Here is a 262,616-nt window from a genome sequence, read left to right as displayed (position 1 = left end):
TAGAGTTGATGAAAAGACAGAGGGGCGATTTTACCAAAAAAATTCTAAGTCCAGAACAAGCATGAAAACGGGAGAATTTCTGATCCGTTTTTTCGGCAAGGCCACCAGTTGAATCTTATGGCGCTCTGTGCAATCAAAAAACCCGATCTGCTTTCCTCCAGTAGGGGGAGTGGGCAGGGCCTAAATCATCCGAAAGCAAGCTGCGAGCAGCGGAGGGTGCCATTGCACGTGTTTCTGCGCTGTGAGAGCGCAGAGACCTATCAGTGCCTCTGCTGCCTTAGCCCGGCATCCCCGCCCCAGTACCGTGGGGCCCCACAACTGATCATGAGCACCCCCCCCCCAACTCAGAACAATCATGAACCACCCCCCACCTGGACCGATTGTGATCAAAACCACCCCCGCGCCAAGCAGCACCAAGCGGGTGGAGCCTGAGGGGACAGGGCCTAATGAGGGGGGGCAGACTTGGGGCACGCCATTCAGTGGCAGGGGGAGCCGCTGCCACGCTGCGTAGATTGTAAATTGCGTAGTAGAATTATTCTTGCAGTTTACCAAGTTATTCTTTGTCTACAGGACACTGCTAATATCTGGAAAATCCCCAGACTCTTCCACTTTTGTAACATACTGCGAAGACCTCTTCCCCCACACTGATTCCATTATCTCCACAGAGCCCCAGTTGATAACCCCAAACCTGGCAATGATGGAAAGGGAGCGTAAATTTAAAAGAATGCATTTTAAAAGCCAGCTTGATAGGTAGGGATGTTATCAAAACGTTACATGATCTATGTTGGCCAATTTGTGTCAACGCATTCACTGGGATATCATGGGGGTTTTCCGGATATTAGCAGTGTCCTGTACACAAAGAGTAACTTGGCAAACTCCAAGAATAATTCTACTACGCAATTTACAATCTACGCAGCGTGGCAGCGGCTCCCCCTGCCACTGAATGGCGTGCCCCAAGTCTGCCTCCCCTCATTAGGCCCCGTCCCCTCAGGCTCCACCCGCTTGGTGCTGCCTGGTGCCCAGTGGGCACTGCCAGGGTGTTGAAGTGGAAATTTTCCTGCTTCTTGACTGTGATAGAAAAACCCAACAAAGTTCGTTCAGACAAAATAATTAGCCTTTATTTACGAAAGACTGCATGCAGTATCGGCTGACAACTTGAGTTCAGAGAGCAGTTGGTACAACTTGCTAGTTCCTCCTCAAGTCCGCACTTACAGAAAGAAGAAGCTCAGTATTTATACATAATCATTATCAGTTAGCGTGACCAGAGAGCTTATTCAGGAATTCGATCAGTAATAGAATTATAAGCAATACCATTAATCATGTCATAACCTGCTGACCTCCTAGAACTTTTTGTCTCATCATTCATACCCTTATCTTGCCCTTTGATGTAACAGAAGAAGGTCGGTGACTCCCGTCATCCCTGACCTTATCTTGTTTTATTTACTCATACAGCCCTAGGTTATGAGGAATCAATCTTATCGGGCTTTATCGAGGTCAGGCAATTGGAATAGCTTGACCTTCTCTGATCTCATTCACGTCATAAGTTATGCGGAGTCAGCTTTATCAGGTTATACAAAGGTCAGGCATGTCTTAAAGTTATGCGGAGTCGGCCTTGCTTATATTGTACCAAATAGCTGACCAATTTTCCCATCATGCTATTCCTTAGTTCATACAACTTCACAAGGGTGCCAGGCTGTCAGTGCCAGTGTGCCTGGTGGACAGTGCCAGGGTGCCAGGCTGGCAATGCCAAGCTGGCACTGCCCAAGAGGCACCACCCTTTGCCCCAGACCTCCCGGGGAGGCCTCAGTGGCCTTTAGTTCTACTGGCGAGGTCATCATGTCCGGTCACTGTTGATTGGGGACCATTCGTGATCCTCGCCGGACAGAACCTTCCCCGGCGAGGCCACAGAGGCAACTGAGCCCAGACGATAGATTCGCGGTCTCACTAATTCTATTTAAATTGTCTTTTACGTATATTTAAATTTTATATTCAGAATCGCTCACCGATCACGCTGGATATTCGGTGCGCACTTGATTTCTCGGCTCTCTCGTGATCTTACCAGCTCACCCCACCCATCGGCTGGCATCTTATATTTGTGGGCGGCATGGTGGCACAGTGGTTAGCACTGCTGCCGCACAGCGCCAGGGACCCAGGTTCAATTCCCGGTTTGGATCACTGTCTGCTCATAGGCTGCACATTCTCCCCATGTCTGCATGGGTTTCCTCCGGGTGCTCCGGTTTCCTGCTACAGTCCAAAGATGTGTGGGTTAGGTTGATTGGCCATGCTAAATTGCCCCTTTGTGTCAGGGGGACAAGCTAGGGTAAATGTATGGGGTTATGGGGGTAGGGCCTGGGTGGGATTGTTGTCGGTGCAGACTCGATGGGCCGAATGGCCTCTTTCTGCACTGTAGGATTCTATGATGCAATGGTAAAATCGCCTTCAGAGGGTGGAATAATACAAGGGTGTGGGGGGAGGGAGAGGGGGGCATTGGGGGCAGACGGCACTGAGGGAGAACTTAGCGCGGCCAATGCACCCAACCAGCACATCTTTCAGACTATGGGAGGAGACCGGAGCACCTGGAGGGAAACCCATGCAGACATGGGGAGAACGTGCAGACTCCACACAGACAGTGACCCAAGCCGGAATCGAACCTGGGTCCTTGGCGCTGTGAGGCAGCAGTGCCAACCACTGTGCCACTGTGTCATCATATGCCTCCTTTACCACCCTATCTACTTGTGTGGCCACTTTCAGGGAGCTATGGACTTGGATGCAAAGATCCTTCTGTATACCAGTACCATTCAGGGTCCTGATAGAAGTCTATAAAATTATGAGAGGCAGAGGTAGAGTTGACAGAATCTTTTTCCCAGAGTTGAAATGTCTCATACTAGGGGGCACGCACTTAAGGTGAGAGAGGGAAATTTCAGAGGAGATGTGAGGGGCAAGGTTTTTACACAGAGAGTGGTAGGTGTCAGGAATGTGTTGCCAGGGCTGGTGGTGGAGGCAGATACGATAGGGGTGTTTAAGGGGCTTTTAGATAAGCACATGGATATGCAAAGAATAGAGGGATATGGACCATGGGCAGGCAGGAGGGATCAGTTTAATTTGACATCATGTTCAGCACAACATCATGGGCCAAAGGGCCTGTTCCTGTGCTGTACTGTTCTGTGTTCTTGAGGTCCTGCTGCCTCTTGCTGCTTAGACATTGTTCCTCATGGCCCTGTGTCTAGCTGTGATGGGCCTTGTCCTCCTCACTTGGATGAGAGCCAGTAGAAAGCCTGCACCATCCAGGCTCAGTGCATCTGTGACTGAATTCAAGCAATAAATGGAATGAACATATTCTTTACAGGTTTGCCTCAATTGGATAGCCACTAAGCCAGTGCAGAGTCCTGTGTCTGGCTTCTGATATGGAATGGAGAGTGTGACCCACCCTTAACCCTCCCCCATTACCCTGGACCCTATGCTCCCCCCACCCCCCGTTCCCCTTCCCCCCATCACCAAGCCAACATCTGCTACCCTCCCCATGCCCACCCTGAGCCAGGCCCTCTTGTTATCTGAGCCACCCGTGCAGTCTATTTCCATCACACCCCCGATGAAACCTTCACCTACCCAACTATCACTGTGGATCCACCACCCTGCTGCATCCCACTCCCTCCCACCCTCACTGACCCTCACCTCTGTCAGCCACAACACCCAATTCAACACACTGGACCCTCTTGCCGAGACCATCGGCCCCGCCCTCTCAGGCCATCTCTCTCTCCCACCATCCCTGCCCAGAAACCCCCTCCCCAACCAGCCAAAGTACTTCCATACCCAACATGAGAATGCCTTCCCTCCACTGCACGCTCGCATTGCCTTGCTGCCTCTCCAGCGCTCTCTTCCTTCCCGGGACACTCCCACCCGCTTCCACCCTTCACTTGCCTCCCGTGTCCAGCACAGTTTGTCCTTATGGCACACGATGTGAAGTAAGCCATGAGTGGCCCCCAGCAAGGTCAAAGTCATGGGAGAAGTGAACCTCATTGGGTGCTGGCCATTTATACACAGTTGTAAAAGTGAACCTTCTAATTTCTCCTCAGTGGGGAGCTTAATTTGAAGGGGGAAACGAAGGTTGGGATTCTCCGACTGTTCAAGCCGGCGGGATTCTCTTGTCCTGCCGGCTGCACAGCACACGCCGTGAGCTTCCTGGCAACGTGGGATAGCTTCAATGCGAATTTCCATCGACGGCGGCAGGACCAGAAGATCCCCACCCGTGAACGGCACACTGTCTCCCACCGCTGAGAAAACCGTTGAGTAGAGGCTAGAGGATCTCACCCTTAATTCCAGCGAGAATGGGAATGCATGAGATGCTAATGTATGATGTGGAGATGCCGGCGTTGGACTGGGATGGGCACAGTAAGAAGTCTCACAACACCAGGTTAAAGTCCAACAGGTTTATTTGGAATCACGAGCTTTCGGAGTGCTGCTCCTTCATCAGGTGAGTGGAGAGTTGGGTTCACAAACACAGCATATATAGACAGAGATACAATTGCAAGATAATGGTTGGAATGCAAGTCTTAACAGGTAATCAAGTCTTTACAGGTACAGACAGTCCATGAAAACGAACATCTCGCCAAGGCCATCCCCACACCCCCACTACTTGCATTCAAACAACCGCACAACCTCAAACAGACCATTGTCCGCAGCAAACTACCCAGCCTTCAGGAGAACAGTGACCACGACACCACACAACCCTGCCACAGCAACCTCTGCAAGACGTGCCGGATCATCGACACGGATGCCATCATCTCACGTGAGAACACCATCTCCCAGGTACACGGTACCTACTCTTGCAACTCGGCCAACATTGTCTACCTGATACGTTGCAGGAAAGGATGTCCCGAGGCATGGTACATTGGGGAGACCATGCAGACGCTATGACAACAGATGAATGGACACCGCTCGACAATCGCTAGGCAGGAGTGTTCCCTTCCTGTCGGGGAACACTTCAGCAGTCACGGGCATTCAGCCTCCGATCTTTGGGTAAGTGATCTCCAAGACGGCCTTCAAGAATCGCCGAGCAGAAACTGATAGCCAAGTTCCACACGCATGAGGATGGCCTCAACCGGGATCTTGGGTTCATGTCACACTACCTGTAACCCCCACCATTTGGCCTGGGCTTGCAAAATCTCACTAACTATCCTGGCTTGAGACAATTCACACCTCTTTAACCTGTGATTATCCCTCTCTCCACTCACATTGTCTGTACCTGTAAAGACTTGATTACCTGTAAAGACTCGCATTCCAACCATTATCTTGCAATTGAGTCTGTGTCTATATATGTCCTGTTTGTGAAACCCAACTCTCCACTCACCTGATGAAGGAGCAGTGCTCCGAAAGCTAGTGCTACCAAATAAACCTGTTGGACTTTAACCCGATGTTGTGAGACTTCTTACTGTGCTAACGTACGCAAAAGAACTTCCCAATTTGTTCACCAAGAAACTGAACTCACCTTTCACCCACCTTTAAAGTCCTGAGACCAGAATTCCGACTGTTCATCCCACAGCCAGGAAAATGATCCACCAAATCAAGTTGCCCTGCTCGTCCGCACGTGGACAATTCCGCCCAATATCTCCTCCTGTGACTCGGTATCGTACTTTGTTTTATAATGCTCCTGTGAAATCACCTTAGGATATTCCATAAGGAATATAAGAATCTGGGAACTAGGAGCAGGAGTGGGCCATTCAGCCCCTCAGGCCTGGTCCCCCATTCAATACGATCATGGCTGATCACATCGCAGCCTCAAGTCCACTTTCCTGCCTGTTCTCCATAAGTCTTCAACCCATTATTAATTAAAAATCTGTCCATCTCCTCCTTAAATTTACTCAATGTTGCACCTTCCACCGTACTCTGGGGTAGTGAATTCCACAGATTCACCACCCTTTGAGAGAAGTAAAAGGTGCTATATAAATGTAAGTCGTTGTCGCCTGCACTATTACATGCACTATGATATTCATTGGAGTTTCACAACACCAGGTTTAAAGTCCAACAGGTTTATTTGGAATCACGAGATTTTGGATCGCTGCTCCTTCCTCAGGTAATGAAGGAGCAGTGCTCCGAAAGCTCGTGATTCCAAATAAACCTGTTGGACTTTAACCTGGTGTTGTGAGACTTCTTACTGTGCCCACCCCAGTCCAACACTGGCATCTCCACATCATAGAAACATAGAAACACTACAGCACAAACAGGCCCTTCGGCCCACAAGTTGTGCCGAACACATCCCTACCTTCTAGACCTATCTATAACCCTCCATCCTATTAAGCTCCATGTACTCATCCAGGAGTCTCTTAAAAGACCCTATTGAGTTCGCCTCCACCACCCCTGACGGCAGCCGATTCCACTCGCCCACCAGCCTCTGTGTGAAAAACTTACCCTAACATCTGGAATCGGCTGACGTCGGTGGTGGTGGAGGCAAACTCGTTGGGGTCTTTTAAGAGACTTCTGGATGAGTACATGGGATTTAATGGGATTGAGGGCTATAGATAGGCCTAGAGGTGGGGATGTGATCGGCGCAACTTGTGGGCCGAAGGGCCTGTTTGTGCTGTGGCTTTCTATGTTCTATGTTCTATGTTCTATCTCCCCTGTACCTACCCCCCAGCACCCTAAACCTGTGTCCTCTCGTAGCAGACATTTCCACCCTGGCAAAAAGCCTCTGAGAGTCCACCCGATCTATGTCTCTCAACATCTTATACACCTCTATTAGGTCTCCTCTCATCCTTCGTCTCTCCAAGGAGAAAAGACCGAGCTCCCTCAGCCTATCCTCATAAGGCATGCCACTCAATCCAGGCAACATCCTTGTAAATTTCCTCTGCACCCTTTCAATCTTTTCCACATCCTGCCTATAGTGAGGCGACCAGAACTGAGCACCAGTACTCCAAGTGGGGTCTGACGAGGGTCTGATATAGCTGCATCATTATCCCCGGACTCCCAAACTCAATCCCACGATTGATAAAGGCCAGCACACCATACGCCGCCTTAACCACCTCCTCCACCTGGACCCGGACTCCAAAGTCCTTCTGATCCTCTACCGTACTGAGAGTCTTTCCCTGTATATTGTACTCCTTCATCCCATTTGACCTACCAAAATGGACCACGACGCATTTATCTGGGTTGAAGTCCATCTGCCACTTCTCCGCCCAGTCTTGCATCCTATCTATGTCCCTCTGTAACTTCTGACATCCCTCCAGACTATCCACAACCCCACCAACCTTCGTGTCGTCGGCAAACTTACCAACCCATCCCTCCGCTTCCTCATCCAGGTCATTTATGAAAATGACAAACAGCAAGGGTCCCAGAACAGATCCTTGGAGCATACCACTGGTGACCGACCTCCATTTAGAAAAAGACGCATCTATACCCACTCTCTGCCTCCTTTGGGCAAGCCAGTTCTGGATCCACCGGGCAGCAGCCCCTTGGATCCCATGCCCTCTCACTTTTTCTAGAAGCCTTGCATGGGGGACCTTATCGAACGCATTGCTAAAATCCATATAAACCACACCTACCGCTTTCCCTTCGTCAATGTGTTTAGTCACAACTAGGACTCATATTTGAGGATAAGGGGTAAACCTTTTAGAACTGAGGCGAGGAGAAATGTCTTCACCCAGAGGTTGGCGAATGTGTGGAATTCACCCCCACAGAAAGTAGTTGAGGTCAAAACATTGTGTGATTTCAAGAAGGAATTAGATATCGCTCTTGGGGCTAAAGAAATATGTGGCAGGGGGGGATCAGGATATTGAATATGATCAAAATGAATGGCGGAGCAGGCTGGAAGGGCTGAATGGCCTCCTCCTGCTCTAATTTCCATGTTTCTATATTTTCCTGTATGTGCAGTTTCTAATCATTCTCTGAAGCCTGACAAAGATTAACTGCAATAAACCCATGATAAATAGCAGTGAGATTTGATAAAAGATTTCAGATTAAAGTTCATATTTATTTATTGTGCAAATTGTTCTCTTGAAATGCAAACAAAATAGATCATAAAAAACAGATACTTCCAAAATTCTCTTTGGAAATGTTTTAGACAAGGTAACAATCGATGGATGTACAGGAAGTTGTCGTGTAGGCTTTGAGCTCTGTGTACAGTTCTAGCTTCACAGTGCAAAACATAATATTCAAACATTCGAGAGAATCAGAGGAAAACCACAAGATAATCCCCAGTATCAAAGTGCAAAGTCAAGGGGAAAGTTTCATGGGATTTTCGCTTGCAATTTCCTCAGAGCTGCTCCAGCCTTGCCAAGATAACTTTAATATTCTCAGATGTGTAGTGGAAATCCTGGTTATGGGTTTAACTGGAGTTTTCACTGCGTTCCCTGCTGCACCAAGAGAGGAGAATGAGAGTGAGGGGGGAAATGGGGAAGGAGTGAAGGAAAAAGAAAGAGAGAGAGAAAGCAAAAGGGAGGGATAGAGAGCAGGAAAGAGTGATAGAGGAAGAAAGGAAGAGAAAAAGAGAAAGAAAGAAATGAGAAGGGGGGGGGGGGGGAAGAAAGAAAGATAGAGAGAGGGAAAGAGAGAAAGGAAAAGAGAGAGAGAGGGAAAGTGTGAAAGAGACGGAGGGAGAAAGGGGGGGAAGAGAAAGGACAAGAAATAAAGAAAGAGAAAGAGAGGGAAAGTGTGAAAGAGACAGATGGAGAAAGAGAGAGAGAGAACGATACGATGTTTCCTCTTGTGGAGGAGAATGGAACTAAGGGAAACAGTTTAAACAGTGATGGATATCTCACTTTTACGATTTTTTTTCCTCATTAGCCTGTGGAATTCTCCTTCACAGAAAGCCGTGAAGGATGGGTCGTTGAATTTATTCAAGGCTGAGTGAACCAGGTTTTTGATTGACAAGAGAATCAAAGGTTATGGGGATTTGAGATTACAACCAGATCAGCCATGGTCTAATTGAATGATAGAGATGGTGCGAATGACTGCATGGCGTGCTCTTGTTCCAATGTTCCTATGACAGAGGTATTTAGAGAGTTATAGCAAGGGAAAAGGTTTGATTGGTCGATTCTGCTGTGTATGCATAATTCAGGAGCAAAGATGATTATTGGTTATGAGCACAGGTCAAAGGGCCAATTGGATGTCACCAGATGTAAAGACTGTGTCGGGACAGATAAGAGGATAACACATGTAAAGAATGTTCTGGGAGGTGTAGGGCAGGATTTTCCAGAGCTCCATGGCGTGTTTTCCAGCGGTGGAGGCAGAATCTTCCAGTCCCATTGATGTCTACAGCATTTTGTGTGGCTTCCCCGCCCTGCTGCTGGGTAACCCGCCTCAGGGGGTCACCTTTGGCAGGACTGGAAGATCCCACTATTGGGAAGAGCTGAAAAATCCTGCCAGTAGTGTATAACAGAACAGTTAACAGATCAGAAAGAAACAAAGAAGGGACAGAGAGTTGCCAAGTGTATTGAATTACAATGGTGTAGCAGTAATGCCATTGTACTCGTAATTCCCCAGCCCAGGTTAACGGTCCTGGGATATGTGTTCAAACCCACCATGGCAAATGGTGCAATTTAAATTTAATGAATAAATTTGAACCTATCTGGTTCAATCATGCCCCTTTAGGGAAGGAAATCTGCTATCCTTACCCAGTCTGGCCTACATGTGACTCCAGACCCACAGCAATGTGGTTGACTCTAAACTACCCTCCTGAAATGGCGGAGTGAGACACTCAGTTCAGGGGCAATTAGAGATGGGCAACCAATGCCCAGCCAGTGATGCCCACATGCCATGAATGAATTTAAAAAGTCTCATCATGCTTTGATTACTAACAGGGAAGTGAAGATTTACAATTGAATATACAACTAAAATTCATAAAAATAGATGCTTCAATAGATTTGTTGTATGGAGTTTGTGGAGAAATTATTGCTTTGGGATTGACAACTTCCCTCACAAGCTGAAAGAAACATTGGGTGGGATTTCCCCCCCCCCCCCCCCCCCCATTTCCCACCCCCTCCCCCCCACCTGTTTTCTAGCATGGGAGGCGGTTCGCCATTGGCCGTCGGTGAGATCTTCCAGTCCCGCCGATGTGTACGGTGTTTTACGTGGTTGAAAGGTCCCACTGGTGGGAAGGGCCAGGAGATTTCGCCCACTGTTCCAAACAACAATCCAAAGCAGTTTTAATCAGGGTTTTGGATGAGATGCCATGGTTGCAAATTGACTTTGAAAGTAAAAGGCTGATGTGAAAAGCACGATTTCACTTCTTTCTGAAGCACCTGATTGGCTGCTGGAAATGTTTATTAAAATGGGATCTGAGCACAATCCTGAAACGAGTTCAAAATCGTGTCTTGCAACATCAGTTCTTCATCTTGACTGAAATCCTGAAATGAAGAGAGAGAAGAACCATTTTTTAAGGTTAAGAGTTACCCATTTCTCCACTATTCTGATCTTTTGGCGCCAATTGCTGCTGAACGATGCAAAGGTTAGTTGGGAAGGCGATGGCTGAGTGGAATTATCGCTAGATCCAGAAACTTGGCGAATGATCTGGGGACCCGGGTTCGAATCCCGTCACGGCAGATGGTGGAATTTGAATTCAATAAAAAATCTGGAATTAAGGATCCACTGATGACCCACTGTCGATTGTCAGAAAAACTCATGTAGTTCACTAAAGTCCTTCAGGGAAGGAAATCTGGCGTCCTTACCTGGTCTGGCCTACATGTGATTCCAGAGGCACAGCAATGTGGTTGACTCTCAACTGCCCTCGGGCAACTAGGGATGGGCAATAAATGCTGGCCAGCCAGCGACGCCCATGTCCCACGAATGAATTTTTAAAAAGTCAAGGCTGGCGGGAGGCTACTTTCCATTGTCTTGCTAATTCTGGTGCTAACCCCAGCTCCCATTCACAAACAGAAGCATTACCCATTGATGACTGCAACACCAGTACATGCAAGACTCACGCATCAAGGACTATGGCAGAGGATTGCAACATGTTAAAAGCACACTGTGGGCTGGATGAAACTGTTCCACGGGGAAGATATTTGACGCAGGTGGGTTAGATTATTCAGAGCTACCACATCAAGCCAGAGCACGTCAAGACTCCCCAAAACGCCTCCGACAGTATCTCGAAATCTGTGACCTCTAGCGCCTAGAAGGACAAGGGCAGCAGGTACATGAGAACACTACCACCTGCAAGTTCCCCTCCAAGCCACTCACTTTCCTGACTTGGAAATATATCGGCCGTTCCTTCACTGTCGCTGAGACAAAATCCTGGCGTTCCCTCCCTGACAGCACTGTGAATGTACCTACACCTCAAGGAATGTAGCGGTTCAAGAAGGCAACCTTCAACCTTCTCAAGGGACAATCAGGGATGGGCAATGAAAGTTGGCAGCAATGCCACATGCCAAAACTGAATAAGTAATAACAAAACATTTTAGTGAATCCTACAGCTTACGACTCTCACCAACTTTTACAGATGCACCATAGAAAGCATTCTTTCTGGTTGTATCACAGCTTGGTATGGGCTCCGGCTCTCCCAAGACCGCAAGAAACTACAATGGGTTGTGAATGAAGCCCAATCCATCACGCAAACCAGCCTCCCATCCATTGACACTGTCTACACTTCCCGCTGCCTTGGCAAAGCAGCCAGCATAATTAAGGACCTCACGCACCCCGGACATTCTCTCTTCCACCTTCTTCTGTCAGGAAAAAAGTCTGAAGTCATGTACCAACCAACTCAAGAACAGCTTCTTCCCTGCTGCTGTCAGGCTTTTGAATGGACATACCTCGCATTAAGTTGATCTTTCTCTACACCCTGCCTATGACTGTGACACTACATTCTGCTCTCTCTCGTTTCCTTCTCTATGAACGGCATGCTTTGTATGTATAGCGCGTAAGAAACAATACTTTTCACTGTATACCAATACATGTGACAATAATAAATCAAATCAAACAGGGTATAAAATGACACTCACCACAAAGTGTTCATAATCGAATTGGTGTCGCAGGCGAAGGTGTGTCAGGAAGTTTCTGCTGTAATAATTGGGATCTCCCCATGGCATCAACGCACAGATGGGACAGACCTACAGGACAAGAATCCAAAGTTTTAGGTTGGAAATATTAAAAGAGACATTGATATTACTTTCATCTTCGAGTCAGAACAAGGCGGCTTTGACTCCCATTCCACGCCTTGAGCTCAAAAATCAAGGCTGACGCTCCAGTGCAGAACGGAGGGAGTGCTGCAGTGTCAGAGCGGCTGTCGTTTGGAGCTGATGTTAAACTATGGCCTCCTCCGGATTCTCAGGTGACATAATAAAATCCCATGGTATTCGTTTAAAGGAGAATGGGGGAGCTATCCCTGGTTAATATTCATCTGCCAATCAACATAGACACATAGACGAGGGAAGAGCAGTAGATGTAGTTTATATGGATTTCAGCAAGGCGTTTGATAAGGTGCCCCATGCAAGGCTTATTGAGAAAGTGAAGGGGCATGGGATACAAGGGGACATTGCCTTGTGGATTCAGAACTGGTTTGCCCACAGAAGGCAAAGAGTGGTTGTAGATGGGTCTTTTTCAGCATGGAGGTCGGTCACCAGTGGAGTGCCCCAGGGATCTGTTCTGGGACCCTTGCTCTTTGTGATTTTTATAAATGACCTAGATGAGGAAGTGGAAGGATGGGTTGGCAAGTTTGCTGATGACACAAAGGTTGGTGGTGTTGTGGATAGTGTAGAGGGATGTCAGCAGTTGCAACGAGACATAGATAAGATGCAAGACTGGGCGGAGAAGTGGCAGATGGACTTCAACCCAGATAAGTGTGTGGTGGTTCATTTTGGCAGGTCGAATAGGATGAAAGAATATAATATTAAGAGTAAGACGCTTGGCAGTGTGGAAGATCAGAAGGATCTTGGAGTCCGTGTTCATAGGATGCTCAAAGTGGCGTCGCAGGTAGAGGCTGTGGTTAAGAAGGCGTATGGAATGCTGGTCTTCATCAGTAGAGGAATTGAGTTTAGAAATCGGGAGATAATGCTGCAGCTGTATAGGACCCTGGTCAGACCCCACCTGGAGTACTGTGCCCAGTTCTGGTCACCTCATTACAGAAAGGATGTGGAAGCCATAGAAAGGGTGCAGAGGAGATTTACAAGGATGTTGCCTGGATTAGGTTGCATGCCTTAAGAGGATAGGTTGAGAGAGCTAGGTCTTTTCTCCTTGGAGAGGCGAAGGATGAGAGGTGACCTGATAGAGGTGTATAAGATGTTGCGAGGTATTGATAGAGTGGATTCTCAGAGGCTTTTACCCAGGGCTGAAATGGTTGCCACAAGAGGTCACAGGTTTAGGGTGCTGGGGAGTAGGTACAGAGGAGATGTTAGGGGTAAGTTTTTCACTCAGAGGGTGGTGGGTGTGTGGAATCGGCTGCCGGTAGTGGTAGTGGAGGCCGATTCGATAGGGTCTTTTAAGAGACTTTTGGATAAGTTCATGGAAGTGAGTAAGATAGAGGGTTATAGGTAAGCCTAGTAGGTAGGGACATGTTTGGCGCAACTTGTGGGCCGAAGGGCCTGTTTGTGCTGCAGCTTTTCTATGTTCTATGTTCTAACACTGAAAAAACAGATTCAGAAAATGCTGGAAAATCTCAGCAGGTCTGACAGCATCTGGAGAAAGAGAATAGAGCCAATATTTTGAGTCTGGACAATGCTTCAGTCAGAGCTCTGGTTGGAACTCATTGGTTGTATAGAGCATTTGCATGTGCTGAGATCATAAAAGGTGCTATACAAATTCTTATGTTTATTGTTACACGGGATAAGGACGTCACTGGCTGGGCCACAGCATGCATTGCCCAGCCATAATTGCCCATAAACTGAGTGACTTGCCAGAGGGCATTTCAGAGTAGAATCCCTACAGTGCAGAAGGAGGCTATTCGGCCTATCGAGTCTGCACCGACCACAATCCCACCCAGGCCCTATTCCCATAACCCCACATATTTCATAGAAATCATAGAAACCCTACAGTGCAGAAGGAGGCCATTCGGCCCATCGAGTCTGCACCGACCACAATCCCACCCAGGCCCTACCCCATATCCCTACATATTTACCCTAATCTCTCTAACCTACGCATTTCAGGACTCTAAGGGGCAATTTTTAGCATGGCCAATCAACCTAACCTGCACATCTTTGGACAATCTCTTAATCCCCTGACACTAGGGTCAATTTAGCATGGCCAATCAACCTAACCTGCACACCTTTGGACTGTGGGAGGAACTCCCGGAGGAAACCCGCGCAGACACGGGGAGAATGTGCAAACACCACACAGACAGTGACTCGAGGCTGGAATTGAACCTGTGTCCCTGGCGCTGTGAGGCAGCAGTGCTAACCACTGCGCCACCATGTCACGCGAGTTAACCACACATTGCTGTGGGTCTGGAGTCACATGTAGGCCTGACAGGGTAAGGACAGCAGATTTCCTTCCCTAAGGACATAAGTGAATCTGATGCATTTTTACAACAATCCAGGTCAATTCCAGGTTTCCTTTGGATTCAAATTTCACCATTTGCGGAGGTGGGATTCAAGCCCGGGTCCCCCAGGCCATTACCTCTCTGGATTACTATCCCAGTGACAATGCCATTATGCCACCACCTCCCCTTAATGCAAAGTTTTTGTCTCAGGGCGTCTCTCTTTTCCCAACCCAGAGGGATTGAGACCAATTGTCACCCTTGCTGACATGGACTGACACAGCAAAGGGTCGAGGGATCTCCAGGTTTGAATGTCAGGTAAACGCATGGAGCCATCAGAGAGCATCTACCGATTTTCAATATGGCACTCACACACTACAAATGTTATCATTGCGCAAACATTATAAAGATTAAGAAGAAGCAATATTAAAGCACCTACCACTCGCCGATAGTCATGAGAGTGATGTGTACAGCAGTGTGTTACCAAGTCTTCCACATCATAGTTCGCCTCTTGGCAGTATGGGCAGGTAAATGTCCATCCAATTGTTTCGATGGTGCTTATAAAATAGAAAGCATTGCTAGGTTATATTGTTTTTGAATGATAAAAGAACAGCAATAAACATGTCCTCAACTTTCAAATAGGGAGCAAAGAGAGAAACAGAACCATTGAAACATCACTACATTAACTGTACGACCCTCACCAACCTTTAAAGATGCACCATAGAAAGCATTCTTTCTGGTTGTATCACAGCTTGGTATGGCTCCTAGAAATCATAGAAACCCGACAGTGCAGAAGGAGGCCATTCAGCCCATCGAGTCTGCACTGACCACAATCCCACCCAGGCCCTACCCCCATATCCCTACATATTTACCCGCTAATCCCTCTAACCTACACATCTCAGGACACTAAGGGGCAATTTTAGCATAGCCAATCAACCTAACCCGCACATCTTTGCACATCCTGCTCTGTCCAAGACCGCAAAATACTACCAAGGGTCGTGAATGCAGCCCAATCCATCACGCAAACCAGCCTCCCATCCATTGACTCTGTCTACACTTCCCACTGCCTCGGAAAAGCAGCCAGCATAATCAAGGACCCCACGCACCCCGGTCATTCTCTCTTCCACCTTCTTCCATCACGAAAAAGATACAAAAGTCTGAGGTCACATACCAACCGACTCAAGAACAGCTTCTTCCCTGCTGCTGTCAGACTTTTGAATGGACTTACCTTGCATTAAGTTAACCTTTCTCTACACCCTAGCTATGACTGTAACACTACATTCTGCACTCTCTCGTTTCCTTCTCTATGAACGGTATGCTTTGGCTGTACAGCGAGCAAGAAACAATACTTTTCACTGTATACTAATACATGTGACAATAATAAATCAAATCAAATCAAATGTATCAGAGATTTGTAATCAACCATGTATATAATCCAATGAACCACTTTAAAACAGTGACACATTACATGAAGGCTATTTTCTCCAGTGACTGAATACCTAATGAAGTGTTGCAAAACTAAGACGCTCTGTTTACAGGCACTAAATTAGCTTCACAGACGCATGGGATTTCATTTGCATGAATGGGGAGGCGATGACCTAGTGGTATTATCGCTGGACTATTAATCCAGAAACTCAGCTAATGTTAGATCATAGAATCCTGACAGTGCAGAAGGAGGCCATTCAGCCCATCGAGTCTGCACCAATCACAATACCACCCAGGCCTTATTCCCATAACTCCTCATATTTACCCTGCTAATCCCCCCGACACGATTGTCAATTTTAGCATGGCCAATCAACCTAACCCGCACATCTTTGGACTGTGGGAGGAAACCAGAGCACCCGGAGAAAACCCACACAGACACGGGGAGAACGTGCAAAATCTACACAGACAGTGACCCGAGGCCGGAATTGAACCCGGATCCCTGGCGCTGTGAGGCAGCTTCTTGTCCTGCCAAAGGCAATGCCCCTCTCCCACCCACCCCCGTGGCAGTACCCCAGCTGCACGGTGAACGAGCAATTCAAATGGCCATTGACTTCGGTGAGACTGGAAGATTCCATCGGCAGCCATCTGTCACCAGAAAACCCGCTTGGGGGGGTGGCGGGGGTGGTTGGGTTGGGGGGGGGGGGGGGGGGCGGGGGGCGGTGGGTGGTGGTGGTGCGGGGGGAGGACGAGTGGAAGATCCTGGCCAAGGAGTTGGGACGACATGCAAAAGCGGCTCCTGGTTTACCACTGTACCCATCCATCCATCCATTCAGGATTCTCTGGGGATGTACCACACTGAACCATCAGAGTGTCTGGGCCAACATATCAGATAGTGTCGTACCTATGGAATTATAAATATTGCTGAAAAGAGAGACAGGCTGCTGAAGCTTTTGGTCTTGCACTCATCAGGACAAATGCAAGAATGCCAAATTTCAAAGGATAGCAGCAAATTATATTATAGGAGAAAAGGCTGCTGATTGGTCAGCAAGCCAACTCTGAGTGGCTGAGGTGTTGCCATAGAGAAAGCAATGGGGAATTATAGGTTTCCAAAGCTTGAAAAGACAAAAAACTTGAACATATCCCTTTTGTTTGCATAATATTTTTCTCTGTATTCTGATACATGTGACAATAATAAATCAATTCAATTCAATTCAATTCAATTTAAGTCAATGACTGTGTGTCGCTTCTAGTAAGGTGTTTATTAGCCACATTAAGAGCACGATTGATGCTCTCAAAGTGGTTGTTAGTGTGGCTATTAGCACACTCAGCATTGTTCAGCAAGTGCTGCCCAATCGTGGAATCACATCTAACAGCAGACCTTTCTATTTGGAATTGTCTTTGTTCTCCTGGCAGGTTAGAAGCTTACCTGTACGAGGCAGGTGTTGGTTGAGGTGGTGTATAGGCATCTAAGGCTGGACCATACTCCTCCAGGTACTTTGAGCAGGTTTGTGTGTGCGCCCTCATGTCCATTAAGCATACCTGAATAAGACCCGAAACCTCTGTTATACACAGGAACAGGAGGAGACCTTTACCCCCTCAAGTCTCTTCCGCCATTCAATGACTTCATGGCTGATCTGAGACCTCACATCAAACAGCTGTCTTTGCTCACAGCCCTCAATATAACAAAAATCTATCAGTCAAAGTAAATGCACAATAAATGGGATTATACTGAGATGGGTAGATGAAGTGAGAGACCTTGCTGTGCAGTACACAGGTCCCTAAAGGCAGCAGTCCTGGTAGATAAGGTTGTAAAGAAGGCATATGGAATGTTCTCCTTCATTAGCAGAGATATAGAATACAAAAGTAAGGATTTAATGATGAAACTGTGTGAAACACTGATGTGGCCGCAACTGGAGTATTGTGTGCAGTTCTGGTCGCCACATTACAGGAAGGATGTAATTGCTCTGGAGAGGGTGCAGAGGAGGTTTACCAGGATGTTGTCAGGGCTGGAGAATTGTAGCTACGTGGAGAGATTGGAGAGGTTGGAGTTGCTTTCCTTGAAATAATAGCCTTGTGGCTATTAGCACACTCAGCACTGTTCAGCAAGTGCTGCCCATTTGTGGAATCACATCTAACAGCAGACCTTTCTATTTGGAATTGTCTTTGTTCTGCTGGCAGGTTAGAAGCTTACCTGTACGAGGCTGTGTTGGTTGAGGTGGTGTGTTGGCATCGAAGGCCCCCTGGGAGGGGAGGAGGGGGGTGACATGATTGAGATATACAATATTGTGAGGGGTAGGGAGAGAGTCAACAGAAGGAGCCTGTTTCCCTTGGCAGAGAGTTCAAAAACCAGGGTCATAGATTCAAGCTCAGTGGCAGAAAGATGAGAGGGGACAAAAGGACAAACGGTTGTACACAGAGGGTGGTGGCTGTCTGGAATTCGCTGCCCAAGTTGGTGGTGGAGGCAGAGACCCTAAACTCTTCTAAAAAGGTACCTGGATCTGCAACTTAAGTGCTGCAAACTACAGGGCAATGGGTTGGGAGCAGGAAGGTGGGATTGGAAAGGGCACCTGGCTGTCTTTGGGTCAGCGTGGACAAGATGGGCTGAATGGCCCCCTTCTGTGCTGTATCATTTCTGGGGTACTATGGTTCTAATTTCAAATCTAAAATTAACATGAATAGCATGCATTGCCATTTGCAAAAGAGGGCTCCAAACTTCTACCACCCTTTTTGTGTCCAAATGTTTCCTAAATTTTCTCTGAAAGATCTGCTCTAATCTTTAGATCTTTTATCCCTACACCTAGACTGCCCAATCAGCAGAAAATGTTTCTCTCTATCTACTCCGTCTGCTCCCCTTAATATCCTAAAATATTAACATTGCGATTTCCCAAAGCATTACCTGAAAGCATGTGTCTTTCAGAAGAAGTTTCATGGCCAATCCATCTAATCTACACATCTTTGGACACTAAGGAGAAATTTAGCATGGCCAATCCACCTAACCTGCATATCTTTGGACTGTAAGTGAAAACTGGAGCACCCGGAGGAAACCCATGCAAACACAGGGAGAATATGCAAACTCCACACCGACAGTCACCCAAGCCCTGAAAGGTCCCTGGCGCTGTGAGGCAGCAGTGCTAACCACCGTGCCACCCTTGTCCTTGTGTCTCTTTCAGCTTCTCAGACTGAGGCCTAAATTTTCCTGTCCCGTCCGCTGCGGGATCAACAATTCGATGGACTAACAAAAGGTTCGTTGACCTCGGGCAGGAATTTACGGCCTAGGACGAGAGGGGGGTGATTGGAAATCCCACCTCAAGCGTGAGAAATCACTTCAACTTTAGTTCAAATTACAAATGTCGAGATGCGATGAGCCTCTACAACTGAACCCAACAAAAGTGGTCAAAACGCCAAGCGGCTGCCCTGCATTGACTAACCTGAGTGTCACAACCTCTGCAATTTGCCTTCTTGGTCATCATCTGCTCCTCAATGTCCATTGCACGTTGCTCAGTGAAAGACGTGTCTTTCCGACATATCGGACATTTTCCATCACTTGCGTGGAAGTTTCTCGAGTGGCATTCTTGGCAGAAGCTGAAAGGGAAAAGTTACACAGACACAATGAAGCCAGGGCTCCTTTCTGATTGGAAGGAAAGGCTGGGCAGGGAGGGGGGGGCGGGTGGAGTGGCAGCGGAGGAGGGAGGGAGTGCGGTGACCCGGGTGAGATCTTCACAATGATGAAGGTTTTTGATCGAGTGCACATAGAACCATAGAATCCTACAGAGCAGAAGGAGGCCATTCGGCCCATCGAGCCTGCACTGACCACAATCCCACCCAGGCCCACACACCCTCACCCCGTCCAATCCCCATAACCCTCATCCATCTAACCTACAGGATTGGGACACTAAGGGTCAATTTAGCATGGCCAATGCACCTAACCTGCACATCTTTGGACTGTGAGAGGAAACCGGAGCATGCGGAGGAAACCCACACAGACACGGGTAGAATGCGCAAGCTTCAAATTTTCAGATCATAATTCAATTCCCTCTTGAATGCCTGGATGGAACCTGCCTTTTTTCCATGGGATGTGGGTGTCACACTAACCCACAACCAATTGCCCTTGAACTGCGTGTCTCGCTCGGCTGTTTCAGAGGGCATTCAAGAGCCAACCACATTGCTGTAGGTCTGGAGTCACATATCGGGCAGAACGGGTAAGGATGGCAGATTTCTCTGAGTCTCTGGATTTCTAGTCCACTGACAATACCACCAGCCTCGCCTCAAGAAGGTGGCGGTGAACCATTTTCTTGAACTGCTGCAGTCCGTCAGGTGTGGGTACACCCACAGTGCTGTTAGGGTAGGAATTCCAACATTTTAATGGAAGGTATTTTCCAAATATATTTTAATAAAAGAGAATAAAGAAGTCCCGATTACTCGTCCAGTGGCAATAATACTATGCCATTGTCGCTATCACATCCTCAGGCAGCACATTCCAGATCCGACCCACTTGCTGTGCGAAAAGATTTTTTTGCTCCTGTCAACGCTGCAGATTTTGCCACTTTGGATAACTCCGTCATATGATTCAGTGCGAAAAGTATCCACTTGAATGGTTCGGTTGGGGCTGTTTCCCTCACAGCTGAGAAGGCTGAGTGGGGGATCTGATTGAGGTTTACAATATTATGGTAGACATAGATAGGTGTTACGGTTCAGGTCAGAAACTTCAAAGTGTTTTATGGAGCCCATCTGAATCATATGTTTTGCATCCTGAATTTGGCTAGGATAAGCATGAGATCTTTCACTTCAGGTGTGATTCAAATGACCCACTGGGGAGCTTTTGTCAAACAAATTTAATTTAAGAATATAGTTAACATGCATAATAAGAAAATGAGCAAGAACTTTTATCAATTACAAACAAGAAACAAAAAACCGCGATAATGTATAACCTTTAACAAATATATAGAAGCTGTCCCAACCTCCATAACCAACCCTTTCAACAGGTTCAATGCAGCAAAGTCTACTGCTCACGTGATAATGGGATTGAGGCCATTAGTTGAATTCTGCAGTCAAACGCTCTTGAGACTCAAAACAGTTTGAAGACAAGACAGCTTCCCAAAACACCAGAGACTCTGGTCTAGCCCCCCAGCAACAGCAGATTTTTACCCTTCAGGAAAACAAGAGAATTTCCACAAAAGAAAAACAGGGAGAGAGGGAAAACACTTCTTTTTAGCTTGCTGCCCCTTCTAAAACTAAAACTCAAACCTGCAGCTCCAAACTGGAAATGAAAAAAATACCTGTCCAAAAACACATGACTGTCCTCCTAACAACGCAGGTTCGTAAAACTAATCCCAGAGTAAACATTAACAACCCCATTTAAACCACTTAGGTAGCAATAAAAGGACTCATCATAATCTGCCTGGCAACAATAATGACATCACTGAAGTTGTGAGCTGCAGAAATCATATTTTTAAAAAACTTTCTTAAAGGTACACTGACGTCACATAGGGTAGATTGGAAGAAACTCTTCCCCTTAGTTGAGTGGTCAATAACCAGGGCAGGCATAGATTTAAGGTAAGGGACAAGAGATTTAAGAAAAAACCTTTCCACCCAGAGGGTGGTAGGAATCTGGAACTCTTTGCCTGAAAAGGTGGTAGAGGCTGGAAGCCTCACAACATTTAAGAAGTATTTAGGTGGGCATTTGAAACACCCAAGCATACCGACCCAGTGCTGGAAAATTGGATTAGGATAGGTGCTTGATGGCCAGCACAGACATGATGGGCTGAAGGGCCCCTTTCTGTGCTGTAAAGCTCTATGATCAAGGAAGAGTTGGGTCAGCACTAAGTGTCTGTATTCACAAGAGCATTATCAGAAGGGCAGTACTGCCCCTAACTCAGCAGGTTTTTAAAACAAATTCTTTCATGTGATGTCAGCATTCTTGGCAAGGACACCATTTATCGCCCTTGAACTGAGTGGGGTGTTCGGCCATTTCAGAGCGGTGATGAGTCAAACAGATTGTGGATCTGAAGTCCCATGCAGGCCAGATCAGGTAGGGATGGCAGATTTCCTTGCTGAGTCAGATCCATGGTAGCTGCGTGGTCACCAATACTAAAACCAGCTTTTCAATTTCTCGACTCAAATTCAAATTCTACCAGCCACCACTGTGGGATTTGAACCCGGATCCATCTCTGGATTACTAGTCCAGTCAGATTATCATTTATGCCACCATCTCCCCCGGGCCAGCCACTGTTAAATTATATTCTTTATTCCTGTCTTACAACTGAACAAACAGGCGCTCACATTAGAATTCTGACTCCACTGTTCAATTTCAAATAAGCACCAATTCTAAAAAACAAAACACAGTCTGAAAAATATAAATATTGTGATGTTCTATCAATTAAAATATACTCCATCCTTGTCTTTTCAGCTAAGATCAAGGCCAGATTTTACCGCCCTGTCCGCCACAGGAATCTGAGTGGGCAAGGGGCAGACAATGGGAAGGTCCGTTGGCCTTGGGTGGGATTTACGGTTTTGGGACGAGAGAGGCCATAAAATTCCGCCCAAGGCATCAGATCAAGCCCAGGGTGGCACATTGCTGCCTCACAGCGCCAGGGACCCAGGTTCAATTCCTGGCTTGGGTCGCTGTCTGTGCGGAGTTTGCACATTCTCCCCGTGTCTGTGTGGGTTTCCTCCGGGTGCTCCAGTTCCTCCCACACTCCAAAGATGTGCGAGTTAGGTTGATTGGCCATGGCAAATTGCCCCTTAGTGTCAGGGGAATTAGCAGGGTAAATACATCGGGTTACGGGGATAGGACCTGGGTGGGATTGTGGTTGGCGCAGACCCGATGGGCTGAATGGCCTCCTGCTGCACTGTAGATTCTATGATTCTATAAGATGGGGGATGCAATGCCTTATCTTGTCAGCTTGGATCTTGTTTGTCTCTCTAGTGGGGACCAGGAATTGGATGCAATTTGAAATTGGATTTTGGAGCAAGCAAGGTAATGGATTCAGGTCTGCCCAGTCCACTCTGCACATTGAGTTCATAGAATCCTAGAATCCTACAGTGCAGAAGGAGGCCATTCGACCCATTGAATCTGAATTGACCACAATCCCACTCAGGCCCTATCCCCATAACCCCATGCAATTAACCTAGCTCGGCCCCCTGACACTAAGGGACAATTTAGCATGGCCAATTCACCTAACCCGCACATCCTTGGACTGCAGGAGGAAACCGGAGCACCCAGAGGAAACCCACACAGACACCGGGAGAACGTGCAAACTCCACACAAACAGTGACCCAAAACCGGGAATCGAACCTAGGTCCCTGGCGCTGTGAGGCAGCAGTGCTAACCACCCTGTCACCATGCTGCCCTTACATTGGCTTTGTCACTTAAAAGTTTAAAGTTTATTTATTAGTCACAAGTAAGGCTTACATTAACATTGCAATGAAGTTACTGTGAAAGTCCCCTTGAAGAAAAAGTTTTTAAACTTGAAGGAATAACAAATTTTAAAAATCTATCCATGAGGATGTAAAAACACTGACTTTATTTGCGTGTAGACAGAACTGGGTTCTATTCTCTCTCCACAGATGCTGTCAGACCTGCTGAGTTTCCCCAGCATTTCCTGTTTTTGTTTCAGTTTCCAGCATCCACAGTATTTTGCCTTTATTCTCCCCATCTCTCCTGTCCATACGCCTCCCCCCCCCCTCCCTCCCCTGAGGATTTCGAAGACTTCCTCTATCAAATCTCCATGCAGACCATCTCTCTTCCCCAATCCCCCCAAGAACTGGGAGCCCATAGAAACTTTCAACCCCCTCCCCCTCCCTTAGTTAAATTCCGCTGCTTACTTACACATGCCCACATTGGGTTTTGACCGGTCTCTCTAGCGACTGGAAACAGATGGGACACTCAAAATCCACCGCCTCCTCGGAGTTAATGTGCTCCATCTGCAGAATGGGTTCATTCCGGAGGCTGCCCTGAGCTGTGCCCATCCCGAGTAAAACCCCAGCAGCAACCCAAGGAGGAGGTGGGTGAAGCCAGGAGCAAAGGTTGAGTGAGCCAGGCAAAGTGAAACCGAAATGCAATTCTCTTTCTCCCGTGGCTCCTATTTCACTTGTTGAATTGGGAATTCCCTAGGATGTTTTTTATTAGTCTCTCTCTAAATTCCACCCCCCCCCCCCCTTTTTTTCAAAAGGTCTTTCCGGAAAATCAGGAAGGAATACATTTTCCTTTCATATTCTCTATTCACTGCGGGGTGAAACTGACTAGCTGAATCCATGCGGGGAATTTCACAGATCAACACAAGTTCAGCTATTCTGATTGCCAGGACCACTCCTGGCTCCAAACTGCCCCCAAAGTCTCATAGGGACTCATTTCATTGTGAAAAGCCTGAAAGCCCGAATCAAGAAAATAAAATAACCCCCAGAGCAAAATTGCAGGCCAGCTCAGAGAGGGTGATGAGAAAGATTGAAAACATAAAGTACTTGTTTTTTAAAATTCTGACAATTAGAAGTCAAAAGAATGGGGCTCCCAAATAGTTTGGTTTCAGTGTGAGAGAGAGTCCGAAAGATAGTCATAGAGTCATAGACATTTACAGCATGGAAACAGGCCCTTCGGCCCAACTTGTCCATGCCGCCCTTTTTTTTAAACCCCTAAGCTAGTCCCAATTGCCCACATTTCGCCCATATCCCTCGATACCCATCTTACCCATGTAATTATCTAAATGCTTTTTAAAAGACAAAATTGTACCCGCCTCTACTACTACCTCTGGCAGCTTGTTCCAGACACTCACCACCCTCTGTGTGAAACAATTGCCCCTCTGGACACTTTTGTATCTCTCCCCTCTCACCTTAAACCTATGCCCTCTAGTTTTAGATTCCCCTACCTTTGGGAAAAGATATTGACTATCTAGCTGATCTGTGCCCCTCATTATTTTATAGACCTCTATACAATCACCCCTCAGCCTTCTACGCTCCAGAGAAAAAAGTCCCAGTCTATCCAGCCTCTCCTTATAACTCAATCCATCAAGTCCCGGTAGCATCCTAGTAAATCTCTTCTGCACTCTTTCTAGTTTGATAATATCCTTTCTATAATGGGGTGACCAGAACTGTACACAGATATCCTGGTTAGGGTGCATTGGCTGTGCTAAATTCTCCCTCAGTGTACCCGAACAGGCGCCGGAGGTTTTCCGAGGGTCGAAGGGTCAATTACTTGGGGGCAGAGGTTGAGAGTGGAGAGGGGGAAAGTTTAAAAGAGATGTAAGGGGCAAGTTTTTCACACAGAGGATGGTGAATGCCTGGAACATGCTGCTGGAGGAGGTGGTGGAAGCAGATTCTATAACAACGTTCAAGGGGCATCTGGATAGATACATGAAAACTTTTTTTAAAGTTTATTTATTATTGTCACAAGTAGACTTGCATTAACACTGCAGTGAAGTTACTGTGAAAATCCCCTGTCACCACACTCCGACGCCTGTTCAGGTCAATGCGCCAAACCAGTACGTCTTTGGGACTGTGGGAGGAAACCGGAGCACCCGGACAAAACCCATGCAGACACGGGGAGAACGTGCAGACTCCACACAGGCAGGGACCCAAGCTGGGAATCGAACCCCAGTCCCTGGTGCTGTGAGGCAGCAGTGCTCACCAATGTGCCACTGTGCTGTCCCTAGGTCAACGAGCAGTAATCTCACATAATAAAAGCAAAATACTGCAGATGCCAGAAATCTGAGCTAAAAAACAGAAAATGCTGGAAAAATTCAGCAGGTCTGGTAGCCCCTGTGGAGAGAACAAAGAACAGTACAGCACAGGAACAGGCCCTTCGGCCCACCAAGTCTGTGCCCACACAGATGCCTCTCTAATCTAATATTTTTTTGTCTCTATGTGGTCCATATCCCTCTATTCCCTGCCTATTCATGTATCTATCCAGCTGCCTCTTGAACATTGATATAGAATCTGCTTCCACCACCTCCTCCGGCAGCGCGTTCCAGGTATTCACCACCCTCTGTGTGAAAAACCTGCCCCTTTACATCTCTTTTAAACTTACCCCTCTCACTCTCAACCTCTGCCCCCGAGTAATTGACCCTTTGACCCTGGGAGAAAGACTCTGACTATCCACTCTATCCAAGCTTGTCATAATCTTGTGAACCTCTATCAGGTCCCCCCCCCTCATCCTCCGACACTCCAATGAAAACAGTCCAAGTTTGTTTAACCTTCCTTCACAGTCCATACCCTCCAAACCAGACAATATCTTGGTAAATCTCTTCTGCACCTTTTCCAATGCATCAACATCCTTCCGGTAGTGTGGTGACCAGAATTGTACACAATACTCCAAATGTGGCCTAACCAATGTCTTATGCGGCTGCAACATGGTTTTCCAATTTCTATCCTCAACGCCCTGAACGATGAAGGCTGGCATACCATATGCCGCCTTGTCCACCTGAGTTGCCACCTTCAGGGAGCTATGGACCTGCATGCCTAGAACCCTCTGTATGCTAATATTTCTAAGAGCTCTACCATTTACTGTATACTTTCCTTCTGCAGTAGACCTTCCAAATTGCATCACCTTATATTTGTCCAGGTTAAATTCCATCTGCCATCTTTCGGCCCCGGTCTCCAGCTGATTTATATCCTGCTGTATCCTCTGACAATCCTCCACACTATCCGCCGCTACCCCAATTTTTGTATCATCTGTAAATTTACTAATCAGACTACCTATTTATATATATTTATATCATTTATATATCATATGGGATTGTCATTTATATTTATGACTATCATTCATATATTTTACAAACTACAGAGGCCCCAGCACTGTTCCTTGTGGAACACCACTTGTCACAGACCTCCAGTTAGAAAAGTACCCTTCCACTGCTACTCTCTGCTTTCTATGCCCATTAAGAAGTCTCACAACACCAGGTTAGAGTCCAACAGAATTATTTGGCAGCACTAGCTTTCGGAGCGCTGCTCCTTCATCAGGTAAGTGGGAGTTCTGTTCACAAACAGGGCATATAAAGACACAAACTCAATTTACTAGATAATGGTTGGAATGCGAGTCTTTACAGTTAATCAAGTCTTAAAGGTACAAACAATGTGAGTGGAGAGAGGGTTAAGCACAGGTTAAAGAGATGTGTATTGTCACCAGCCAGGACAGTTAGTGAGATTTTGCAAGCCCAGGCAAGTCGTGGGGGTTACAGATAGTGTGACATGAACCCAAGATCCCGGTTGAGGCCATCCGGCCTCAACCGGGATCTTGGGTTCATGTCACACCATCTGTAACCCCCACGGCTTGCCTGGGCTTGCAAAATCTCACTAACTGTCCTGGCTGGAGACAATACACACCTCTTTAACCTGTGCTTGGCCCTCTCTCCACTCACATTGTCTGTACCTTTAAGACTTGATTACCTGTAAAGACTCGCATTTCAACCATGATCTTGTAGATCGAGTTTGTGTCTATATATGCCCTGTTTGTGAACACAAGTTCTCACTCACCTGATGAAGGAGCAGCGCTCCGAAAGCTTGTGCTGCCAAATAAACCTGTTGGACTTTAACCTGGTGTTGTGAGCCTTCTTACTGTGCCCACCCCAGTCCAACGCCGGCATCTCCACACCTTCTATACCCAAGCCAGTTTTGTATCCATCTTACCAGCTCACTTCGGATCCCATGTGACTTCACCTTCTGTATCAGCCTGCCATGAGGAACCTTATCGAAGGCTTTACATGTATACAACATCCACTGCCCTGCCCTGGTCAATTTTTCTCATCGCTTCCTCAAAGAACTCAATCAAGTTTGTGAGACATGATCTCCTCTTCAAAAAACCATGCTGCCTATCGCTAATAAACTTATTCTCCTCAAGATGTGAGTACATCCTGTCCCTAAGAACCTTCTCCAATAATTTCCCCACCACTGATGGAAGGCTCACAGGCCTGTAATTTCCTGGATTGTCTCTTCTGTCCTTCTTAAGCAGAGGAACAATGTTAGCCACTCTCCAATTCTCTGGTACCTCACCCGTGACTAAAGACGATACAAAGATTTTGGCCAAGTTCTCAGCAATTTCTTCCCTTGCCTCTCTCAGTATTCTGGGATAGACCCAATCTGACCCTGAAGATTTGTCCACCTTAATATTCTTCAAAACCTCCTCCCTTTTTACCTCAACATGTCAACATCCTCCTTTCTACACTCATCATCGACCACATCCTTCTCCTCTGTGAATACTGATGCAGAGTATTCGTTAAGAACCTCACCCACCTCATCTGGCTCCACACACACATTCCCTCCACTATCCTTGAGTGGACCCATCCTTTCCTTAGCGACCTCTTCCTCCTTATAAATGCTTAAAAAGTCTTGGGATTCTCCTTAATCCTGCCTGCCAAGGACATTTCATGACCCCTTTTGCCCCCCAAGTCCCTGTTTAAGCTCTTTCCTGCTATCTTTGTATTCCTCGAGAGCCTTATCTGTTTTCAATTTCCTGAAATTTATGTACACCTCCTTCTTCCTTTTCATGAAGCTCACAATCTCTCTTGTCATCCAGGGTTCCTGAATCTTGCCATCTTTATCCTTCATTTTTACAGGGACCTACTTGTCCTGAATTGTTAACAACTGACTTTTAAAAGACTCCCATGGAGTCTCCCAGAGAGAAACAGAGTTAATGCTTTGAGGCCAACGTGACGGCACGGTGGCACAGTGCTTAGCACTGCTGCCTCACAGCGCCAGGGACCCAGGTTCGATTCTGGCCTCGGGTCACTGTCTGTGCGGAGTCTGCACGTTTTCCCTGTGTCTGCGTGGGTTTCCTCCGGGTGCTCCGGTTTCCTCCCATAGTCCAAAAATGTGTAGGTTAGATGGATTGGCCATGAGAAATGTGTGGGATAACGGGGATAGGGCGGGGGAGAGGGGCTAGGAAGATACTCAGTTGGTGCAGACTCAATGGGCCAAATGGCCTCTCTGCACTGTAGGGATTCTATGACTCACCTTTGGAAGGGGACACAGTAATTTCATGTTGTCACAAGATTACAATAGACGCTATGGTGCTTTGGTTTTCGAAGAGGAGAGTCCACTGGATTCAAAATCACAAGAAATTTAAAACGTTAACTCTGTTTCTCTCTTCACAGATGCTGCCTGACCTGGGGCACAGGGGTTAGCACTGCTGCCTCACAGCGCCAGGGACCCGGGTTCAATTCCGGCCTCGGGTCACTGTCTGTGTGGAATTTGCACGTTCTCCCCGTGTCTGCGTGGGTTTCCTCCGGGTGCTCCGGTTTCCTCTCACACTCCAAAGATGTGCGGGTTAGGTTGACTGGCCATGCTAAATTGCCCCTTAGTGTCAGGGGGATTAGCAGGGTAAATGTTTGGCGTTACGGGGATAGGGCCTGGGTGGGATTGTGGTCGGTGCAGACACGATGGGCCGAATGGCCTCCTTCTGCTCTGTAGGGATTCTATGACCTGCTGAGTTTTTCTGTACTTTCTGTTCTTATTTTTGATGTTAAAGCACCTGATCTTGACAAAGGTGTGTTTTGCAGATGTTTCTGGAAGGGAGTTTTACTCTGGAAAATTCAGGAGTTTGCCTATATATGCTGGGGATTTTTATTTTCTCCATAAGGTGGAACTTTATTTGTTGAACCACAGCTTCTTTGGCCAGAAGCCAGATTAGCTCACTGATAGGTAGGGAGAACTCCACATGAGGAACAAGCCAGGAGTTGGGGAGGAGGGAGCCTGCTTTTGGGGCCGTGGGAGCATTCCGGGGAGGAGGAGGGGGTGGTATGGGAAACATTGGTTCTAGATCTTGGGGGTGGACAGGTACTAGGATAAGTTATGGGCGGCACGATGGCACAGTGGTCAGCACTGCTGCCTCACAGAGCCAGGGACCCGGGTTCCATTCCAGCCTCAGGTCACTGTCTGTGCAGAGTCTGCGCATTCTGGATTTCCTCCGGGTGCTCTGGTTTCCTCCCACAGTCCAATGATGTGCGGGTCAGGTTGATTGGCCTTGCTAAATTGCCCCTTAGAGTCAGGGGGATTAGCAGGGTAAATATGTGGGGTTACGGGGCTGGGAGGGATTGTGGTTGGTGCAGGTTCGATGGGCTGAATGGCCTCCTTCTGCACTGCAGGATTCTATGATTCTATGAGATTGAAACATTCAGATTTCTGTATTTGCTCATGCATCATCAGTCCCTGGCCTGAGATTGTTGTTTGAGGGATGAATATTGACAGGACACGAGGCGATCTCTGCTGCTCTTCAAATCGCATCCATTTGATTTTTACATCCAACCGTGAATCCAGATGGGTTTCACTTTAATCTTTCTCCTCGGTGCCTTGGCCAATATTTAATCCCTCAACCAACCTGAGTAAAACAGATTATCTGGTCATCACCTCATTCCTGCCTCTGTGAGCATGCTGGGTGAAAATTGGCTCTCAATTTTTGGATAACACAAGCTCCCACCAACAGCGGTATGGTGATGACAAGATGATCCATTTTTAGTGACATTGGTGAGGAATATTGGCCAGGACCACTGAGGGCGGCACGGTGGCACGGTGGTTAGCACTGCTGCCTCACAGCACCAGGGACCCGGGTTCGATACTCGGCTTTGCAGAGTCTGCACATTCTCCCCGTGTCTGCGTGGGTTTCCTCCGGGTGCTCCAGTTTCCCCCCAAAGTCTGAAAGACCCGCTGGTTCGGGTGCATTGGCCACGCTAAACTTTCCCTCGGTGTACCTGAACAGATGCCGGAGTGTGGCGACTGGGGGATTTTCACAGTAACTTCACAGAGGTGGAGAAGTGTAAGGAAGGGATTGGAAAGCATTCGGGCCCAGGCACAGCCACCAGTAGCGAAGTGATTGAAATCACGAATGCTCGAGAGGAAAGGAATGTGTCTGGCCCTGTGATCGCCATGGAAACATAGCCCAACCTGTCAACATTGAAAGGCGACATTTGTAGATTAGAATCCAAAAGCTGTAGAGTTTGAGAATTCCCCAACCACTGGATTGCACCAAGGTTCTTGGCATCAATGCCCTCAGAGGAATGCATGGGTGTATTTGGCTGTTATCAGTTCTTCCAGCGATGTCGCTTCATTTCACGTGAATCAGGCTGCTGAGATTAGGGACTTTTGATGCTGACTCACACAGCTCATTGGTCACACAAACAATGGCATGCATTTTATCACATGGTGTTTTTATTCGTCCATGGGATGTAGGCGTTGCCAACTGGATCAGCATTTGTTGCCCATTCCTAATCGCCCTTGAACTGGATTGAGTGGTTTGCTAGGCCGCTTCGGAGGTCAGTTATGAGTCAACCACATTGCTGTGGATTTGGAGTCAAATGTCGGCCAGACCAGGTACGAACGGCAGATTTCCTTCCCGAAAGGACATTTACGTTCAACCAAATGTTTTTTTTTACGACAATCGGCAATGGTTTCATGGTCATTATTAGTCTTTTAATTTCACATTTTTTATTGAATTCAAATTTCACCATCTGCCGTGGTGGGATTCGAACCCAGGTCCCAGAGCATTACCCTGGGTCTCTGGATTACTCATCCAGTGACAATACCACTATGCCACCGCAACTGCCGCCCTAGCACTACCCGCTGCCTCAGCAAAGCAGCCAGCACAATCAAGCACCCAACGCACCTTGCACATTCTCTCTTCCATCTTCTTCCGTCCGGAAAAAGATAAAAAAGGTCTGAAGTCACGTGCCAACCGACTCAAAAACAGCTTCTTCCCTGCTGCCATCAGACTTTTGAATGGACTTACCTTATATTAAGCTGATCTTTCTCTGCAACCTAGCTATGACTGTAACACTACACTCTGCACCCTGTCCTTTCCTTCTCCCCTGTGTACTCTATGAACAGTATGCTTTGTCTGTATAGCACAAGAAACAATACTTTTCACTGCATCCCAATACATGTGGCAATAATAAATCGAATCAAGATCAAAGCAAACCCCCCGACTCCCTCCACCCATCAATTTGGCCAATATATCAAGTGTAAATGTTGTTAAATTTACCAAGTAGGAAATTTCAAATGAATCTGCTCACTGTTCATAATAAGTGCAAATTTACACATAAATTTGATGCACCATAAAAAGCATTCTTTCTGTTGTATCACAGCTTGGTATGGCTCCTGCTCTGCCCAAGACCAAGCATGGCCAATCAGCCTAACGCCCACATCCTTGGACTGTGGGAGGAAACCAGAGCACCCGGAGGAAACCCACGCAGACACAGGGAGAATGTGCAAACTCCACACAGATGGTGACCCAAGTCAGGATTTGAACCCGGATCCCTGGCACTGCGAAGCAGCAGTGCGAACCACTGTGCCACCCCCTGGGCCCTATCCTTCTATTCCCATGTATTTACCCTGCTAATCCCCCTAACCTGCACATCTTTGGAGTGTGGGAGGAAACCAGAGCACTCGGAGGAAATCCACGCAGACACGGGGAGTACGTGCAGACTCCGCACAGACAGTCACCCGAGGCTGGAATTGAACCCGGGTCCTTGGCATTGTGAGGTAGCAGTGCTAACCACTGTGCCACCGTGCCGCCTGCAATCTGATCAGCCACTATTTTACTTACTGAATTGCAGAGTAGGCTCAAAGGGCAGAGCAGCCTACACCCCCACCTCATTGGTATGTATGTATGTCCAACTGCACCGGATAACATACATCATTTATTTAATAGTGTCAGAGACTTGGGGGGAGAAAGGATTCAGAGATTCCCCCCTTTCAAGGAGTCCAAAAATGTGTAGATTAGGTGGATTGGCCATGGTAAATGTGCAGGGTTATGGGGGTAGTGTGGAGGGGAGGTCTGGGTAAGTCGAGTTGGCGCAGACTCAATGGGCTGAATGGCCTCTTTCTGCACAGTAGGGATTCTATGATTCTATTCCATGGTTAATGTTAGATATGCAATGATATACCCTCTACCATCAGTGACGTAAGTTGAGAGACGGTTCTATGTGGCGCCTCATCCTCAGCTTTGCACTGCACATTGGAGAATGTTCAATGGAAGGCAAAGTTTCCCAACAGCCTCACCCTCCAGCAGTACCTGTCAGTCAACAATTTCATCAAAGACCCACAACGATGCTGACAGACCCACTGGCCTTGAAGCTGGTTTTGGTGGTCGCACTGGCCCTTGCCGTCCCCCTCCCCCTCAGTGGCTGTGATCTGCTTCCGATGATCTACTTCTTGCCTTTGCTCGAGTTCCCCCACTTTCATAAACTTCCTCCCTGCTATTGCCGCAAAAATAACAACTCACATTCCCACTTCCTTAAAACTTGCCGCAGTGCCTGATTCCTTATGCCAAGCGGTCGCTGGCATCGACCTTTCGCCCACCATCTGCAGAGAAGACTGACCTGCAAAATGATGCAAAAAACCAGATGGGAGTTATGAAGCAATCTGTTATAATCAGGGAGATGCTGCCTGAAAGGGCAGTGGAACAGATTCAGTCGCTACATTCTAAAGAGAATTGGGCAAGCACTTGTAAAGAAAAGAAGAAGAATGCTTATGAGGAAAGAAGAGAGGAGTGGGACAAATTGGAAAGCTAAGGGCTAGCACAGGCACAAATGGGCCAAATGGCCTCCTGCTGGAAGGCTGAAGATCAGTGAGGCCATCATTGGGATTAGAATAGAATCATAGAATCCGTACAGTGCAGAAGGAGGCCATTTGGCCCATTGAGTCTGTACCGACCACAATCCCACCCAGGCCCTATCCCCATAACCTCATGCACTTACCCTGGCTAGTCTACCTGCCACTAAGGGGCAATTTAGCATGGCCAATACACCTAACCCGCAGATAGGTGTTTGATGGCCGGCGCAGATATGATGTGCTGGAAAACTCTTTGGCGGGATTTTCCTCGCGACTTGCCATGTATTTTGTGGCAGTGGGGTGGGCCACCATTGGCCGTTGGTGGGATCATCTGGTCCCACTGTTGTCAATGCCGGCATGAACTGCCAGAAAATTCCGGCCTATTACTCTATCATTTTTAAAATACTTATACGCGGGACATGGGCCTTGCTGGCTGGCCACTTATTCCCCATCCTTGTTGCCCTTGAGAAGGTGGTGGTGAGCCGCCTTCTTGCAACTGAATGTCTCACTCGGTCATTTCAGAGGGCAGTTGAGAGTCAACTGCATTGTTATGGCTCTGGACTCACATGTAGGCCAGACCAGGTAAGGACGGCAGATTTCCTTCCCTAAAGGACATTAGTGAACCAGATGGGTTTTTCCGACAATCGGCAATGGTTTCATGGTCATCAGTAGATTCTTAATTCCAGATTTTTTAAATTGAATTCGAATTCCACCATCTGCCATGGTGGGATTCGAACCCGGGTCCCCAGAACAGTAGCTGAGTTTCTGGATTAATCGCCTAGCAATGATACCACTAGGCCATTGCTCCTCAGAACAGAGGGTAGGTCCAATCGCACTCCAGTGGGGGTGGGTCAACCCGGTCATTGGGGAAGGAAAAAGAAGCAGCGTCACATATAGGGTGTAGGGGTAACCCCTCCCCCCTCACGGTGGCCCACCAACTGAGCCAGAAAAAGAGACCTGTCTGCCATAAGGCTGAAAACTCCCGCCCAAAGCCTGCGGACCTTTTCCAGACTGTCAAACGATCTGTGCCACCTGCTACAAACCTCACCATGGGTGCGACTGTAAAATCTTGGCTTTAGTCCAACAGAATGGGATGGAGGGCTCTCTTCTGCCACACCTTACGATGTGCTGCATTTTATCTGCCCGAAGGAAGGATGTCCTTGCTATAGAGGGAGTGCGGTGAAAGCTTACCAGGTGATTCCTGGGACGGCAGGTCTGCCATATGATGAGAGACTAAATCGGTTAGGATTATATTCACTTGAGTTTAGAAGAGTGAGAGAGGATCTCATAGAAACTTTTCAAATTCTAACAGGGTTAGACAGGGGAGATTCAGAAAGAATGTTCCAAATGGTGGGGGAGTCCAGAACTAGGGGTCATAGTTTGAAGAAACGGGTAAAACCATTAGGACTCAGGTGAGGAGTCTTGGTCCCCCCACGCTGATGCTGTAGTTAAGAAAGCCCACCAACGCCTCTACTTTCCCAGAAGGCTAAGGAAATTCGGCATGTCACCAAGTTTTACAGATGCTCCATAGAAATAATTCTTTCTGGTTGTATCTGGTTGGTATGGCTCCTGCTCTGCCCAAGACCGCAAGAAATTACAAAGGGTCATGAACGAAGCCCAGTCCATCACTCGAACCAGCCTCCCATCCATTGACTCTGTCTACACTTCCCGCTGCCTCAGAAAATCAGCCAGCATAATTAAGTACCCCACACACCCCGGACATTCTCTCTTCCACCTTCTTCCATCGGGAAAAAGATACAAAAGTCTGAGATCAAGTACCAATTGACTCAAGAACAGCTTCTTCCCTGCTGCTGTCAGACTTTTGAATGGACTTACCTTATATTAAGTTGATCTTTCTCTACACCCTAGCTGTGACTGTAACACTACATTCTGCACTCTCTCCTTTCTTTCTCTATGAACGGTATGCTTGGTCTGTATAGCGCGCAAGAAACAATACTTTTCACTGTATGCTAATACATGTGACAATAATCAAATCAAATCAAAAAATCAAAAGAAATGAAAAAGGAGAAATTTCTTCACCCAGAGGGTGGTGAAAGTGTGGAATTCACTACCACAGAAAGTAGCTGAGGCCAAAATGTCTGATTTCAAGAAGAAATTAGATATAGCTCTAGGGGCTAAAGGGATCAAGGGATATGGGAGGAAGGGAGGATCAGGGTATTGAATTTGATGATCAGCTGTGATCAAAATGAATGGTGGAGCAGGCTGGAAGGGCCGAATGGCCTCCTCCTGCTTCTAGTCTCTATGTTTTTATGTTTTTATGACGGGTTTATACCTTGGTAAGAAATTTAAACTTTGCACCGTAGTTGGTGTGTTGACTCTGCAGCTGTGATCCAAGAAATAAGTTGATAAGATATAGGAGCAGAATTAGGCCATTCCGCCCATCGAGTCTGCTCCAAAATTCGATCATCCTCATTTTCCTGCCATCTCCCCACAACCCTTCAACCCATTACCAATTAAAAATCTGTCTAACTCCTACTTAAACTTACTCACTGTCCCAGCATCCACCGCACTTTGGGGAGCAAATTCCACAGATTCACAACCCTTTGGGAGAAGTAGTTTCTCCTCAACTCTGTTTTAAATTTGCTACCCCTTATCCTAAGACTCTGACCTCTCGTCCTAGAATGCCCCACAAGAGGAAGCATCCGCTCCACGTCGACAGAGCAAATAACTCAGCTTGGAAACTCCCTGACACTCAGCATTACCGCAGCACAGATCAACAGCAATTACTCAGCAACAACTTTGTCTCCTCCAAGCGGTAAACTTGGCAGTCCTAAAGTGGGGAAATAAAGTTATTATAAAGTTATTATTCATAAAAAGTTGTTACTGTGGAGGTCATTTGCACGGTTCAGATAATTGCTGTCTTTCGCCTGCTCAGCGCAAGCTCAGCAGATGTTTATCAAGTCTTGCGTTGATACAAGTGGTAAGTTACTACACTTGCAGAATGCACCTCAGAATCTGTTATTGTAGCGTGACCAGGGAATAGCCTTTAGAGGAATTCCCTACATGAAAATGTGTCTGTCACTTCCAAAACAAATAGCTTTTTCCCAGCTGTAACAAAGGTAGCCAAAAATGTTGCTGCCAGCGATCCTGCAGACCTCCGAGGGAGTTAACCGTGATCGCTTCAGGATTAGCACACACAAGTAAAGAATCGTTATAAATCGAAGCAAAGTGCTGGAGATCTGAAACAGAAAGAGAAAGCGCTGGAAATAAACTCAGCAGGTCTGGCAGCGTCTGTGACAAGTGAATAAAACAAAAGGGAGAGAAGGCAAAGACTAATTTACGTGGTTGGTATGAAAAGTAATTTGTACTTTGAGGTGGAAGTTTGTGCAAAGTTGCTTTTAAAGTAGGCAAAATTGTCCCAGGACAATCCTGGGTGGTGGTCGGGGGGGGGGGGGGGGGGGGGGTGGGCGGGGTGGGGGGAGGTCGGGGGGTCGATTCTCCCATCGCGACCCGCAAATTTTCTGGCGGGTTAGGTCGGGAGATGCGCGTGCCGGCCATTTCACGCAATTCCGCATGCGTTCCCGACGCATGCACATCTCCCAGAGCCAGGGAACAGGCGCAGTCGGGACTGCGCTGGAAACCGGCGGGAAGGGAGGTAAGTGATTTAAATCTTTTTTTAAGATTTGACACTCACCTGATGAAGGTGTAGTGCTCCAAAAGCTCGTGCTACCAAATAAACCTGTTGGACTTTAACCTGGTGTTGTGAGATTACTTATTGTGCCCACCCCAGTCCAACGCCGGCATCTCCACATTTTTAAAATGTATTTCAAATCTATTTTACATGTGATTATTGGGCCCGGCATGGAACTTGCCGGGCCCATAGCATCTCCCAACACGCCAGGAGTACTTCATCCCAGCGGGGTTTACACTAGCTCCCCACGTTCGGGGAACTAGCGGGAGACCCTGCCGGAATGAAGGGGGGACAATTGGGGTCCCCCAGGGGGTCAGGTGGCGGGAGGTGCCCCCTAGGCATGGGCACCCTGGCAGTGCCAGCCTGTGCCCCCTGGCACTGCCCAAGGGGCAAAGTGCCCATGCCCAGGGGACACCTTGACGCTGCCCATTGGGGTCATGGGGCAGTGCCAAACGTGTAGGGCTATTGTTGGTCAGGGTCTGGGGACGGTCGGTAGGGGTGGAGGGACCTGCTGTCATTTTGCATGGGGATTGGTCTGGGCTGGAGGGAGGCCAGTGATCGGGGCGGGCTGGGGGTGGGTGGTCTGCCGGGGGGTGGGGGGGGGGCTGCTTCCCGTCAAGGGGGGCCTGCCTCCTGGGGGGGGGTCATTGCGGGAGGTGCCCCCTCGGCATGGGCACCCTGGCAGTGCCAGCCTGTGCCCCCTGGCACTGCCCAAGGGGCAAAGTGCCCATGCCCAGGGGACACCTGCAGTGCCCATGCCCAGGGGACACCTTGGCGCTGCCCATTGGGGTCATGGGGCAGTGCCAAAGCTGTAGGGCAAACAGAGAAGAGTTATAGGCAGTGCAAGAGGGCGGATGGACAGAGAATAGAGAAGGGGAGAGCTCAGAGCAAAGGATTGAGATGTGTTTACTTTAATGCCAGGAGTATAGTGAATAAAGGGGATGAGCTCAGAGCATGGATCGATGCCTGGAAGTGTGATGTGGTGGCCATTATGGAGATTGGATGTCTCAGGGACAGGACTGGATACTCCAGGTGCCGGGATTCAGATGTTTCAGGAAGGGAGGCAAGAGAGGGGGTGGAGTGGGACTGCTGATCAGGGATAGTGTCACAGCTGTAGAGAAGGTGTATGCTGTGGAGGGATTGTCCACCGAGTCTCTGTGGGTGGAAGTTCAGAGTGGGAAGGGGCCGGTCACTTTGCTGGGAGTTTTCTATAGGCCGCCCAATAGTAACAGGGAGGTAGAGGAGCAGATAGCGAAACAGATCCTGGAGAGATGCAGTGATAGCAGAGTTGTTGTGATGGGAGACTTTAATTTCCCAAACATAGATTGGAATATCCCTAGGGTAAGGGGATTGGATGGGGAAGAGTTCGTTAGGTGTGTTTAGGAGGGTTTCCTGACACAGCATGTGGACAAGCCTACAAGAGGAGAGGCTGTACTTGATCTGATACTGACCAATGAACCTGGACAGGTGTCAGATCTCTCAGTGGGAGAGCATCTTGGGGATAGCGATCATAACTCTATCTCCTTTAGGCTTGCATTGGAAAAAGAGAGGATCAGGCAAGCTAGGAAAGTGTTTATATGGAGTAAGGGGAAATATGAAGACATTAGACAGCAAATTAGAGGAGTAGATTGGAAGGAGGTAATCTCAGGGAAATGTACTGAAGAGAGGTGGCAGTTTTTCAAGGAATGTCTGTCTAGAGTTCTACAGGACAACATTCCGAGCAGACAGGGAGGTGTTGGTCGGTTAAAGGAACCGTGGTGCACGAAAGCTGTGCGGGACCTAGTCGAGAAGAAAAGGAAAGCGTACAAAAGGCTCAGAGAGCTTGGCGAAGATAGGGATTTAGAAGAGTATACGGCTTGTAGGAAGGGACTAAAGAAGGAAATTAGGAGAGCCAGAAGGGGTCACGAGAAGGCCCTGGCAGGTAGGATTAAGGAGAACCCTCAGGCGTTCTATAAATATGTGAAAAGTAAAAGGATGAGACGTGACGGAATAGGGCCTATAAAAGGTGAAGGCGGGATAGTCTGTACGGAACCAGTAGAAATGGCAAAGGTGCTCAATGAGTATTTTGCCCCGGTTTTCACAGAGGAGAAGGACCTGGGTGGATGTACTGCGGGCTTGCGGTGGACTGAAAAGATTGAGTATGTGGACTTTAAGAAAGAGGTTGTGCTGGAATCTTTGAATGGCATCAAGATAGATAAGTCGCCGGGACCGGATGGGATGTACCTCAGGTTACTGTGGGAGGCGAGGGAAGAGATTGCAGAGCCTCTGGCGATGATCTTTGCGTCGTCGATGGAGACGGGAGAGGTGCCGGAGGATTGGAGGATTGCGGATGTGGTTCCTATTTTCAAGAAGGGGAATAGGGATAGCCCAGGTAATTACCGACCGGTGAGTCTAACCTCAGTGGTTGGTAAACTGATGGAGAAGATCCTGAGGGACAGGATATATGAGCATTTAGAGAGGTTTAGTATGCTCAGGAATACTCAGCATGGCTTTGTCAAGGGCAGATCGTGCCTTATGAGCCTGGTGGAGTTCTTAGAAAACGTGACTAAACACATTGACGAAGGAAAAGCGGCTGATGTGGTTTATATGGATTTAGGCAAGGCGTTCGATAAGGTCCCCCATGCAAGGCTTCTAGAAAAAGTGAGAGGGCATGGGATCCAAGGGGCTGCTGCCCGGTGGATCCAGAACTGGCTTGCCGAAAGGAGGCAGAGAGTGGGTATAGATGGGTCTTTTTCTAAATGGAGGTCGGTCACCAGTGGTGTGCCCCAGGGATCTGTTCTGGGACCCTTGCTGTTTGTCATTTTCATAAATGACCTGGATGAAGAAGCGGAGGGATGGGTTGGTAAGTTTGCCGACGACACGAAGGTTGGTGGGGTTGTGGATAGTCTGGAGGGATGTCAGAAGTTACAGAGGGACATAGATAGGATGCAAGACTGGGCGGACAAGTGGCAGATGGACTTCAACCCAGATAAATGCGTCGTGGTCCATTTTGGTAGGTCAAATGGGATGAAGGAGTACAATATAAAGGGAAAGACTCTTAGTACTGTAGAGGATCAGAAGGACCTTGGGGTCCGGGTCCATAGGACTCTGAAATCGGCCCCGCAGGTGGAGGAGGTGGTTAAGAAGGCGTATGGTGTGCTGCCCTTTATCAATTGAGGGATTGAGTTCAGGAGTCCGGGAATAATGATGTAGCTATATAAGACCCTCGTCAGACCCCACTTGGAGTACTGTGCTCAGTTCTGGTCGCCTCACTATAGGAAGGATGTGGAAAGGATTGAAAGGGTGCAGAGGAGATTTACAAGGATGTTGCCTGGATTGAGTGGCATGCCTTATGAGGATAGGCTGAGGGAGCTCGGTCTTTTCTCCTTGGAGAGACGAAGGATGAGAGGAGACCTAATAGAGGTGTATAAGATGTTGAGAGGCATAGATCGGGTGGACTCTCAGTGGCTTTTTCCCAGGGTGGAAATGTCTGCTACGAGAGGACACAGGTTTAGGGTGCTGGGGGGTAGGTACAGGGGAGATGTTAGGGGTAGGTTTTTCACACAGAGGGTGGTGGGCATGTGGAATCGGCTGCCATCAGTGGTGGTGGAGGCGAACTCAATAGGGTCTTTTAAGAGACTCCTGGATGAGTACATGGAGCTTAATAGGATGGAGGGTTATAGGTAGGTCTAGAAGGTAGGGATGTGTTCGGCACAACTTGTGGGCCGAAGGGCCTGTTTGTGCTGTAGTTTTTCTATGTTTCTAACTCTCTGAGGTATCCACGCTCCTCAAATCCTGGCCACTTTCACAACCCCGATCTTCTTCGCTTCCATTGCTGGCTGTGGCTCCGGCTGCCTGGGCCCTGAACTCTGGAATTCCTTCCCAAAACCACTCCAATTCCCCACCTCTCTCTTCTTCTTTAACACCTGATGTGGAGATGCCGGCAGTAAGAAGTCTCCCAACACTAAGTTAAAGTCCGACAGGTTTATTTGGAATCACGAGCTTTCGGAGCGCTGCTCCTTCATCAGGTAATGGACCTATCTCTTTTATCAAACCTTTGCTCACTCATCCTAATATCGTAATGCCTTTTTTCTTCCCAAGGTGGCGCCGGAATGAGGCAACTTCTTGCAAGCTGTGCCCAGCATACCTTCTAATTCTTTCTTTTACACTTCTTAAACTTCATTCTAACTCTTTTCATTAAGTTGATCTTTCTCTACACCCTTGCTATGACTGTCGCACTATATTCTGCACCCTCTCGTTTCCTTCTCCATGAACGGTATGCTTTGCCTGTATAGCGCGCAAGAAACAATACTTTTCACTGTACACTGATAAATGTGACAATAACAAATCAAATCCAATCAAGTCAAAGTATGCCAAATTCCTGCCTTGGCTCCAGTGAAGTTACAATGCTGAAGAAGAGCATCAGCGGAGGTGAAGGCCTAGTGGTATTATCGCTAGACTATTAATCCAGAAACTCAGCTAATGTTTCTGGGGACCCGGGTTCGAATCCCCCATGGCAGATGGTGGAATTTGATTCAATAAAAAATATCTGGAATTAAAAATCTACTGATGACCATGAAACCATTGTCGGAAAAACCCACCTGGTTCACTAATGTCCTTTAGGGAAGGAAATCTGCCGTCCTCACCTGGTCTGGCCTACATGTGACTCCAGAGCCGCAGCAATGTGGTTGACTCTCAACTGCCCTCCAAGGGCAACTAGGGATGGGCAATAAATGCTGGCCAGCCAGCGACGCCCATGTCCCACAAATGAAAACCTGAGGAAATCCATGGGTTTAGTCACTCAGTTAATGATGTTTAAATATCAGTTAGTGTTTAACTGTTGTTCAATTTGATCATACATTGAAAAGAAAGAAATATGACCTGACTTCTATGCTGATTGTGCAAGAGGGGATTTCCATCATTCTGAATGGGGTGTTACTGGTGTAACATTAATTCAAAATCAATTGACTTAAGCCACATTTGAAACATGAAGTACTTCCCTTAGATTGGAGCACTGATTATTTAAACATGATCCTTTGTTTTGGAACTTGTCCAATTCTTTTGGATGAATGTATGTGTTTACATGGTTGCTATTGCATTCACGCACACACGATCCATATTGGATCGGAGTTTCCCCGTCAGTTGATCAAAGCAATTAAAAGGTTTGCCGGGAAGTTGCAGACATATCACACAAAGTCAAGGTGAATTATAAATCTCCTTAACATTTTAAACAAAGACAAAGGCGGGAGGCATGGTGGCGCAGTGGTTAGCACTGCTGCCTCACAGTGCCGTGGACCCGGGTTCGATTCCCAGCTTGGGTCACTGTCAGTGTAGAGTTTGCACGCTCTCCCCGTGTCTGCGTGGGTTTCCTCCGGGTGCTCTGGTTTTCTCCCACGCGCCAAAGATGTGTGGGTTAGGTTAATTGGCCATGATAAATTGCCCCCTAGTGTCAGGGGGATTAGGAGGGTAAATGTTTGGGGTTATGGGGATAGGTGGGATGTGGTCAGTACAGACTCGATGGGCCGAATGGCCTCCTTCTGTACTGTAGGGATTCTATTCTATTCTATGACTATGGAAAAGAATTCCATTCTTATACTGCCATCATTTTATACAAAAAAATCCTGACTTTTCTCCACATTCCCCTGTGAAACAACAGAATTGAATCATTTCATATTCATACACAGCTTAAAGAACTAAAATCTCATCCAATTCTTGGCATATATTTCACCCAAGACTTTCATAGGTGTCATAAGTGGCAAGTAACTAATCACGCCTCACAATTTCATTTTTATTTGTGGGATGCGGGCATCACTGGCTGGGCCAGCATTTATTGCCCTTCCCTAACTGTCCTCCATTTCAAAGGGCATTTGAGAGGCTAACACATTGCTGTGGCTCTGGAGCCACATGTAGGCCACACCAGGTAAGGATGGCAGATTTCCTTCCCTAAAGGACATTAGTGTTTTTACCACAATCGACAATGGTTTCATGGTCATCATCAGACTCTTAATTCCAGATTTATATTGCTGCAGTTGGATTTGAACCCAGGTAACCAGATCTTGCCCCGGGTCTCTGGATTACTCTTCCAGTGACAATACCACAGGCATCCCCCTAAATGACAGTCAATAATCTGTCTTTAATCTATGACCATCTATCCTTAAACACGAGGTCATCCAAACCTCTGCTGCCCACACCTTTACATCTTCACTTGTGCTCGCTGACCTCCTGATTAAGGTGCCCTGATTCTAAAGTTTTCCAACTTGGCCATGGTCTGGCCCCACCCTCTCTCTATAATCTCCTCCAACCACTACACCCTCCAGGATCCCAGTGCTGGCCTGATTCTGAGCATCCCCGATCCTACTCGCTCCACCATTGGCGTCTGTGCCTTCAGCTGCCAGGATCCTAAACTCTGGAATTCTCCCCCAAAACAACTCAACCTCTTATTCCTCATTTTAGAAACTCCTTAAAAAACTACCCTATTGACATTCTGCCCTAAACGGTATCAAGATTTGCTTTGTGGACCTTTTATTACAGTAAAGAGTGGCTGTTCACCTCATCAGCTGCCCCCTAGTGCCAATAATATTTACTGCATTGATGGAAAACTCTTTAACCTCAGTCGCCTTTGTGCCAAAACCAAACAAACCACCAGAGACGAATGAGCATGATCGACAGTTTGCAATAACGGAAAGGTCATTGCTCACTCTGCACCAGAGTTTCAAGCCAGTATCAATCTCTTCATTCTGCAATTGAGGAATCTGGTCTGAACGTCAATATTAACAAAGGAACTCCCCCACCGCCCCCTCCCCCCCCCGCCCCCCGTCCCCCACCCCCCCCCCCCCCCCCCCCAGCCCCCCCGCCTCCCAACACCCCCACACTCCCCATGTATCAACCTAGACCTGGTCAATCAAATACTCCACCTCCCATTTCTGTTGAAGGCGAGACTCTGGAATAGGTTGAACGCTGCCTTGGCAGCCTCCTCTTTCAAGACTCCACCATTGACGAGGGGATCCCACACTGGGTCAACTGTGCTAATCGAGCCTTCCACAATCTACGGCAGTGAGTGTTTTGACCTCCAAGAGTCAACAAAACTCCTAGTGTGTGGAGCCATTATCACCACATTCCTGAACTGCCGTGAGATCTGGATTGTGAATCAGCGACATAAAAGAGCATTAAAAAAATATCATTAGCAATGCCTCTGCCCCAGCCTCTGGGTTCAGTGGGAGCATTGTTGAACAAAGCCAGTGTCCTTCTTGCCAGGTCTACCAGCATTCAGGAATAACTCCTACACAATCAACAAGGAGGACATGCCCCTGTCTACATCAATGGGGACGAAGTAGAAATGGTCGAGAGCTTCACATTTTTACATGTCCAGATCACCAACAACCTGTCCTGGTCCCCCCATGCTGACACTATAGTTAAGAAAGCCCACCAACACCTCTACTTTCTCAGAAGACTAAGGAATATATATATAAATGAATTGGAGGAAAATGCAACTGGATTAATTAGTAAGTTTGCAGTTGACACAAAGGTTGGTGGATTTGCAGATAGCGATGAGGACCATCAGAGGATACAGCAGGATATAGATCAGTTGGAGACTTGTGTGGAGAGGTGGCAGATGGAATTTAATCCGGACAAATATGAGGTAATGTATTTTGGAAGGTCTAATACAGAGAGGAAATATACAGTAAATGGCAGAACCCTTAAGAGTATTGATAGGCAAAGGGACCTGGGGGTACAGGTACACAGGTCACTGAAAGTGGCGATACAGTTGGAGAAGGCAGTCAAGCAGGCATACGGCATGCTTGCCTTCATCTGCCAGGGCATTGAGTTTAAAAATTGGCAAGTCATGTTGCAGCTTTATCGAACCTTTGTTAGGCCGCATTTGGAATATCGTGTTCAATTCTGATCGCCACACTACCAGAAAGATGTGGAGGCTTTGGAGAGGTTACAGAAAAGATTTACCAGGATGTTGCCTGGTATGGAGGGCATTAGCTATGAGGGGAGGTTGGAGAAACTTGGTTTGTTCTCACTGGAGCGACGGAGGTTGAGGGGTGACCTGACAGAAGATTATGAGAGGCATAGACAGAGTGGATAGTCAGAAGCTTTTTCCCAGGGTGGAAGAGTCAATTACTAAGAGGCACAGGTTTAAGGTGCGAGGGGCAAGGTTTAAAGGCAATGTACGAGGCAGATTTTTTACACAGAGGGTGGTGGGTGCCTGGAACTCTCTGCCGGGGAGGTAGTGGAAGCGGATACGATAGTGACTTTTAAGGGGTGTCTTGACAAATACATGAATGAGATGGGAATAGAGGGATATGGTCCCCGGAAGGGTAGGGGGTTTTAGTTAAGTCGGGCAGCATGGTCGGTGCAGGCTTGGAGGGCCGAAGGGCCTGTTCCTGTGCTGTAATTTTCTTTGTTCTCTTTTGTTGAAATTTGGCATGTCAGCTACAACTCTCACCAACTTTTACAGATGCACCATAGAAAGCATTCCTTCTGGTTGTATCACAGCTTGGTACGGCTCCTGCTCTGACCAAGAGACTACAAAAGATTGTGAACGAAGTCCAGTCCATCACGTAAACCATCCTCCCATCCATTGACACTGGAAACGCTTCCTGCTGCCTCAGAAAAGCAGCCAGTAGAATTAAGGACTCCAGGCACCCTGGACGTTTTCTCTTCCACCTTCTTCTGTCGGGAAAAAGATACAAATGTCTGAGGTCACGTACCAACCGACTCAAGAACAGCTTCTTCCCTGCTGCTGTCAGACTTTTGAATGGACCTACCTTGCATTAAGTTGATCTTTCTCAACACCCTAGCTATGACTGTAACACTACATTCTGCACTCTCTCCTTTCCTTCTCTATGAACGGTATGTTTTGTCTGTATTGCGCGCAAGAAACAATACTTTTCACTGTGTGTTCATACATGTGACAATAATACTGATGCACTATCAATTACGACGCGAAGACTTCTGAGAGTGAGGGAAACTAATAGGCTTTTATTCACAGAGAACAGGAGCACACCCTTGTAGCTGACCTGGTCTAGACTGAGGCAAGGAGGAGGGACCATCACCTTTATACCCCACTCTGGAAAGGGAGGGGTCTCAGGTGGAAAGGGAGGAGTCTCGGGCCAGGTGCAGCATGGGTGTGTCCAGGCACATACATGTAGTAACAGTGGTTCACCACATTCACCCCTCCTTTAAAAAAGAGTCCGGCGGGGTGGGTGGAACCATATGTACAGGGGTATATATACATAGAAAAGTCACAAGCTGAGGTAAGGCATCGTCCCTTCACAGGTTCAGCCTGTCGGGCGGCTTGACCAGTCGTTGTGACCGCCACAGTACCGGTTGGGGGGTTGCTGCCGGTGGCAGGGTGGAGCCCCTCGAATCCGCCGTCGTCCCTTCTGGTCGGGTCCTGCGTGGTGACTCCGGGGGCTCAGGCGAGCTGCGTACAATAGGCAAAGATGTAAGCGGACCTGGTGCTACCGGAACAGAGGGGTTTAGGGGTGTGGGGTGGGGGGTCATAGTGGGCTCCGGGGCACCCGGAGGTGCCAGGTCCCGGATAGAGACCGTGTCCTCCCGCCCATCGTGGTATGCCACATAGGCATATTGGGGGTCGGCATGGAGGAGCTGGACTATTTCAACCAGGGGGTCCGACTTATGCGGTCGTACATGCCTCCGGAGCAGAACGGGGCTTGGGTACGCCAGCCACGATGGTCGTGCGATTCCCAAGGAGGACTTCCTCGGGAAAGCAAACATCCGCTTGTGGGGGGTGGCGTTGGTGGCCGTACACAGGAGGGACCGGATTGAATGTAGTGCATCGGGGAGGACCTCTTACCAGCGGGAGACTGGGAGGCCTTTAGACCGTAGCGCTCGTACAATGGCCTTCCAGACTGTCGCGTTCTCTCTTTCTACCTGTCCGTTACCCCTGGGGTTGTAGCTGGTAGTCCTACTCGCGGCTATGCCCTTGGAGAGCAGGTACTGACGCAGCTCATCGCTCATGAATGAGGATTCCCGGTCGCTGTGGATGTAGTTAGGGTAACCGGACAGGGTGAAGAGGCCGTGCAGGGCCTTGACGACCGTGGTTGAGGTCATGTCCGAGCAGGGAATGGCAAAGGGGAATCGGGAGTACTCATCTATAACGTTGAGGAAATAGATGTTGCGGTCAGAAGAAGGAAGGGGCCCTTTGAAATCGACGCTGAGGCGTTCAAAGGGGCGGGTGGCTTTTATGAGGTGTGCCCGGTCCGGCCGATAGAAGTGCAGCTTACACTCTGCGCAGACCGGGCAGTGTCTGGTTATAGACCGGACGTCCTCAACAGAATAGGGCAGATTACAGGCCTTAATAAAATGGTAGAGCCTGGTGACCCCCGGGTGACAGAGGTCATTGTGGAGAGTCTGTAGTTGGTTCACCTGCGCGCTGGCACATGTTCCGCGAGACAGAGCGTCCGGAGGCTCATTGAGCTTCCCGGGCCGGTATAAGATATCGTCATTGTAGGTGGAGAGCTCAATCCTCCACCTCAGTATCTTATCGTTCTTAATCTTGCCCCTCTGTGCGTTGTTGAACATGAAAGCCACCGAACGTTAGTCCGTGAGCAAGGTGAACCGTCGGCCAGCTAGGTAGTGGCGCCAGTGTCGCACTGCTTCGACGATGGCCTGAGCCTCCTTCTCGACTGAGGAGTGTTGGATTTCCGAGCCCTGAAGGGTTCGTGAGAAGAAGGCTCCGGGTCTGCCCGCCTGGTTGAGGGTGGCGGCCAGGACGAAGTCAGACGCATCACTCTCCACCTGAAAGGGGATTGACTCGTCCACAGCGTGCATCGTGGCCTTCGCGATGTCCGCTTTGATGTGGTTGAAAGCCGAGCGGGCCTCTCCCGACAGGGGAAAAAGGGTGGATTTGATAAGCGGACGGGCCTTATCCGCATAATTAGGGACCTACTGGGCGTAGTATGAGAAGAAGCCCAGGCATCTCCTCAGTGCTTTAAGCGTGGTCGGGAGGGGAAGTTCCATAAGGGGGCGCATGCGGTTGGGATCGGGGCCGATGACCCCGTTTTCCACCACATATCCCAGGATGGCGAGGCGGTGAGTGAGGAAGACACACTTCTCCTTATTATAGGTCAGATTCAGGAGAGCGGCCGTACGGAGGAATTTATTGAGGTTGGCATCGTGGTCCTGCTGATCATGGCTGCAGATGGTGACGTTATCCAGGTACGGAAAGGTAGCCCGCAGCCCGTTCTGGTCCACCATTCGGTCCATTTCGCGCTGGAAGACCGAGACCCCATTGGTGACTCCGAAGGGAACCCTAAGAAAATGGTAGAGGCGGCCATCCGCCTCGAAAGCCATATATTTGCGGTCCTCCGGGCGGATGGGGTGCTGGTGGTAGGCCGATTTGAGGTCGATCGTGGAGAACACCCGGTATTGCGCAATCCGATTGACCATGTCGGATATGCGCGGAAGGGGATACGCATCCAGCTGCGTGTACCGGTTGATGGTCTGACTGTAATCGATGACCATCCGGTGTTTCTCCCCAGTTTTGACCACTACCACCTGCGCTCTCCAGGGGCTGGTGCTCGCCTCAATGATCCCTTCCTTCAGGAGCCGCTGGACCTCGGACCTAATGAAGGTCCTGTCCCCTGCACTGTACCGTCTGCTCTTAGTGGCAATGGGCTTACACTCGGGGGTGAGGTGTTCGAATAGTGGTGGAGGGGTGACTTGGAGGGTCGAAAGGCCACAGGTGGTGCACGGTGGGTAGTCCAGGAACTGTGAGTTGCAGACAGAGATCGGGGAAACGGGCCCGTTGTACTGTAGCGTGACACTCTTAAGATGTGTCATGAAATCGAGGCCTAAGAGTACGGGAGCGCAGAGGTGTGGGAGCACCAGGAGCTTAAAATTTGCGTAATCGGTCCCCCGAACCGTAAGAGTCACCACACAGTACCCGATGACATCCACAGAGCGGGACTTTGAGGCCAAGGAAATGGTTTGTTTGACTGGCCGTACCGAAAGGGCATAGCGACGCACAGTATCGGGGTGGATAAAGCTCTTCGTACTCCCGCTGTCAAACAAACAATTTCCCGCACGGCCGTTTACCTGTATGTCCATCATAGACCTGGCAAGGTGATGTGGACGAGACTGGTCCAGCTGGATCGCTGCCACCGTAGATCCCGAAGAGTCATCAGCCTTTGTCCAAGATGGCGGCCCCCTTGATTCCCACGCGGCCGATGGCGTCCAAACTGGCGGCTCCCCGGGCTCACACATGGTCGCTGGTGTCCAAGATGGCGGCTCCCTTGACTCCCACGCGGCTGATGGCAATCGAGTTTTCTGTTCCCTTGGGTCGCATGCTGCACTACTCAGTTTCGACTTTGCCTTGCAGACTTTTGCGTAGTGGCCTTTCTATCCACACACTGAGCAGAACACCTCCCTTGCTGGGCAGTGTTGTCGGGGGTGTTTCGCTAGGCCGCAAAAGTAACACTTCGGGGCTGCCGCAGCCGCGGCCGTTGAGTCACTGGTGGGGCGCTGTGTGGCATAAGTCAGAGGCCCCCCTAGGTACTGGGATGATATTGGCCGTGAGGCCCACGATGTCGCGTGATCGGGCCTGTACGCCTCGAGATTATGTGATGCTACTTCGAGGGATTCAGCGAGCGCTACAGTTTTTGGAAGATCGAGCCCACCTTGTTCTAGCAGGCGCTGTCGAATGTAGTTGGATGCGATGCCCGTAACGTAGGCATCGCGGATCAAGTCCTCCGTATACTGCGCAGCGGATACGGCCTTGCAGTTACAGGCCCTGCCGAGCGCACGTAGTTCGCGGAGGAACTGTGCGCTTGATTCCCCCGGCCGCTGTTTACGGGTAGCTAGCAGATGCCTGGCGTAGACTTCGTTCGTCTGTTGGCTGTATTGGCTCTTTAAGAGCGCTGGTGCATCAGCGTATGTTTCTGCGTCACAGATGGTGGCGAAAACTGCGTCGCTTACCTGGGCGTTGAGCACGTGCAGCTTGTCTGCATCGGACCAGGCGGCCGTGGAGGCTCCGAGGAAGGCTTCGAAGCACTTCAGCCAGTGATTAAAGCTGTTGGCGGCCTTCGGCGCTTGCGGATCCAAGTTTAGAGTGTCAGGCTTTAAAAGCAGCTCCATTCCGTTTTTTTTTCTCTGTGAATAAAATTGATGCACTATCAATCACGACGCAAAGACTTCTGAGAGTGAGGGAAACTAATAGGCTTTTATTCACAGAGAACAGGAGCACACCCTTGTAGCTGACCTGGTCTAGACTGAGGCAAGGAGGAGGGACCATCACCTTTATATCCCACTCTGGATGGAAAGGGAGGGGTCTCAGGTAGGAAGGGAGGAGTCTCGGGCCAGGTGCAGCATGGGTGTGTCCAGGCACATACATGTAGTAACAGTGGTTCACCACAAATACATCAAACAAAATCAAGTCAATGGACCGGACACTTGTGTGTGGATGTCCGGACAGGGTCCCACCCGCCAGGTCCTGTTTTCTCAGCTCTCAGAAAGGCGACATTCCAGGCGAGCACAAAGAAAATGCTTCAAAGACGCACTGAAGCTCTCCATTAACGACTGGGGAGGAACTTCTTTTAATTTATTCATGGGACATGGGCATCGCTGGTTGGCCAGCATTTATTGTCCATCTCCAGTTGCCCTTCGAGGCAAGTTGAGAGTCAACCACATTGCTGTGGCTCTGGAGTCACATGTAGGCCAGACTGGGTATGGATGGCAGATTTCCTTCCCTAAAGGACATTAGTGAACCAGATGGTTTTTTCTGACAATCGGCAATGGTTTCATGGTCATCAGTAGATTCGAAATTCCAGATATTTTTTATTGAATTAAATTCCATCATCTGCCGTGGTGGGATTCGAGCCCATTTCTCCAGAACATTAGCTGAGTTTCTGGATTAAAGTCCTAGCGATAATACCACTAGGCCAACTTGCGACCAATCATTTGAAATGGCGATAAGTTGTTCATCGAGCTGCAGTACGCTTTGAGTCACAACGTCATCATGGTGAGGCCTCCAGGCTGAAGCTGTGGTGTAGTCCAAACAATGACTCACATTGTCAAGGGAAGCTCACTGACAAAACCAGAAGGAGGACTTAAAGGACTCCATCTCGTCACTGACAAGGCTATTGCTAGGCTCTGTAATGACACACATGCTAAATAAATCAAGACACAGCAGAGCGGCGGCACAGAAGGGAAGAAAAGGAAGAGAATTCTGTATCTCAGAATCTCACTACCTCATGGGATGTCCTACCCCATCTGCCCAAAGATCTGCTGCTTTAGAATCAGCGAGTTCAGTCACAGAGAGATCCGTGGCAGCAACTCACAACCCTGAGCAATCATAATCCTCGAATCAAGGGACAACTGCCGACAATAAGAGAACACCAAACCAATTCCTCCCGATATTCAGTGGCATCTCCATCACTGACTCCTTCAGCATCAATATTCTTTGATTTGATTTATTTATTGTCACACGTATTAACATACAGTGAAAAGTATTGTTTCTTGCGAGCTACACAGACAAAGCATACCGTTCATAGAGAAGGAAATGAGAGAGTGCAGAATGTAGTGTTACAGTCATAGGGTCATTCTAAGGGTCACCATTAACTAGAAACTTAAACCAACCATCCAGATAAATGCTATGGCTATTAGAGCATTTCGGAGATTGGATAAACTGCACTCACCACCTCACTGCCTTTCCACACTGAGATCAACATGGCAGGGTGTGATGGAATATTTTCCACTTGTATAATAGTATGACCCAGTTATATATTTAAATGATTGCTTTAAGAGTTGATCACATGATTTGATGGTGATATCATGAGGGTGTTGCCACAAATTGCTGTTTTACTTTCAGCTTGTTCTCTCTCCTGGCAAGACCTCCTAGAATAAATCTGCTGCTAGTTTTAACCTAAGTGTGCAAACCACGTCTTTTCTTCTTGTTTAAAACCCACAACCCCTAACATAGGACATTACAGAGCCCAGACAAGACTGCCAGGATTTTGCTCTGAGCAATAACAGTTTGATTAAAGTGGATAACGTTTGAGATTCTAAACACTTGCTTATAGAATAAAGCTACAAGATTCCATTGAGATTTGAACAAACAAATTTAATCTTTACTCTACAAGTTCAGAAAGATAAAACAATTTACAATATCTATCTTATACTCCAGCATTCAGAATTAACACGAGGTATATGTGAATTAACAGACAAACTATGGTTGGACACACCGCACTGCATAATAAATGGTAGATGCAACCAAGACAAAGTCCACAGATTTCTTAACAACACACTCAGCAACACCATGGGTCAATGAATCTTGCTGAAACTCTGTCTCCCTCACAAGGGATTCCTGTCTTCATTTTCATCACGGTGGCACAGTGGTTAGCACTGCTGCCTCACAGCACCGGAGACCTGGCCTCGATTCCCCACTTGGGTCACTGTTTGTGACAGAGTCTGCATGTTCTCCCCATGTCTGCGTGGGTTTCCTCACAGGTGCTTCCACGCTTGAAAGATGTGCAGGTTAGGTGGATTGGCCATGCTAAATTGTCCCTTAATATCCCAAGATGCAGAGGTTAGGGGGATTAGCAGGGTAAATACATGGGGATACGAGGATCGGGTGTGGGTAAAATACTCGTGGAGAGTTGGTGCAGACTTGATGGGCTGAATAGCCTGTAGGGATTCTATTCTTGGATCTTCAGGCCTCCTGTTGAGCTCTGTTCACTTAAAGTCTGCTAACAACAGTCCTTTTCCTGTTTGCAGCCTCTTTCTCCGTCCCTCTCTTTTATTCTGAACTGGGACCTTTTCCTGTTCCTGTCCCCAGCCTGCAACTCTTTGTTTGCCCCCCTCTCTCTCTTTGGGACCTCTCCCTGTCCACTCACTCTTTGGGATCTCTCTCTGTCTCCTCTCTCTTTGGGATCTCTCTCTGTCTCCTCTCTCGTTGGGACCCCCGCCTGTCTCCTTCCCCCTGTCCCCTGCCTGTGACACTTCTTTCCAATGGTGGACAGGCGACCTGAGTTTTTGTGCCTTTCCTCTTCATGTCCAGGTGCCGCAGCGCCAGTCCTTTGCCCACAGAGCTTAAAAGAGCTGAGTTGCACGTGTGCAGCGCACTCCTGGTCCGCGCAGGTCAGGGAAATCCGAGGTTGGCTGGGACCTGGCCTTCCAACCCCCGCTGTCAGCTTTAAGATAAGTCTGGTATTCGCAGCAATTCTCAAACAGAGAATGAATGGCGCACAGGGTGAAGGGGAGCTTCCTTGCTGTTCAGTCGCTGAATCAAATTACATCCTGCAAGGCTACAAATCGAGTTTGTCATATTTCCTGGAGGAAGAAGATTTATGGGTTGAAATCAATCTGCACTTTATTAATAATAAATATTTCAAACTGGAACAGCTCGCAGTTATATAGCGTATTCAATCGGGAGAATTATCAAACCAAGTATGTCACTGAGCCACTGAGGGGATATTAACTCAGATGGAAAACTTCATCAAAGAGGCAGGTTCAATAGAGGAGAAAGAGGGAGAGAGGCGGAGAGATGGAGGGAGGGAATTTCAGCGCCAATAGGCTGTGTTTAGGTATTTACCTTTAGGTTGGCAGTTCGTTAACCTCTAGGGGCAGCACAGTGGTTGTAATTACTGTAATCAGGCAATTGAGGTGGGCTTGTTAGAATAGGAACTCCCTGATTGAGGGCCAAATTGATGGGCCAATCAGGGAGCCTCTTGCTTTGTACTTACCCAGGCATGTCAGTTCCTCTGGGACTCCGAGTGTCGGCTGCTGACTGAAAGCACTCTGCATGGTGCTGTCAGGCTTGTAAATAAAGGGATTTTGGTGAAGGGACTTCTGCCTCCAAGGACTTATTACAGTGACACAGTGCCGCCCCTGAAGGTATACGGTTTCTCATCTTCCCACACTCGATACACTTAAACTCATCCAAAACTCTGTTGCCTCATGCCCTAACTTGCACCAAGTGCCATTTACCCATCAGCACTGCTGCCTCACAGCGTCAGGGACCTGTGTCCAATTCCAGCCTAGGGTGACTGTGTGGAGTTCGCACACTCTCCCGTGTCTTTTTTTAAATTCATTCGTGGGTCATGGACGTCACTGGCTGGGTCAGCATTTATTGCCCATCCCTCGCTGCCCTTGAACTGAGCCTCTTGCTCGGCCATTTCAGAGGGCAGTTAAGAATCAACCACATTGCTGTGGCTCTGGAGTCACATGTAGGCCAGACCGGGTAAGGACGGCAGATTTCCTTCCCTAAAGCACATTAGTGAACCAGATGGGTTTTTCCAACAATGGTCATCAGTAGATTCTTAATTCCAGATTTTTAAAATTAAATTCAAATTCCACCATCTGCCGTGGCAGGATTCGAACCTGGGTCCCCGGGTCTGCGTGTGTTTCCTCCGGGTGCTCCGGTTTCCTCCACAGTTCAAAGATGTGTGGGCCAGGTGGGTTGGCCATGCTAAATGCGCAGAGTTACAGGGATAGGGCGGGAGGGTGGATAAGATACTCTTTTGGAAATTCGGTGCAGGCTCGATGGGCTGGATGATCTCTTCCTGCACTGTAGGGATTCTGTTCTATGGAAACTGGCTCACGTTATCAACAGTATCGAAGTGAAAGCGACACTCTTCAATGCAATCTCAATCCAACCGTTCCATGATCACCACAAACTGCCTGTTGGCCACAGGCCACCAGAGGGCGATAACATCTCATGACTCAGGCAGTTAAAAACATGGCTGTCGATGGTAGAACAATTCAAATTAAGAATGCTTAAAGAACCCCGGATTGGGGGAGCACAGGATCTCAGTGAGTTGTGGGCCTGGAGGTGAGAACAGAGATAGAAAGGGTGAGGCGATGAAGGGATCGGGAATTAAAGGATGAGAATTTTAAATTGAGGTGTTGCTGAACTGGAAACTAATGTAGACCCAGGGCCAGGGGGATGATGGGTAAATGGCACTTGGTGCAACTTAGGGCATTGGCCAATGGAGTTTAAGTGTATTGAGTGTGGGAAGAAGAGAAGCCACATAGGAGCTTGGAATAGTCAAGTTTAGAGATAATGTCAAGAATAAGGATTCCAACCCTGTCCTAGTGATTCTGAATTAGACGGTGGGTCCACATGCACCAATATTATTTTATCCATTTGTGGAACTTGCGTGTTGTTGGCTAGGCCAGCATTTATTGCCCATCCCTAGTTGCCCCTTGAGAAGGTGGTGGTGAGCTGCCTTCTTGAATCGCTGCAGTCCATGTGCTGTGGGTTGACCCACAATGCCGTTAGGGGGGAAATTCCAAGATTTTGACTCAGCGACTGCAAAGGAACGGCGATATATTTCCAAGTCAGGATGGTGAGTGACTTGGAGGGGAACTTGCAGGTGGTGGTGCAAAGAGACATAGATAGGATGCAAAGCTGGGCTGATAAATGGCAAATGGAGTTTAACCCTGATAAATGTGAGGTGATTCATTTTGGTAGGACTAATTTAAATATGGATTACAGGGTCAAAGGTAGGGTTCTGAAGACTGTGGAGGAACAGAGAGATCTTGGGGTTCATATCCACAGATCTCTAAAGGTTGCCACTCAAGTGGATAGAGCTGTGAAGAAGGCCTATAGTGTGTTAGCTTTTATCAACAGGGGGTTGGAGTTTAAGAGCCGTGGGGTTATGCTGCAACTGTACAGGACCTTGGTGAGACCACATTTGGAATATTGTGTGCAGTTCTGGTCACCTCAATATAAGAAGGATGTGGAAGCGCTGGAAAGAGTGCAGAGGAGATTTACCAGGATGCTGCCTGGTTTGGAGGGTAGGTCTTATGAGGAAAGGTTGAGGGAGCTAGGGCTGTTCTCTCTGGAGCGGAGGAGGCTGAGGGGAGACTTAATAGAGGTTTATAAAATGATGAAGGGGATAGATAGAGTGAACGTTCAAAGACTATTTCTTCGGGTGGATGGAGCTATTACAAGGGGGCATAACTATAGGGTTCGTGGTGGGAGATATAGGAAGGATATCAGAGGTAGGTTCTTTACGCAGAGAGTGGTTGGGGTGTGGAATGGACTGCCTGCAGTGATAGTGGAGTCATCACTTTAGGAACATTTAAGCGGTTATTGGATAGGCACATGGAGCACACCAGGATGATAGGGAGTGGGATAGCTTGATCTTGGTTTCAGATAAAGCTTGGCACATCATGGGCCGAAGGGCTTGTTCTGTGCTGTACTGTTCTATGTTCTATGGTGGTGTTCCCATGTATCTGCTGCCCTTGTCCTTCTAGGTGGAAGTGGTCGTGGGTTTGGAAGGTGCTGTCTAAGGATCTTTGGTGAGTTGCTGCATCTTGTAGATAGTACACACTGCTGCTACTGAGCATCGATGGTGGAGAGAGTGGATGTTCTGCCACTGAAGGGAGCTGCTTTGTCTTGGATGGTGTCAAGCTTCTTGAGTGTTGTTGGAAGGTCAACTGCAGTAAAATGGCCACGCTGGTCTCCATGGTGACAAGTGCGGGCTTGGGATCTGCTGATTGGCTTGATTTTGACATCCTGAAATCCGTGTTAAATTACTGACGACAAGTTCTGGATTTTCACCCTCTTAAGAAATGTGAATTCACCTTGACAAGGGGACAGAGATAGAGCCCAGAGGGGGCACCGAGGGAGAAGCCAGAGAGAGAGAGAGAAAGACAAGGACCATCACGGAAGGAACCACTGAGGAGAGGAACCAGTGGGAGGCTGAAGGAGGGGCTTTGGAAAGCAAAAGTGCTGCGGTTGGTGGGTTCCAGTAGTTAGGGCTCAGGGGAAGTCCTGTTGTGCTGGAAAGACAGGGTGACTGTGTGCTTGCAGGCAATGGTAACCCTCTGGAGCATAGAATCATAGAATTATAGAATACCTACAGTGCAGAAGGAGGCCATTCAGCCCATCGAGTCTGCACTGACCACAATCCCACCCAGGCCCTATTCCCCCTAACCCCGTGTATTTACCCTGCTAATCCCCCTGACACTAAGGGGCAATTTAGCATGGCCAATCAACCTAACCCGCACATCTTTGGACTGTGGGAGGAAACCGGAGCACCCGGAGGAAACCCACGCAGACACAGGGAGAACGTGCAGACTCCACACAGACAGTCACCTGAGGCCGGAATCGAACCCGTGTCCCTGGCGCTGTGAGTCAGCAGTGCTGACCACTGTGCCACCGTGCCGCCCATTGGCGTTCCGCTTGGCACTTTGAAGAACATGAGTTGTGTCTTTGAGTCGATGGGCTGGTGTGCAGGCTTGGGAAGCCAGTGGAACACAGTCTCAGGAGAAGAGATTAAACTCTCCAGAGGTCATTGAAGCACTCGGGCCAGAGTGACCTTTGTAGGAAATTCAGAGACTAGTGCATTCCTGAGACTAAGTACAGCGCCTGGCAGGAAGGTTGGTGTGAATCCCGCTGTACAGCAGGGCATGCACCCACCCCAGATCACCCGCTTTGCAGCTCATTCTTCATGCATCAGTAAGGAGCTCATCAGATCACAGGGCAGGGTGGGCAGGGATTAATCTGCCATGCTGTTATACCATGAGGTCAAGCGTCCTGGCACCAAATTTGAACAGCACCCACACAGGCATTTACTCTCCGCAGGGCAGGTGTGTTAGGAACATATTGGGAATGGCAGCCAGAAGATTCCAGAGGAAATAATCTGCCTCAGAGTTCAGCAAAACCTCTCTGGAGATACTCACCCAGGCAGCCCAAGAATGGTGAGAGGTCCTCTTTCCGAGCAATGGGAGCCAGAGGTCCACTAACTTGACCACACTTGACCACACTGGCCTGGGAGGGGTCAGGATCTGTACACCATATAAACGGAATGCCCCGCTCCGCCAGGGTAAGTCAACCTTCAACACACTCCAAACTCACACTCTCATCAGGGCATCAGGCATTCTAAGGGATGTAATTCCTTAGTTCCAGTTACTTCTTTTCTCCATTTCAGCCATCAGCAAGAAATGCCAAAGGGAGAGCGCCAGGGAAAGCCTCAACCCCAGCCCCCAGGGCAATTGGGAAGAGGAGGTTGAGGGGGACATCTGAAGAACAGCCATCACTGTGTTCCCTTGCACCCTTCACCAACACACGGACAAACACCTCTCAGTGCCAGATCAGATTGGGATCACTATCTGGTGATCACAGCGCCGAGACAGGTCCACAGCAGGCGGAGGCAGTGACAGCCGAGATCTCTGACACTCAGAGGACCGCTGGAGACCAGGGCGGGAATTTTACCGGCACGTCTGCTCGCAGAACGGAATTTTCCATTGGTTTCAGGTGGGATTTTACGAGCCTCGCCCGAGCGAGGTCATAAAATCCCTGGGTGGGATCATACGAACCTCGGGCGGAGGTGCCAGTAAAATTCCGCCCACAGAGACAGACGGAGACATTCTTGCTTGCTGTCAGAGGTCGGAGGTCATCTCCAGATCAGAACCAAGGATGGAGGAGGCCGTCCACATTCTGTCCAATGTTTTGGCTCCATTATGTAGGCACATCCATTACTGGAAGGGTGGTGTTTGTCTGGGAGAACCCAGGTCCAGCAGAATGCACAGTTCCTGCCAGATCTTCCCACCACCACTCTGGCCATGAGTCCATTCCAGCAGTGAGTCGGCAAGAGGGGGACAGAGCATCTCCAGGTGCCCCTTGTCCGCAATGAGTCAGGGAGATGCCCTTAGTTACCCAGGGAAGGAGCAATGTCAGCCAGAGTCTCCAGTATCATCCGCACAGGAGTCTTCAAGGGTTTACAGCCACTCCAAACACCCCCTCTTTCTATCACGCCATCCAGCAGGTCACATTCTAGAGATGTGGCCATCGCTGGCTAGATCCAGCATTTATTGCCTATCCCCTAACTGCCCCTGAGAAGGTGGTGGTGAGCTGCCATCTTGAACCGCTGCAGTCCCTGAGGTGTAGGTACACCCACCGTGCTGTTAGGGAGGGAGTTCCCGAATTTTGACCCAGTGACAGTGAAGGAACGCCCAATATATTTCAAGTCAGAATGGTGAGCGACTTGGAGGAGAACTTTCTGGTTGTGGTGTTTCCGTGTCTGCTGCCCTTATCCTTCTAGGTAGCTCACAGTCTGCTTAATTAAGTAACAAGTCTCACAACACCTGGTTAAAGTCCACCAGGTTTATTTGGAATCATGAGCTTTCGGAGCACGGCTCCTTCATCAGACACTCATCTGATGAAGGAGCAGCGCTCTGAAAGCTCGTGATTCCAAATAAACCTATCGGACTTTAACCTGGTGTTGTGAGACTTCTTACTGTGCCCACCCCAGTCCAACACCGGCATCTCCACATCATGCTCAATTAAGGACCATGTTACAAAATGTGACACATTGTACCACTCCTCAGATCCACTCTGCGGCTGCCAAACAGGTGTCATTAGCCACATGTTTTGCTGGTCGCCTTTATCATTGATTTGATTTGATTTATTATTGTCATATGTATTAACATACAGTAAAAAATATTGTTTCTTGTGCATTATCCAGATAAAGCATACCGTACATAGAGAAGGAAAGGAGAGAGTGCAGAATGTAGTGTTACAGTCATAGCTGGGGTGTAGAGAAAGATCAACTTAATGCGAGGTAGGTCCATTCAAAAGTCTGGTGGCAGCAGGGAAGAAGCTGTTCATGAGTTGGTTGGTACGTGACCTCAGACTTTTGTATCTTTTTCCTGACAGAAGAAGGTGGAAGAGAGAATGTCCGGGGTGCATGAGATCCTTAATTATGCTGGCTGCTTTTCCGAGGCAGTGGGAAATGTAGACAGAGTCAATGGATGGGAGGCTGGTTTGAATGACAGACTGGGCTACATTCATGACCCTTTGTAGTTTCTTGCAGTCTTGTGCAGAGCAGGAGCCATACCAAGCTGTGATACAACCAGAAGGAATGCTTTCCAAGGTGCACCTGTAAAAGTTGGAGAGAGTCGTAGCGGACATGCCAAATTTCCTTAGCCTCCTGAGAAAGTAGAGGCGATGGTGGGGTTTCTTAACTATAGCGTCAGCATGGGGGGGACCAGGACAGACTGTTGGTGATCTGGACACCTAAAAACCTGAAGCTCTCGACCCTTTTTACTTTGTCCTCCTTGATGTGGACAGATGAGCCAACCCTGGATGGACTAAGATTCCTCAATGATCTGTGGCACCTGTGAGTAACTCAAGGTATAAAGTCGTGTTGGTCCCTTGCATATCTTGCACAAACATGCTTAATCTGCTTTCAGTGATCACAGATCAGAGAATGGACTCCTTTCCTCTTGATAAATCTGCTACCAGGGAGCTCTTAAGGCCACATTTGTACAGTCGATGGTGCCCTGTACTTTGGAGAAGCAGGAGAATCCCACCGCTCTGGCAGCCTGGCTGGCTGCATCCAAGGAGAGATGGGCATAGTTGTGTGACTTACTAAGAAGGGCATTGGTGGCCTCCTTTCTGCGTTTATAAGTGGATGATTGTGATATTTTGCAGAGGTTTCCTATTGGAGTTCTGGAATGATCCGCCTGCAAAAACGTTGAGATTGGTAACTATCGTCAGTGCAGCCAGCACTGGGGGGCCTTCAGGACCACACCTGGAGTACGGTGTACAGTTTTGGTCTCCTTACTTGAGAAAGGATTTACTGGCACTAGCGGGGAGGGGGAGGGGGGGGAGGGGAGGCGGTGGGGAAGGAGGAGGAGGTTGATTCTGGAGTTGAGAGGGTTGGCTTATGAGGACAGACTGAGTAGACTGGGACTATACTCATTGGAATTCAGAAGAATGTGGGGGGATCTTATATAAACATATAAAATTATGAAGGGAATAATTAACGGCACGATGGCACAGTGGTTAGCACTGCGGCCTCGCACCACCAGTGACCTGAGTTCGATTCCCAGCTTGGGTCACTGTTTGTGCGGAGTCTGCACATTCTCCCCGTGTCTGTGTGGGTTTCCTCCGGGTGCTCCGGTTTCCTCCCACAATCCGAAAGGTGTGCTGATTAGGTGCATTGGCCATGTTAAATTCTCCCTCAGTGTTACCTGAACAGGCACCGGAGTGTGGTGACTAGGGGATTTTCATTGCAGTGTTAATGTAAGCCTATTTGTGACTAATAAATAAACTTTAACTTTAACTTTTAACTTTAGATAAGGTAGAAGCAGGGAGGTTGTTTCCACTGGCGGGTGAAACCAGAACTAGGGGGCATGGCCTCAAAATAAGGGGAAGCAGATTCAGGACTGAGTTGAGGAGGAACTTCTTCACACAAAGGGTTGTGAATCTGTGGAATTCCCTATCCAGTGAAGCAGTTGAGGCTACCTCATTGAATGTTTTTAAGGCAAGGATAGATAGATTTTTGAACAGTAAATGAATTAAGGGTTATGGTGAGCGGGCGGGTAAGTGGAGCTGAGTCCACAAAAAGATCAGCCATGTTCTTATTGAATGGCGGAGCAGGCTCGAGGGGCCAGATGGCCTACTCCTGCTCCTAGTTCTTATGTTCTTATGTTCACTAGGCCCTATGTATCGAGTACTTCAAATGAACTTTCTAACCTCCTTGTGGTTGAGGACACTGGGTCTGTACTCGTTGGAGTTTAGAAGGATGAGGGGGGATCTTATTGAAACTTACAGGATACTGCGAGGCCTGGATAGAGTGGATGTGGAGAGGATGTTTCCACTAGTAGGAAAAACTAGAACCAGAGGGCACAACCTCAGGCTAAAGGGACGAACCTTTAAAATAGAGATGAAAAGGAATTTCTTTGGCCATTGAGTGGTGAATCTGTGGAACTCTTTGCCGCAGAAGGCTGTGGAGGCCGGGTCATTGAGTATCTTTAAGACAGAGATAGATAGGTTCTTGATTAATAAGGGGATTGGGGTTATGGAGAAAAGGCAGAAGAATGGGGATGAGAAAAATATCAGCCATGATTGAATGGCAGAACAGACTCGATGGGCTGAGTGGCCTAGTTCTGCTCCTATGTCTTATGCATTTGACAGCAACTTCACTGCAGTGTTAATGTAAGCCTCACTTGTGGCTAATAAATAAACTTTAAAACTTTACTTTAAAATTTGTTGTTTCTGATGTTACAACATGACCTGCACTTCAAAAATACTTCACTGGCTATAAAGTGCTTTGGAACATCTTGAGAAAGGTGCTATGTAAATGCAAGTTCTTTCTGTAAAGTGGTAAGATGTGTGTGAGTGTTATTTGATTGTGGTATTTTTACTTCCTTGGTTACTGAGTGCTAGGCTGAGTAAACACAGACAGGAAATATATTCAGATCAGTCATGTTCTACCCAGACGAACGTAAGCAGCTAAAATACTGTCGCCATGGCAATGCATGCGGCCAGTCAGGAATTTTTAATCAGGCGAGGCTGATTTAGGAAGAGTTCTGGAGTCAGGGTGAAAGTGGTTGAGTGCTGCCCCGTCGAAAAGTACAGCAAATGGAACAGGAACCGAGTTTGAGAGGCAACTGACACAGATCTGGCTGAGAATGCAGAGGCAAAGTGAGCTGAGGCTGCGGAGAGGTTCGGAGACGGAAAGATCAGGGTTTTGCGGTGTGGGGATTCTTCAGAACTTGGTGAAGGCAGGGGGAGTGGGAGATAAAGTTTATTTATTTACCACAAGTAAGGCTTACATTAACACTGCAATGAAGTTACTTTGAAATTCCCCTAGTCGCCACAGTCCAGCGCCTGTTCAAGTCAGTGCACCCTAACCAGTACGTCTTTCAGAATGTGGGAGGAAACCGGAGCACCCGGAGGAAACCCACGCAGACACGGGGAGAACTTGCAAACTCCACACAGACAGTGACCCAAGCTGGGAATCGAACCCAGGTCCCTGGCGCTGTGAGGAAGCAGCGCTAACCACTGTGCCACCGCGCCGCCCCAGATAACTGAGGCTGGTGGAGTTTTGGGTTAGTTTGAATTGAAGTATAGTTTGGTTTGCATGGTTAGTCGGGAAGGGTTGAAGTGTTGACGGCTGTGACCACACTGGGGGTGACATGAAGGAGGAGACAGGATGGAATTACCGAGCCTGGGTGTTGAGGATGGAGGGGTGAGTGGGGGGGTGGGGGGGTGGGGAGGGGGGGGGTGGGGAGAGGTAGTTTAAGGGGGAGATCAGCAATGGCTCAGTTGGCAGCACTTCCACCTTCGCATATCAGGGTGGGATTTTCCGGCCCAACACTCAGGACTGGATTTTCCAGCACTTCCCGCCGGCGGGAATCATAGAATCCCTCCAGTGCAAAAGGAGGCCACTCAGCCCATCGAGGCTGCACTGACCACAATCCCACCCAGGCCCTATCCCTATAATCCCATGCATTTACCTTAGCCAGCCCCACTGACACTAAGGGCAATTTCAGCATGGTCAAACCCACTACCCCACACATTTTTGGACTGTGGGAGGAAACCGGAACACCCGGAGGAAACCCACGCAGACACGGGGAAAATGTGCAGACTCCACACAGACAGTGACCCAAGTCGCGAATTGAACCCAGGTCCCTGGCGCTGTGAGGCAGCAGTGCTAACCACCGTGCCACTGGGATCCTCCGGTAACACCAAAGGTGACCTTCAGTCCCCCTGTGGTGGGTTCCCTGGCAGCGGGATGGCGAGCAACTCAAAATGCCATAGACCTCAGCGGGACCATAAGATCCCACCAGCAACCAATGGCGAGCTACCTCCGCTGGAGTAAAACACATCGCGGTGGTGCGGGGCGAGGAGGGGTGGAGTTCCCACCCTCGGGGTTCGGGCCGGAAAATCCCAGCCATGAGGCTTGAGTTTTAGATTTGATTGAACAGAATCTGAGAGGAGATTTGATGGAGTTATTGAAATTCATAAAAGAGGAGACGATGGCCTAGTGGTATTATCCCTGGACTATTAATCCAGAAACTCACCTAATGTTCTGGGGACCTGGGTTCGAATCCCACCACAGCAAATGGTGGAATTTAATTCAATAAAAAATATCTGGAATTAAGAATCTACTAATGACCATGCAATCATTGTCGAATATCCGAAAAACCCATCTGGTTCACTGATGTCCTTTAGGGAAGGAAATCTGCTGTCCTTACCCGGTCTGACCTACATGTGATTCCAGAGCCACAGCAATGTGGTTGACTCTCAACTGTCCTCGGGCAACTAGGGATGGGCAATAAATGCTGGCCAGCCAGTGACGCCCATGTCCCATGAATGAATTTAAAAAAGGTCTGGAAGAGTATATAGAGAGAATTGAGAACGAGAAGGCACAGATTTAAAATAATCAAATAAGCAAAAGTGAAATGTAGAGAAACTTTATTACGCAGCAAATGGTTAGGGTTAGGAATGCACTGTCTGAGGGTAAGGTGGAGACTGGTTCAATAAGCAGCCCTGATTTTAATCACTTCACCATTGGTGGTCATACCTTCAGTTGCCTGGGCCCCAAGCTCTGGAATTCCCTTTCTCCAAATCCACCACTCTCTCTTCCGTTAAGAAGTTCCTTGAAGCTTCCCTCTTTCACCATGCTTTTGGATATTTGCCCTAATATGAATCATAGAATCCCTACAGTGCAGAAGGAGGCCATTTGGCCCATCGACTCTGCATTGACTCTCTGACAGAGCATCTATATCAGTAACCCCACATATTTACCCTGTTAACTCCCCTAACTAATACACCAATACACCTTGGGACACTAAGGGACAATTTAGCATAGCCAATCAACCCAATCCACATATCTTTGAACCATGGGTGGAAACCGGAGCATCTGGAGGAAACCCACACAGACACGGGGAGAATATGCAGACTCCGCACAGACAGTGACCCAACGTGAGAATTGAACTCGGACCCCTGGCACTGTGAGGCAGCAGTGCTAATCACTGTGCCACCCTGCTGTTGTATGTTTAACGGTGGCGCAGTGGTTAGCACTGCTGCTCACAGTGCCAGGGACCTCGATGCGGAGTCTGTACATTCTCCCCGTGTCTGCGTGGGTTTCCTCCGGGTGCTCCAATTTCCTCCCAAGTCCGAAAGACATGCTGGTTAGGTGCATTGGCCATGCTAAATTCTCCCTCAGTGCACTTATTAGTATCACAAATAGGCTTACATTAACAATGCAATGAATTTACTGTGAAAATCCCCTAGGCGCCACACTCCGGCGCCTGTTCGGGTACACTGAGGGAGAAGTTAGCATGGCCAATGCACCTAACCAGCACGCCTTTTGGACTGTGGGCGGAAACTGGAGCACTCGGAGGAAACCCACACAGACACGGAGAGAACATGTAGACTCCGCACAGACAGTGACCCAAGCCAGGAATCGAACCCAGGTCCCTGGCGCTGTGAGGCAGCAATGCTAACCACTGTGCCACTCAGGGTCAGATTTTGTTTGATGCTACTCCTGTGAAATGCCCATAGGGAGGTGATACTAAAGGCGCTACATCAGTGCAAGACATTGTTGTAAATATGGAAGCTGACCCCAGGATTACGCTTGGTGTTTATAAATCGGGCTTAGAATAAACTTTGAATTGTTTTGTTTGAAATTTTAGACTGATTTTAGTGTGAGAGGAATTACGGAACGGTGTCTCTCGGTAATGCAATGATTCTGTGCGATTATTCTGTTTCAGGTGAAGTGAGGCCTTTTACAAAGTTCTGCAATCTTTCGTGAACAAATTGAACTTGGGGGGGCGGTAAATGTATGGAGGCTGAAAAGCAAACTCTACGTCAAAGATACGTATATCTCCAGGAGTCAAAACTGAACAGTGATGATGCGGCTGCCATTGAGGAAACTGCAATGCGTTCCCTCGTTAGCGAATGGCTGAAGATCTACCGAGATGCCGGTAGACAGTGTGAAATATATTTTTGCCAGATTATTAGCCACATATTTCACAGCGAACCACCTTCCAGCTTCAACTCCCTTCAGAAAGCCTTTGAAATCTTTGAAAAAATTTGTGTCAACCTTCTGATTTATCCTTGGAGAAAAGAATTTAAAAGAATTAAGGTAGGTTTGGCTTCTCCCAGTGGGTTATTGCAGAAGACAGAATCATAGAATGGAGGCCATTCAGCATGTTGTGTTTGTGCTAGCTCCTTGGCTAGTCCCACTTCCCCACCTTTTCCCCCTAGTCCTGCCGATATTCTCTCTTCAAATAATTCTCTTATGAAAGGTGAACCTGCCTCCACCACTCTCTCGAGTAGTGCATTCCAGCTCCTAAAGTTTATTTATTATTGTCACAACATTAACACTGCAATGAAGTTACTGTGAAAATCCCCTAGTCGCCGCACTCCAGCACCTGTTCGGGTACACTGAGGGAGAATTTAGCACGGCCAATGCACCCTAACCAGCACGTCCTTCAGGCTGTGGGAGGAAACCGGAGCACCCGGAGGAAACCCACGCAGACACGGGGAGAATGTGCAGACTCCACACAGACAGTGACCCAAGCCGGAAATCGAACCTGGCTCCCTGGCGCTGTGAGACAGCAGTGTTAACCACTGTGCCACCATTCTGCCTCACCCTCTCAGTGAGTATAAAGGGTTAACTCTCCTGTCACCTCTGGTTCTTTTGCCAATCATCTTTCATCTCCTCTGGTTCTCAGACCTCCCGCCAATGACAGCAGTTTCTACAACTACATACACTGTCACAGAAGCACAGAATTGTCAGGGTGCAGAAGGAGGCCATTCAGCCCATTGTGTCTGAACCGATTCTCTGAATGAGCAATTCACTTAGTGCCGTTCTCTCCCTGTAACCCCGCACATTCTTCCTTTCCAGATACCAGTCTCCTTCCCATTGGAAAGCCTGAATTGAACCTGCCTCCACCACACTCTCAGGCAGTGAAATCCAGACCTTATTCACTCGCTGTGTGAGAATGTTTCTTCTCATATCACCCTTGCTTCTTTTGCCAATTACTTCAAATCTGTGCCCTCTCGTTCTTGATCAGCTGACAAGTGGGAACAGTTTCTCCATGTCAGCTTTGTCAAGATCCCTCATGATTTTGAACATCTCTATCAAATCTGCTCTCAACATTCTCTTCTCCAAGGAAAACAATCCCAACTTGTCCAGTCTATCTTCTTAACAGGGCGGCACGGTGGCACACCTCACAGCTCCAGGGACCCGGGTTCGATTCCTGGCTTGGGTCACTGTCTGCGTGGAGTCTGCATGTTCTCCCTGTGTCTGCGTGGGTTTCCTTCGGGTGCTCCAGTTTCCTCCCACAGTCTGAAAGACGTGCTGGTTAGGTGCATTGGCCATGCTAAATTCTCCCTCAGTGTACCCGAACAGGCGCCGGAGTGTGGCGACTAGGGGATTTTCACAGTAACTTCATTGATTTGATAGTTGATTTACGATTGTCACTTGCATTAGTTTACAGTGAAAAGTATTGTTTCTTGCGCGCTATACAGACAAAGCATACCGTTCATAGAGAAGGAAAGGAGAGAGTGCAGAATGTAGTGTTACAGTCATAGTTGCGCTCTCCTCTCCTTCTCTATGAACGGTATGCTTTGTAGAGTGTAGAGAAAGATCAATTTAGTGCGAGGTAGGTCCATTCAAAAGTCTGATGGCAGCAGGGAAGTAGCTGTTCTTGAGTCGGTTGGTACGTGTCCTCAGACTTTTGTCATTGCAGTGTTAATGTAACCCTACTCGTGACACTAATAAATAAACTTTAAAGTTTTAAACTTAACTGAAGTTCCTCATCCCTGGAATCTTTTCCGCGCTCTCTCCAATGCATTCACATCTTCCCTAAAGTGTGGTGCCCAGAACCGGACGTAATACTCCAGCTGAAGCTGAACCAGTGACTGATACAAGTTCAACATAACCTCCTTGTTCTTGTACTCTATGTCCCTGTTAATAAAGCCTTTGAACACCAGGTGAACAGTGTTGATAAGGCATATGGTCATTTTGCGCAACTCCTTTTGAATCCATAATTGGAGATAAAGTGAGTAAAACAGTTAGAAAGGCACGGGCCGATTAAGGATAGTCAGCAGTGAAGTTCATTCAGGTGAGTCCTGTTTGACCATCATAACATTATTTTTAAAATGTAGCAGTGGAAAAAGGAGAATTTGGGTAAGTGAAAGGAATGCAGGAGCATTTATGGGATTGGATCACAGGTCAACCATGATCTCAATGAATGGTGAAACGGGCTCAATTCCTGGCCCTCTTAACCTAGTGGATGAAGTTTGAATGAATCAGTTAGAAAGCAGAACAGGAAAAGTAACAACATCAATGGAACCAAAAGAGAAAATGCTGGAAAATCTCAGCAGGTCTGGCAGTATCTGTAAGGAGAGAAAGCTTTGACAAAGGGTCACCTGGACTCGAAACGTCAGCTCTTTTCTCTCCTTACAGATGCTGCCAGACCTGCTGAGATTTTCCAGCGTTTTCTCTTTTGGTTTCAGATTCCAGCATTGCTTTTATCCAATGGAATGTTAGCTGATGGACACAAAACAGACAAGTTCCAGAGAATGCATGTTTCTTACTTATAGGGTGGCATGATGGCACAGTGGTTAGCACTGCTGCCTCACAGCGCCAGGGACTGGGGGTTCGATTCTCAGCTTGGATCACTCTCTATGCAGAGTCTGCACATTCTCCCCGTGTCTGCGTGGGTTTCCTCCGGGTGCTCCAGTTTTCTCCCACAGTCTGAAAGGCGTACTGGTTAGGTGCATTGGCCATGCTAACTTCTCCCTCAGTGAACCCGAACAGGCGCCGGAGTGTGGCGACTAGAAGATTTTCACAGTAACTTCATTGCAGTGCTAATGTAAACCTACTTGTGACACTAATAAAATAAACATTCAAGTTTAAGTTATTTGCAGCAGAGAATGGTTGGAAATGGTGTACCCAAGGTCAGTGTAGGTACCGCATTTGTTTTCTATGAAGAACCAGTGAAAAGGTTAAGAGTAGAGTTAATCCCTTGAAAGTATGGGTCCAGGTAGATAAAGCCAAAAGAAATGCCACCACAGTTTGAAATTTTACCTCAAGGTGAATAAGAACTGTAATGACTCAAGAAGCCTGACAGGAATGGAATATAGTTTATTTACAGAACGCAAAGTAAAACCATTCCCATGGTGCACACACACACTAGTCCCTGTCTTGGACTGCAGTTCAGCAGGCCCAGTCCTGGGCCTCCTTTATAAAAGGCTGAGGTAATGAGTTCCAGTTGGACAGGCCACTGCCTGTTACCAGGGGAACTCCAACTCAACATGTCCCACAGGAAGATCAATCAGTGGTTCCCCATGGATCATATGGGGGTTGTCTCACCCCTCACCCTTGATCCCATGAGTATGGGGACTTCTCTTCTCTTTGCCCGTGGCCTCATCTCCATTGCTTGTAGGGTCTGGTTGGGGGGGAGGGAGGGGGAGAGAGAGGGAGGGTAACGGGTAGGTAAATGCCTCTTCCATGAAGAGTGTCAAGGAGCTACAACAAGGGGCTCGTCCTTGGTGGCGATGCCTGACTGGGTGTCCGCCGCTTCAGTCTCCATGTCTGAGCCGGAATCTTCACCATCCAGATGATTGGCTCTTACGTTTTTGGATGGCAGAGTTTCCCGTCCACAGGTCGGTGCGAAGGATGCCGATAGTGGGCGTGTCCGTAGAAGCAGTTGCCTCTGCTGGGGGTTCCTTGCTATGGAGATGATCTATCTGCTTCTGTAAGGTCTTCTCCCTGGTTTTTGACATAAGAAATAGGAATAGGAGTAGGCCATTCGGCCCCCTGAGCCTGTTCCACCATTCAATATGATCATAGTTGATCTGGAGGCTTTGCAACATGGAGTTCTGGAAAAGGTGTGCACATTATTGAGGTGTGCAGTAGGAGTATTGTAACATACCACAGGAGGTACAGCTCATTATCAAAATAAGCGTACAATATATTTGATTCTCTTTTCCAGATTTTCGCTCCTGCCTTTGTACACTATGTCTGGCCTGCCATGTCCAAAGTCAACTCCCAACAACTGCTGACAACTATCGGTTATTCTCCGGAGCAGGAGGCCGAGGCTTACAGCTACAGGGGCCCCAACCACCCTCAGCACCTGAAAGCGTTGGCTTTTGACTTCCTGCTCGCCCAGCTGGAGTGCGAGCGGTTAATGGAGACAATTTCACATGTTCGGATCAGGGGTTACAACGAGCTGGAGATGGTAAAGGACATAAGACAAGAGCCTGAAGGTGCGACAGGCTGCCCTAGCGTCTTGGAGGAGAGGAAAAAGGGGAAGGTTGTTTTGAAGCCAATTAAAGTGAGTTGGAGGAGATCACATCTAGAACCGACTTGCAAGCTTAACTGGAGAAAACCAAATAAACAAGAGGCACTTGCTTCAAGAAGAGTGAACAAAGATAACTCTTGCTTTTTATCAAGCTCTGAGATTGAAGAAGGACGTCATCTATTACCCTCACTCCGTACTGCCTCAATTTTACCTGCTGGTACTGCCTCTGAACTCCATTGTGAACCAAATAAAGGATTGAATTGGCGTAAGGCCACTCTGTTAGAGTCCAAACCAATGAACGTTGGCAAGGATGTGTTACTGAAAAGGAAGAAGGGTGATCTTCCCGCTCACCTGTTTGATGTGGAGGAGAACAGTTTGGCTGCCGGCTTTCTCTCTTGTAAGTGCCAAATCTGTCGAACCTCTCCTGGGAGGTTTGTGTGCGTGAGGTGTGGGCTGGCTGCTTGCACACGCTGCTCCACACAGATAGTCATCCGTGTCCCCTACCACTGCGAGCATGAGTTTCAGTTCTTCAGTCGAAGATTTCCAATGGACACTTGTTAATTGAAAAACACGTGTGCCGTACTTGCAAGCAGTGAAGCTTCTACTTGCAACAAAAGTTCACTAGACTAATAGAACTGAGGAGAGATTGAGGCGTATCTTCCCAGGAGTTTAGAAAAATGAGAGTGGGGAAGGGGTTAATTCATTTACTGGCAGCAACAAACTTGGCAGCAAGTTAATAGAATCCCTCCAGTGCAGAAGGAGGGCATTTGGTCCATTGAGTAGGCACTGCCAACAATCTCACCCAGACCCAATTCCCACAACGCCATCTGTTTACCCTGCTAATCCCCTGACACTAAGGGGCAATTCAGCATGGCCAATCCACCTAACCCGCACATCTTTGGACTGTGGGAGGAAACCGGAGCATCCAGATGAAACCCACGCAGACATGGGGAGAACATGCAAACTCCACACAGACATTCACCCAAGGCCGGAATCGAACCCCGGTCCCTGGCGCTGTGAGGCAGCAATGCTAACCACCGGGCCACCAGGCAGTTTCTACCTATATTGTTGGTGTTGATATAGACCATGACTGCTGGCTGTTGACTCGTTACCCCCCTCCGCCCCCCCCCCTCCCCATAAGAGTGCTGCGCAGCAATTCAATGATATCCTTGACCCTGGCACCAGGGAGGCAACATGCCAGCCTGCATTCAGTTCTGCAGCCAGAGAAACTTCTTTCTGATCCTCCAACAATAGCATACCCTAGCCCGAATGATTTTCCAAGCTTTCTCCTGTCCCCCCCACCGCCATACAGTTGAAACAGCCAGGGTGTTGTGTGCTCTGCTCTGGCCTCACTGGTTGGAGTGAAACATGCAGTCTGAGGACTCCTGTACCACCTGCCTGGTCATCTTGCGCTACCTGGGGGCCACCATTATCTCCCTATCTGGAGACCCTCAATTTGCAGGGTGACCACATCCATAAATGTGTCATCTTATGAATCTCTCAACCTCATGGCTGACTGGCAGTGATGCCATCTGCTGTTCAAGCTCCAAAACACTTAGTTCAAGCTGCCGCAGTAGCTGACAACACTCAGTGCACATGTGGATATCCAGCTCATGCGAAACATCCTGGGATTCCCACGTGGAACAGGATGTACACTCCACAGGTCTGAGATGACCTGCCATATCACTATTAGACTATTAGCCAACTTAACATAAATAAGATTTAGGCTTAAATAAAATAAATTCACATCATCTAACCACCAATTCTCTTGTACTGACATCACTTTATTTTATAGTGAGTTAACTTAAAATATTTTGAATAACTTTTTTATCTACGTACTTCAGATTTTAATGAATTGCACAATTTTGAATCCTTCAGTGTTACTCTCCCTTGCTATTTAATTTTAGCTTTATCCCTGAGATTTGATTAGTTAATTGAATATTGCAAATATTTGAGAAATAATCAAATTTGCTTTTGTTTGAATTGATTTAGTTTTACTTTATTAAATTATAATGAAATTAAAATAAAAAATGTACCAATATACTGACCCTGTGTGACTGTGTTTGGTGACGTTACTTTGCAATATTTTTTCCTCCTGTTTTATTCAGACTCCCAGTCTGACAATAAATCAACAATCGCAGATCACACTCTGCTTCTGGCTTCTCCTTTCCTTGCAGTTCTTATTCTGCTCAATAGTAACCTTCAGGATGGTGATGGTGGAGCATTCTGCAATGGTTATGTTATTGATTTGATTTGATTTGATTTATTATTGTCACATGTATTAGCATACAGTGAAAAGTATTGTTCCTAGCGCGCTATACAGACAAAGCATACCATTCATGGAGAAGGAAAGGAGAGAGTGCAGAATGTAGTGTTACAGTCATAGCTAGCGTGTAGAGAAAGATCAACTTAATGCGAGGTAGGTCCATTCAAAAGTCTGACGGCAGCAGGGAAGAAGCTGTTCTTGAGTCGGTTGGTACGTGACCTCAGACTTTTGTATCTTTTCCCCGACGGAAGAAGATGGAAGAGAGAATGTCCGGGGTGCATAGGGTCTTGATTATGCTGGCTGCTTTGCCGAGGCAGCGGGAAGTGTAGACAGAGTCAATGGATTGGAGGCTGGTTTGCGTGATGGATTGGGCTACATTCACGACCTTTTGTAGTTTATTGCGGTTTCGAGCAGAGCAGGGGCATACCAAGCTGTGATACAACCAGAAAGAATACTTTCTATGGTGCATCCGTAAAAGTTGGTGAGAGTCATAGCTGACATGCCAAATTTCCTTTGTCTTCTGAGAAAGTAGAGATGTTGGTGGGCTTTCTTAACTATAGTGTCGGCATGGGGGGGACCAGGACTGGTTGTTGGTGATCTGGACACTGAGAAATCCGAAGCTCTCAACCCATTCTACTTCGTCCCCGTTGATGTAGACAGGGGCATGTTCTCCTTGACGCTTCCTGAAGTCGATGACAATCTCCTTTGTTTTGTTGACATTGAGGGAGAGAGTATTGTTGCCGCACCAGTTCACCAGATTCTCTATCTAATTCAGTTAGGGATGGGTAATTTTTGGGATGTGGGTGGCACTGCTGGGGGCTGGCATTTATTTCCCATCCTGAATTGCTCTTCAACTCCAGAGTGCATTTGAGAGTCAAATGCCCTCTGGAGTAACAAGCGACGCCCACATCTGTAAATTAATAAAAAGAAGGATGTTAAGGGTAGATAGTGACATTTTCTCTTTTTGGAGTTGCCCATTGCCTCGCACGTATGTTGTACAAATGCTACTGGCTACTTGTCATTCCACACCTATGTGGTGTCCAAGTTTTCTACAAGAGGAGGCGGTGGTGTAGTGGTATTGCCAGCGAACTAGTAATCCAGAGACTCAGGGGAATGTTCTGGGGACCTGAGTTCGAATCCCATCATCGCAGTTGTTGAAATTTGAATTTAATTAAAAACATCTCGAATTAAAAGTCTAATGATGATCATGAAACCATTGTCGTAAAAGCCCATCTGGTTCACTAATGTCCCTTTAAGAAAGGAAATCTGCCGTCCTTACCCGGTCTGGCCTACGTGTGACTCCAGAGCCACAGCAATGTGGTTGACTCTCACCTGCCCTCCAAGGGCAGCTAGGGATGGGCAATAAATGCTGGCCCAGCCAGCGGCGCCCATGTCCCACGAATGAATAACAAAAAACATGGAAAATGATTCCTTCAGTAGGTGAGGAGTTACGAATGTTAATAAAATCAGTGAACATCTCAGAAACCAAATTCAACCAGCCATATAAATACTATGGCTACAAGAGCAGGTCAGAGGCTGGGAATTGTGCAGTGAGTAACTCACCTCTCCAAAGCTTGTCCACCATCTCCAAAGCATAACAGAGATGGAATACTCTCAGTTTGCTTGGGTGGGTGCAGTTCCAACAACACTCAGAAAGCTTGAAACCACCCATGACAAATCAGCCCCCTTGACTGCTACCCCTTCCACAAATATTCACTGACACACAGCAGCAATGTGTACCATCTACAAGATGCACTGCCGCAACGCACCTAAGTTCCATAGAATCTTTACAGTGCAAAAGGAGGCCAGTCAGCCCATCGAGTCTGCACTGACCCTCTGGAAGAGCATCCCACAAGACCGCCCCCCCCCCCCCCCCTCCCCCCGCCCACCCCCACCGTCCCCACACACTTTATCCCAGTAACCCCACATATTCAGCATGGCTAATCCACCTAACCTACATATCTTTGGACACTAAGGGGCAATTTAGCATGGCCATTCCACCTAACCTGCACATCTTTGGGACACTAAGGGGCAATGAGACATGGTCAATCCACCGAACCTGCACATCTTTTGACTGTGTAAGGAAACCGGAGCACCTGGAGGAAACCCACGCAGACACGGGGAGAATGTACAAACACCACACAGGGTCACCGAAGGCCAGAATCGAACCAAGTCCCTGGCGCTATCAGACATCAGTGCCACCGTGTTGCCCATCTTGCAGAACCTTCCAAACCTGCAACCACTAGCACCAGGAATGTAGGAGAAGGAGTAGACCATTTAGCCTGCCGAGCCTGTTCTGCCATTCAACTGGTCATGGATGACCATCTTCCTCGACACCACTTTCCCCCATATTCCTTGATTTCATTGTAACTAGAAATCTATCAATTTCTGACTTGAATATGTTCAGTGATTGAGTCTCCACAGGAGCAAAGAATTCCAAAGATTCACCACCCTTTGAGTAAAGAGATTCTTCCACATCTCAGCTTCAAATGGCCTGCAAGAAGGACAAAGATAGCAGATATATGGGAACATCACCACTTGCAAGTTCTACTCCAAGTCACTCACCATCCTGACTTGGAAATATACCATTCCTTTGCAGTCGCTGGGTCAAAATCCTGGAATTCCCTCCCTAACGGCATTGTGGGTCAACCCACAGCACGTGGACTGCAGCGATTCAAGAAGGCAGCTCACCACCACCTTCTCAGGGGTAATTAGGGATGGGAAGTTAATGCTGGCCTGGTCAGTTACATCCACATTCCCTGAATGAATAAATAAAAAAGGAAGATCATCGATGAAGCAGCTGAAAGCCATTGGGCCTGAGACACGACATTGAGGAACTCCTGTATTGATGTACTGAGGTTGAAATGATTGGTGTCCAATAACCACAACTATTTTCCTCTGTGCTAGGTATGACTCGAAGCAGTCGGGAGTTTTCATAGAATCCTATAGTACAGAAGGAGGCCATTTGGCCTATCAAGTCTGCACCGACCACAATCCCACCCAGACCCCATCCCCATAACCCCACGTATTTACCCTAGCTAGTGCCTCTGACAGTAAGGGGCAATTTAGCATGGCCAATCAACCTAACTCGCACATCTTTGGACTGTGGGAGGAAACCAGAGCAACCAGGGGAAACCCACACAGACATGGGGAGAACATGCAAGCTCCACAGTCAACTGAGGCCAGAATTGAACCCGGGTCCCTGGTGCTGTGAGGCAGCAGTGCTAACCACTGTGCCACCATGCCGCCCTAAACTGAGGCTGGCTGTGCACAAACTGTCTGCTGCATTTTTGTTTAGTCATGCATGGGACATAAATGTTGCTGGCTGGGCCAGCATTTATTGCCCACCCCTAGTTGCCCGAGGGAAGTTGAGACTCAACCACATTGCTGCGGCTCTGGATTCACATGTAGGCCACACTAGGTAAGGACGGCACATTTCCTTCCCTAAAGAACATTAGTGAACCAGATGTTTTTTTCCGACAATCGACAATGGTTTCATCAGTAGATTCTTAATTCCAGATATTTACTGTTGAATTCAAATTCCACCATCTGCCGTGGTGGGATTCGAACCTGGGTCCCCAGAACATTAGTTGAGTTTCTGGATTAGTAGTTTGGTGATAATACCACTAGGCCATCGCCTCCCCATTTCCCTTGATTCCCATTGACTTAAACTTTGGTGGGATTCCTTCATGCCACACTCGGTAGATGCTGTCAAAGGCAATTAATCTCACTCCTACCTTAGGCAACACACGAGCAGATGCCATATGGTCAGAATACTTCAAAAAAGTCTATAACCAGAACTGGCAACTGAACTGCACACACAGATTGTTCCTTGTTTTAATGGATTTGTAAGGATCTTCACTCGTTGTGCTTATGATGTGAGACATTTCATTTCCTCAGGTTGCCAGCCCCATTTATGATGACAGACAAGTTGATGACTTGCTAAAGAACTAGGAGAGAGAGAGGAGGAGATATTACACACTTCCAGAAGGATGTGGAAGCTTTGGAGAGAACGCAAAGAAGGTTCACCAGGATGTTGCCTGGTCTGGAGGGTGTTGGCTATGAGGAGAGGTTGAATAAACTCGGATTGTTTTCACTGAAAAGACAGAGGCTGAGGGGTGACCTGAGAGAGGTCTACAAAATTATGAGAGGCAGAGACAGGGTGGAGAGTCAGAAGCTTTTTCCCAGGGTGGAAGTGTCAATTACAAGGGGCACAGGTTCAAGGTGAGAGGGGAAAAGTTTAAGGGAGATGTGCGGGGGAAGTTTTTCACACAGAGAGTGGTGGGTGCCTGGAACGCGCTGTCAGAGGAGGTGGTGGAAGCAGGCGCATTAGCAACATTTAAGAGGCATCTGGATGGATACATGAATAGGGAGGGAATAGAGGGATACGGACCGAGTAAGAGCAGAAGGTTTTTTTTAGTTAGGACATCATGATTGACACAGGCTTTGGAGGGCTGAAGGGCCTGTTCCTGTGCTGTGCTGTTCTTTGTTCTCTTTGTGCTTTAGCAGTGAATTGGATGCTCTGGAATTCTCTGTCTGAAAGGGTGGTGGAAGCAGATTCAAAAGTAACTTTCAAATGGAAATTGGATGAACAAACAAAGAACTTGCATTTAAGTAGCACCTTTCCTGACCTCAGTACATCCCGAAGCACTTTACAGCGAATGATATTGTTTCAGATTGCATTGCAATGGAGGTAGATTTGAAGCAGAAAGGTTTGCAGGGCTGTGGGTGTGGAATTGATTGGATAGTTCTTTCAAAGAGCAGCCTGAGGCACAATGGGCTGAATGGCCTGCTGTGCTTTGTGGGTTGCAGTTCAGATGTGATTCTTTCAACAAAAGGAGTGTACATTCACTTGTTTCCACAGCTGGTGTCAGTGGGGCAAACTTGGTGCATCCTGAACAGTAACTGCAGCAAGCTGCTCCCAGATTGACAGGAGCTGCAGTGACAGCTGGAATCTGGGCTTTGGGCACAGTGCGCAGGCGCGCGACCAGGGGGCGGGGCTAAGTGACTCTGAGCGGCAGGTCCCATGACGTCACCACCTTCAGGTTGATTGACATGCGATGCGTGAGCTCCGGGTGACGTATGCAGTCGCGCGCTCCTGAGGCGGGCCTTCGTGACGGCGGGCGGACGCAACGTCCCGTGACGGTGGTGCGGCAGGTGGAGTGCGCAAGCGCGCGGCTGGCAGGCCGGCCGGCCAAGGAAGGGGCGGGTCTTAGATGACGCAAGGCGACGTGACGTGCTGCGTCAGCGGCGCCAATCACGTGACGCGGGGCCGGGCGGCTGGCAGATTGTGTCCAACATGGCGGCGCTCGGCCTCGCCTCCTCCTGAAGGAAGACGCTTGTTGTCTCGTCAATAAATTAGGAGGCCGTTCCCCATCACCCCGGCCAGTGCCTGTGTGTCCGAGCCCCGGGGATGGCTCAGTGCGTGCAGAGCGTCCAGGAGTTCATCCAGGACACCTTCGTGCCCATGGTGGCCGTGCTGTGCAGCGAGGCGGCCGAGAGCTCGACGCGGAAAAACAACCTGAGCTTCGCCGAGCTGGTCCGTCCCTTCTGCCGCCTCACCTCCGAAGGTTGGTACCGGGAGGGAGGGAGGGAGAGAAGCTGCTGGGCCTGGTCCCGGTTCCCAGTGGGGTGTCCACATAATCCCTTCCGTCTGTCACTGGAGCCCCGGGCTGGCTGGCTGGGAGCTGAGCTCCCCTCTTCCCATCACTGGCCTGTCAACCGGCTCTGGGCTCCTGGCTCTAATACTCTCCACAGCACACAAGTGGCTTTCTTTATCTTCTAGTGACCGACCTGGATAGCATTCTTGGCTGGAGCGAACGGCCTGTTCCTGTGCTGTCTGCATTCCCTGCAACGTCTGCAGTTTGACAGGTGTACAGAGAGAGGTGGCTTGAAATGTGCTAGTTTGTATTGAGGCACCCAGAGTTTGGAGAAAGAAAGCACCAAGTATTTACAGCCAGAAAATGCTCTGAGTACTCAACAGGTCTGGAAGTATCTCCTGAAGAGAGAAGTAGAGTTAACATTTCAGGTCAACTATATTTTATGAAGATGGGAGAAAGTTACAGATATCATGGGTTTTAAGCAGGGAGATATTGGATTTCCAGAACTTGCATATCTATTTGTGACAAAATATTGAAACTCTGCTGGATAAACTCAACATGTAGGCCTTGTTAAGTTTGGTCCAGGCAGGTCTGCTGAGGCTCCAGTGTTGTGTTTGAAATTTAATCTCCTGATCAATAAACAACAAAACTCTGAAGTTGCTCTGGTCTGCTTGTTGCTTGTAACGTGAAGGGAGGATTTATACTTTAATACTCAACTGAATATATTTCGATCTAGAGTATTTGGAGTCTTATAACCAAGAGAGAGTTATTGGTGTTTGTGGGTGTGTCATTGCTGATTTAAAAGGAACAAACCATGGAAGGATTTTTAAAAATAAGTATATTGCCACTTTATGTAAAAATCATGCAAAATTAACACCCTTCCCAGGAAGGAAGTGGCTGCTCTGTGCACAAGTAGTGCATGTCACTTTTGTTCTTCAACTGAAAGCTGAGATGAGGATGTAATCCATGGTTTTTATTTCCTTTTAAAAGCTTAACGGTAGTTACATTTGAGTTCAGTAGTTCTAACCAATTGACCAGTTGTCTGTTCAATTATGGAATTATTCTTGCTGATATTTTGAGTTTTATGCTGCATCTTTGATATTGGTGTCTGTTTTGATGGCCCATTGTAGCATTGAACTGATAAACGTGTGCTGGCATTAAAGTTTGTTAATGAACACTCAAGGAGTAGGTATCGCAAGGAATATGTATCCGTTGTGGTATTTGCAAGTGCATGGAAGCAGCACCACCTCCCTCCAATTCCTCCTCCAGTTCTTGCACAACATCCTGACTTGAAAATATAATTTTTATTTGTTCATAAGTGAATATCGCTGGCAAGGCCAGTATCTATTGTCCATCCCAAATTGCCCTTGAGAAGATGCTAGTGAGGTACCTTCTAACTATGAAGCTAGTTAGGGCATTTAAGGGTCAGCCATATTGCTGTAGACATGGAGGCAAATGTAGGCTAGAACAAGTACAGACAGCGGTGAATGAACCAGGTGCATTTTTATGACAATTTGGTAGCTTCATGTTCGCCATTATTGAAGTTTCTTATTTCAGATTTATTAATATTGAATTTAAATTCCATCATCTACCTAGTGGGATTTGAACTCGTGTCTTTAGAGCATTAGTCCTGGTCTCAGGACTACTGGTCCAGTATTCGCTACAATGCTACCATTCCCTCTTGCCTTGCTTTCATCATTGCTCGGTCAAATTCCTGGAATTCCCAGCTAACATCACGTTAGGTGTCCTGACACCAGATGGATTCCAGTGGGTGGCTCACCACCACCTTTCCGAGGGCAATTCGAGATGGGCAATAAATGCTGGCCTAACCAGTGACATCCTGTGAATGTGTAAAAGAAATTGCAGGCTATGCTCAATCTAATGAATTATAAATAGATTTAATGAACCAGTGCATAAATCTTGCATAATTTCCTACTTTTGTTCCTTTATTCTTTTTCCTCAAGTTTCAGTATCCCAATAGTCTAATGCACAACCCCAGTGCATTTTCAAAATTGTAGTGCAGTTTGAAATTAGTACAGCTCCTGATATCTTTGAATTTAACTGTCATCAAATCTTCCGAGTCTGCACCTGCTTTGCAAGAACAGAATCATCCAATATAAGCATCAGTGTTTTGTGCCATAGCTTGTTCTTAGATATTTAAAGCAACAGAACTGTGTCTGTGTGCTTTGCATTGTATGGTGGGCACCCATTTCTGGCACGTGTATTCAAATTTGTGTTCTCGAGTTAACTCTGAGGTTTCTTCCCTCCCTTAATTTGAATTTTTAAGCAAGGAAGCAATAGTGTTAAAAATTTAACTTGGGATAACACAGGGGATGCTATTCAGTTCTTAGAGTCTGTTTGGCCTCTTTCAGAAAGCAATTCAGTTAGTTCCATTACTCTGCTCTCTCCCATAGCTCCGCTATCTTTTTTTCTCCATGTATTTATTTAGTTCCTTTTTGAAGAAAGACTCATATTTACAACATTCTTTACATGACTACTGGATGTTTCAAAGAGCTTTATAACCAGTGAAGAACGTTTGACATGTAGTCACTGTTGTAGGTAATGCAGGAGCCATTTTGCACACAGCAAGCTCCCACAAACATTAGTGTGATAATAGCAAGGTAGCGTTTTAGTATTGATCGTGGGGGTTAATTTTGATCAGGCCACTGGGTTAACTGAACCTGATCTTATTTGACGTAGTGTCATGGCATCTTTTGTGTCTACCTAAAAGGGCAAAAAGGGTTTTGATTCAATGTCCCGTCCAAAAGATTCTACCTTGGGACAGTGCAGCACTCCCTCAGTACAACATTGGAGTGTCAGCTCTGAAGGTTAGTGTTGAATCTGTTTCCACCATCCTGTGAGACAATTCAATTCCAAGTCCAAACCACTGTTTAGTTTTAAAACAAAATTCGCCTGTCATCTGTGATATTTTGTCCATCGCCTCAAGTCTGTGTGCTTCCAGTCCTTCACGATTGGAAATAGTTTATTTTTGTTTACTCCATTTTAACCGGTTATGACTTTATACACCTATGAAATCTCATCTCTTCTCTTTTCCTCCTCTGCTCGAAAGGGTAGCAACCCCAGTTTTTCCAGGCTGTTTACATACTGTAATCCTTCATCCTTGGAACCTTTCTAGTAAATCCCTTTTGTACTCTCTCCAAAGCCTCATGCCCTTTCCAAAGTGTGCTGGCCAGAACATGTTTCTGGACTGTGTTGGTGTTTTAATATAGGTTTAGTATTACTACCTGGCTGAATTGTATGTCTCTATTTATAAAATGCAGGGTCCCATATGCTCTCAATTGATTTGTTAACCAGTCCAGACCATTGAAGATTTGTGCACAATCGCTCCCAGGTCTCTGATCTTGCACCCCCTTTAAAATTGTGCCATTTAAATTGTATTGACTCTCCTCATTCTTCCTACCAAAATGTAGCAACTATGTGGAAAGCTGAATCAATGATCTTTAACTAAAGGCATACATTTTAATTTGGTGTAGTCCAAATATTTTGCACAATATGTTGACTATCCTTCACACTATTGCATGTTTTTAAAAAAAACACTTCAAACTTCACCCCCCCCCCCCCCCCCCCGCCTGCCGCCGCCGCCTTTCCCGTTCTCCTGAGCGTTCTCGTCAATATTCATCCTTCAACCATCATCACACAAAAAACAGATTATCTGATCAGTATCACATTGTTTTTATGTAGGAGCTTCCTGTGTGTGAATTGGTCAGTGTTTGCCGTATTACAGCAGCATCTTTTAAAATCGCTTGATTGGAAAATTGCTTTAGGCTATCCTGAGGTTGTGAAAGGTGCTGTATACAGTTACTGCACCAGGAGTCTGTATCCAGGAACTCAGGACTGATCGCATACCGAACAAGGGGATTTTGGGTCCTGAGATGGAGGTGTAGGGGAATAGGATAACTTAAAGCTGGGCTGATTTCTCTGCCAAACTAGACCCACTGGGATCAGGAAAAGACGGGATGAGGGGGCGGTCCAGGTTGGCTTCTGCCGTTAATCCCGGAGCGAAAGACGGGATCAGTGCACCACAATATAGATATGACAGAAATGTCTGATGGGGATTGTAGTTTCCAGAGCAGGATGTCCTGAGAAACACAAGCTTTAGTGAGGAGGTGAAGGAAATCACTATTAGTAGAGAAATGGCTTTAGGGAAATTGATGGGATTGAAGGTGAATAAATCTCCAGGGCCTGATAATCTTCTTCCCAGAATACTTAAGGAAGTGGCCCTGCAAATAGTAGATCAGTTGGTGGTCATTTTGAAAAATTCTTTGGATTCCAGAATGGTTCTGACAGATTGGAGATTAGCTAATGTAAGCTTGCTATTCAAAAAGGGAGTAGAGAGAAAACCGGGAACTATAGACCAGTGAGCCTAACGTCGATGATGTGAAGTTGCTAGAATCCATTATCAAGGATTTCCTAGCACATCATTTGGAAAGCAGTGGTATAATCAGACAAATTCAGCACAAATTTATGAAAGGAAAATCATGCTCGGTAATTCTACTGAAACCAGTAAGAGGATGTAACTAGTAGAGATGACCAAGGAGAACCAGTGGATGTGGTTTATTTAGACTTTCAGAAAGCTTGCAACAAATTCTCACATAGCAGATTGCTATGTAATGTTAAAGCAACTGGGATTGCAACTGGTTAGCAGGCAGGAAGGGGATTTTCACAGTAGCTTCATTGCAGTGTTAATGTAAGCCTACTTGTGACACTAATAAATAAACTTTAAGAGTTGGAATAAATAGATCTTTTTTCCAATCGGAGGGGGGTTCACGTGGGGTCATGGGTTCAATGTGGGGGGGGGGGAGGTTTAACACGGATATCAGAAGGACGTATTTTACAGAGGGTGGTGGGGGCCTGGAATGCGCTGCCAGGCAAGGTGGTGGAGGCGGACACACTGGGAACGTTTAAGACTTATCTAGATAGCCACATGAACGGAGTAGGAATGGAGGGATACAAAAGAATGGTCTAGTTTGGACCAGGGAGCGGCACGGGCTTGGAGGGCTGAAGGGCCTGTTCCTGTGCTGTATTGTTCTTTGGCAGGCAGTGACTAGTGGCGTACCTATGTATAATATAATGATCTATGCTTGGACCCCAACTATTCACATGATATTCATTTGGATGAGAGAACTAAATATATTACTTCCAAATTTGCAAAGTTGGGTGGGAGGGTGAGCTGTGAGGTAGACGCAGACATACTTCAGTGTGACTTGGACGGGCTGAGTGGGCACATGTATGACAGTTGCAGATAAATGTGAGGTTATCCACTCCAGTAGCAAAAATAGGAAGGTGGATTATTATTTGAATGGGTGTAAATTGAGAGAGGTAGGTACTTAGCAAGACCTTGGTGTCATGCATCAGTCACTGAATGTAAGTGCGTAGGTACAGCAGGCAGTAAAGGACACAAATGGTATGTTGGTCTTCATAGCGAGAGGATTTGCATATAGGAATAGAGATGTTTTACTGCAATTGTATAGGGTGTTGATGAGACCACACCTGGAGTATTGTGTGCAGTTTTGGTGTCCTTGTGTGAGGAAGGATGTTCTTGCTATAGAGGGAGTGCAGTGAAGGTTTACCAGGCTGATTCCTGGGAGAGCAGGACTGTCATATGAGGAGAGACTAAGTGGTTAGGATTGTATTCATTGGAGTTTAAAAGAGTGGGACGGGATCTCATAGGAACTTATAAAATTCTAACAGGATTAGACAGAGTAAATTCAGAAAGAATGTTCCCAATGTTGGGATGTCCCAGAACTATGGGTCATAGTTTGAGGATAAGGAGTAAACCTTTTAGGATTTGATTTGTCACGTATTGGGCGACAGTAAAAAGTATGTTTTCTTGTGTGCTGTACAGACAAAGCATGCTGTTCATAGAGTACATGGGGGAGAAGGAAAGAAGAGAGTGCCGAATGCAGTGTTAGTCATAGCGAAGGTGTAGAGAAAGATCAACTTAATGCGAGGTAGGTCCATTCAAAAATCTGACAACAGCAGGGAAGGAGCTGTTCTTGAGTCGGTTGGTACGTGACCTCAGACTTTTGTATCTTTTTCCTGACGCAAGAGGGTGGAAAAGAGAATGCCCGGGTGCGTAGGGCTGAGGCGAGGAGAAATCTTTTCACCTAGAGAATGGTGAATGTGTGGAATTCACTACCACAAAGTAGTTGAGACTGAAGTATTGTGATTTCTGGAAGAAATTGGATATAGCTCTTGGGGATCAATGGATATGGAGGGTGAACAAAGAACAATACAGCACAGGAACAGGCCCTTCGGCCCTCCAAGCCCGCGCCGCTCCCCGGTCCAGGATTGAATCCTGAATCCAGGATCCCCGCCCAATTTTCCAGCCTATCTACATACCAATATCCTATCCACCGAGCTGTCCCTCACAGCTACGATGCTTTGTTCATTACAACCTATTAACTCACCCCCACCCCCCCATTCCAGACCATGTGATCTCCAGGGAGAGGCGAAAACCCAGAGTGAAAAACCCCAGGGCCAATATGGGGAAAAAAAATATCTGGGAAATTCCTCTCCGACCCCCTGAGGCGATCGAAACGAGTCCAGGAGATCACAATGGCCCCGATCGGAAAATGCTTCCCAACCCTAGTCATTTCCACTTCCACGAACCCCTTTATCCCATGGGATCCAACCTTTTTCACTAGCCTACCATGAGGGACTTTGTCAAATGCTTTACTAAAGTCCATATAGACAACATCCACGGGTGGGTGGGGAGGGGATCAGGGTATTGAATTCAATGATTAGTCATGATCATAATGAATGGCAGAGCAGGCTCGAAGGGCTGAATGGCTTATTCCTTCTATTTTCTGTGTATGACTTGTTCGTCACCTTGTTCTGGAAGCACAGGAATGCAGTTTTTTTGTTCTTGCAGATTTTGGGACACTGGATCTAGTATCTGTAACTGCAAGTGTTTTATTTGAAAGTAAGAAGCAGAGGGTAAAATTTATTGTCTCAAATGGGCTTACATTAACACTGCAATGAAGTTACTGTGAAAATCCCCCAATCGCCACACTCTGGCGTCTATTCGGGTACACAGAGAATTTAGCATGGCCAATGCACCTAACCAGCACGTCTTGGACTGTGGGAGGAAACCGGAGCACAGGGCGGAAACTGGAGCACCTGGAGGAAACCCACACAGATACAGGGAGAACATGCAGACTCCACACAGTGCCCCAAGCTGGAAATTGGACCTGTGTCTCTGGTGCTGTGAAGCAGCAGTGCTGACCACTGTGTTGCCCAAAATGATATAATTTTCTGTACATATAATTTTTAAAGGAATTGCAGGTATTAAGGCTTTCATGTACAGACATCTTTAGTGCAAGACAAGTTTCAGAAAGCTATTTTTAAAAAGCACAAGGGGTCCTGGCTTTCACAAATAGAGTATTAAGAGTACAAAACAAAGAAGCCATGCTAGGTTTTATGAATCCTTAGTCTTCAGCTGGAAGATTCTTGCTGTGGACACCATACCTTAGGGAGAATGTAGAGACCTTGAGGAATACCAGGGATGAGAATCATCTTGCATCTAGGGAGCAAGGAGAGTAGGGAAGATTGCAGCGAGATTTAATAAATGTTCAAAATTATGAAGAGTTCTGTTTGAGTAAGTAAAGAGAGACCGTTTCCGCTGGCAGAAGGGTCAGTAACCAGAGGCGATAGATTGAAGGTAATTGACAGAAGAACCGTGGACGGTTGTCTTTATGTGACAGGTTTTTATCTGGAATGTGCTGCCTGAAAGGGTGGCGAATAGTCACTTTCAGAATGGAATTAGAGAAATTCTTGAAAAATTGCATGGTTATTGGGGAAAGAACAGGGCTTACAGCATAGCTCATTCAAAAAGCTGGCGGGTCTGATGGGTTGAATGGCCTCCAGCGAGCTTGGAGGATGGGAGGGGTTTCTCTTGTGGCTATTTATTCTGCATATTGCTGCGCTGTCTCAGTGCACACCAGGTAGCTTTTTAATCGGCATGGAATTGGAGCTTGCAATGTAAGGCTACTGTAATGAGTAATAATATTTGTTTAATCTGAGTGAATTTTTGCTATTTTTTTGTCTATCTAGTTCATATGCGAGATCCTAACAACCAGAGTCATGTTATTAAAAACCTGAGGATCAGTGTTACTGGAATTGTTACACAGCCGCCACAACAGACTGCCATTCGGAAGCTGTTAAGTGAGGTGGTTTCAGCCAGTCAGCCTGCCGAAGGATTGGTTGCTAATGTGATTACAGCAGGAGATTATGATCTCAATATCAGTGGTAAGCTCTGTTTCATGTTTATTAATTACTTTTGCTATGAAAGGCATCTCAACTTGTGAAAGCTGTTTAAAGTTTATATTTAATTGAGTTGGAAATTCAAACAAAAAGCTTGTTTAGTGAACAATTTCTGATTAGTTTTGTCTCCCAGCACATGCATTCGCGTGTTTTAATTAGAATAATGGCATTACTTTTTAGTCCCGAGATTAAGGAAATGTTGTGTTCAATAACTTGTGTGGCGTTCATAGAATCATGGAATCCCTACAGTGCAGGAGGAGGCTATTTGGCCCATAGAGTCTGCACTGACTCTGACTATGAGAGCATCTTTGCCTATCCCTGTAACCCCATATTTATCTTGCTAATCCCCCTAACCTATGCATCTTTGGATACTAAGGGACAATTTAGCATGGCCAATCCACCTAACCTGCACATTTTTGGGAAGAAAGCGGAGCACCTGGAGGAAACCCATGCAGACACAGGGAGAATGTGCAAACTCCACACATACTGTTACCCAAAGTTGGAATTGAACCAGGGTCCCTGGTGCTGTGAGGCTGCAGTGTGAACCATTGTGCCACTATGCCGCATTCTCTGTACTCTATAGGTGTCCAGTACTTAGCAGCTGAAATGAGACTTACAAATGCATATTGTATAAAGATTTTTGGCTAAACAATTCATAAGTTATCAATGCTTCCTCTTTGACTAGGTTATTGTTTTGAAATGTTGGATGCAAAGTGGATGATTCATTGAAACTTGCCCAATATGTCCTGTGTGTGGTTGACTTGAAGTAGCCATGAGATTTTGGTGTTTCGTCTCAGGTAAATAGTGGAGGAGGAAACCAGCATGAGAGGGGATTAGGGTAGGTGTAACTTGTAGTCATAGTTTGGTGCAGGCTTCAAAGACCTCCACTCTTCCTTGAGCATTCTTGCTCATCTGGAGCTCCTGACCTTTGGTTGAGTGTTGCAGGAGGTGACGTGTGAGTCAAAGGACCTTCTCGTACACCTTCCAGGTGACCATCTGCAGGTCTGGGTTGGCAGCAGCTGTGGAGGGATGGTCATGATGTCTGCCTGCCTCTCCTCTGTGGCCTTGGCCATGCTGGGGTAGCTCTGGAGAAGCTACATGTTGTATGTTTGAGGTTATCCCTGATTGAGACATTGCCAGTCTATGTTAGGATATTCAGGACAACATTAATTAGCTTGTTGGTTCCTTTTTTCTCAAGCTTAAGTTTGGTTATTGTCCTCTGGTTGTTAGTTGATATCTCTGGAGCAACCCAGTGTGGTGGTGTTGGTGATACCATAAAAGGCATAGAGAGAGAGTTGGAAAAAGAGTCTTGAACCAATTGCCATACACAGTTAGGAAAGAACACAGCACATTTGAGGGAAGAACTTTATTCATCCAAAAACCATGGCACAGGAAAACCTGCAGGGGATTTAATACAAACTACATTGCATTGAAACAGGAGATTTATGCCAAGTGTCCCTCCCTGCAAAATTAGCCTTTGTCACGGTTGAAGCAAATTTTCATGGATTCTTCAATTTGAACCTGTTGTACATCGCTGTTGTTAGCTTTTGAGGCAATTCAAGGCTGCAAAATAATTGTCGGCTGTCAACCTCTATTTTCCTTGAGTCATGAAACTTTGTGGTATTGTGTGAAACCTAACCTCGTGACTTTCAAGAAAGTTCAAGGAAGAAATATCTCATGTGCGTTTTATCCTTTAACCAACTAACGGCTGCATCAATAGGTGACTTTTTGCTTGCATTTTTTTTGTATGTATACAAGACAGTGAAAAGGATGAACAGATTGTTACCTGTGGGCTGGTTTGTGTGCTTGTGCAGGCTAATTGAGAAATCCAAGGGTATGATCCAGAGAATGATGCCTCAAATCTTCACAAATTATATGATAGCCACGAGTGCCTTTCAGATGAGTTTACATTTGCAGTTTTGTACCAGTTGTGTGTTTGCTCTTTCGGTAGCATGCTGTGTTCATGCATTTCTACATTGTTGATGGTTCTGAGCTGGGCTCTCATTCCTTCGGCTAGATTCAATGAGTTATGCAAGGTTTGTGGTGGAAGTTCACTTTCCAGTACAAGTTGTGAAGCTTTGTATTCTATTTTGATTCACAGCTGTGTCCAAAGTTTACACTTTGGTGGGGTTACTCTATTTTTGGAATGCAGCCCAGTCTAGGAAATGTTGAAATGCAAATCCATTTTTACCATTGTCTTGAAATGTTGTGTGGAAAATCTGACAAGCTGATCGATGTCTGGGGGCTAACACAGTTAAGTAATTTAAAGCCACTGAAAAAGATTTGGAGGTGACATGAAATGCCTGTGCAGATACATGGGGGTTGGGCATGTCTACCTTTTAAAAAAAAAAAAATCCTTTCATTGAATATGGGCATCACTGGCAAGGCCCGCATCCCCTATTTGTCTTTGAACTGAACGAAATGCAGGGCTATTTCAGAGGGCAGTTCAAGAGTCAGCCACATTGCTGTGGCTCTGGAGTCACATGTAGGCCAGACCGGGTAAGGATGGCAGATTTCCTTCCTTAGAACATGAGTGAACAAGATGGGTTTTTAATGACTATGACCTTTTCATGCTCACCATTACTGATTTTCAATTCCAGATGTTAATGATTGAATTTAAATTCTACCAGCTGCCCCCATGGTGGGATTTGAACCCATGTCCCAGGGCATTGGCCTGGGCCTCTGAATTACTGGTCCAGTGACATAACCACTATGCCACCTTCTCCCTTGTGGTTGTCAAAGGCATTCTTCTATTGGATGAGATTTTATTTTTGCTCATGTTTTAGAGAGCTTAGCCATACGCTGTAATGTAGATCAGTCAATCGGCATCTGTCCTGGCGTGGGCTTCAGAAACTAGCAGTCATCCCTCAAACTGGACTAGCCTGTACAGCGCACAGCCACCTGTAGGAATGGCAACCCTTTCAGGAGACCTCCAACCTACAGTCTGTGTGCTTTTGAAATTAGCCAAACTGATCAAGATCTAAGTTCCAAAGAGCTGGTGAGAGAATCTGGAAAGGGATAAAAAGCTTGGCTTCTACAGAGAAAATTATCTGTGGCGACCTCTTCAGCGCTGACATAGAGATCAACACTTATTTTTAATTAGCTGAGCAGCAGTAGGTTGAGAGAAAAGGCAAATGTGTTACTCGTTTGTACTTATTACACTTCTGTTCCATGGTCATATTGCTGGCTATAAGCATGGTAATTTTTTTTAGTTTATTTATTAGTGTCGCAAGTAGGCTCAAATTAACACTGCAATGAAGTTATTGCAAAAATCCCCTACTCGCCACACTGATGCCTGTTCGGCTACACTAAGGGAGAATTTAGCATGGCCAACGCGCCTAACCAGAGCACCTGGAGGAAACCCGTGCAGACTCTGCACAGGCAGTGCCCCAAGCTTGGAATTGAACCCTGATGTTGTGAGGCAGCAGTGCTAACCACTGTGCCACCATGCCGCCATATTTCGACTCCTAAACATGACACCTCTATTCTTTTCCTCCTATGTTGTTATATTATTGGTGTGTGTCTTGTTCAACATAGTGTTCACAGCACCTGGTCAGATTATGATGTCTGACCTAGCATATATCCAGAATTGTGCTGGTGAAAATGGAAGTTCTTCTCATTCTGGTGCTTTTGACATTTATTGAAGCTTTGTGGAATTTTGTGGCCCGAATACCTTTAAGTGAGGGAACCTCGTGGTTATGTTTCAACTAGCAATGGTGGAAGTGTGAAAGTTTGACTTGGTCTTGATCCCTTGATCAACTCTAATACGTTTGTGTCTATGCATGAAAAATCTTGCGTTTCTTGTCCACAGACCTTCATAGTTGTCGCAAAATGTATTGATTTTGCATTGACATGTATCTCAATCTATGTCTACTTTTTCCCATTTAATTTTGTTAGCTATAAACAGTCCCATCATAAGATAACCCAATGCCTTCTGGTGAGACCTTGCCTGCAAATGTCTTTCTCAGTAAACTGAAAATTCACAATCTAATTTGCAAGTTTACTTCATAAACACACTGAATTGTTGTGTTTTGACTTTAAAGACCATTGTTTAGTTTTCGGCCTGCCTGAAGTTTGGCTTTCTGATGGCCTGGATTTGGCAGTCAGTGATGAAGCAATAGTGCTTTCTACTGACCGCGAAGGAAGCTGCCACAAAGGTCAAGTGATCTTTTCCCAACAGCAGTTAACATCTGATACATTGGATGTGCAGCAGCAATGCATGGCGAGTTAAGCGACCAATCATATTGATCTTTTCACACAGACAACAAACCAGGAAGTTAAGATTAATGAACACCTTCACTTTTAAATTAGAGAACAAAGTAAATTGTGATTGGGTGAAGAAAGATGCTAATATAAAGTTTTTTTTAATCACAATAGAGAAATTTGACATTCCATGTGAAATCAGTTTTTCAAGAGTGAGGGTGGTTAGCAGTAGTTAGAGAATCCCTACAGTGCAGATGGAGGCCATTCAGCCCATCGAGCCTGCACCAATGACACTACCATCCAGGGTGATCCCTGTAACCTCACGTATTTACCCATTGGTTCCCCCTGACAAGGGGCAATTTAGCATGGCCAATGCATCTAACCAGCACATGTTTTGGACTGTGGGAGGAAACCCACGCAGACACAGGGAGAATGTGCAAACTCCACACACTGACCCAAGCTGGGAATTGAACCCGGGTCCCTGGCACTGAGGCAAAAGTGCTAATCACTTTGCCACCGTGTCTGCCATTTTAAAAACCCAGTTACATCTCTTTCAATAAGGTGTAATATCTTAAAGGGTTTTTATAACAAGGTTAAATGACACGTGTGGACTTTTGCATTGGTTAAAAGATTCCAATTGATTGCGGCTTGGTGGACTGAAAGTTCAATACACCTGCACGAGAACTGCAAAATCACAACTTGTGGATCTCCAAATTACTCTGTACCAAGTTGCTGCTGGTTTCAATGGAGTGGTGATGGTGACCACTGACAATCTCGCCATCATTGCCAGCACATAATATGGGCTGATATTCTGGTTTTGTCACAGGCTGAGCAGTTCGGTGCTCTACATAATTGATGCACTGCAGAAAGATACCATCCAGCCCACTGTGTCTGCATTGAATCTTCGAATGAATGTTATGGAAACATGGAAGATAGGAGGAGGCCATTTGAGCCTGCTCCGCCATTTATTACGATCATGGCTGATCGTCCAACTCAATAGCCTAATCCTGCTTTCTCCCCATAACCTTTGATCCCATTCACCCCAAGTGCTATATCCAGCCACCTCTTGAATACATTCAATGTTTTGGCATCAACTACTTCCTGCGCTAATGAATTCCACAGGCTCACCACTCTTTGGGTGAAGAAATGTCTCCTCACCTATGATTTAGTGCTATTCGCCTGCCTTTTCACCATAACCCTGCACGTTTTCTATTCAAATCATCTGATACTCTCTTGGATGCTTTGACTGAATGAAGGCAGGCACTCTGATTCCACCACTGCAGCTGTGGGAATGAAATCGATCAATAAATCAGGAATTAAAAAATCGTAGCAAAAATGGTGACCATGGGGTCTTTCTGAAAATCCAGTCGTTACATCTGGTCCACTACCTACCTTTTTAGGAAGGGAAATCAACAGCCCTTAGCCCGTCTGGTCAATGTGTTTCCAGACCCACAGAATCATGGCTGATGCTTAACTTCCAGCAAAGCACTCATTTGCATAGGGATGGTCAGTCAGTGCTGGTCTGGGCTGCCACATCCTGAGAGTGAAAGAAAATATATTTTCCAATGGAAATAAATGCACGAATGAAAGCTATTTGAGTCAGGACAAGAGGCACTCTCCTGTTCTGCAGCAACAGCGGTAAGTGTAATGAGCATAAAAGCAGGAAATTCTGGAAACACTTGAGCCAGAGGTGGACTTGCACTTTTGAGGGTCCCATGCTCTGCCACCAAGTGGCATCATTGCTGCCCTCACCCTGCCCACCCTCCACTCTCTCCATTCAAGGCACACAAAATAAGGAAAAGTACACAAATCACTTCAGTACTTTTTTTTGTAGCTTATGGAAACGAGCCTTTAATTCATGAATTTAAATCCACGATGCAGGCCACAAAAATACACCCGTGACAAATAATTACTTTGATCTTTTTTTACTTCTGAAAACAAGCTTGTAACTGATGAATTGAAATCCAAGCCTACCTGTCATCAGCATGATGGTAGCAGTGGTGAATATTGTGATCCACCTCAGTTTGCCTACAGCTGCAACAGGTCCATAGCAGACGCCATCTCCCTGGCCCCGCACTCAACCCTGGAACACCTGGATAACAAGGACACTTATGTCAGACTCCTATTTATTGACTACAGCTCAGCCTTCAACACCATTATTCCCATGAAACTCATCTCCAAACTCAGTGACCTGGGCCTCGGCTCCTCTCTGCGACTGGATCCTGAACTTCCGAACCTACAGACTACAATCAGTAAGCATAGGCAACACCACCTCCTCCACACTGGTGCCCCACAAGGCTGTGTTCTCAGCCCCCTATTCTACTCCTTATACACATATGACTGGCCAAATTCCCCTCCAACTTGACTTTCAAGTTTGCTGACGACACCACCATAGCAGGTCGGATCTCAAACAATAACGAGATCGAGTACAGGAATGAAATAGAGAATCTGGTGAACCAGTGCGGTGACAATAATCTCTCCCTCAATGTCAACAAAACGAAGGGGATTGTCACCGACTTCAAGAAGCGCAGTGGAGAACATGCCCCTGTCTACATCAACGGGGACGAAATAGAAAGGATCGAGAGCTTCACATTTTTAGATGTCCAGATCACCACCAGTTAAGAAAGCCAACCAATGCCTCCTTTCTGAGAAGACTAAGAAAATTTGGCATGTCAGCTATGACTCTCTCCAATTTTTACAGATGCACTATAGAAAGCATTCTTTCTGGTTGTATCACAGCTTGGGATGGCTCCTGCTCTGCCCAAAACCGTAAGGAACTACAAAATGTCGTGAATGTAGCCCAATCCATCACACAAACCAGCCTTTCATCCATTGACTCTGTCTACACTTCCCGCAGCCTCGGCAAAGCAGCCAGCTTAATTAAGGTCCCCACGCACCCAGAATGTGGAGAATTTCAACAGCCAAAGCTGCCACAGGTTTTAAAGACATCAAATGTTAAATAGTTACTGTAGGCCAAATATCCAGGGGGGCGGGGGGTTAGTCAATTTATGGGGGGAAAAAAAACTTGATGGACTGAAAGAATGTTGTAGCATAGACACAGCCCAATGAATATCGGAAGAATGGCATTTCACTGGAGGGGGTGCACGTCAGCGGCAGGGTTCAATTCCCGGCTTGGGTCACTGCGTGGAGTTTGCACACTCTCCCCGTGTCTGCGTGGGTTTCCTCCCACAGTCTGAGAGATATGCTGGTTAGGTGCATTGACCCGAACAGGTGCTGGAGTGTGGCGACTAGGGGAACTTCACAGTAACTTCATTGCAGTGTTAAAGTAGGCCTTACTTGTGACTAAAATAAACTTTAAACAGAAGAGATTCACCAGGCCGCTGCCTGGGATGGATCATTTAAGTTATGAATGGAGTTTGGTTCGGCTTGGGTTGTTTTTGTTGAAGCAGAGAGAAGACTGAGGGGCAACCTGATCGAGGTGTACAAGATCAGGAGGGACATGGACAGGGAGAAGCTGTTCCCCTAGTTGAAGGGTCAGTCACAAGGGGACATAGGTTCAAGGTAAGGAGCAGAAGGTTTTGGGGGTGGGGGGCAAGGATGTGAGGAAAAACCTTTTTACCTAGAGGGTGGTGACAGTCTGGAATCTGCTGCCTGGGAAGGTAGTAGAGATGGGTTGCCTCACATCCTTTAAAAAGTACCGGATGAGCACTTGGCATATCATAATATTCAGGGTTACGGGCCAAGTGCTGGCAGATGGGATTAGGTGGAAGTTCAAGTGTTCCTAATGTGTTGGTGCAGACCTGATGGGCTGAAGGGCCTTTTCTGCACTGTATGATTCTATGAATACACACTATGAAGCTTTACATAATAGCAGAACTGCATATGCATAAATCAGCTTTGAATTCAACTTTCAGCAATAAATTCCCATACAGACAGGTGCCGGCATGTATTTTGGGGAGCAATGGGGTGACTCGGCCAGGATTGAGAGCGATGAGGACTGGGCAACCCGAACGGCAAGGGAGAGAGCAAAGTCCAGGTCAGACAGCCAACAGCAACCAGTGAGCCACCAGCACACCTTGGAGCGGATATTAACAGGTCCCTCTGATGGTGGGAAGCGTACAAGATGCTGGAAGTTATTTCGGATGAAACTAGAGACAAAGTTACTTTAAAAAGGGAAAGAGCAGATCACCACTGAAACTGTCAATGTTATTTGTGACACAATAACGGTGCAATTGCAGAGAGGAAGTGAATCTGAAGAAAAAACTGTCGAATTATTTTCCATGCTTTGACCGAAGTTTGGATGAGGATGCTCAGAGCTGCTGCAGTAACTCACTGAATTCTACCGGGGGACAGACAAATCGTTTCAGGTGAAGTGAAAGAATTCACTTCATCAGTAATGATGAGCTCTGTGCTTTTGTGATGGTCTGCAGGGAACCTGAGCAAATGTGGAAACCATTCTGAAGATATTTTTAACAATACCTGTCACAAATGCTTCCAGTGACATTCTCTGTGCTGAAGAGTTAAACATTATCTGTGAAGTATGAGAAATCAGGAACATTTGTCATTTAGCAATACTGACCATTGAAAATGCATCCTTACAAGATGTTAACGATAGTGAAGAAAAAGTGAAAAGCTAAATTGCCATGGAGTGCAAACAACTGCAGAAAATCTTTAAAATGCGCCCATCTTCTATTCTCTTATTTAAATTCTGTTTTTCAAACGGGACCATTTGCTGGTCTGATATCATGGCTTCACGTGCAGACAGACACAACCAGCAAGTAAGCGCCATCCCCCAATCGCTCTTCAGAAAGTCCCTTTTGGACAAAGAACGGAGTCCTGCCAGACAGTTACCAGTTAAAGCCACTGATTAGACTTGGACTCACTCCACTTAATTGCAGCATCTGCTCCTGCACTGGACATTTTGTGGCTCATTCTGTCCTGCAGTCCTATCAGCTGATTTCTCCATCTTTGCTCATCGGCCAGTTCCATGTCTGCTCACCTCAAGACACATAGATCGCAATGTTCTTTGATTTGATTTATTGTCACATGTATTAGTATACAGTGAAAAGTATTGCCTCTTGCGTGCTATGCAGACAAAGCATACCGTTCAAAGAGAAGGAAAGGAGAGAGTGCAGAATGTAGTGTTACAGTCATAGCTAGGGTGTAGAGAAAGATCAACTTAATGCAAGGTAAATCCATTCAAAAGTCTGACGGTAGCAGGGAAGAAGCTGTTCGAGTCGGTTGGTACGTGACCTCAGACTTCTGTATATTTTTCCCGACGGAAGAACGTGGAAGAGAGAATGTTCTGGGTGCGTGGGGACCTTAATTAACTGGGACTTTTTTCTCTGGAGCGTAGGAGGCTGAGGGGTGATCTTATAGGGGTCTATAAAAGAATGAGGGGCACAGATCAGCTAGATAGTCAATATCTTTTCCCAAAGGTAGGGGAGTCTAAAACTAGAGGGCATAGGTTTAAGGTGAGAGGGGAGAGATACAAAAGGATCCAGAGGGGCAATTTTTTCACACACAGGGTGGTGAGTGTCTGGAACAAGCTGCCAGAGGTAGTAGAGGTGGGTACAATTGTCTTTTAAAAAGCATTTCGATAGTTACATGGATACGATGGGTATAGAGAGATATGGGCCAAAGCGGGCAATTGGGATTAGCTTAGGGTTTTTTTAAAAAGGTGCCATGGACAAATTGGGCCGAAGGGTCTGTTTCCATGCTGTAAACCTCTATGACTCTGAGTGCTGATCTCAAAGCTATAGGGCTGTGAGATTGGAGACCAGGAAAGGCGAGGATGAATCATTCCTAGGCTAGGCGTCACCATTGACCAAATCCTAACCAGACAAGCCATGTTGGCACCACAGCTACAAGATGAGTATGGGAGGTTCAGTCCAATGATGAATGGCCCACCTTCTGACTTTCCATCACTTCTAAGACTGGAGGAGGATGATGGAATATTCATTTCGCGTTCTCTTGGTTACATCGGCAGCATTGCCCAAGTTACTTTAAAACAACCAAGAGCAGTTCACTTGATTGGCACCACTGCCACTGGACGTTGTGCCCGTGTTGAAGAAGATGAATGCAATCTGGTTGCTGTGTGTGCAATCTCCGGAGTGTACTGCTACAGCTCCTCCCTCCTCTGTGGGAAGCTGCAATATCATGCGGAAATCAAGCAGTTCAGGCTTGAGGATATATTGTCACTCTGTTGTTACAAGGTCAATAGTCTGGGATTCCTGACCCGCACCATCCCCTCAGGGACTGCAATGGTTCAAGGAGGAAGCCTATGACCACCACCACAGATCAATTTCTGGATTGGCAATAAATACGACGTGAATGTGTTGAAGACAAATGTTTAACCGTATCCAAACTTTGAGACTACATCATTGATCTTGGTTCAATGTCCTGCACAACTGCAGAGTAAGATTTTGTTACTACATCTCAAACTATTTCATCATTGAAACTGCTCCCTCATTGAAACCCAATAAGATTAAGGAGACAGTGATAGTGTCAATATAATAATGGCTAAGGGACAGAAAACGTAGCCGAGTGGAGAATGGTATTTTCAGACTTGAGGTAGGTTGGTATCAAGGCTATTATTTTTTTGATGTTTATTGATGAGCTGGATTTGGGTAGGTGGCTTAATTTCAAGATCGTAGATAGCAGAAAATTCAAATTTGGTAACTAAATCAGGAGGCTTGTAACAGACCAGTGAAATGAGCAGTATTTAATGCAGAGAAGTGTCAAATAAAACATTTTGTTTGATGGAATGAGAAAAGGCAATATAAAAGAAAATGTTAGTGTTGAAAAACAGACCTGGGAGTGGCAAAAAAGTAAAATTTAACATTTATTTATTTATGTCACAAGTAGTCTTACATTAACACTGCAATGAAGTTACTGTGAAAATCCCCTAGTCACCATACTCTGGTGCCTGTTCGGCTACTCCTGAGGGAGAATTTAGCATGGCCAATGCACCTAACCAGCATGTCTTTCAGAATGTGGGAGGAAACCAGAGCACCCGGAGGAAACCCACGCAAGCACGGGGAGAACGTGCAGAATCTGCACAGACAGTGACCTAAGCCGGAAATCGAACCTGGGTCCCTAGCACTGTGAAGCAGCAGTGCTAACCATTGTGCCACCGTGTTGCCCATGGTTGTTGAAGCATATTGGATCCCTGACTTTTCAGGATCCTTGGTTTTATTAGGGGCACAACGCATGAAGTAAGCAAATCATGTAAAAGCTATAAATACACTGATTTATGTTTAGTTTGGCCCACTACACTTTTTCAGGAAGGACGTGAAGGCTTGGGAGAAGGTGCAAAGGAAATTTACCAGAATGGTACCAGAGATGAACGACCTCGGAGAATGTGGAGAGACTGGAGAAGCAGTGGTTGTTCTCCTGAGCAGTATAAGTTTAAGAGTTTGAAGGTCATTGACTGAGTAAATAAGGTGAAACTGTTTGTGGTGGCTCAAGTGTTGACAACCAGAGGACCCTGATTATGGTGGGGGGTTTTTTCCAATTGAATCAAATAAAGTCCACTTCAGAGTCTCAACAAGTTGAGACATTCCCGATCCAAGCTGACAAGACCGGGCTCTCGCCTCCTGTCTTGGGCTTGATCTACCTGATCCAAGCTGATTGGAGTAGGCATAGCTCCTCCTCCAAGGCTTGATCTCATTTACATCTTGGCCAAAAGGCTGAGATGCCGCTTTTAAAAATTGCTTCAAATAAAGCTAAGATGTAACCTAATGACTTCAACCAAGCACAGCATGTCGATACTACACTTGATCTTGGCCAAAAGGTGATTTACTAAAGAAGCAGAGAGAATAAGAAAAGTGACGAGTTGTTGTGGTCTGGAAGGTTGGTGGAAATCGATTCAGCAGTAACTTTTAAAAGGGAACTGGATAAATATTGCGAGGGAAATTTTGCAGGGCTATGGGGAAAAACGGTAAGAATTGTATTGGGCTGGGTCACTCTTTCACAGTGCCAGCATAGTCATGATGAGCCAAATAACCCCTGTTATGCTGTTTTAATGCACGGGAGGGAGCCAGTCCAGCTTTCCATCCATGTTCTATATGATTATTTAAGCGAATGTTTGTGCCTTCAACATCCCCCCTCAAATGACTGTTTGTCTGTGAGACTAGTTATTGTGCCCCTGTCATCTGAATGAAATCAGCACCAAGAGGCGGCGAGTATTCAGCTGTGAAAGTCAGCACACCATGTCCCAGCACATGACAGAGTCACTTGTGATGCGATGAGGGAGGCAGTGATATCAGATGTTGGAAGATATGAAGTTCGAATTGGTGTTTGGTCATTAGGCCCCTCGATCAGATATTTTGGCAGCTGCACTTGCTGGGGAAATCTTGCGCTTGGGATTGCTTCTCGGAGTAATACAACCTCCCTTTGAAAGTGGCGAGAGGAAGAGAAATTACCATACACTGCAGAATGCCAGAGGAAACCTTTCCAGGCATGAATTTTTAAATGTGCCGCAGGGTTGTTTTCGAGGGACAGAGTTTCCTGCTCTGTCGCCGTGGATTGAATCTATATCCCTGGTAAAGACCGATGCAGAGTATTTATATATTACTTCAGCCTGCCCCTGTCTCCATGTCTAAATTCCTAGATCAGAAGGTTTTAAAAATAAACATTAAGCATTCCCTGCAATTTCTATATTCCTAAAATATTGTAATATAGTTATGTGCAATACAAATTCACCATTTGTAATAAAGTAAACTAAAGCTGAGACCAGATATATTTTATTATTGTTGATTAGAGGGTGATAAATTGTCCAGCCCAGTCTATGTTTTGACAGTAAGTATCTTGTAGGAGAGCATTGGATTATTATCTAAAAAGGAAGAATGTGCAGGCTATGGGGGAAGAGGTGGATAAGTGACGCTAGGTTTATTGCTCGTTTGAAGAGCTAGTGCAGTCACACATGGCTTCCTTCTGTGCTGTAACAATTGTGATTCCACTCGCTTCCACTTCCAGTGTCTTCCCCTAATGTCAGCAACTCTTAAGATGCCCTTTGCACCTTGTCTGATTTTCTGGCCCTGAAGTCTTTCACTGTTGGATTTCCAGTCTCTACATTTCTATCCCTCATGGAGATGCTGAGAGCCTTCCCCTTAATTGAATGGATGTCTGGTCACTCCCCATCTTCCACCACCCTCCTCTGCCAGGGTGAACTTGTCCTCACATTGAGCAGCTTCTCCTTTTGACTTCCTTTGCATCCTCGAAATAAAACTTGTTTCTGTAAGTTGAGATGTTATGAACTGCCATCAACCAGAAAGAATGCTTTCTATGGGGCATCTGTAAAAGTTGGTGAGAGTCATAGCTGACATGCGAAATTTTCTTAGTCTTCTGAGAACGTAGAGGCATTGGTGGGCTTTCTTAACTATAGGGTTGGCATGGGGGGACTAGGACAAGTTGGTGATCTGGACACCTAAAAACTTGAAGCTCTCGACCCTTTCTACTTCATCCCCATTGATGTAGACAGGGGCATGTTCGCCTTTATGCTTCCTGAAGTCTATGACTATCTCCTTTTTGTTTTGTTGATGCTGCTCCTTCACCACCATCAGGACGTGAAGGAGCAGTGCTCCGAAAGCTCGTGATTCCAAATAAACCTGTTGGACTTTAACCTGGCGTTGTGAGACTTCTTACTATTCAATGGCGGAGCAGGATCAAGGGGCCGAATGGCGGTTCCTACCCCTATTTGTTATGGTAGTCCCAGCCTGGTTGCTATACTAGGTCTTGGCATAATCTTGAGTGAAACCTCTCACTGTTACAGCAGACTTGCATAGTGTCAGTCGTGACTCGGTTTGTAACATTCTTGCCACTGAGTCAGAAGATTGTGGGTTCAGGGTCCACTCCAGATCTTGAGGCCCCTCCCCCAGTCAATATTTGTTCCTCGGTTATCATTGCTCAAAACAAATTGTTTTGTAATTATCACATTGCTTTTGCTGTGGCTGCTGTGTTTCCTACCTTTATAACAGTGAATGCTTTTGAAAAGTATTTTGTTAGTTGCTTTGAGATGTCTGGTAGCCATGAAAATCTTGTATTTATATAACACCTTTCAAGTCTGCCTTTTTGTTATAAATCTCAACGGAACCAACAGTCAAGTTAAATGGGCACCAAACTCCATTCTGAAGAAAGACTGGACAAATGTAAACTTGTGCTAAGCCTTTATCAGTCGGGGGATAAGACATTAAACCGCACGCCATTGGCTCTCAAACATGTGCCACGCGAAACATTGCTTATTCAGTTTTTAAAAAAAGTTTCACAAGTGTCACATGTAGGCTGACATTAACACTGCAATAAAGTTACTGTGAAATTCCCCTAGTCGCCACACTCTGGCGCCTGTTTGGGTACACTGAAGGAGAATTTATCATGGCCAATGCACCTAACTAGCACGCCTTTCGGACTGCGGGTGGAAACCCATGCAGACTTTGCACAATGACCCATGCCAGGAATCGAACCTGGGTCCCTTGCGCTGAGAGTCCGCAGTGCCAACCACAGTTCATGAAAAGAAACAACAGTTTCTCCATCCAGCAGTCAGTAGCACTTGCAGTTTTTATATTACGAATAGCACGCCTCAACTTCAGCCTTGTGCGGGTTTAACTGTGAGCAGCTGCATGAACAAACATAAGTAGTCTTTGGTTTTAGTGGTGCCTTTGTAATTGCATACGGCAAATAGCCAGCACTCTACGGGTTTAGCAGAGATGATACTGTGCAAATCGTGCATTTTGTGGATCAATGTGCAGGGAGGGGAAAATGCTTCTGCAAGTCTGAATCTCTTTCTGTAAGATTGTTTGAGGAAGCCCGTTTTAGTTTTGGACATTTCTGTACGTATACAAGTGGATCTTAACTCGGTGATGGGTCATTAATACCATGTTCTGTTTTCCATCAGATCGCTCAGTTAAAGCTAGTGTTCCATGGTACAATAATTGGAAAGACACTTTGATGCAGCTGAGTTCGTCCAAGTTCCATGCAGGTATTTTCTTAATTTGGTGTGGGCTTAGCAGTTACAACTTTTTCTATCCTTCCCATCTCTTGGCCTTTTGAAAACTCTCGCTTGCTAAGGCTCTGATTTTCTCAATCTTCAATATGGTCAATAATTATTTCTGATGTCGGTGTTAATCTATTCCGCTATGTTCCTGTATTGATTGTGGAGACCAGAGAATTTAAGAATGGAGGAGAAAAAGAGACCATTTCCAGGCCAAGAAGATTTTGAGTAGATGTTTGGAAAAGTTCAACTTGCGAATTGAGTTGTCGGTCTATATCGGATTCAGCTACTCCATTTTTAAAGCTGGAGTAATGATTTTTTGAAGTGCCTCCAAGGCATATTAAACTCAAATGTATTCTCCGAGCAAACTTGTTTTTCTTCTAATGACGTTTGTTCATTCTTTGCTTTGGTTCTATTGGCTATATCCTTAACCTGCTCTGCGCACTGAGTATTGACTTGTGTTTTTTGTGTTAACAGTTTAACCCAATATGACTGTTAACTTGGTTTGTTTTACCATGGACATTGGTTGAATTTTATTTGGAAATATGCTACTTATTCTTTTAATGCAAAATTGCAGGAGGAAAGAAAATGAACATTTTGAGAAATGAGACCTGCTAAATAAACGGTGGTATTTGGTGTAATCTGGATTACCTCTGAGAACTTATTTGCTATATTCATGTTGCCAGGAGCGGTGTATCTGATAAGACTGACAAAGTTCAAGTCCATTCTTTTGCAACAAATATGAATTGTTGCTCGTACGTTGGAAGATCTTCTATTTATATATTGCCCTTCTCAAACTCCAGATGTCATAAAGCATTTAGAATCATAGAATGGTTATAGCACAGAAATGATGTTGTTAGAAATGCAGGCCCCTTTTAAGAGTAAACCTGGTCCTGCTTCAGAGTGAGTTGGGAGCAAGTGATGCTCATTGAAACCTGTACTGAAGAGCTGGGTCTTTCCCCCAGGAGGAGGTTGCTTCTGGGCAGGGAGAAGATCCAGAAGGAAAGAGTGGAAACTAGTATTTATACAAACTATTATATCACAAAACAGTTCTGAATTATCAGAATGTCTTCTGCTGTCGAATTTGGTAAATGGATATCCACCTGTTCGACAAGGTGGTTATGTGGCCTGTCTGGAATGTGCTAGCTCTCTGCAGAAGCAACTCTGCTCATCCAATACCTTCAGCATATCCACAGAACCCTGCAAATTGCTCTTCAGCTAATTATTCCATTTCCTTTTGATCGTGAGTGAAGGACCTTCAAATGTATACCGAGCAAATAAGATGGTTGTTTAAGCCAATAATCTGTTACAGGACACTGCAGTTGTGTTCTGGGCCCAGCAATCTTCAGCTCCTTCAACAATGACCCTTCTCCATCATAAGGTCAGAAGTGGGGATGTTCACTGATTGTATAATGTTCAGCATCATTCGCGACGACTCAGATACTGAAACAGTCCATGTCCAAGTGCAGCAAGACCTGGACAACATCAGGCTTGGGGTGACAAGTGGCAGGTAACATTTGTGCCTGGCACTTGTGTGGCAATGACCATCTTGAACAAAAGAAAACCTAGTCATCGTCCCATGACATACAACGATAATACCATTGCGGATTTTCCCCCACTATCAAAATCATCCTGGTGTGACCATTGACCAGAAAAAGAATTGGACTATTCAAAGAAGTATTGCAGTATTCACCGAAGTATTCACCACCTGACTCCCTAAAGCCTGTCTGCCATCTACAAGATACAAGTCAGCAGTATGATGGAATACCCTTCACTTGTCCAGATGTGTGCAGCTCCAAGAACACTCCAGAAGCTCGACATCATCGAGAGCAGCCTGCTTGATTTGGCACCCCATCCAGAAACATCCACTCCCTCTACCATTGATGCACAATAGCAGCTGTATAATCTAAAGACACAGTGCAGGAACTCAGCAAGGCTCCTCAGATGGCACCTTCTATGCCTACGACCGCTACCATTTAGAAGGACAAGCAGACACATCCTGACTTGGAAAGATATCGCTGTTTCTTCACTGTCACTGGGTCAAAATTCTGGAATTCCCTCCCTAACCACGAACCAAAGAGGCTGCAATCAAAGAACAAAGAACAGTACAGCACAGGAAACAGGCCCTTCGGCCCTCCAAGCCTGTGCCGCTCCTTGGTCCAACTAGACCAATCGTTTGTATCCCTCCATTCCCAGGCTGCTCATGTGACTATCCAGGTAAGTCTTAAACGATGTCAGCGTGCCTGCCTCCACCACCCTACTTGGCAGCGCATTCCAGGCCCCCACCACCCTCTGTGTAAAAAACGTCCCTCTGATGTCTGAGTTATACTTCGCCCCGCTCAGCTTGAGCCCGTGACCCCTCGTGATCGTCACCTCCGACCTGGGAAAAAGCTTCCCACTGTTCACCCTATCTATACCCTTCATAATCTTGTATACCTCTATTAGATCTCCCCTCATTCTCCGTCTTTCCAAGGAGAACAACCCCAGTCTACCCAATCTCTCCTCATAGCTAAGACCCTCCATACCAGGCAACATCCTGGTAAACCTTCTCTGCACTCTCTCCAATGTCTCCACGTCCTTCTGGTAGTGCGGCGACCAGAACTGGACGCAGTACTCCAAATGCGGCCTAACCAGCGTTCTATACAGCTGCATCATCAGACTCCAGCTTTTATACTCTATACCCCGTCCTATAAAGGCAAGCATACCATATGCCTTCTTCACCACCTTCTCCACCTGTGTTGCCACCTTCAAGGATTTGTGGACTTGCACACCTAGGTCCCTCTGTGTTTCTATACTCCTGATGACTCTGCCATTTATTGTATAACTCCTCCCTACATTATTTCTTCCAAAATGCATCACTTCGCATTTATCCGGATTAAATTCCATCTGCCACCTCTCCGCCCAATTTTCCAGCCTATCTATATCCTGCTGTATTGCCCGACAATCGTTCAAGGAGGCAGTTCACTGCCACCTTTCTAAGGGTAATTAGGGATGGTAATAAATGCTGGTCCTGAGAGTGATGCCCACATCCAGCAAATGAATTTTTTAAAAGTGCAGTCACTGCTGTAACAAGATGATTTCCACTTTCTCCATTATCCTGTGCCTATCAACTTCTGTGAAGCTTCTCTTGATCTTTTCCAAGGCTAGCACATCCTTCCTTAGATACAGGGCCCAAAACTGCTCTCAATATTCCAAATGTGACCTGACCAGAGCCTCTTAAAACTTCAGCAGTACATCCCTGCTTTTGTATTCGAGTCCCCTCAATATGAATGCTCACATCACATTTGCCTTCCTAACTACTAAACCTGCAAGTTAACCGTAAGAGAATCCTGAACTAGGATTCCCAAGTCCCTTTGTGCTTCTGATTTCTGAATTCTCTCCCCATTCACAAAATAGTCAACGCCTCTAATCTTCCTACCAAAGTGCATAACCTCTCACTTTCCCATTTGCCACTTCTTTGCCCACTCATCTAACCTGTCCAAGTCCTTCTGGAGCCTCCTGCTGCCTCAATATTACCTGCCCTTCCACCTAACTTTGTATCAATTGTAAACCTAGCTGCAATGCCCTCAATTCCTTCATCTAGATCATTGGTGTATAAAGTGAAAAGTTGTGGTCCCCACACTGACCCCTGCAGAACCCCACTAGTTACTGACTGTCATCCTGAAAAGGACCCCATTATCCCCATTTTCTGCCTTCTGCCAGTCAGCCAATCTTTGATCCATGCTTGTATCTTGCCTCGAACACCATGGGCTCCTACCTTCAGCAGCATCTTGTCCATGGCCTTCTGGAAATCCAAGTAGATAACGTCCACTGGCTCTGCTTTGTCTAACCTGCTCATTACCACCTCAAAGAATTCTAACAGATTTCTCAGGCATGACCTCCCTTCGATGAAACAATGTTGACTTTGCCCGATTATACCATGAGCTTCCAAGTACTCTGAAATCTCATCCCTAATAATGGACTCCAACATCTTATCAATGACCAAAGTCAGGCTAACCAGCCTGTGACTTTCCATCTTTTGCCTCCTTGCTTAAACAGGGGTGTTACATTAGTGAATATCCAGTCCTCTGGGACCCACCCTGAATCCAGTGATTCCTGAAAGATCACCACTAATGCCTCCACAATCTCTTCAGCTATCTGCTTCCGAAATCCGTTGCTTTTTTAATTGTCCTCTGGTTTTTAAAGGCTTCCCACTAACCTTTGCCACATAGTATGCTTTTTCCTTTGCTCTTATGCTGTCCCTGACTTCCCTCGTCAGCCGAGGTTGCCTTGTCCTCCCCTTGGTATGCTGCTTGGGATGAAATTCTACTGTCTCCCAAACCACTCCCAGAAACTCCTGCCATTGCTGCTCCACCGTCATTCCTGCTGGGCTCCTCTTCCAGTCAACTCTGGCCAGCTCCTCCCTCATGTCTCTGTAGTTGCCTTTACTCAACTGCAATACCGTTTACATCTGATTCCAGCTTCTCCACCTCAAACTGCAGGGTGAATTCTATCCTATTTGGAGGTGACTGTCTCTAAAAGGGTTTCTTCACCATAAGCTCCCATCAAGCCTGCCTCATTACACGTCATCAAATCCAGAATTGCTTGTTCCCTCGTGGGCTACAAAAAGCCATCTCATCGACATTCCACAAATTCTTTTCTTGGATCCACTTCCCAGTCCACCTGACTATTGAAGCCCCCCCCCATGATCACAGTAATGTTGCCTTTCTTACACGCCTTTTCTATATCCTGGTGTATTTTGTGCCTCATATCCTGAATATTGCTTGGTAGCCTGTACATAACTCCCATCAGGATCTTTTTACCTTTTGCAGTTCCTCAACTCTATCCACACAGATTCTGCATCTGATCCTATATCACGTCTTGCTATTGCTTTAATTTCATTTACTAATAAGGCAACCCCACCCCCCTCTGCTTACCTGCCTGTTTTTTTGATAGGATGTGTACCCTTGGATATTTAGCTCCCAGCCCTGATCCCCTTGCAGCCATGTCTGTGATGCTCACAACATCATACCCAATTTCACTCTGCGCCACCAGTACATTTACCTTATTTTGTATACCGCACTCATTCATTGGGAGGTGCTATATGAATGCACAATGTTGTAATGTTTGGGGAAGATGGTGGCATACGGGTAATGTCACTGGACTAGTAATCCAAAAACCCAGATGAATGCTCTAGGTAGCTGATAGAGTTTAAATTCAATTGATAAAATCTGAAACTGAAAACTATCGACAGTGACTATGAAATGGTCGTGAATCGTCATGGCACTTGGTGCACTGGGAATATTAAATGGGGCCATTATTCACAATCAGTGAGATGTCTGTGTATGAGGTGCATTTTTTAAAAAATGTTGAGCGTTTTACATAAGGCACACCAAATACCCAACGTTTAGTACAGTAGAGAGTGATTATTATTTCACATACAGAAAAGACCAAATGCCAAACAAATGATTCAGATTATCATTTGTTTTAGCCGGTGTCTCCATTCGTATGGATCATGAAAGGATACCAGAAAAAAAGAGGGATCACCATGGCAGCACGGTGGTACAGTGGTTAGCACTGCTGCCTCGCAGTTCCGCGGACCCTGGTTCAATTCTGGCCTTGGGTCACTGTCTGTGTGGAGTCTGCACATTTGCCCCTTGTCTGTGTGCGTTTCCTCCCACAGTCCAAAGATGTGTGGGCTAGGTTGATTGGCCATGCTAAATTAACCCTAGTGTCAGGGGGATTAGTCGGGTACATATAAGGGGTTATGGGAATAGGGTCTGGGTGAGATTGTGGTCGGTGCAGACTTGATGGGGCAAATGGCCTCCTTCTGCACTGTAGGGATTCTATGCACATGATCCTATGGTGCACACCACCTCCACAGCATAACAAAGACAGAGATCCACACTATACAGAATCCATTATGGGGTAAAATACAACCAATTTGGACCCTAACTCAGCATCCTGAGACCTCCAAGCAATGGAAGGATATTCCGGAGAAAGGGGAACGTTGGGACACTGCCATTGGCCCAAGGCCTGTTGTGGCAGCGCATATTCTCATATACAGGAGCCAGTAAGCTAAAGATTCTTGCACCGCGCCAGTAGATACCAGACTTGGTCGAGCAGTGTATCCTTTCGTTAAAAGGATATCAGGAACAGAACAGCATGACCTGGTTAGCAGACAGGAAGCAAAGAGTTGGAATAAATGGTCTTTTTCAGATTGGCAGACAGTGATTAGTGGGTTACTGCAGGGATCTGTGTTCGGACCCCAACTGTTCACAGTAAATCTATTATCTCTAAATTTGCAGATGATACAAAGTTGGGTGGGAGGGTGAGCTGTGAAGAGGATGTAGAGATATTTCAACGTGATTTTGTCAGGCTTAGTGGACATTTACATGGCAGATGCAGTATGATGTGGATAAATGAGGTTCTCCACTTTGGCAGCAAAAATAGGAAGTAATTATTATTTGGGTGTAAATTGAGAGGTGGATACTTGAGATTGTGGTGTCCTCAGTTGCTGAAAGTAAGCGTGCAGGCAGTAAAGGCAAATGATGCCTGCATTGTCCTTCATAGCGAGAGGATTTGAGTATAGGAATAGGGATGTTTTACTGCAATTGTATAGGGTGTTGGTGAGGCCACACCTGAAGCAGTGTGTACAGTTTTACTGTCCTTATCTGAGGAAAGTTATTCTTGCTATAGTGAGTACATGATGTGGAGATGCCGGCGTTGGACTGGGGTAAGCACAGCAAGAAGTCTCTCAACACCAGGTTAAAGTCCAAGAGGTTTATTTGGTATTTGCTACCAAATAAACCTGTTGGACTTTAACCTGGTGATGAGACTTCTTACTGTGCTTACCCCAGTCCAACGCCGGCATCTCCAATGGTATTTGCTACCAAATAAACCTGTTGGACTTTAACCTGGTGTTGTGAGACTTCTTGTAGTGAGTACAGCCAAGGTTTGCCAGGCTGATTCCTGGGATGGCAGGACTGATATGAGGGGAGGTTGGTTAGGATTATAGTTATTGGACTTCAGATAGGGTAGATTCAAAAAAAAAATGTTCCCGATGATGGGATGTACAGAATTAGGGGGTCATAGTTGAGGATAAAAGGTAAATCTTTTAGGACTGAAGTGAGGAGAAATTTCTTCATCCAGAGAGTGGTGAATCTGTGGAATTCACGACCACAAAATAGTTGAGGCCAAAACATTGAGATTTCAAGAAGATGTAGCTCTTGGCTAAAAGGATGAAATGATGTGGTGGTGGGTGGGGGAGGGGGCAGGATCTGGGTATTGTATTTGATCATCAGCCATGACAATGAATGGGTGGAGCAGACCCGAGGGGGCCAAATGGCCTACTTTCTATTTTCTGTGTTTCTATGTATAACCTCAAGAAAGAGGATACCCTGCCCAGGTGCCTGTTCGGGTACACTGAGAATTTAGCATGGCCAAAGCACCTAACCAGCACGTCGTTGGACTGTGGGAGGAAACCACACACGCACACACTCGCAGACTCGCAGACTCTGCAGACTCTGCAGAGACCCAAGCTGGGAATCGAACCCAGTCCCTGGTGCTGTGAGGCAGCAGTGATAACCATTGTGCCACCGTGCCATCAGAATATTGCTCGGATGTCCCTATACAAGACCAATTGGAGGGTGACCAATTCTCCCATACAGCCTAATCTCCAATCAAAAGCTCCAACAACGCTGAACCAAAGCACTTAGACTCTCATTGAACCCTGCAGCCAACAGGATACTATATCCCCAGAGGAACCGAGTCTCAAGGAGAGTGGTCCAGAAGTCCCAAAAAGGGGCATCTCGGGGGAGGGTGACCTGCTCCCCCTGCTTAAAAAACCCTCCACCTGACCCATATAAACACAGTTACTACTGTCCAACTCAAATCGAGCTAAACCAGGATCAATGACCCACTAGAATAAGGGCCAAGGATACTTGCATCATTCTTGTACATTGAACAAAGCAGGCTGCTCCCACTCATGGCACCCTGGAGATGCCACTTAGGCCCACCAGTAACATGAGGTGCATTTCTAATGCTCAACCTTGAGTTTCTAACCACACAGATCAACTGATTTCAACCTGGGTACTTCTGTATTCTGTTGCTTAGCAAACAGCAGATTGATTCTTGCATGTTTCCGTAGATTAAAAAGTATTATATAGAGACTAATTATTGGGATGGAATTACACAATGTACAGTTGTATTAACATTGTGGAGTTTGTGCACTTCGGATCCAGTGAAGTAAATATTCTGTTATGATGTCAAAAACTAGTTAACCTGGTGTTTGTGCTTCCAGATTCTGATCTTGAGCTCAGTGTATGACAGAGTCTCTGTCATTTCATAGTGTGAGGTTTCTTAGGGTTTTATTCCTTCAGTTTTGAGTTGCTTTTGGGTACATGACATACAATCCTTGACTTCAAGGAGAAAAACGCAGGCTTGTATCTGACCTTGTGGACCGCTCCCACTTGTTAGAAAGCTTATTTTCAGCAATCTATGGTGTCCTTGTGTATTTTTAAATGTTGTTTCCTCTTGCCTGTTGAGTGGGGGTCAGTCATTGGAGAACACCAGCTCCTCAATACTGATTAATTGTTAAATCCACACGAGCAATGTTACATTGTGCAGAGCATAATAACTGGACATTTTGTTCATCCTATGAATTTGTTCTCCAGGAATTTCTATTCTTATAAATGGCAGCATTCCAATAATCCTTGGAACATATTATATTTTTAAAATGTAGCCATGTGGTGGGGAAAAGCACTCTGACTATCTCTTATCCTGTTTTACCCTTAAACCAAGGAGCAATTGGCATTATTTAATTGCTTTCCTAATTTGGTGTAAAATTGACTGCCTCAATTTCACTGATACAGAATGATAATTGGAGCATACCAAATGAGAGGCAACAGGATTGGTAACATTTAAATTTTTCCTTCCTTGTTAATAAGCTGTGATGTGTCAGGAATCGGGAGTATCGGATTTCTGCTCCTCTCCCTACAGTTCAGAGAAGGTTTACTCAACTCATCCTGGGTTGAGGGGCTTATCCTATGAAGGAAGGTTGAACAGGTTGGGGCAATACCCATTGGAGTTTAGAAGAATGAGAGGTGATATTGAAACATAAAGTAGCCTCAGGATCTTACAGGGTAGATACCGGAAGGATGTTTCCACTTGTGGGAGAGACTAGAACCGAGGACGCAGTTTAAGTGCAAGGTCTACTGTTGAAGACTGAGTTGAGTTGAAATTCTTTCTCGTGAGGGTTGTTGCTGAAAGCCCTATTTTTGTGTTGTAATTGTATATGGAAAGTTGCTATTGCCTGCATTTTGAGACTAATGCTATAATACTTGCATAATGGGTTTGCATTCATGTGTACAATTGCAGTTTTCACCTTTTTTAAATGTGCAAAGTTTATAATTTTGGGATTGTAGGACCTCACTGTAAGGTCCCTTGCACATTGAAATGCACAATATGCATTTTTATTCCTCTGGGAACTTTGTTTCTTTAGAGTTTTACAGCACAAAAAAGAAGCTCTTCAGCCCATTGTTTCTACACCAGCCATCAAGCACCTATCTTTTTTCAAATCCCATTATCCGCCACTTGGTCTGCAGCCTTATACGTATGGAACCTGTGATGTGGTTAGGAAAAAACATTAAAAGGCTCGTTCATGATTTGAACCCGGGACCCTCCTCAAACTCTGAAACCCCCAAAGCAAGAATCATACCCCTTGACCAACAAGCTACTGGCTTCTGTTTCATTAAGTTCAAGATAACTGTATAGAGAGAAACAAGGAGATAAGTTTTAACTTCCAAACTCCCTGCGCTTTCTGTTTTTATTCCGTTTTAGAGTGTGGACATTGTCGAGGCCAGCAGTTTATGTCCAGCCCTAATTACCTTTGAGAAGTTGGTGCTGAACTGCCTTGTTGAACCACTGCAGTAGGCACACCCATGGTGTTGGGGAAGGAGTTCCAGGATTTTGACCCAACGACAGTAAAGGAACGGCAATATATTTCCAAATCAGGATGGTGTGTGACTTAGAGGAATTTCCAGGTGGTGGTATTCCCATGTGATTGCTGTTCTTGTCTTTCTAGATGGTTGCGCTCGCTGGTTTGAAAGGTGCTAAGGAGCCTTGGTGAATTGCTGCAGTGCATCTTGTAGATGGTTGCCACTGCATTGGTGGTGCAGGGAGTGAATGTTTGTGGAAGGGGTGCTAATCAAGTGGGCTATTTTGTCTTGGATAGTGTTGAGCTTCTTGCATATTAGGGCTGTACTCATCCAGGCAAGTGTAACTATGACTTTCCGAACTTGTGCTTTGAACAGGCTTTGGGGAGTCGGGTTAAGTTGCTTGCTGCAGGATTTCTAACCTCTGACCAGCTCTTGAAACCACAGGATTTATATAGCTGGTTCAGTTTCAGGCCAATGGTAACCTCCAGGAGGGTGTTAGTGGGGGATTTAGTGAACAAAGAACAATACAGCACAGGAACAGGCCCTTCGGCCCTCCAAGCCCGTGCCGCTCCCTGGTCCAAACTAGACCATTCTTTTGTATCCCTCCATTCCCACTCCGTTCATGTGGCTATCTAGATAAGTCTTAAACGTTCCCAGTGTGTCCGCCTCCACCACCTTCCCTGGCAGCGCATTCCAGGCCCCCACCACCCTCTGTAAAATATGTCCTTCTGATATCTGTGTTTTAAACCGCCCCCCCCCCCCCCCCCCCCCCGAATCTATGACCCCTCGTGAACGTCATCACCGACCTGGGGAAAAGCTTCCCACCGTTCACCCTATCTATGCCTTTCATAATTTTATACACCTCTATTAAGTCTCCCCTCATCCTCCGTCTTTCCAGGGAGAACAACCCCAGTTTACCCAATCTCTCCTCATAACTAAACCCCTCCATACCAGGCAACATCCTGGTAAACCTTTTCTGTACTCTCTCCAAAGCCTCCACGTCCTTCTGGTAGTGTGGCGACCAGAACTGGACGCAGTATTCCAAATGCGGCCGGACCAACGTTCTATACATCTGCAACATCAGACCCCAACTTTTATACTCTATGCCCCGTCCTATAAAGGCAAGCATGCCATATGCCTTCTTCACCACCTTCTCCACCTGTGACGTCACCTTCAAGGATCTGTGGACTTGCACACCCAGGTCCCTCTGCGTATCTACACCCTTTATGGTTCTGCCATTTATCATATAGCTCCTCCCTACATTAGTTCTACCAAAATGCATCACTTCGCATTTTGGTAATGCTATTGAATGTCAAGGCGTGATGGTTAGATTCTTTCTTGTTGGAGATGGCTATGACTTAGCGTTTGCTTGGTGCGAATGTACAGAGACTCGTTAACGGTCAAGTGTAGTCTGGGGGCAAATTAGTTTGCAAGGTTTCAGAAGTAGCGCATCGTTCTAACCCAACCTAATATGATGCAATAGTTCAGTTGCGATGGGTGAGATTTTTTTGTTCTTCGGATGTCTGTGTCGCTGGCCGGGCCAGCGTTTATGGCCCTTGAACTGAGTGGATTGCTAGGCCGTGTCAAAGGGTAGTTAAGAGTCCAGCATGTCGCTGTGGGTCCGGGGTGTCACAGGCCAGGCCAGACCAGGTAAGGAAGGCAAATTTCCCTCCTTTTAAAGGATATGAGTGAACCAGATGGGTATCTTACAGCAATCAATGAAGGATTACTACTCCAGTAACATTACCATTATACCATCTCCCCAAGCTCTGTCTATTGAGATTTGATACTGAACCTTGGCAGTAAAAACAGGATTAATGCCCAATTCATAACGTGGAGCTATTTATAAAACATTTACGCACATGCAGGATTTTACCCTTGTTGCAGAAACTGTACCCTTTTTAAAATAAAAAAAATATTGTTTCACAATAACCACAAATGAGGAAGGGGAAGGTAAAGCTGACTATATAATCTCATATTTTTCAAGCATTGAATTCCTACGTTTCTGTTTAGAAACGATCTGGTTCATCAAACTAATTTTGATTGTGTAATGTTAGCGGGACTACAGTACGTAACTGACCAATGACCACTTAGGGTTAGTAATGCCAGAAGAGTTGAATGCATCTAATACTGTTAACGCTTAGGAACAGTTCCTGCAGTAAACCAGGTCCCCCCTCGAGGATTGTGAAAAGGATACCATAGAGCTGTTGTGCAATGTTTAAACTGTTTACAACATGTTATGAAGCAGCATGTTTGTTCCATTGATGTAGAAGTCCCCAAGCTGGGGGTGAAGGGGGTTAGGGGCAGGGGAAGATGTTTGCACTGTCAGGTTTTCGGGGACCAAGAGAAAACAAATTTGTTGTTTGCTTTTGTTGGATTTTACCTGATCTGCAATAGGCCAGGAATCATCGTCGCATGTGTAAGCAGGATTCCTGGTGAAGTAATGCCTGCCAAAGCCGGAGCAAATCCTGAAGAATTGCCCAACTAGTGTTGTAATGCTAAAGTTAACTCCTTCCATATCCGACTCCCCCCAGCCACTTCACAAAGATTTCCAAAGAAGTGCTGGAAGTTTAACTGGGTCAGGCTTTATTTTCAAATCTTGGGAAGATACTAGTGCCAAGATAACCAAGTTAGTTGCGCGAGTACAAAAAAATTCAAACTTAATGGGAGCAAGTGGGGATTTGCCATTTAAAAACAAAACTTGGTTAGAAGTCAAGTACAGAGGAGGTGATGGCCGAGTATTATCGTTAGACTATTGATCTAGAAACTCAGCTAATGTTCTGGGGACCCGAGTTCGAATCCTGCCAGATGATGGAATTTGAATTCAATAAAAAAAAATCTGCAATTAAGCATCTAGTGATGACCATGAAAATAGATAGTTTTCTGATCGATAAGGGAATTAGGGGATATGGGGAGCAGGCGGGTAAGTGGAACTGATTCGCTTCAGATCAGCCATGATCTTGTTGAATGGCGGGGCAGGCTCGAAGGGCCAGATGGCCTACTCCTGCTTCTATTTCTTATGTTCTTAAACCATTATCGGAAAAACCCATCTGGTTCATTAATGTCCTTTTTAGGAAAGGAAATCTGCCGTCCTTACCTGGTCTGGCCTACATGTGATTCCAGATCCACAGCAATGTGGTTGACTCTCAACTGTTGTCTGAAATGGCCTAGCAAGCCACTCCATTTCAATCGCTAGTCTCAACAAAGGTATAACTGGATGGATCACCTCGTACTTATCTAGGCACCGAAAAAGACAATGGCAAAACAAACAGCCCTGTTGATCCTGCAAAGTCCTCCTTATTAACATCTGGGCGCTAGTGCCAAAATTGGGAGAGCTGTCTCACAGACCAGTCAAGCAACAGCCTGACATAGTCATTCTCACAGAATCATACCTTACAGACACCACCATTACCAACCCTGGATATGTCCTGTCCCACCAGCAGGACCGATCCAACAGAGGTGGCAGCACAGTGGTAAACAGTCGGAGGGAGTTGCCCTGGAATTCCTCAACATCGACTCCGGTCCCCAGAAGTCTCATGGCTTCAGGTGAAACATGGGCAAGTAAACCTCTTACTGGTTACCATGTACCATCCTCCTTCAGTTGATGAATCAGTACTCCATGTTGAATAACATTTGGAGGAAGCACTGAGGGTGGCAAGGGTGCAAAATATACTCTGGGTGGGGGATTTCAATGTCCACCGAGTGGCTCGGTGGCAGCAGCACTACAGATCAAGCTGTTCAGGTCCTAAAGGACTGCTAGACTGGGTCTGCAGCAGGTGGTGAAGGAATCAACAAGAGGAAAAACGTACTTGACCTCATCCTTACCAATCTGCCAGCTGCAGATACATCTGTCCATGATAGTATCTGTAAGAGTGACCACCGCACAGTCCTTGTGGAGACGAAGTCCTGCCTTAACATTGAGAATAACCTCCATCGTGTTTGGCACTATCACTATACTAAATGGGACAGACTTCGAACAGATCTATCAACTCCAGACGGGGCATCCATGAGGCACTGTGGGCTGGAACTGTATTCCAGCACAATCTGCAACCGCATGGCCTGGCATATCCCCCACTTAACCATTACTATCAGACCAGGGGATCAACCCTGGTTCAATGGAGAGTGAAGGGGGACCAGACATACCTAAAAATGAGGCGTCAACCTGATGAAGCTACCAAACAGGACTACTTGCATGCCAATCAGCAAGTGATAAAGCTAATGGTCCCACAACCAACCGATCAGATCTGACTTCTGCAGTCCTGCTGCACCCAGTCCTGAATGGTGGTGGACAATTAAACAACTCACTGGGGGAAGAGGCTCCACAAATATCCCCATCCTCAGTGACGGCGGAGCCCAGCACATCAGTGCAAAAGATAAGGCTGAAGCATTCGCAGCAATCTTCAGCCAGAAATGCCAAGTGGATGATCCATCTTGGCCGCCTCTAGTGGCCCCCAGCATCTCAGATGCCAGTCTCCAGCCAATTTGATTCACTCCATTTGGTATCAAGAAACAGTTGGAGGCACTGGATACTGCAAAGGCAATGGGCCCTGATAACATTCCGGCAATAGTACTGAAGACTTGTGCTGTAGAACTTGCCATTCCCAAGCCAAGCTCTTCCAGTACCGTTACAACACTGGCATCTACCTGGCAATCATAGAATCCCTACAGTACAGAATGAGGCCCTTTGGCCCTTCAAAGAGAACAAAGAGAACAAAGAACAAAGAACAATACAGCACAGGAACAGGCCCTTCGGCCCTCCAAGCCCGCACCGGTCCAGGATTGAATCCTGAATCCAGGATCCCCGCCCAATTTTCCAGCCTATCTACATACCAATATCCTATCCACCGAGCTATCCCTCACAGCTATGATGCTTTGTTCATTACAACCTATTAACTCACCCCCACCCCCCTATTCCAGACCATGTGATCCCCAGGGAGAGGCGAAAACCCAGAGTGAAAAACCCCAGGGCCAATATGGGGGAAAAAAAATCTGGGAAATTCCTCTCCGACCCCCTGAGGCGATCGAAACGAGTCCAGGAGATCACAATGGCCCTGATCGGAAAATGCTTCCCAACCCTAGTCATTTCCACTTCCATGAACACCATATGAATTCCCTGCCCCCGAGACAGGTTCCCAACTATCCGCAGTCTATCTTCGAGCTTGTACCGACCACAATCCTGTCCATGCCCTATTCTGGTAACCCCACACATTAACCCTGCTAATCTTCCTGACACTCGGGTCAATTTAGCATGGCCAATCAACCTAACCAGCACATCTTTGGCAATATGGAAAATTGCCCATGTATGTCCTGTACACACAGCAGGACAAATCCAACCTGGCCAATTACTGCCCAATCAGTCTACTCTCGATCATCAGTAAAGTGATTATCAACAGTGCTATCAAGCAGAACCTGCTTGGTGATGCCCAATTTGGGTTTTGCTAGGGTCACTGAGCACCTAACCATGAATGAAAAAAAACCTGAAGGATAGTATTAATGTCATGTTGTGTATAATTTGAGACTGATAGTTGGTGTTTATAAATTGCGAAGGAGCATTTTTGGGAGCTTAAAGTAGAAGATGTTGATCTCAGGAAGTAAAACCACTTTAAAAGAAAAAGGAAAGTATATTTTCCACTTTAATTTGGATTTATTCTGGTGAAAATACTCTATCTCTGTCTAAAGGTCAGGACAGCATGAGAACAAGCAACTTGCATATCGGTAGAACAGCAAACCTCCTGCACTCAGAAGTGAACCATGCTATGTTTTCAAATGATATGATGGGTGAAGGTAATGGAAGTGTGGAGTAGTCTTCTTAGGTGTCCCTCAGGATCGAGGATGACTTGCTTCCCCTCTGGCTTGATGCATTGAGTGGCTCGTAAATCCAATGTCGACTCTTCCACATGTGGGGCAGATGGTGCTTGAAGAGTTGGGTAGATGGTTTGGAGGTTTGTGCTGTCAGTGCGATACCTAGCTTTACCTCGACACTTTCCTGACAGTCTCCATGTGTTCAGTGTCTTCCTGGATGAATCTTCTCCATTTTGGATGATCGCAAGCCACAGCTTCCCATGAGTTGATGGAAATATTGGTCCTCTTTTTGGGGACACTTTAAAGACATCCCACAGAATTTCTACTGTCCTCGGACTCTCGCGCTGTGACTGAGTTACAAGTAGAAGCCTCTGCCTGTGTTCTTGAGGCAAACTCTACTGTCCCGTACCAAATAGTAATAAATTCAGAGAATCTCATGATTGATGGAAGACTTGCAATTGCCAGCATTTTTATTTGTTCATGGGATGTGGGTGTCGCTGACTTCATCAGCATTTATTGCCCATCCATAATTGTCCATTGAGAAGGTGGTGGTGGTGAGCTGCCTTCCTGAAGCACTGCAGCCCATTTGGTGTTGGTGCAACCACAGTGCTTTTAGGGAGGATTTTGACCCAGGGACAGTGAAAGAATGGTATCTTTTCAAGTCAGGGTGGTGTGTGGCTTGGAGGGGACTTGCTGGTGGTGGTGCTCCCATGTATTTGATGCCCTTGGTCGGAATGGCATCAATGTTATGTGGATGGGAAGTGCTGAGCAGCTAATATTGCTGTCTGACACCTGGAATTGCTGACATGACAGAACATCCAGAAGTGGTGAGGCGAAACCTCTGTGCCCTCATTATTTCATAGTGAGATAGAGAGATAATAATGAGATGAGTTGATGCAGTGAATGAGAACCAGCACTAGTTCTCATTCACTGCATCAACTCATCTCCGACCCCACAGCATTTCTGATTTTACATTTTCTTTCTCCGCAAGAGCGACTATTGGGGGAATTGCTCAAAATTTCAGGGTGGTAGGAGTCTGGAACACTCTGCCTGAAAGGGTGGTGGAGGCAGAGACCCTCATAACAACATGTAAGAAGTATTTAAATGTGCAGTTGCGAGGCATACAAAACTGTGTGCTGGAAAATGAGATTAGAATAGTTAAGTGGTTGTTTTTGACTGCAGACGCGATGGGCTGAAGACCCCTATGATTCTATGATCTATATATATGAGAAATAGAAACATTTAATAGAACGGTCAGTGAATTTTTAAAATTCTAAATAAAATGAATTTAACAAATGGGAGCAGTGAGAATGTGGAACTCGTTACCACAAGGAGCAGTTGTGGCAAACTGTATAGATGCATTTAAGAAGTGCAAAATATGTGATACTTATCAATAGTATAGACTTTAATATAGGAGGAATGATTACAAAGTTTGCAAATGATTCAAAAATTGATTGTAGATTGCAGTGAGGTTGAGGTAGGACAGTATAGAACACTAGGTATACCACAGCTGAGACTTGCTGCTCCAGTTTTGGCCACTGCATTTCGGCAAGAAAGTGATCGCACTAGGGAGGGTATGGAGACAATGACTAAGTTGCCAGAACTTGAAATCTTATAAGGAAATATTGGAGGCAGGGGTTATCATTTTTGGAACAGAGGAGGCTAAAGAGAGAATTCGGGTGTCTATTGGGGGTGGCACAGTGGTTAGCACTGCTGCCTCACAGCGCCAGGGATCCAGGTTCGATTCCCGGCTTGGGTCACTGTCAATGCAGAGTCTGCACGTTCTCCCCGTGTCTGCATGGGTTTCCTCCGGGTGCTCCGGTTTCCTCCCACAGTCTGAAAGACGTGCTGGTTAGGTTCATTGGCCACGCTAAATTCTGTGTACCCGAACAGGTGCCGGAGCGTGGTGACTAGGGGATTTTCACAGTAACTTCATTGCAGTGTTAATGTAAGCCTACTTGTGACACTAATAAATAAAATTTGAAAAGGTCACTTAGGTAGTGGAGAGGAGGAAAACAGTACAGACTGAGAGCTAGCAGGCAGGGTTCAGCCCGATAACTTACTGTTTGGTCAGCACAGACCAGGATGGGTAAAATCTTCTGTACTGTAAATTTCTTCAGTTTGAGCATGTGAGAAAGAAACAAATAGAAGGCTGTGCTGATAAGGTGGTGGGAAGCTTCGAGTGGAGCACAAATGGTAACATGTACTAGTTGGATCAAGTGGCCTGTTTCTATGTTGAATGTTTGGTGTTATTTCCAATACCTTTTTTGGAGGTGAAGAATGGTAGCATTATCAATATGCACCAGTTGTTGTGGTGGCACAGTGGTTAGCACTGCTGCTTCACAGCACCAGGGATCTGGGTTTGATTCCGACCATGGGTGATGGTCTGTGTCCTCCCTGCATGGGTTTCCTCCCACAGTCCAAAGATGTATAAGTTAGATGGATTGGTCATGCTAGATTGCTCCTCAGTGTCCAAAGATGTGCAAGTTAATTTTTGGGGGGGTGGGGCACATCAGATGGGTGTGGGTAAGATGCTCTTTTGGTGAGTCAGTGCAGACTCGATGGACCGAATGACTTTCCTTCTGCACTGTAGAGATTCTATGGTGCTAAAATTTGCCAAAAAAGATTCCTTGAGCAGTTGTCACACAGTGGGCTGGACTTTGCAAGTGGTGCTAATTGTGAAAGTGTCGGTGTTTGTCATCGTTCCTCCACTGAAACTGGCAACTTCAGAAGTCCACACGTGATCACGCCAAAGTCGGAAAGTGGCTGGCCATGATTCTATGCTTCTCCAGAGGTTGCGCTGTTGAGGTCTTCCCAGACTGCATTCGATGGGAAATCTGAGTTGACAGGAACTTCCACTTTCACACTGTTAATCTTGCTGTAAAGATCCCTGAAAGGTTACAGATAATTACTGCTAAACATCCTGGTTGACCATGAAAGGCTATTTTTATTTTTTGAATAACAAATTTCTCTACTGATTCCACAGTTTTAGAATATTTGTTCAGATTGATTATTTCAGCTTCCATCTAAACCCAGTCTCCAATTTATTGTACCGTCTGAAAGCTTAAATTAGAATTGAAAGATAAAAAATCTTGCTGGTTTTATTTTGCGAACACCTCAATGTGATTTGGCAGCTGATAACCCTGCTGCTGGATGCCTAGTGATCGCTTTGTCTTGGTGCCAGATTTAAACTGCAGTTGAAAGTGAAAACCATGCCCCGCTGGTCACTACAGCTTTGTCGACAGCTTTCTTTTTGATGTAATCGACAAGTGCCTCTATTTCACCACTGGTTGCATCACCCAGACCTATGTAGCTATGTTGCTGCATAGCTATATTGCTCTATGTTGCTAAGGGGTGGCACAGTGTTAGCACTGCTGCCTCTCAGCACCAGGGACCCGAGTTCGATTCCTGGCTTGGGTCACTGTGTGCGCATTCTCCCTGTGTCTGCGTGGGTTTCCTCCGGCTGCTCCGGTTTCTTCCCACAGTCCAAAGACGTGCTGGTTAGGTGCATTTGCCATGCTAAATTCTCCCTCTGTGTACCCGAACAGGCACCCGAATGTGGCAACTAGGGGATTTTCACAGTAACTTCATTGCATTCTTAATGTAAGCCTACTTGTGACTAAGAAATAAACTTTTACTTTGTCAATATTTTGTGACATAATGGACTGAAATATCACTCCCAGAAAATAAAGGATGGGGTATTCGTTTTACAGTTGCCCAAAATGGAGTTGAAATTCTCTTAAACGATGACAATGGATTGCAGGAATCTGCTTGGGTTTGAAGTTTATTTTTTGGAGGACTTTGCAGGTTTGAGAGTCAGAATGGAGTTTGATTATTGCTGGTGTCTCTGAGGAGACAATTTCCATGTCGTGGCTCCCAATTTGAAAAGAGTTCCACAAATTCTCCCAAAGAGCTGTCAAAATATGTGGCATCACCAAGTCTGTGTGAAGTTGGGTTTTCTTGACACTTTCACATCAATAATAAATTACAGAAGCTGCTCGAAAATAGCCACTGACACAGTTGGTGTTCCCAAATGCCCCGCAATTTGTTTATCACATAAGCTTATCCTACTCTGAGACAGGACTGAAGCCAGTGTGTTATTTTAAGCTCAGACTCATTCAGTGGTGGTACTGTGCCATTTTATGTTTCTTTGTGTGTTGAGCAATGGTTTTGTTAGTTGACAAAATTCCCTTCCGTGAAAAGCTGCTGTTTCTTGGAGAGTATTGCACATGGCGCATGAATCGCAGAGGGGGCGGGCGTTGTCTTTGGAGCCTCCAAAATATTTGGGAACCTTTTATATTAATGGTGTGGTTTTTTTTCTACGTTTTAATATCTGTTTGCACTGATGCCAGACTTGCCTTGTACATCTGGAGCGAAGACTTGATCTGCCTCCGGAGAAAAGCATTTTGACACTCTTCCGGTTTAATATGGATGCTGCGTGAATCCATGTGGTGTTTAAACCTAGTTCACATAGTGCTGAAAATCACCTGAGGAAATGCTGAAGGGTTGGAGATTTCGCTTCAACATTCACGGCTGGGAGAGCAGCTGCACACATGGAAAGCTCTCTTATGGGCAGGAGCATTAGAGTTTCTGCTGTGTTAAACAGGGTTTGTGTCTGCCTGGTCCCAAATGGCAGTGAGCACTCCTAAGATACAGTAGCTGCAGTATAAATATGGCTAGTGATGCGAAAAGACCAAAGTGATAAATTTTCATTGTAGCATTTTTTAAATTTGCACAGGATGAGACACCTGGGACTGCGCCAGTTCTTAATTTATTTACTCAATATCTGAACCATGTGAGACTTGATGTTCTGTGGCGTATTATGTCCTTACATCTGCAATGCCTCTTCACTGTACCCTACCTGTAGTTACAAGTCTGTGAAGATTGGATGAAAACCAACTGGGCATTGCTGAGATGCTGCACGTGGTTGAATAGCTTGTTAGCACATTGCTACTGAAGCTCACTCAGGAATAATGGAGTGGGCGACTCGTTTGACATTGCTTAGTTTCTATGGAATTGTGCCTGAAAATAGCGATCCTCGAACAATTTTTTTTTCTCTGCCCTGATTCAGTGATGCCACAATTACATTGCTTTTGAATGGACCCACCTTGCACTAAGTTGATCTTTCTCTACATCCTAGCTATGATAACACTACGTTCTGCACTCTCTATGAACGGTATGTGTTGTCTGTATAGCACACAAACAATACTTTTCACTGTGCTAATACATGTGACAAAAATAAATCCAATCACAATCCAATCTTTTAAAGTCTTGTGACTGTGAAGGTGCTGTTTTCTTGTAATCTAATTCTGTGAATCACCTTGTGAATCTTTTGCAGGTGCAGTAGTAACCAAGTAGACAAAATATTAGAATTTATTTTGCCTAGTTGAGATACAGCAGCAGTTTTCCACGTTGGTTTAGTGGGGCCTTGGAACTCTTACTGAATGTAGATTAGTTTCACTTCATGATTAGATGCAGTATTGAATCTGTGAAAATTCAAGTGTAGGTTGCTAAATTCCCTAGTTAAGGTTTTATTGACATAGCGAATTAAACTCATCTCCGAACCAAATGATGTGTCAAAAACACTTTCGTGTAGATTTTAATTAATAGGCAAAATATACAAGTGTTAACATTGTCGTTCCAGTACAGGTATCTGGCATCTACCCGGCAATGTGGAAAATTGCCCAGGTATGTCCTGTCCACAAAAAGCAGGGCAAATCCAATCCGGCCAATTACAGGCCCATCAGTTTACTGTCCATCATCAACAAAGTGATGGAAAATGCCACTGACAGTGCTACCAAGCAGCACTTACTCTTTTTGATTTGATTAAAGCCTTGGTCTGGTGCTTTACCAATTTCCTTCCCTCCTCTGTGTTGGCTCTTGAGCTGTTTCAGCTCAGTTCTGGAGTTTCTTCTCTAAACCTCTCGACATTGCTGTCCTTTAAGACACTCCCTTTGTCAGGGCTTTTGGTCACCTGTCTTAGCATCTTGCGTGGCGCAATTGAAATTTTGTCTTTGAACATTTTATGGGAAGCACGTTGGGATACTTGTGTTGTTTGCTTTAGCCACTTAGACCTCCTTCAGATGGACTTTAGAAAGGAGATTTGGGTTTGATTTCTGTTTCGTCAGTGAATTATTTAAGCTCCACTCCATGGGATTAAGACTTGGTGATTGTGAACACTTGTTTTATTATGCAAAAGGCAAGTGTCTTATTTTCATCTGTGAAGCAGTTGACGTGTTTTTGTCAGAATGTGAGTGGACTGGGCCAGTAAAGTTGAGCTAATTTCCATTATATCTCTTGGTAATTAGCCTTTTTGTCGACATATTTAATATAGTTCATTAGTATTAATCATCTTTTCTCATTTTTCTACTCTTCTAGCTACCACTCCCTGGTTTGAGGCCTACAGAGAATGCTTCTTCCAATCCATGTCTCCATCAGACCATGAGTTTCTACACCACTATTTGGCATGTATCCTTTTTTCGATTGTCAATGGATCTGCTTATTTCAGCAAGGTAAAATGTATTGTTGCCATGAATCAAGGATATTATGGGATTTTAAAGTGTGTTAATGCCTATACAAATGTGCATTTATTTGTATATAACTGAGTGTGACTAACCAAGGGGCCTCAGTGAAGAAATAAGTTAAATTCATTGTCACCTTGTACTTGCAGTGTCTTTAACTGGTAAAATGCTCTAAGGCATGTCACTCGAACATTGTCTACCAAAAATTGACACCAAGTCATCCAAGGGGATGTTTGATTAAAGCGATAGATAAGAGTTTAAGGAGAATCTCGAATCATGAAGGGTTCAGAGATAGGGGCGGCACGGTAGCACAGTGGTTAGCACTGCTGCTTCACAGCTCCAGGGTCCCGGGTTCGATTCCCGGCTCGGGTCACTGTCTGTGTGGAGTTTGCACATTCTCCTCGTGTCTGTGTGGGTTTCCTCCGGGTGCTCCGGTTTCCTCCCACAGTCCAAAGATGTGCGGGTTAGGTTGATTTGGCCAGGTTAAAAATTGCCCCTTAGAGTCCTGAGATGCGTAGGTTAGTGGGATTAGCGGGTAAATATGTGGGGGTAGGGCCTGGGTGGGATTGTGGTCGGTGCAGACTCGATGGGCCGAATGGCCTCCTTCTGCACTGTAGGGTTTCTATGATAGAATTCCAGACCTTTGGCTCGAAGCAAATGAAAGCACAGCCACCAATGGCAGAGTGATTAAAACTGGAGAAGCCAGAAGTAGAGGAGCAGAGAGGTCTTGTAGGATTGTAGAGCTAGAGGAGGTTACAGTGGTAGAGGAAGACCAGACGTGGAGCTATGAAAAGAGTGAGAATTTTAAAATCGGGGTGCTGTTAGGTCAGGAGCTAGTGTAGGTCAGGGAGCACATAAATGGCAGGTGAGCGAGGTTTTATTAACCTTAACCATCTGTACCTCTGTTCTGCCATTCACACATTCTGATCACTTAATGGACACTATTGGTGCTTCTCTCGACCTTCTTCATCATTTATATTCCCTTTGTCCTATTGCGCCCCCCCACCCCCAGCCTCATTGTATAAATCTTTTCTGATTTTCTTTGCTCTTAGCTCTGACGAAGGGTCATCCAGACTCAACATTGGCTCTATTCTCTCCCCACAGATGCTGTCAGACCTGCTGAGATTTTCCGTTTTTGTTGTGAGGTTTTGAGAGTTGAGGTAAAAGCAGCAGAGTTTTGGATGAGCAAGTTTACCGAGGGTGGAGATCAAATGCTTGGCAGTGATCAAGTCTATAGCTTTCAGCAGCGGGGTGGAGTTGTGTTAAATAGGGCAATGGGTTATGCATAAACTTAATAGGTGTTTTAGAGATTGCATTGTCTCCTTAATTCATAGAACATAGAACATAGAACATTACAGCGCAGAACAGGCCCTTCGGCCCACGATGTTGCACCGACCAGTTAAAAAAAAAAACTGTGACCCTCCAACCTAAACCAATTTCTTTTCGTCCATGAACCTATCTACGGATCTCTTAAACGCCCCCAAACTAGGCGCATTTACTACTGATGCTGGCAGGGCATTCCAATCCCTCACCACCCTCTGGGTAAAGAACCTACCCCTGACATCGGTTCTATAACTACCCCCCCTCAATTTAAAGCCATGCCCCCTCGTGCTGGATTTCTCCATCAGAGGAAAAAGGCTATCACTATCCACCCTATCTAAACCTCTAATCATCTTATATGTTTCAATAAGATCCCCTCTTAGCCGCCGCCTTTCCAGCGAAAACAATCCCAAATCCCTCAGCCTCTCCTCATAGGATCTCCCCACCATACCAGGCAACATCCTGGTAAACCTCCTCTGCACCCTCTCCAAAGCCTCCACATCCTTCCTGTAATGTGGGGACCAGAACTGCACACAGTACTCCAAGTGCGGCCGCACCAGAGTTGTGTACAGTTGCAACATAACGCTACGACTCCTAAATTCAATCCCCCTACCAATAAACGCCAAGACACCATATGCCTTCTTAACAACCTTATCTACTTGATTCCCAACTTTCAGGGATCTATGCACACATACACCTAGATCCCTCTGCTCCTCCACACTATTCAAAGTCCTCCCGTTAGCCCTATACTCAACACATCTGTTATTCCTACCAAAGTGAATTACCTCACACTTCTCCGCATTAAACTCCATCCGCCACCTCTCGGCCCAACTTTGCAACCTGTCTAAGTCTTCCTGCAAACTACGACACCCTTCCTCACTGTCTACCACACCACCGACTTTGGTGTCATCAGCAAATTTGCTAATCCACCCAACTATACCCTCATCCAGATCATTAATAAATATTACAAACAGCAGTGGCCCCAAAACAGATCCCTGAGGTACACCACTTGTAACCGCACTCCATGATGAATATTTACTATCAACCACCACCCTCTGTTTCCTATCCGCTAGCCAATTCCTGATCCAATTTCCTAGATCACCCCCAATCCCATACATCTGCATTTTCTGCAGAAGCCTACCATGGTGAACCTTATCAAACGCCTTACTAAAATCCATATATACCACGTCCACTGCCTTGCCCCCATCCACCTCCTTGGTCACTTTCTCAAAAAACTCAATAAGGTTAGTAAGGCACGACCTACCTGCCACAAAACCATGCTGACTATCACCTATCAATTCATTACTCTCCAAATAACTATAAATCCTATCCCTTATAATTTTTTCCAACATCTTGCCGACAACAGAAGTGAGACTCACCGGCCTGTCTACATACTGAGTCAAAAAACCTTCCTGCACGCTTTGAACAAAAACTGACCCCTCTAACGAGCTAGAGCTATAACAATTCCAGTCAATATTAGTCAAGTTAAAATCCCCCATAACAATTGCCCTATTACTTTCACTCCTAAGCAGGATTGACTCCGCAATCCTTTCCTCAACCTCTCTAGAACTTTTAGGAGGTCTATAAAAGACTCCCAACAGGGTGACCTCTCCTCTCCTATTTCTAATCTCCGCCCATACTACCTCAACAGATAAGTCCTCATCAAACCTCCTCTCTGACACTGTGATACAATCTCTGACCAATAATGCTACCCCTCCCCCTCTTCTACCTCCTTCCCTACTTCGACTAAAACATTTGAACCCCGGGACCTGCAGCATCCATTCCTGCCCCTGCTCTATCCATGTCTCTGAAATAGCCACAACATCGAAGTCCCAGGTACTGATCCACGCTGCAAGTTCACCCACTTTATTGCGAATACTCCTGGCATTGAAGTATACACATTTCAAACCCTGCTCCACCCCACCTCTGCAATGCCGTGCATTGCAGTCCCCATCCATGCATCCCTCACTTTCAGCCCCACTACTCAGGATCCCTCCCCCCCCCCCGAATCAGTTTAAACCTCCCTGCATGGCCTTAGCAAATTTACCCCCCAGGATATTGGTCCCCTTCTGATCAAGGTGTAGACCATCCTTCTCATAGAGGTCACACCTTCCCCAGTACGAGCCCCAATTGCTTAAGTACCTGAACCCCTCCCTCCTGCACCATCCCCTCAGCCATGAATTCAAACCTTCCCTCTCCCTATTCCTCTCTAAACTATCCCGTGGTACAGGCAAGAGTCCAGAGATAACCACTCTGTCAGTCTTGGCCTTTAGTTTCCACCCCAACTCCATAAATCCCTGCCTAATATCCCCTTCCCCTATCCTCCCTATGTCGTGTGTCCCCACATGTACAATAACTTGTGGTTTATCTCCCTCCCCCCTAAGAGTCCTGAATACCCTGTCAGACACATCCCGGACCCCAGCCCCTGGTAGGCAACACACCAACCCTGAGTCCCTACCTTTAGTTCCGACCCTCCTATCTGTCCCCTTAATTGTGGAGTCCCCAATCACAAGGCCCAGTCTTTTACAGCCCCTAACCACCTGAGCTTTCTCACTCGGCTCACCCCCAGAGATCTGCCATTACAAGAATAACTTCTATATAACGCCTTGTAGCACAATAAAATGTCCCAAGGTACTTCTTGGAAGTGTTACAAAGCAAAATTAGGCATAGCCTCCAGGTGATTTAGGGCAGGTGACCAACTGTTGCAGGACGGTCACCACATTCTTTCATTTCCTAGTCTGTGGCTGACATTCAGACCTTTCTCTCTTTATGTGAAAGTCCCAAATCTGAGATGCAGAATAAGCCTAACACAAGGAAGCATTTGAAGAGCTGCAATTCATAGTGCAGAAATGGCTAATGATAGCTCTTATACACAAGATTTGTTTGTGCTCCTTTCAAAAGTAACTTGGCCTCACTTGCAACAAATGTTAAAAATGTTTCCAGTCTTTTTTAACTATAAAGTTGCTGATATTCTCAAGTTAGGCGCACACAGCTCAGTTGGAAGGTCGAGGATTCAGGCCCTGGTCCAGTAATTTAAGTGCATAACCTAGGCTGGCAGTTTTGTGTACTTTTTACTGAGACTAGTTGGGTGTTCACCAGTTCACTGTTGGGCGAATGTAGAAGATCTTAGTTCACCTGAACAAAGAACAATACAGCACAGGAACAGGCCCTTCGGCCCTCCAAGCCCGCGCCGCTCCCCAGTCCAGGATTGAATCCTGAATCCAGGATCCCCGCCCAATTTTCCAGCCTATCTACATACCAATATCCTATCCACCGAGCTGTCCCTCACAGCTACGATGCTTTGTTCATTACAACCTATTAACTCACCCCCACCCCCCCATTCCAGACCATGTGATCTCCAGGGAGAGGCGAAAACCCAGAGTGAAAAACCCCAGGGCCAATATGGGGAAAAAAAATCTGGGAAATTCCTCTCCGACCCCCTGAGGCGATCGAAACGAGTCCAGGAGATCACAATGGCCCTGATCGGAAAATGCTTCCCAACCCTAGTCATTTCCACTTCCACGAACACCATATGAATTCCCTGCCCCCGAGACAGGTTCCCAACTATCCGCAGTCTCGCTCTGTACTGGCACCAGCAAGATGATCATAGAATGAAGCCTTGAAACGAGAAACGAGGAACAATTAGCCCGCGCCGCTCCCTGGTCCAAACTAGACCACTCTTTTGTATCCCTCCATTCCCACTCCGTTCATATAGCTGTCTCGATAAGTCTTAAACGTTCCCAGTGTGTCCGCCTCCACCACCTTGCCCGGCAACACATTCCAGGCCCCCACGACCCTCTGTGTGAAATATGTCCTTCTGATATCTGTGTTAAACCTCCCCCCCCTTCACCTTGAACCTATGACCCCTCGTGAACGTCACCACCGACCCGGGGAAAAGCTTCCCACCGTTCACCCTATCTATGCCTTTCATAATTTTATACACCTCTATTAAGTCTCCCCTCATCCTCCGTCTTTCCAAGGAGAACAACCCCAGTTTCCCCAATCTCTCCTCATAACCAAGCCCCTCCATACCAGGCAACATCCTGGTAAACCTCCTCTGTACTCTCTCCAAAGCCTCCACGTCCTTCTGGTAGTGTGGCGACCAGAACTGGACGCAGTATTCCAAATGCGGCCGAACCAACGTTCTATACATCTGCAACATCAGACCCCAACTCTTATACTCTATGCCCCGTCCTATAAAGGCAAGCATGCCATATGCCTTCTTCACCACCTTCTCCACCTGTGACGTCACCTTGAAAGATCTGTGGACTTGCACACCCAGGTCCCTCTGCGTCTCTACACCCTTTATGGTTCTTCCATTTATCGTGTAGCTCCTCCCTACATTATTCCCACCAAAATGCATCACTTCGCATTTATCAGGATTGAACTCCATCTGCCATTTCCTTGCCCAAATTTCCAGCCTATCTATATCCTTCTGTAGCCTCTGACAATGTTCCTCACTATCTGCAAGTCCTGCCAGTTTTGTGTCGTCCGCAAACTTACTGATCACCCCAGTTACTCCTTCTTCCAGATCATTTATATAAATCACAAACAGCAGAGGTCCCAATACAGAGCCCTGCGGTACACCACTAGTCACAGGCCTCCAGCCGGAAAAAGACCCTTCCACTACCACCCTCTGTCTTCCAGTTCTCCACCCATCTAGCCACCTCCCCCTTTATCCCATGGGATCCAACCTTTTTCACTAGCCTACCATGAGGGACTTTGTCAAACGCTTTACTAAAGTCCATATAGACAACATCCACGGCCCTTCCTTCGTCAACCATTTTGGTCACTTCTTCAAAAAACACCACCAGGTTAGTGAGGCATGACCTCCCTCTCACAAAACCATGTTGACTATCGTTAATGAGTTTATTCCTTTCTAAATACGCATACATCCTATCTCTAAGAATCTTCTCCAACAACTTCCCCACCACGGACGTCAAGCTCACCGGCCTATAATTACCCGGGTTATCCTTCCTACCCTTCTTAAATAACGGGACCACATTGGCTATCCTCCAATCCTCTGGGACCTCACCTGTGTCCAGTGACGAGACAAAGATTTGCTTCAGAGGCCCAACGATTTCACCTCTCGTCTCCCTGAGCAGCCTTGGATAGATTCCATCAGGCCCTGGGGATTTGTCAGTCTTTATATTCTCTAACAAACCTAACACTTCCTCCTTTGTAATGGAGATTTTCTCCAACGGTTCAACACTCCCCTCCGAGACACTCTCAGTCAACACATCCCTCTCCTTTGTGAATACCGACGCAAAGTATTCATTTAGGATCTCCCCTACTACTTTGGGCTCCAAGCATAAGTCCCCACTTTTGTCCCTGAGAGGTCCGATTTTTTTTCCCTAACAACCCTTTTGTTCCTAACGTATGAATAAAATGCCTTGGGATTCTCCTTAATCCTGTCTGCCAAGGACATTTCGTGACCCCTTTTTGCTCTTCTAATTCCCCGTTTGAGTATTTTCCTACTTTCATTGTACTCCTCCAGAGCTCCCTCCGTTTTTAGCTGCTTGGACCTAACATACGCCTCTCTTTTCCTTTTGACCAGTCCCTCAATTTCCCTGGTTATCCACGGTTCTCTAATCCTACCCTTCCTATCCTTCTTTTTTACAGGCACATGCTTGTCCTGTAGCCCTAACAACCGTTCCTTAAAAGACTGCCACATACCAGATGTGGATTTACCCTCAAACAGCCTCTCCCAATCAAGAGCTGCCAATTTCCGCCTGATCCCAATAAAGTTAGCCTTCCCCCAATCCAACACCTTACCCTTGGGACACCACTCATCCTTTTCCATCACTATCCTAAAGCTAACAGAATTGTGGTCACTATTTGCCACATGTTCCCCAACCAAAACTTTGAAGACCTGACCGGGCTCATTCCCCAGTACCAGGTCCAGTATAGCCCCCTCTCTAGTTGGGCTGTCCACATATTGTTCCAACGAACCCTCCTGTACACATTTTACAAATTCCTCCCCATCCAGAGTCCCTGCCCTCAGCGATTTCCAGTCTATACCAGGGAAATTGAAGTCTCCCACTACAACAACCCTATATTTCCTGCACCTATCCAGTATCTCCTGACATATCCATTCTTCCACTTCCCTTGGGCTGTTGGGGGGCCTGTAGTACACCCCCAACATAGTGACTGCGCCTTTCCTGTTTCTAAGCTCTACCCAGAGTGACTCGCTACACGACTCCTCCGAATTGTCCTCCCTCTGCACCGCTGTAATATGCTCTCCAACCAATACCGCTACTCCCCCACCTCTTTTGGCCCCTCTGTCTCGCCTAAAACACTTGTACCCTGGAATATTCAGCTGCCAGTCCTGTCCCTCTTTCAACCAAGTCTCTGTCACCGCAACCACATCCAAATTCCTCGTGCGCATTAAGGCCCCAAGTTCGTCTGTTTTACCTGCTACGCTCCTTGCATTGAAGTATAAGCACTCCAGACCCCCAGGCTCAGTGAGGTCGTCCTCCCCCAGAGTGCTCTTCTTCTTTGCCAGCCTTGTCCCAGCCCCAAGCTCGTCCCCAGCCACCACACTTATAGACCTAATAGTTTGATCCCCACCCCCCTGCCATACTAGTTTAAACCCCCCCGAACTGCACTAGCAAAGCTCCCAGCCAGGATATTTGTGCCCTTCCAACTTAGTTGTGACCCCTCCCTCTTGTACAGGTGCCATCCTCTCCTGAAAACCTCCCATTGGTCTATGAAAATTAAGCCCTCCCTCCTGGACCAGTCCTTTAGCCAGGCATTCATTTGAACCAACTCCCTATTCTTAGCCTCACTGGCACGAGGCATTGGGAGCAGCCCAGAGATGGCCACCCTAGTGACCCTACTTTTTAACCTATTTCCCAACTCCCTGAATTGCTCTCTTAGGACCCCCCTACTCTTCCTATCTACGTCATTTCCACCAATGTGTATAATGACATCCGTTTCTTTATCTTCCCCTTTTAATATGCCTCCTATCCGCTCGGAGACATCCGTGACCCCAGCACCAGGTAGGCAGACTACCATCCTGGAGTCCCGTTCGCCCCCACAGAATCGCCTGTCTGTCCCTCTAACTGATGCATCCCCCACCACTATCGCTCTCCTAACCCCTCTGTTCCCTTTCCGGGCCACAGAGCCTGACTGTGTGCCAGTGACCTGGTCACTGTGTCTTACCCCTGGAGAGGCACACTCCTCCACACTATCTAAAACAATGTACCTGTTTTGGTGTGGGACAACCACAGGTGACCCCTCTTCTAACTGTCCACTCCCCTCCCCTCTCACACCTGTCACCAAGCTCTTCCTATTTTGAGAGACCACCACTGGAGTCCTCCCTTGTACTTTACCCTTCTGCCCTTTACTCCTCCTAACTGTGACCCACGTGTCATTCTCCCGATGCCCCGGTGTAACTAGTTGCCTATAACTGCTGTCAATTTTTCTCCCATTTTCCCTGACTAGGCTAAGGTCAGCGATCTGCAGCTCCAGTTCCCTAACACGGTGAAAGGCAAATTTTGTTTATATTGCACTGAAGAAAATGTTATTTTAGTATTTATGGGGTTTATTGTGTTATTTTGCGCAGCAGGTCTGTGGGGGTGTGTGTTAATTAAACTGAGGAATGCAGGGTTTAGAGCATAAGTGTCTAGATGTAAAAAGCAGTCAGTTGAAATGAATGAGGCTGGTTCTGCGGGTATATATGCCATGGGTATACATTTCCATGAGATAATGAAGCTTGTTGTGTTCAGTTGTTAAATTTCAAAGGGAATTACAGCTGTGAAAATATCATAAATCAGGCAGGGTTATTCAACTTTATTTTATCCAAGAGTGCAGGCCAAAAGGAGAACAAAAGATTTTCTTCATCTGGGAAAGGTAAATTTCAAAGAAGGTTAACGATAATGGGAAAAGATGAAAGTGGGAAAAATATTCAGATGTGAGCTGTGTTTGAGTGGTCATAGGAGCTGGGACATTATGGTGTAGTTGTATAAGTCATTGGTGAGGCCTCAGAATCCCTACAGTGCAGAAGGAGGCCATTCGGCCCATCGAGTCTGCACCGACCACAAATCCACCCAGGCCCTATCTCCATAATCCCATGCATTTACCGTAGCTAATCCCCCTGACACTAAGGGGCAATTTAGCATGGCCAAACTACCTAACCCACACAACTTTGGACTGTGGGAGGAAACCAGAGCACTTGGAGGAAACCTGCGCAGACACGGGGAAAATATGCAGACTCCACACAGACAGTGACCCAAGCCGGGAATCGAACCCGAGTCCCATGTGAAGTATTGTGTACGGTTTTGGTCACCCTGTTATAGGAAAGAAATTGATAAACTGGAAAGAGTGCAAAGAAGATTTACGAGAATGTTGTTGGAACTAGTGGGTCTGAGTTAGAGGGAGTGGTTGGTTAGGCCAGGTCTTTATTCCTTTGAACGTAGGAGAATGGGGAGGGGTGACCTTATTTAGATGCATAAAATCACGAGGGGCACAGTCTTTTTCCCAGGGTAGGGGAATTGAAAACTAAAGAGCATAGGTTTAAGATGAGAGGCGAAAGATTTAAAAGGGACCCGAGGGGCAACTTCACGCAGAGGGTGGTGTGTGTACGGAATGAGTTGCCAGAGGAAGTGGCTGAGGCAGGTTCAATACCAACATATAAAAAACATTTGGGTAAGTACATGGATGGGAAATTAAAAGAGTGACATAGAACATAGAACAGTACAGCACAGAACAGGCCCTTCGGCCCACGATGTTGTGCCGAGCTTTATCTGAAACCAAGATCAAGCTATCCCACTCCCTATCATCCTGGTGTGCTCCATGTGCCTATCCAATAACCGCTTAAATGTTCCTAAAGTGTCTGACTCCACTATCACTGCAGGCAGTCCATTCCACACCCCAACCACTCTCTGCGTAAAGAACCTACCTCTGATATCCTTCCTGTATCTCCCACCACGAACCCTATAGTTATGTCCCCTTGTAATAGCTCCATCCACCCGAGGAAATAGTCTTTGAACGTTCACTCTATCTATCCCCTTCATCATTTTATGAACCTCTATTAACTCTCCCCTCAGCCTCCTCCGCTCCAGAGAGAACAGCCCTAGCTCCCTCAACCTTTCCTCATAAGACCTACCCTCCAAACCAGGCAGCATCCTGGTAAATCTCCTCTGCACTCTTTCCAGCGCTTCCACATCCTCCTTATAGTGAGGTGACCAGAACTGCACACAATATTCCAAATGTGGTCTCACCAAGGTCCTGTACAGTTGCAGCATAACCCCACGGCTCTTAAACTCCAACCCCCTGTTGATAAAAGCTAACACACTATAGGCCTTCTTCACAGCTCTATCCATTTGAGTGGCAACCTTTAGAGATCTGTGGATATGGACCCCAAGATCTCTCTGTTCCTCCACAGTCTTCAGAACCCTACCTTTGACCCTGTAATCCACATTTAAATTAGTCCTACCAAAATGAATCACCTCACATTTATCAGGGTTAAACTCCATTTGCCATTTTTCAGCCCAGCTTTGCATCCTTGGGCAATTGGGACTAGCTCAGAGACCACCACGGTCAGCATGGACTGGTATTGCTCGATGACTCTACGTAAGACCTAGAGTGTGCTCTATGCTGAGAACAGGAGCTGTGAAGAAACAAAGGGGGCAGACAACCTTCCAACCAAAGTGTCAGCTTTTGCAGAAAGTAGTTTTAAAATCAGCTACCCAGTTATGCCAGGAAAGTCTTGAGGCTGCAAGCAGCAATTTGACTTCTGAGGTTCGAAGTTCCACCACAGTGGAAGCAAGGAGTAAAATGTCTCACTAAAGTTGTAGTAGCTTGACATTGGGAATTTTGATTTACTGCATTTCTACATTTAAACAATCTAGAAGGGATTGTTGCACAAAGGGGTGTTTGTGTGACATTTACTCAGTAGGAAATTCATTTTTGTGGGAGTGTTCTGTAAGACTAATTGTAACCGTGTAAACTAAATCTTGTTTGTCTTTTATTTTGTTTTAATTTAATATTTAAAATCTGTTACTGGGGAAGTTGTGGCTCCTGACTTCAGTACACGTATCGTCTTGTGGTCAAAGTACAAATTAAGTGTTGTGATAGCTTGCAAGCTTTCCCTCAGTGCTGTGCAAACCAAACACCAATCACCTGGCCGATCTTAATAACACGAGTTCTGGCAGCAACCTCTGTATGTTAAGGGGTGGGTGCTTATGTTACTGGACTAGTAATCCAGGGATCTGGACTAATGATCCGGGACATGAACTTGAATTCCGCGAGCAGTCTAAACAAATCTAGAATAAAATGCTATATCAGCAATGGTGGCAGTGAAACTGGAATTATCATAAAAATCCATCTGGTACAATTCCGGGAAGAAAGCCTGTCATCGACACCCAATTTGGCTGGTGTGATTCCAGTCTCCAAGCAATGTGGTTCACTCTTGACTTTCCTCACATTTATCTAGACGGCAGCTCACCATCACCTCCGAGGGTCATTAGGGAAGGGCAATAAATACCAGCATTGTCAGTGACGCCCACATCTACTGAATGGATTGCTTCACTGGTGAAGCTAGTTGATACTTGCTGATTTATGAAAGCTCGTTGTCTGCATTTTATGGGATTATGTTGTAAATTCTGGACTTCAAGTCTGTACTGAGTGATTATTATTTCTTATTGTACTATTACCAAAATTCTTCTGTAGGGTTGGAAACTTTATTCCAGCATTTGATTTTACTTTTGCTTTAATAAATCCATATTTGCAGTTCAGACTTGGAAAGGTTCCTATTTATGTTGAGTGGGTAAGATGAAGCTTTCCTTCGTTTTCCTATTAATTCACTTTCAAGAGACTTAATAGACTTAATAGTTAATAGACTTGGCATATACATTCAAAATATAATGCTTCCATAAAATTGATTCAGGCTTTGTATTTTGTTCAGTCAAGCATCCGCTGTGGAATTCCAGCCGAAATATCTAAATGAAACAACTTGGATATTTACTTACTTGGAGGTTTAATTTAGATTTAAGTTTATATTGGCTAGGGGTGAGATTGTGTGACTTCTATATGTCTGCACGGATAGACATCTTGGTGCAAATGGAACTCAAATCCCATACTGGATTTCAGTTTGTTGTGCATCAGTGACATCTTAACCCAAGTCCCTCATGTTAGGGAATTGAAGTGGGGGAGAGGGGGGGGGAAGAATTGGTTTTATACCACCTTCATTTAAGTTGGAAACTCAAGGTCCTTGCCAGCGTGTGACGTACCTTTGAGCGTGGATGCTGTTGTATTGTAGGAAACGCAGCCGCCAGTCTCAGTTTTGTGCTCAGGTCTCTGGTGTGGGACTTGAACCCACAACCTTGCAAATTAGGTGTAAGAGTGGTGCAACTCAGCCACAGCTGGTAAGAAGTCTCTTTTGGTGAAGAGGTCTGTCTCCTCTGCTGTGGAGCTGATACTTTGGTTGCATTCAACAGCTTCCTCTTTTTGTTACACATTCATTCTGGTCTCTTGCACATTGGCTAACTTAAGTCCCCCCTCCTGCTACATGCCTTAGAACTGCAATGCATGGAGAATAGGACCCATCATTTCCATACCACAAACTTGACCTGCATTGGGACTTTGGCATCAGCCTTTCTGTGGTGATGGCCTCAGTTGAAGAACAGCAAGTATTAGTAATTGGCGCATCAGAGTTAGCAAATGTTATTTTTCCTGTATTCTAAGAGCCAAACCAAAGGTGACTCATCAGTCTATTACACTTAAAAATTCATCTTAAATTATTTGTGAAGTGCTTTCCTTAACAGTGTTCCTTAAGGCATGCTTGTGGCCTCTTCGAGGGATCCTGACCCAGTGGACCAGTTTTTGAAGTTATCACAAGAGCAACATCGTATTCAACATAGTAGTGACTACTCCTACCCAAAGTGGTTTATTCCAAATACATTGAAATATTATGTTTTACTCCATGATGTTGGTGAAGGGGAGGAACAAAGGTAAAAAAAATTGCGATTTTGACAGTTCCTCAATGTTGAAATGTTCCCTTCAAACTCTAGAATCCATAAAACGGGATGAAGCTTGAAGGAGATGGACAGTCAGTTTCTGTTTAACTAATTCATCCAGAGGGTGGTCCATAGACTGAATACACTGTCTGAAAAAGGTGCACCCAATGAGTAAATGTTTAGCGTTCGGCTGTGGAAAAGACAATAGTGATCTGAAGATTCTAGTGATTGTCCTGATGAGTGCAAGACAAAAGCTTTGACAAATTGTCTGTTTACATCAATGCTGATCAACACAGTCGATGGGTTTTCCTAAGCCATGGCCCAAAGGTCCTTTTCTGCATTAGTTTCAGCTCAGACCAAGTTAGAAAATACTTGTTATCACAACTTGACTCACCTGAGCCTTTCTGTAATGGACAGGATGCTATATTTCATGGTTGAAGTAAGAGCGGTTAAGGTGAGTGGATAGTGTGGCTAGTACTGGATAGTGTGGGAGGCTAATGAAATCATTTCAAGGATGCTTGTCCATTGGCAGCTCTTTAGTGTTACTATATTTAAAAAATATGCTACAGAGGTAAAGTCATGGGCCACACTGTTTCTGTATGGGAACTCTAATCCAATAAAATATGATGTGGAGTTGCCGGCGTTAGACTGGTGTAGGCACAGTAAGTAGTTTCACAACACCAGGTTAAAATCTCAACAGGTTTATTTGGTAGCACGAGCTTTTGGAGCCCTGCTCCTTCATCAAGTCGCATCATCTTCATCAGGACTCACCTGATGAGGGAGCAGCGCTCCAAAAGCTCGTGCTGCCAAATAAACCTGTTGGACTTTAACCTGGTGTTGTGAGACTACTTAGAATAAAATGATTTTTCTTTGCCTGATTCTCTGCTTGGTCTTGGCTCGTGTCTAACCTCTGGGATGGTTTCAGATGTCTTTGGCCTAAAGAGACGAGGAGCCTTGGGCAGTGACCGCTCCTTTATGATATAGGGAGACCAGTAATTGACCCTTGGGCTCTGTTCTTATTGAAGTGGCTTGCTGACCTTTTATTCATGCACGTTGAGTTTGAATGGAACTACAAAGTCAAGAGCTTCTGCAACGGAAAGAAGACATAAGGTCACAAAACACACTGGGTCAATTACTAATAAAGCACTTCAAAACAACTGCCAGAGAGAGTTTACATTTAAAACATAAATGAGGAAAATAAAATTTTGTTTCCAAGCTTAACTAACCTCATGGGTGAAGAAACTAGGTTGGAGAAGTTGAAAAGGAAATGTCCTGTTGATGAATTATTACTGCTGGGCATTGGAACAGACTTGGGCAGCCAAATAGTTTAATCCTGTTCTGATGAAAAGGTTTGAATCATTATTCATTTGTGTAGGAGCAATTCATTTGAAAAATTGATATACTAGTAAGTTGGATGCCCTTTTTTTGATACATGATCGCTGGTGGTTCACAATGTGCAATAATGTCTAAAATTCAATCAATTATTAAAAATAATGGTTCTGTTCATCGGTCCCACAAGATCACTTCTTGTTTCGAATTCGAATAGTTTAATAATTGAATTAAATTTGCGCTCAAACGATCACTGTCAGAGCATTAAGTTGTGATTTACTGACTTGCGTTTTCTTAGGAAAACCCCAAAGCTGGCCCTGTCCTTGAAATTAAATTTGTTGAAGTAAGCTCGCTTCTTGAAAATAAATTTGGAGTTGACTCTGATCATTCTATGTTCCAGTAGCCATTGTCCTGAGTACTGCAAAATTGTGACCTCTGGCCTTGTGGCGATGGTTATGCAGAAAGAACAGCGCAGGAACAGGCCCTTCAGCCCTCCGAGCCTGCACCGATCGTGATGCCTGCATAAACTAAAATCTTATGTACTTATGGAGTCCGTATCCTTCCATTCCTATCCTCTTCATGTATTCATCTAGTTGCCCCTTAAATGCCTCTATCGTACCTGCTCCAACCACCTCCCTGGGCAGCGCGTTCCAGACATTCAGCACCCTCTGTGCAAAAAAAAAACTTACCTCGCACATCTTAACTTTTCCCCACACACCTCAAACTTGTGTTCCCCTAGTACTTGACTTTTCTATCCTAGGAAAGAGCATCTGACTATCCACTGCCTCTCCATGCCCCTCTTGTAAATCTTGTAACCTCTATCACGTCACCTTTCAACGTCCTATCGTTCCAGTGAGGAAAAACTGAGTTTCTCCAACCTCTCCTCATAGCTAATACCCTCCAGACCAGGCAACATCCTGGTAAACCTCTTCTGTACCCTCTCCAAAGCATCCACACCCTTCTGGGAGTGTGGTGACCAGAACTGTACAAAGTATTCTAATTGAGGCCTAACTAAGGTTCTGTTCAGCTGCAGTATGACATTTGGAAAGATATTCCAAATTTTAAGACCGGGTTTCGTTTTGTAAAACAAAGCGGAAAATGCTCGGAATACCTCGGGTCAGACAACATCTGGGGAAAATGAAACAGAATTCATGTTTCAAAACTGTTCAGATGAAACATTTTAAGAAGAGACTTTTGATAGGCTTGGGTTGTTTTTGTTGGAGCAGAGAAAACTGAAGGGCGACCTGATCAAGGTGTACAAATTTGAGGAGCACTGATAGGGAGCAACTGTTCCCCTTAGTCGAAGGGTCAGTCACAAGGGGATGTGGGTTCTGAGGTTTAGGGGGATGATAGGCAAATCTTTTTTGGCTGAGAGGGTGGTGGAGGCAAGTTGCTTCACATCCTTTTAAAAAGTACCTGGATGACCACTTGGCACATCATAACATTCAGGGCTTTGGCCAAGCTCTGCTAAATGGGATGAGGTGGGAGGTCAGTTGTTTCTCATGTACTGGTGCAGGCTCAATGGGCCAAAGAGTCTCTTCTACACTGTGAGATTCTACAAAGGCCACGGGTCTGAAATATTTCTATTTTGCTCTCCACAGATGTTGTCAGATCCCCAGCATATTTCAGCACTTTGTTTCCGATTTGCAGTATTTGAGTTTTGCAAACTTTTGCACAATGGCATTGGAAGGTCTTAGTCTGGAGTATTTAAAAATGTGTGAAAATATACCAAATGTCAGGTTTGCAGTCCTCTTCTTGACTGGCAGTGTCTCTGTTGGAAAATGGGTATTTTAATAATTACGATTAATTATGAAGTTATTTTTACATTAGATTTCTTCTTGCCTGTGGCTTTGTGGAACCATTTTGATATAGACATGTAACCTTGTACATCTATAAATATTCTACTTGTCCATTACTTATACACGTGAATACTGGCCTAGATGGGCAGCATTTGGTTTCACCATTTCATTTTCTTGTTTCACTGTCCGAATAATATTTCTGACTTAAACCACGGTAACATCTGTGTTCTAACGTATCCTGCAGAGCTGAATCAGTTTATGAAGAAATGAAGCAGAGATATGGGACACAAGGTTGCTATTTGCTGAAGTTTAACTCTCGAATACCATCAAGTGGAGCAGATGAGCAGATCCCTGACCCTTGGAGTCAGTATTTGAATCGAAATAATTTGCAAAACCAGGTAGGCATCTTGAGATCAACATCTTTAGGGTGACACGGTGGCAGTGTTTAACACTGCTGTCTCACAGCGCCAGGGACCCGGGTTCGATTCCCGGCTTGGGTCACTGTCTGTGCAGATGCTGCACATTTTCCCTGTGTCTGCATGGGTTTCCTCCGGGTGCTTCGGTTTCCTCCCACAGTCCGAAAGACATGCTGGTTAGGTGCATTGGCTGTGCTAAATTCTCCCTCCGTGTACCCGAACAGGCGTCGGAGTGTGGCGACTAGGGGATTTTCACAGTAACTTCATTGCAGTGTTAATGTAAGTCTACTTGTGACACTAATAAATGAACTTAGACTGACCTAGCTTCCCAGTTAATGAATTAATTTTGAAATCTAGTCAGTTTCTTTTGGAAAATAGAGCAGTCTATTTGCTTATAGTAAATTCCCAAGAACAACAATGAAATAAGTCACCAGCAAATCTGTAGGTGGAGGATTAAATGTCGCCCGATAGCAGTGGAAGAACTTTCGTGCTGTGTGGATCATGTGGAAGAAGTGGTTTAATGTCTCATCTAAAAGATAACACTTCAGTGCTCTGCATTTGGCAGTGAGGTCCGTTTTAAAAGATAAATAACAGCTCGAGTTGTCAGCTGTGTTTCTAACACTGTTTGAACTTTTCAGTTATATTATTTACTTGCTGAAGTGTGTACTTTCAAGTGTACTGTATGTTGAAAGCATTGGGTGCACTATGACCCGCAACAGAGTAAAGCCCTAACTTAACTGAATCCCTTACTCCATAACGTTGTCCTTGTGGCCTCAAGTAAAATTGTCATTTTGCTCCATAGACTCCAAACTGCTTAACTTGCATGAAGCCACAATGTTGTTGTTGTATTCAAGAGGCAACCCTCATCCCATTGGAGGCTGGAGCCAGATCTTAACCAGTATTCTTAGTTGCATATTTGAGTGTGCGTGGCTTTTTAAATGTTAAGATATATTGAACTTGTCTCTTCCTTTTTCTTGAAGGAAATATGTGAAGGTGGTCTTGTTCCGCTTCTCAACCAGAATAAAGAAAATAGTACAAATGCACTAGAGCTGGATGGATTGGACAACTCAATCAATGGTAATGTCATACCAGACAGTTATCTCTTTTGGGAGTGTTATTTGAGAAGGAGTAATGGTTAAAGTTAATCATGTTTACCCCCACGAACAATTTAATCTTGCGTACCCCTTTTCAAGTGGCAAACCGATTGAATTCCATTTTGCAGCCATAACTTGCACATGCAGAAGCCAAACATAGTGGACAATGTTGGAAATACATCAGTCAGCCTATGTAAACACGAGACGAGTTCATGTTTGGGTGGATTCTCCAACAGACCTGAAAGAGATTGGCAAAAAAATTTAAGTTGCGGCACAGACATCAGGGGGCGGGGTTGCAAAACAGGTTCTTCATTCACAGGGAACGCTCAGCCTGCAAACATCACTTGTATCATTTGAGTTTTCAACTGGTGAGGCAATGAAGAGGCCAGTGAACAATTAGTTGCCAAGGAGAGGCCCATTGTAATAGTCATAAAGGTTTATACCATGAAAACAGGCCCTTCGGCCCAACTTGTCCATGCTGCCTTTTTTTAAACCACTAAGCTAGTCCTAATTGCCCACATTTGGCCCATATCCCTCTATACCCATGTAACTGTCTAAACGTTTTTTAAAAGACAAAATTGTACCCGCCTCTACTACTGCCTCTGGCAGCTTGTTCCAGACACTCGCCACCCTCTTGTGAAAAAATTGCCTCTCTGGATCCTTTTGTATCTCTCCCCTCTCACCTTAAACCTGTAGTTTTAGACTCCCCTACATGTGGGAAAAGATATTGGCTATCAAGCTGATATATGCCCCTCACTATTTATGAATGAAGAGGTAACAAAGGGGAAAAACCGGGACAAGGTTAAAAATTCAAATGCAGGAGGTCAGATGAAAAGAATGCTTTGTAATGTGATGGGTCTGCCTGTGCCGGAAAGAAACCCGTTCCCTTTGATGCAAATCTCTAGTTGGACTGCGTACTTAGTCAGTAAACCCAAACAATTTCCAGTTGTTCCAGCAGTTGTTTGCATCTTGTTAAAGGGCTGCTGCATACCAGCTCCTGTTGGTGAAACTTGTCAGGCCTCTGTAACACCTGGATGTGTTATTGGTGTCCACAGGTTAGTTTGGAGAAAATGTCAAGGCAGTGGCGCAAGTACGGAAGAAATTTATTCTGCCAGGATGAGATGCTTCACTTATGAGGAATAAATAGAATATTCCCCCACCAGACCAGAGTGGAATGAGGAAAAATGATTTATGTGCATTTTTTAAAAAATGATCTGGAGTGTTGTCAAAGTAAATACTGTAGTGGGAGGAGGCTTGTGTGGAACATACGCTGGCACAGGCCTGTTGGACCAAATGACCTGTTCCTGTGCTGAAATACTGTAACCATGGAGATGGTTCCTCCTTATTTGCATTGGTAACTAAAGTGTTTAAGATTATCATTATCAATAATTAAGGGTTTTTTTCATTCTAGGGTTTAGAACATGGAATATCCCTCCCAAAATATTGTGACAGCAGCATCAGTAATTCGAAAGTAGATAAATATTACTCTTTTTTTTTAAATGAGGGGGGCTGGACATTGGCACTAAGTGAATAGGGCTTTTAATAGAGCAAGGCGGGTGTCATTTTAGGTTGTGAATGAAGAGCAACGCATAGTCTGTTAGTATGTAAATATAATACAATCGATGCTGATTAAATCAACATTGACATAACAGTGGACTGGGTCAGCATCTGGAAAGAATCTGATTTCAGAGTTCAGCTGGCGATCATAAACAACACATGCTCTGCTGTTTAGCCCATTGATTAGATAGCACTGTACTCCACTGACGGCTATCCAGTATCTCTATTCCTTCAGGAAAACCTTTTCAAAGCTAAAAGCATGGAAGTAGAGGATTACCCAAACAGTGGTTACAAAGACAATTGCTTTCAAGCGGGATATCTCGTTAAATGCTGAGCAAGCCAGATTTGGTTTCTGAACTTTGTATCTACTACTGAAATAAACCAACTTTAAGAGCTTGTTCTTATTTTTCTAGTTGAAAAGTAAAATGAATGTAGGTGTATACTATTGCCTTGTACAGAAGGGCATTTAGTTTTAAATTGTTCAGTTTGGACATGGGAACCCTCTCCCACTCGTTTTATAATTAAGTTTTTATTAAAGGGTGAATGAGTCATTGTCATAGAGGTTTACAGCATGGAAACAGGCCCTTTGGCCCAAGTTGTCCATGCCGTCCTTTTTTTTAAACCCCTAAGCTAGTCCCAATTGCCCCCCATTGGCCCATATTCCTCTGTACCCATCTTGCCTATGTAACTGTCTAAATGCTTTTTCAAAGACAAAATTGTACCTGTCTCTACTACTACCTCTGGCAGCTTGTTCCAGACACTCACCACCCTCTGAAAAAATTGCCCCTCTGCACCCTTTTGTGTCTCTCCCCACTCAACTTAAACCTATGCCTTCTAGTTTTAGACTCCCCTACCTTTGGGAAAAGATATTGACTATCTAGCTGATCTATGCCCCTCAGAATGCTCTTTTGTCCAGTCTTGTTGCTGTCTTCCCTTAGAATTGCTGTTGCCCTATTTATCGGAAAGAGATTACAAAAGCAAAGTCAGTAATCGCATTTCCTATCCTGTTATTATGTTGTCCTGAGATATTGTGGCTGTTTATTGAAGCAGATTACTTATTGGGTTAATGTCTTCAAAACCTTAGATCATGGGGTGAGTGACTGAGAATTAGACATGAAGTAATTTTTGGGGTAAAAGGTTTTTTTCTGTCATCCACACAGTCACAGCTGCATTTGTATGGTATCTTGAATGAAAAATAAGAGATTTTCCATCTATGATGCCTCCATAAGCTGAGAAGGGTCATGTAAGCGTGTGCTATTGATGAATTAAACTATTAAAATTCTTTCAAAGATAACATTAGAAATTAGAAGCAGTGGTAGGCCATTCGGCCCTTCATGCCTGCTCTGTCCATTTTTGATCATGGCTGATCATTGAATTCAATATCCTGATCCTCTTTTCCCCCTTTTCCCTCTGTATCCCTTTAGCCCCTAGAGCTCTTTTTAATTTCTTCTTGAAATCACACAATGTTTTGGCCTCAACCATATTCTGTGGTAGTGAATGTCACACGTTCACACTCCTGGGTGAAAACATTTCTCCTCACCATAGGTTCACAAGATTTACCCCTTATCCTCAAACTATGACCCCTAGTTCTGGACTCCCCCACCATCAGGAACATTCTTTCTGAATCTACCCTGTCTAACCCTGTTACAATTTTGAGATTCCCTCTCACTCTTAAACTCCAGTGAATATAATCCTTACCGACTTGGTCTCTCCTCATATGATAGGCCTGCTATCCCAGGAATCAGCCTGATAAATCTTCGCTGTACTCTCTCATTCGCAAGGACACCAAAACTGCACACACTACTCCAGGTGTGACCTCACCACCCTATACGATTGCAGTAAAACCTCTGTATCCCTATACTCAAATCCCCTCGCTATGGTACAGTGGTTAGCACTGCCGCCTCACAGCACCAGGGACCCAGGTTCAATTCCGGCCTTGGGTCTCTGTCCGTGTGGAGTTTCTCCCCGTGTCTGTGTGGGTTTCCTCCGGGTGCTCCGGTTTCTTCACACAGTCCAAAGATGTGCGGGTTAGGTTGATTGGCCATGCTAAATTGACCTAGCATCAGCGAGGTTAGCAGGGTAAATGTGTGGGATTACAAGAATAGGGCCTGGGTGGGATTGTGGTTGATACACTCTCGATGAGCCGAATAGTGGCCTCCTGTACTGTAGGGGTTCTATGAAGGCCTACGTACCATTTGCCGCCTTTACTGTCTGCTGTACCTGCGCGCTTGCTTTCAGCAACTGATGCACGAGGACACCAGGTCTCGTTGAGTGTCCATCTCTCTCTCAATTTACACCCGTTCAAGTAATGTCTTCCTATTATTGCTACCAAAGTGGATAACCTCACATTTATCCACATTATACTGCACATGCCCACGCAGTCTGCCTGTCCAAATCACGCTGGCGCATCTCTATTCTCTTCTCAGCTCACTCTCCCACCCAACTTTGTATCATCTGCAAATTTAGAGATAATACATTCAGCTCCCTCTTCCAAATCATTAATATGTAATGTGAACAGTGGGCATCCGAGCACACATCCCTGCGGAACCCCACCAGTCACTGCCTGCCAATCAGAAAAAGTTCCATTTATGCCAACTCTTTGCTTTTTATCTGCTAACCAGCTTTCTATCCATTCCAAGATATTACCTGCAATCCCATGTACTTTTAGGTGCGCTGGCCATGCTAAATTCTCCCTCCGTGTACCCGAACAGGCGCCGGAGTTTGGTGACTAGGGGATTTTCCACAGTAACTTCATTGCAGTGTTAATGTAAACCTACTTGTGATACTAATAAATTAACTTTAACTTTACATCATAGTCTGCTATGTGCGACCTTGTCGAAAGCCTTCTGAAAGTCTAAATAAACCACATCCACTGGTTCTCCTCCGTCAACTCTACTAGTTACACCCTCAAGAATTCCAATAGATTCGTCAAGCATGATTTCCCTTCGATAAACCCAAGCTGACTTTGTCTGATTATACCACTGCCTTCCAAATGCTGAGTTATGAAATCCTTTATATCGGACTCTAGCAACTTCCCCAGAACTGGCGTTGGGCTCAATGGTCTATAGTTCCTTGTTTTCTCTCCACCTCCCTTTTTGAATAGTGGGCTTACATTGTCCACCCTCCAATCTGTAGGAACTATTCCAGAGTCCAAAACATTTTGGAAAATAACTGCCAATGGATCTACTATTTCCAGGGCCAGTTCCTTAAATACTCCGGGATGAAGATTATCAGGACCTGGAGATTTATCCACCTTCAATCCCAAGAATTTCCCAAAAAACATTTTCCTACCGATGCTGATTTCCTTCAGCTCCTCTCTCTAAAACATCGCGACAATAAATAAGGGTGATGCAGCTGTGTAATTTTTCATAGAACATAGAATCTCTACAGTACAGAAGGAGGCCATTCAGCCCACCGAGTCTGTACCGACCACAATCCTACTCTGGTCCTATTCCTGTAACACCACGCATTTGTCCTGCTAATCCCCCTGACACACAGGGTCAATTTGGCATAGCCCATTAACCTAACCTGCACATCTCTGGACTGAGAGGAAACCGGAGCACCTGGAGGAAATCCACGCAGACACGGGGAGAGCGTGCAAACTCTGCACAGACAGTCACCCAAGGCTGGAATTGAACCCGGGTCCCTGGCACTGTGACGCAGCAGTGCTAACCATGCCGCCCCCAAAGTTTCCCAAAGACCTTAGCTCCACACAATAGAATGATGCAGAAGACCAGAGTATGCAGAGACAGGGTGCACGCAGCAGAATAGAAAGCTAGCTGGCTGCAAGACAAAGCAGAGAGTGAGGGGAAAGGTGGCATGCTGTGCAGACGAAGCTAGAAATTGGGTTTGCGCAAGGATTGCTTGTTCACAGTTTATATTTGATAATTTAGACTTGGATTCAAAAACAATTTCTAAATTGCAGATGACACCACATTTGAGGGGATTGTCACTATCAAAGAGGACTGCAGTGTGTTACCAGAAGAGGGAGACAAATTTTGCTGAATGGGTGTATGATTGGCAAATGAGTGTCAGCACAGATGAGCATGAGGTGGTATATTTTGGTAAGAAAAGTAAGGGACACCTGTTAGTCAGAATAAGAATCATCATGGGGTAAAGAAGTAAAGGGATTTAGAGGTAGAAATACAAATCAGTCTTAAGTAGTGGCATGTTAATAAGGATGTTACAAAAGCAAACCAAGCACTCGGGTTTATTTCAAGGGATAGAATTGAAAAGTCGAAGTTCTAAAGAAGTCATACAGACTCGAAACCCTACCTCTGTTTTTCGTTCCACAGATGCTGCTGAGTTTTCCAGCATTTTCTATTTTTATTTCTCATTTCCAGCATCCACCGTATTTGCTTTTATTATAGTTGAGAAGTTAAACTGAACCTGTCAAACTTTGGACCACATTCGGAGTACTTTGTGCAATTCAGGTTGCCATTTTATAGAAAGGCACTGGAGAGAATGCTGGATGTTGGGTGCTACCTATCAGGAAAGAGTAGATGTGTTGGGTCTGTTTTCTCCTGGATGGAGAAGGCTGAGGTGTGATCTAGTCAAGGTCTTCAGAATTATGAAAGGGATTTTCTGGAGTAGACGGAGAATATTTTCCCTGGTGTGGCAGAGCAATGCAAGGGGCCATCAATATATAACTGTCACCAAGAAACCAATAAGGAATTGGGAAGAAACGTCTTCAGCCTGAGAATGTGTAACTCGCTCCCACGGAGCGGAGTTGAGGAACATGGTACATATGCATTTAAGGAGAAGCTGGATAAACATGAGGGGAAAAGGGAATAAACCTTACAGTGCAGAAGGAGGCCATTCAGCTCATCTAGTCTGCACCGACCCTCTGAAAGAGCACTCCGGTTACCTCGGGCCACTCTCCTATCCTCTCACTGTAACCTCGTGCATTAACCATGGCTAATCCATCTGAAAGAACCATAGAATAGAGGGTTCTGCTGATCGTTAAATGAGGAAGGATGGGAGGAAGCTCAAGTGGGACATCATTGCTGGCATAGATTGGGTGGGCTGAATGGCCTGTTTCCATACTGTATGTCCCATGTACTTCCTTTCAGTTAACCTTTTTTCCATAATAGTGGTTCTCATTTTTAATCTAAATGCAGTGCGCACATTCCTGCCATTTACTTGTAATATTTTTCCTTTCCTCTACTGAGTATTAAAATATAAACGGAGATTGGTGCATAAAAGCTGGCAAGACACAGCAACAGCAGAGTTAGGAAGGGAATGCTATTTCTGCAGCATCGTTAATTCATGTTCCAGTTGGTCTGTTAATTTATGAATTTGCCCCCGTCTATTCAAAAAAACTCCTGTTGCTTTTTATGGGGCAAAGGTAGGAAAACTAAATTTAGCCTGTGTAGATAGCAATGATTTCATTCAATGACAGAACAGGCTTGAGGGGCTGAATTGCCTATTCCTGTTTATTTACACATCCAATCCTGTGCCTCACCGTCCTGTGAATCTTGAGCTTCAGAGATACTAGCAGTTCAATTTATTTATCGACTGGTGTTTATTTAGTTCCGCTGCAGCTTTCATTTTTTTGTTAGTGGTGACGTGTGTAGCTTGTACTGGTTTCTATGGATGCACTTTCCCTGCTGTGTTTGTCAAAAATACAAAATGGTGAATGCAGTGGAATTCTCCAGTTTATAACGTTAACTTTTAATGTAACTGTTTTACATCAGTGTGTTTTTTCATTCGCTGTTTCAATTTGTGTTGTAATCAAACTCCTCGATCATCGGGTACAACTTTTCAGTGCTTTTTAGGCCTTGTTTCTCAGAGTTTGACCAGCTGTTCTGGAATTCTAAAACAGTTAGAGCATAGGAGGAGGTCATTCAGCCCTTGTGTCTATATTGGCTGTCAACACAGCCCTGCAATTATTTTCTCCTTGGCTTACTTATCCAATCCCCTTTTGAAAGCCCCAGTTGAATCTACCACCGTCATACTCTCAAGCATTGAATTCCATATCCTAACCACTCTGCCTTTAAAGAAAAAGTCCTTGTCACCTCTGGCACGCTTGCCAAATCACCTTTAATCGGTGTTCTCTAGTTTAGTACTTGATTCTTCTGCCAATGGGAATAGTTTCTCCCCTACCTATTTTGCCCAGACCCTTGTAATGTTCAATAAGAAGTCTCACAACACCGGGTTGAAGTCCAACAGGTTTATTTGGAATCACGAGCTTTAGGAGCAAGTGCTCGTTCATCAGGTGAGTGGAGAAATAGGTTCACAAACATGGGATATATTTGTGATCGTACCTCTCCACTCACCTGATGATTCCAAATAAACCTTTTGGACTTCAACCTGGTGTTGTGAGACCTCTTCCTGTGCCCACCCCAGTCCAACGCCGGCATCTCCACACCTCATAATGTTCAACACCTCCATCAAACCTCAATCCTTTCTAAGGAGGGCAACCCCGGTTTCTCTGATCTACCCATAATGTAGTATTGTCCGTATGTGTAACCATTCTTTCTTTTTTTACCAGATGGAATTCCAAACAATTTCAAATCCCACCCATTTCAAGAAGACGTCCTTGTGAAGTCAGGGGAACTTGACGGTCCTCACCGACCAAAACCTGTGGAGATGATGAACGATTCAGTCAAACAAAGCAGTTCAAGTGCTCGCGGACTCAGTCTAACGCTGACTGATCATGATCGAATTAGACAGTTCATTCAAGAGTTCACATTTCGAGGATTACTGCCACACATTGAAAAGACTATCCGACAACTGAATGATCAGGTGTGGTTATTTTTATTTGCATAAAAACATTTGCTGCCAACTGTATAGATGACCTGATGCCCATACGGTGAAACAAATATTACAACATCACGATAGTTACTCCACTTCAAAGTATTTTGTCATCTGTAAAGCACTTTAGGATGTCTTAATGGGGCGGCACGGTGACGCAGTGGTTAGCACTGCTGCCTCACAGCACCCGGGGTTCAATTCCCGGCTTGGGTCACTGTCTGTGTGGAGTTTGCACGTTCTCCTCGTGTCTGTGTGGGTTTCCTCCGGGTGTTCTGGTTTCTTCCCACAGTCCGAAAGACATGCTGGTTAGGTGCATTGGCCAGGCTAAATTCTCTCTCGTGTAGCTGAACAGGTGCCAGAGTGTGGCAACCAGGGGATTTTCGCAGTAACTTCATTGCCGTGTTAATGTAAGCCTACTTGTGACACTAATAAGCTTTAAACTTTAATGTCATATAAGGTGTTGTATAAAAGCAAGTTCATTTTTCACACAGAAAAATTCCAGATGCTGTAATTTGGAAATGGAAGCAAAATGCTTGAAATGCATAGATCAGCATCTGTAGCGAGAGGAAAGATGGGACTAATGTTTCATATGGGAATGGAGTATACAGAGAAACATAAGATAGGAGAAGGAGGAGGCCACTTGGCCCTTTGAGCCTGCTTCACCATTCATTACGATCATGGCTGATCATACAATTCAATAGCCTACTCCTGTTTTCTCCCCATAACCTTTGATCCCATTCGCCCCAAGTGCTATATCCAGCCGCCTCTTGAATACATTCAATGTTTTGGCGTTAACTACTTCCTGTAGTGATGAATTCCACTCTTTGGGTGAAGAAATGTCTCCTCACCTCCGTCCTAAATGGTCTATCCTGTATCCTCAGACAGTGATCCCTGGTTCTGGACACCCCCAGCATCAGGAATATCCTTCCTGCATCTACCCTGTTAGAATTTTATAAGTCTCTGAGATCACCCCCACCCGGCCCAACTTCGTTCGTCTGAACTCCAGTGAAAATAATCCTAATATAAAAGCAAATTACTGCAGATGCTGGAATCAGAAACCAAAAGAGAAAATGCTGGAAAATCTCAGCAGGTCTGGCAGCATCCGTAAGGAGAGAAAAGAGCTGACGTTTCGAGTCCAAATGTCTACATTCTATCTCTGTCCCATCTTTCCCCCACCCCACCCAACATCTTCGTCTGTTACAGCTTCTCTGCTGTTTGGCCATTCGCACCCTTTATCCTCTCTGTGGACTGCCATTAGCAGCCTTTCCCCTGGTTTCTATGGCTATGACTCGTCTTTCATTCCCTCCCCCTGCAGTATGAATATCTCCCACTTTCTATGCCTTTTTAGCTTTGTCAAAGGGTCGTCTGGACTCGACGTCTGCTCTTTTCTCCCCTTGCAGATGCTGCCAGACCTGCTGAGATTTTCCAGCATTTTCTCTTTTGGTTTGAAAACAATCCTAAACCTAGTAATCTCTCCTCATACATTTTACCATGGAGGATAATATCAAATGTACTGTTTCTCCCAGTTGAAAAAAAATCACAATGTAACCCCAATGCAATAAATATAAAACTGAATTGTAGGAATATTTTAATAAATCACATATTTAACCGCTGAGTCTTGCCACTAAGTGCAAATGTTGCTCCAGTGTTTACAGTAGCCCGCGTCATGTCCTCATCTGAGTTTCTCCTGTTGTTAGGAACAAAGAATTCTCTTCCCAGTGAGATCTTTAGTTCCTCACATTAACGATCTCAAAGCTACACCCTTGTACAAACATTTCTTTCATACATTTGTTGCCTTTTATCCATTTAATGATATGTTTCGTCTACTTAACAAAGAAATCACATGGATTCTGCATGTTGATGCTGCAATTAAAGTTCATTGTATTCCAAGCTCCTGCATGAGAATGGAAGGTCGTTCTTTATTGACATTTGTTGTCTATTGACTTTTCGCCCTTTTGGAGTGAGATTTGATTGGAAAGTATCATCAGTTCATATTCTCTCTCTCTCATTCAGGGTGCCTTGCCGACGCAGTGATTGACAGAATTAATTTGGCTGTATCCCCACTCCTGCGCAAGGGCTTTGCAGCAGCCAACACCAGGCCAAAAGCTGCAAGACAGTCATGTAGGCCATATTTTGTGGGTTCCTGGTGGGAGGAATTCCTCTGGGTCATTACTTTAAGCCAGTATAACCTGGAGTAATGTGCCAGGGTTCTCCCATACCAATGCACATTGAGTTCTCCCTATATCTCTGTTTCTCAGATGAAAGGAACTGATTTGTGTCTTTCCAGATGAGTTTGTTTTGACGTGTAGGAAGAAGTCTTTCTGACACTATTTATTTACAATATAGAAACTAGAAGCAACAATAGGTCATTCAGCCCTTCGAGCCTCCTCCGCCATTCATTTTGATCATGGCTGATTATTGCATTCAATATCCTGATTTCCCTCCACTACTTGCTATGGTAGTGAATTCCACACATTCACTACTCTCTGGGTGAAGAAATTTCTTCTTACCTCCGTCCTAAAAGGTTTATCCCTTTATTCTCAAACTATGACCCCTAGCAAAGGCATTGTTTCTGGAATTTAACTCATTGCTGAGCTGCAGTTTGGTACCTTGCTGTAGTGGTCATTCTTCACGTGTTAGCTTAGACAGTGAGTATCAATAAACTGTTCACCTTGTGCCAAGTCTGCAGATGCATATCACTCACTTGCAGCATTATATGTTAGGAGCAAGATCCCAACTCCCTCTGCCTGGCAGCGTCGGTCTAAGTCCTGAACTTAAAGACAAATTATACCATTTCTAGGAAAGGCTGTGCAGTTCACAAAATGCCTGAAGCACAAAGCAGTTAGTTGTTCCAGAAACAACCAAGCTATCTTTGAATCTGAAGCGAAAAAGTAACTTCAGTTGTAGAGGAAAGAATCCACAAATTAGGAATATTCCAATCATAGAATCCGACATTGCAGAAGGAGGCCATTCCGCCCATCAAGCCGACACCGACCACGATCCCACCCAGGCCCTATCCCTATAACCCCATGCATTTACCCTAGCTAGTCCCCCTGACACTAAGAGGCCATTTAGCAAGGCCAATGCACCTAACTTGCACATCTTTGAACTGTGGGAGGAAACCGGAGCAAACCCACGGAGAACGTGCAAACTCCACACAATGACATTACGAAATTGGCATCCATTATGAATCCAGGAGCCCTGAATAACTGGCATTCTGACATCTGAACTCTAAATCTAAACCGACATTACCACACATGATTCAGACTGAGCAAGTAGAGGTGTGGCTGCTGAATGGGGAGCTGAAAGAGATGTGTATTTTCACAGTGAGATTGGAGAGAGCAGCAAACAACTCGCCGGGTGCATTACTCAGTGTTGACTGTGATCAGGGCTGGTAATGCGGTGAGTTTGTGGCAGCCTTTTGGAACCTGGTTTTGAATCCATCCCTCAGTGCAGGAGTTTTTAGATTGCCGTTTGTGATCCAGTGCAATGCAAAGGGAGGAGGTAAAAGAGAGGTGTCTGGATTATGGTTAATTTGAGCAGGTCTGCCTTGTGGATGAAAGAATTGCTCGATTTTAAAACTGCAGTGTGCTGCAAATCTTTACTGATGCCACAGGGAACAACCCATTTAACAGGACTGACTATTTCTTTCAGCTTCATTTGCTCAGTAATCTGCATCAATTTAGGAAACTTTTAATACTCTCCATATTTGCTAATGTTACAGTGAAAAATCCTGTTTCTTTAATGCAATAAATCCAGTGTTGAAGGTAGTAATTTCCTGTCACTGGGAGGTGATTCCCCTCCCTGTGGTTCCCCACCCTGTGGGCCAGTTGATGAGGCTCAAAGTTCAATGGCCAGGCTGGAAATACCAAATTCAAGCAAGAACTTTGTTAAAACAATGCGTTAGTAATTCGTTGTCCTTGAGGGACCTTGGACATCTTTCTCCATTTCGAGAGAAAGTTGATCAAATTGCTTGAGGGGTACCCGACATGGTGATGGCACTGCTGCCTCACTGCGCCAGGGCCCCAGGTTCAATTCCAGCCTCAGGTGACTGTGTGAAGTCTGCACGTTCTCCCTGTGTCTGTGTGGGTTTCCTCCTGCAGTCTGAAAGACGTGCTGGTTAGGTGCATTGGCTGTGCTAAATTCTCCCTCGGTGTACCCGAACAGGCGCCGGAGTGTGGCGACTAGAGGATTTTCACAGTAACTTCATTGCAGTGTTAATGTACTTGTGACATTAATAAACTTAAACACTCCATGAGGTGTGGGGCAAGGTAAAGAGGCAGTACTCCATGAACTGCTGAAGGCTGACAGCTTCTGCTTTAATTGTTAATAGGAACAAACCCGTAAGGCCCCTTGAGCTTGTTCCGCCATCCGGTTTGAGCGCAGCTGATTTGTCGTGTAACTCTGCCTACACATCACTGATCACTCCAGCTATATTTTTAAAGGTTTGTTTATTAGTGTCACAAGTAGGCTTACATTAACACTGCAATGAAGTTACTGTGAAAATCCCCTAGTTGCCACACTCCGGCGCCTGTTTGGGTACACTGAGGGAGAATTTAGCATGGCCAATGCACCTAACCAGCACGTCTTTTGGACTGTGGGAGGAAACCCACTCAGACACTGGGAGAATGTGCAGACTCCACACAGTCAGTGACCCAAGGCCCGAATTGAACCCGGGTCCCTAGCGCTGTGAGGTAGCAGTGCTAACCACTGTGCCATTTATTCTTTCATGGGATGTGGGTATTGCTGACAAGGCCAGCATTTATTGTTCATCCCTAATTGCCCTTGAAATGAGTGGCTTGCTGCACCATTAAGAGTCCATCACATTCCTATCACATAAAGCTAAATGCAGCAGCTTTCCTTCCCTGAAGGATATTAGTGAATCAGATGAGTTTTATGACAATCCATAATAACTGAGACGAGATTTAAATTTCAAATTTTTCAGCTGCTGTTAGGATTTGAACCTGAAACCCCAGAGAATTAGCCTGGACCTCTGGATTACTAGTCCAGTGCCATTACCACTCCTCCACTGCCATCTCTCCGAGTTTCGTTGCAACAGTTTTGTGTTATGAAAAAGTGCTTCCAATCTCTGATTAGATTATTTTGTAGGCATGAACCTCATCCAGCATTTGAGTGCCAATGTGGGAATGCGAGCCTTTCATGATTCAGTTTTAATTTGCACGTTTGTGATGCAGTATTTATAAGCTTCTATTTTTGCATTGCTCATTTAACCCATTGAATATCACACGATTGGTCTTTTGGAAAAGAGCTACTGCTTCAATTAGTGTCAAGCTCTACATTCTCACACACTGAATCTGCTTTCTCCCAAGCGGATTCAACACGGTGGCACAGTGGTTAGCACTGCTGCATCACAGTGCCAGGGGCCTGGGTTCAATTCTGGCCTCTAGTCACTGTCTGTGTGGAGGATATGTTCTCCCTGTGTCTGCTTGGGTTTCCTCTGGGTGCTCCAGTTTCATCCCACACTGTAATGATGTGTGGGTTAGGTTGATTGGCCATGCCAAATTGCTCTTTAGTGTCATGGGGATTAACAGGGTAAATCCGGGGGGTTATGGGGATAGGGCCTGGTTGGTGCAGACTCGGGCCAAATGGCAGCCTCCTGCATTGTCGGGATTCTATGAAATGGCATGGTGGCACAGTGGTTAGCACTGCTGCCTCACAGTGCCAGGGACCCGGGTTCAATTCCCAGTTTGGATCACTGTCTGTCGGTGTGGAGTCTGCACATTCTCCCCGTGTCTGCATGGGTTTCCCCCGGTGCTCCGGTTTCATCCCACAATCCAAAGATGTGCAGGGTAGGTGGATTAGCCGTGTTAAATTCTCCCCCAGTGTACCGGAAGAGGTGCCAGAGTGTGGTGACTAGTGGATTTTCGCAGTAACTTCATTGCAGTGTTAATGTAAGCCTACTTGTGACTAATTAATGAATACAGAAGCTTAATAAACTTAAACTGCTAGACTGATGAAATTGAAACAGTTCAAATGATTGGTGTGAGAAATATGTGCATCTCTAAGACGTCACCGCAGTTCTGTGAATGGGATTGCCAATGCTGGCATCTGAATCTGCTCACAAAGGCATAGTTTGTGCATCTTCAGCTGTGTGAATTCCAAGTACACCATTCTCTCTTTTGGGCCAATATAAGGGTGCTGCAACTGAGGCCCATTGCTTGACTAGATGTTTTTGTTCACTAGTTGTTGTTCTGCTCCAATACAAATGAAGGTTACTTGGCAAATTGTTCACAATTCCAGTATTGCTGAAATACGAGACGTGGTGTTAGAGTTTTTTGCCCAGTGCTCATCAGCATAGATGCAAGAATGCCAAATACAAAGCAATAAGTTAAACTGCATGAGAAAAAGTGCTGATTGGTTGACAAGTTGACTCTGGTCGAGGCTTTGCATTGGAAAATGCACCAGGGAGCTGTCACCCCACCCCACAATTCCCAGTTCCTCCTCTGCGGTGTTTAATTCTTGTCTGTCCCATTCGGGCTATTGGAAAGTGAGATTCCCATTGGATAGCTATTCTGGTTGGCACAAACCCAATTAGCTGAATGGTTTCCATCTGTGCTGTAAACTTTGTGTGTTTCAATGTTCCATGGCTGCTGTTGTGTGAGGTTGTGGTGTGGAATTGCTGTGTAATGAATTGGAGCAGATTATTTTCCTGTTCGTTTCCTTCTCCATTTGTAATTGTTGGTTTTGTCCAGAAAGCAAGTGTCCCCATGATGTATGTGAACACCTCCAGCAGCCAAATAGTTTGGTGTGCTACTCATGTATCTATCCGCTTTTTGATAAATGTGTGCTTTAGTGTTCTCTACCTTGCCAAATTTATATAGTCAGAGGTTTACAGCACGGAAGCGGGCTCTTCGTCCCAACTTGTCCATGCCGACAAGTTTTTACCATTGAGCTAATCCCAATTGTCCGAGTTTGGCCCATATCCCTCTAAACCCATCTTACCCATGTAACTGTTTAAATGCTTTTTAAAAGACAAAATTCTACCCACCTCTACTACTACCTCTGGCAGCTTGTTCCTGACACTCGCCACCCTGTGTAAAAGAATTGCCCCTGTGGACCCTTTTGTATCTCTCTCCCCTCATCTTAAACCTATGCCCTCTAGTTTTAGACTGCCCTACCTTTGGGAAAAGATATTGATTATCTAGCTGATCTGTGCCCCTCACTATTTTATAGACCTCTATACGGTCACCCCTCAGCCTCCTATACACTCCAGAGAAAAAAGTCCCAGTCTATCCAGCCTCTCCTCATAACTCAAACCATCAAGTCCCGGTAACATCCTAATCTTTTCTGCACTCTTTCCAGTTTAATAATATCCTTTCTATAATAGGGTGACCAGAATTGCACACAGTATTCCAAGTGTGGCCTTACCAATGTCTTGTCCAACTTCAAGACATCCCAACTCCTGTATTCAATGTTCTGACCGATGAAACCAAGCATGTTGAATGCCGCCTTCACCACTCTGTCCACCTGTGACTCCACTTTCAAGGGGCTATGAACCTTCCATCTTCAACTGCAAAAAGTGGATTTGTGAGACTTCAGTTTGACTCGGTGTTAGAAGGTGATTGCTTTCAGTCTCTGCAGGAAACTGAGTGCATGGTCAAGGCTGTTGCTCACTGTTGTACGGAAGGAGCGCTGCACTGTCAGAGGCGCTGTCTGTCATATAAAAGGTTAAACCAAGGTCCTGTCTGCCTTTTCAAATAAGTGTAAAAGATCCTGAAACACTCTGCTGAAGAGCAGAGGAGTTATTTCTAGTCTCCTGGTCTGTATTCATCCTTCAGCAAACATCCAAGAAAGATCACCTGGTCGTTGTTTCTTTCCTGTTTGTGGGAGCTGTTGTGCTCAGTCTGGCTTCCTTGCTCCCGTGTCTGTAAGAATTTGAAGTGGAGTATTGACCATTCAGAGAGACATTTTGAGTTTGAAACTTAGCATGCTGAATTGTGGGATGAAGCTGTGTCTTTATGCCGCATTATAAAATGAACCATAAAACACCTATGTCATGTATTACCATCATAAACAACAGAAGACTATGCAGCATGTTGATTTGTTTTTAAGATATCTTGTTTAGCTGATTACATTTTTCTCGTTGTGTTTGTTGATTTTCTTGCATTTTTATGGGCAGTTAAACCCCTAGAATTATTTATTTTAAATCACCACTTGCAGGAAGGAAGAGTTGAAGGTGGCGAGAAAGAGGCTGTATAATGCGTACAAGTTTGTTTTGTAATGTGACCATTTTGAAAGGAGACCTGAAAAAAAAATGTTCTTGTGCTTTTAAAACCATCCCTGTATATTGCGATTTGGTCTTCATATGTGTTTTTCTTGATTTAACTACTACCTAAATATTGGGGCAACATGGTGGCATAGTGGCTCGCACTGCTGCCTCATAGCGCCAGGGACTTGGATTCAATTCCAGCCTCGGGTGACTGGAGTTTGCACGTTCTCCTCGTGTCCGTGTGGGTTTCCTCCGGGTGCTCTGGTTTCCCCCACGGTCCAAAGATGTGCGGGTTAGGTTGATTTGCCATGATAAATTGCCCCTTAGTAGTAGGGGGACTAACAGAGTAAATAATAAGGATTGCAGAAATAGGGCCTGGGTGGGATTGTGGTCGGTGCAGACTCGATGGGCCAAATGGCCTCTGTCTGCACTGCAGGGATTCTATGATTCTCTGTTCTGTGTGTGGAACTACAATTATCCAAAAACAGCATTGAAAGTTTTCCCCAGCATTTATTGCCCACACTGGTTGCCCTCTAACTGAGTGGCTTGATGGGCCATTTTGGAGGGCATTTAAGAACAAAGAAAAGTACAGCATGGCAGGAACAGGCCTATGGCCCTTCAAGCCTGTGTCAATCATGATGCCCTTACTAAACTTAAAAAAACCTTCTGCCCTTACTCGGTCTGTATCCCTCTATTCCCTCCCTATTCATGTACCCACCCAGGTGTCTCCTAAATGCTGCTAATGTGCCTGCTTCCACCATCTCCCCTGGCGGTGCGTTCCAGGCACCCACCACTCTCTGCATGGAAAAACCTTCCCCGCACATCTCCCTTAAACTTCCCCCCCCTTCATTTTGAACCTGTGCCCCCTTGTAATTGACACTTTCACCCTGGGGAAAAAGCCTCTGACTATCCACCCTGTCTATGCCCCTCATAATTTTGTAGGTCTCCCCTCAGCCTCTGTCTTTCCAGTGAAAACAATCCTAGTTTATTCAACCTCTCCTCATAGCCAACACCCAGGCAACATCCTGGTGAACCTTTGCGCGCACTCCAAAGCTTCCATGTCCTTCTGTTAGTGTGGTGAACAGAACCACATTGTTGTAGATCTGGAGGAACATGTATTTAATTTATTATTGTCACATGTATTGGGATACAGTGAAAAGTATTGTTTCTTGTGCGCTATGCAGACAAAGCATATCGTTTATAAGAGACAGAGGAGAGAATGCAAAATTTAGTGTTACGCCAGACCGGGTAAGGATGGCAGATTTCCTTAAGAGACATTAGTGAACCAGATGGGTTTTTGTGATCAACCATGGCTCCTTGGTCATTAAACTTTTAATTCCAGGTTATTGTAAAATTTCACCATCTGCCGTGATGGGATTCGGACCCAAGTCTGCAGAGCATGATCCTGGATTAGTCATCCGGTGAAAATGCCATAACGTGATACATAACAGTATATTGCGCATTACATAGCTTGAAATGTCTTTTTTATACATTCTGGGAGAGCCTGGAATCTGTGATAGGTTCTGGCTTGAAAGAGCTATGTTGCCAGCAGAAGTCACAACTAAAAATGTTTTAAGTTGTAGCTAATGTTCAAGGCGATGAGCTCCATTTATTTCGATGTCTGGTATCTCTTTTGCATCACTGCATGTACAAAACAGTCGACCAAAGGATAGTTTGTGAACAGCCTGTGCAATTCATTCACGCCTCCAGAGTTTATAGGGTTCATCGGTTCAAGTGGATGCTTCAGTGTGTACTCTTTTTGCATTACTTTGCAATGAGTTTATGGCCAAAAGTTTTTGCCTTTTGAACGGCTTAAACTGAAACATTATTAAATATATTTAAATTTATTTTAACTTCTGATGCACCTTTTTCTTTCTGCAGCTGGTGTCTAGAAAAGGTCTAAGTCGCTCTTTATTCACGGCTACTAAAAAATGGTTCAGCGGGAGTAAAGTACCAGAGAAAACCATAAATGAACTAAAAAATGCCAGCAGCCTATTGTAAGTATTTTCTGGCAAAATTCTCTGCTCTCACTGTTTCACAAAGACTGCCAATTAATTATTACAAATGTTTAAATTCAAGATTCTCCATTGGACGGGTTTACTGTGGGCTGTGTATGAGTTTGTTTGAGGTATTACAGAGAAAATATTCTTTGACTAACAGTTGGTCAGATGGACACATCAGTGGTAGTTGGAATTTAATCTTAAGAAGTGCGAGGTGTCGCACATTGGAAGGCGTAACGAGACCAAGGAGTACCCCGTGAACGCCAGGACACTGGAAGCTCAGAGGAATCTTTGGGTGCTTGTCCACAGATCCCTGAAGGCGACAGGACAGGTTAATAGGGTAGTTAAGGCATATGGGACACTTGCTTTTATCAGTCATGGTATAGAATATAAGAGCAAGGAGGTATTGTTGGAGTTGTATAGAGCGATGGTTAGGCCACAGCTGGTGTGCTGTGTGCAGTTCTGGTTACCTCACTATAGGAAGGATCTGATTGCAATGGAGAAGGTACAAAGAAGATTCATCAGGATGTTGCCGGGAATGGAGCATTTGAGCTATAAGGAGAGACTGGATAAGCTGGATTGTTTTCTCTAGAGCAGAGAGGTCTGAGGAGGAACCTGATTTCTCTTTGAATCCATGCTAATGTGGCACTTCAGTTACTCATTTTCGTGCCTCGTGAGGTGCATAAGATTGAGCGGGAGGGACAGGGTGAATAGGAAGCAGCTGTTCCCCTTAGTTGAAGGGTCAATAACGAGGGAGCATAATTTTAAGATATGGAATGGGAGGTTTAGAGGGGTTTTGGAGAGTTTTTCACCCAGAGGGTGATGGGAGTCTGGCATTCACGGTCTGAGAGGGTAACAGAGGTGAGAAACCTCCACAACCTTTTTTTAAAAAAAAAGTACGTGGATAAGCACTTGAAATGTCATAACACTCGAGGCGATGGGCCAAGTGCTGGAAAATGAACGGGATTAGTGTAGTTTTATCAGTGCAGACTTGATGGGCCAAATGGCCTCTTCTGTGCTGTACAATTCTGGCTGAATGTTGAAAGATGAGAGAAACCTGATAAATGAGTTGTGGAGCAATTTCCCCACAAAAAAATCAAACATTACAGGAAGGAATTGAAGGGTTTTAACCTTGAATGGTATGGTGGGGGCTGTTAGTTAATAAAGGTGGAAAGCTTTTGGTTGGAAAGACATCTTTTATTTTAAGAAAAAATACCAAGACGACAGGTTGAGTCAACTTTTGGGTGGGAGGTTTCCACTGATAGTCTTGTTCAAAAATCAAATATTATAGAGCAGGGTGATAAATAGGAACAATTTTGAGGCTTTACTTTGTTGCATTTGAAAAAGAAAAGAAGCCAACCATGGCAATGTTTCGAGTACACAGCCATTGGTTCTGAATTGCAAACCTTTGAGTCACCTTCCTGGCAGATCAGGTAGCTTTGTTCCATCAGATTGAGCAAGAAATGCTTCAAATTTGTATCCTTGCAGGTCAATATGAATGGGCTTGTCAGCTCCCTGTGTTACAAACATAAAGCCCCAAGAGCTATAATCTAATTTCCTGAAACCAGACAACGTTTTGGCCTCAACTACATTCTGTGGTAGTGAATTCCACACATTCACCACCCTCTGGGTGAAGAAATTTCTTCTCATCTCAGTTCTAAAAGGTTTACCCCTTATCCTCAAACTATGACCCCTAGTTCTGGACTCCCCCACCATCGGGAACATTCTTTCTGAATCTACCCTATCTAACCCTGTTAGAATCTAAGTTTCTATGAGATCCCCTCTCACTCTTCTAAACTCCAGTGAATATAATCCCAACCGACTTAGTCTCTCCTCAAATGACAGACCTGCCATCCCAGGAATCTGCCTGGTAAACCTTCACTGTACTCCCTCTATAGCAAGGACATCCTTCCTCAGATAAGGACACCAAAACTGCACAGAATACTCCTGGTGTGGTCTCACCAACGCCCTATACAATTGCAGTAAAACATCCCTATCCCTATACTCATATACTCGCTATGAAGACCAACATACCATTTGCCATTTGTGTTGGTCTGACTGCATTTTATTTTGCTGCTTTGTTTTAATCAGGTACCCACCAGAAGCTCCAGAGTTGCAGATAAGGAAAATGGCCGATCTGTGTTTTTTGGTTCAACATTATGAGCTGGCCTACAACTGCTACCATACAGCAAAGAAAGATTTCCTCAATGATCAAGCAATGCTATATGCGGCAGGGGCATTGGTTAGTACCTAACTACCCGAATTATTAAACTGATAAATTGGGCGAAGGCATTGAAAAGTCAGGGGGTGCCTGAATGTTGTGGACTTGTTTGATTATCTACTGATTTAGCTCCATCCTGAGATACATAATGATTTTAGGGAGCAATGAATCATGCATTCAAAGTATGTGCCTGTGCCCCTCTTGAGTTTTTCCCATCTTCTCCGTCCCAGCCCTTCTCGTGCCATGGGAAAAGAAATAAGACTGTGGTGGCAATTGTGTGCCAGCCAGTCACTCATAAAATAGTGTTGCCAACACGATTAACTTGCCTCTTTTTAACAAAAAAAAGTCACTGCTAAAGTTGCTCAGTGGTTGAGGATAAATCATTGGCACAACTCCGTCATCTCGCAGTGGCATTAAGCAGATATTTTCCTAATGTTTACCCCATTAATTGCCTTTGTCACCTACAAGCCGTAGGCAAACAATGATCTGATGATTGAATAGACAAAACTGAAGTCAAAACCATGGTGATAAATGTGAGTTGATGCATCTCACTTCCCCACTTAGTTATATGCACTCAAAAAAACTAATTTACCAATTTATTTGATGGCACTTTGGAATTGGTTCATTGTAACAATGTACAATTATGCAGTAGTATAGCACAAAGCAGGGGTCAGTCGATGCATCGTGTATATGTTTATACGCCATTTCTTTCAATCATGAATATGGATATTATTACATCTCCAATTGTTTCTTCAAGGATGTTTTTGATTTGCTTTGAAAACGACAATTGAATTGGTTTCTGCATCTCTGAAAGTACATGTCCGGTAGTAAAGTTTACCATTCCAAACCTTTGGTATGTTCTTTACTGTGATTCTCAAACTAGCAAGAAACCATAAAATAGAATCCCTGCAATGCAGGAGGAGGCCATTTAGCCCATCCAGTCTGCACCGACCCTCTAATACAGAATCCTACCTAGGTCCCAATGCCATAAGCCCACATATTTACCCCACTAATCCCCCTAACCCTCACATCTTTGTACCTAAGGGGCAATTTAGCATGGCCAATCCACCTAACCTACACATCTTTGAACCAATCATACAGTCCTAGTTTTTTTTAATGTATAAACCTGCAGTTCAACTGGATGAGCAGTTCATCTATTTCACACACTCACCCTCTTAAAGAAACCATTGCTTAACGTTCTGCTATTCGTCTGACACCCTTGATTCTAAACTATAGAAGCTAGTTCTGGAATCTTGTGTTCAGAGGATGTTTTCTGGATTAAAATTGTCCGTACCTGCTGATTTATTTTCTCTATCCATTCTCCCTCATTATCACCTTGCTGTTATAGTGTCATAGAGGTTTACAGCAGGGAAACAGGCCCTTCGGCCCAACTTGTCCATGCCGCCCTTTTTTTAAACCCCTAAGCTAATCCCAATTGCCCGCACTTGTTCCATATCTCTCTATACCCATCGTACCCATGTAACTGTCTAAATGCTTTTCAAAAGACAAAATTGTACCTGCCTCTACTACTACCTCTGGCAGCTCGTTCCAGACACTCACCACCCTCTGTGTGAAGAAATTGCCCCTCTGGACTCTTTTGTATCTCTCCCCTCTCACCCTTAAACCTATTCCCTCTAGTTTTAGACTCCCCTACCTTTGGGAAATTCAGAGAATTAAAAACCTCAACTTGGTCTTTTCATTCAGAAACTACTCTCGGACCTTTTCAATAATCCTACATCTTGCCTATAATGTGGGGATCGAAGTAGAGGCAACACTTCAAATGTGGCTTCACTTATTTACCAGCGTCACCCTTTTGAGTAATGTTAAGGGTGTAGCTTTTTGCTGCAAACGGTTAACCGCCGTTTGTTAACAAAGCCCTCAATCTTTCTTGCTATTGCCTCAATCATGTCAGCATTCATTTTGTAACCTATTGTGTTTTCCCCCTCTCTAGTCTCCTGACTTTTAATCTATGGGTGTTTCTTCTCTACCTCTTCTTTCACCTCGACTGTTTTGCATTATCGACTGTCTCCAGTCTTGAATTGCTTTGCTATACTATTATCCTTTTGGCCCATTTCTGTTGCTGCACCATTTCCCCACCATCAGCCTTTTTGTGGTGGGAGGTTTCTGTTTTGGATGTAGTATCACTGTGGTTTGAGAGCCCTTTGGAACGTGGGAAAAGGTCAGTACAGCAACTGAAATATCAGATTGGATTAGAGCATATTTTAGTGAAATCAGGAGCCAGTTGGTTAGGTGGCAGGAGAAGTTGGCACACAGGACTGTAGATTACAAAGGCACACGTGTATATTTTAGGATGCCATCGATAAATAGAGGTTAGAAACCAAATAAAATTGAAGAAGACTAACAGAATAATGAAAGGAAGCTAAATGATTAAAGAAAAAAGTGGAGAAAGTTTAAGAGGAATGAGGGGATAAAAATCAGAAGACCGAAAGGGGCAGTATCTATTTTGCAGAAATAACGGTAAGAGAACTGTTAAAGGCTAGAGGATAATCAGAAAATAACATTAAAACAAAAGTCTCATTGACCTCTGCTCCAGAGAAGAATATCGGGCAGGAAAGATAAAGTTTATTATTAGTCACGCTGCAATGAAGTTACTGTGAAATTCCCCTCATCGCCACAATCTGGTGCCTGTTCGGGTACACAGAGGGAGATTTATCATGACCAATTCACCTGACCAGCATGTCTTTCGGACTGTGGGAGGAAACCGGAGCACCCAGAGGAAACCCACGCAGACACTGGGAGAATGTGCAAACTCCATACAGACCCAAGCTGGGAATTGAACCTGGGTCCCTGGTGCTGAGAGGCAGCAGTGTTGACCACTGTGCCACCCTGATATCGGGCAGGTGGCGAATCCATAAGTAGTTGAGAATGAAATGACTGACTAGTGTGGTGGATTTGAAAGTTTAGGCAAATTAATTAGGATAAAGGGCAAAACTAACTGCTAGGATCTAATGGGGATACATCTCAGACTGACCATGAAACAGTTGAAGGAGGTAACTGCAGTAGGTCTCAACAAAACCCCTTCACTCTATTGAATATGGATGTGTGCTGATGAACTGGAGTGTGGCCAATGTAGTACCTGTTTTTAAAAAGGGAGACAGCTAATTACAAGTCAGTAAACGCGAAGACTGTTGTGGGGAAAATGTTAGAATCTTCAATTGAGGATGAAATTGCCCTCGAAATAGCAATTTAGTATTAACTGGCATGGGTTTAAAAGGGGGTGATGTGAAGGGGGGGCCAGTCATGTTTGACAAATTCCATGGAATTCTTTGAGGAGGTAACTGACATTGTGGATGAGGAGGTGAGGGAGTAGGAGGAGATTGGGGGTGGGGGAATGGTGGAGAGTAAAAAGCCAGGAGTTGTCATGGACATGGATTTCAGGAAAATACTTGGTGTACCGCACAAGAACTCACTCAAGCAAGTTAACAGGCATGAACTTAACAGGGAAGAAAAGGTTGGATTTGAAGTAGATTGGACGAGAAAACAATAGGAATTGGCACAAGTGTTTCCAGAGTAATTGCAAGTGCGTTGTCTCCCGAGTCCAGTTCTGGGCCACTTCTGCACACTAACAGTTACAGATTTAGGTACAGGCCAGGAGGGGTGTGTTGTCAAATTTTCCGGTGATGGCAACATAGGGAAGGCGATTGTTTCTACTGAAGGCCAAAGTGAAAGTAAAAACATGGCAGATAAAGTAAGTTGTATGATTATGAAAAAATAATGCAGTGGAGGCCAGCTTGGAGCAGCAGAGGCACTTAGCAGTTAAAAATTCACACAAACGTGAAGGCAGCAGCTTGTTTTGATGAGGCTAAATAATTAAAAATTTAAAAGAATTCTATTCTTTACCTCCAGCATTGTAGAATGCAAAGCCTGTCAAGCCAATAAAAAAATATCTTTGTAAGATCCCAGTCGGAGTATTGCATGTAGTGTTGGGCTCCACAAATATAGGAGGAATGTTGAGGCCTCCGATGCGTTACGATGCAAGTTCAGTAGGACACTGCCTATTAGAATTTGAAAGAGTTTAGAAATGAAAAACTAGAGTTGTTTAAAGTTATGAAAGAATGAAACTGGGTAGCTTTAACTGTTCCCTAGTTAGTCAAGGATGAAATGTAGGAGATTCCCAACAGACGGCAGGAGAAACTTTGCATAGAATTGAGGTTGTGAAATTTCACAGTACTGCCAACATTAAGGGTTAGGTTGGATGATATCTGAGCAGATTGGTGAAGTGTTTGCATAGGCTAATTTGTCACAATCTGATCCTGTTTCCACACTGTTATTTCAACATATTTTATCTTTATGGCCCTTGGATCTCTCTCTTGTGCCCACTCTGCCCTTTGATCAGAAGTCCTATCCTGCCATAGCACTGAAGTGATCCGAACCGATGTTATTAGTGACATTCCCAGCATGTTGCATTAGCCCTATTTGATTACTCTGCATTCAACCACTCCATGCTCCCCATATCACTGCCTCTTTTCCAACTCTGTGCCTATCCAAATGTAGCCACCTTCTCCAGGGTAATTAGGGATGGGTAACAAATGCTGGCCTTGCCAGTGTTGCTCACATCCCATGAAAGAATTAAAAAGAAAATTGCCTCAGGCAGTGGATTTTCTTCCCACATAGCAATGTCACTTTGGTAGTCCCCTGAGGGTGGAGTCTAATTGTCCGAGTATGCTGATGTCCCCCGTATCTCTACAACATCTTTCTAGACTTCGTTAAGCTGACATTCGTGCTGAAACATCGGCATTGGGGAAGTACGCCAAATGCACTGTCAACATGAGGAGAAAAAATACCCAAGGGCTGAAAAATTATTAGCTTAAACTTCTGTAGGCAGAGAACATGATTAACAGAAAGACAAACGTCTTATTTAAAAGAAAAATGTTAAAAAATAGAGCAAATTTTTAAAAAATCTCAATTTAATTTATGTGGGATTCTGGACTGGGCAAATCTGTTCCATACATTTTAAATGTGTAGAATTAATCAGCACATCTTGCATGTTATTCTGGTATGTCGTGTATGTGATCCTCTTCAATATCTTTTAAGATTCAACATTTGTTTCATCAAGATTCCTTTTCTCCCCGCCCTTCTTGACACGAACTCCTTGAGGAACGAGCAGGTGACCCTCTGGTGCTTTGCTTAGGTGGCCAATATTTGTAAATATTGACAATGTCCATCAGCTGTTTGATCATGGGAGGTTGCACGGTTGAGCCTGATGCTATCTGTGCACTTCCAGCAGGGTCTGGGAGATTCACTGTTTAATCTTGTTTGTCTCGAGTGAGTATGGCCAGGTTCTTCATCTGGGGTGTTCGGTAGGTGACTGCAGGGGCCAAACTGAACCTGGAAGATTCTGCTGTAAATAGAACAGAATATTCGCAGAATCACAGAATACTACAGTGCAGAAGAGGCCCTTCGGCCCATCAAGTCTGCACCAATGCATAAAATGCCCAAACCTGCCCACCTAGTCCCACTTGCCAGCACTTGGCCCATGGCACATCATAACATTCAGGGCCAAGTGCTCATCCAGGTACTTTTTAAAGGATGTGAGGCTTCCCGTCTCCTCCACCCTCCCAGGCAGCGCATTCCAGACCATCACCACCCTGTGGTTAAAAAACGTTTTTCTTCAAATCTTCCCCCCCCCCCCCCCCTCTAAACCTCCCACCCATCACTTCTAACTTGTGTCCCCTCGTAACTGACTGTTCAACTAAGGGGAACAGCTGCTCCTTATCCACTCTCTGTCCATGCCCCTCATAATCTTGAACACCTCGATCATGTTGCCCCTCAGTCTTCTCTGCTCCAGAGAAAACAACCCAAGCCTATCCAACCTCTCTTCATAACTTAAACCAGGCAGCATCCTGGTAAATCTCCTCTGCACCCCCTTAAAGTTCGACCACGTCTTCCTATAATGTGGCGACCGGAACTGCACACACTACTCCAGCTGTGGCCTTCCCAAAGTTCTATACAACTCCATCATGACCTCTTTGCCTTTGTAATCTATACCCCGATTGATGAAGGCGAGTGTGCCATATGCCTTTTTCACCACCCTATTAACCTGCCTTTCCGCCTTCAGAGATCTATGGACAAACATGCCAAGGTCCCTTTGTAAAAGGACATTGCAGACAGTTGCTGGCTGGTGATTTCCTCTGCTTGCATTTGTTCTCTGCCTCTGATATATATGCTTGCTTTTGAAGGAGGTTGCACCAGATGCAGTGATCCTTGGGCGGGAAAATGAACCGCTGAGATTTGCAGATCTGGTCTGAACAGAATGAACACTCTGAACAGCATCTGCAGGGTGTCCGGATAGCGATCCCTGCATTGAGTGACTTTCAACGGAGAAGTTCTGAAGCTTTTAGAAGAGAAGTCCTCCACCTGCTAAAAACAGGAGAAGAAAATAAGCTAAAATGTTAAAAAAAGAAATGATCCTGAAAGGACAGCATCGATCTCTGAGTGAAATTAACAAAACGAACGGCACATTTAGAGGAATAAACACTCACTAGCCAGCCAGGAAAAATGAGAAAACTGTAGAAACAGAAGCAAACGTCTGCTACCAGGGAAAGACAAGTTTTAAAAGTTTTTACAAAAGGGTCCGAGAAGGAAGAGCAGTCGTTTCCCACCAAAACTCCAAGTGTGCTGGATAAGCAGACAGCAGCTGTGGCAGCTAAAAAGAGGAAGTTGATGATCTTAAAGCGGGAATGCATTTAAAGTTGTAGAACACTTGATGCAGTGACGGGAAAAATCAGAGAAGACCTTGGATAGAGGGCAAGGCTTTTAAAATGAAAGGGGAGGGTCCCTAAGCAGTGCAAGACCTCAAAGGAGGAAATTACGATCTCCAGAAAGAGGCAATGCTGGCACTCAGAGGAGGTAATAAGTCGTCAAGCAAGAGGTTGCGTCAAACTCCAGGAGGAGAGCACCGAAAGACCCCAGCAGGGCAGCGACAGACCCCAAATGACGAAGTGAAGAACTGAAGGCAAAATGGAGTTGTGACCAATCCTTTTCTATTTTAGAGAAGTTTCTTGAAGTTGTAGCAATGAACTACAAGCAAACAATAAAGCTGTCATGAGTCTAAAAGTAAAACCAGTCACAAGAGAAGTAAGAGTAAAAAAAATACAGTTGGCTAAACCTCCAAGAGGTACGGCAAATAGAAAATGAGGTAAAAGTTTGTGACACGTCATCTAAATGAGAAGCAGCCCAGTTATATTAAAGCTTTAAAAAAAAAAGACACTGTGGAAAAGGTGAAAGTAGCTGGGAAATCTATTCGGGCCAGTAAGACGCAGTACAATATTCACCAGCAAGTGGTGAAAGAACTGAAGTCAGAGCATGATGATATAGTCAGTATTTAAAAACTCTGCGACCAGCCTGAACGCGTACGCCAGTACAGTAACTGACTTCATTAGTAAGTGTGTAGAAGACTGTGCCAAAGAAGCAAATCTATGTATTCCCCAACCGGAAACCATGGATGAACAGGGATATCCACTGCTTGCTGAAGTCCAGGTCAGGCAATGCTGACCTATACAAGAAAGCCAGATACGATCTAAGGAGATCCATCAAAGGTGCCACAAGACAACACTGGACCAAGCTGGAGGCCCAGGCTAGCCACACCGACCCCCACCGACTATGGCAAGGTCTGCAAGACATAACAGGCTACAAGATGAAGGCATGTAAAATTGTCGGCTCCAACGCACCCCTCCCTGATCTCAATGCGTTCTGTGCCCAATTTGAGCAAGAGGTCAGTGAGAGCATGCCCTCCACCCTGGATGAACCTGAATCAGGGGTCATGATTGCAGATGTCAGAGCAGCTTTCCTGAAGATCAGCCCACAGAAAGCAACTGGCCCGGATGGGGTACCCAGATGAGCACTCGTATATCCTGCACGGATCAGATGGTGGGAGTATTCGCAGACATCTTCGACCCCTCTTTACAACAATCTGAGGTCCCTATCTGCTTCAAGAAAACTACCATCATCCCGGTACCTAAGAAAAACAAAGCAGTGTGCCTCAATGACCATTGGCCGGTGGTTCTGACATCCATCATTATGAAGTGCTTCAAAAGGCTCGGCATGGCATGAATCAATTCCAGCCTCCCGGGCGACCTGGATCTACTAAATTTTGCCTATCACCGCAACAGGTCCACAGCAGATGCCATCTCCCTGGCCCTGCACCCAACCCTGGAACACCTATGTCAGACTCCTATTTATTGACTACAGCTCGGCCTTCAACACCATTATTCCCATGAAACTTATCTTCAAACTCCGTGGCCTGGGCCTCGGCACCTCCCTCTGCAACTGGATCCTGAACTTCCTAACTCTCAGATCACAATCGGTAAGGATCGGCAACAACACTTCCTCCACGATTATCCTCAACACCAGTGCCCCACAAGGCTGTGTTCTCAGCCCCTTGCTATACTCCTTATACATCTATGACTGTGTGGCCAAATTCCCCTCCAACTTGATTTTCAAGTTTGTTGATGACACCACCGCAGTGGGTCAGATCTCAAATGATGACAAGACGGAAAAGGGAGAATCTGGTGAAATGGTGTGACGACAATATTCTCTCCCTCAATGTCAGTAAAACGAGGAGATAGTCATCGACTTCAGGAAGCGCAATGGAGGACGTGCACGTCTACATCAATGGGGCTGAAGTGGAAATAATCGAGAGATTTAAGTTTAAATGCCCAGATCACCAACAACCTGTCCTGGCCCCTCGACACTGACGCTATAGTTAAGGAAGCCCACAACCCCCCTACTTTCTCAGGGAGCTAAGGAAATTTTAGCATGTCTGCTGCGAGACTCATCAACTTTTACAGATGCACCATAGAAAGCATTCTTATTGGTTGTATCTCAGCTTGGTATGGCTCCTGCTCTGTCCAAGACCGCAAGAAACTACAAAAGGTCGTGCATGTCGCCCAATCCATCACGCAAACCAGCCTCCCATCCATTGACTCTGTCTACACTTCCCGCTGCCTCTGGAAAGCAGCCAGCATAATCAAGGACCCCGCGCACTCTGAACTTTCTCTCTTCCACCACCCTCCTTTGGGAAAAAGATACAAAAGTCTGAGGTCACGTACCGACCAACTTGAACAGCTTTTCCTTGCTGTCGTCAGACTTTTGAATGGACCTACATATATTAAGCTGATCTTTCTCTACACTCGAGCTATGACTGTAACACTATATTCTGCACTTTCTCTTTCTCCCCTATATACTCTATGAATGGTATGCTTTGTTTGTATAGTGCAAGAAACTGTTTTTCACTGTATCCCAATATATGTGACAATAATAAATCAAATCAAAGCCTGTGTAGGTTCGTGACCACAGCAAGTGTGAGGTGCCGCATTTTGGGAGATCAAATGTTAAGGGTAAGGATACAGTTCATGGCAGGACCCTGAACAGCATTGATGTACAGAGGGATCTTGGGGTTCAAGTCCATAGCTCCCTGAAAATGGCCACACAAGTAGATAGGGTGATAAAGAAGGCGTATGGCATGCTTGCCTTTATTGATCAGGGCACTGAGTACAAGAGTCAGGATGTCACGTTGCAGCTTTATAAAACTTTAGAGTATGGTGTTCAATTCTGGTTGCCACGTTACGGGACGGATATGGAGGCTTTGGAGAGGGTCTAGAAGAGGTTTACCAGGATGCTGCCTGAATTGGAGGGTATGAGCTATAAGGAGAGGCTGGTCAAACTAGGGTTTTTTTCCTCTGGAGCGGTGGCGGCTGAGGGGAGACCTAATAGAAATCTATAAAATTGAGAGGCATAGGTAGGGTTGACAGACTCTCTTAGAGTTGAAATGTCTAACACTAGGAATCATGCACTTAATGTGAGAGGGGGAAAGGAACAAGTTTTTTGTCGAGAGAATGGTAGGTGTCTGGAATGTGTTGCCGGGAGTGGTGTTGGAAGCAGATACGATGGGGATGTTTTAGGGGCTTTGTGATAAGTGCATGAATATATAAGGAACAGGGGGATATGGACCAACAGCAGGCAGAAGGGATTAATTTAATTTGGCATCATGTTCAGCACAACATCATGGGCCGATGGGCCTGTTCCTGTGCTGTGCTGTTCTGTGTTCTAAATCCATGCCAGTTGAATCCCTTGCCATTTGCCACAGGACTTGTGATGGATGACGGATGGTAGAAAGATAAGATGCGTGTGAATTGGATTATATTACAGGAGTGTTACACATCGTCAATCTCATTCTCTCATCCTGGCCTATCTATCTCGGTCCAGTCACAAGCCAAGTCTAGATGGCTGGAGATAGATTCGGCTGCGGTGAGTGACCAGGGAGTCTTCTGTGTCTTGAGCTCTGTGTTCCACAAGACAATGTTGACCTTCAAGACCGTTACGTCTTAGATTGATCACATCTGTCCAGTCTGTTGGGATCAGTCTTCATGTGCCAGGATCGACATCCCTAAGTTGCTGAGGGTAGGAAACTTGACAGCCACTCTCTCCTGACTTGACCCGCCCATTGAACCAGTTTACCAGAGTGTAACCACTGTCGCATGCAAATGGCTTTTTGGAGCCACTGAGTGTGAGGTGAAGGATGATTCCCTCCAAAGGGAGTGTTGAGCCTGCCTCTGGGGAGGTGTTACCCCTCCCTTACACGTCAATATTTAACTCAGCTGTTTTTTGTAGATTCTCTTTCCAACATACTGAACAACTAAAGCATTGGAATTAACATTCACAACAGATTTAACACTTTTGGCAAGAGAACCAGAAACAACAGGGGGAAATGTTTTTTTGAAATCAGAAGTTATTCCCTGGAATTCACAGCTTGAAAGGCAGTTGGAAGCAGATTCAATAGTAACTTTCAAAAGAAAATTGGGTAAATATTTGACCTGGGAGAAGTTGGGTGGTGGTAAGAGGCGTGGGAGTGGGACTAATTGGATAACTCTTTCAAAGAGCTGACACATAGAAAATGGGCTGAATGGCCACCTCCTTTGCTGCATTTTTCTACGAGGAAGTTGGTACTTGCTTAAGTGAATCAGGATGGAATTGAACCTGTTGTGTCTTGTAAACTGTACCTTGCAAAATTTATTCTTGTCCGACTGGAATTCAGTCATTAATTCTAATTCCACCTTTCCTTGCGGAAGAGCTGAATAGAATGCATAATGTTTGCATGAATGTGCAATTGAACTTAATTTTCATTCTTGACTTCCTTATCCTGTGGTCTTGACTCTTAATTGTTTGTGGTACAGGGGAGGCAGCAGTACAGTGTCACTGGACTAGGGATCCAGCGACTCGTGTAATGCTCTGGGGACCCAAGTTTGAATCCCACTAGATGGTGACATTTGAATTCCTAAAAATTTGTAATCAAGTCTAATGACCATGAAACCATTGTCGATTGTAAAAACCCATCTGGGTTCATCAATATCCTTCAGGGAAGGAAACCTGCTGTCCTTACCTGGTCTGGACTACATGTGGCTCCAGTCCCACAGTAGTGCAGTTGACTCATAAATGCCATAGCAAAATACTCAGTTAAAGGGAAATTAGAGATGGACAAAAATGCTGGCCCAGCCAGTGACACCCACATTCCCTGAACGAATAAACAAAAATGCGTCATTCAACTTTTCATTTGGGTTTTAATTTTTGATCCATTTCAGTGTTGCATATCAGACACCCCTTCAAAAGCTAACTGAAGAAAAATATATTGTAAAGTTATGTTGTTATTATACTGACACTTGCAAGTAATGCTTCCTTTTTGTAAAATTTTAACATATTGAAGGAAATGGCGGCAGCATCCGTTTTTCTTCAGCCTGGAGCACAGAGACAGTATCCCACCCATTACATGGAGACAGCTATTCAGACATACAAGGACCTCTGCAAGTACGTGGCATCTTGATCAAGTCAACTCGGGAGGGAGAGGGGGGTTTGTGTTGGTGTGCTAAAACTAATCCTGTACTGGCTCGAAGCTGTTTTAACATGAGGAACCAGCTTTGAGTTTAGTGGCAAGGCCTTGCATTAGGAGAATGAAAGCAGGGGTTGGGAATGTAACTGAGCAAGGGTTAAAGAGGAATGAATTACTATTGATGCAATCTGAGGCTATTTGGATAATGCAGTAAAGATCATGGTGAACCCATGTCGACAAGATCTCAAGAGCATCTATAGAGGTATATCAGTCCCATTTAAAGGGTGGCACGGTGGCACAGTGGTTAGCACTGCTGTCTCTCGGCGCCAAGGACCCGGGTTTAATTCCTGGCTTGGGTCACTGTCTGTGTGGAGTTGGTACATTCTCCCTGTGTCTGCGTGGGTTTCCTCCCACAGTCCAAAGATGTGCGGGTTAGGTGGATTGGCCGTGCCAAATTCCCCCTTAATGTCAGGGTACTAGCTAGGGTAAATACATGGGCTTATGGGGATAGAGCCTGTGGGATTGTGTTCAATGCCGGCTGAATGGCCTCCTTCTGCACTGTAGGATTCTATGATATTGAGGTTTTAAGGATGTGTAAACAGGAGTACTAGCTGCTTATAGAGAGGAACATTAAAAATAATTGTTAACTTGCACATTTCTTGATGTATTGTGCCTTGAATCAATAATATTTCTCTGGCTTTATTGGTTCACAGCCCAGTGTGATCAGAAAGAACCCAAGTTTAATGAATATTAATTTGGTTGAGTTTACTACTCAGAGCTAGATTAATAGGAGATAGCTGCAGTCTTCTGTGTGCTCTTAAGAGAGGAAGGTTAGTTGGTGTCCCTACTCCTGATGACTCTCCATTGAGCCTCATTGAAAACTGTAAGCATATAATTGTTGCATTAACTTGGGGGTTGGCTGATGTCCCTATACCTTGCGCGCACATCTCTTCTCTTCCTCGCCCCACAGTCAAATATCGGGTGCACAGAGGCTCGTGTAGGAAATGGTTCAGTACTGGGACCATTTGAGTTCAATCAGTGAAGCAAAGAAAGAAAGCTGAGGCATGTTTGGGTTATTTTTAAAGCCTGTGTTTATTGTTTGTTGGAGGTGATTTATTTTTTTGAAGGAGATAAATGTTATGACTTTTCATACGAATCTTTTCATGAGTGTCCAAAATGGAATTTTTTATTATTTGCTTACGTCAGTGCAAGGGATGGGCCTTTGGTTAATATATTGAATAACCCTTGCATTCAAATTTGCTTGTAAACCAAAGAGACAGAAGGGATACCTTTGGGATATACAACACTCAGAAATTCAAGGCTTAGGTTTTGGATGCAGTGCAAATAGAGTTTAACTGCCTGATTGGGTAGAATTATGTGGAATCTGTAACATGAAAATGGGTTATTAAACTCTAGTCTGTGGCAATGTTTATATTCTGTAAGAGCATTCACCCACTCTGAACACTTGTGTCCAGCCACCACTCATCTCAATACCCCTCTATTCTCTTCTACCTCACTCATATTTCAAGCTTCTTGTTAAAGGTATCATTGCTGTCTACTTCAACCATTCCACGTCAGCAAGTTTCACTGAGTTCTTCACTTCTTGTGTAAGGAAGTTAATCTGATGTTATTTCTCCAGTTTACATCCTCCCCTTTTTTTCCGCTTGCGAATGGGAATAGTTTCTCCACTTCCATTCTGTTTAACCCTTCCCATAATTTAAAGTCCTGTATTGGCCTCCTCCCCTTAATAATGACCCCCACCCTGCTCAATCTTTCTTGCCTGTTACGCCCTTTCAATTCCAGTTATCTCCTTGTCAGTCTTTTCTGCCCTTTTTTGAAGTGTTTCAATATCTTTTTTGTAGTGTGGAGATCAGAACTGTGTATAATGTGGCATGTCTGATCTAACCAAGTTTTTATTCCAATTTAACATTGCCTGCTTTTGTGTCCTGTCCCCCTCGAAATGAACCGCAGTTATTTGTTTGCATTCATTACCAGCTCGCATTGTTACCTTCAATCATTTGCGTGTCTGTTTCCAGATTGTTTATTCTTCTACCTCATTTCATTCCTTATTTTCCAATGAATAAATAATCTGTTTCTTTGTCCTACCAAAATGAAACACCTCTCGCCTCACTTGCTTTAATTTGCTGTTTGCCTGCCTACTTTTCAAGGCTGTTTATCATCTTGTATTTTGATGTCTTTTGCGGGGGCAGTGGTGTAATGGTATAGTTGCTGGACAAGTAATCCAGAGACCCAAGGTTTTGAAGACCTGGGTTTGAATTCCACCGTGGCAGATGGTAAAATTTGAATTCAATAAATATCTGGCATTAAAAGTCTAATGATGACCATGAAACCATTATCGATTGTTGTAAAATCCTATCTGGTTCACTGATATCCTTGAGGGAAGGAAACCTGTTGTTCTTCCCGGGTCTGGCCTACATGTGACTCCAGAGCCACATCAATGCAGTTGACTCTCAACTGCCATCCGCCAACTAGGGATGGACAATAAATGCTGGTCAGCCAGAGACACCCACACCCCGTGAATGAAAAAAAAACATGCGTCATGTGACTCCAGATCCACAGCAATGTGGTTGGCTTTTAATTACCCTTGAGGATGGACGATAAATGCTGGCCCAGCCACATCCCATGAATGAGTAAAAAAAACTATTAGCTTCACTCCTCCCCCATTCACCATTTTGGTATAATCTACAATTTTCAGTGCTTTCTCCAACTTCTGAGTTCAAACCATTGACACACATGGGAAACCACAGATCCCAGGCGCATGTCAGTTCCCACTTTCTACCTGTTTGAGATCGCCCTTAATTCCTAGCCCTCTTTTTTTTTTTCCTTTTTGTCATTTTTCAACTCATTCAGCTACCTGCTTACTGTCAACACGCCTTGACCTTTGTCTTGAGTTTCTGTAAAATACTTGAAGGAAACTAGCATGGGAGAGCCTGATTAAAGCAAAGATTTATCAGAAGAAATAATTTGCATTAAAGTCCAAGCAAGATTTGTAGCGTCAACTGATAAGCCCATTGTACGCAATCTTGCCTTTCCCAAGCATTCTGTGAAGGGTTGTGATGATGTGATGAGAGTGTAGAGAAGATTCTGGTTATCATTAGCGGTGAGAGTAGATTTAAACTCTGATTTCAGGTCCTTGAAGTTAGTGTTGCTATGGAAGTCAGCGTGGGAGTGTCCTGAGTCTGGAAGAGTAAACCATTTTAAACCTGGCTAGATTGGATTGAAACGCAATGTCTGTATAGATTGATTTTTTTCAGTGCAAGTAAATTTTAGTCTCGTGTCTAGTTTGGCACAGTTAAATGCAGTACAGTTCAAGAATGGTTGCTGAAATTTGCTTGGCGGCAGATTTGATGGAACTATCATGCCAAAAAAATAGACATGGATGGGTCAGCAGCTTTTCATACTGGCAGATGGACATTATTCAAGGACAACTTGAAGATTTTTTCCATCTTGTATATCAGAATCCTAAGTTAATTACTACTTGGTGAAATTATAATTGTTATAAATTTAAAATAAAAGGATTTTGAGGTGATTTTAGTTTGGTTAGTCAGATACAACTTGGAATTTTTAATTTTTTAACTTGCTCTATCCTAGGAACCTAGTGCTTGCTGAACGGTGCACTTTACTAAGTGCTGAAATTTTAAAAAGCCAAGCCAAATATTCGGAGGCTGCAACTCTTCTTATCCGGATGACAAGTGAGGTAGGAAAAGTTGGAAATTCCTTTCCGTTAGAGTTTGATAATTGTGTTGTATTTCAGTGTTGGATAAACTGTAACTGGAGTATTTCCACGGTTTAAACTTTTTTTTTGTCCATGCTTCACACCTGATTATAGAATTGCTTTTCACATCTTCCAATGGAATATGTATGTTTAAAAACACCAGTGAAATGTCATATCTGCCTATATGACTCACCTGAGACAATTGAGGATTAATCTGAGGATGGACCATTTCCATTTATATCTTCAATTCTTTGGCTTCTGTAACCGGCTGTATCTCTAATTCTAACAAGTTTGCTCCTGGAGAAATGGTTGTAGTCTCATTAATGGATTGACTACTAGCTTGCCTTCTGGGTTGTGGTCATTTAAAATAGTGAAATTATATTTTATTTCCATTAGTTTATTGTGGCTGGTCTTAACTATATAGAGTGATGTTCATGCAACAGTAAGCAGGTGAATTGGAAACTGATACAGATTAATTCATTGGGCAGCAGTAATATGATTTAGCAGAGAGAAGTGCTTCTACAGTCCAAGCTCAGCGAGAGAATTGATGGTGGGAACCTGGAACATATCCATATCGCACAAGGGAAATTTTAGCCTGACCACATTTCAGATCTGATTATATGACCAAGCATCGGAGGTACTTGGATTCGGAGAAGCTGCATCAGAGACAGCCACTGAAACCTTCAGGTTTGTCTACCAAGGTGACAAAGTCTTTAGTTGGTTTGAGATTAACAGACGGTAAGAGGCAGCTTTGGGCACAAGGGGCGCCATGTTACTGGCTTGCCACGCCGGTCGATCAGCATGGCAAGCCAGAAAGATTGCGTGAGAGGCTAAACATCTGATTCGCGATCATGCCCAAGCACTCTGAAGCCGGCTTCTCTCTCTCTCTCTCTCTCTCTCTCTCTCTCTCCCCCCACCCCCCAAGAAAACCATATGGATTTAAGAGCCTCCCTGGGGCTTCTTTTCCTTAACGCAATATTCTTTTCTTTTTACAGTGTAAGTTTAAAATGTGCGTAACGCTTTCCAAGAGCCTTAAGATTACTGTTGATTGGTGTAATTAATTTATTTCTCAGCCTCTGCTTACCTTGAATCTGAATATTAATTGCAAAGAAAAGTTCTTAAATATATTAATTATGATTTGGGGAAATTGCTTTGAAATCAGCCTCCAGTGATACGAAAGGCCATGTTTTGTTTTGAATACAGGATTCTGACCTGCGAAGCGCACTTTTACTGGAACAAGCTGCCCACTGTTTCATCAACATGCGTTCTCCTATGGTGCGCAAGTTTGCTTTTCATATGATTCTTGCTGGCCATCGGTTTGGCAAAGCTGATCAGGTAAGCATGGTGTATTTAATAATTTTTTTTGCTGTAATAGATGCGTAATAATGCATTAATATGGTTAATTCTGTGCGTCTCTGCCTGCCTCTGTCTGTCGCAGACTGCCTCACAGACTCTATCTGACTTTGTGTTATACACACAATAGACTCCTTTCTCATGCATTATTTGGGTGAAGTCCTCCAGTGATTCGAGTTTCAAAGACTCGAGTTGCATTTTCAATGTTGAATTTTTCCTTGCATTATGAATGTGCTCCAAGTAAATTTATTGCCTTGAAGATTTCCCGATAACTTGTTCTCTTTACTGTTACCTGGTGTTCAGTACATCATCCTTTTGCAAAATGAAATTAAGTTGAGAGGATATATTTTGTAGGTCTTGCTCGTAACCATTGTAAATCTGATATCATGGATTTGGAGAATTGGGCCATGGATTGCTTAGGCAGTGCAGTCCTGATGCCTTGGGCAAGGGGCAAAATAGCTTTGATAGACAGCTGGGAGCAGGGTGGTGAATAGGATCTAGAACTGGAAACGTTTGTTCAAAGTTAATCTGGAAACATGGGGACAGATGTCTTTGTCATTGTGCTTTGATATCAGTGCATCATTTTCCTTCCCGTATTCTGAAAAATATTTCCCTCGTGTGTTGTCAGTTTTCCATGCAAGCTTTATCGTAGCCATAATGGTTGATGGAATGCATGGTGTTGATGCTGCAGCCCATAACCCAATGTGTCACTGTATAAAAACGCTGTTGTTTATGCTCATAGCCCAATGATACAAGTATAACTACTTGTATTTAGCTATTGATTTAATACAATGCTCAAAGTTGCTTCACAGGAGCATTACAAAGCAATGTTTGACTCCAAGCCACACAAGGTGATAATACGACAGACAGCTGAAACTTGGTCAGAGAAGGAGCTTTCAATTTTATTAAAGAAGCAATGTGGTCGAGAATTGGAAAGGTTTAAGGCAGGAATTCTGGAGCTTATGAATTAGGGAGCTGAAGGCACAGCCACCAATGATGGAGCAATTAAAATCAGGCATTCTTGAGTTGAGAATGAGATGACTGCCAGTATGGGGGTTTTGAAAATAAGGGTGATCATTTTAAAATCAAGGTGTTGCTTAACCAGGAACCAGCATGTGTCATGGAGCACAGAAGCGATGGTGTGTTACATAGAATCCCTACAGTGCAGAAAGAGGCCAGTCGGCTAATTGAGTCTGCATCGACAACCATCCCACCCAGGCCCTATCCCCATAACCCCATGTATTTACTCTGCTAATCCCCCTAACCTACTCAACTTTGGACACGAAGGGGCAATTTAGCAGGGGCAATTTAGCATGGCCAATCCACCTAACCTGCACATCTTTGGATTGTGGGAGGAAACAGGAGCACCCAAAGAAACCCACACAGACACGGGGAGAATGTGCAACTCCATACAGACAGTCACTCAAGGTCGGAATCGAGCCCGGGTCCTTGACGTTATGAGGCAGCAATGCTAACCACTGTGCCATTTTGCCGTGGTGATTGGTTAACCTTATGGAAGGTAGGATGTGGGAGGCTGGCTCGGAGTGTATTGGATTAGTCTGCTTACTGAGCAAAATGGGAAAATACAGGAGACTCTAGGAATATTATTTCAGGATTTTGGGTGGGTGTGTGCCAATGAATGGAGAGGCACCATTGTAATTATGCATTGTTAAAGGGAAATAAGCTGATTAGTTTAACAGCTGTGGTAGGGAAAATTTGGTAATCTTTAAATACGAAATGGTTAAATGTCTCAATTTTAAAAAAAAATAGAAATAGCCAGAGATATCTGAAATGAGATTATGGCTTGATACACTTGATCGAGCTCTTTGAGGAGGTGATAGATTTAAGTGAAATATAATGGATGTGGCACACGTGGAGTTTGAGAGAACATGATCGGGAGGGGGACAGGTATACAAGGTTAGAACCGTAGAAAAATTACAGCATGAAGGAGGCCATTTGGCCCATCTTGTCCATGCCAGCCCATGGACACCCAAGTGCCCTTTCTAATCCTATATTCCTGCACCCGGCCTATAGCCCTGTAGCTTACAGCACTTAAGGTGCAAATCTAGATATTTTTAAAAAGAGTTTAAGGTCTCTGCTTCCACCACCAGTTGGGGCAGCGAATTCCAGACACCCACCACCCTCTGCATACAAATGTTCTTCCTCAGGTACCCTCTACACCTTCTGCCACATATCTTGAATCTAAGTCCCCTGGTTCTCCACCAAGGGAAACCATTTTATCCTGTCCACTCTATCTCTGCCCCTCATAATTTTGTACACCTCAATGAAGTCACCCCTCCACCTTCTTTATTCCAAGGAAAATAACCCCAAGTTATCCAATCTCTCCTCATAGCTACACTTTTCAAGCCATGGCAACATTCTTGAAAACCTCCCCTGCGCTCTCTCCACAGCAATGACATCCTTCCTGTAATGTGGTGACCAGAAGGGCACGCAATACTCCAGTTATAGCCTCACTAGTTTTTTATACAAATCTAACATTATATCCTGACTCTCCATGGAGAGCATTCCATATGGTTGTGTGTAATTAAAGGATTGGAGTCCAAACCGGAGAGAAGGGAGGGAACAATAAGAAAGCTCAGGGCAGTTTTACAGAATATTATTGGTTCGTGGTATCGCACAGGGCTCTGTTCTAGGGCTGATTTTTACTGTATTCATCAAGGATTTGGATATTGGGCTCGAGACTAAAATGGGAAATCATTAACACCAAAGCAAGCTGCTAGGGATTAAAAATAAATTACTGCGGATGCTGGAATCTGAAACCAAAAGAGAAAATGCTGGAAAATCTCAGGTCTGGCAGCATCTGTAAGGAGAGAAAAGAGCTGCCGTTTCGAGTCCAGATGACCCTTCGTCAAAGCTGCACGGGATTAAATGTTGGAATGTGCAAAATGGATGGCAGGGATTCGAGCCCAGTCCACATAGTTGTGATGAAAATGCGCATTCTTCTTGCCTGGCCCAGATTCCATTGGGGGACAATGTGATTTAGCAGGAAGCAGGGCAAAGGTCAACATGCTCACCATTTAAGATGCACGCTAATGTTGTAATGAACAAATAACAGAGGCAATACATCTTGGGCTCCCATGGCACGTCAATATGTTAACAGTTCAAACTAAACAAGAGAAATCATAGATTATCTTGATTGTAGAACTTTACTTAACACGGTATCTGTTAGATAATAATAGATCTTGCAAACCAAATCTTGGAAGTCGTTCTTCATTTGGACCAAATGTTGTAGAATCATAGAATTCCTACAGTGCAGAAGGAGGCCATTCGGCCCATCGAGTCTGCACTGACCACAATCCCACCCAGGCCCTATTCCCATAACCCCACATATTTACCCTGCTAATCCCCCTGACACTAGGGTCAATTTATCATGGCCAATCAGCCTAACTTGCATATCTTTGGACTGTGGGAAGAAACCGGAGCACCCGGAGGAAACCCACGCAGACACGGGGAGAATGTGCAAACTCCGCACAGACAGTGACCCGAGGCCGGAATTGAACCCGGGTCCCTGGGGCTGTGAGGCAGCGGTGCTAACTACTGTGCCACCATGCCGCCTCGGTGTTGTAAAGTTTACATCTTGAACATCAAATGAATAATTTGACTTTGCCAGCCCCAGTTTGTTCCCTGTCTTGAACTGAAAGATCTGAGTAGGCCAGGAGACTCGGCTCAATTGAGAATGCAGCCATCCCTAACCATGGCCGTGTCCAGTCAAGACCCGTGTGGGGTCCTAACACCGACCTAACGAGCTCTGATAAAAGTAAATACAAGATCCACTTGGGAGGGAGTGAAGTGAAGAGCGCTTGTAACCAAATTCTGAGTGAATCCATTCCACTGACCTTCAATTATGGGTGCAATCAACTTATGGCAAAGTGAGTCCAGGATTCCTCAGTGAAGATAAGGAGCCAGTTTTAATGGTTAGTGACTGTCTGATCCAAGTATAAAAGTGTCTCATTAGAATTCCTTTTGTTTGGCTAACTACCATGCCTGCACGGTAGCACAGTGGCTAACACTGCACCCTCACAGTTCCAGGGACCTGGGTTCAATTGCGGCTGTGGGTGACTCAGTGTGGAGTTTGCACATTCTCCCGTGTCCATGTGGGCTCTCTCCGGGTGCTCCAGTTTCCTCCCATGGTAAATTGCTCCTCAGTGTCCCAGGATGATGAAGTTTGGGGGATTAGTGGGATAAATATGGGGATAGGGCCTGGGTGGGATGCTCTGCCAGAGTGTGTGCACATTCGATGGACCGAATGGCCTTCTGCACTGTAGGCAGTCTATGATTCTGTGATATTGAAATGGAGAACGTACAAGGAGAAATCTTGTAAATGACAATCACCGAATCTGAAAGGTGCAGAAGGAGGCCATTCAGGCCAAGTCGAGTAAATATTTGGGATAAGGTACACCATTTTTAAAAAAAATCTCTGGGTAAGTACTGAACGTGCGGAGCACCCACACACTTGTACTCTTAATTTACTCAATGGATCCTCATGTTTCAATCAGATTTTCAGTAGATGGCTTGCATTCCTTTCTCAAATTCAACAACCTTGGTCACGTTGGTCATGTGCTTTTATTACAGCGCAAACATGCCTTGCGGTGTTACAGTCAAGCCATGCAAGTTTACAAAGGTAAGGGATGGAGTCTGGCAGAGGATCATATTAACTTCACAATTGGTCGGCAGTCCTTTACCTTGCGACAGCTGGACAATGCAGTGGCTGCCTTCAGGCATATTTTGATCAATGACAGTAAGCAAACAGCTGCTCAGCAAGAAGCGTTCCTGAGAGAATACCTGTATGTTTATAAGGTAAGAAAAATCAGAAAATTATAGTGGACATAGTTTTCCTGATGACTACTTTTGTTGCCTGTGTTAGTAGCTAGTAATTGAGTTGTAGGCCTGCAATGTTCCTAATTGATTATTTCCCCTGTATCCCTAGCTGACTTTGTTCTTCTCCCATTCTGTTTCTTTAAGGTGTAGGTGATTGTTTTTCCTTCAGTGCATCACCTTCCATTCATCCACTGTAGTTCATTTGTCTGCAAGGTGTCTGATGTTCTCTTAGATTGTTGCTTTCTTCCTCCGTGTTAGTTTGACCCCCTCAATTCCTGTCACCTTGGTCTTGGAATGACCAAAGCTGTATAATTTTATATTCCTATAAGAACTAGGAGCAGGAGTAGGCCGCCTGGCTCCTCGAGCCTGCTCCATCATTCAATAGATCATGGTTGATCTTTTTGTGAACTCCGCTCACTCACCATAACCCTTAATTCCTTTACTGTTCAAAAATCTATCTATCTTCGCCTTAAAAACATTCAATGAGGTAGCCTCAACTGCTTCACTGGGCAGGGAATTCCACAGATTCACAACCCTTTGGGTGAAGTTCCTCCTCAACTCAGTCCTAAATCTGCTCCCCCTTATTTTGAGGCCATGCCCCCTAGTTCTAGTTTCACCTGCCAGTGGAAACAGCTTCCCTGCTTCTATCTTATCTATTCCCTTCATAATTTTATGGTTCTATAAGATCCCCTCATTTTTCTAAATTCCAATGAGTATAGTCCCAGTCTACTCCGTGTCTCATAAACCAATCCTTTCAACTCCGGAATCAACCTAGTGAATCTCCTCTGCACCCCCTCCAGTGCCAGTATATCCTTTCTCAAGTAAGGAGACCAAAACTGTACATAGTGCTCCAGATGTGGCCTCACCAGCACCTTATACAGCTGCAACATAACCTCGCTGTTTTTAAACTCCATCCCTCTAGCAATGAAGGGCAAAATTCCATTTGCCTTCTCAATTACCTGCTGCACCTGCAAACCAACTCAAGATTCATACACAAGGACACCCAGGTCCCTCTGCACAGCAGCATGTTGCAATTTTTTACCATTTAAGTAATAGTCCATTTTGCTGTTGTTCCTGCCGAAATGGATGACCTCACATTTGCTAACATTGCATTCCATCTGCCAGACCCTTGCCCACTCAAACTGTCTATATCCCTTTGCAGACTTTGTGTCCTCTGCACATTTTGCTCTACCACTCATTATAGTGTTATCTGTGAACTATTTCCAATCTCATAGAAATTATAGAATTCCTACAGTGCAGAAGGAGGCCATTCAGCCCATCAAGCCCGCACCGACACCAATCCCACTCAGGCCCTATCCACGTAACCCCATGTATTTACCCTGCTAATCGCCCTAACAAGGGGCAATTTAGCATGGCCAATCCATCTAACCCGCACACCTTAAATGTGGGAAGAAACCGGAGCAGCCGGAGGAAACCCACGCAGACACGGGGGAGAACATGCAAACTTCACATGGACAGTCACCCAAGGCTGGAATTGAATCTGGGTCCCTGGCGCTATGAAGCAGTAGTGATAACTACCATGCCACCCTAAATGCCTTTAAAATGTAGGATTTGCATGGGCTGGACTTTCTGCTTGTTAGTTTCCTCGGGCAGGAAAAATGTAATCTGCCTGGAGCTCCCTTAGGTAAATGTAAAGCATCCCATGTAACTATTCGAGGAAGAGCAGGGAAGTTCTCAGTGCTTTCGGAGCGCTGCCCCTTCATCAGGTGAGTCACCTGATGAAGGAGCGACACTCTGAAAGCTCATGCTACCAAATCAACCTGTTGGACTTTAACCTGGTGTTGAGAGACTACTTACTGTGGCCCACCCCAGTCCAACGCCGGCATCTCCACATCAGAGTTAGTAACAGGACATTTAAATCATCATACAATCAGGCAGAATTGACATGGTTTTATGAAAGGGAAATTGTCAGTTGATTAGAGTTCTTGGAGGATGAAACAAGCAGGATAAAGGCGAACCAGGAGTTGTGTATTTGGATTTGCAAAAGACATTTGATAAGATGCCACATAAAAAATTACAGCACAAGAAAAGTTTAAAGTTTTTAGTTTATATATTAGTGTCACAAGTAGGCTTACGTTAACACTGCAATGAAGTTACTGGGAAAATCCCTTATTCGCCACATTCTGGTGCCTGTTTGGGTACACTGAGGGAGAATTTAACATAGCCAATGCACAGAACCAGGATGTCTTTCAGACTGTGGGAGGAAACAGGAGCACCCGGAGGAAACCCACACAGATACGGGGAGAACGTGCAAACTCCACACAGACAGTGACCCAAGCCGGGAGTTTAATCTGGGTCCCTGGCACTGAGGCAGCAGTGCTAACCACTGTGCCAGCGTGCCGCCCTCATGGAAAAGAGTTCATGGTGATGGGAATGAGATATTAGTATTGATAAAGGATTGGTTCACTATCAGAAAACAGCCGGTAGGGATAAAAGGATTATAGTCAGGTTGGCACGTGGCTGCCGTAGGCACCAGTACTGGGCCCTCAGCTATATTAATGACTTGGATGAATTGACCAACTATATTGTAGCCAAATTCATTGCTGATAAGGTTGAAAAGCAATTTGTGAGGAGGGTACAAAGTTTTTGCAAAGGGATATCGATAAGTGGGCAAACAATTAGCAGATGGAGTATAATATGGGACATGAGGTTGTCCAGTTTAGCAGGAAAAATAGAAAAGCAGAATACTTGAATGGCAAGAGACTGCAGAATGCTGCAGAGAGAGCTGGGTGTCCTTGTACATGAATCACAAAAAGCTAGCATGCAGGTACAGCCACTATTTCAAAAGGCAAATTGAAGTTTGACCTTTATTGCAAGGTGTTGGAGTATAAAAATCTTGCTGCAGCTATCCAGGGCCTGAGTGAGACCGCAGCTGGAGAAATTCCTTCAGGAGGGATATACCTGTATTGACAGTTCAGAGAAGGTTCACTCCCAGGATTCCTGGGATGATGAGGTTATGAGGAAAGATTGAACAGGTTGGGCCTACACTCAGGAATTTAGTAGAGTTACCTTGTTGAAACATGCTAGATCTTGAGACTTTGACAAGGTGGATGCTGAGGAGCTGTTTCTTATGTTGGAACCTAGAATGAGGGGGCACAGTTTAAAAATAAGGACTCTCCCATTTAAGCTGGAGATGAGGAATTTCTTTTCTCAGAGGGCTGTTAGACTTGGAAATTTTCTACAGAAAGCAGTGGAGGCTGAATCATTGGATTTATTCAAGGTTGAGTTTATGTTTTGATTAACAGAAAAGTTCACCAAAACAGGAGATGGGAAGAAAAATCACGCAAAGGCCACATTCCAATCAGTCATGGTCTAATTGAATAGCAGTGAAAACTTGATGGGTCGAATGGCATACTCCCGGTCATAGTCATAGAGGTTCACAGCATGGAAATAGGCCCTTCGGCACAACTTGTCCATGCCGCCAATTTTTTTAAACCACTAAGCTAATCCCAACTGCCCGTGTTTGACTCATATCCCTCTATACCCATCTTACCCATGTAACTGTCTAAATGCTTTTTATAAGACAAAATTGTACCCACCTTTGCTACTGCCTCTGGCAGCTTGTTCCAGACACTCACCACCCTCTGGGTGAAAACATTGCCCCTCTGGACCCTTTTGTACCTCTCCCATCGCACCTTAAACCTATGCCCTCTAGTTTTAGACTCACCTACCTTTTGGGAAAAGATATTGACTATCTAGCTGATCTATGCCCCTCTATTTTATGGACCTCTATAAGATCACCCCTCAGCCTTCTATGCTCCAGAGAAAAAAGTCCCAGTCTATCCAGCCTCTCTTAACTCAAATCATCGAGTCCCGATACCATCTTAGTGAATCTTTTCTGCACTCTTTCTAGTTTGATATCTTTTCTATAATAGTGACCAGAACTGTACACAGTATTCCAAATTCAACTTGTTCTGATTTTATGATCTGACCACCTTCACACTGATGTTTGAGAGAGCTTGCTGTGTACAATTTAGCTGCTGTGTTTTGTAAATTGCAACAATGATGACACTGCAGAAGCACTTCATTGGCTGGAAAGCACTTTGGGATGCTCTGAGGTGTAAAAGATGATGTGTCAATTCATTCTGCTTTTAAGAAAGCATTGACTGCATTTTTCTTGTGCACATTGGACACAATGCACTGCTTCAGTGGTTTTCGGCATTTAACCTGTGGTAAGGAGTATTCCTAACTTGCTCAGAAATGGAGGTCATTGCAGTTTCAGAAATGCTGTGCTTGGTCCAAGTTTTAAACTAATATCAAATGTAAATCCACACTTTGAATCACTATTTAGTAGACACTAAAATTCCATACAATTAAGTAGATTAAATAAAGCTCAATCTGAGTTTTATGATTATGCACCAAATTAAAGATATAGTCCGTTGTATTCCAATATATAACTTATTTTTCTGAGGAACATGCCTTTTTCAGCAGTATGGCTATTTTCATTTCCTAAGAACATACAATAATGTAGGTGTAACCCATATAGACTGAGTCTACTCCACCGTTCAATATGATTATAGTCAATCCTGACCTTTATGTCACCTTTGAACCCGATCCCCACATCACATGATTCTCTAGAGTTCAAATATCTATCTCAGCCTTGAATATATTGAACAACTGAGCATCCGCCGTCCTCTGAGGGAAGACATTCATCATCCTCCTAGTCTTTAACGATTGACCCTTTAGCCCAAGGCTGTGCTGCAGGTTCCTGACTCTCCAGGAAGCAACCTGTCCAGACTTTCAATCTTGTGTTTGGGTGAAATCCCCTTTCTTTCTTTTAAATCCCGGAGAGTATAGACCCATTCTATTCGACCTCTCATCATATGTAGAACAACCAGTGCAGTGGTTAGCACTGCTGCCTCAAGCACCAGGGACCTCGGTTCAATTCCCAGCTTGGGTCACTGTTTTTGCGGAGTCTGCATGTTCTCCCCGTATCTGCATGGGTTTCCTCCGGGCGCTGCGGTTTCCTCCCACAGTCTGAAGATGTGCGGGTTAGGTTGATTGGCCATGCTAAATTGCCCCTTAGTGTCGGGGGGCTAGCTAGGGTAAATACATGACATTACGAGGATAGGGCCTGGGTGAGATTGCGGTTGGTGCAGACTCGATGGGCCAAATGGCTGCCTTCTGCACTGTAGGATTCTATGATTCTATAACCCAGAAATCAGTGTAGCGAAGCTTTGCTGTAGCACCTCCAGGAAAATAATGCAGAACTCCTGAAGTGTTCTTTTGTGTTCCTGTAGTAAAGGTGAAATAAAAACTTGTTTTATGTCGGGCTGTTCACTACCTCAGGACTTTACAGCTGGTGAGGCACTTGGGGAAAGATAGTCGCTGTTGTAAATTAAGTAACAAAAGGAGTGAAAGTTCGTGGTATAAAAAAAGGAAATAAATTATACATGAAGTGACAGAATAGCTGAACATTATCACTGTTTCGGTCACTTCAGTTCCTTTTTAATAGATTATCATCAAACTGTATTAACATTTCCACTTTCTGATTCAGAGTGTAAACCAGTTTACACCGGATGCACCTTTACCGCAGCTGCCTCTGCCCTGCATTAACAGCTCGGCAACCCGGGTATTTTTTGGACATGACAGACGACCTTCTGAAGGTTAGTTATGTAATTGTTGAAGTTTTGTCCTCTTGAATAGAGATCAAGTTTAAACTTTAAGTTTATTTATTAGTGTCACAAGTAGACTTGCATTAACACTGCAATGAAGTTACTGTGAAAATCCCCCAGTCACCACACTCCGCGCCTGTTCGGGTACACTGAGGGAGAATTTAGCACGGCCAATGCACCTAACCACCACGTTTTTCGGACTGTGGGAGGAAACGGGAGCACCCGGAGGAAACCCACACGGGGAGAAGATGCAGGTTCCGCACAGACAGTGACCCAAGCCAGGAATCGAACCTGGTCTCTGGCGCTGTGAGGCAGCAGTGCTAACCACTGTGCCACCGTGCCGTCCATTGAGATATAAAAGCAGCATTTTCTTTTAATTTGTTCCTGGAATGTGCGTGGCACAAGCAAGTTGTTTACTGCCTAAGTTGTTGCCCTGATTTTATATAACTATGATGTGGAGATGCCGGCGTTGGACTGGGGTAAACACAGTAAGAAGTTTAACAACACCAGGTTAAAGTCCAACAGGTTTATTTGGTAGCAAAAGCCACACAAGCTTTCGGAGCTCCAAGCCCCTTCTTCAGGTGAGTGGGAATTCTGTTCACAAACAGGGCATATAAAGACACAGACTCAATTTACATGAATAATGGTTGGAATACGAATACTTATAGCTAATCAAGTCTTTAAGAAACAAACAACGTGAGTGGAGAGAGCATCAAGACAGGCTAAAAAGATGTGTATTGTCTCCAGGCAAGACAGCCAGTGAAACTCTGCAGGTCCAGGCAAACTGTGGGGGTTACAAATAGTGTGACATGAACCCAATATCCCGGTTGAGGCCGTCCTTATGTGTGCGGAACTTGGCTATCAGTTTCTGCTCAGCGACTCTGCGCCGTCGTGTGTCGCGAAGGCCGCCTTGGAGAACGCTTACCCGAATATCAGAGGCCGAATGCCCGTGACATTCATGTAAATTGAGTCTGTGTCTTTATATGCCCTGTTTGTGAACAGAATTCCCACTCACCTGAAGAAGGGGCTTGGAGCTCCGAAAGCTTGTGTGGCTTTTGCTACCAAATAAGCCTGTTGGACTTTAACCTGGTGTTGTTAAACTTCTTACTGTTTATATAACTAGCCCAAGACAGGGACAATAGAGGCAGCCACCCTATGTGGGACTGGTCATATTTTTGCCAGATCAGATAAGGACAGCAAGTTTCCTTCCCTAAAGACTGTTTGCGAACCAGACATTGTGTTAACCACAATTCAGTAGCTTTGTGGTCACTATTAGTAGTAACCAGCTTTTTATTAAGCTTTTAAACAAAACTAAATTCAGAAATTACCACTGTGCAATTTGAACTTGAGTTCACTGTATTAATAGCCCAGGCCTCTGATTTATTTGCTCAGTAATGTAACTGGTTTTATCATAGTTTTATGTTCAACTCTCATTTGCAGAAGAGCTGCCCATCTGGTTCACTAATGTCCTTTAGGGAAGGGAATCTGCCATCCTTACCTGGTCTGGCCTACATGTGACTCCAGAGCCACAGCAATGTGGTTGACTCAACTGCCCTCCAAAGAAACGAGGGTTGGGCAATAAATGCTGCTCAACCAGCAATGCCCATGTCCCATGAATGAATAAAAAAAAGCTCCAGGCTAGGGTTGGAAATCGACTTGAGTGGCTAGGTTTCTGATTTTCTTTTGTCCGAGAGCTCGTTCCTGTATTTGCATTGCTAATTCCTGCTGCGTCACAAAACTCTGGGCAGAGGAGAGCGGGGTGATGTCGAAATATCGTGTATTGTCTTTGAATTCATTTTTTTCATGGGATGTGGACGTCACTGGCTTATGCCAGCATTTATTGCCCATCCCTGGTTTCCCTTGAGAAGGTGGTGGTGAGCTGCCTTCTTGAGCGGCAGCAGTCCCTGAGGCGTAGGTACACCCACAGTGCACGAAATGTTCCTGCTCAAATATTTCATTCCGTTGTATTGGACAATCCGGTTCTTAGCCCATCTATCATTGGGACAAAATCTGTCCTAAGACCTCTCTGCTACCCGATATTTTGTCACGAGATCCAGTTCTTTGTAATATGTATCATGGGCAGGTGTGAAGCAAGCCCTTATAAATGGAGTTCAGCAGGAACAGTGACCCGTGTACATTTACACATTAATTTCATCAGCTTCCTTGCTCAGTGATAAAACAAGTCCCTGTGATTTGATGGCCAGACTCACCAGCTGCCACCATACTGCACTAAATTCTCCAAATCTGTTATGCCTGTACTGTTTTCACCTGAGGAGGTAGCAAGAAATTCTGACATGTTTGAATGGGGGGATAAGTTTTTTGGCCAGTCACAAACTCTCGATATTTTGACTGAGGGATGCAATACCAAATAAAATTGAACAACACCAGGTCGAAGTCTGTGAACAAAAAGTATGTGGTGCGGCATGGCTTCAATTTTATTGATGTGGGGATGCCGGCGTTGGACTGGGGTGGGCACAGTAAGAAGTCTCACAACACCAGGTTGAAGTCCCAACAGGTTTATTTGGAATCACGAGCTTTCAGAGCGTTGCTACTTCATCAGGTGAATGGTCCATTCACCTGATGAAGGAGCAACGCTCCGAAAGCTCGTGATTCCAAATAAACCTGTTGGGACTTCAACCTGGTGTTGTGAGACTTCTTACTGTGCCCACCCCAGTCCAACGCCGGCATCCCCACATCAATAAAATTGAAGCCATGCCGCACCACATACTTTTTGTTCACAGACGGAGTAAATCTGATAGCAAGTAAGTCGATAAGGGAAAATTCCTATGAAACTTTTCAACTTATCATTTGGTTCAGCAGCGGATTTACAGGGGGCAAGAGAGTTCTGTTAATTCATTGTATGTTTGATAAATGCTCTTTCTTATTCCTGTTAGGAGAAAAGCAAGCAGCCACCCACGTCAGTTTAGATCAGGAATATGAGCGTGAAGCCTCCCAGCAATGGAAAGAGCTTGAGGAGCAGGTAGCAGCTGTGGTGAATAAAGGAATAATACCACTCAATTTTCAGCCCACCCAGTACTGCCTAAACAGCCAGACAGACAACTTGCGATTTCCTGTGGCTGTGGTTGAAGGTAAATCAGTCAGAGTACATTTTCCTGTCAGGATACTTGTGCACCAATGCGCTGAATGTAAATCTTTGACATTTAATGCAAGATTTGAGATTTCACAGCTAGTGGCTCATGTGTTTAAAACCTATTGTATAAAACCCTGAACCCTTTTCCAATGAACCAACTGTCAACTCAGCTCACTCACCTGAAGAAGGGGCTTAGAGCTCCGAAAGCTTGTGTGGCTTTTGCTACCAAATAAACCTGTTGGACTTTAACCTGGTGTTGTTAAACTTCTTACTGTGTTTACCCCAGTCCAACGCCGGCATCTCCACATCATAACTCAGCTTGATGGCAGAGGTCCCATGTTAATACTCAGAGGGGAGCAGTGGAGTAGTCCTGATGTCCTGGCCAATAAAAATGAATTTTTAAAAAAGTTTATTTATTAATGTCACAAGTAGACGTACATCAACCACTGTAATGAGGTTACTGTGAAAATCCCCTAGTCACCACACTCCGGCGCCTGTTTGGGTACACTGAGGGAGAATTTAGCATGGCCAATGCATCTAACCAGCACGTCTTTCAGACTGTGGGAGGCAACTGGAGCACCTGGAGGAAACTCACGGAGAGTGTGCACACTCCACACAGACAGTGACCCAAGCCGGCAATTAAACCTGGGACCCTGGCACTGAGGCAGCAGTGCTAACCATAGTGCCACCGTGCTGCCCCACTGTGCCAGCCTGATTTATTGGAGTTCTTTGAAGGATCCACATGCTGTTGATAAAGGGGAACTGGTGGATGTAACATACTATTTTTGAGGCAGAGCTAGGCAGATTTACAAGGTGTGAAAGATTATCGGGGGTCGGCAGGAATGTGGAGTTGAGGTTAAAATCAGCTCAGCTATGTTATTGAATGGCGGAGCAGGCGCACGAGGCTGTGTGTCCTTCTCCCAATTAGCATATTTGTAGTGGTTTTGGGGCGTACCCAGTCTTTGCACTGTTGGTTGCCTGGACCAAAGCCTCCCAGTTCTCACAGGATTGAGAGCTTCACAATTTTCCTCCTTGCTGGTTTGGCCAGGATAGTCTGGGTTTATTGCTGAGTGTCCAGGTATGCCGACAGTTTTCTCCAAATTGCTCAACTTGCTCCACTTATGAATTAGGAACAGGAGTCGGCCATTCAGCCCTTTGAGTCTGCTCTTCCTTTCAGTAACATCATGGCTGACCTGAATGTGGCCTCATCTCACCTTTCCTCCTGACACACTACTTGCGACCTCAGGTCTCACCACCTCACCTCACCTGGTAGCGTGAAATGCACAATGGGAATTGGCCCCAGCTCCACTGTGGATTCTTCAGCAAGTTTTCAATGGCTTCCACTGTTGTGCAGCCAGGAAGAGCCGGGGCTCAGTCCAAGAGGGGTATTGCTATCTTTATGGTGCCCATACTTCCATTGCTAATATCTTTTAAATGACCTCGCGACCTGTGTCTCCTTGTGTCACGCGAGGTGCAAGTCAACCCAACCTGCTGCTCATGTTCTGTAATCCCTCCATCCATCACTTCAGCCTCCTCCTCCTCAAACCTATTAGTTCCCACTGTAGCAGTAATCCTCTGTGCCATCTGTGTGGCTGCGAGAAGCTGTCAATCACTTTGAAGGTTAGGATGACCCATCCTACTGGTCTGGTGGACAAGCAGTGGCAGAACATTATGTTCTTGGCAGACAGTTGCACAATTAATATTCTAGCAAACTTCAGAATCATTTAATTCGGCAAACCATCAATCAAGAGAAATGAGGGTCATGAATTGCAACCCAAGTATCTGAATACTCGGGATGCAACTATTAACAGGTACAAATGGGTGCATTTATGGAAATTGTATTCAATATGATTGCCGAATGCAACCCTCCTACCGCATGCTAATACAATCTACTTGTGGGACTGCATTGCTGACCATGCTGTTCTGAGTTGCTTATTCATATTTACTGTAGTTTCACTATATATTGTTTGTACAGAAGCAGAGTAGCAAAATGTAAGATTACAGCATATTGAAACAGTACTGAAAGGCTTGAAGTACGTTTCAGGGGAAGAGATATTGGATTAAAATTAAATTGATTGTGCACTTTTCGGTGACTCATCTTCGGAATAGGATCCCTAATTCTGGCTGAGCCTATTCCAGGAGATGTCACCACATACCTTCAACTGTTCCTCCCCAGACTCCTCCAATGTGTCAATCATCATGCTTCCCAAAGCCTTTTTAACATGTCTCGGTTTTGTCTTTTGAAGGTCTGGTCATTCTACTCCTAGGGCAGGCTTCTACGGCCTCGCTCGTCCTGAACCCGTAAAATCCCACCCAAGGTCAACGGACCTTCCCATTGTTTGCCCCTCGCCCGCTCCAATTCCCATGACCAGGTGGGGCGGCAAAATTCCAGCCATAGTGTTCCCTCAATTTCAGTAATCGGAAACTCTTTTTTTTGTTTTAAAAACCATTTCCTTTTTACGTTCAAGAGTTACTGGTTTCTGTAGAATACTGGACACTCTTTTCTACATGTTGCACAAGTGGTTTTGCCATCATGTGGTACTTTTCTCATCATTCTTACTGGGTTTTTCTCTGTGTAGAACCGGTCACAGTCGAAGTGGTATTCAAAAATCCATTGAAGGTCCCTCTGCTGTTGAAAGATCTCTCGTTGTTGTGGAAATTTAATTTTAGAGACTTTAATAAAAGTCTAGAGGGAGATGCGAGAGAGTCTATCAGCAATGAAAAAGACGCACATCCAAAGGTAATGAAGCATTTCTCGGATACTTTTAGGCTTTTGCTCATTCCTGATGTACAGAAATGGTTCTGTAACTGTTGGATTAGCTTGGTAAATTTCTGCTCTCATCATGTGCTAATTCCCACTGACTATATCACTCAGCTTTTTTAATCTGGTTTTACGTTTTTAAGTTATTCACCTGACAGTTTACACATTGGTGTCTGGTGCAGTTTTGTTCTGTATTTATTTCACCTCTAGGACACTCTAGCTTGACTGTAGTTCAGACTAAATGGAGTCCGCTGTCCTCTGTGAAAGTCCATTCCATTTATTCTCCAGTCTGGAGAACTGATTGACATTCGTCCTTAGTTTGCTGTTTGGATCGATGTCTGCTGGTCCCACGGTTGCGATTTAATTTATTATGCCACTAAAAATCTGCTTTTTCTCTATTTAAAATCGATACGTTGAGCAGAAGGACATTATATTTAAGCACTGATGAGTTATCACTGATAAATCAACACTTTTGTCACAAAGATAACTTGTTACAGCTAAAGATACAGAGGTTTGTGCGGTATCTGATAGGTGTGGGAGCTGCTTTAGGTCAAAGAGATTCTCATGCATACATGAGAAAATAAGAAATAGGAGCAGGAGTTGGCCATCAGGACCCTGGAGCCTGCTACAGAATGATTTTTAAAAAAATATATCAGCTTCACTTTCCCACTCTATTCCTCAACTCCCTTAGTGCCAAAGAATCTTACCAATCTCCATAAACTCAACCTTCAAGGGTCAGGAGTTCCAATGATTTACATCCTTTGAGTGGAGAGATTTCTCCTCATCAGTCCTTAACAGCCTGTGTCATGAGTAGACTGTCCTGCAGAGAAACAGCGCCCCTCCACGTGCACTCACTCAAGCTTTCCAAGAGTGTTATGTTTCAATATGATCTTTTCGCATTCTTAATTCTTAAGAACGTCAGTCCTCTAATGCAGCCTGATCTTGGGTATGATACAGTAGCAAGCTGAACATACCGACCAAAAAGAATATCCATCACTCTCTCATGTGAAGTGCCATGGAGCTATGAAATGCTGTTTGCTGTTCTTGTCTTGTACGTTGTTTAATGTAATATTTCAGCGTATCATTTTTAACGTACAATCTAAGTATTTACAATTTTAAAAAATTACTTGAGTCTGTTTTGGAGGGTGTTTTTTTTCTCCATCTTTATCTAAATTGTAGAGGAAGGAGTTATTTTCTGTTCTTGTAGGTCCAAACAAGCCATTTCCTTTTACCTTTGACATTACTCCCCTGTATTTTTCTATATAAAATCTGAAGTAGCTTTTCTCCTCTACCACACTCCAATTTAGATGATGCTTAACCAGAAATCATTGTCACATGTCTCTTCTGGACAGTCATAGGAACACAAACTAGAAGCAGGAGTAGGCCATTCGAGTCTGCTCTGCCATTCATTATGATCATGGCTGATCAGTCCTTTCTCATTGTTTCTGCTGCTTTCTCTTTTAGGCCTTTATGCAACTCGCATGCTTTTCTAGATAATAGTTTTGAACAGTAGAGACATACCTGTCTTCAACTGCGTTAATGGGATAAACAATAGCAAATTTACCCTTGGAATGGTTTAATTTTGGAAGACACCAACTACCTATGCTGGGAAATGTACATTATGCATTGAATAAAATCTGTAATTTTCATGATTGCAGGCATCCCACAGTATTGCCACCGAGGTAATAAATGAATTTCAAATAAACGGTGAAGAAACTAAAGTGGTGAGTGTAATATTTAACCTGAAATAAGTGTTGGAAACTAACGTTCACTGTACTTTGCAAAATGGTTTTTTCCTTGAGGCATCTCCTCCTCCCACTGCTTAGTGGATATGAGCTATTTGCAAACCAGTTGCACATTTTCCAGTTGCTTCACGATTACTTGTCCAAGTGGCCTTGTCAACAAAGTTTAATGCCAATGGAATGAAAAGGGCCAGTGGCAGAATGGATACAAAGATGGCTGAATAACAGAAAACAGTGGTGGTAAACTAGTGTATTTTGGCCTGGAGGAATGAAGATAGTTGGTTCTCCCAGGGTCAACCTTAGGATCACTACTTTTATCGGTTTGTGCTGATGACTTTGATTTAGGTATACAGAGCACAGTGGTTAGCACTGCTGCCTCAATGCCAGGGACCTGGGTTCGATTCCCGGCTTGGGTCGCTGCCTGTGCACAGTTTGCACGTTCTCCCCGTGTCTGTGTGGGTTTCCTCCGGGTGCTCTGGTTTCCTCCCACAGTCTGAAAGACATGCTGGTTAGGTGCATTGGCCATGCTAAATTCTCCCTCTGTGTACCCAAACAGGCGCCGGAGTGTGGTGACTAGGGGATTTTCACAGTAACTTCATTGCAGTGTTGATGTAAAACTACTTATGACACTAAATAAACTTAAACAATTTCCAAATTTGTGGAAGTATTCTGAACTGTGATAGAGGTTAGAACATAGAACATAGAACATTACAGCGCAGAACAGGCCCTTCGGCCCACGATGTTGCACCGACCAGTTAAAAAAAAAACTGTGACCCTCCAACCTAAACCAATTTCTTTTCGTCCATGAACCTATCTACGGATCTCTTAAACGCCCCCAAACTAGGCGCATTTACTACTGATGCTGGCAGGGCATTCCAATCCCTCACCACCCTCTGGGTAAAGAACCTACCCCTGACATCGGTTCTATAACTACCCCCCCTCAATTTAAAGCCATGCCCCCTCGTGCTGGATTTCTCCATCAGAGGAAAAAGGCTATCACTATCCACCCTATCCAAACCTCTAATCATCTTATATGTTTCAATAAGATCCCCTCTTAGCCGCCGCCTTTCCAGCGAAAACAATCCCAAATCCCTCAGCCTCTCCTCATAGGATCTCCCCTCCATACCAGGCAACATCCTGGTAAACCTCCTCTGCACCCTCTCCAAAGCCTCCACATCCTTCCTGTAATGTGGGGACCAGAACTGCACACAGTACTCCAAGTGCGGCCGCACCAGAGTTGTGTACAGTTGCAACATAACGCTACGACTCCTAAATTCAATCCCCCTACCAATAAACGCCAAGACACCATATGCCTTCTTAACAACCTTATCTACTTGATTCCCAACTTTCAGGGATCTATGCACACATACACCTAGATCCCTCTGCTCCTCCACACTATTCAAAGTCCTCCCGTTAGCCCTATACTCAACACATCTGTTATTCCTACCAAAGTGAATTACCTCACACTTCTCCGCATTAAACTCCATCCGCCACCTCTCGGCCCAACTTTGCAACCTGTCTAAGTCTTCCTGCAAACTACGACACCCTTCCTCACTGTCTACCACACCACCGACTTTGGTGTCATCAGCAAATTTGCTAATCCACCCAACTATACCCTCATCCAGATCATTAATAAATATTACAAACAGCAGTGGCCCCAAAACAGATCCCTGAGGTACACCACTTGTAACCGCACTCCATGATGAATATTTACTATCAACCACCACCCTCTGTTTCCTATCCGCTAGCCAATTCCTGATCCAATTTCCTAGATCACCCCCAATCCCATACATCTGCATTTTCTGCAGAAGCCTACCATGGTGAACCTTATCAAACGCCTTACTAAAATCCATATATACCACGTCCACTGCCTTGCCCCCATCCACCTCCTTGGTCACTTTCTCAAAAAACTCAATAAGGTTAGTAAGGCACGACCTACCTGCCACAAAACCATGCTGACTATCACCTATCAATTCATTACTCTCCAAATAACTATAAATCCTATCCCTTATAATTTTTTCCAACATCTTGCCGACAACAGAAGTGAGACTCACCGGTCTATAATTCCCGGGGAAGTCTCTGTTCCCCTTCTTAAACAATGGGACAACATTCGCTAACCTCCAATCTTCTGGTACTATACCAGAGGCCAACGACGACCTGAAGATCAGAGCCAGAGGCTCTGCAATCACTTCTCTTGCCTCCCAGAGAATCCTTGGATAAATCCCATCCGGACCTGGGGATTTATCTATTTTCAGACCCTCCAGAATATCCTGCACATCCTCCTTATCAACTGTAATACTGTCTATTCTACTCCCTTGCAACCCAGTGTCCTCCTCAGCTATATTCATGTCCCCTTGCGTGAACACCGAAGAGAAATATTGGTTCAATGCTTCACCAATCTCCTCCGGTTCCACACATAACTTCCCTCTGCCATCTATAACTGGCCCTAAACTTGCCCTAACCAACCTTCTGTTCTTGACATACCTATAGAACGCCTTAGGATTCTCTTTAACCCTATCCGCCAAAGTCTTCTCATGTCCCCTTTTAGCCCTTCTAAGCTCGCTCTTCAACTCCCTCTTAGCCAATCTAAAGCTTTCTAGTGCACTACCCGAGTGCTCACGTCTCATCCGAACATAAGCCTCCTTTTTCTTTTTAACCAACAAAGAAACTTTTTTGGTGCACCACGGTTCCCTAGCCCTACCAATTCCTCCTTGCCTGACAGGGACATACCTATCACAGACTCGCAGTAGCTGCTCCTTGAAAAAACTCCACATGTCGGACGTTCCCAGTCCCTGTAATCTCCTAGTCCAACCTATGTTTCCTAATTCTCTCCTAATAGCCTCATAATTACCCTTCCCCCAGCTAAAACCACTGGCCCGAGGTTCATGCCTATCCCTTTCCATCACTAAGGTGAACGTAACCGAATTGTGGTCACTATCACCAAAATGCACACCAACTTCCAAGTCTAGCACCTGGTCTGGCTCATTTCCCAGCACCAGATCCAATATAGCCTCACCTCTAGTTGGCCTGTCTACATACTGAGTCAAAAAACCTTCCTGCACGCTTTGAACAAAAACTGACCCCTCTAACGAGCTAGAGCTATAACAATTCCAGTCAATATTAGTCAAGTTAAAATCCCCCATAACAATTGCCCTATTACTTTCACTCCTAAGCAGGATTGACTCTGCAATCCTTTCCTCAACCTCTCTAGAACTTTTAGGAGGTCTATAAAAGACTCCCAACAGGGTGACCTCTCCTCTCCTATTTCTAATCTCCGCCCATACTACCTCAACAGATAAGTCCTCATCAAACCTCCTCTCTGACACTGTGATACAATCTCTGACCAATAATGCTACCCCTCCCCCTCTTCTACCTCCTTCCCTACTTCGACTAAAACATTTGAACCCCGGGACCTGCAGCATCCATTCCTGCCCCTGCTCTATCCATGTCTCTGAAATAGCCACAACATCAAAGTCCCAGGTACTGATCCACGCTGCAAGTTCACCCACTTTATTGCGAATACTCCTGGCATTGAAGTATACACATTTCAAACCCTGCTCCACCCCACCTCTGCAATGCCGTGCATTGCAGTCCCCATCCATGCATCCCTCACTTTCAGCCCCACTACTCAGGATCCCTCCCCCCCCCCGAATCAGTTTAAACCTCCCTGCATGGCCTTAGCAAATTTACCCCCCAGGATATTGGTCCCCTTCTGATTAAGGTGTAGACCATCCTTCTCATAGAGGTCACACCTTCCCCAGTACGAGCCCCAATTGCTTAAGTACCTGAACCCCTCCCTCCTGCACCATCCCCTCAGCCATGAATTCAAACCTTCCCTCTCCCTATTCCTCTCTAAACTATCCCGTGGTACAGGCAAGAGTCCAGAGATAACCACTCTGTCAGTCTTGGCCTTTAGTTTCCACCCCAACTCCATAAATCCCTGCCTAATATCCCCTTCCCCTATCCTCCCTATGTCGTGTGTCCCCACATGTACAATAACTTGTGGTTTATCTCCCTCCCCCCTAAGAGTCCTGAATACCCTGTCAGACACATCCCGGACCCCAGCCCCTGGTAGGCAACACACCAACCCTGAGTCCCTACCTTTAGTTCCGACCCTCCTATCTGTCCCCTTAATTGTGGAGTCCCCAATCACAAGGCCCAGTCTTTTACAGCCCCTAACCACCTGAGCTTTCTCACTCGGCTCACCCCCAGAGATCTGCTCTCTATGCTCAGTTGATTCCTCCTCAACTGTAGCCTCCAGCACCGAAAACCTATTATGGAGGGGAACCGCCCCAGGGGATTGTCTTCCCGATTGCTTCTTACCCCTCCTCCTGGCATAGTGATAGTGATAGACTTCAAGGGGACATGGGCTGGTGGAATGGGTGAATAGGTGGCAGATAATATTTAATGTAGAGAGGAGAGAGGTAATATAAACTAAAGGGCACAATTCTAAAGGAACAAGGGCTTTGAGGTATGCGTGCAGATGCCGTTGAAGTTGGCAAAGCAGGTTGAGAAAGTGACATGGATCCTGAACTTTATAAATGGAATAAAGGACCAAGGAAGGTAAAAGTACCCTTTATAAATCATTGGTTCAGCCTCAACTGGAGTATTGTATCCAATTCACTAATGCCCTATAGGGAAGGAAATCTGCCATCCTTGCCCTGTCTGGCCTACATGTGACTCCAGAGCCACAGCAATGTGGTTAACTCTTAATTGCCCTCTGAAGTAGTGTGACAGGGCAATTAATGATGGGCAACAAATGCTGGCCTTGCCAGTGATGCCCAATCTGATGAAAGAGTAAAGAGATAAGAAATTCTGGGCTCCATGCTTGAGGAAGGATGGAGAAAGGCCTATTTGTGTTCCTGTGCTTTGTGTGTCACTTGCTTTGCCCCACAGTCCTTGCTTTGTTGCATACGTTCTAACAGGTGCTGCCTAATTTGGCAGCTTCAAGACTCGCACAAATAGAGGAGTTCCAGTAGCATTGTTTTTCAGATGTTTGGCTCATTTGTATTTGGATGTTGCCAGCGGTAGCATAATTCCACACCTGTTCTTCCTGGCACTCCCTTTTTTAAAAGTGACTTTGTACATAACCAGTTAGTGTTGTTTTTGGAGCACAGTCACTTGTTATGTAGGAGAGCTTGCCAGCCGGTTTGCAGACAACAATGTCCCAAAAACAGCAGCAAGATGAATCACTGGTTAATCTGTTGTTGGTTACTGTGGGGTGGTTTGGTTCGGACCCTGGACCATTCCCCGTCCCTGATGAACAGTCAGATACAGTCTTGGTTTTGATGCCTTATTCAAAGGATGATACCTCAATGCAGAACACCGCCAGCTCGGCCTGTAGTGGAATTTGAACTTTCTTGAGATGAGAATGTCATCGCTATTAATGGCCATCAATTATGCATTTGAACAACATTACAGCATCAGTACAACAGAGAATCATTACTCCTTAAAACACTGGTTTTAAAATAATGTTGGTTAGCTCATTCACTGTACGTCAGTGGACCTGGTGTTGACAAGAATAAAAACTCAGATCTTCAGTAAAACAGCTGGCATGTTTTTAACTATTCCTTCAACTTGAAATTAGGTTCTTTGTATTTTGTGCAAATCGTTGAAAATGCTTTCAAGATATGTGGTGAAACTATAAGAATATTTTTGAAAGTAATTCATGCCTTTATTTCTTAGGCAAGATTAAAACTACTTCCTCATCAGACAGGAGAGCTTCACATTCTTGGAGTTGTATATAACCTTGGCACTGTGCAGTCCACTCCTACACAAGATGGATTTGACACTAGCCCTGGAGTGCAGGTGGCAGGTGAGAATATCTATTTCTCGAGGGAGCTTTTCTAGTGAGGGTCTTGTATGAACTTGCCTGTTTTTGGCTGTGCACATGAATTTATATTTTTAAAGATTAAAATGCGCAATCAAGCTTTTTTAAACACTTCCTCTGAAATTTATTTTGCTTAAATGTGATTATTTTGGAGAATTACTTGGCATCATTAAATGTAGGGGGATACAGGATTTGCACCTCAAGTGCCATAACCTGTAGAGGTACGGACCAAATGCTGGAAAGTGGGATTGGGCTGGGTGACTGGTTCTTCATCCGGCTGAGGCACGATGGGCCAAGTGGCCTTTCTCTGTGCCGTATACTTCCTATGATTCAGTGATAGATGCCTGATATTGAAAGAAACAACAACAAAATGGTAAATCAAAAGATCTGTTTTGAAATCCTGTCATATTTACAAAGCAAGATATTATGGAAATAGGAAAAAAAAACCTGGAAGTGTCTGTGGAGGAAGGAACAGCGTTAAATTAACTCACATCCCTAAGTTCAGAAGGGGGCTGTTTGGCCCATCGGGTCTGCACTGACTCTCCAACAGAGCATTTTACCCAGGTCCAATCCCATCCTATCCCCATTAACCCCAAACATTTATCCCACCAACCCCCTAACCTCCACATCATAGAATTCTACAATGCATTCAGGCCATCGAGTCTGCACTGACCATAATCCCACCCAGGCCATATCCCCATAACTCCATGCATTTACCCTAGCAAGTCCCCCTGACAAGGTGCAATTTAGCATGGCCAATCCACCTAACCCACACGTCTTTCAGACTGTGGGAGGAAACCGGAGCACCCAGAAGAAACCCACACAGACACAGAACACGCAAACTCTGCACAAACATTTACCCAAGGCTGGAATTGAACCTGGATCCCTGCACAGAGGCAGCAGTGCTAACCACTGTGCCACCATGCCGCCCATGTTCTACACATTAAAGGCCACAGGAGATTGCAATATGAAAAAGTAAAGGAGTTTTTCTGCAATTAAATAAAGGTTGGGACCATATCTGGACTACTGTGGACAGTTTTTGTGCTACCTCCAGTTGGAAGACCCACTTGCCTTAATGGGGTGTAACAAAGGTTCACTAGGCTGATTGCTGGGATGAGGTGATGGTTCTATGAGGTGAAAATGCATGTACTAGGCCTATATTCTCTGCAAATAGGAAGAATGAGAGGTGGTCTCATTGAAAGATTGGCCACGCTAAATTCTCCCTCAGTGTACCTGAACAGGCACCGGAGTGTGGCGACTAAGGGATTTTCACAGTAACTTTATTGCAGTGTTGATGTAAGCCTACTTGTGACCCTAATAAATAAACTTTAATACTTATGGGCAGAACAGTGGTTGGCACTGCTGCCTCACAACGCCAGGGACTCCGGTTCAATTCCAGCCTCAGTTGACTGTCTGTGTGGAGTTTGCACGTTCTCCCCATGTCTGCATGGGTTTCCTCCGGGTGCCCTGGTTTCCGCCCACAGTCCAAAGATGTGCAGTTTGATTGGCCATGCTAAATTCTCCCTCAATGTTAAGGGGACGAGCAAGATAAATATGTGGTGTTAAGGGGCTGGGTGAGGTTGTTGTCTGTGCAGACTTGATCGGCTGAATGGCCTCCTTCTGCACTGTAGGGATTCTATGAAACATATTGAATAGTTAGGGGCTCTGCCAGGTTATATCCTGGGGGTGATGTTTCCCCAAGGTGTGAAGTTTACGAATAGGACCACAATCTCAACAAGGGGGTTGCCCATTTAGGAATGAGAAGTTCCTTCACTCAAATTTGCAACCTTTGGAATTCTCTACTGCAGAGAACTCTGGATGCTCAGTTATTGAGCACATTCAAGTCAGCAATTGACAGCTTTTTTGGATAATGAGGGAAATGAGGCATTTCTGGGTAGTGCAGGGAGATGGGGCTGAGGTAGAAGATCAGCCAATATCATGTTGAATAGCGGAGCAGGCCCAAATGGTCAGATTGCCTGCTTATTCTTATTTCTTTTGTTCTAGGTTGATTGGTTAACCTGAAACATGAGCCCTGTTTCCCTCTCCACAGCTGATCCCTGACCTCTTGAGTATAGTAAGAGTTTTAACAACACCAGGTTAAAGTCCAACAGGTTTATTTGGTAGCAAATACCATTAGCTTTCGGAGCGCTGCTCCTTCATCAGATGGAGTGGAAATGTGCTCTCAAACAGGGCACAGACACAAAATCAAGTTACAGAATACTGATTAGAATGCGAATCCCTATAGCCAACCAGATCTTAAAGGTACAGACAATGTGGGTGGAGGGAGCATTAAGCACAGGTTAAAGAGATGTGTATTGTCTCCAGACAGGATAGCCCGCAAGTCCAGGAGGCAAGCTGTGGGGGTTACTGATAGTGTGACATAAATCCAACATCCCAGTTTAGGCCGTCCTCATGTGTGGCTCAGCGCTCAGTTGACACTTCTAAAGATTATGTTGATTGGTTTTTGTCATTTTCCCTTCTTGACCTGTTCTCGCAGGCAGTTGCCTCAACGCCAGCAACCTCTACTCTGGAAAATCTGGAAGCAAGCCACAGATCCCTCACAGCCTGCACCATCAGCCCATCTCTTCAGATCAACTGGAGTATTTCCATGGACTAAGCTGGACAGAAGGTTAGTTGGAGGTGGGAATTGGGGCTGGTATGGGGTTGGTGAGTACCCAGGGCAAGAAGTGGTTCATGTTTTGGGGCACTTTGTTTTCTGCCCACCACTCTTCGACTCTGAACACATGACACTGGATGCTGAAACTCTCTGAATTTAATAGTTTGGTACAAAGAACAGTACAGCACAGGAACCTTCGGCCCTCCAAGCCTGTGCCAATCATCATACCTGCCTAAACTAAACTGTGGTGGGGAAGCAGTGGCCTCATGATGATGTCACTGGGTTAGTAATCCCAGAGTCCTGGGCTGATGTTCTGGGCCAAGGGTTCAGATTCCATCACTGCAGCTGGTGGAATTTAAATTCAATTAATCTGGAATTGAAAAGCTGGTCTCAGTGGTGATTGTTGTAAAAATCTATCTGATTCACTAATGTCCTTTAGGGAAAGTCTGGTTTACATGCGACTCCAGACCCATAGCAATGTGTTGACTCTTAACTGACCCCTGAAATCGTTCAAGAGCAAATGAGGATGAGTAACAAATCATCCCATGAAAGAATAAAAAAGTTAAATTCTCCTCCCCCTCTTGTAGTTTTGAGCTGTTTGGCTTCACTGCTCCAATTCTGGTTAGTGTTCGTAGAATCCCCACAGAGCAGAAAAAGGCCATTCGGCCCATTGGACCTGCACCGACAACAATCCCACCCAGGCCCTATCCCTGTAACCCAGTGTATTTACCCTGCTAATCCCCCTGACACCAAGGTGCAATTGGGCATGGACAATCAATCTAACCCGCACATCTTTGGACTGTGGGAGGAAACCCACACAGACTCCACACAACAGGCACCCAAGGCTGGAATCAAACCCGGGTCCCTTGCACTGAGGCAGCAGTGCCAACCACTGTGCCACCGTGCTGCCCTCTTAAAAAATATTTTATTACTGCTGGCATTAAAATGTTCTAGATAAAAATGTTCAAGTTATTTCACAAGTTATTGGGTATTAATAGGTATTATCTGGAGATTGCACTAATTCATTCTTCAAATTCAAGATGATTGCAGAAATGGAGTAAATTGTCAATTATGGATGCAAATTACTGATTGGGTGACAGTTATAGAATCATTACAGCCCATTGGGCCCTGTAGAGCAATCCAGTCAGTCTCTCTCTCCCACCCTATCCCCTTGCCATGTAAGTTTATTTCTCTCCGAAACCCATCCAATTTCCTTTTGAAATCATTGTCTCTGCTTCCAATACCCTCGTGGGCAGCAAGCTCCAGGTCATTACTGCTTGATGCGTAAGATAAGTTCTTCACATCCTTTGCACAAAACCTTATGGGCAGGATTTTCCAGCCGCCCTCGCTCCAAGACTGGAAAATCCCACCCGTGGTCTACAGACCTTTGTATGGTCCTGTCCCGCCTGCTATGATTCCCATGGCAGGCAGGACGGGAAAATTCTGCCCATAATCCTTATCCTCTAGCACTTGTCCTACAGGTGGTACTTTGTTCACCTTCCAGGCGTGACCTGCAATGTATCCATAAATATTGTATTTCATTAAGAATGTGGCATTTTAGCAACAGGTATTTAGTTTGATTTTTCAACCAATATCTTTAAGAACTTTTGACATCATGTAGCAACTAGTTCAGTTCAGGAAACCTGGTCGGCATGGACGAGTTGGTCCAAAGGGCCTGTTTCTGCATTGTACATGCTGCCTATGACTCTATGTAGCACTGATGGTGACTATTGAGTCTATTGTATCTGTGATGCCTCTTTGAAGGAGCTATCCATTTGGCACCAGTCCCCTTGCCCTTTATCTCGTCCTTGAGAACCTTTATCATTAGGTTTTGTTATATTAATTTTTAAAGTGGGTGCAAGACCAACCCTGTGCAGGGTGGCAAGTGCTGAAAAGAGTTCTCCGCATCTCCCGTCAAGTTGCTTGTAGCATGTCTATTAATTATTGCAGTTGAGCTAATCAGATCAGTGCAGTTTTGAGACCATAGTGAATTATGCTCAGATTATTTTCTCCCTCACGGGTAACTTTATAAAAGGCATTCATTTTCAGATTGGGTTTGACAGAACTATTCCGCAGGTAAGTGAATGAAGACAAAACAAACGGGGACCATTATCTAAACTCGAACCCAAATCTCATTCATTTTCATCCAAGCTAATTTAGTTTTGCCGCATACACATGTTAAAATAAATCTTTTGGTTTTTAAAAAAGTTTGAACAGAAAGAGGTTTGTGCTAAGAACATGGGAATAGGAGAAGGTAATTTAACCCCTCGAATCTCTTCCTTCAGTCAGTAAGATCATAGCTGATCTGCAGCCAAACTCCACATACTCCCTTTAGCCCTTGGCTACTCTGTAATGGAACTGAGCCATTCAGTTCAGGTGAGCTGATATTTGGTAAAACTGTCCGTTCCCTGTAGCAGCAGTCTGGCTCCCTTTTCACAGCTTCCACAGTGGAGCAATCCTCGAGGCTACAAACTCTGTGTATGTTACACACGGGGTCCAAAAATTTTCATTGTGAGCTGTGACTCTCGTGACAGAACTCCATTTCCCTGGCAATTATTTTCTAATGTTGGCTCACGAGAGGCAGTCAGCTTTTTCACAACCTTAAAGGTTCAATATTAAATATATAAAGTTCCCAGGAGCACCATTCAAACCGTGATTCACAGCGGTCTGGCTAATGGTATCATAAAATGATACAGCACAGACGGAGCCCCCGGCCATACTAAGGAAGCGCAAGGACAAACTGGACAGCTTTCAAAGAGCTAGCAGAGACTCAATGGTCCGAATAGCCTCCAGTACTGTAGAACTCTACAATCCTTTCCATGTAAAATACATATTTTTTGATTACTCAAGGACGTTGCAGTGTGTTAACCATGACCATTACCCACCATGTTGATAAGGAGCATTTTGCTTTCCTGAAGCATCATTCTCCCTTTGTTTTAGACAAAACACCTCATGGGTTATCCGTAAGAGGACGGCAAGATTTGGAAATCCAGGGGCCGAGGCTCAATAACACTAAGGAGGAGAAAACATCTGTTAAGTATGGATCAGATCGGCGGCTAGATCCCATCATCACAGAGGCAATGCCTTTGTTAGAGGTAAAGATCCATCATTCCATGCTGTAAACCTCTATGACTCTATGACCTGAATTATCCCGGTCACTGGTCTTGGTATCTCCAGAAGCAAAATATTATTCTCCCACATTTTTTCGCACTCGGATTCCATTGCACAGATAAAGGATGAAATAAAAACTGCCGTGCAAAATTACATTGGAATATTCAGAGTGCAAATATTCCAAAAAGCACAATTTGAGATGGGATGCACATTTTAATATCTACGATTTGAATATTGTTTAATTGAGTATTTTGGGCTACTGTATCACTGCTTGGTAGTCTGATTGTTGAGCAGTGGTAGGGCCACGTTTTAGGACCCACTTACCAAAACCAAGCCTTACTAACACACACTGATATCGAGGACAAAATTGGCTGCTTTGTGAACCGAGTTCTCCATGAACTGCCACTCGGTAGTGCACTGAGTGAGGAAAAGGGGAAACTCTAGGATCTAAATTCACACGACTGAAATTGTTATTAATTTAGATTTGTACATTAAATCCGCTTATTCCTACATGCCCAGTAAAACTCTAATACGTCTCCTTTTGATTTCTGTGTCTTTGTGAAATTCCTCAATGGTCCTAGCTGGTAGAAGAAATTTTTAACAAATCAACCACACGATACTCTGAGGATAATTGATGAAATTAATACCTAAACAGACCGATATGAAATTGAATATGAAGATGAACAGGAAATAAATGATCAACAATAAATGTTGGCCTTGTTGGCGATTCCCACATTTCAGTAATTTTAGTCGGGATAGCACTAATAAGCAGTCCAACATCAAATGGAAGTGTGCTCTTAATATTAGCCAAATGGTGAATAGATTCAAGAGATTGAAAATGATTGTTTGATTTATTATTGTCATGTATTCGTATACAGTGAAAAGTATTGTTTCTTGTGTATTATACAGACAAAACATGCCATTCATGGAGTACATAGGGAAGAAGGAAAGGAGAGGGTGCAGCATGTAGTGTTACAGTCCTAGCTAGGGTGTAGAGAAAGATCAGCTTAATATAAGGTATGTCCATTCAAAAGTCTGATTGCAGCAGGGAAGAAGCTGTTCTTGAGTCGGTAGGTACATGACCTCAGACTTTTGTATTTTTCTTTCCCGACGGAAGAGGGTGGAAGAGAGTGTGTCTGGGGTGCGTGGGGTCCTTAATTATGCTGGCTGCTTTTCTGAGGCAGCAGAAAGTGTAGACGGAGTCAGTGGATGGGAGGCTGGTTTGTGTGATGGACTGGGCTTCGTTCACAACCCTTTGTAGTTTCTTGCGGTCTTGGTCAGAGCAGGAGTCATATCAAGCTATGATACATACAGAAAGGATGCTTTCTGTGGTACATCTGTAAAAGTTGGTGTCTTGTCTAAATGTGTCTCGGGTGAGTGAACTGTACTCTGAGATGCCCAGAAAGCCTGATTAAAACGGGTAAGATTTTTTCTGAGTGTTGTGAGCCTTTGGAACTCTTCCTCAAAAGGCAGTGGAAGCAGAGTCTTTGAATATTTTTAAGGCAGAGGCTGATAGATTCCTGATAAACAAGGGGGTCAAAGATTATTGGGGGTAGGTAGGCCAAATGGCATTACCGCTAGACTATTAATCCAGAAACTCGGCTAACGTTCTGGGGACCCGGATTTGAATCCAACCACGGCAGATGGTGGAATTTGAATTCAGTAAAAAATATCTGGAATTAAGAATCCACTGATGATCATGAAACCATTGTCAATTGTTGGAAAAACTCATCTGGTTCACTGATGTCCATTTAGGGAAGGAAATCTGCTGTCCTTACTTGGTGTGACCTACATGTGACTCCAGATCCACAGCAACTTGGTTGACTCTCAACTGCCCTCTGGCAACGAGGGATGGGCAATAAATGTTGGCCAGCCAGCGCCGCCCATGTCCCATGAATGAATAAAAAGGAATGTGGGGTTGAAGTTAGAATCAGATCAGCCATGATCTTACTGAATGGCAGACCAGGCTCCAGGGACTGAGTGACCTCCTCCTCCCAGTCCGTATGAATGAATAAAAATGTGTTAGGAAATTGAAGATCAATAAATTTGAACATTTGTTTTAGTGTCCTCACTGGAATAACAGAAAAGAGAAATTTTAAAGGTTAGAATGAAGCTAATTTGTGCTGTGCCCTTCAAATCTCTGGCTCAATAACAATTAGATCAGCGTGTTATTGAAACATAGCTATTTTATCATGCAGCTATTTATGTTGTCTCTGAAACTACCCTTTGGTATTGCCACAGTTTATTCCTATCTTGATGCTTGTGAGTCATCCCAGTGGACATGGTTTATTTCCTGTGTCCAGTCTGTCATTGTAGAAAAATAATAAAACTTGGAGTTCAGTAAAAATTGGTACTGAAACCTCACTTGCATTCTAACTTGCAGCGACACAAATTATGAAAAGGCATAAAATTTGACATGTACCAGTTTGAAACTGAGAAAAATTCAATATCTTGCGTTTATAAAGTGGTAGAGTTGTGAATTTTAAATTTGAGGGTTCGAGTACACAAACTACATTCCTGTAGATTGTCAGTATAAAGGCATTTGATAAAATGCAACATAAAGTTAGAGCTCATGGATTAAAGGGTGCAGTGGCGACATGGATATGACGTTGGCTGAGTGGCCAATGAAACAGAATAGGAAGGTTTGTAGTGGAGTTCCCGAGGAGTCAATGTTAGGACACCTGTTCTCCAGGTATATGTTAATGGCCTAAACCTTGGTGTACAAGCCACAATTTCAAAATTTGCAAATGATATGAAACTTGGAAGCAGTGTGTCAAACTTGAAAAGGTCATTGGTTGATGGAATGGGTGAACAAGTGACGGATAAAATTGATTGTGAAGAAGTGTGAAGTGACTTGGTTGTGTTATGAATATTTAGTTCATGTTGCATAATAATACTTTAGAGGTAATCTTTTATTCTGGGAAGATTCAGGTTTAATTGTAGAAAATGGGCGAAATGCAACTAAAGCAACTTGAAGACTTTCATACTTAAATGGTTAGGACCATGTTTACTTAAGAGGTTAGCAGCTAGAAAGGTAAGATCATAAAACAGCAGGCGGGCTTAAGGAGTTTAGGTGTCTGTACTGTTTGCAAACGCTTGCAGCCCAGAGAAGAGTTTTGTTCGGGTGATTAAAGCTTCAGTTGATTTAAAAGCCTTCAGTGAGCGTTGGAAGGTTATGTCACCATGGAGATGGGTGGAGTTTAAGAAAGTTCTAGGCTTTCAATTTATCCCTGTGTTTGGGGTGAGTGAGTTTTCTGCAGCAGGGCCAAGGCCATACCAAAACGATGCTGTTAGCTGGCTCTTTAGTTGGGGCCCTGGAGTAGTCCCAGGAACTGTGAGCTGTGTAGAGCTGTCAGAGTTTACGGCTCTGTTCTGTAAAGAGGTACAACTCAAGAAACGTCCAGGAAAAGCTGCTATTCCCATGCCCACATCACGTGACCTCCCCGTTATCATCCTGATCTTTTGTTTGCCCAAAACCCATGGAAACTTGTGTCTTTATTTTCTTAACAAGTGATCTTAGCCATATTGGCTGGCGTAGTGAGGACTTCCCCTGAGCCCTAACTGCGTGGGATTAGAATAGGTAGGTGCTTGATGGCTGGGGCAGGCATGATGGGCCGAAGGGCCTTGTTCCATGCTGTAAAACTCTGACAGCTGTATACAAAGCTTTTTCAAACAAAACATTGTTGGTCCTTTTATTATCTTAACAAAAATTCAAAGGTCTGGCCTAGGATTATAGCAGTTGGAAGAATGTGGAGGGACAATATGAAATAAAGGGTGCAATTCTCAAGTGGGTATAGGAGCTGAGAATCCTGGGTATATATGTGCATACATTGTTGAAGGTTGAGATTGTGGTTAATAAAGCATACAGTATCCTAGGCTTTATTAAAGTTTATTTATTAGTGTCACAATAACATTAACACTGCAATGAAGTTACTGTGAAAATCCCAGAGTCGCCACACTCCGGCGCTTGTTTGGGTACACTGAGGGAGAATTTAGCACGGCCAATGCACCTAACCAGTGCGTCGTTCAGACTGTGGGAGGAAACCGGAGCACCCGGAGGAAACCCATGCAGACATGGGGAGAACGTGCAAACTCCACACAGACAGTCACCCAAGCTGGGAATTGAACCCGGATCCCTGGCACTCTGAGGCAGCAGTGTGAAACACTGTGCCACCCCTATTGACAGAGTACAAAAGCAAGGTGGTTATGTTAAGCTTGTATAAAATGCTGGTTTGACCCCATATTGTGTCCAGTTCTGCTTTAACATTGGATTCAACTTTGTATAAAAATATAATATTTACACTCTGTGTGCAGGTATTTTTCATTAATTTTCCTACTGGACTGCTTTGTGGGGAAATAAGGAAAACGTACGTGGAGTTTGTGAATGTAAGCAGGTGCCCGCTCGCTGGATTAAAGGTTGTGTGCAAAGACCCGGATTTCTTTTCCTTCGGGAGTAAAACTGCTGTGTTGACGCCGCTGAGTCCGACAGCTTCTGAGAACTGCAGCGCCTACAAGACGGTCGTGAATGACTGTGCGTGCATGTCCTCTGCTGTGACATCATCTGTTTCCCCTGCAGACTTTGGGATGGGCACTGGAAATCCACTTTGGGTGACCGATGTACCGCTTCCTGACTCTGTGTTGTTACCTGGCGCTTCTGTGCAGCTTCCTATGTGGCTGTGGGGACCAGATGAAGAAGGAGTTCATGAAATAAACTTTTTATTTTACTACGAAAGTACAAAACCGCATTCAAAATTGAGGTAGGTTTTTTTTTATGATGCCTGGTTTGATTTGGTGTGTGATGCCAGACTTCACTGAGCAATCTGTTTGAAATGGCAGTTAAAGCAGCAATGTTTTTAGATGTGCAGAGTATCAAATTGTTTGAGTTATCCTGTCATTTCACTTTTCTTTTCTTTTTAAAGAAAATAGCTCTCTTGAGGCTAACTAAACTCTTGCTAACTTTTCTCGTGTTTCTGGGGATGATTCCCCCGGTGGTTCGTTTCTCCCCTAGTTGATGTCTTTTATGTATGAGCCTCGTGTACAGAGGCTATTTATCGTGGGAGAGACGCCATAGCCAAACAGGATCCTACCTTTTGCCTGATGTGTGCATGGGCAAACTACCTGTACTGGGTACAAATCACAAGCTGGCGAGCCTCGCTGATTTTTCTAGTGATGAATCTACAGTTGCTGGAGTAAATTACAATGCACCTCCATCCTTCTCTGAATAATATTGGCTCGCTCAGTACTGATGGGAAAATCAAAGCTGGGATCACCACATGCTGTGCTTTGAGGCATTCTATTAAAGTGCCATGTATATGCAAATTGTTAACTCATTGGATAAATCTGCTATGAGTTCAAAATGAATCAAATTTAACATAGAGGCTGTGGGCTGCTTGTCAATTAATTGCTGCTCTTGCTTGGAATGAGCAATGGAGCTGGTATATTAGCAGTCCGTGGATTTGTCATTTTTGAAAGGACACACTGGGCCAATTATTTCTCAGCCATGAGACGCTGAAGAGATGTGATCTGCCCAAAATTGGCATCACCTCTGAAACCAGTTTCATTTGGCAACACACCTTAGTTTCTCTTCAGTGACGTATGCCTTTAGTCATTGTGAATATGAACAGGGTGCAGGTTTCATTCATCCAGAAGTTTGTCTCTGGCAGGTTCTATGAACAAGTGAACATACAGAAGCCTGTCCTGATGATTAACTCTGCTTATAAACTATATAATCCCTTCAATATTGTTCTTATTTACCACACTTTGGAAGGGTGCCCTGAGGGGAGAGAAACAGGCACCAAGAATTCGGGGAAACGTGGAATTACAATGTGGGGTTTTGAAATAAAATTTGAAGAGGGCCAGAAGTAGGAAGGGAGCTTGAGGTGAGGGGGATTTGGAAGGAAATTCTGGTTGAGGTTATGGTGAGTGAAAGCAGCAAGCTAGGTTGGGAAGGTAGCAGTAGACCACTGTCAGGAAGGATGGAGGTGATCAGTGATCCAAACCGCTGAGGTTGGGTAGTGGAAGGAATGTTCTGGGTCCAGTGCAGGTTAGGTGGAGGTGCCCAGTTTCCAGTGGGTAAGAATATGGCTGATGGCATCATGAATTCATTATAGTTTGGGAAGTTGGGAATGTCAGCTGGGAGGGCCTCGGGACGAGAACTGCAAGCTTTAGTCTTGATGGCAGTGCAAGAGGGAAAATGGCAGCGATTTATAGGGTGTTGGAAAGGAATCTTCAATTATCTATTTAAAGAACCCTGAACAAATTCCAGACCCATTACATAATTGTTTGTTTGCAGCCCAGTGAGCAGAGATGCTCATTCTTGGGAGTGAGAGGGGCCAAGTGAAAGAAGCATCAGTCAGGACATTTAGAGAACTTTATATCAGAAGGTTGGCTATGTTAAAGGACAAGGCGAAATCCAGAGTAAGAATAATTAACTGGGGGAAAACCAGCTTCAATGGGAACGGATGTGGCCCTGATTAACTAGAATCCAAGATTAGCAGGCAAAACTGTCACTGAATTATGGGCTGTCGGTAGAGTTCAAGAGCAATCAAGGTGAATTACCATGAAGGGGAAAGGTCGGGCAAACCAATCCAGAGCTCCCTGGATGACGACAGTGATTGAAATGAAGCAGAAATAGACAGACTAGGGGATAGAAAAGCAGCTGGAATTGAAGGAGCACACAGATATCAATCATGGTTTTGGGGCCGGTGCAGGTTACAAAACTGGAGAGTTAATAGGGATTTGAAAACAAAGCTGCATATTTTAAATTGAGACATTGTTCAGCCAGGGCGGCACAGTGGTTAGCACTGCTGCCTCACAGCGCCAGGGACCTGGGTTTCAATTCCAGCCTCCGGTCACTGTCTGTGTGGAGTTTGCACATTCTCCCCGTGCCTGCGTGGATTTCCTCCGGGTGCTCCGGTTTCCTCCCACAGTCCAAAGATGTGCAGGTTAGGTGAATTGGCCATGGTAAATTGCCCGTTCGTGTTCCACGATGTGTGGGTTAGTGGGATTAGCGGAATAAATACATGGGGTTATGGGGATGGGAGCTGGGTGGGATTGTTGTCAGTGCAGTCAATGGGCCAAGTGACCCCCTTGTGTACTGTAGGGATTCTGAGGGTTGACCTAAGTTGGTGAGCACAGAGGGTGATGGGTGAACAGGATTGGAATTGGGGCATGGAATACTGAGCAGTCTATGGAGAGTGAAAAGTGGGATACCAGCCAAGAGAGTAAAGGAGTGAAGTCTGGAGGTAACAAGAACATGGATAAGTCATGGCTACTGATTTTGCCACAAAATGCAGACGTGGTCTTATACGGTGAACCTTTTTTAAACATTGCTGCAAGTCCCACTATACTGTTATGTAACACAATCTGACTGTGTAACCATTGACCATAAGTGGTGCCTTTGTATTTTAATAAGTCTGACTGAACTACATCATTGGAGATGCAAATTTTACAACCACTTGTAATTCTACTGAGTAACAACACTGAACCATTTCAGTTCCACTTGTACTTGTGGAAATTGCAGAATTAATTTTCAATATTAACCACAGCAACTGAAAATCATGATTTGCACCTTTACTGTTCACTCGACGACTGTGTAGCCGAGAGTTCATAAGATGTTGATGGAAGTGAGACGAAGGGGAATGGGAGGAGGCTCGTGTGGAGCATCAACATAGACCAGTTGGGCAGAATGTTCCTTTGTTGCAAGTTCTATTAACATCCAGTTAATGGGTGGAAAAGACACGTTGAAGCTTTTCATCTTGCACTAAGATCGTTCCAAATATTACCGTTCTGCATGATGTATTTTCAAATGGAAGTTCACGAGTGAAATATTTATCTATTCCAACAGTCACAGAATACTAAGACACACAGCGATAATATGCACTAGCCGTTCTCTAAGTGTGAAAGCAACAGCATGTAGAAGTAATGTCCTAGAAGCTGATGGAAAGAGTGACAGTGACCATCTGCTGGTGTTTGTGGATGTGGCGAATATTAATACAGTAAGTTATTTATACATGCATGGAACTTTGAAATTAGCGCAAATGTATTGCAAAACTCTGGTCATAGAATCCCTACAGTGCAGAAGGAGGCCATTTAGCCCATCGAGCCTGCACTGACAACAATCCCACCCAGGCCTTATCCCTGTTACCCCCACGTATTTATCCTGATAATCCCTCTGACACGAAGGGGCAATTTTTTAGCATGGCCAATCCACCTAACCCGCACATCTTTGGACATTTTATTTTGCTATTTATATAATGCCTTTAGCCACGTAAAAGATCCCAACTTCATTAGGAACGTTAACCAGCAAACTCATAGTGGAGGATAGACGTCTGAAGGCGAATTTTGTTTTATTTTTTTCATGGGGTGAATGTCTTTAGCAGGGCCATTCTGTCCCTAAATGCCCTTGAACCGAGTGTCTCACTTGGCCATTTCAAAGGGCAATTAAGAGTCAACCACATTGCAGTGGGTCTAGAGTCACATGTAGGCCAGACCAAGTAAGGACGGCACATTTCCTTCCCTAAAGGACGTTACAAGTTTTTACAATAATCGATTATAATTTCACAGGCACCATTACTGAAACTCAATTTCAGATTTTATTAATGAAATCTAAATTCCACCAGCTGTTATAGTGGGATTTAAACCCTGGTCCACAGGGCATTAGCCTGGGCCACTAGTCCACTGACTACACAACTATTTCTCCTTTTGGGCTTCCTTTTGTATGAAAGATCCAAATAAATATTGTGTATTCTTAGCATCATTTTGTTTAACTTCCCAGTAAATTGCAATATTCCAGATTCTATCGATAACCGTTTAAGCCAGCATTGTGACTGTGTTATCGTTATTTAGATAAGTTAAATTCTTTTGAAACCATTAGAAATATTAAATTTACTCAGTCATAAATAATCAGAAACAAAATTTAAATCCTGCAAAGTGAATATCAGAGTTGCACTTGAGGGTAAGCTGGATAAATGAAGTTATGCTGAGAATGGGGAGGAGGCTCATTTGACAAATACACCAGCATGAATCATTTGTCTGATTGCACATAGGAAACAGAATCGGGCCAATTGTTTGTTTATTTTTATACATTGCTGTTTGGTCGATCGTAGAGTTGAGACCACATATTGTAGTGGATTTGACGACAGGGAGCCCAGATCAGAATGGAGTTCCATTTCAAAGTCGATTTACTCATTTTTCGATAATGTACTAATTTTATGCATTGCTCCTCCTCTATGACAAAGGGAAGGGAGTAGCAGGAAAACAGGACACCAACTAAAACAATGCAAAGCAAAACTGACCCCAATGTTAGCACGCTTAAAACACACCACTGGAGTGTAGGGTGGAATCCTGAGATTAAATATTTTGCCCACACGTGTTGGACATCAGACGTTAGCTAGTGGGGACTGCGTAGAGGCAGAAACCACCAACATACTGCAAAGTGTTCAGATCTTAAATCTGTAGATATGGAAAATAAAAATAACACAAGTATGTTTTTATACTGATCGATTCTAAGAAAAGTTCAAACACTTTCCAAACGATGTAAAACATAAAAAGCAGAATTAAAAATCTACCCTTGGTGCTAAATATCTACGATGTGGAGATGCCGGCATTGGACTGGGATAAACACAATAAGAGTTTTAACAACACCGGGTTAAAGTCCAACAGGTTTATTTGGTAGCAAAAGCCACACAAGCTTTCGGAGCCCCAAGCCCCTTCTTCAGGTGAGTGGGAATTCTCACTCACCTGAAGAAGGGGCTTGGGGCTCCGAAAGCTTGTGTGGCTTTTGCTACCAAATAAACCTGTTGGACTTTAACCTGGTGTTGTTAAACTTCTTACAGGGAATCTATAACATGGGAGCACAGGATAAGGGGGCCGATCATAGAGGACTGAGATGATAGAGAAATTTCTTCATCAAAGGATTGTGAATCTTCAGAATTCTCTACCCCAGAGGTTTTGTAGATGGTCTATCATTGATTTCAGTGAAGGCTGCGATAGACAAGATCATTGGTGTCTGATTTGAGGAAGATGGGGAGTGGGTGGGAAAATGGATTTGAAACTTCAGGTCAGTCATGGTGGCATAGTGGTTAGCACTGCTGCCTCACAGCACCAGGGACCTGGGTTCGATTCCCGGCTTGGCTTGGGTTGCTGTCCGTGTGGGTTTCCTCCGGGTACTCTGGTTTCCTCCCACAGTCCAAAAATGTGTGGGTTAGGTTGATTGACATGATATAGAGATGCCGGCATTGGATTAGGGTAAACACAGTAGGAAGTCTCACATCAGGTTAAAGTCCAACAGGTTTATTTGGCAGCACAAGCCACTAGCTTTCGGAGCGCTGCCCCTTCATCAGGTGAGTGGGAGTTCTGTTCACAAACAGGGCATATAAAGACACAAACTCAATTTACAAAATAATGGTTGGGATGTGAGTCTTTACAGGTAATCAAGTCTTAAAGGTACAGACAATGTGAGTGGAGAGAGGGTTAAGCACAGGTTAAAGAGGTGTGTATTGTCTCCAGCCAGGACAGATAGTGAGATTTTGCATGCCCAGGCAAGTCGTGGGGGTTACAGATAGTGTGACATGAACCCAAGATCCCAGTTGAGGCAGTCCTCGTGTGCGGAACTTGGCTATCAGTCTCTGCTCAGCGACTCTGCGTTGTGTGTTGTGAAGGCTGCCTTGGAGAACGCTTACCCGAAGATCAGAAGCCGAATGCCCGTGACCGCTGAAGTGTTCCCCAACAGGAAAAGAACACTCTTGCCTGGTGATTGTTGAGCAGTGTTCATTCATCCGTTGTCATAGCGTCTGCATGGTCTCCCCAATGTACCATGCCTCGAGACATCCTTTCCTGCAGCGTATCAGGTAGACAACGTTGGCTGAGTTGCAAGAGTAGGTACCGTGTACCTGGTGGATGGTGTTCTCACATGAGATGATGGCATCCGTGTTGATTTTCTGGCACGTCTTGCAGAGGTTGCTGTGGCAGGGTTGTGTGGTGTCGTGGTCACTGTTCTCCTGAAGGAGAATTAGGTTGATTGGCCATGTAAATTGTCCCTTAGTGTCAGGGGGATTAGCAGGGTAAATACTTGGGGTTACAGAGATGGGGCTTGTGTGGGATTGTTGTCAGTGCAGGCTCGATGGGCTGAATGGCCTCTTTCTGCACTGTAGGGATTCTATGATTCTATTTATTTTACCCTTGCTCATCTTTCTCATACTCTTGCATATCCTTACCTGAAAATTTGACATTTATTTTCTGAGTACAGTATAGGTGGTATTAACGAAGGGTTTAATCTTTCAGAGTGAAGCAGGTGTGAGGGAATTCCACATAATCCAAGTGTCGAGTGGCAGTGAACATTGGAGGCTGCAAAAATGTATAAATCCTGTTGAAGATAAAGGTTGGCTTCCGCTTTTCTGCTTGTTTGTAATTTAATGTGACAGTAATAAGTGTAGATGTCTCGTCCCCCCGCCCCCACATGCTAAAGTTAAAAATATCCTAGGTATGTTGATGCGAATATGCCAACAGATAAATCAAGTTAGGGAGCACGTGCCAGATTGCATTAGGAATTGTGCACATGTAGAAGGACTGGCTATATTTATTTCACAATCTGATCATAAAGCAGCACTTTTTAATTCAGATTTTTTTACTCCTGAGATTTTTTTGAAGATTAGCAAGTTGAGTATATCACACCTCAAATTCATTTATATAGCGCCTTTTAACAAAGTGCCCCAGTACACAGTTGGGGAGAAAAATTTGCTACCACTGTTGGGATGGAATCTTCCCGTTTCTGGAACCAATATTCGGGAAACCTGGTAAATCTGCTGCCCCCATACCAGGAAAAGTTAATTATCCATTCAAGCAAAGAACAGAGCAGATATAATTACAGAGGTAGCTGGCCTCTGAAAGGCAAGGGCGCTGTTATGGGGTGGCACAATGGTTAGCATTGCTGTCTTACAGCGCAGTGTCTGTGCAGAGTCTGCGTGTTCTCCCCGTGTCTGTGTGGCTTTCCTCCGGGTGCTCGGGTTCCTTCCCGCAGTCCAAAGATGTGCTGGTGTTGGAAATACTCGATAGATCTGGGATCGTCTGTGCAGAGAAAAACAATGAACGTTTCAGTTTAATAATCTTTCTTCAGAGCTACAGGCAAAAACAGAGAGAAACGTGCATTTATATAACATCTTTCATGCATCCTAAAGCACTTCACAGCCATTGAAGTACTTTTGAAGGGGAGTCACTGTTATACCGTAGGAAATATGACAGCCAATTTACATACAGGAAGCTCCTACAGGAAGCAGAGTGATAATGACTGGATATTTTGGGTTTTTTAATGTTAATTGGGGGAGAAATATTGGCCAGCTTACTGGGGGATAAATCTCCTGCCCATCTTTGAACTAATACCATGGCATCTTCCACAAGACAGCTTTGACTTTTCTTCTAAGAAGCAGCACCTTTGACAGTGCAGCATTTCTCCAGTACTGAAGGGTCAGCCTTGATTTATCCCTGCGCTGAAGTCCCTGGAGTGGGACTTCAACCCGCAATCTGTTGACTCAGATGTTAGGTGAGCTAAGAATATCAGACATGAAAACTCAACTTGCTTGTGAAAAGCTTCAACCCTAAGCATCCAGCGCAGTCAATTCTGAAGCTGTAACGTTTGCAGAGACGAATCCACATACATGGTCCCATCGTCCAATATTTTTAACAAAATGTTGACGTGGTTTTATTCTTAGCTTCTTGCTTACTGCTTCAATGTGGAAAATGGAAACCTTGATCAGAATATAACCCTTGATCAAAGGGGCATGGAGAGAAAGTGAGAATGGGATACTGAAAGTGTATGACCAACCATGATCCTATTGAATGGTGGTGCAGGTTCGAGGGGTTGAATGGTCTACTCTTGCGGGCAGTGTGGTAGCACACTGGTTAGCACTGCTGCTTCACAGTGCCAGGGACCCGGGTTCGATTCCCGGTTGGGTCACTGTGTGGAGTTTGCACGTTCTCCTCGTGTCTGCGTGGGTTTCCTCCGGGTGCTCTGGTTTCCTCCCCCAGTCTGAAAGACGTGCTGGTTAGGTGCATTGACCTGAACAGGTGACGGACTGTGGCAACTAGGGGAATTTCACAGTAACTTCATTGCAGTGTTAATGTAAGCCTTCTGACAAATAAATAAACTGCTCCTATTTTCTATGTTTCTGTCTCGAGCTAAATTTAATGCTGATTAAGTCAGCAGTGAGATTTTAACTTGACAAAATGTACGTTTTGGAGGAATTAAACTTTTTGTGTCAAGGTTACTTTACACGTTGGGAACTTTTGAGTGTTTATGCTTCCAGTTGGGCGATGCCACAGTGCGTGGAAAGTTTCCTGATGCTTATTTTGTGAAATGAAGGCCATCCCAGTGAATTATCTGGTCAGCCTACTCAGTGGACATAAACCAAATCCTGTAGTTCCCACTCTCTCCATCACATTCTATTCTTTTACAGAAAGCCTGCACTTTTCATTGTGGTGCGTGGCTTTGCATTAAACTCTAAATCAGTCATGGTAAAGAGAATTTCTGCTGAAGTAAAGTGAGTTTTGGTGCTTGTATAACTTTCTCCAAATGCTGCATTTCAGACGCAAAACTCAGTAGTCGGGAGAGGGCAAAACTCTGCTTTCGAGCAACAAGATGTCAGAATTTTGAAGGTGAGGTCATAAATTTGAATGATTGCAGTCATTAAATTTTTTCTATAATTCATCATTTCTAATGGCGACTACATTTGCATTAAGATGAATCATTTTAATATCTTTTGCTTTCTTAGCTACCTCATGTACAGAAGGAAAGTATATATTTGCAGATATCGTTTTGGGGAGCGAACAAGTGAGTAAGCTTGCACTTTCTTTCTGCTCAATTTCCCAGTTGGTGTTTCTCCCAGTTAATTTTCTACTATGCTCATGGTTACTGTGATTTTTTTTTTAAATCATTCGTGGGACATGGGCGTCGCTGGCTGGCCAGCATTTATTGCCCATTCCTAGTTGCTCTTGGAGGGCAATTGAGAGTCAACCACATTGCTGTGGCTCTGCAGTCACATGTAGGCCAGACCGGGTATGGACGGCAGATTTCCTTCCCTAAAGGACATTAGTGAGCCATCAAACCGGTGCATATGTTGGTTATATCTAGTTCTTTGACAAATTGATATTTATTGGCCGTTCCTCATTGTCCTGAAAATGTAGCGGTGGGCCCTATTTTGTCATTGTTGAATCAGTTGTGTTTTTCCATAGTTTTTTAAAGAATTGACAACTGGTTGACTTGCTAAGCCATTTCACTGAGAAATGAGAACCAGTCATGTACTGCACCATGATTTGTCACTGGATGCTGGTATGTTTTCCACTCAACTCTCGAGGACATTGAACGAAGGGTCATCTTGATTCGAAACGTTCGCTCTATTCTCCCTTCACACATTCTGTCAGGCCTGCTAAGATTTTCCAGCATCATCTGTTTTTGGAACATGGTAGATTAATTTCCTGGTTGGACTGGGGTGCTCACTGCTGACCTGCTGCAGTGCTTTTAGGCTGGGTAAGCTTCAGCAGAAATCCTGTGTACACTCCTGGGGTGCCTTGGTTTACAACCACATCCCCTATGAAGGCTATGAGGAGGGTGTTTAGCTGGAAGATTCAGTTCCTTGGATAACGGTAGCAGGCCAGTGAAGCTTTAGAACGATCATCATAATTTCTCTCTGATGCCAGCCCACTATTCATAAGTTTATTGAATTCAACTTGTTCTGGTAAAAATGGGCACAGTAAGAAGTCTCTCAACACCAGGTTAAAGTCCAACAGGTTTATTTGGAATCGTGAGCTTTCGGAGCATATATGCCGTTTTTGTGAAACCTACCTCTCCACACACCTGATGAAGGTGCAGCACTCCAAAAACTTGTGATTCCAAATAAACCTGTTGGACTTTAACCTGGTGTGAGATTTCTTACTGTGCCCACCCCAGTCCAACGCCGGCATCTCCACATCATGGTAAATATGGGACATTTTATGGAAAATGAACTCAGGTTTTAGGTGTTCTAGTTTGAACAATAGAAACTCCACAGTGCAGAAGAAGGCCATTTGGCCCATTGCATTGGTACTGACTCTCTAAAAGAGCATCTTACCATGGACTGGTGTTCCCAGTGGACCTGCTGTCACGAGGCTGACCTAGGTCCTGCTGAAAGGCAAGTCAGGCTGGTGATAGCTCTGCTTCTTGAAGTTCATTTGTTGCCATTCTGTGATCTAGACTGATCTTGACTTCTGATCTCAAAGGTTCTGTGTAGTTTTAAAGTTTAAAAAAATTTATAAAGTTAAAGTTTATTTATTAGTGTCACAAGTAGGCTTACATTAACACTGCAATGAAGTTACTGTGAAAATCCCCTTGTTGCCACACTCTGGCGCCTGTACACTGAGGGAGAATTTAGCTTGGTCACTGCACCTAACCAGCACGTCTTTCAGACTGTGGGAGGAAACTAGAGCACCTGGGGGAAACCCACGCAGACTCGGGGAGAACATGCAAACTCCACACAGACAGTGACCCAAGCCTGGAATCTAACCCAGCTCCCTGGCACTAGTGAGGCAGCAGCGCTCAGCACTGGGCCACCAACCAAGGCATTCCCCTGAATGCCAGTGAGACTGAGATGGCTGCTAGTTTCCGAATTAAATGAATAATGCTGTAATAGACCAATCGGAGTACCAGCTATCATCACCTGGTTGGGTGAAACTGCTCGAGTTTCCTTTGTTTGCAGCAAAGGTGAAAGCAAGAAATGTTTTCCATCAGTTTTCAAATCGTGGAAGCCTACGAGTGTGTGAAGCAGAAATCTCTGCTGTCATTTAAAACCTTCACTAACAACTAGAGTGAAGCTCAAGTAGCTGACAGCAAATAGTAGCTAACCTCCAATCTTCTGGTATAGTACCAGAAGATTGGAGGTTAGCGAATGTTGTCCCATTGTTTAAGAAGGGGAACAGAGACTTCCCCGGGAATTATAGACCGGTGAGTCTCACTTCTGTTGTCGGCAAGATGTTGGAAAAAATTATAAGGGATAGGATTTATAGTTATTTGGAGAGTAATGAATTGATAGGTGATAGTCAGCATGGTTTTGTGGCAGGTAGGTCGTGCCTTACTAACCTTATTGAGTTTTTTGAGAAAGTGACCAAGGAGGTGGATGGGGGCAAGGCAGTGGACGTGGTATATATGGATTTTAGTAAGGCGTTTGATAAGGTTCACCATGGTAGGCTTCTGCAGAAAATGCAGATGTATGGGATTGGGGGTGATCTAGGAAATTGGATCAGGAATTGGCTAGCGGATAGGAAACAGAGGGTGGTGGTTGATAGTAAATATTCATCATGGAGTGCGGTTACAAGTGGTGTACCTCAGGGATCTGTTTTGGGGCCACTGCTGTTTGTAATATTTATTAATGATCTGGATGAGGGTATAGTTGGGTGGATTAGCAAATTTGCTGATGACACCAAAGTCGGTGGTGTGGTAGACAGTGAGGAAGGGTGTCGTAGTCTGCAGGAAGACTTAGACAGGTTGCAAAGTTGGGCCGAGAGGTGGCGGATGGAGTTTAATGCGGAGAAGTGTGAGGTAATTCACTTTGGTAGGAATAACAGTTGTGTTGAGTATAGGGCTAACGGGAGGACTTTGAATAGTGTGGAGGAGCAGAGGGATCTAGGTGTATGTGTGCATAGATCCCTGAAAGTTGGGAATCAAGTAGATAAGGTTGTTAAGAAGGCATATGGTGTCTTGGCGTTTATTGGTAGGGGGATTGAATTTAGGAGTCGTAGCGTTATGTTGCAACTGTACACAACTCTGGTGCGGCCGCACTTGGAGTACTGTGTGCAGTTCTGGTCCCCACATTACAGGAAGGATGTGGAGGCTTTGGAGAGGGTGCAGAGGAGGTTTACCAGGATGTTGCCTGGTATGGAGGGGAGATCCTATGAGGAGAGGCTGAGGGATTTGGGATTGTTTTCGCTGGAAAGGCGGCGGCTAAGAGGGGATCTTATTGAAACATATAAGATGATTAGAGGTTTAGATAGGGTGGATAGTGATAGCCTTTTTCCTCTGATGGAGAAATCCAGCACGAGGGGGCATGGCTTTAAATTGAAGGGGGGTAGTTATAGAACCGATGTCAGGGGTAGGTTCTTTACCCAGAGGGTGGTGAGGGATTGGAATGCCCTGCCAGCATCAGTAGTAAATGCGCCTAGTTTGGGGGCGTTTAAGAGATCCGTAGATAGGTTCATGGACGAAAAGAAATTGGTTTAGGTTGGAGGGTCACAGTTTTTTTTTAACTGGTCGGTGCAACATCGTGGGCCGAAGGGCCTGTTCTGCGCTGTAATGTTCTATGTTCTATGTTCTATGAACACCAAAGCCCCCTCAGTTAAGACTGTTCCCTTCTAATCTTCTCATTATTGCCAGTTCATTTCTGGCAATACATAGGGACCAAAATATTCTCTCCCTATATAACTTTGTCTCTATTTATCTTCCATTCTAATTCTTCGTAACACTCTACCTTTTCTAACCTTCCACTCTTTCTGGTTTTCTTTATGTTGTTCTCTAATTTCTCTTGTCCGACTCTTTCTTGGATCTCCCTCCCTATCTGTTATTAATAGAAGTCTCATGTTCAATCCTGGAGCCATTTTGTTTCCCGTGGATTACAGTTGTTGGGTGGAGGGCGATTTGAGGATGCAATCCTGTAGCTTGTGTCGTTGAGAGTTGGTTCTGCTTTTGTTTTTCAGATAATCAGTGCAACCACTCCTTGTGCTGACTTTTTCTTTCAAAGTTGCTATGCTGCCCGATCTCGAAAGACGATACCACAGACAACTATGGGACCTGGGAGACCAAAAACTGGGGATGTCACCAAATTAGTACAGCGGTGTAGTGAAGTGGATCTCAATATAATAGTATTATGGAAGGTTTGTATCATGAATGAACACTTGAGATGAATTGTTGCACATGAAAGATTTGGAACCGATTGAATAATGGAGAGGATTCCTTTACTTTAATTCATTTATGGGACATGGGAATCGCTGGCTGGCCAGCATTTATTGCCCAGCCCTAGTTGATCTTGGAGGGCAGTTGAGAGTCAACCACATTGCTGTGGCTCTGGACATGTAGGCCAGACCAGGTAAGAATGGCATTAGTGAACCAGATGGATTTTTCTGACAATCCACAATGGTTTCATAGCCATCAGTAGATTATTAGTTCCAGATATTTTTTATTGAGTTCAAATTCCACCATCTGCCATGGTAGGATTCGAACCTGGGTCCCCAGCACATTAACTGAGTTTCTGGGTTAATCATCTAATGATGACTAGGCCATCGCCTCCCTGCATGAGAGAACACAAATGGTACGTTTAGGTCTTTCTTCACAAAAGAAAGAACAGAACATTTGTAATGGTTCAGTCAGGGAACTCTGCAAGCGAGCTTTTCTCAGCTTGCTCTTGCCTGAAGAAAGTTGGAATAACTGAAGAAACCAACCTGGTTGTGTGATGAAGTGAAAGTGATATTTAATTAATCAAAACTTAACATCATTGGTCAATCATCCGTCAGAAAACAGTGACCAATTCAAAAACTGAAATACACCTGGCCGTTATACGAACCCACCTCCTACTTCACAACCAATAACTTGTTTTATCTGTTATTAAGCTCTATAGAAATGGACCAATTTGCTGTGTCCATTTATTCTTGTTCATATTCAAAGATTTACTTCATTATCTTTAATGCTTCCAAAGTCGGGGTGGCAGAGTTTAAACTTGAGATTAACTCATACAATTTGCTCAATGATGGTTGGTCAATTTATATGGTGGATGGGAAAGAACCAGCTTGATGGACAAAATATGCCCACGTTTTGTTCTTGATATAGGTGCATTAATTGTGATTAAATTTATTAATCATTTGATTTATTTAATTTATTAAATCAGAATGCAGAAAAGTGATGTAGTCTTGTGCTCCACAACAGCTAAACTTTCAATGAAAGATTGATGCTTTGAAAATTGAAGTTCTCTGTCTCGTTACAGGCATATGTTGTCGAGGACAATAAGCAGCTAATTTTAGAAGGCCAGCTTCATGTTGCTCTGGAGTCAATTGGGAAAGAAGCCTGTTCATTACCTCAAGTACAGGTAATATGTTTCTTAACTCTGTCCACTCCCAATGTGGTTTCGTGACGGTTTGCATTCTAAAATGACCTAAATCCACTCCATTACTGGTTTTCTTTGCTTTGGTGGTCATCTTGTTACCTTGAAATTGTTCTTCTCAAAATCCAAATATGACCTGTGTTGGTATTTTCCTGGAGTTGTGGCCTCTAGATATGATTAAGAATCTTAATTTATCCATCCAGGAATATCTTAAAGTCCCCACTTGTGACATCCTATTATTAAAAATTAATTCCTGGTCATTTCTGCTCCACTACTCTCCCATATATTGACCATTCTCTGTGAAAAGTCTCCTGGTATGAGGCTTGAATTTACCTTTTACTTGTTTGAATCTGTATCCTCTTATAATATTCTCTCAATAGTAGGGGATTTTAACTTTCCCAACATTGACTGGGACAGCCATAGTATTAGAGACTTGAATGGAGAAAAACTTGTTGAGTGTATTCAGGAGGAATTTCTCATTCAGTATGTGGATGGTCCGACTAGAGAGGGGGCAAAACTTGACCTCCTCTTGGGAAATAAGGGAGGGCAGGTGACAGAAGTGTTAGTGAGGGATCACTTTGGGACCAGTGACCATAATTCTATTGGTTTTAAGATAGCTATGGAGAATGATAGGTCTGGCCCAAAAGTTAAAATTCTAAATGGGGCAAGGCCAATTTTGATGGTATCAGGCAGGAACTTTCAAAAGTTAATTGAGGGAGTCTGTGGGAAGGCAAAGGGATGTCTGGTAAATGGGAGGCTTTCACAAGTATGTTAACCAGGGTTCGGGGTAAGCACATTCCTTTTAGAGTGAAGGGCAAGGCTGACAAGTAGGGAACCCTGGATGATTCGGCATATTGAGGCCCTGGTCAAGAAGGAGGCACATGACATGCATAGGCAGCTGGGATCGGGTGGATCCCTTGAAGAGTATAGGGGGTGTAGAAGTAAAGTTAAGAGAGAAATCAGAAGGGCAAAAAGGGGACACGAGATTGTTTTGGCAGATAAGGCAAAGGAGATTCTACAAATACATAAAGGGCAAAAGAGTAATTAGGGAGAGAGTAGGACCTCTTAAGGATCAACAAGGTCATCTATGTGCAGATCCACAAGAGATGGGTGAGATCCTAAATATTTCTCATCAGTATTCACTGTTGAGAAAAACATGGATGTTAAGGAAGTTGGGGAAATAAATAGTCATGTCTTGAGGAGTGTACATAAAACAGAGAAGGTGGTGCTGGAAGTCTTAAAGCACATCAAGGTCGATAAATCCCTGGGACCTGATGAAGTGTATCCCAAGACATTGTGGGAGGCTAGGGAGGAAATTGCGAGTCCCCTAGCAGAGATATTTGAATAATCATCAGCCACAGGTGAGGTGTCTGAAGATTGGAGGGTGGCAAATGTTATGCCTTTGTTTAAGAAGGGCTGCAGGGAAAAGCCTGGGAAATACAGGCCAGTGAGCCTCACATCTGTGGTGGGTAAGTTGTTAGAAGGTATTTTGAGAGACAGGATCTACAGGCATTTAGAGATGCAAGGACTGATTAGGGACAGTCAGCTTGGCTTTGTGAGTGGAAAATCATGTCTCTCAAATTTGATTGAGTTTTTTGAAGGGGTAACCAAGAAGGGAGATGATGGCAGTGCAGTTGATGTTGTCTACATGGACTTTAGCAAGGCCTTTGATTTTTGATTTGATTTTATTGTCATATGCATTAACATACGGTGAAAAGTATTGCTTCTTGCGTGCTATACAGACAAAGCATACCGTTCATAGAGAAGGAAAGGAGAGAGTGCAGAATGTAGTGTTACAGTAATAGCTCGGGTGTAGAGAAAGATCAAGGTAAGTCCATTCAAAAGTCTGACAGCAGCAGGGAAGAAGCTGTTCTTGAGTCAGTTGGTACGTGACCTCAGACTTTTGTATCTTTTTCCCGATGGAAGAAAGTGGAAGAGAAAATGTCCGGGGTGTGTGGGGTCCTTAATTATGCTGGCTGCTTTGCCGAGCTTGCGGGAAGTGTAGACAGAGTCAATGGATGGGAGGCTGGTTTGCGTGGTGGATTGGGCTACATTCACGATCTTCTGTAGTTCCTTGCAGTCTTGAGCAGAGCAGGAGCCATACCAAGCTGTGATACGACCAGAAAGAATGCTTTCGATGGTGCATCTGTAAAAGTTGGTGAGAGTCGTAGCTGACATGCCAGATTTCCTTAGTCTTCTGAGAAAGGTACCACATTGTAGAAACTTGGTTTGTTCTCACTGGAGCGACGGAGGTTGAGGGGTGACCTGATAGAAGTCTACAAGATTGAGTGGCATGGACAGAGTGGATAGAAGCTTTTTCCCAGAGTGGAAGAATCAATTACTAGGGGGCACAGGTTCAAGGGGCAAGGTTTAAAGGAGATGTACGAGGCAGATTTTTTAGAGTAGTGGGTGCCTGGAAGTCTTTGCTGGGGGAGGTAGTGGAAGCGGATACGGTAGTGACTTTTAAGGGGCGTCTTGACAAATACATGAATAGGATGGGAATAGAGGGATATGGTCCTCGGAAGGGGGTTTTAATTAAGTCGGGCAGTATGGTCGGTGCAGGCTTGGAGGGCCGAAGGGCCTGTTCCTGTGCTGTAATGTTCTTTGTTCTTTGTAGGTTGTTGCATAAGCTTAACTCTCACGGGATCCAGGGTGAGGTAGCTAAATGGATACAAAATTGGCTTGATGACAGAAGACAGAGGGTGGTTGCAGAGGGTTGTTTTTCAAACTGGCGGCCTGTGACCAGCGGTGTGCCTCAGGGATCGGTGCTGGGTCCACTGTTATTTGTCATTTATATTAATGATTTGGATGAAAATTTAGTAGGCATGGTTAGTAAGTTTGCAGATGACACCAAGATTGGTGGCATAGTGGACAGTGTAAGAAGGTTAGGATTGCAACGGGACCTTGATCAATTGGGCCAGTGGGCTGATGAATGGCAGATGGAATTTAATTTGGATAAATGCAAGGTGATGCATTTTGGTCGATCGAACCAGGGCAGGACTTAGTTAATGGTAGGGCGTTGGGGAGATTTATAGAACAGAGATCTAGGGGTACAGGTTCATAGCTCCTCGAAAGTGGAGTCATGGGTGGATAGAGTGGTGAAGAAGGCATTCGGCATGCTTGGTTTCATTGGTCAGAACATTGAATACAGGAGTTGGGACGTCTTGTTGAAGTTGTACAAGACATTGGTAAGGCCACACTTGGAATACTGTGTTCGGGTCAACCTATTATAGAAAGGATATTATTAAACTAGAAAGAGTGCAGAAAAGATTTACAAGGATGCTACTGGGACTTGATGGTTTGAGTCATAAGGAGAGGCTGGATAGACTGGGACATTTTTCCCTGGAGTTTAGGAGGCTCCGGGGTGATCTTATAGAGGTCTATAAAATAATAAGGGGCATAGATCAGCTAGATAGTCAATATCTTTTCCCAAAGGTAGGGGAGTCTAAAACTAGAGGGCATAGGTTTAAGGTGAGGGGATACATACAAAAGGGTCCAGAGGGTCAATTCTTTCGCAGAGGGTGGTGAGTGTCTGGAACAAGCTGCCAGAGGTAGTAGTGGAGCTGGGTAGAATTTTGTCTTTTAAAAAGCATTTAGACAGTTACATGAGTAAGGTGGGTATAAAGGGATATGGGCCAAATGCAGACAATTGGAACTAGTTTAGGGGTTTTATTTTAAAAAAGGGGCTGCATGGACACGTTGGGCTGAAGGGCCTGTTTCTATGCTGTAAACCTCCTATGACTCTATTTAAAGTAATATTTCAAGATTATTTTACATTCACATATTTGTGATGTGCCCATCTAAAATCACCTCTTGGCTCCTTTCTAGGCCGAGAAAACCATGTTTCTCCTGACTTTCCCTGTAATGCAGAACTTTAGGGATTTGGTGTCATGGCTTTCCCTTCATTGCCCCTGGGGGGTTAAACATCTCCTTGAGTTCCGGTGATCAGAACTGGACATAGAACTTGAAACGTGGTCTGACAAGAGCAGCATAAAGTTTCATCTCAACTTCCTGTGAATTGTATTTAAGCACATGGAGAAGGGATAGAAGGTTATGCTGATAGGATGAGATGCAGTGGGATGGGAGTGGGTCCATGTGGAGCATAAATACCAACATGTCCCTGTTAGACCAAACAGTCTGGGAGCTGTAGACATGATGTGACTCAGTGTTAGGTTAAATGCGTCTGAATTGGTTGAACATGGTTTGTGATTATCTGTAGAGTTAATGTCCTGCCTACTTTGCTTCCTATCTATAGTGCTTTAGATCTGACTGCTTTTGATTTAATTTCCCATTGTTGTACCACTTAATTCATTCAACTCAATTGCTTCCTCAATTTCTGAGCTAATGCTTCCATTGTTCCTTGCTGGTTAGATATCATCTGTAAATTTAAAACATTTACCTTTTAACCTCTGCAGTTTAGAGGTGGGCAAAATGTCTCTCAGGTGGTCAGCTTAACAAAATCCTTCTCTAAGTCCTGGTGCACAAGGTCAATGGGTTTCCAGAATCTGCTTAGATTGCCACTTCAAGACAGGATCTTGCTTTTCTGAATGGGCTGTTGATGAGGTGGTTATTGTGTTGACAAATCAAGTCCACTTCCAGTACCTTGGAATTTTATTTACTAAAGGTGCTGTGATTGCAAGTTGTTTGTAGTTGTTTTTATCTGTTTAGTTCTGCTTTTTGTACACTAGCACCGTTTATTGTTTCCAATTAGTAAATAACTTTCCAGTGGCCAAAAACTCGCATTCTAGCGCCATCATCTAAATCAACATTTTATCTCAATCAAATGTGCATATATGGTCCCCTCATGAGGCACAGAACAAGTGGCAGATGAAATGTAAGTGTGAAGTGATTCATTCTGGCAGGAAGAGTGTAGAGAGGCAATATAAAGGTATAATTCTAAAAGGATTCTAAAGGGGAGCCTGGTGGTACGTGTGCACAAACAATGAAGCTGACAGGACAGGTTGGAAAAGTGATTAATAAAGCATACGACATGCTGGGTTTTATCAATGGGGCAGAAGAGTACAAAAGCAAGGACGCTAAGAGGAACCTGTTATGATCGGGCAGGTGGTAATTGCCATGCAAATCACATCCTGAGGGAAACATGTAAACTTTGTTCTGACCACAACAAGTGTGTACTGAAGTCGGAAGCCACAAATTCCAGTAAGACTTCTGGGAATTTTAATATTGAATTAAAACATTTATTAAGAAAAGAAAACTTAAACACACAAGATTATTTTTACACAGTTAAAATTAGTCTTGCAGAACATTCTCTCTCCCCCCCCCCCCCCCCAAAAAGACATTCTACTCAGTTGGATTAACCAATAAACTCCCCTTTATGCACAATTCCTTATGGTTTTTTAACTATATAAATCCATTAAAAATATCCCCAAGGCAAAGTTGCTCTCACTCTGGTACGGTATACCACGCAATCTCTCCTCTTCTCTCCCACTTGGCTGTGGGACTTCAATGTTCAGATAGCAGATTGCTGTTTGCAGCCCCAAGAACTTTCTGGCTTAACTGGATAGCTGACTTAAAACAGTTTTCTGAAAAATGGACACTTCCGGATTGGCTGGCAGTTGCTTCACTTTGCTTCTTCTACTCTAGGAGGTCTTTCTTGGCTGCTCCCCACACAGTTCTTGCATCTGTCCTTGTATTCATCTTTTTTCAATGGCCCTAATATTAAGCTTGACCTTCTCAGAATATAAAATCTTCACGTTCTCCTTATTGCTCCCACTTTCGGGTTAAATAAAATTTAATTGCCCTGTTTTATTTATCATTTCCAATTGTAAACCCTTTTTATTCCACTCTGAAATTTAACAGCTAAACACAAAACATTTTTATCTCTAAATGCAAATTTCTACTCGTGGCTTGGAAAGTTCAACTTGGCTGTATTTTAGAACATAGAACAGTACAGCACAGAACAGGCCCTTCGGCCCACAATATTGTGCCGAGCTTTATCTGAAACCAAGATCAAGCTACCCCACTCCCTATCATCCTGGTGTGCTCCATGTGCCTATCCAATAACCGCTTAAATGTTTCTAAAGTGTCCGACTCCACTATCACTGCAGGCAGTCCATTCCACACCCCAACCACTCTCTGCGTAAAGAACCTACCTCTGATATCCGTCCTGTATCTCCCATCACGAACCCTATAGTTATGCCCCCTTGTAATAGCTCCATCCACCCGAGGAAATAGTCTTAGAACGTTCACTCTATCTATCCCCTTCATCATTTTATACACCTCTATTAAGTCTCCCCTCAGCCTCCTCCGCTCCAGAGAGAACAGCCCTAGCTCCCTCAACCTTTCCTCATATGACCTACCCTCCAAACCAGGCAGCATCCTGGTAAATCTCCTCTGCACTCTTTCCAGCGCTTCCACATCCTTCTTATAGTGAGGTGACCAGAACTGCACACAATATTCCAAATGTGGTCTCACCAAGGTCCTGTACAGTTGCAGCATAACCCCACGGCTCTTAAACTCCAACCCCCTGTTAATAAAAGCTAACACACTATAGGCCTTCTTCACAGCTCTATCCACTTGAGTGGCAACCTTTAGAGATCTGTGGATATGGACCCCAAGATCTCTCTGTTCCTCCACAGTCTTCAGAACCCTACCTTTGACCCTGTAATCCACATTTAAATTAGTCCTACCAAAATGAATCACCTCACATTTATCAGGGTTAAACTCCATTTGCCATTTTTCAGCCCAGCTTTGCATCCTATCTATGTCTCTTTGCAGCCTACAACAGCCCTCCACCTCATCCACTACTCCACCAATCTTGGTGTCATCAGCAAATTTACTGATCCACCCTTCAGCCCCCTCCTCTAAGTCATTAATAAAAATCACAAAGAGCAGAGGACCAAGCACTGATCCCTGCGGCACACCGCTAGCAACCTGCCTCCAATCCGAAAATTTTCCATCGACCACCACCCTCTGTCTTTGGTCAGACAGCCAGTTACCTATCCAATCGGCCAACTTTCCCTCTATCCCACACCTCCTCACTTTCATCATAAGCCGACCATGGGGGACCTTATCAAACGCCTTACTAAAATCCATGTATATGACATCAACTGCCCTACCTTCATCAACACACTTAGTTACCTCCTCAAAAAATTCTATCAAATTTGTGAGGCACGACTTGCCCTTCACGAATCCGTGCTGACTATCTCGGATTAATCCGCATCTTTCTAAATGGTCGTAAATCCCATCCCTAAGGACCCTTTCCATCAATTTACCAACCACCGAAGTAAGACTAACCGGTCTATAATTGATTTTCTTCAAGTATATCCCTTTCACACCCTTGGATGTCCTAAATCTTGCTGGCCCAGCCATCTTCAATTTATTTAGATTAATTCTTTGCACACACAGTCACAAGTTCACAAAATAACACTGATTCAGCTAGAGCTGGAGTAGTGTCTCCACTTGGCACCACACTTTATGGAAGATGAGAAGACATTTGAGAGGATGCAGAAAGGATTCACAAGAATGATTCCAAAGGTGAAGAATTTTGGTTACTTTGGTAGATTGGAGAAGAGAAGGTTGTGAGGAGATTTGTTTGAAGTGTTCAAAATCAGAGTCTGGGCAGTGTGGATGGGGAGAAACTTCCTGTTGACGGATAGATCGAAAACCAGAGGATTCAAGGTAATTGGTGACATGAGAAAGTAGCTAGAATCTGGAATGAACTATGGTTCTGTACAGAACCATATCAGGAGCCGGCTTGAGGGGCCGAATGGCCTACTCCTGTTCCTGTTATGTTGTGTTATCCGAAGGTATACAAATAAAAGTCAAATGTTTTGACCATTTTTCCAACAACTTGCAACAAACTCAATTTTCATGTTGGTCTTTTAAAAGCTTTCTGTACTTCTGTACATTTTTGAAGACTGGGTTAGTGTATTGAAAAGGGAATAGAAGAATTAAATGGAGAAAAAATCAAGGGCGACAGGGAAAAGTTAGAGGAGTTGTACTAGCTAGGTTACTCTTACAAAGAGCTGGCATAGACCGAGCTGAATGGCCTCCTGTGCTGTAATCATTATATAATTCTGTGACTGCTTCTAGCACCCACCTATTAAGTACTTGTGTAAAGTGTATACATTTTCCAATCCTTGTGTAATTACTCATGTAAAATAAAAGCAAAATACTGCAGATTCTGGAAATCTGAAATAAAAACAAAATGCTGGATAAATTCAGCAGGTCTGGCAGCATCTGTGGAAAGTCCTTCTGACTCTCCAGAACTGAAGAACTGTAGAAATGTAATGGCTTGTATACTTGAAGAGGGGTGTGGAGGGGATTGGGGCAGAATCGAAGGTCAGGGATGGGTGGGAAGTAAGGAGAGATTGATATGGAGAGATTAACAAAGATAGAATCCCTACAGAAGGAGGCCATTTGGCCCATCGAGTCTGCACCGACCACAATCCCAACCAGGCCTTATCCCCGTAACCCCACTTATTTACCCTGCTAGTCCCTCTGACACTAAGGGTCAGTTTACTATGATCAATGGTTAACCCTCACATCTTTGGACTGTGCGAGGAAATGGGAGCACCCGGAGGAAGCCCACGCAGACACTGGGAGAATGTGCAAACTCCCTACAGGCAGTGACCCGATGCCAGAATCAAACCCTAGTTCCTGGAGCTGTGAGGCAGCAGAAAATGTCCTGGATACAAGACCAAGGGAGTGTTAATGGTAGCATTAAGGACTAAAGAAGTGCCGATAGTGGCATAAAGGTAAGATGGCAGAATGTGTTAATGAGAGAGAAAAGGTCAGTGCTCAGTGAAAACAAGAATGAAGAACAAGTGACAGATGGCCCTGTAGGGGAGGGGGTTGTATTGGGACAAACCGAGGAAACAAAAAGAGGGTCCAGATCGGAGGGGAAAGTTGGTGAACTGAACGCTAAATCCAGAAGGCTGTAATGTGCCGAATTGGGCGATGAGGTGTGCTGCTCCAGTTTCCATTGGGCTTCACTGGAACATTGCAACAGGCCAGGTTGAAATGGAAGTGACTGGAAGGTTGGGATCATGCTTGTGGACGTAGCGACGGTTCTATAGAGCGGGTCATCCAGCCTGTTTCGTCTCCATGTGAGTAATCTGAAGTTTATGTTCTTTGTCTCACCCCTTCCAGGAAGCACAGGAAATGGTTCTGTTGAAATTTATACGACCTGAACAGCCCCAGCTGCCCGCAAGACCGAGTATGGAACAGCTCTCCCACCTTATTAAGATCAGTTTTCATTATCCTGAATACTATGACCATCCATTTCATCAAAAGAGGTTTGTAAATTATTTTTAACGTGACGTCTGGCAGATGTCTTGGCAGGAACTAACTCTGCTTTTAAATATGCTTGAAGGAGAAGGTAATTAATTATTGTGCTCTGTTCAGTGCCGTGGCAGACTGGACTGAAGAGAAGCTGCCTTCGTACCACAGCATAGAAATATTCCCTTGCTGATCTCCGGAATGAAGCTTTCCTATTTTCAAACACCATTTGGTTTTATTCCCCATCTGAGAAAATCATCCATCCATTGTGTCCGGCTCATCCTGGGGGAGGAAAGCCTTTGATGACAGGACAATATAGCCGAGTTGGTCAAATGGGCAGAACACTGGCAAATGGAATTTCACCCTGAAAAATGTGGGGCGATACATTTTGAGAGGATTAACAAGGCAAGGGAATACACAGTGAACGGTAGGACATTAGGGAGTACAGAGGGACCTTGGGGTTCATGTCCAAAGATCCCTGAAGGCAACAGGATGTTGTGTAGATGAGGTGGTTAAGAAGACATATGGGATACTTGCCTTTATTAGCTGTGGCATAGAAAACAAGAGCAAAGAGGTTATGATGGAGCTGTGGAAAACTGTTAGGCCACAGCTAGGGTACTGTTTGCAGTTCTGGTCACCACACCACTTTGATTTGATTTATTATTGTCACATGTATTAACATACAGTGAAAAGTATTGTTTCTTGCGTGCTATACAGACGAAACATACCGTTCGTAGAGAAGGAAAAGAGAGAGTGCAGAATGTAGTGTTAGTCATAACTAGGGTGTAGAGAAAGATTAATTTAATACAAGGTAGGTCCATTCAAAAGTCTGACAGCAGCAGGGAAAAAGCTGTTCTTGAGTCGGTTGGTACGTGACCTCAGACTTTTTTATTTTTTTCCCGATGGAAGAAGGTGGAAGAGAGAATGTCCGGGGTGCGTGGGGTCCTTTAATTATGCTGGCTGCTTTGCCAAGGCAGCAGGAAGCATAGACAGTCAACGGATGGGAGGCTGGCTCGTGTGATGGATTGGGCTACATTCGCGACCTTTTGTCGATCATTGCGGTCTTGGGCAGAGCATAGAAAGGAAGTGATTGCACCAGAGAGGGTGCAAAGGAGATTCACCAGGATGCTGCCTGGGCTGGAGCGTTTCAGCTGTGAAGAGAGGTTGGTTAGGCTGGGGTTGCTTTCCTCGGAGTAGAGAAGACTGAGTGGAGACCTGGCTGAGGTGTACACAATTATGAAGGATATAAGGCAGATGGGTAGAAATGTTTCCCCTTAGCAGAGGGGTCAATAGGCAGGGGGCACAGATTTAAGGTAAGGGGCAGGAGATTTAGAGGGAATTGGAGGAGAAACTTTTTTCACCCGGAGGGAGCTGGAACTCTCAGCCTGAAAGGATGGTAGAAGCGGGAACCCTCTCAACATTTTAAGAAACATTTAGATGAGCACTTGAAATGCCATAGCATACAAGGCTACGGTCCAAATGCTGGAAATGGGATTAAGATAGATAATGGCCGGCGCAGATACAATGGACTGAAGGGCCTCTTTCTATGCTGTAAAACTGACACTATGGGTGGGAATTTACAGCCTCGCTCAACACGAGACTGGAAAATCCCGCCGAGGTTAATGGACCTTCCCATTGTCCGCCCCTTGCTGTAGCAGGCAGGATGGTAGAATTCCGGCATGTGACTGTTTTAAACAATCACTCCTGTCTCCTCCACCCACACAGTGAACACATTGCCAGGACTTTGCTAAGATTATTCAGCTGCTTCTGTCAACTCCCTCCATTTACTCACCACTCAAACCACTTCCCAGGCTCCCACTTGCCCATATCTCTCTACTGTTTATCTTGATTTCTCTGATCCCATCTAATCCATGAAACTCTCCCTACTCTCTCCTGCTAAACGACTGACCACACTACTTGTATTCCTGACTTCCATGATAACTGACAATTTAAATAGTTCCCCCTCCTCTGGTTGTATCCCCTTCCCTTTCAAAATATCCCATAACACTGCATCCCTGCCTCCAAAGATTTTGTCGTCCTCTGTGTCCTGGCCAAATCCAAGTCCATGTTTCCAGTTTGATTCTTAGCGTTCCCACTCCTGCGACGGAGCTGAAACATTTTCAATCAACATCACCAGTGCCATCCTGTGTAACGGTAATCTTCATGCGCCAACTTTCCTTGTTCTGCTTGATGTGACTTGCACAAATAGGGGAGGTGATGGCCTAATGATATTATCGCTAGACTATTAATCCAGAAACTCAGCTAATGTTCCTGGGAACCCGGGTTCGAATCCCACCATGGCAGATGGTGGAATTTGAATTCAATAAAAAAAATCTGGAATTAAGAATCTACTGATGACCATGAAACCATTGTCGATTGTCAGAAAAACCCATCTGGTTCACATTCATCCTTTAGGGAAGGAAATCTGCTGTCCTTGCCTGGCCTATATGTGACTCCAGATTTACAGCAATGTGATTGATTCTCAATTGTCCTCTGAAATGCCTAGCAAGCCACTTAGTTCAAGGGCAACGAGGAATGGGTGATAAATGCTGGCCAGCCAGTGACGCCCATGTCCCACAAATGAATAAAACAAAAATCTCCTCCAATGTCCTTGCTTATTTCCACTCTTGCCTATTCACACACTGCTAGATCGGTTCAATCAATGGATTCTTTGCCTGTCTCCTTCAACCCTTCAATCCCCAACTGTTACCTTTGGAGCTTCTCCCCACACCCCCTGCCCGGATATGTCCTCAGCTGCCACCTCTCCCATGTCTACAGGCTGATGTAAAACCAGGGAAATTACTCCAGACACCCAACCCTCCGAAATATCTGCACTCCTCTGATTCTGACCTCTTATACATCCCTAATTTTAACTGCTCCCACCATTGGTGGTCGTGCCTTCAGTGGCCTGGATCCCGAGCTCTGGAATTTTCTTCTTGGGTCTCCCACTCTCTACCTCACTTTTTGCCTTCAAGATGTTCTTTAAAACCAACAACTTTGACCAAGCCTTTGGCTATCTGGCTTGGTATCTCCAGTGGCTCAGAGTGATGCTTTGTTTTATAATGCTCCTGTGAAGCATCCTGGAATAGTTCATTATATTAAAGGCACTGTATAAATATAAGCTGTGCACAGCTCGGCCTCTACTTCAGCTGCCTTAACCCCTCCACTCCCTCCGTACTGTCAGATCACTTCATCATCCAGTCCTGAATGGCCGATAATGTTCTCCAGTTAAACAATAGGATGACCAAAGCACTTTATTCAGATATATGCTGTTCTTATTCTTGTGCACATTGGCTTGCCCCAACACGTCAGGTCATCTTTAAATCCCGTCGTGCCCTCGTCTCTCCTCATGTTTAAAATTCTCAAACATTACAATACAGAGAGCTCCAAGTACAGTCTGCTCTGCACCTCTCAGTCCCTTCACTCACTCCCCACATTGGCAGCTGAGCCATCAGACATCTTGGAGTCATAGAGATATATAGCACGGAAACAGGCCCTTCAGCCCAACTCGTCCATGCTGACCACATTTCCTAAACTCAACTAGTCCCATTTGCCTGCGTTTGGCCTGTATCCCTCTAAACCTTTCCCATCCACATACCTGTTCAAATGTCTTTTAAATGTTGTAGTTGTACCCGCCTCGACCGCCTCCTCTTGGACACACAGCCTGGAATTTGTACCCAACAACTTTATGCCTTCCCATTGTACTCCTCCTATAAGACCCCTCTGTAAACCTGCCTCTGACCAAACTTTGTCATCCTTCCTGATATCTGCTCTTTTGACTCTTTAATTTTGTCTGATTCCAATTCTCTGAAACATCTTGAAGCTTTTCCACAATCAAGGTGCTATACAAATACAGACGGTTGTTTTTGTCTTTAATGAAATTTTAAGAATTTTGTTTGAGACTTTGGGTGGAATTATTGATTTTTTTTTTTTATTGCTCTTGTGTATGTATGATGCATTCCGTTATGCAGTTGGTTTGAGCCTTTCAGCTACATATGTGGTTTTAAATTCAGATTGCCACGGTTTACTGTCCAGTGATAAGCTGGATAAAGGGAGAACAAGTTGCTGTTACTCAGAATTAGTGAAGTAACAAGATTTAACTGGGTTAAAAAACAAGTTTATGGAGGCTTAAAAAAAGTTATTCAAAAGCTAGACCATGACGTATCTAGAGGAATGTTTTAGTCATTTAACCAGTTGCCTGAGATTATTGAATTGAGTGACTAATGCTCAATTCTGTGACTCTTGCATTCAAAGTGGAAACGTTTATTTTGTGGGGTTTGTTTGCCAAGGATGGGCGGCACGGTGGCACAGTGGTTAGCACTGCTGCCCCACAGCACCAGGAATCCGGGTTCAATTCCAGCCTCGAGTGACTATCTGTGTGGAGTCTGCACATTCTCCTCGTGTCTGCATGGGTTTCCTCCGGGTGCTCCAGTTTCCCCACTCAGTCCAAAGATGTGCGGGTTATGTTGATTGGCCATGCGAAAATTGCCCCTTAGTGTTAGGGGGATTAGTGGGGTAAATACGTGGGGTTATGGGGATAGGGCCTGGGTGGGATTGTGGTCAGTGTAGACTCTATGTACTGAATGGCTTTCTGTGCTGTAGGGATTCTATGTTTAGAATCATAATCAGAATTCTTTATAAATGTATTGAGTTTAAAGTTCCATGATTATGCTCAATGTCGATTTTTAAACACGGGATTTTTTTAATGTGATTTTTTTTTTCTGTTCCACAGTTTGTGTTTAGTACCCGTCAGTCTTGTTCTTTTCAATTGCTGTCAAATTGATGTGGACATTATCATTGATCTGCGACATAAGGCAACAAGGTAAGGTCGATTCTAAAACTTCCATATCATTTTCAAACTGCAGTTGAGAATTTATCAAAGTGAAAGTTATTCTTGGTTCTATGCTTCATGTTTGTGCTACTTCAGTGATTATTTTACTTGACTAGTAATCCCAAGGATATAATTCCACTCCGGCAATTTGAGGATCTGAATATGCCTTTTGTAAAAGCGATGATCTAGAATTGTCTTCTGTCCTCATTTCGAGGGTAGGCCACACTATGAACAATCTTTCTCCACTGATTTCTATTTTCTGCTGTCCTCACTGCCTGTCCCACAGAGAGGCCAGTCCACATTCTGATATTATCCATCCATGCCATCTTGTGTCTTCCCGTTGCATGTTCTCCAAGTTTTTGCTTTGCATTATCTCCTTTTTCCAAATGCTCCCCTTCTGTTTGCGTCGCACACAAGAGGAGATTCACCAGGATGCTGCCTGGGATGGAACATTTAAGTTATGAAGAGAGGTTGGATAGGCTTGGGTTGTTTTCATTGGAGCAGAGAAGACTGAGGGGGCGACCTCATCGAGGTGTACAAGATTGAGAGACAAGGACAGTGGATAAAGGGCAGCTGTTCCCCTTCGTTGAAGGGTCAGTCACGAGGGGACATGGGTTCAAGGTGAGGGTGGGAGGTTTAGGCAAGATGTGAGGAAAAGCTTTTTTACCCAGAGAGTGGTGAGGGTCTGGAATGCGCTGCCTGGGAGGGTGGTGGAGGCGGGTTGCCTCACATCCTTTAAAAAGTACCTGGATGAGTATTTAGCACATCATAACATTCAGGGCTATGGGCCAAGTGCTGGCAGTTGGGTATTTCTCACGTTCAGTGCAGACTAAGGGCCTCTTCAGCACTGTATCATTCAATGCCCAAAATATGTGCACTTCCATGATATCACTGCCTCAATAATTTCCCCTTAACATTAATTTCTTCGGGACACTCTGCATCCTCCCTGATGCATGACCCAAGGTAGTGGAAGTTATTAACGTGTTCAAGGAGAACTCCATCAATCAGAATCTTGCAGGTCTTTGCGCTCACTCCTCAATTGCCACTCAAACTTTAGACCCAGTGACAAATTCACTGAAGCACTGGATTTGGCCATTAAATATACAAGAAGTTGTCCATGTGCTTGCCTATATTGCATATTATAATCAAGCCTCCACACAGCTTTTGGCTATTGAGTATAGAATCATAGAATTATTGAAACCATACAGTGCAGAAGAAGCCATTCGGCCCATTGAGACTACAATCCCACCCCAGGCCCTATACTCTCAACCCCACACATTTACCCTGCTAATCCCTCTAACCTACACATCCTGGGACACTAAGGGGTAATTTAGCATGGCCAATCCACCTAACCCGCACATCTTTGGATTGTGGGAGGAAACCGGAGCACCCAGAGGAAACCCATGCAGATACGGGGAGAATGTGCAAACTCCACACAGACAGTGACCCGAGGCCAGAATCAAACCTGGGTCCGTGGCCCTATGAGGCAGCAATGCTAACCACTGTGCTACCGTGCCGCTCCTGAGTTATGCTAGGATTTACATCCATAACCCTAAGCTTCGTACTGCCTGTCCTAAATTTGCCCTTTAATTGTTTGGACCTTCATCCTTGTGTCTATTTTCATTAGTCAGTTTGTAGTAGTGCTTTGAACCTAACGTTTTCTGATGATTAAAAACAAAATGCTGGAAATAGTCAATATATCAGGCAGCGTCTGTGGAGACGGAATGTTTTGGGTCAATTACCTCGCGTTAGAATTAGGTAAAGTTAGAAATGTAATAGATTTCGAGCAAGTGAAAGGGGTGGCGGGGGGAGGATGGGAGAAAGAACACAAGGGGAAGGTCTGTAATAAAATGAGTGGCGAGAGATTAAATGACGAGATTTGATGCGGGGTCAACGGGAATGTTAATTTACAGTGTGCGCACTTCACCAGGAGCATGTACACATTCCATCAGCAATCTCAGTACGTATGTCAATCCCATGATAAAGTCTTGTACCTCTGAGCGTCAGCGTGCAGTACTGATGTCAGTTTGTTCTGGGCCAGTATCTTAAACTTGTCTGTATTAATTTCGTCAGCCATTCCTCCTCTTTTGTCATACATTCCCCTTGTTTTTCACAAGCTGCCTCTTCGGGTGATACTGAAAGTTTGAGTATTTTACTTTGAATTTCTGAGTTCAGATTATTGCTGTAAACAGCAAGTTCCCAGCATCAAATCCTTGGAGTACTACAGACAGTGATAGGGACACTCCATATAATTTCTCAACAAGTACCCACCAACAGTGATAACACTTCAAGGGTTTCTCATTGGCTATGGAACGGGCTGAGGTTGTGAAAAGTATTATAGATATTAAAATCTGTATTTGTCATGATACGTTCCAGCTCATTTCTTCCTTCTGATTTTTAATCTGAAGTCCCTGAAGCTAAATTTGTCCTCATCCTTGGGTATTTGTAAATATTTTGCAGCACAGGGAGTCCATTTGGGATTTGACTTCCTCAGGAAAAGCTCCAAGCAGCTTTAGACAGGATCTCCCTCTCTGAACCAGTATTGTTGCTGCTTATAGGTTTATCACACGAGCAGTCCTTGCATGGTTAATGGGTCTGCATGTTACCTTGTTAAAAATGGATGTCAGGCTGGCCTGTTTCCAAACGACTTACACCTCCCGGCACTAATTAACTTTTGTTCTTTTCACACTTGATATTTGGGATGAATGTCATCCAATGCTGAGAGTTTATTGGGCGCTGGGAGCCAATGTACTTCACCTAAAATAGAACCTTTATACTTAATGTCTGTTATCTAAATCTACATTTAAAGATACAAGAGCCGTCTTTGTCCAAAAGCGAAATGCTTAGCAGTGGAGCGAGTAGCGAGAGTTAACATTTCAAGTTCAATCGCCTTTCATCAGTTTCCTGGCCCCAACCATCGACCTTCCACCATTCGATCTTCCTACACATCTACCTGCAGCGGGATGGTGTGAGAGCTCTCCATTTCTTTGTTGAGCAAAGGCCCAACCAGTCCTTCATCTGCCATCCTCCTTGTTCTCACTTTGAACAACTTCCTTAAATCCACTCACTCCCTCTGAATAAAAGGTGTTGCTATGTGAACCTGTATGGACTCCATTTATCTCTTATTTTGTGATGTGTGGCATATTCTTTGTCCTATTCCTACCTACGACCCCTCCCAAATGCTATTTTATGCATTTTATTTCAATGCGTTCAGGGACAAGAGTAGGTTGTTTAGCTCCTGGAGCCTCTTCCACCAGTCACTGAGATTGTGGCTGATCTGTGAATGTTTTCTTTTCCCAGCCCGGAGATGTTAGAGGTCCATGGTTCGTTCACCTGGCTCGGACAGACTCAGTACAAAATTCAGCTGAAGGGGCAGGAGGTTTACACAGTTCCACTGAAGGCTTGTTTTGTTCACGCTGGTGTCTACAACCTCGGGACACCCAGAGTCTTTGCCAAACTTGCCGACCAGAGTGTGCAGTGTGAAACCAGCCAGCAGAACTCCACGCCGGCCCTGATCATCATCAACAGTATCTGAGGGACTGGCAGCACTCACCCTGAATCTCAGAAGGAATCGTAAATACTGATCGCTTTCTTTTGTAGCTATTGTTGAAATTTCCTGCATTTGTACCCTGTACCCACAATAAATATAGAACTAATATCTCACAATTGTACAGAACAAATAAGGGAAGGGGGGGAGGAAATGAAAACTAAACCAGACCTAAAATTATTTTGTCTTTCAGAATAAAAGGCACCCTGAGCTTGGATGTGCCTGTGTAAGATTTTTGAATTTTGAATATATTTATCACTCATCTCTGCTTATAATTAGACCTTTTTTTAATGCAAACATTGAATATAGACATGCAGGTTGGGCCACCTGTTAGTAATGCAGTTTAAAACTGTTACCTTTTCCAGCACATTGTTTGAAAACCTGCAGTCGTCTGGAAGGATGTTGGTCATAATTTTGGCTTTTTCTTTCTTCAGCCTTCATTTCTTGGTTACTAAATCAAAAGACCGTGATCACTAACTTTGTAGTTTGTGGGAAAAGTGCATTAATTGCATGAGCTAACTGCTCATTGTTAACTGTTCAAAAGCAAATCTTTTGCGTTCAACCTTTTGAGGTGTAAAATTAAACATGCTTTATCTATGCCCTTTTTTTACACACTGATTAATTTCCTCAATATATCTCAGGTTTAAAAGAAAAGGCTGAATAATGAAGCATACCTATTTGATTTGAATTGTCTTTTGGTTTGGTTTAATTCAGTTCCAAGTTTATTTTACAACCACAGGGTGTTATCAGAGTTGGACCCAGCTAGCTACATTATGATGGAACTTTGCAAATTTAATGTGTTATTTAATATATCGACAGACTTAAAATGAACACAAATGTCTTTTCAAGAAATGATGTATTATATTTATAGCTAATGTCTGTAAATAGAATAAAACATTACCCATATATAACCGCGTTTGTTTCTGACTGTCACATGGAAGTGTAAATGTTAAGTTTTAAGTTTATTTATTAGTGTCACAAGTTGGCTTACGTTAACACTGCAATGAAGTCATCCCTAGTTGCCACACTCCGGTGCCCATTCGGGTACACTGAGGGAGAATTTAGCATGGCCAATGCACCACACCAGTACGGCTTTCGGACTGTGGGAGGAAACCGGAGGAAACCCATGCAGACACGGGGAGAATGTGCAAACTCCACACACAAGCCAGGAATCGAACCCGGGCCTCTTGCACTGAGGCAGCAGTGTTAGCCACCGTGCTGCCCCATGTTTTTGGTACTCCATTCTAACTCTCAACTGACCCTCGGCCTCACAAGGTTGTTTAGCCAGTGACCACTTCTTATTAATTGCTTTACAGATTTTTAAAAATTGGTTAAAAATCACCGGGTGATTATGCTAATCAAAGATCCCGTCAACCTTCTCCGATGAACCTAAAAGAGCGTGTGGTATTATTTTGAGCACTGGCGTTCTCCCCAGTCATTCTGGCCAATAAGACCAAATGAATTAGGAGCAGGAGTGGGCCGCTTGGCCCTTCAAGCCTGCTCCACCATTCAGGAAGATCTGACCTGAGCAAATTGGCCTCGACTCCGCATTCCCACCTGCCCCGAAAACCTTTCACTCCCTTGTTGTTCTAGTATTGATCTACCACCGCTTTAAAAATATTCAATTACCCTCCCATTCTCCAGGTTAAAGAGTCTCAAAGATTAGCGACCCTCTGAGAGAAAACAATTGTCTTAAATGAGAGATCTCTTATTTTTAAACAGTGTCCTCGAGTACTAGTTTCTCCCACAAGGAGAAACATCCTTTCAGCGACAACAGTGTCAAGCCCCCTCAGGGTCTTGTATGTCTCAATAAGATCACCTCTCCAGCTTCTAAACTTAATTGGATACAGGCCCAACCTTTCTTCATAAGACAACCCTGCATATCCCAGGTATGTATATTTATCATCCAAATCACACCCAGGGCTGTCTGGTGTGACATTACTGTTTGTGGGAGCTGGCTGAGAGTAAATTGACTGTTGTGTTTTCTACATTGTTCCAATGACTGCACTCCTAAAATGCTTAATTGTCTGTCAAGTGCTTTGGGATGTCCTGAGGTTGTGAAAAGTGCTATATAAATACAGTTTCTTCCTTTCTTTCCACAGGAGAGAGATCGCAGTGTTCACGCAAGGGAGCGGGATAGTTGGGCCTTGTGTGCCCATCTCCTAGCTTTAAAATTGATGCATTAAACACCGTAAATAATTCTGTCCAAAGTTTGCCAAGTTTCAGTCTCTATAGAGGTCATAGAGGTTTACAGCATGTAAACAGGCCCTTCGGCCCACCTCATACCGTCCCTTTTGTTTTAAACCCCTAATCTAATCCCAGTTGCCCATGTTTAGCGTTCGATCACCTCGCATTTATCTAAATTAAACTCCATCTGCCACTCGTCAGCCCACTGGCCCAATTGGTGAAGATCCCGTTCAATCCTGGATAACCTTCACTGTCCACTATGCCACCAATCTTGGTGTCATTTGCAAACTTACTAACCATGCCTCCTAAATTTTCATCCAAATTGTTAATATAACGGATTCGCAGAGGGCTGTGGAAGCTCAGTCACCGAGTATGTTGAAGACAAAAATGATATATTGCTGGATACTGATGACATCAAGGGATATGAGAGAAAATGGTGTAGAGGTGGTTGATCAGCCAAGATCTGGTTGGCGGAACAGGCTGGATGGGCCCAATGGCCTACTCCTCCTATGTCTCTCGTGGTCCCAAACCTGGCCCACTATAAGTGCTAGTATGTACATTGTATACTTATATTAAAGCAAGATATGCCTCTCAAACTATGTACACCCATTCTCACACCCAGTGTTTGTTTAGAATGGGACTGACTTTCAATAAAGCAATTTATCTGAAATTTTTACTAAGTGTAATATCTGGACTAGAATGCTGAAATTTCCACCATAAAAATCAACCTTCAGGATTAATTATCTGCACGTATCAAAGCAACACCTGGTGCTAAAACCTGAGAGCGGTGTTGCTTTTTTGTGAACTTACTGAGGACTAGATTTTAAAAACCTATCCACCTCCATCTCGTAGGTTAATGTCAGAAGAATTATTCTAGACCTCCAGCCACCTGGCAAAAGGTATGAGAATTACTCACTGCTATTGTCTGGGATTTCTCTCTGATAACAGAACCTGCAACTCTGAAGAGTCCATTTGTGTATCCAATTTACCTTTTCCTTATTGTATCTGTGAGTGCATTTTGGTTTTATCTTAAAGATCTAAGCTACTCACCTCTGCAGTTATCCCTGGGTAAAATAATCCCACAAATTGACCACCTGGAAAAAAAATTAACAGACCCTCTGAAGATAACTTTCAGAAAACAGCAGGAAAAATCAGCCTTTTCCTTACAGTTTTTGGTGCCTTTTTTAAATCACCAATGCATACGCTGCCCAACCCCACTCCAATAGGAGTCTGGATGGGAGGAGAGTCTGGATGACATTGGAGGGGCGGAGGCCAAATAAGGCTATCAGCGTGAGAGGGTGGAAAGAGACAGGAGATCTTAATGGGACCCTCTGCGTTTACAACACATTGTGTGTGGTATCGTGATCTGCAGGAGTGTCAGCAGGTAAAATTTGACAGTCATGAGAAGATATTCGGGCAGGTAACCTAAAGCTGAACGAGAGAGCGGTTTTAAGGAGCATCTTAGAGAGGTGGAGAGGTTTAGCCTGGGAAGTTTAAAACCAATGGTGGGACAATTAAAATTGGATGCACGTTGGTCTCCCCGAAATAATCCACATTTGTCCAGGTAACCATTAATTTTGATTATTATTGCTTCTAGAAGTTTCCCCACCACCAAAGTTAAACTCAAGTTCAATGATGATCTCACTGAATTCTAGCATAGGCTAGATGGGCTGAATGGCCCCTTTCTGTTTCCTCTGCTGTTTTGATGTCAAGGACAGCACTTCCTGAACGTTGCACTTGGATTTAACTTGCAGTCTGCCTGGAGTGCCTTTGTGAACTGGTGACAATTCCAGGTGAAACTGTATCCAGCTCCATTATCATTCCGTTCCAGCAGGTGGTGATGCAGGAGTGCAGTCTAGATTTCCACACACCACTTTAGGACCTGGAACTGCCATCAGCTGGAATGGTTTATTGTGTGGACTATGTAACACACACCAAGCTGTGTACAGGCTTTGAAGACTGAACTTTATCGAGTAATATCTAAATTCTAAAGGTCTTGAACACTAGTCCACAGAGCGCGTGACATTGAGAGTGTGACTGATTCGTTACTGTTTAAATGACGATTCCGATGTTTTCTTGGGTTGTGCCATTTGTCAATATCTGAATAACAAATCACTGCTCTGAACAAGTCTTTAAGTTCCAGTGTGTTCAGTCCTGACTGGCACTTTGTGTATTGCAGTGTCTGCTGTGATGAGGAGCAACTCAATGATTCCATAACTCACCAGCTGTTCCATTCCGATTTATAAATCCATTTTTTTTATTTGTTCATCGGCTGTGGGTGTCGCTGGCACAGCCAACATGGATTGGCCCTGCCTATAGTTCTGAGAACAGTTGGCCTTTGGCTCACCCTGAAACTATTGACACAAATTACAGAGCTCACCATTCAGGTTTCTGGGGTTTAGCTGCACATGCAAGCTGCCAGCAAGTCACTTAACCCTCTGCACTCCCTTGGTGTCACACAGCTAACAGCTTAGATATATTGGGAGGGTTGGACCTGGGACACTTCTCCAGAAAGGAGCAGACAGAATGTTGGTCTGATGGGAGGTCTTTGAGAACATGAAAGGGTTTGAGAGGATAGGGGCACAGGATGTTTCCACCTTAATTCTTTCATGGGATGTGGGTGTCGCTGGTTCAGCCAGCAGTTATTGCCTATCCCTAACTGCCCTTGAAAGGACATTTAAGAGTCAACCACTCCACTGTGAATCTGGAGTCACGTGTAGACAAGACCGGATCAGAACAGAAGATTTCCTTCCCTCAAGGCCCGAACAGGCACTAGAGTGTGGCAACTAGGGGATTTTCACAACTTCAGTGTTAATGTCAGCATACTTGTGACACTAATAAATAAACTTAGTGAGCCAGATGGGTTTTTATGACAATCGACAATGGGCTTTAACGAAGAGGTTGTGCTGGAATCTTTGAATGGCATCAAGATAGATAAGTCGCCAGGTCCGGATGGGATGTACCCCAGGTTACTGTGGGAGACGAGGGAAGAGATTGCAGAGCCTCTGGCGATGATCTTTGCGTCGTCGATGGAGACGGGAGAGGTGCCGGAGGATTGCGGATGTGGTTCCTATTTTCAAGAAAGGGAATAGGGATAGCCCAGGAAATTACCGACCGGTGAGTCTAACCTCAGTGGTTGGTAAGCTGATGGAGAAGATCCTGAGGGACAAGATTTATGAGCATTTAGAGAGGTTTAGTATGCTCGAGAATGCTCAGCATGGTTTTGTCAAAGGCAGATCGTGCCTTACGAGCCTGGTGGAGTTCTTCGAAAATGTGACTAAACACATTGACGAAGGAAAAGCGGTAGATGTGGTTTATATGGATTTTAGCAAGGCGTTCGATAAGGTCCCCCATGCAAGGCTTCTAGAAAAAGTGAGAGGGCATGGGATCCAAAGTGCTGCTGCCCTGTGGATCCAGAACTGGCTTGCCCAAAGGAGGCAGAGAGTGTGTATTGATGGGTCTTTTTCTAAATGGAGGTCGGTCACCAGTGGTGTGCCCCAGGGATCTGTTCTGGGACCCTTGCTGTTTGTCATTTTCATAAATGACCTGGATGAAGAAGCGGAGGGATGGGTTGGTAAGTTTGCCAACGGCACGAAGGTTGGTGGGGTTGTGGATAGTCTGGAGGGATGTCAGAAGTTACAGAGGGACATAGATAGGATGCAAGACTGGGCGGAGAAGTGGCAGATGGACTTCAACCCAGATAATGCATAGTGGTCCATTTTGGCAGGTCAAATGGTATGAAGGAGTACAATATAAAGGGAAAGACTCTTAGTACTGTAGAGGATCAGAAGGACCTTGGGGTCTGGGTCCATAGGACTCTAAAATCGGCCCCGCAGGTGGAGGAGGTGGTTAAGGCGGCTTATGGTGTGTTGGCCTTTATCAATCGAGGGATTGAGTTTAGGAGTCCGGGGATAATGATGCAGCTATATAAGACCCTCGTCAGACCCCACTTGGAGTACTGTGCTCAGTTCTGGTCACCTCATTACAGGAAGGATGTGGAAAAGATTGAAAGGGTGCAGAGGCGATTTACAAGAATGTTGCCTGGATTGAGTGGCATGCCTTATGAGGATAGGCTGAGGGAGCTCGGTCTTTTCTCCTTGGAGAGACATAGGATGAGAGGAGACCTAATAGAGGTATATAAGATGTTGAGAGCCATAGATCGGGTGGACTCTCAGAGGCTTTTTCCCAGGGTGGAAATGGCTGCTACGAGAGGACACAGGTTTAAGGTGCTGGGGTGTAGGAACAGGGGAAATGTTAGGGGGAAGTTTTCCACACACAGGGTGGTGGGCGAGTGGAATCGGCTGCCGTCAGTGGTGGTGGAGGCGAACTCAATAGGGTCTTTTAAGAGACTCCTGGATGAGTACATGGGACTTAATAGGATGGAGGGTTATAGGTAGGCCTAAAAGGTAGGGATATGTTCGGTACAACTTGTGGGGCCGAAGGGCCTGTTTTGTGCTGTAGTTTTTCTATGTTTCATGGTGATTTGTAGACTTTTAATTCCAGATTTTTTTTATTGAATTCAAATTTCATCATCTGACATGGTGAGATTCAGGTTCCAAGAATATTATCTCCGGATTTCTAGTCCAGTGACAATACCACTACACCAATGTCACCCCGCAGTGTGAGGGAATCCAAAATAAGGGGCCAACAATATAAGATTGTCACTTAACAATCCAATGGGGGTTTTGGAGACAGTTCACTACCTAGAGAGTGATGAGAATCCTGAACTCTACCTCGGGGAGTCGAGACAAATGACATTAACACATTTAAGAGAAAACTGCAAGAGAAGATGAGGGAGAAAGGAACAGAAGGATATGCTGGTGGGTTGGGATGAAATAGGGTGGGAGGAGATTTGTGTGGAGCACAAACATTGGCATGGAGTGCTGTGAAGAAGATCCAATACTCACAAGATAAAAGGGTATTTTCTTAATTAGCAAAGAGGGCATCTGATATTGGACCCTTAGACTTCCAGTAAATCTTCCTCATTCCACGCTGTTTAAGCCACTTTATTCTGCAGCAGACCAGGAGTTACGATTAGTAATGTTATAACCTGGTATTAATGTCCTGTGGCAAGACCAAAGAATGAGAAGGGTAGAATTTCTTTTCTTTTGTTATTGTTTACACTGTAAAACCTCCAGCATTGTGAGCGAGGGACATTCGAAACCTGCAGGCCAAGCTGTCACTTCATAGCATTTGACAGATGTCAAGCCATGGCTGCCAAACACAGAAAATAGCCATGGTAAATAATTTATGGTAACATTGCTCCTTTCTGGGATTTTATTCAGAGCTTCTTTTGCAAATGTAATGTGGCATTTAAGGGATTTTTATTTTTTAACTTGTATAAAACACTTTTGTTCCGGCACAGTTCTTATTTAGGGTTTGAGTTGCACAGTGTCTGTCTGCACTTTTGCATTTTACAGGAATGACCTTGAGGCAACAACAACCTGAAGGACCTTAAACGGGTCTAATCGGATTGCTGTATACAGATGTTACTGAATCAATTATCTCCTGGTACGTCTCCACCAGATTGTGACATATTGTCATTAAAAATGTAAGGGATCCGATGCATCTGTGTATCTCCTTAACTATGAGGACACATTAGAATGGTGAATTCTATATCAAATTGCTCAGTTTTCCACATTGCCGGGTAGATGCCAGTTTTGTAACTGCACTGGAAGAGCTTGGCTAGGGGCGCAGCAAGTTCTACAGCACAAGTCTTCAGTACTATTGCCGGAATGTTATCAGGGTCCATTGCCTCTGCAGTATCCAGTGCCTCCAAACGTTTCTTGGCATCGCGTGGAGTGACTCGAATTGGCTGGAGACTGGCATCTGAGATGCTGGGGACCACTAGAGGAGGCTGAGATGGATCATCCACTCTGCACCTCTGGCTGAAGATTGCTGTGAATGCTTCAGCCTTATCTTTTGCACTGATGTGCTGGGTTCCTCCATCATTGAGGATGGGGATATTTGTGGAGCCGCCTCCTCCAGTGAGTTATTTAATTGTCCATCACTTTTGACGGCTGGATGTGGCAGGGCTGCAGAGCTTGGATCTGCAGTCAGTTTGCTCAGCACCAACCAGTGGAAAGCTACTTGATACCACACTCGGTCTAATGCTGCGTTCATGTCAAAGGCAGTCACCCTCACCTCGCTAATTCCACTCTTTCATCCATTTTGGTCAGAGCTGTACTGAGGTCAGGAGATGAGTGACCCTGACGAAACCCAAACTGAGCCTCAGTGAGCAGGTTATTGCTGTGTATGTACCATTTGATAGTATTGTCAAAGACACCTTACATCACTTTGAGAGTAGACTGCGATAATAATTGGCTTGATTGGATTTGTCCTGTTTTTATGGATAGGGCATACACAGGCGATTTTCCACATTCAGGTAGATGCCAATATTGGAGTTGCATCCCTTATCCTATCCAGTGCCTTCACCCATTTCTTGATATTCCGAGATCTGATCGGTTTGTTGTTTAGCTCAGCTCTGTCTGTCACATGCTGCTGATGCTGTTTGGCAAGCAAGTAGTCCTGTGTTTAGCTTTGCCAAGTTGTTACCTCATTTTTAGGTATGCCCGGTGCTGCTCTTGGCATGCCCTCCTGCGCACTCCATTGTTACCAAATAAACCTGTTGGACTTTAACCTGGTGTTGTGAGACTTCTTACTGTGCACTCCATTGAACCAGGGTCGATCCCCTGGCTTGACAGTAATGGTAGAGTGGGGGTTATGATGGACCATGAGGTTCAGATTGCGGTTGAGAACAATTCTGCTGCTGCTGATGGCTCACAGGGCCTCCTGGAGGCCCAATCTTATCTGTTTGGGATCTATCCCATTCAGCATGTTGGTAGTGCCACACAACACAATGGAGGGTATCTTTAATCTCAAGATGACACCTCATCTCCACAAGGACTGTGTGGTGGCCACTCCTACAGATACTGTCATGGACAGATCTATCTGCGGCAGGCAGGTTGGTGAGGATGAGGTCAAGTAGGTTTTTCCTTGTTGGTTCCTTCACCACCTGCCGAAGTCCCAGTCCAGCAGTGATGTCCTTTAGGACCCGGCCAGCTTGGTCTGTGGTGGTTCCACTGAGGAACTCCTGGTGGATAGGCATTGAAGTCCCCGGCACAGTGGTTAGCACTGCTGCCTCACAGCATCAGGGACCCGGGTTCGATTCCCGACTTGGGTCACTATCTGTGTGGAGTCTGCACGTTCTCCCCGTGTCTGCGTGGGTTTCCTCCAGGTGCTCTGGTTTCCTCACACAGTCCAAAAGACGTGCTGGTTAGGGTGCATTGGTCATGCTAAATTCTCCCTCAGTGGACCCGAACAAGCGCCAGAGTGTGGAGACTAGGGGATTTTCACAGTAACCTCATTGCAGTGTTAATGTAAGCCTAATTATGACACTAATAAATAAACTTTAAAAAGCACCCAGAGTACATTCTGTGCCCTTGCCACCCTCAGTGCTTTCTCTAAATGGTGTTCAACATGGAGAAGTACTGATTCATCAGCTGAGGAGGGGGAGAGGCAGTAGGCAGCAATCAGCAAGAGGTTTCCTTGCCCATGTTTGACCTGATGCCACGAGACTTCATGGGGTCAAGAGTTGATGCTGAAGACGGGGTAACTCCCTTCTGACTATATATCACCATGCAACCACCTCTGGTGGCTCTGTCCTGTCCCCCCACCAGGGATAGGATGGCGTCAGTGTCTGGGACATTATAAGGTATGATTTGGTGAGTATATTGCTTGACTAATCTTTGAGACAAGCCCCCAGATGTTTGTGGGTAGGACTTTGCAGTGTCGACAGGGCCTGGGTTTGCTGTTGTTGTTTCCGGTGGGAGTGGTCGATGGGAGTGATCTATCTGGTTTAATACTTTTTGTAGACTTTGTAACAGTTTTGATACAATTGAGTGTCTCGCGAGGCCATTTCAGAGGCAGTTCAAGAGTCAACCACATTGCTGTGGCTCTGGAGTCACATGTAGGCCAGACCAGGTAAGGATGGCAGATTTCCTTCCCTAAAGGACATTAGTGAACCAGATGGGATTTTACCACAATCAACGTTAGTCACTATTACTGAGACAAGCTTTTCAATTCCAGACTTGTGAATTAAATTTAAATTCCACCAGATGTCATGGTGGGATGTGAACTCGTGACTCCAGAGCTTAAGCCTGGGTCATTGGATTACTAATGCAGTGATATTTCCATTATGTCACCACCACATACTGTTCTTATTAAGAACATAAGAACATAAGAAATAGGAGCAGGAGTAGGCCATCTAGCCCCTCGAGCCTGCCCCGCCATTCAATAAGATCATGGCTGATCTGACGTGGATCAGTACCACTTACCCGCCTGATCCCCATAACCCTTAATTCCCTTACCGATCAGGAATCCATCCATCCGCGCTTTAAACATATTCAGCGAGGTAGCCTCCACCACCTCAGTGGGCAGAGAATTCCAGAGATTCACCACCCTCTGGGAGAAGACGTTCCTCCTCAACTCTGTCTTAAACCGACCCCCCTTTATTTTGAGGCTGTGTCCTCTAGTTTTAACTTCCTTACTAAGTGGAAAGAATCTCTCCGCCTCCACCCTATCCAGCCCCCGCATTATCTTATAAGTCTCCATAAGATCCCCCCTCATCCTTCTAAACTCCAACGAGTACAAACCCAATCTCCTCAGCCTCTCCTCATAATCCAAACCCCTCATCTCCGGTATCAACCTGGTGAACCTTCTCTGCACTCCCTCCAATGCCAATATATCCTTCCTCATATAAGGGGACCAATACTGCACACAGTATTCCAGCTGCGGCCTCACCAATGCCCTGTACAGGTGCATCAAGACATCCCTGCTTTTATATTCTATCCCCTTCGCAATATAGGCCAACATCCCATTTGCCTTCTTGATCACCTGTTGTACCTGCAGACTGGGCTTTTGCGTCTCATGCACAAGGACCCCCAGGTCCCTTTGCACGGTAGCATGTTTTAATTTGTTTCCATTGAGATAATAATCCCATTTGTTATTATTTCCTCCAAAGTGTATAACCTCGCATTTCTCAACGTTATACTCCATTTGCCATATCCTCGCCCACTCACTCAGCCTGTCCAAATCTCTCTGCAGATCTTCTCCGTCCTCCACACGATTCACTTTTCCACTTATCTTTGTGTCGTCTGCAAACTTCGTTACCCTACACTCCGTCCCCTCCTCCAGATCATCTATATAAATAGTAAACAGTTGCGGCCCGAGTACCGATCCCTGCGGCACGCCACTAGTTACCTTCCTCCAACCGGAAAAACACCCATTTATTCCGACTCTTTGCTTCCTGTCGGATAGCCAGTCCCCAATCCACTTTAACACACTACCCCCAACTCCGTGTGCCCTAATCTTCTTCAGCAGCCTTTTATGGGGCACCTTATCAAACGCCTTTTGGAAATCCAAAAACACCGCATCCACCAGTTCTCCTCCATCAACCGCCCTAGTCACATCTTCATAAAAATCCAACATGTTCGTCAAGCACGACTTTCCCCTCATGAATCCATGCTGCGTCTGATTGATCGAACCATTTCTATCCAGATGCCCTGCTATCTCCTCTTTAATAATGGATTCCAGCATTTTCCCTACTACAGACGTTAAGCTGACCGGCCTATAGTTACCCGCCTTTTGTCTCCTTCCTTTTTTAAACAGCGGCGTAACATTAGCCGTTTTCCAATCAACCGGCACTACCCCAGAATGCAACGAGTTTTGATAAATAACCACTAACGCATCTACTATTACCTCTGACATTTCTTTCAATACCCTGGGATGCATTCCATCCGGACCCGGGGACTTGTCCACCTTCAGTCCCATTAGTCTACCCAGCACTGCCTCTCTGGTAACATTAATTGTATTAAGTATTTCTCCTGCTGCCAACCCTCTATCGTTAATATTTGGCAAACTATTTGTGTCCTCCACCGTGAAGACCGACACAAAAAACTTATTTAAAGACTCAGCCATATCCTCATTTCCCACTATTAACTCCCCCCTCTCGTCCTCCAAGGGTCCAACATTCACTCTAGCCACTCTATTCCTTTTTATATATTTATAAAAACTTTTACTATCATTTTTTATATTAATTGCTAGCCTAGCTTCATAGTCTATCCTTCCTTTCTTTATCGCTTTCTTAGTCTCTCTTTGTTGTTTCTTAAGTTTTTCCCAATCACTTGTTTCTCCACTATTTTTGGCCACTCTGTACGCAGCTGTTTTTATTTTAATACTCTCCTTTATTTCCTTCGTTATCCACGGCTGGTTCTCCCTTTTCTTACAATCCTTGTTTTTTGCTGGAATATATTTTTGCTGAGAACTGAAAAGGATCTCCTTAAAAATCCTCCACTGTTCCTCAGCTATCCTACCTGCCAGCCTGCTCTCCCAGTCTACCTTAGCCAATTCATCCCTCATCCTATCATATTTCCCTCTGTTCAAACAGAGGACACTGGTTTGGGACCAAACTTTCTCCTCTTCCATCTGAATCAGAAATTCGACCATATTGTGGTCACTAGACCCAAGCTATTGAAGCTACTTTCCCACTTTTTATACTATAATTCCTACTATGAGGCAGATTAGGCAGCACACGACCTTTAACAATAGTGATTGAAATACCGTGCATGGCAAATGATTTGTGATATAGCTCGGAAACATAAATATCAGCATTTAAAGGCAATTAATTTTACCATACATTTTCCAACCATCTAGGTCATTCCTGTTGGTGAAACCTGGAGCAGTGCGTGCAGTTTTGGTCTCCCCACCTAAGAAAGGATATACCTGTCATAGGGAGAGTGCAGCGGAAGTTCACCAGGCTGATACCGGGGTTGACGGGACTGTCCTATGAGGAGAGATTGGCTCCTTTGAACCGGTATTCACTGGAGTTTAGAAGGACGAGAGGAGATCTAATTGAAACGTATGAAGTTCTAACAGGGCTGGACAGCAGGGAGGAGGTTTCCCCTGGTTGGGGAATTTGGAAGCGGGGGGGGGGGGGTGCGGGGTGCAGGTAGGAGTCTCAGGATACGGGGTAAGCCATTTAGAACTGAGATGAGGAAAAGTTTCCTCACTCAAAGGATAGGGAACTTATAGAATTCTCTCCCACTGAGGGCTTTGGAGTCCAAGTCACTGAATATATTCCGAGAGATTTTTTTTAGATTTTAATGGCATCATGGGAAATGGGGAGCAAGTGGGAATATGGCATTGGGATTGAGGATCAGCCATGGCCGTTTTAAATGGCAGAGCAGGCTCGAAGGGCCGAATGGCCTATTCCTGCTCCAGTTTCTATGATTTATTTTTATTCATTGGGCACTGATGTCTCTGGTTGGCCAGCATTTATTGCCCATTCCTAGTTGCCGGAGGGCAGTTGAGAGTCAACCACATTGCTGTGGCTTTGGAGTCACATGTAGGCCAGACCAGGTAAGGACGGCAGATTGAGGACTCTGGGTCTGTACTCTTTGGAGTTTAGAAGGATGAGGGGAGATCTTATTGAAACTTACAGGATACTGCGAGCCCTGGATAGAGTGGATGTGGAGAGGATGTTTCTACTAGTAGGAAAACCTGGAACCACAGGGCACAACCTCAGGCTAAAGGGACGATCCTTTAAAACATAGATGAGGAGGAATTTCTTCAGCCAGAGGGTGGTGAATCTGTGGAACTCTTTGCTGCAGAAGGCTGTGGAGGCCAGGTCATTGAGTGTCTTTAAGACAGAGATAGGTTCTTGATTAATGAGGGGATCAGGGATTATGGGGAAAAGGCAGGAGAATGGGGATGAGAAAAATATCAGCCAAGATTGAATGATGGAGCAGACTCGATGGGCCGAGTGGCCTAATTCTGTTCCTATGTCTTATGGTCTTATTTCCTTCCCTAAAGGACATTAGTGAAGTAGATGGGTTTTTCTAACAATCGACAATGGTTTCATGGTCATCTTTAGATTTTTAATTTCAGATTTTTATTGAATTTGAATTTCACCAATTGCCATGGTGGGATTCAAACCTGCGACTCTGAATTACTCGTCCAGAGACAACACCACCACCTCCCCTATATATGGTTGAAACCTCACGAGAACCACATTATACAGAATTCTCTGGCCTTGCTTCTTCTTCAGCCTAAACTGCTCTCGCGCAAAATATTGGCGAGCTCAATTGGAATGGAAAATGTAATGAGTTGGAAATAGATTGTTGGCTTCCTCTGCTCGGACATTCGCTAATTCACTGCTAATGAGGTAAGATTCCTTTTATGGGCCACTTAAAACTCAATCATGAAGTGGTTTCTCCAGAACAAGTTTACAATTTTGCATCACCAGAGTCAATCTTCCTTTTATCTTTTAAGATAAAAAAAAAGCATTTGAAGTTTCCAATGGCATTATAATAAATGATTAACAGGTTTGGATGCTGGGTGTACAATACGCCCAGAACGCTCCTGTTCAAGCCGTCATGAAGCCATTGTTCTAATTATGGACTCCGATGACAGTCTTAATTGTGAAGAGGAATGTTCATTAAATCTGAACACAAGGAGCAGCTGTAATGAGAGCAGTTACCAGGCACTGTGCTGCTCGCGGCTATAACCCTGAAAATCTGTGACTCTTCGTGACAGATTCCTGGTTTCCAGAGCAGCAGAAATCTGTGCCACATCTTCCTTGATAAGCTTTTTCAAAGATATTGAAGTAAAGTAAAAAGTTAAAGTTTATTTATTAGTCACAAGTAGGCTTGCACGGCAATGAAGTTACTGTGAAATTCCCCGAGTCGCCACACGTCCGGCACCTGTTGGAGTCAATGCACCCTAACCAGCACGTCTTTCAGACTATGGGAGGAAACCCACGCAGACACGGGGAGAACGTGCAGACTCCACATAGACAGTGACCCGAGCGGGGAATTGAACCCGGGCGCTGTGAGGCAGCAGAGCTAACCACCACCCAAATATTACCCAAATAAGCACTTCATTGAGTACAAAGTAACAAAATTCCGCAGTCTCATTCTCTGGCTCTAGCTCTCCCGTTAGTGTTTGCACGTTGTAGAATCATGGAATTCTACAGTGCAGAAGGAGGCCATGCGGCCCATCGAGCCTGCACCGACCACAATCCCACCCAGGCCCTATCCCCGTAACCCCACGTTTTTACCTTGCTAATCCCCCTGACACTAAGGGACAAGGACGGGCGGCACGGTGGCACAGTGGTTAGCACTGCTGCTTCACAGCTCCAGGGTCCCGGGTTCGATTCCCGGCTCGGGTCACTGTCTGTGTGGAGTTTGCACATTCTCCTCGTGTCTGCGTGGGTTTCCTCCGGGTGCTCCGGTTTCCTCCCACAGTCCAAAGATGTGTGGGTTAGGTTGATTGGCCAGGTTTAAAAAAAAATTTCCCCTTAGAGTCCTGAGATGTGTAGGTTAGAGGGATTAGCGGGTAAATATGTGGGGGTAGGGCCTGGGTGGGATTGTGGTCGGTGCAGACTCGATGGGCCGAATGGCCTCCTTCTGCACTGTAGGGTTTCTATGATTTCTTCTATGAATTTACCGTGGCCGATCTGCCTAACCTGCACACCTTTGGACTGTGGGAGGAAACCGGAGCACCTGGAGGGAACCCATGCAGACACGAGGAGAACGTGCAAACTCCAACACAGACAGTCACCCGAGGCTGGGATTGAACCCAGGTCCCTGGCGCTGTGAGGTGGCTATGCTAACCACTGTGCTGCCCTGAAGTAAAGAAAAGTTGAATGTTCAGGAGTCTTGAAGAGAATCCCGAGACAGGCAGGCAAGGTTCTATAGATAGTGACGTAAAGATATGTTCTATAGGTGTGAGTCATTTGGGCAGCACGATGGCACAGTGGTTAGCACTACTGCCTCACAGCGCCAGGGACCCGGGTTCAATTCCAGCCTTGGGTGATTGTGTGAAGTCTGCATGTAGTCAACGTGTCTGCCTGGGTTTCCTCCGGGTGCTCCGGTTTCCTCCCACAGTCCAAAGATTTGTAGGTTAGGTGGGTTGTCCATGATAATCGCCCCTCAGTGTCAGGGGGCTAGCCAGGTAAATATAGGGGGTACTGGCAATAGGGATAGGGCCTGGGTGGGATTGTTGTTGGTGCAAGCTCAATGGGCTGAATGGCCTCCTCCTGCTCTGTAAGGATTTTTTGATTTGTCTTCTCTGCTTGAACAGCTGTGTGTACCAGAACAAATGCACAGGAAGAAGTCAGATATCCCCCTGAATGGCCTATCCTGCTTGAAAGGCAGGTATTGCTGGAATTACTCAGTGGGTCAGTCAGCAACTATGAAGAGAGAAAGAGAACTAACATTTCAGGGCCTTGACCTTTCATCAAAACTTGCTTCAGAACTTTCAGCAAATGCAGCATTTTGTCGTTCGTGTCGAATCATAGAATCTTCCAGCACGAAAGGAGGCCATTCGCCCCATTGTGTCGGCACCTGCTCCTGAAAGAGCTACCCAGCTAGTCCAGTTCTCCAGCCCTACCTCCTGGAGCCCTCTTAATTCATCACTTTAAAATATATATCCAGCTCCCTTTTGAAACCTCCAATGGAATCTACCTCCACCACTCTCCCAGGCAGCGCATTCCAAATCCCAACAACACTCTGCCAGAGGAGGTGGTGGAAGCGGGCACATTAGCAACATTTAATCGTAGAATCATACAGTGCAGAAGGAGGCCATGTGGCCCATCGAGTCTGCACTGACCACAGTCCCACCCAGGCCCTATCCCTGTAACTCCATGCATTTATCCTAGCTAGTCCCCCTGATACTAAGGGGCAATTTAGCATAGCCAGTCCACCTAACCTACAGATCTTTGGACTGTGGGAGGAAACCGGAGCACCCGGAGGAAACCCACGCAGACACGGGGAGAATGTGCAAATTCCACACAGTCACCCAAGCCAGGAATCAAACCCGGGCCTCTGGCGCTG

The 262,616-nt window shown here is 45.1% G+C and overlaps 2 protein-coding genes across 3 annotated transcripts; one reads left to right on the top strand and one right to left on the bottom strand.

Moving 5' to 3' along the window:
* Positions 1 to 8,526: 8,526 nt before the first annotated feature.
* Positions 8,527 to 23,833, bottom strand: rnf125 (ring finger protein 125, E3 ubiquitin protein ligase). The gene is made up of 6 exons (XM_078217006.1): positions 23,649 to 23,833; positions 19,249 to 19,402; positions 17,247 to 17,359; positions 14,835 to 14,952; positions 11,928 to 12,035; positions 8,527 to 10,337 (listed from the first exon to the last, which is right to left on the bottom strand). Exons 1-6 carry the CDS (start codon positions 23,786 to 23,788, stop codon positions 10,257 to 10,259), a joined length of 714 nt encoding a protein of 237 aa, XP_078073132.1. The 5' UTR covers positions 23,789 to 23,833; the 3' UTR covers positions 8,527 to 10,256.
* Positions 23,834 to 77,517: 53,684 nt separating this feature from the next.
* trappc8 (trafficking protein particle complex subunit 8) lies at positions 77,518 to 248,390 on the top strand. 2 transcript variants are annotated; one of them, XM_078215640.1, is made up of 31 exons: positions 77,518 to 77,849; positions 85,956 to 86,150; positions 101,224 to 101,307; positions 123,417 to 123,506; positions 136,659 to 136,833; positions 140,212 to 140,365; positions 141,364 to 141,460; positions 149,528 to 149,781; positions 159,902 to 160,017; positions 162,112 to 162,262; positions 173,964 to 174,064; positions 177,699 to 177,804; positions 179,026 to 179,157; positions 183,769 to 183,993; positions 189,533 to 189,641; positions 192,545 to 192,739; positions 195,321 to 195,481; positions 197,161 to 197,226; positions 202,930 to 203,059; positions 205,572 to 205,703; positions 208,632 to 208,786; positions 213,117 to 213,559; positions 216,649 to 216,799; positions 220,086 to 220,182; positions 222,384 to 222,452; positions 222,569 to 222,627; positions 226,518 to 226,694; positions 227,798 to 227,899; positions 237,029 to 237,174; positions 241,890 to 241,979; positions 245,289 to 248,390. In XM_078215640.1, the coding sequence occupies exons 1-31, from the start codon at positions 77,693 to 77,695 to the stop codon at positions 245,521 to 245,523; spliced, it is 4,554 nt and encodes a 1,517-aa protein (XP_078071766.1). In that variant the 5' UTR covers positions 77,518 to 77,692; the 3' UTR covers positions 245,524 to 248,390. The 2 variants fall into 2 exon arrangements, with proteins under 2 accessions (XP_078071766.1, XP_078071767.1); XM_078215641.1 differs by lacking the exon at positions 101,224 to 101,307 and having other exon boundaries at positions 77,541 to 77,849.
* Positions 248,391 to 262,616: the final 14,226 nt, after the last annotated feature.

This window comes from Mustelus asterias, chromosome 7, assembly GCF_964213995.1.
Source record: "Mustelus asterias chromosome 7, sMusAst1.hap1.1, whole genome shotgun sequence".
NCBI lineage: Eukaryota > Metazoa > Chordata > Chondrichthyes > Carcharhiniformes > Triakidae > Mustelus > Mustelus asterias.
The sequence above is the reverse complement of the archived record's forward strand: the minus strand, read 5'-3'. Positions and strand labels throughout refer to the sequence as shown.

Excerpts from the sequence above, each read along its gene's own strand:
- rnf125 (XM_078217006.1), bottom strand. The coding sequence starts at position 23,788 with ATGGGCACAGCTCAGGGCAGCCTCCGGAATGAACCCATTCTGCAGATG. Across the intron at positions 19,403-23,648 it reads AAAACCCAATGTGGGCATGT|CTTCTGCCAAGAATGCCACT; the intron begins GTAAGTAAGCAG and ends TTTCCCTTTCAG. Across the intron at positions 12,036-14,834 it reads CTCATGACTATCGGCGAGTG|GTCTGTCCCATCTGTGCGTT; the intron begins GTAGGTGCTTTA and ends CTTGTCCTGTAG.
- trappc8 (XM_078215640.1), top strand. The coding sequence starts at position 77,693 with ATGGCTCAGTGCGTGCAGAGCGTCCAGGAGTTCATCCAGGACACCTTC. Across the intron at positions 208,787-213,116 it reads AGGCAATGCCTTTGTTAGAG|GTATTTTTCATTAATTTTCC; the intron begins GTAAAGATCCAT and ends CTCTGTGTGCAG. Across the intron at positions 226,695-227,797 it reads ATATAATAGTATTATGGAAG|GCATATGTTGTCGAGGACAA; the intron begins GTTTGTATCATG and ends GTCTCGTTACAG.